The sequence below is a fragment of the Polypterus senegalus genome, chromosome 12, assembly GCF_016835505.1.
Source record: "Polypterus senegalus isolate Bchr_013 chromosome 12, ASM1683550v1, whole genome shotgun sequence".
Lineage (NCBI taxonomy): Eukaryota > Metazoa > Chordata > Cladistia > Polypteriformes > Polypteridae > Polypterus > Polypterus senegalus.
In genome coordinates, this window is record NC_053165.1 from 49,324,564 (window position 1) to 49,612,921 (window position 288,358).

The window sequence follows — 288,358 nt, forward strand, 5'->3', positions numbered from 1 at the left end:
TGTGTGAGGCGGCATTGCGTCCCCCATCCCAACGCCTCCCACGTTGTTGGCTGCCTGCCTATATAAGGCCGTCCGTCACTCCAGTCTCTACATTCCCTTCCTTGCTTCGCAACAGGATTCACGTCTCCCTACTGATAACTACAGCCTTTTTGTTTAATCCATGGCTTCTCCACTGTTTTATTGTTTGTTTATTACAATTATAGTAATTGTATAGGTATTTTACACTTACTTTACATTGCTCAGGTACCCATTTCCTTTATCATTCCAACCCCCATTACCATGTCTATCAAGATGATCACTATCGATCAAAGAACTATCACTTACCAAGTGGTTTCTATGCCCGGAGATACCACCTACCTTTTCCATTCTCTTTGTTACATATTGTACGGCCATATCAGGCTCACTCTTGATATCCAGAGGAACATTGTGTCTTATGTATTGAATGACTGGGACAGGTTCAAGGTGTGGACTGATGACGGTACAGGAGATAATTATACTACACAGGAGCACTAGAAGAGTGAAATGCTTAAGCCCTTCACCTATGGTTCTGCATGTGAATTGACGGCTGCCACTGAATTGTTCGGTTGTTGCTTTCAAGTGTACCGAAATGGCCAAATATTTTACACCTTTCGACAACCGCCAATGCCTCTTAAACATCTTAGATTCACAGGTGACGATTTCAGTAGTGGACACTTTGATGTTTATGAATGTTTAAACTCTCAAAAGCTGGATGTGATTTTATCATTGAAACCGTTTGTGTGCTTACAACGCTTGACAGATGCCGAATGTCACTACAACATTGTCAATACAACAAATCCTGCAAATACTGTCATAATTGAAATAAACCATGAAACTCAACCCGATTATGACAGCAGCAATCCAAGCTGTGAGATTTGAAACAAGATTACTGTTTACATGGCCAACTGTACGTTGCATGCTCAAGAGTAAGCTCAGCGCACAGCTTGGTCATGTTACAATCGGAGGGCCGAACTGACAACATGGTATACAAAGAGATCTTTAACAAATAATTATTGGCATATTTTCCTTCAGTTTAAAAAGGTTAAATTTTCTTCTTAATAAAAATTTTAATGCAGTACTTTGCCGCTGCGAAGCGCGGGTAATTTGCTAGTATATATATATATATATATATATATATATATATACACACATATACTATGGGAGCCAGGCCCCCTGGCACCTTTGGCACCCAACCCCCAGTTTGAGCCCTATAAGGGGATGCAAAGGTGCGTACACCTGACGAGCCCCAATGGGGGTGAAACACGTGTTGTGTACTCTTTATATTATTTGGCAGATAATGTATTACATTTATATATATCATTTATCTGATCAGCCACTTATGAGGCAGCAGCACAATGCTTAAAATCATGCAGGTATGGTTTAGGAACTTTAGTTAATCGTCACATTAAGCACCAGAATGGGGAAAAATGTCATCTCAATGATTTTGACAGAGCTATGATTGTTGCCAGACAGGGTGCTTTGAGTATTTCTGTGACTGCTGATCTTCCGGGTTTCTCACACACAACAGTCTCCAGTGTTTACTCAGAATGGTGTGAAAAAGCATCCAGTGAATGGCAGTTCTGATTCCACTACAAGTGAGTGAGCTTCACATCTTTAGCTTTGCAGGATTGTTTACTTATAATACATAATTTGCTGGTCCTTTTCTCTCCTTCAATTTGAGTGGGTCAGTAATTTTGCTTGTGAGATGGGAATCAATACCTTGTTACTCTATCTGAAATTTATCAAGTACAGCTCCATGATTATATATCCACTCTGGTTCTGCTGGGCTGTAGTCTGTAGTTATTTCAACAACAACAATTTATTTCTTGTATAGTCCAAAATCACACAAGGAATGACTCAATGGGCTTTAACAGACTCTAAAAAGACAAGAAAAAATACTTTTAGGAAAAAAAGAAATAGAAGAAATCTGGGGAAGGGCAATTCAGGGAGAGGCGTCCTTTCAGGTAGGTTGGGTATGCAATAGGAATCAAAAAAAGGGGTAAATACAACACACAAAACAGACTACAGTTAATACTCTTCACAGATCTAGATGGCTTATCTATCATTGCCACCCCAGCATAGCATGACGAAAAAGCGCAGCTGACAGGAGGTCTGACTTGGAGGCTCTCAAAGCTCCTGGCTTAGAAACAACTCACTAGGCTGTGGTTCAACTGTATGAGGTTGCACAGCAAAACACAAGTTAGGCCAGTGGTTTTAATGTTCTCTAAAGATTCTGCAAACATTAACCTTTGCCAAGGTGTGCTCCAGTGTCTTCTGGTTCACTGGAGAGGCATTGAGATTTGAACCCCAAAATGTATATAAAATGCACTAAGCTCATCTTGAAGTGAGGGACCAGTGAGGTGATTTCACGGGCACAGTAACATCTGCTATACGTATGCTACCCTACGATAAATTTTCTTTATACCATGAACAGATATTAAAATTAAAACATCCTTAAAGCAATATAATGTATCATGTGAATGTTAAAATATACATGTTGTGTGTATACAGAGTGCATGAGAAGGAATGTAAGCATAAACGTCTTTTAAGAATTTAAATCTGAAGTTTGTTATGTAATTACCTAAAGCCTTTCCAAATATTTGTTTGCTTTGGCATAAAGCTCCATCTTGCTAATAGTAAAAGCCCTTGGGCCCAAAACCTACATGAGCTCTCATGGCTTTCAAAGGAAGGCTTGTTCTTTGCAACATGCCATAAACTAATCTGATTGTAAATTAGAATGTGAACTGTGTAATTCAGGGGGTCCATGATAAGATGTTTTTGGAGCTGAAATGAAAAAAATCAAAGTATAATTGGTCAGAGTATCCTGTACTTCCTGACTTTTAAATATTTCGATGTGTTTCCTTATTATTTGAAACAGAGGAGTGTGGATGAGGGAGGCTTTCTGAAGACTACAGATCTGCTGAATGGAACTAAATGCCTTTCGGATAAGACATGCAGCTATGATGTTTAAGATTCAAATCCCACCTTGGCGCATTTTATAACATAATATTCCCAAACTATTTCATTTCTAGGTTATAGGGACTATACTGTAGTTGGGATGGTAGTCTACTGCAAAGCCCACTCATACAAATACTGAAATGGGGCCAATTTAGTGGAGGCAATCAGCCAAACCTACAAGCTTTCGGAATGTGAAAGGAAAACGTTAGTACCCAAAGGAAAAGGCATGCAGAAATGAACAAAGTACAAACATCAGAAATTGAACCAAGGCAGCCGGCTCAACCGCTGTACCATCCAGGTCATTTGGCGACCATGTAGAAATCACTACATTTGCTATGTGAGGAAAGAAATTGCTGGCAATTCTTAAAGTTGAGATTTTTCTTGAGTAATACAAGACAGCAATCAGCCAGCAGTAAATCAAGTGAAGTCACTGAGTTGAGACTGAATAGGAAGGCATTTCATTTCCGAAATCTAAAATATTTTAACATTGTGAGTCTTAAACATACAGTCCTGTCCAATCATGCTGCACAAGGAAGAGAAAGGCTGATCATTTTTTTTTTAATTATTATTTATTTAAAATCTTAATGGTTATAATCTAATGTCCATAAGTATTTGGATAGAACAAGGTTTTTCATAATTTTGCTTCTCTACGCCACCACAATGGATCTGAAATAAAGCAATCATTAAAGTGCAGACTTTCAGCTTTAATTTAACAGGTTTATCAAAAATAGCATATGACAAGATCATATCAAAAGAATATGGACATTTGGCTACAAGCTGTTACATAACAAGGTGGGAGCAATCCCCTCATTATTTCATTAACTATTAAGCAGGTAAAAGGTCTGGAGTTGATTCTAAGTGTGGAAAATTGCATTTAGAGGGTGTCTCTGTAAAGTCCCAATATGAGGTCCATGCAAGTAAAAACAGGCCACCATTAGGCTGAGAAAACAAAACAAGCCCTTTAGAGAGATACCAGTAACACCAGGAGTAGTTAAATCAACCAACTGGTACATTCTTAAGAAGAAGGAACACACTGGTGAAGTCAGAAGGTCTGGAAAATCACAGAAGGCAACTGCTGGATGATTGCAGAATTCTGTCCTTGTTGATGAAGAACCCATTCGCAAAATTTAGCCACATGAATAACACTCTCTGGGAGGTAGACCTATCCTTGCTAAAGTCTACAATCAAGAAAGGACATCATGAAAATAAAGGCAGAGGGTTTACCACAAGGTGCAAACCACCTCAAGCATAGGAAGAACAGATTAGACTTTGCCAGAAACCATTTTTAAAAGCACTTTCCAGCTCTGGAACAATTTTCTTTGGACAAAGGAAACTAAGATCAATACATCCCAGAATGTTAGGAAAATGAAGAGTTATGGAGAAGAGTAGAAACAACTCATGATCTGATGAACACCAAATCCTCTGTGAAACATGGTGGAGGCAATTTTGTTATGGCATAGGCATACGTGGCTGCCAATGGAAGTCAGTCAGTGGTGTTTATTGATGATGTGACTGCTGGGAGAAGTAGCTGGATGAATTCTGAAGTGTACAGAGCTAAACTGTCTGCTCAGATTCAGACAAATGCTGCAAAACTGATAGGATGATGCTTAATGGTGCAGATGGACAATGAGCCAAAACATGCTGTGACAGCAAACCAAGTGCTTTTCAAAGCAAAGAAGTGGAAAACTGAAATCAACCCAACTGGACATGCATTTGACTTGCTGAAGACAAAACTGATGGCAGAAAGTCCAACGAATAAGGTAAAGGCCTGGCAAAGCATCACTAGGGTGGATACCGGACACTTGGAGATGGCTGTGGGTTCAGACTTCAAGAAATCATTGAATGTAAACTAGATATTGAAATGATCATTATACTCACGATTGTTTTAGTTTGTCCAAATACTTTCAAGCCCCTGTAAATGGGGAGGGAGGTATTAAAATGTCTGTCTTTTATAAACAGCTCATATAATATTTTTTTAAACCCCTTGAAATAAAGCTCGATACTTTAATCACATCTTGACTGTTTTGTTTGAAATCCATTATGGTGGTTCACGGAGCCAATATTATGAAAATCGTGTCACTGTCCAAATACTTATGGACCTGACTGTCTGTACAAGTCCTCAAACTTTTTAAAATGTTCTGCACCACTTAATTTGAGATGAGAGTCTCCTGATTAGGAACTCTGTGCTGATCTCAGAAGCAAACCTGAACAGAAAGCAGGAGACTGATGGGCACACACATCACATTTGTGCCAGGCTCTGGATGACTTGTCAAGTAAGTGTAAAAATCATTTTTTGGACTATGGGATCAAACAAATTATCTTAACAAGTGCAGAATTGCAAAGCTAAATACCTTCTCATTCATATCTATTATACCAACATAGCCAAATCGGTTTTCAGACTTATTGGTAATTTAACTCAAATGCCTAAAAAAACAGCAATCATGGCATTACTGGTACTAATGAAAAGTCTAAATTAGTGTAAGCCTCCCTAACATGGCTGTTACACATGCAATGAGGTAGAAGTAAAAAATAAACAAGAATAGCTGCATTATATATTTGAAATATGTGATTCAATTAAAATGTTTACTAGACAGTAAACAGTTGTACTAGAAATGTGTTATTTTTCAACTCCTGATAGACGTCCATCACTAGACGCTAGATCACTAGTATAGAATCAAACATTCAAAGTAACGTCTCATTTGTAATGACTGACCTTGAAATAGTCTAAAATGATACCCCACATACTTAAGCTTGAAATTTGTCACTTTCATCTTTCTGGAATTGCCCCTTAGTGGGCTAGGACCACCGCTAAAGAATCAAATATCAAAAATATTCTCATATTCATGATCAACAACTTTAAAATAGCATGCCTCATGCCTATATTACCATTTGTTAGATTTCTGTGAAAAGAAGTACATTTGACCCCTTGTTTCCCACTGGGGTTGTGCCCCAGGGGTTGTTTGATGTGGTAGGCACAGCGTCAAGTCCTTCTGATCATTTGATTTGAAGACCCCCACCTGCTTACTCTTTAACATAAGGGGCTAATTTCATGAACAAAATGTGGTCCAAAAATGGTCTAAAAAGGAGGTGTTTTCAGGTCTAGAGGACCAAAAATTATGGTAAACCCCAAAAAAGCTCAACTTCCTGAATAACTAGACATCACGATGAGCCAAATGGTTTGCCATGTGTAGGGTTTTTCCATACTGGTAAGTCAGGAAGTGTGAGACAAAAAACTAAATTGAAGTGAGCTCACTCCGTTAATAAGTATTTCTTATGAACACAAAAGTATTGTTGGCTGTTTCGCACATGTACTGTAATAGAATAAGTGCTTGCACGCACCCTTGCACCCTCAGACACCACGTCAGACACTAGGTAAAAGTCCAATAATGATATTTATTATATCAATAATGTGCACAAAGCACCCTCCACTCCCAAATACTCCATTAACAATAACAACAACAACAATAATAATAATAATCCTCCACTCTCCCAGATGCTTAGCCACCCTGCCTCCCAACTCAGCTCGTCCGTCTGGGATTTCCCATAGTCCTTTATACTCCTTGACCCAGAAGTGTTTGTCCCTCAGTCCACGTGACTTTCTATCACTTCCGGGTCAGTTAAAACTTCTCTTTTCTTCAACCTGGAAGTACGTCATTCCTCCCATTCACGTGACCAGGACGCACTTCCAGGTTATAGGGCACATAGCGAGGCTCGTAGACTCCTATAGCGACTCCTTGTGGTCCCAAAGGTATCCAGCAGGACTGTGTGTAAAAACTACAAAGTCCATGAGGCCCTGCTGGAACTCGGGGCACGCCCATGCTGTCTGGAGAGCTCCTCCTGGCGGCCTGGGGTTGAGGGCCGGCAACTCTTGCCGGACATCCATCACAGTACGTTGGAGGACCTCCTTACAGGCTCTGTTGAGGTACATAATAACTGTCTAGTATTAGAGGGGGTGATATCGCTAACACTGTTATAACTTACTTTCCCACAGTGCCAAGAAGCCACCAAGTAAAGGCCACTGACCCACCTCAATCTCGTTCAGTCGCCATGAAAATCCTGGCCTTCCAGAAGAAGGCGTCATTACTGGTATGAGCAACCCACCGGATTGAGCTTTATTACCTCCTTTCTTTAATTAAAATTCACATAATGGGAAGAAATACATGCTGAAAAACATTTTTTTTGGACAATAAAGGGAAATACCAAATTTTCATTCCTGCACCCTGCCACAGCTGTCAAATTATTTTCTTAGTTTATAGTAAAATATAGTGTGAAGATACAAACCAAAATAAATGCAATACTGTATTCTTAAATTTAACAGGAGAATTGCTCATGCATTGCGGAAACTGCTAGCAGATAAAATCTAATGATACAAAACAAGTAAGACCATAAGCTAAATGCCTTGTGAATGTATCTGGGAAATCACTTATGACTAAATTCTCTTCCTCATACCTTTGATTACAAATAAATTTTACATATTCATTTAAATTTAGCACAATATTAGTGTAACGCTTATAGTGGGATTCTGCTTTCAGAAACAGTTGTGTCATAATCATAAATACTTTTAAACACAGTAATCAGGTTATTCATAATCAGAGTAAGCAGCTCATTCCTCAGATTTTAAATGGCACCAGTACACACACCACAGTGATACAAGAGATAATGTGACAGCTGTCAAGACATTAGACAATTTAACTATTCAAAAAGTAGAGAGTTAAAAAAAGGTGAGCCCAGTGCATATTTCCAAACTCTAGATAAAGACCATGAGCATCATTTGGGTATAATAAAGCATTTTCCTAGCACCGGAACTTTGTTCTTAGGAACCAAGGACATCCTGTATGATGTAAGCCCTGGGCCACTTTTGGTCTGTGGCCACTTTCTTGTGTTGCTTTCCAACTGCACAACAGGAACCTTTAAACAAACTATGTGGCATGCAAAGAAGAGTGCTGTGCTGTGAAGTGATGAGTGTTTGGGAATTCATGCAGGAGAACAACACCTTATTGCTTTGAATCAATTTACAACTTTACGGGGGAGATTATTGCTTCAATGCAGTGCATGGTACAGCAGACCAGGGAGGCTAGCATGAAGAATGATGCAGTGCAAAGTGCTCCATGATTAGGAGTTCACGGGCTACCCCCCCAGACCTTATTGCTTTGAAATGATCACAACATCACAGAGAAGATTATGGCGTCAATTGCCAGTAATGCGATGTAAGGTGTGGTGCTTCATCTTTACTGATAACTCTCCCAAGTTGGTGCCAGTGCTTGTGGTTAACCCATCAGCACAATTCATTGCCAGAGATCCACCAGCGATAGTTCCTGGTTGAATGAAAAATGTGTACCTTGGAGAAGGAGCTAAAAAAAAGTACCAAGAACTGCCTACCAGGACCTACAAATAGCTTGAGTTCCTGAGGTAATAATGCTACAAAAATTTGTAGTTCCTGAAAAAAGTTTGTGTTGATGGGAAAGAGCCTGTCCTCATGATAAAACTATTAGTGGTGGGGATTCAATGGAACCAGTAGCTGCATATGTAGTGTTATAGCATTACATGACTCAAGCAAAATTACATAAACTCATAAGTAAACTGGTGCTGTCATTCCATCATGTAATAAAAGAGAGACACTCTGCAACTTGAAAAATACAAGTTGCAAATACACCACTGATGAAATTCCACCCATATCCTGCTGTCTGGAGTCTTGAGTTACAACTCTTACAGAAAAGAGTATCATCTTCCTCTCCTTCACTCACTAATTCACACCGCTTTGCTGCCATTCATTTTTTTGTGCAGCTGGATGATAAATTGGACTGGACTGCCAATACTGATGCTCTGTGCAAGAGAGGACAGAGCCGACTGTACTTCCTTAGAAGGCTGGCATCCTTCAACATCTGCAGATGTTCTATCAGACGGTTCTGGCGAGCACCCTCTTCTACGCGGTGGTGTGCTGGGGAGGCAGTATAAAGAAGAAGGATGCCTCACGCTTAGACAAACTGGTGAGGAAGGCAGGCTCTATTATAGGCACGGAGCTGGACAGTTTGACATCCGTGGCAGAGCGACGGGCGCTGAACAGGCTCCTGTCAATCATGGAGAATCCACTGCATCCACTGAACAGGATCATCTCCAGACAGAGGAACAGTTTCAGGGACAGACTGCTGTCACCGTCCTGCTCCACTGACAGACTGAGGAGACCCCACACTATGCGACTCTTCAATTCCAGTCAGGGGGGGAAACGTTAACATTATTCAAAGTTATTGTCTGTTTTTCCTGCATTTTTATTACTCTTTAATTTAATATTGTTTTTTATCAGTATGCTGCTGTTGGAGTATGTAAATTTCCCCTTGGGATTAATAAAGTATCTATCTATCTATCTCTCTATCATATAGTAACTTCATTTTAGTTTAATCCTGATGCTCTGTATATTCAATTAATTATCATTATGACCAAAATCCATACTAACCCCTACTCTCTCTTCTGTTCTTATTCCAGCTTTCTGTGGTTGCGACCTGCACCACCACCACCTGATCAAAGCACTGTGATGTTCCTACAATGATGGATTAAAGGCCAGAAGTCCACGTGACCGTCATCATCAAGTTCTTCCATGAGAACCCTGAATACAATGAGGACTGATCATTGATGCCAGGTAGAATACCCAGAGTGCTCTGGGTGGTCTCATGGCCTGGAACCCCTGCAGATTTTATTTTTTCTCTAGCCGTCTGGAGTTTTTTTTTGTTTTTTCTGTCCTCCCTGGCCATCGGACCTTACTCTTATTCTATCTTAATGAGTTTTGTCTTATTTTTCTTATTTATTTTGTCTTTTTTCCTTTCTTCTTCATGTAAAGCACTTTGAGCTCCATTATCTGTATGAAAATGTGATATAGAAATAAATGTTGTTGTAGTGCCTTTCCTATCTATCTATCTATCTATCTATCTATCTATCTATCTATCTATCTATCTATCTATCTATCTATCTATCTATCTATCTATCTATCTATCTATCTATCTATCTATCTATCTATCTATCTATCTATCTCTTATGTGTTCTGCTATTCCATTTTCTTACTCCTCTTTTCTGGCTTTGCATTTTATATCTATGAACTCAGTGACTAGTCAACCCGAAACCTCTATTAAAAGGAGGGTGCACCCTTAACAGGCTGCAAGAAGCAAACTTCCTTTTAGCCTTTTCATGCAAAATTCCATTGCGTTCAGAATATGCAGCAGAATAAGCACAGATGGGTAAGGCTGCCAGTTAGCCTATATTAGATGAACTTTTAAAGAAATGTTCCAAAACACTGTGGGCGGCCAGAGGTTTATTTTTTTCCTTGAACTCTATGAACCAAAGTTTTTGCTTTTCTCTGCTTGGTTGTTAACTAGGCATATGTTATGTTAGCTAAATGTACATTTGTTTACTTTGAACTATTAGAACATAATAGCAAAATAACTGTACAATTTGAAATATATATAGAAAACACAAAGAACACAGACCCTACATCCTGAAACCAGCAGTTCAACATGGTAGATGTTATAGGATATGATGTTATAGTTTAGGATGTTACAGATGTAGTTTGCATGTTATTCTTCATAGTAGCTCACGATCAGAAAAAGACCAAACAAATGTGGTTTGATGGAAGGGTAACCTGGAGAAAGCCACTTAAAGAACAAAGCTCAAAGTTACATCTGAATGAATCAAAAGACTTCTGAACAGGTTCAAAGTGAAGTTATTTTCTCATTGTGTTCAACAACCAATGCATATTACCGCAACAACACCATAACAAACACCCTTATGCTAATCACCAAGCTTTGCAATAGAAAGATGATAGTTTGGTTTTGTTCTTAAGCTACAAGACCTGGATGCTGCACAATACACCAGAGTACACTTGAGTGAAATGTGGGGCCATTTGTCGAACAGCTAAAGACTAACAAAAAGTGGATCATCTAAGAAAACAATGGTCCTAAGCATATCAGCTAATCCATTAATGAATGAGTTATAAAAAAAAGACTTAAGGTTTTGTCATGGCCAAGCCAAAGTTCAGACCTGCCACCAACTGAGATATTGTGTCAGTACCTTAAGAGAGCTGACTATAAACAAACGTCACCAATTATCAGCAAACTGTACTGAAGTAATATTACAAAGGAGAGTGAAATGTTCCTTCTTTTGCTGCTCCCCTCAAGTTAGATGTGTTTTATTTTAGACCTCACCACCACTCCTGATGGCAAGCTTAATATTTCTAGGATTTGGCATAGACAAGATGATTTTTATTTATACATTGATACAGTATATAAAGCCAAAGAATGTACAAGTTAGACAATGTATGCATGATGTAACAATTAGGTGCATACAGTGCCTATGTTAAATGTTATTAAAGTTGGAGTATTACACAATTTTTTACTTAATTCATCCAAGAGTCAGTTATGACATTTGAGTTTATTAAATGGTTTTGTAACAATAAATCCTATTCAATAATATCAGCAAGACTAGAATGTAATTATATGTGTTGCCTGACTACATTAAATATGTGCTTTCTGCAAAGCTGTGTTGTTAAAAATGTAGCCTAAATAGGCTTGTGGTGGCTCAATAGCTTTTACTCACATTAGGTTCCAATTGAAGTGACATGTGTTAGTGGTGAAGGGTCTGTGATGAACTGCTGTTTAACTTTATTAAACATAACATTTGTAAAACTATACCCAATAGATTTGTACCAAATAGTTACGAAAAGAAAATAAGCTGACTGCCTAGATAATAATATTAATTAAAACCCAGTAATTCATTCAAATTATGCAAATAAGAACTTGGAAAGGAACTGATTAACTGTATGGCAGGAATCCCAAGGGTGACACTAATCCCAAAGAATTTAATGTCAGTCTTAAAATGCACAGTAACAAACCTGGCCCTTCACATTCATATTCACATAAACCGACACTCCGACTCAGTCGTTGTCATGATTTACTGCTAAGCAACTGTTTTAGTTGAGGCTTCAGCCAGTCTTTACTATTTGTGGCACTGTTTGTGCATCGTAGAAACTAAATACCAAATACAAAATGGCAAGAAGCTCCAATCTTCTCTCAGCATATCAACTGCTCTTCCCTTTCTTAAGCCATACTACATGCACTTCAGAAGAGGTCATCCACTTGAGGCTTAGACTATCCAGCACTTGGATGACAGACCTTCTAGGAAAAGTTGGGATGCTGCTGGAAGAGGTATTGGTGAGGCCAGCAGAGGGCGCTTACTCTGTGATCTAAAGGTGGATTTCAATGGCCCAGTGCAGTGACAGGAACACTGTGCTCTAAAAATGTTGCTGTCTTTTGGATGAGAAGTAAAACTGAGGTCCTGACACTCTGGGGTCATAAAAAATCCCTGGGCATCCTTCATAAAGAGTATGGTGTATTCTGATGTCCAGGCTAAGCTGTCATCCATGGCCTAGTCATTTTGGCCCCCTAATCATCTCCTGTCTTTAATTGGCTATCTCTCTCACCCCTTTACCACCTAAAAGCTAATGTGGAGTCAAAATGGCTACCGTTTCATCATCCAGGTGGATGCTGCACATTAGTGTTGGTTGAAGTGGCTACCCACTCACTATGAATATTGCTTTGAGTAGTAAGAAAAGCACTATATAAATGTAAATAATTATTATTTATTATTGTTATTAACCCATCCTATGTTTAAATTAAATAGGTGAGCAGCATCTTTCCTGTGTAACTAATTATTTCAAACACTGCAGATTGATAACGCTGTTTCTTTACAATGATAATCTGCACATAAAATTAGATCAGCCACTTCAGTCTAATAAAGTGATTTTTATTTTTGTTTAAAGCATAGGAAGGGTGGTGCTGTGTGAGATTCTTATGCACGTGCATCCTTTCTCTGGCATTGTATTGGGCAATCCCAGTGGCTAGTGGATAAGTAAAAGTACAAGTTGGAGTTCCTCCTGTCAATTTAAAATTTAAAACAGCAAACAAATTTGTGGCTGAAGTTGCACAGAATGTTTTTCTGTTTTAAGACAGACAAGTTCATAGATTTGCCAATGGTTCCCAAAGAGAGATTTTGAAATTTCAGATCTATGAACAGTGTGATCTTTTTGAGATATCTGAACAAAATAAATAAACTGGCTTGACAAATTTCTTTAAAGAGTAAGAGTACAAAAATTCAACAAAATTGGTCAATTGGGAATGTGAGTTGTTTCATGTGGATAGACAGACAGACTGACAGGTCAGCAGTAGGTGCTTCTTGCATTACATGTGAACATATTTAAAAAGGTTGAAATTATTTTTTCATATTACTTAATTTATATATTTTATACTAGGGGATCCCAAAAAACTCACTTCACTCACCAGCCACTTCACATCTTTGTTGCTCACATGTGAAGAGTAGGGCTGAACGTACCCCAAGGAGACGCGGTCGTTCCTCTGAAACCTCCTTTAAAATGGTGATACAATGGGAACCAAATACAGGTCTTTTTTGACCTCCTCTTAGCTCAATCATCTGCTGGCTTGCTGCTGCTGTCATGCTGCGCGATCTGCAACTCGTGTGGTGCTTCGAACATCTAAAAGCCTGTACAGCACCTGTCCTACTCTTTGTCTTTTATTTCTGGCCCCAGGCGTGGTTAAATCTTTTGGCACAGAGTCTCGCCTCACAGGATGTGAGTTCTTGATATTTTTTTCATTTATAATTGAAAAACGGAATAAGAACCTGAAAATCTAACAACATCATATTAACGTTCGATAAATTCTGAAAAGAATGATACCAAACATATATATGTCGGTTATAAAATGAGCCAGATTTAAAGTGTGACAAAAAACTTTACATAAAAGTGTCACATAAAATCATTGCACAAAATAGTTGCACTTTTAGGCTTAGGATTTTATATATAGAGAGTAGATATATATGGTCTCTGAGTGCATCCTGAGCTTGTTAGCAAACTTAGATAGATAGATAGATAGATAGATAGATAGATAGATAGATAGATAGATAGATAGATAGATAGATAGATAGATAGATAGATAGATAGATAGACACTTTATTAATCCCAAGGGGAAATTCACATAATTCAGCAGCAGCATACTGATACAAAAATACAATAAACAATAAAAAATAATAAAAATGCAGGTAAAACAGACAATAACTTTGAATAATGTTAGCGTTTACCCCCCCGGGTGGAACTGAAGAGTCGCATAGTGTTGGGGAGGAACGATCTCCCCAGTCTGTCAGTGGAGCAGGACGGTGACAGCAGTCTGTCGCTGAAGCTGCTCCTCTGCCCTGGAGATGATCCTGTTCAGTGGATGCAGTGGATTCTCCATGATTGACAGGAGTTTGCTTAGCGCCCGTCGCTCTGCCACGGATGTCAAACTGTCCAGCTTCATTCCTACAATAGAGCCTGCCTTCCTCACAAGTTTGTCCAGGTGTGAAACGTCATTCTTCTTTATACTGCCTCCACAGCACACCACCGCGTAGAATAGAGCACTCGCCATAACCGTCTGGTAGAACATCTGCAGCATCTTATTGCAGATGTTGATGGACGCCAGCCTTCTAAGAAAGTATAGTCGTCTCTGACCTTTCTTACACAGAGTGTCAGTATTGGCAGTCCAGTCCAATTTATCATCCATCTGCACTCCCAGGTATTTATAGGTCTGCACCCTCTGCACACAGTCTCCTCTTGATGATCATGGGGTCCATGAGGGGCCTGGGCCTCCTAAAATCCACCACCAGTTCCTTGGTTTTGCTGGTGTTCAGGTGTAAGTGGTTTGAGTCGCATCATTTAACAAAGTCCTTGATTTGGTTCCTATACTCTTCCTCCTGCCCACTCCTGATGCAGCGCACGATAGCAGTGTCGTCAGTGAACTTTTGCATGTGGCAGGACTCCGAGTTGTATTGGAAGTCCGATGTATATTGGCTGAACAGGACTGGAGAAACGTACAGTCCCCTGCGGTGCTCCTGTGTTGCTGACCACAATGTCAGACCTGCAGTTCCCGAGACGCACATACTAAGGTCTGTCTGTATGATAGTCCACGATCCATGCCACCAGGTATGAATCTACTCCCATCTCTGTCAGCTTGTCCCTAAGGAGCAGAGGTTGGATGGTGTTGAAGGCACTAGAGAAGTCCAAAAACATAATTCTTACTGCACCACTGCCTCTGTTCAAGTGGGAGAGGGATCAGTGTAGCATATAGATGATGGCATCCTCCGCTCTCACCTTCTCCTGGTATGCGAACTGCAGAGGGTCGAGGGTACGGTGGACCTGTGGCCTCATGTGGTGAAGCAGCAGCCGCTCCATGGTCTTCATCACATGTGACGTCAGAGCGATAGGCCGGAAGTCATTCAGCTCACTAGGACATGATATCTTTGGGACTGGGGTGATACAAGATGTTTATCAAAGCCTCTGGATTCTCCCCTGTTCCAGGCTCAGGTTGAAGATGCGCTGTAGAGGACTCCCCAGCTCCAGTGCACAGGCCTTCAGCAGTCATGGCGATACTCCATCTGGACCCACTGCTTTGCTGGCACGAAATCTCCTCAGCTCTCTGCTCATCTGCGCTGCTGTAATTGTGGATGCGGATGTCCCTTCTATGCTGGTATCAGTAGAAAGATGGTTGGAGGATGCAGTAATCCGAGGTGAGAGTGGGTTAGGGTGGTCAAACCTGTTAAAGAAGTTGTTCATTTGGTTTGCTCTCTCCACGTTTCCCTCGATGGTGGCACCCCGCTTCGAGCTTCAGCCAGTGATGATCTTCATCCCATCCCACACTTCCTTCATGCTGTTATTCTGCAACTTCTGCTCCAGCTTTCTCCTGTACTGCTCCTTCGCCGCCCTGAGCTGGACTCAGCGTTCCTTCTGCACGTGCTTAAGCTCATGCTGATCACCGCCTTTAAAACCCCTTTTCTTCTGGTTCAAAAGGCCCTTGATGTCACTTGTAATCCACGGCTTGTTGTTAGCATAGCAGTGTACTGTTCTTATTAGAACTACAATGTCCATACAGAAGTTGATGTAATCAGTAGGGCAGTCAACAACCCCCTCAATGTTCTCACTATGTGACCCCAGCAGGATATCCCAGTCTGTAGTTCCAAAGCAGTCTCTCCTCTGCCTCAGAGGACCACTTCCTGAATGATCACATTAAAAGTTAACTTAACTTAAATTAAAAGAACACATTTAATTGAAATGAGTTAATTGACTTTAATGTATCATTTTCTGTTTTTTGTTTACTTGCTTAATTAACAAAATTATACAATAGAATGTAACTGTGTATCTAGCCAGGTTGAATATATATTGTTTTTTAATTGGTGTTATGAGTTTTGAAAACAGTTTCATATTAAATACATTAAAAAAAAACAGTAATTGGCAACACTTGAGTTTAGGTATCCATTATAAGCAGCTGTTAACAAGCTCTGAAACTAATCATAAGTTTTTCCATCGCTGTATAAAACACTGAAAAAAATAACAGTAATATATTTCAAGATTTTTATTATTGTAATGTTAGCTTATCACTGTTAATAGCACACTCAATAAAATGTTTATAGGCTGTTAATAGCTGGTGATCCCATTCTTAATAAAACCTTATTTTCAACAGAACATTATAAGACACTTTGATGTACTGAAGTAAGCAGGCTTTTTCCTTTAACAGTCCCAGCCTCCTGCTTGCTCTCTCTTTAGTTAATGCCATATTCCAGGCTGTCAAGGACTTGTAACATTAATGGAAAAACAAAGTTCAGTGACATTTTGTGTCCAGTGGCTCATACCTGCCTTCTTCCCCGTGTTGAGACAGAACAGAAAAATCACAAGAGCTTTGTACGTTGGCAGGAGGTTCTTTTTCTCCGTGGAGTTAACTGCATCACAAGATCTGGCAGCGTTAACAGTTTTAAATGCTAACACATGGAAAACAAGTTGATACATCCCAGATGCAAATTTAACTTTGAATAAAAGCTTTCCATTCATTGGCCAAATGACAGTTTGGGATTTTTTTTTTTTGTTTGGTGGTGATGGTTAAGAATGATTACAAGGTTGATGCAAATGAATATGACCACTTGACAATTCATCATATAGATTTTAACATCCAAATAGCCAGCTCTGCAAAAGAATAACCCATATAACATTGGAACTTTATTATCTTATGTAATGTATTCCTTCCAGGATTCTTTGTTCCTGATGTCTGATGGTAATGTTGAATTTAACACTAACATCCTATAAAACATTTTGAGCTGTATGGGAACAGGGTGCATGATCGTGTGAGAATACTTGGAATAAAAAACATATGACTCACACTAAGTCCCACTTCTGTACTTTTGTTTTTATTATGTTTCATTTATTCATTTCAGTGTAATGCACAGATGCTCTTCGCAAGGTAAGAAAACTAAAGGAAATTTAAAAGTGAAGTAACATTAAGTATAATGGCTAAGTTTTATCTGACCCTTTAATATTTAAATATAGTATACCTTAACAAAAGGACAAGTGTCTGTGTTTCTGTCCATTTCTATGTCTTCATCGATGCATAGATGGTGCATTACAAACATTTTTATTTGTAAAATCCATAGCATTTGTTATTCCCAAAAAAATATTAAACACTGCATGCTAAATGTAAAGGCAGCATGTGCATTGCAAACATTAGCGCTGAGGTCTACGTTGATTACTTAGATTTTAACCCATCTTAGATGGATAGCACAGCTAGTCACATGTAAAGTATCATCACCAAATCATTACAGAAAAGGTGTGCTCAGTCTAGACTAGACAATTTGTTGGAGGAATAATGTGCAAAATAATAAGGGAGACATTTATAAAAAGAATCTTTGGACCTTCTAATATACAATTTGATGTCCATCCTTCAAGTAGGGTGACTGGCCTACTTATCTACCAAATGGTACTTCCTTTCCAAATGTTCTGCCTGCTCTCTTTCCTCTGGCCACTTCTCTTCCTTACACATATTAAGTCCTTCCCACCCGTCCTAACTCCACCTAAACCCTGGCTTGAAAACACGTCTGGGGTAGGCCGGTGGACTACCTCCAAGGTCAGGAATTGGGTCTACCTTCCTAAATCTTTTTTAGTGGCCCTAGGTAGTCCTGCAGTCCTGTACCTTACATCACCTCTAAATACCCTGGTCACCTCAAGACATGGTCCACAGTAGGGATCAAGGAGTACCCTATCAGTTAGGGGCCTGTATTTTATGTGTCCACACTGTCTGCCACGTTTAGGCCCAAAGAGTAATGAAATCTATTACTTTGGTGCTCACCGTACTCTGTTGGTGGTGGTCTTGTGGCAATGGTGATACAAGTACAATTCCTACAAGGGCATCTTATGCCACAGATCCTTTCCTTCACTACTGTATTTTTTTCTGAAACTGTTGTGGAAATTGCCCAATAGGAATCTGTGTTGCAACAAGTTGAGGAGTGAGCCATTATTTCTGCGTGCATTTGGCAGTTTTCTTAATGCCATGAACCCCCTTTTGTATCTTACCTGCATGTGAATGGGTTAAGGTCATTCCCAATAATTACGCTGCAGTTGCTTTGGCCAATAACAGCCGACATTTCTAGAACAAACCAGCTCATGAAGATTAGGACAAACCCAACAAAGCTTGTCAATCCCTGTCATGTAATTTCTCCGCAACAACATTAAATTGAAATTTGAAGATTCTCACACTACTCAAAACTCATTGCATGTTTAGTTTTTCCTGCTGTGTGAAGAAACTTTGCGATGTTTGTGCAAAGTTTAACTTTAACAAGTTTCCAGCCGTGTTCCCGTGTTCTTACTTAGAACTTTTAAAATTAACTGCTGGAATACACTGTACTAATCCTCTCCATAAATGCAAATATTTCAGTCATGCCACCTCTTAATCCCAGTTTGCTTAAACTGAAAGAATCTTGTAGTCCTGTCACCCTAGTCACTCTTCTCTGGATTTTCTTTAGAGCTGTGTTGTCCTTTTTTACAACAAAGCCAAACTGTTCATGTTAATTGTTCACCAAATAGTGACTCGCACACCACTGTACCATGGCTTACTCTCCTGTCTCAGCCATGCTGCTGCCCTTTACATTCAGGCTGCCCACACCTTTTATCTCTTTCTATGCCATAGGCTCTTTGGTGTATTGTAATAATTGGAATACATATTGAACAATTGAATTTTTATTATGATTGCCATTCTAGTTTAATTTTTTTTTATAACATTTGCTGTGGATTTTCTGTTATTACATGACAGCATTTTGTTTTGATGTTTTAGTATTGAATACCCATTTCCTTTTAAAACTGGATGGTCACATTCAGAGATCACACCCTAAGGGTAAGGCACTGTTATGACAGGCATTCTTAATTAATTTTTATTTCATTTTCTGGCTGATGTTGGTGTCCCTTTTATATCTCAAAGAATTCATTTCCGTGGTTAATTATTTTCCTTCTGTTACCATACAAAGCTTCTTCTTCTTCTTCTTTTGTCACAGTGGATCATCTTCTTCCATATCTTCCTGTCCTCTTCATCTTGTTCTGTTACACCCTCACCTGCATGTCCTCTCTCACCACATCCATAAACCTTCTCTTAGGCATTTCACTTTTTCTCTTCCCTGGCAGCTCTATCCTTAGCATCCTTTTCCCTAAACTACCCAACATCTCTCCTCTGCACATGTCCAAACCAACACAATCTTGCCTCTCTGTTTTGTCTCCCAACAGTCCAACTTGAGCCTACCCTCTAATGTATTCATTTCTAATCCTGTCCGTCCTCATCAAACTCAGTGCAAATCTTAGCATCTTTAACTCTGCCACCTCCAGCTCTGTCTCCTGCTTTCTGGTCAGTGCCACCATCTCCAACCCATATAACATAGCTGGTCTTGCTACCATCCTGTAGATCTTCCCTTTCACTCTTGCTGATATCCGTCTGTCACAAATCACTCCTGACACTCTTCTCCACCCATTCCACCCTGCCTGCACTCTTTTTCACCTCTCTTCAGCAATCCCCATTATATCCCAAGTATTTAAACTCATCCACCTTCACCAACTCTGCTCCCTGGATCCTCACCATTCCAATGACCTCCCTCTCATTTCAAACAATTCTTTGCTTAGGATTTATCCAAATGGGCACAGCTCTTCATCCTTAGACCACACTGCCAAATGTCTAATTTCTTGAAGCCCACAAATAAACCAAGCTACTGTGTATATTAGTAATACAGTCAGTTTCATAAGTAAAAAGCAATAACATTAAACTCTTGGTGGGCTAATAAGTCCTTTGCCTATTGAGAGGTGTGTGTAGACTCCTTTGGTCATTGATGATGGATTCTGGAGAGCAACTCATTTTGTTTCACTTAATAAGTTCTATGGAAACAAAGCTTAAGTATAACAACACAGGTCAGTTTCAGAGCATCAGAGCACCTTTCAAGTATGAGAGAAGACTTCAGTCTTTCTCTGAATGATGTGAAGATTCCTTTCCCATAATGGTATTTCAATCCATTCGACTTCTGGATATTACCCTGATTCTAATGGAAAGATGCAAAGAGTTAGCCAAGAGCTTGGTATCTAACCTGAATGACAGAATGCGTAGCACTTGTAACTTAAAAGACCAACTGAGACACAGTTTGTGTGGAGTTGATATGTTTTCTGAGTGTCTATATGAGTTTTTGTTTTTCAAGTTTTCCTCTTTTCCTTCAGCATTCCAAGCATATGCGTGTTAAAAATGGCAGCTCTAAAATGACCAGGCAAGAGAGAGTATACTGTTGGCGTGAGTGGGCATTGTTCTACACTGCTCTTGTGCTCTTGTGAGTTGTTTCTTCCCAGAGTTGTTTAGGCACCAAATTCTGTTGAAGTCCATATGAGCACAAGTAAGACAAGCATATCTCACATTGATAGTTACCAGGCTGACATCTGAACCAGCATTCCTGGACCTGTGTGGGAACAAGCAGCACCATACCTAAGCATTCAGGCCTCATTTTATATATTACCTTTAATAAATGAATAAAGCTCTCCTTATATACAGTATATATATATATATATATATATATATATATATATATATATATATATATATATATATATATATATATATATATATATATACTGCGTGGGTTGGCACCCTGCCCAGGATTGGTTCCTGCCTTGTGCCCTGTGTTGGCTGGGATTGGCTCCGCAGACCCCGTGACCCTGTGTTGGATTCAGCGGGTTGGAAAATGGATGGATGGATATATATATATATATATATATATATATATATATATATATATATATATATATATATATATCACCTTTAATACTCAGGATGAAAAAGTCAACAACAGTATTACATAACAAATGGAATGCAGGCTTCTCCTTCCAAAGACTCCTTTTACATTTATCTCCTAACATCGTTGTAACAAAATTCTACATTGTACTGAAATTAAAAAGCTAGCAAATATTTTGATATTTTTGGCTTAATAAAATATAAAAATGTTTAAAGGAAAAAGCAGTGGAACTGTTCAAGAGTAATTGAATCTGTCTTTTAATGAGTTGCTCCCAAACAAAATCTTTACCCATACACATATTGGAGTGAAAACTAATGAAAAGATACAAAATAAATTCTTTCATTTTGTGGTTTTGCTGTATAATAATAGATCAATACAGAAATTACAGACTTGTTATCCACACACTAGTTTGAGGGAAAATTCACAATATCAGGTTGTACTGTAGCTCATTCCAAGGAATTTGACGAGATCAGCACGGGGCTGCAAAGTCCCATAAAACATACACTGTACATTCCAAAGTAGCAGGGGTAATTGCAGTCTGTGGCTTGGCAAGATATTTTGGAAGTTATAGTAAAAAAAGAACAAAATAGATTTATTTAGCGTGAATGTGCCTTGAGTTTGTATTCACGAAGGTCAAGTAGAACTTTTGAAACTAAGTATGCTTTGAGAAATAAAATAGGTGAAAAGTACTTCTGTGCTAAAACATAAAATTAAATTGAGAAAAACAATATTTTGTCTTTTGATGCATTAGTGTAGTTTTAAAATAGATAGATAGATAGATAGATAGATAGATAGATAGATAGATAGATAGATAGATAGATAGATAGAATAAAATAATGGTACTGTATTTGTTACAGTATTCATTACAAAGAATAGAAAACTAGTTTGGGTAAAATTTCTTTGATGAAATGAAAAATGATGCAGTATCATGGGAGATTTAAAAATGTTTCACATTTTAAACGAGGGTTCCTCAGTCGCAGTCCTGGAGGGCCGCAGTGGCTGCAGATTTTTGCTCCAACCCAAAGTCTTAATAAGAAACACTTATTGCTCAAGTAACACTTCTGCTTCACTTTACTTGTCTCCCTCGTAAAGATTTTGAACCCTTATTGCTTATTTTAGTCTTAAACAGCTGTATTCTTGGTTTTTAATTGATCATTATTAGCAATAACATGCAAATGACAAAAGAGACCAGCATTTCTCCATTTAGCTTGCTTCCATTTACACCTCTGTGTATTGATCGTGCACTATTGAGTTTAATGAAATACTTGGAAAGAAAGTGAAGAGAAAAAAGTGAAGGACTGAGAATTACTCCTCCATTTTGGCCTTCAAATCGTTTGGATGATATCCTTAGAAAGGGGAAGATAATCTAGGATATGAGAATGACCTGACATTACCCGGCAGAGTTAAAGCACTCACAAGCCATGAAATGAAATTATTGGCAAGAACTACTTTCTAATTAAGCACACCAGGTTAGAACAAAACCCTGCAGCCACTGCGGCCCTCCAGGACTGTGATTGAGAACCCCCTGTTTTAAAAAGATAAATGTTAGCTCTTATTTGTTTCACTATTGACTTGATATTGATCATATACCAATCCAACATACTCAATATGTATTGTAACTTGAAAATCATTTTTCAGAACCATTTAATTGTCTCCCCTTTTGATAAGATTAGTAGTTCTCTTGTGGCTAATAAAATAATTGTAGTGCATGTGTGGTATACAGGGCGTTCTGAGAAAATTAACCTGTTTATGTGTAGAACTGAGATATGAGACTAATAATTTATCATCATTGGTTAGAACACATGCACCTGTGTATATACAGTTATACCTACTAAATTGTTTAATGAGGTTATGCTTACAAATACTGTATTACATACTAAAAAGAAAAGTGAGGTACAGTATATTGTAATGCATAGTGCCTGCACAAAGACTACATCCCCTTGGAAGATTTATTATTTTGTTGGTATACAGCACAGAATCAGCGGACTTAATCTGGATTTTTTGACATTGATCAAGACTCTTCAGTGTCAAAAGTGAAATCAAATCCCTGCAAAGTGGTCTAAAGTAATTAAAAATATAAAATACAAATTAATTGGTGGCCTAAATATTCAACCCATTCAAATCAGTATTTAGTAGATGCACCTTTGGCAGCCATGTCAGCCTTGAGTCTGTGTTCACGTTTCTCTCTCCTTCCATCAGTTCGACACCCCTGCCTTAGAGGTACTGAGTTCTTTTTAAAAATTATGAAGCTACAGATTTCATCCAGATCTTCCACATGACCAATGCAAACCCTTTCAGAAGCTGACTGAGTTTGATAGTTTAGACCAGTGCCAGGCTGCAGTGGCTGCAGGTTTTCATTCTAACACTTTTCTTAATTTGTGACCAGTTTTTGCTGCTAATTAACTAATTTTCCTTTCATTTTAATAGACTTGTTTTTTAAGATTTCTTGCACTGAATTTCTTCATCGTTCCTCCGAATTGCTTCATTTCTTTCCTTAAATGGCACCCAAACAGAAATGAAATGTTAAGTGACGGAGCCAACAGAAGGCCAACTAAGTCAGGGCCTCAAACTCCAACCAATTTCATTCCAACCAGTTGCTTAATGAGGTGATGAGTCTTGTCGTTAATTAAACCCGTTCTTTAAATCTGTGGCTTGTTTCTGCTCTCATTGTGCAATAGCAGATATTTCTGAAATTATTGATTTTCTCTTTTCTAAGAGCACTGTTAAAATGTTTTGTGGACCTGAGCAGATCAGCATTCCTGAGACCTCCACCCTTTTTATTTTCAGATATTGTATGATGAACAAAGTTTGCTGGTCTTGTTTTGGCTCATTTTGTATCTCATTATTGTTTGGCAGCTAATTAAGGTAAAATAAACAATTGAGTAGTCTGTGTCTTCAGGAACAAGTCAATTAAAATGAATTCAAAAGATGTTAATTAGGAGCAAAAACAGGTCACTAATTAAGAAAAAGGTTAGAATGAAAACCTGCAGCCACTGCGGCCCTCCAAGACCGGAGTTTGAGACCACTATTCTAGACCAGGGGAGGGCAATGTCAATCCTGGAGAGCTGCAGTGGCTGCAGGTTTTTACTCCAACCCAGTTTCTTAATGAGAAGTTGATTATAGCTGATGAAGTACTTATTGCAAATGACATTTTGATCTTTCATTTTAGTGGTCTCGTTTGTTAAGGTTCCCCAAACTTAATTGCTTATTTCAATCTAAACTTGCTGCATTCTGTGTGTTAAAAGCTCCTTATTAGCAATAAGATGTAAAAGACAAAGCAGCCAGCAGTTCTCCATGTAGCTTTTATCCATTTACATCCATGTGTGTTCATCATGTACTGTTTGATTTAATAAAACACTTAATAGAAAAATGTGACAGACTGAAAATGATCTGTTTTAGGCTTCAAATTATTTGGATGATAACCTTGGAAAGGAAAGAAATCTAAGATAGAAGAACCTTGCATTGCACAGACTAACAAGCCATAAAATGAAATAGGGTCTGAAGTTGGCACGGATTGGTTTCTAATTAAGCAATTGGGTTGGAATGAAAACCTACAGCCACTCCAGCTCTCCAAGACCGCCGTTGTCCACCCCGTTCTAGACCATTGCTTTCCAAACTTTTTCTATGGTGAAACACCGAGGTCTTTTTGATTTCTGCTCAACACCCCAGTATAATAGGCCTGTGTATAGGCATAGTCAGATTTTAGAAAGAGACTAGACAAAAGAAGCCATTTACAAAGACATTTTTTTAATGAATGATTTTATAGCTATCAATTCACATATACTGTAACTGTTCTGTTTTACATATTTCTTTGATGTGAAAGACATGTTGGTTCACATTTTTTCACCAAGCATTTATAAACTTTAAGCATTTTAATGTTTTTATACAGTACCATATTCCTAATTTCCCTTTTAATTGCTTTTAAAGTCAACATTATCTAGGACCTTTTCAATGCCATAAATGTTTATTTAGCTACCTCAGTTAGCATGCAGTTACACTCAGTTTGCATCTTAGGTGGCTGCTGGCTTTACACACAATTCCTAAATCAAAGGCATAACAAAAAATAAATATTTTGCTCACCTGTGTATCATTTTTACTGTGACTGCAAAGCTTAGTTTAGTCCCACATGCTATTCATTGACCCCTGACTGCTGCCTACAGCGCTCTGCTGGCATCCCATGCTGAGAAGCTGGGCTTGTCTCACATGCCTAATCTGCTGTCCACCGGGTGTTTTAAGTGTTTGATTAGCTACAAGTCATTTTGGACTTTTTTCTGGGTGCAAGCTGAACCCTATTCCACTTTCTCTTTGATCACGTCACTTTGTGTACTCAGAGAAATCTATTTTTGTGAAGGGCTGTGTTTCCAAGTTTCACAATTTTTTAAGGCTCCAGTTATTTTATATCATAAGCATGTCACATCACAAGGCAAAAAGTAAAAGTATTAATCAAAAACATAAATAACACATATAGAAATATAAAAAACACATAGGGTAGAAACGCTGCTTGTATATTATTTTAATTATAGATATGCTTCAATTACAGTGCTTTGATTCTCAAAGACATATTTTTTAGGGTAATTAATGTTTCTCAACTGGCCCCTTGTGAGTCTGAATGAATTAACCTTGTGAATTACTGGTCCCCCAAACAGGGCTGGCACCTTACTTAACACTAGAATTACCAGAGCCTAAGAGAAAACTCATAGATCCGGCCCACCTTAAATCCGTTCGCACCTCTCCCTCAGCGTCTTTTGTCCTGTAAATGTGCCGATTAAGACAAACAGCAAGCAGCATACTATTCCATCCACCCACTGTCGCAGAACGTTCACAAACTTCTCCAGGCTCATGCCTTGTTTGATTATCTGGGAGTGAGCTGCTGGAGTTTTAGAGTGGAAATAATAGATCGTTATTTGGAACACATGCATTTCATGTGTGTTCCGTTTTTACAGTAATCTGTGTAAACACATTGTTAAAACAGAAACTTTTTCATATTTTAGTAGTAAATGTTACAAAACGTAGGCATAAACTATAGAATGTGTGAAGCCTCAAGTCCAAAGATCAATTAAACACTTTCACAAAAGGTTCAAGGATGATCCAACAGCTTCTGTGGTGTAGCGGTAAGATTTGCTGACTTGTAATTGAGAGTCCCCGGTTCAATCCCGACTGCCTCCTATATTTGCCATTTTCAGTACTGAGCTGCTCTTATTGTTAATATTATACAGTACACACATAAATTTCCATTTGCTTCTGTAACACACAGTGTACTTTTATAGTACTGTACTTGTAAAAGTTACCTTTTTTCTTTTCACTTTTATTCTCTCAGTCACGATCACGATATATACTACCACCCTAGGGATCTGACACTGTTAGTTTTTATTTGAAACTGGGAATAACTGTAGATGTGAGTAATGGTTTGAGGCAATGGAACTGGACATTCTCTGATCAGGAGGGATAAAAGCTGACACACAAACGCTGGTGAATTTGCCTTCTTCATACCTCACCATCACTTTATTTATTTTTTTATTCAGTTTTATTTAGTGTTCTGGCTCACTCAGAATTAGGATGCATCTTATGGTTTATGATGTCAAAAAAAAAAAAAAACATAGACGTAGGTATATATGACATTTGGAATTATTCATTTTATGACCTTTTATCAGGTCAGTTCAGAGCTATATACAATCATCAAATTCAAATGTTAACAGTTCTCACACACGCAAGGACAGTCTTTCCTACATTTACGACATGTGTACCTGTTGCAATGCGCACACTTCTCACTATGCTGTGGTTTCTATTACACACCTGAAAGAAAGAGACAATATATGTGACATTTTGAAGAAAATATTTTATGACCTGAATAGTACCAATCAGAAAACATCATGGCACTAATGCAATATTATTTGAAAATGAACAGCGTCAGATCGGGTGTGAATTTACGCTGGCGCTGTTACTTAAGAGTCAGATCAGGAGAGGCCTTAGACAGTTGTCTTAATCGGCACATTTACAGGACAAAAGACGCTGATGGAGAGGTGCGAACGGATTTAAGGTGGGACGGATTTACGAGTTTTCTCGTAGGCTCTGGTAATTTTAGTGTTAAGCCTATTGTTGCTGAATTGCATGAGGTGTAATAAAATTAAGAGTGTTGGGGCACCGATTGGCAAATTATGTATAGCTGAAAATATTTTGTTTCCAAAATAAAGCATATGCAGGGCCATAGCTGATATCCCATTGTGTACCAACAGCGGAAAACAAAATCCAGACATCTTATCTGATGAAGGCATTTGCCTTGTCAATGTGGGCTTGTGTGCACAATTTTGAGCTTTATCTGTTACACTTGTTCTTTCCGCCTTAAACCTGTCTACCTATTCATAAACGATTGGCTGAGCCTTTCTGCTTTCACTTCCATACTAAGCCAACATTCTTTGGTGAATTTCAGCAGGTTTCACTCCCTCTGTCCAAATACAGAACAAAATACAGGACAAATGAGGACTTATAAAATACTAACTGTACCCCATGGCTACACCCACATAGTAATGAAACAGGACAAACTTCAAAACTCATTAGAAGTCGGCACTATATCTGATCGTGTTCAGTTCTGATGGGAGAGCATTCCCCGCATGGGGAGAAAAGCACATGGCCATGATATCTCTGGCAATAAACACCCTCTAAAACACACGTAGCTCTGATCTCTCTCTCAAAAACGTCAAACGTTACTCCTGTGGCAGGACTCCCGGTGGCCCCCAAGGTATCCAGCAGGGCTGTGTATAAACACCGCAGAGTCCATAAGGCCCTGCTGGACCTCGGGGCACGATCCCGCAGTCGGGAGAGCTCCTCCTGTCGGCCTGGGGTTGCGGACCGGCCTGGGAAAGCCGGCAGTCTTCCACAGTTCCCCCCCCTTAGTGACGACTTCTGGGCGGGCGTCCGCCCGAGAGGGACGTCCTCCTCCAGGAGGACGCGTCATCCGGGCCTTGAATGCGTTGTCCCTGTCCTCGAGCGAACCTTGGAGGGACGGTGTACTTCCTGTCTCCCCGGGGACAATGGCGCCTCTCGTGGCCCGGTCGCCGGCAATTATAGCACCGACGGAGTCCTCCTGGTTGCTCCCCTCTGCGGGACCAAAAACATCTCGGGAACTCCGTCAGCGTCGTCTCCGCCCCTTCACCTGCCAGGGAAGTCATTATGGCCGCCTGGCGGCCCTCAAGCCTTCTTTCCATCATGTTGGGAGACCCACCATTCCTTTTGGGGATCTCCCGCTTAATGTGGGGCTTGCGTTCAGCCTGAGGCCCTCCATGGGAAGAGGAGAGCCTCTGTGCTGTCTGCACACCCGTTACCTTCCGCTTACTGGGAGTCGGCGTCATTAGCACCGTCCCGCACCGATGAACAGCACTATTCAGCTGCACCGGCACGAGCGGCGCTTCCCCCGGCACTCCTACCACCGGCGCTACGCCGCACTTAAGACCGGTCGGGTCCTGGTGAGCCGTACTGCCCCGGAAAGCCACGCCACGCGCATGCCCGGGCTGTTTGCTCCAGTCCCCGACCATTCGGTCATCGTGCCCCAGTCTCTTGTTGGGCACACAGTGCTTTGGCACGCGCTACTCATTCTCAGCGGTGCCCGATCGCACTGTGTCCCCTTACTCTCTACGACACGAGAGGGACTCACCTGTACTCCCGCATCGATCATCTCCGGAGCTTCCCGGCGCAGCCGCTGCACGAAATCCTTCAGTGCCTTTACAGGTGCTGCTGCCGTTGCTCCTAGTTCCTCCACTCGTTCCTTTAGGTCTTCGACACCCTGCAAGAAACGGTGCAGGGGCTCGAGGTATTTCTCGAGACCCGTAAGTCCAAACAGTTAGTTATTACGGCCGGCTGCATTTTCGCTTCCGCGTTGTGCTTACCTTCCGGCCGGGAACCAATGAGCACGTCGCCTCCAGGCACGTGTTCCGCTGGGTCGCGCAAAGGCTCCTGGGAGTTGGAGTCCTCAGAGGGACGGCTGGCTACTACAAGCCGGCTGAGATCTGCCTTTTTCTTTTCCGCGGCAGACCCGTCAGCCACAAGCCGTCCCTCTTTGTCGGAGGCTTTTTGTTTCGGCGGCGCTTCGCCCGTCTTCCCCTCCCCTTCCAGGAGGCTCGGACCCGTTTCCTCCACCGTCCCGACATCCACCGCGGGTGACCAGTCTGTTGTCGCCGACGCGGCTGTCTCTAGCCGTCTTGCGTCACGGCTTGTCTTCTGGGAGCCGCGGCCATTTTGCCGAGGCATGAGGCCGTCATCCAAGACGCCGCTGCAATCCTCCCGGCGGGCGTCTGCAAAACAGGATAAAAACAAAGACGGGACGTCGGGCGGTTTACCTGCAGCCGCCTCCGTAACGGAATGCGGCACCCCGGACCGTCTAAGAGTACGATGCGCTCGGCATTTGTCCGTGTCCGGGTCGCCAGCGGCCGGGCTTGTTTGGCCCGTATCAGCGCTCTGTCTTCCTCGCTCCCGGTCAGGTAGGTCCAGGACTCCTCGTTGCCCGTCAGGCCCTGCAGCCAGCTGGGACTGACCTTCTTTTTCCCGGTCTTTTTCCCCATTACTCCGGATTGGACCAACGCTCACAGTTGTAGCTTCTTCTGTAGCGGGTGGTGTTTGCACCTCCGTAAAAAGATGTGGAACCCACCGAGGGTTGTCTGCCCACACAAAATTTATTTTTAGCGCAGGTCCCCTGCCAACAGACGGCCAGAGAATCCTGCCGACTACGCCAGTGTGGCAGTAGGGGGCAGTAGTGCACCCTTGAACCCTCAGGTATGACTCCAAACACCAGGTAAAGTCTACGACCGTTTTATTTTCTTTTTTCACAGTGCACCAAGCACCTCCCACACTACTCATAAATCTCACAACAAATAAACTCAATAACCTCTCCTCCTCGCCCAGACACTTTGCTCCTCTCCCACCCAGCACAGCTCAGTGTCTGGACTGAGGCACGGTCCTTTTATAGCCCCTGACCCGGAGGTGTTCCTGTCCCAGCAGTCCACAGTTCCTTATTCCTTCCGGGTCAGGGCAATCAGTCTATTACTTCAACCCGGGAGCACGCCATACCTTCCTGTCACGTGACCGTGACGTACTCCCGGGTCATAAGGCACAACAGAGCCCATAAGTCCCCCCACAGCGACTCCTGGTGGCCCCCAAGGTATCCAGCAGGGCTGTGTATAAACACCGCAGAGTCCATAAGGCCCTGCTGGACCTCGGGGCACGATCCCGCTGTCGGGAGAGCTCCTCCTGTCGGCCTGGGGGTGCGGACCGGCCTGGGAAGCCGGCAGTCTTCCACACTCCTTAACAATCTGTAGATGATAATGTCTGTTGAACAAACAGGTATCGCAAGCTAAGAGGTAGACCTACTTGAACAGAGGCTGGCAAGTGATTGAAGAAGGCCTTGCCCCCCTGCTCTCGGCCGACAGCCACTCTGTTGGATTTGCATAAATACATTGGTACCGCAAGTGATCTACGGTACTTAGTGTGATGAGAGAGGCTGTAATATCAACTGGAAAGTTCAAGCAACTTATGGAAAACGACCAGATCTAAATCTGTTAAGCAATTCTCTCGTGAAAAGCAGACAGACCTACAGACAGAATGTGCTTGGACCACAAAATTTTTAAAACCGTTTCATAGCAAGCACCTATGGGCCAAGGGTAACCTACATTCAAAATTTCAAGTTCTAAGTCCTCATTGTTTGGGAGATTTTGTGATGAGTGAGTTGGCGGTATTTGGCTTTTATATATATAGATTATATTTCGACATCAAAATTGGGCAAGAAATATGTAACTGCCCTGGGAAGTACAGGACATCTGGTAACCGTATTGTAACAGCAATAGTGAATTTTATACATGGCACACACATTAACATTTAGCCAAAGTACAAAATGCTTTCACTTCATTTTTGCTTTATGAAAGCTTTACTTAAATCTATTTGATGACTCTTCGATCTGTTTATTTATGTATTTATTTATTTTTAATCTTTAGCCTCCTCTTCAGTACTTAATTAGAAAGTCACATGGCTGAAGCCTCATTCAGACCTGCAGATTAAATTGTCTATTATTTCCACTGTGAAATATTTAGTGGTATCATTTCATCTTACTAAGTCCCCAGAGCTTTGACACCAGCACTCTATAAAAACACAATCATAATAGCATTACGTAATACACCACTACTGTGCTTATTTATAAAACAAGTAGATAATGAAAGGTCGAAAAAAATCCATTCCCACGCAGCTATTAAAATGTCTTATCAAGAGAATCAATGAATTCAGTTTGTCTTTTTTTCTTTTTGCCCAATATAAACAATCAAGGTGCCCTATTATATTACACGTGGGGAGAGGCTGTTTTCTCGCATCACTACTTACCGTGGAAGTGTTTAGTTACAAGAGTACAAAACAATGAAGTGAAAATCAAGAGAAAACTTGTTAGAAATCTGATAGGAACAGGTCAGCCTAATTCAAATAAAACGTTTAACTGATACTTGTTTATTTTGCAAACAAGAATGTGTGAAATACACTTTTAATAAAATTAAACAAATCAATATAGCAATTTTGGAAAAAAAGTCTAAACAGTCAACTTTACTATATTTAGAATAGAGGAGAAAAAGAATAACTCTGAATAAGAAAGTAACATTTGCTGTTAACAGAAGCATAAAGCAAATGGAGGCAGATGCCAGGTCTGAGAAAAAAAGGACCACATACCAAATATTATAGGACAAGGAAAGAAAATTATTAAAAGAAAAGCCTATAAAAGCCTTACATTATTAGATATGTTTCATGTTGATAGGATCTAAAAGCCAGTATGCACCAAAATATTATTTTTCTCTAGCACTTCCAACAGATGCTTTCCCAGCCTATGCTGCATTTTGTGGTGATCTTTACTGTGAAGAAAACTGTCTGTGTTTAGACTTCCTTGTTAAATGAGCTTCAGTAATAATATGTTACATTAGGCAGAATGGCATAGTAGGTAGAAGCTAGATTTTAAAGTTGCTATTTCATTTCTTGGCTCTGTCTTACTCTATGAGCCTGCCAGTGCTTTACCCCTCAAAAATACTTGTAAATCATGTTCTTGTATTCTGATGTTGTATGTCACATTGGATAAAAGTTTCGATCAAACACGGTGCTGAAGGACTGCTGAACAACAGTATTTGTAATTATGTTGCATTTCCTGTTTTTTTTTGTAGTACTAGGGTGTTGTACCGTGTTAGCCATTATCAATGCAGAGAAAAGCCAAACAAAATGACACCTTTTATTGGCTAACTAAAAAGATTACAATATGTAAGCTTTCGAGGCAACTCAGGCCCCTGCTTCAGGCAAGATATCATTTTTTTTGTGAAATTCATGTTCTGCAGTGTGTTACACGGCAAAGCCCCAAACCTTAGACACAACTACACAACAACAGCCCTGGGTTCAAATGATTGTTTTTTTATTAGAATACCAGGCTCCTTCCAGAATACTCTGTGCAATTATTTTTCTTATCCTGTTTTCTCTTTCCACTCCTCTCAGGAAAGCTTTGTCATCCTCATCTTCCTCTGCTTACTCAGACTTCCTGGGCAATGTGGAGGTCATCCTTTTAAACCTGAGGTAGGAGAATTTAATTAGAAAAACATTGACTCCACGAGGCAACTCCAGATCAGGAGGAACCACCATGGAACAGGTGGTGGCACCCATGGAACCCAACAGCTCTATGAAACCACAGTTCCCATGCTGTCCAAATATGGGCTTACAGCTACCAAATGGATGCTATCACCCAATGTACTGGGTGATAACCTGAGAATGAGATGTAGTCTCCCACCGTCTCTCATTTCATTTGGCCTCCAGAATGGAAAAGACACTGCAAACCATCTCTGTAGAGATGCTAGTCCATTTAGGATGGCCATCCACTATGTTGGCCTCCCAGTTAAGAGATCTCCATCCAGTGCTGCTGGCACACCATTCTCCACATATCACCTAAGACAGTACCCCTCCTACCTGGGACAGGACATGCATCCTGACAACAACAACATTTATTTATATAGCACATTTTCATACAAATAATGTAGCTCAAAGTGCTTTACATGATGAAGAAAGAGAAAAAGACAAAATAAATAAGATTTAAAATTAAGGAACACTAATTAACATAGAATAAAAGTGAGGATAGAAAAAACAAAAAAAAACTCCAGACGGCTGCAGGGGTTCCAAGGCCACAAGACCACCCAGCATCCTCTAGGCATTCTACCTAACATAAATGACCTCAATCTGTCCTCATGGTATTCAGGGTTCTCATGGAAGAACTTGATGATGACGGTCATGTGGACTTCTGGCCTTTAATCCATCAATGTAGGCACATCGTGGAGCTTTGATCAGGTGGTGGTGGCGCAGATCACCATCACAGAAAACTGGAAAAAGGACAGAAGAGAAAGTAGGGGTGAGTACGGATTTTGGAGCCACTATGAATAACAATGTTATTAGAGGTCTAACTTTTGCTATATTACTTAAGTGAAAAAATGCTGCCCTAGTAATCTGATTAATATGTGATTTAAAATTCAGGTCAGAGTCAATAGTTACCCTTAAATTCTTTACCTCCGTCTTGACTTTTAATCCTTATGCATTAAGTTTATATCTAATAATCTCAATATATCTATTATTGCTAATCACTAAAATGACCATCCATCATACTGGCGTCCTGCTAAGGCAAAGTGATAGGGTTAATAAAGGCTGGGATGTCAGCTCATCCAAGACAATATTTAGTTATTTTACTAAGAACATATAAAGAGAGTAAATACCATTGTTTTTATGATAAACCAATTTAAATATTTCCACCCAAAGCAAAGACCTCTGCTTACACCTGAGGTTGATCGGGTTTTAGTTTCACTGAAGACTACAGACTGCATATACTCTTCTTCTTCTTCTTTTGGCTGCTCCCGTAAGGGTTTGCCACAGCGGATCATCTTTTTCCATATCTTCCTGTCCTCTGCATCTTGTTCTGTTACACCCAGCACCTGTATGTCCTCTCTCACCACATCCATAAGCCTTCTCTTAAGTTTTCCTCTTACTTGGCAGATCTATCCTTAACATCATTCTCCCAATATACTTATCATTTCTCCTCTGCACATGTCCAAACAAAGCAATCTCGCCTCCCTGACTTTGTTCCTACCGACTTTCCTTCCTCTCCTCTCCACTTCTCCAGGGTCTCCTCAACCTGCTCCATACTCTCGCTACAGATCCCAATGTCATCAGCAAACATCATAGTCACGGGGACTCCTGTCTAATCCAAAACAGTTTTTAAGCATAAACGCATAATGACTATAGAATTTTCTGCTTCAAAGAAAATTAGAAAAAATTAAAACTCAACCTAACATTTCTGAACGTATGTTTTAACATTCAAGGTAAGAATGGATTTGAGACACTACAGATATTTCCAAGAGTTTACAGGAAAAAGAACGCTCTGAAACTAGTGTACTGTGTAAAATAAATGTGCAAGCAGTATATCCCTGTCTAAACCTCATTCAAGTCTGAGTAACATTGTAAGCAACTATGATTTAAGCCTAAGAAATTCAAAAAGGCCTAAATTCTTAATAAAAGGCATGATATCTGCTCCTGTAGCTGGAAAACTAGATGAGCAAGGTTTGAAAATAAGAGAGAGGGATCCTAGGGTTATTATTTTTTTCATATTAATTTAGTATTGTATTCAGAGGGAAGCAAGTAGAGGACTTTCTTATACTGTTTAATGCTTTTGGTTCATGCATACAGAACACTTTATGTTTTCTTAAGTTTTGTTTATGTTTAGATGTATAGAATTTTAGGATTTAGCTGCTGTATTATTTAGCCCTACAGGAAAACTTTTAATCTTAACTCTCTAGGCAGAGGTACTTCATCAAACATCTGTTTATTTAAGCCTTATCATAGAAATACTTAAACCTATATTTTAACTTAGTACTGGTAATAAATAGTGTATTGAACCCAAGACAATATCTGAGTAGTACCGCATCTTTCCAGTATATTGTTTAGTAACTCAACTCCTACAATGCATGCTGTAATACCTTATCATTCAAATTTTTAATATGTGTGGGAACACACTAAAATTAAAACCTTTTCAGTTCTGTGTGTCTACTTCTCTCTACAGAATATTATTGGGAAAGCAAAAGGGGTTAAATGCTGCAATGTACTTGAAATTCAAGAGTTCAACAAAAGTTAGGACACATGATTTATGGTTCGTCATCTGCGTTCCAAGCACAGGATAGAAAGGATGTTATTTTTGTAACAGCTGAGAATCCTAAATATCTTCTTTCCTTCTGTACATTTCATTTTTCCTTTCTACTTTAAGACGACATAAAAATGAATGAGAAAGTAATATTTTATAAGTCAAGAATTTATTTCCTTATTATATACCAGTCAATGAATCTTAAATCACAATCAGGCCACTTATTCAAGAGGTCAGTTCTAATGGCGATTCACATCAAAAACTATGTACTCATATCATACCAAGTGTTGCAGGGTAGTTGTTGAATTAAGTATGTGAATTTCCCCTTGGGATTAATAAAGCATCTATCTATCTATCTATCTATCTATCTATCTATCTATCTATCTATCTATCTATCTATCTATCTATATCTAAAGCAATGGCATTACCATAATCAAATATGAACAGAAACCATAGCATAACAACTTACTCGTCTTTCAAATGATTACATATTCTGCAGCATAGATTGCTATAAATGTAGACAAATTAACGTATTTTGTCTAGTGGTCTATTGTTCTCTTTAAAATTCTAGACTTACAAGTGGGAAAAATGCAAAATTTTAGATGAATTATCCCAAAAAAATCTATTTCCAGAGCAAGGTAGAGGTAGGCACCAACATATACATACTCTTATTCATCTAGCATGTAGTTGTTGGGATGTGAGAGACAATGTAAATGCCAGAATAAACCACAACCCTATCCCTAACCCACAAACGTGCACCAACAGGCAAATTCCACATGAACATTGAATCAAATCGGCTTCTGGAACTGTAAGGTTGTATTTGCTGGCTTCATGCTACTTAAATGATAGGCCTCAATCCCATCCATTCATTATCAAAACCATATCATACAGTTCAAGGGTGTCTGGGCAGGTGTCATTCCCAGCGGCACTGCGGCTCAAGCAGGAATTAGCTCTGGATGAGCTACCACTCCAATGAAGGGCATCCTCACACACTTTAACTAAAAAAAATATTAAATTAAAAATCATAAACTAAAGTAATATTATCTGTTTGGGATGTGGGAGGGAAAAAAAAGAATATCTATGTTATATTTCAGCCAGGGTTCCCCCTCTGGCTAAGGTTCAAAGGTAATTTTACGTCTGTTTTGTTTATTTTTGACTCATTTGTTTATGTTAGTATTGTTGGTAACGTAGTTTCTTTACATCTTCCTTTATGTTCCAAAATATTTTGTAGGTGGCTCCCCAGGAGGACGGGCCATCAAGGGACTGCCCACAACTCTATAAAGGCGGGGACAATGCACAGTCCCTAGTGGTTAGTTGCGTATGAACTTGTGGTGTAGTCGGTTCCCTCTGGATTTTTTGAACCTGTGCTCTGTTCTTTGACTGCATCTCTTGGATTTCAGATTGGAAGTTTGTTTGCTTTTTCTGATTGCCTTTTGAAGGCATTGTTTTCTGCGCCTTTGTGCTGCTCAGAGCTTAGTTTCATTCCACAGGGCTTTTGGTAAAATACTGTAAATCTTTTTAGTTTGTAAAGATTCTTTGTTGGCCTTTTCCTGTGACTAGCCAGGGTTTGAGAGTACTCCACTTCCCATTTTGAGTATTTTTGGGACTTAATGCACTGTATATTTTGGAATTCATGTCAATCCAACTATGATCCAGTGGCTTCAGGTCTTCATTCTATCTATTTTCTTATTTTGTGACTAGTTTTGCCCTAATTGACTTCTTTTGCCTTAATTTTGATTGACTTGCTATTTAAGATTTAGACCTTTTCTCTTTTATTAGCAGTCAACAATAATAAAATACAAAACAAGCTAACATCTGAAAAATAAAGAAAGGTGAAAGTCTCAGTAATGTTGATCTGCTCAGGTCCACAAAACACTTTGGTGGTGCTCTTAGAAAAAAGAAAATCAACCATTTTGGAAATGTCTGCTGTGCCAGAATGAGAACATCAACAAGCCATGGCATTAAATAATGGGTTTAATTAACAGCAAGAATCAACTTCTCATTATGAAACTGGTTGGAGTGAAATTGGTTAGAGTCTGAAGCTCCATCTTAGCTGGTCATCAAGGAGCACCAGGCCCACATCTCTGAAAATTCTAAATCTATCATCTTTTTTTTTTTTTGCTTTTTGTCATTCAGTATTATGGGGATCACCATCCGGAGCCCCAACGTTTTATTTTGGTTTTGCTCATTTTATCTTGCACTACTTGTAGCTGTGTTTATCCAAAATTGCCAAAGGTCTGCAGCTTTGCATGTTCAAATAATTCCACAGACCAAGTTTTAGTAAAATTTCAAAGCAAAGCAGTTCACACAAAAATAGAGAGAAATTGATATTAAAGAAAAGAGAAGTTCTGTTTAAGCCTTTTATACCTTGCTTCATTCTTTAAGTTTGGTCATACTTGAGGCAAGTTAACTATGCTAAGCACGGTCTGAAAACTGTATGCCATCTCCTATTTGCAAGTATATCTAATAGTCCATGACAGCAGTAAGACTACAAACTGGCTTAATTAACACTCTGTTCTACAGATATAGCTAGGAAAGTTCGATCTCATGTTAACTTACAAGGAGTACAGGGTTATACCATATTCTAGGTAGGTATAAGCAACTGACGAGAATTTTTCTCAGCATTTCGTTGCCATAATATGCTTTCACGGTGCGAATGATGCCCAAATCCATGTTTCTTGAGTGAGCATCACTGAACCACATAAAAACTGCTTTTTTGACGTCTTCAAATGCAGCAGTTCGTATATGTTTGCAACCCAAGATTTTTCTTCATTTTTTGCTCTGTCTTTCAAGAAAGTTGACCGTGTCGATAGCGAAATTCTGAATTCGCTGGCAATGTCTTTTTTTCCTTTTTGCCGCAATCAAGAGCTGCAAAAAAGTTTTTTTTTCTAATATGAATTGTTATCGTTTTTTCGTGTCTGCTGTTTCTATAGGAGGGTGACAATGAGTTAAATTCCAATGGACGTTTTTCAAATGTTGATAAGCAAAAGGTATCACTGAAAACCGCATGAAACAAAAAAGGCAAAATAAAAAGAAAAGTAAGAAGAAAGTTTGAAGAAAAGAAAAAAAATTAGTGTTTCTGTTTGGGGATCATTGTGCACAACTGAGCTGCGGCCACAGAACTAACTGCTCTGTGGATGATTAATTCAGGCATTTCAAGGTCTTATGGGCACTTTATTACAATGAAGTACCCATAAGATATCTGCTGAATGTACTTCGTAGTAACGAGATTTCTATAGACTCGAGTCATATGGGGAAGTTGTCAGGACCATAAAAATACTTCATTGTAATGAAAATTTCTTGTAAAGATATTTGTAATGGAATTTTACCTGTATAGACACAAAAATAACCGGACTAGGCTTGGGGCTTTCCTGAAAAACCGTCTGGAGGTCGGCCAGACGTGAATCATAGAACTATATCCCCTCCTACATGCCCTTTCAAACCTATATATATCCTGTGAATAGCCCAGTTAGTATTTGCACAACAATCGCTACACGAGTTGCTGTGATAATGTTGGGTGAAAAAAATTGAACAGCGAGACAAGACAAGAAAACGCCCTGGCGCACAATGTTTTATCCATAAAGCAGTTTTTAACTGACAAAAACATTCCTGTCCTCGACCATCCTTCCTATTCACCCAATTTAGCTCCTTGTGATTTTTACGTGTTCCAGAAAATCAAAAGTGACCTGAAGAGAACACATTTTTCTTCAATGGATGAAGTGAAGACAGAAATGTCAAGCCTGTTGCAGAGCCTCAAGCAAGAAGACTTCCAGCACTGTTTCAATCAATGGAAGATGCATATGGAGTGCTGTGGAGATCGGAATGGGGATTGTATGTTTAGAATGCTGGAATTGATCAATAATTTTTTTTAACAATCCGTTTATGTGTCTCACCTCATATATACACTGTTTCTAACCATTCCCTAACCTTCTTCATAACACACAACCCTAAATATTGCTATTTTGAAATTGATAGGTAAGAGTTCATTTAAATGATGCCCAAAATTGAAGCTATCCATGGTTTTGTTGCTTGTTTCTGGAAGTGATGTGCGAAAATGAGATAGTGATCTGAAAGATGCAGTAATGTTACATACTGCATTTGCAGTATCGTGATGCGGCCCCATTTGAAATTTTCTAACCATAAAACTGTTGCTCTTGTTTCATATTTTTTTTTTCTCTTGTGATAGTTTATTCATTAGTTTTAAATGATTCATCATTAGTTTTGTTTGCATCCAGTTGTGGCCATTTTGCCCTGTGATAGCTGCTTTACATCAGCAGGTGCTATGGAAATGGGTCTCTGATATTACGTGTTATATGTCATCTCTGTGATATTATAAAGGTCAGTAAGGTAGAGCCATAATTAGCTGGTATTGCTGAATTTAGAATAAAAACCTTGCATATTTGCTTTTGTGATTTCCTTTTTTTTTTTTTTTTTTTGATTTTATGGATCCTGATTTATAGCTTTTATTTTTTGCTTATGGTTCTTGGGTGTTTTTTTTTTATTTTTTTTTTATTTTGATACTTTCTCTCTCTCTCAATTTTTCCGATTATGAACTCTTGCCTATTTAAACAACTCCTCTACTGGTTATTCCATTCACTTTGCTGTCATGCTTTACATTTTCTATAGCTTTTAAAATTGTTGTTTTAGGGGGTTTTCATACATAGAGAATCAATTTCTGACTGGAGATATTATTTAAAAGTTTATAATTTTTTAATGTCATTCTCAGTCCTGCTTTGTTTTGCTGACAGGAGTCACTATATTGGGGTTTTCCAGTCACTCATTTCCATATAAATCAATCCCATAATGCACTGGGATGTTATGGAAATGATTTTGCCGTTGCACCAGTATAAAATTCACCTTTAGTTGTACTTTCGTATCTAAGATTGGATAACAGCTACTTCTTTTTCATGCAATTTTTCTGATTCTTGACTTTTTGCGTATTCATCTTTGGCTTTGATTTCTGATTAGTGATGTCAAATCATGTTTCTGACTTCCACTTTTGACCTATGCATCGTTTCTTGAGCAACATCTTTTTTCCCCAGTGTTTTCTCCTAAAATCATTCCACTGACTACTGGTACAGTTGTATCCCGGCACTACTGTAACACACATTTGAATGTGACCACTGTAGTTTATGGTGTGCAGGATTACTTCATTTTGATGACGATATGCCTCCATATTGTATATTACATATTGGGCTCTTTCTTCATTGAAACACTGTCAAAACCAGAGCAAGCCAAAACACTTATCAAGGACAAAGTCTTTTGCATGAATGCTTTGCTACACCAAGCTACTGCTAGTGTCATTTAACAGGTATAATTTTTAATAATTGTTTGCTGTCAGTACAATAACAACAAAAATGTTATTCTTGTATAGCCCAAAATCACCTCAATGGGCTACAACAAGCATTGTTTTTTGACTGTCTCCCCAGCCTTGACTCCCTAAGAAGACAAGAAACAATACCCAAAAACTATCTTTGTAGGGGGAAAAAAATTGGAAGAAATCCTGGAAATGGCAATTCAGAGAGAGATCCCTTTACAGGTATGTTGGGCGTGGTATCAGTGTCAAAAAATTGGGTAAATACAAGATATAAAATCAGAAGACAAGTAATCTTCTTCATAGAGCTGAAGGTGCAGAGCACTTCAACAACTCTTAAGACAAAATAGTTAGCCATGCTTTCATTATCTTCGATTCAGTGTCAATGCCTGTTATAAAGCTTCCTCCACTTCTCTCTATCCTGTGCCACTTCTTCCAAGTTTCTTCCCCTTGCTTCTCTGTCTCTTGCTTCCCCTATCACCATATCTTTCCACCTCTTTGTTGGCCTTAATTTGCCCTCCTACTAGAAACTATCTTTGCACTCTTTTTTCTGTCCTCGAGTCATCCATGCATCATACACATCCTTCCCATCTTATCATTCTCAATATGCCTATTTCACTTAGCTTCATTTGAGTAGTTGTTTCTCTCAAATGCTCATTACTAATTGTCCTTGGCCATTTTATTCCCTTAATCCATCTCAAACATCTTCAGTCAAACCCGTCCAGTCTTCTCTTAATTGCTTGGCTAAATGTCCAGTTTTTGGCTCCATACAAGGCTGTGGGTACTACTAGTGTGTTGTTGACTTTTTAATTTTGTACACAGTTTACTTTCTCTGCACCTCCAAAGTCCTCTTTCTAACTTAACAAATACAGCTCCTGCCAAATTTAATCTCTTCATTACGTTCTTCTCACAGCTGCCTTTCGCTGTGATTTTGCTTCTCAAATATGTGAATCTCTCTACTTCTTTCACTCTTTTTTGATTCTCCTTGTTCACCAGTCCTCATCCATTTTGTTTTGCTCATGCTTATATAAAAAAACAACACTATCTGCCCATCAGTTAATTGTAGAACCATGACGAGATTGTAGAAAAGGAAACCGACAAGCCAGACACAAAGTACTGGAAGCTGCTTCCCCTCCACTGTTCATTCTACTGAGGAGTCAGTGCTGGGCCGGCCAATCAGATGAAAGGACCCTCCTGCCCCATGATTCCATTTCTTCTTTTTCTGAAGTGACTTTTCTATAAGGCAGGCAAACAACTTGGCAGTGGAGCAGTGGCACCAAATGCCCCGTGAGGATACCAAGATGTACCATTCTTATGAGAGAAAAGAATAAAGTGGGGTATGTTAGGGATTTTATAAGCAAAGTAAAACAGATAAAAAAGTATCTTTCTATTATAAAAAAAATCCTGGAAAGGAAAAGCAGGGCAACGAGATGTGATCTTCTCAGAAGACACTTAAAACAATATCAAATAAGAGCACGGCCAGCAAAACACTCAGTCGTGTAAAGGCACATAGCACACACAGATCCTGTGCTCTCAGCACATATAAAGTATATAAGGACAATATGTTCTAGATGAAACGTCAACTAAGCAAAGAAGAAAGAGCAGCATGGAGAAAAGAGACCCAAAAGCGTTGGAGAGAAAAAAAAAGGCAAATAAGAGATTATGAAAGCAGTGGAATTCGAAAGGCTCAAACAAACGAGGGTGCAATACACATGCAGAGAAAGGTAAAGAATATGAAAGCAATAAAATTCGAAAGTATTGTAGCGCCCCAGCCAGGTTGAAGCCTTTTCTGTTTTAAGTGACTGTTAGGTCCGATTGAGGGAGGGCGGAGTACAGCACGGAAGACTGATAGCGGGGTAATGATTGATGCGGTAAGGTGTGGGGCGAGACCCGGGGGATGAGAGGTTAGAGAGGGTGCTAGAAAGTTGTGTTTGGGGTTACGAAGTCGGCGATTGTTCAAGTAAAACTTTTGTGACACTTTATTACGTCAATCGCTACAGTATCAAAAAAAGATAGTAAAGATCACATTAGTGCAAACAAAAGGAAATGAATCATCAGGACCAGGTGTAATTGAAAAAATAGCAGGACAAAGTGAGGTCAGAAATAAAAGGCAAAGAGCAGAAAACAAAGTCTTTTTGCCTTTGTATCATTCAATGCACAAAACGTAGATTAACACAATAATGGACCGTACGCTATGAGAATCTGTGGTCCCGCAACAATTAAAGCTTCGACAAGTTGAATTTCAAAGAAAACACAATTCGGTCAGGTGTATATTTATGATCACGGAGAAGCAATGCAAATTTTAACAGGCGACAAGAAAGTTAATGTAGTATATATTCCGCGAATAACATTAGACACCAAAGGAGATCTTGATATGCCATTCGTATTAAAATGTTTACAGTTTCCAATGAGAATAGCTTTTGCTATGACAATTAACAAATCACAGGGATAAACATTAGAAAATGTCAGACTATTTATTAGAGAAACAGAAACAATATTCACTCACAGGCAGTTATACGTTGCGTTGTCACAATGTGTCTCCAAAAACGGAATCAAAATTCAATGCGATCTTGAAGAAAAGGTAATTCCAAATATTGTTTTTAATGAAGCTTCAAAGTAAAAGTACAAATAATGAAATTGAAACAATTCCAAAGAAAAAAAAAGCTTTTAAAATTGTATATCTGATTACCCGAGAGAGACACTTTAACTTACTCCCAGCTCTTCAAACAATGGCAAGCGACAAGCAAAACACGCAGCTCGCAGCAGATGATCCGACCACTTCTCCTTGTGTGCGTTCAGTCACCCTAACCCTTCACAACGCGAGCAGCAGAGACACGAAGTGGCAAAAAGGACAGGCTTTAAAATGATCAACAGGCAGCGCGACAGCAGCTGCCCCCGCTTCACAATGTGAGCAGTGTTATACATCCTGCGAGAAAGAGATTTAACTATGCCCTGGGGTGGAAATAATGGACAAATATTGTTTTTACAACGTCACACAAGACAAGGCAGTGAGCCATCATTTAAAACAAGTCCACAGACGTCTAACCTAGCAGTTGTTGGATTGCTTTTGGCAGACACGCATCATGTGCTCCCGGCTCTTAAAACAACGACATGTGACAAGCGGAACAGGCAGCTCGCCAGCAGCAGAAAGACAGCAGATGATCTGACGGCATCTCCTTCGCATGCGTTCAGCCGCCCCCCCTTCACAACGCAGGCAGCAAGATGTAACCACGCCCAGGGCCGGAAATAAAGGAAATGTATTGTTTATACAAATGTTTTTAAAGTAAAAGTGAAAATAATGCATATGTAACAATTGCCCTGAAAATAACAATCTCTTTAAATTATATATATCTGGTAAACCAAACACGAGGGTGGGCGAGCGAAGTGAGCAGGGGGCAGAGCCCCCTAGTAATTATAAAAAAACATACTTTGCAGTGTATCGATGATATATTACAATGCAAAAATAGTGAATCCACGTATAGCAAGTCATTCATTTTAAACTGTCCAATGGAGACTTAATGTTATTTTGAAAATACTATGTTATGATCTTTTATTTCTTAATCTCTTTGCCTTAAGACATCTATAAACTGAAAAAAAAGAGGTGCAACAATAGATTTTTGAGAAAATGTTTTTGTTCAAAAACCAAACATTGCAGTGAAAGTGCAGAAATGAGCAACAGCTAACCTAATTATAGAGACGCTCGCCTCAATAGCAGGCTTTGTACAGCTGTGCGCCAACAGATAGCATTACACATGGTTTCAAGATTTCCTCAGTGACCAGAGAGCTCACAATGGAGAAATGAATACACATGGTGAATGAGTCCCTGTTTTTTTTGTTTTTTTTTTTCTCAACTTTAAGTACCTTGTAGTATTTTCTCAGGGCAGTACATTCCTTTACGGCTTTCATTCAGTCAAGACAGATAACACATCAAACCCAATCTCTCTTATACTTCTGCATCAAGCCCAAAGAGCTTTATGAAATCATTTCTAAAGGTGCTTTATCTTTTCATTCAATTTTCATCTGAATTTAGGTAACCTGTCAAGAAAAACAATAAATACTGTACTTGCCGTATCTGTTCATCTATCTGGGATATAGCATGTCAGGTTTTGGCCACAAAAGTAGCACACATTAACTTGTCAAACAAGGAAGTAAGTCTGCTTGCATCTTTTTTAACAGCCTGTTGTTGTATTATATAGGAATTTTTTTCTAACATTTGTTAGACTTGTTTTTTTTTTTATTCATTCAAAATATTTCAGTCTGGCTTGACTTCAAAGACTAACACTCTTAACATTTTACTGCACCAAGTGTTATAATTGGCCCTAAATTTCTAAACCACTGGTTACATTGCTGTCAGTTAGCTGGAATGCTATCATGTTACTTACGGATGTTTTTAAGATATATTGAGGGCTTGTGAGGTTTGTAACTGATTGCTCAGATTCAGATTTTTCTTTTTATTAAGATCACTATTTTGGGTTTTTTCTCTTTAGTTTAAATCAGATAACTTGTTTTTAAAACAGAAAAGCATTTTTGGTGAGCACGCACTAGTGTGAATGATAAGCAATTCATTATAACATTACAATAAACCTGAGGAAATGCTCAAACAGGTTGAAAAAATCAAATAAATTCACCAGTTAATATACTCGTATGCATGTAAGCAGAAAGAGACCCAGGCAAGAAGGAAGCGGTTCAGCACGCTAGTGTATAAGACAGGGGCCACCATATGTCCACAATGCATAAAAGGGCCATAGAAAAGGAGCAAGCTTGGGCATCAATGCAGGGAATGCAGAGAGAGTTTGTTAAGGTCTTAGAGAAAACTTGCAATATTCTTCGAGGATGCTAAGGGCAAGCTAATTGTCAGGTGCCTGAACTATTATCCAGAGAAGGAATGAGGCCAAAGGACACTTCTGCAATGGACTCCTGTCCAACAGGTGTAAGTGGAGAACTGCTAGTGGATGGACATATGGCTCTCTACTAGGAGGCAGCTTAGGCTTATCTGTGAAGTCTGGCTAATAGACCTAGAACCTTAAAATGCATGGATGGTTTAAGTGAGAAGAGGGATAACTAGGGACACCTAGAAGGGAGTTTAATCTTGTTGTCCCGGTGCCAAAAGCAGAGCTCCCCATGATCCTGAACTTGGCTGGAGGTAAACCCTGCAGGCGGTTTAAAGTCATAGTGTTCACTGAGTCATTAGATGGCAGATGATTAGGGGTGTATATATGCTGGTGAGATGAAAAAAAAGTAATTGTCATGTGAAATAAAGAAACAGAAAAAAGAAAAGTGAGAAAGGAAGTCCTTGGGGATACTTTCAAGGTGGGAAAGTGGATAACAAGAACTAGATCACCTATGGAGTTAGGCTGCTGTTTTTTGGCTCTGTTCAAATTTGTTAATTGTGTTCTTGCTATTTTGCTGTTTCCTTCCTTCCTTGTAATAATATGCAATGATTAATCTACTATAATTGTGACATCATTTGATTGAAGAGTATTGCTGCAACAGTTCATTCCACTGTTATAATTGTCGTCATGCAAGAGAAGGAGTGCACAAATACAGTAATTGTTGGGACACCAACACAGTTGTCCCCATTTAAATCTTTAGTCCCGAATGGCGATGGTGTATGAAAATCCAAACCAATAGTAATAAAATGAATGATGCACATGTAGCTTCAAGTCTTCAGAATGCACGGAGCTCCATCCTGCGGGTCACTCTGGTCATCATTAACTGACTTTCCTGCTGAAGTGCCAATGCTTTACGGAGCTCTGTCTGGAAGGGGTGGAGTCAGTTACTCTCAATGGGCATCTTCTCAGGAATGTGGAGGAAGAAGGAGACAGCATATTTAGCACTAGTGGCCCATCTTGTAATGGGGTGGTATTATATACCTCAGGTATGCCTGTGAGCTGATCCTCCAACATGCATGTATGACAGAATAAACACGAAACCTACTTACTGCATGTCTTAATGACATTAATACATGGATGACGGATAACTTTCTCAAACTTAACAGCACAAAAACTGAGTTTGTTCTTATTGGGTCAAAATCGACATTGGCAAAGTCTTGTAGTTTTAATCTTTTCATTACTGGTAACACTATAGCCATTTATACGCAGGCCAAGAGCATTGGTGTTATTCTGGATAACAATCTTGCATTAACCACTCACATAAATAAGGTTTACCCGATTGATTTTTTCCATTTGTGAAACTAGGGGCCTTCGCCTCCTGCTCACTTTGCTCGCCAACACCGGGCTGCTCTATGTGCCAGCCACTTCATGTCTCTGCTGCTCGCGTTGTGAAGAGGGGGGCTGAACGCATCCTAAGGAGACATGGTCACTCCTCCAAAACCCCTCCTGATACAATGGGAAACAAATACATTTTTTTTTTTACCTCCTCTTTGCTCGATCAGCTGCTGGCTTGCTGCTGCCGTGCCGCGTGATTTGCATCTCGCATGGCGCATCGAACATTTTAAAGCCTGTACAGCAGCTGTCCTTTTGTCTCACTGCCTTATCTCTCTTCTCCCCTAGACATCCTCTGTTCCTTTTGAGGGTCCCGCTGCCGAGGCACGCCCCTATGAACAGGAAGATTTTCTATTCTTTTAATTGAGAGATGGAACTGTCCACTCCGACTACACACGGAGCTCGATTCACTCCTGAAAGAGACTTATGTTTGTTAGAAGTGTTTGAATAACGTTTCTGTCTCTAAAATCTCCTGTGTATCTGTGCAATTCTGTGATCCAAGTGTGACGGCGTATGTGGATTTCACTTTCACCAAAAAGCAAATCTTTTAATTCTTGTGGTTACGCCTCTTCATTGGGAAGAAACTACTTTTCCCTGATGGCAACACAAATTAGACAACTCTCCAACTTAAAGTTTTAATCCGAACAATATAGCCAATCTCTTTTTGCTGTCTGTTATTTCACGGAGTAATAATTTCCATTTTTTTGCACTAATGCGATCTTTACTATCATTTTTTGGAGAGTTTCGAATTTTTGTACTTCCATTATTTCTAACCTGCTCTGCATGTGTATCGCGCCAACGTTTTTGAATTCTTTACAACGTTTTACTTTGTCATCTACTGTTTGTCTCACGGGATGTGAAAGTGTCTCTCTGAGAAAGTCACGTCTCATCTCTCTGGATAAGTCTCGTCTCGTCCCAAGATTTTTTTATATAATAGAGAGACACCTCCAGACTACGCTTTGCTTTAATACAACCCAGTGCAGAAGTTCCCGTCGTTACATCTTTCATTGACTATTACTGTGCTGTTTTGTCTGACATTCCCAATAAACTTGTTCATTTACTTGAACTCATCCAGAACTCTACTCTTACATGCTCTAAGTTCACGATACATGCTACACGTCTACCCATTCAGCTTCATTGGCTTCTTAATAATAATAATAATAAGTTGTATTTATGTAGCACCTTTCATACACTCAAGGACACTTTACAATTCAATACAATAGAAATTACATACAAGAACATGAATAATACTCATTGAATAGAGATGTGTTTTTAACAGGCGTTTGAAATGATTAATAAATAGATTTTTCCTTGCGAAGGCTAAGAGGAAGAGCATTCCAAATTTTAGGGGCTATCACACTGAAAGCTCTGCCACACATGGTTACTAATCTGTATGTGTTAGTGTCCGATGATCTTAATGCACGAAGAGGAGTGCAAGGATTCAGCAGCTCAGACAGATGATGAGGGGCCAAACCATGAAGGGCTTTAAAGGTGAGAAGAATAATTTTATATTTGATTCTTGAAAAGACTGGTAACCAATGCGAATCATAGCGGTCAGGAGTGATGTGAGCACATTTTTTAGTGTATGTAAGTAGACAAGCAGCAGAATTCTGAACACACTGTAATCTATTGAGGCCATAAAACAATGCATTGCAACAGTCCAGACAGGCAGTGATGAAAACATTAATGAGTGTTTCAGTATCCTTCACACTGAGGAAAGAAATCAGATAAGCAATGTTGCGGAGGTAAAAAAAACCTGTTTGTACAATTTGTGTGGTTGAAAAGTAAGAAGCTGATCAAAGATGACACTCAAATTACGGACTGATGCTAGGGGTTCAACCAGGATCCCATCAATGTCAATTTTTAGCCCACGAAGAGTAGAGAGGATAGATTTGGTACCAACTAATAAGATTTTTGTTTTATTAGGATTAAGTCATAAAAAATTATCTGTCATCCAATGATTGATTTCCCGAATGCAATCAGTCATAGCATACTTATGAATAATCTAACCTAATGTGAGCATATAGATGTTAAAGAGCATTGGACCTGGAGCTGACCATTGAGGGATACCTTGTGTAAGTGAAGTAGTGGCAGATTTGTGTTCCCTAATGAAGACATAATACAATACAATACAATACAATACAATACAGTTTATTTTTGTATAGCCCAAAATCACACAGGAAGTGCCGCAATGGGCTTTAACAGGCCCTGCCTTTTGACAGCCCCCCAGCCTTGACTCTCTGAAAAGACAAGGAAAAACTCCCAATAAAAACCTTATAGGGAAAAATGGAAGAAACCTCGGGAAAGGCAGTTCAAAGAGAGACCCCTTTCCAGGTAGGTTGGGCGTGCAGTGGGTGTCAAAAGTAGGGGGTCAATACAATACAATACACAGAACAGAACAATTCCTTAATACAGCATAATAATAAAAATTTTAGAAGTACGGTTTAACAGTAGATGATATGACATAATTAGGTTTGGATATTTTTAGAGTCCTGGAGACCTCATCCATCTAGCTGCCTCCCCATTTGGCCCTGCCACGGCTGAAACGTTGCTCCGATGAAAGGACCCCTCTACCCCATGATTCCTGTGATCCTCCATCAGGGATGACTTTACCATAGGCAGGCAAACAACTTGGCAGGTGGGCCTTGGCACCAATTGCCACATTTGGGTACCAAGAAAAGAAACAGAATAGGTGAGGGTTAGTATTCAAATATAATTATCATGTTACTTATGTTTTAGTGCTAATGACTAACAACAGAGATGCAGTCTGTACAGTAAATCAGCAGCTCTAGTCAGGATATGCTAAACTGAAGTAGTGAGTCTTCAGCCGAGATTTAAAGGATGAGACTGAAGGGGCATCTCTTATGGAAGCAGGAAGACCATTCCACAGTTTAGGGGCCCTGTAACTAAAAGCTCGACCTCCCAGTGTTATTTTATTAATCATTGGAATCATAAGCAGACCAGCATCTTGAGATCTTAATGTGCGCTCTGGTTTGTAAGTCATGATACGTTCAAACAAGTAAGCTGGACCTTGGCCATTTAATGCTTTATATGTTAAAAGGAGGATTTTGAAATCTGCCCTAAACTTAACCGGGAGCCTGTGTAAGGATTTAAGAATTGGAGTTATGTGTTCATATTTTCTTGTTCTTGTAATAATTCTTGCAGCCGCATTTTGGATTAACTGGAGGCTGTATAGAGAACAGTTTGAACAGCCAGTGAACACCGCATTGCAGTAGTCAATCCTACTAGAAATAATAATAATACTGGTGATCACTGAGGTATGATATGAACCAAGAAAGAGCAGCACTAGAGATACCAATAGCTGAAAGTTGGGACAGTAAAATGTCACAGTTAACTATCAAATGCTGTGCTTAAGTCAAGGAGAACTAGAATAGCGGCCATCCTGGAATCTGCAGTTATAAGTTACAAGTCGGTTATAAGTCCTGAGTCCTCTCGGGAGCAGGTTAAAAAATAAAACAATTTCAGGAGTCTATGGTGACCACAATAATTGATGAGAATTTTCCAATATTTAAGCATATTGAAAACGAACAATATTGTTATATTTGCTGCTCAGTAACTCTTTAATAGCCAATCACATCCAAAATCCATTCCCTCTTTTCTGAAATCTCATTTCATGATGAGCACTAAAGGTCCTGTTCTATTATTTTCTAAGGCAAATAATTAAGTGAGCAAATGGTCCATTTCTGATGAGATCCATGCTTGAGACAGAGTAGTAAAAGTCTTTTGAGAGGAAGAGAGGACATTTTGTGGGGATGAACCAGAAGCGCCGCTCCACTCTCATTTGTCTCTCAGCAATCAAGTTGTACATTATGACTGTGGAGCCCCTACAAGATCTATTACATGGCAGTATTATTTACTGTTCTATGAATCATTCTTTACTTCTAGTTCTTTTAATCTTACACTTAATTTCAAATAAAATTCGGCAAACATGTTAAAAAAAAAGCTTATTATTACTTGGCGGGTGTCTTTATAACATTTGAGAGATACCGTTGCTCACATTTCTTTTGTTTTTCCTATTCTATCGTAGGCAGAATAATTAAATTGATCATGGCCACAATATCAGTAGCAGAATTTGAACCCACACCCTGAGAGTTTGAGGTCCAAAGGCTCAACCACTACACCCCACTGCCTTTAAGAAGCTCTGAAGCACTGGATGTTAAATAATACTAAAAATACTCATCTTTCTACAATGATCATGAGGTCAGAAGTGTGAAATCTGTTTTATTTTGTACATGGAACGTACTGAACATTTTATCACTGAGTAGAACAGCTAGCAAAGAAACAACACAGAAATGGAATTTAACACTAAGAACATCATCATTCTTATCCACATGACACTTTTAGAATGTTTTCTGTGTAAAAGCTGATTTGCCCACAGGGGATCTTTCTGGTAGGTTGCTTAATAACTCTGACTTGCTTGGTCTAACGCTAGCTGAATGTTTTAATTAAATACAGCTAATCAAGGTCAGATTCTGCCTTCGGTTTAAATGGTCAACAACCTAGTAATTCATTTTATTCCCATCAGCTAAATGAAATTTACTCATTAGGTGCAAAGTGCACAACTGAAAAGCCAGGAAAAAGTCCACTATTGTCTTTTTCATGTCTCTATAAATTGCCATCCTTTCTACAGCATGTCCTCAAACTCTGCCTGGATGGCCGTCATGTGGACTGGACATTTATCTTGCTGTAATATACAATTACACTTGTTAGCTCCCAGTTAAAACTTAAAGACTGGCACAGGCGTGATTGCAGACCAGATCAGGAAGTCGTTTATGGTTGCATTACATTCCTTTAGTCTGTCCCTATCCCAGCAAGCAAAGGGGACAGAGCAGGAACAATCCCTGGACAGGACACCAGTCCACTGCAGAGCTAACACTCACACAAACACATTCGGGTCAATTTAGAGCTGCTGATCCACTTAATCTGCAGGTCTTCAGACTGTGGGAAGAAAGCGGACTACCTGGAAGAAACCCATGCAGCCACAGGGACTTTTGTGGAAATGTCAGGTCCATGTCTTTTCACTTCAAAATGGGTTGAGGGTTCAGTTTCTATGAAATTCTTGACAACTTTTCTGTTGGATCTTTTTTATAAATAACCTGTTAAAAATAACCCCTATGCAAAAGCACAGCACGCAGATAAGATATTTCTTTATATTTGGGAAGCAAAATCAAAATATTTTTAATAATGACTGCAAGTAATCCGTGGCCAATTTCTTCTACTTCGCTCTTTCACTTAGAAATTTCAAAAAATGAACAAATATCCTCTGAAAATGTACACAGAACGGCTGACTTGTTTTTTGCAGTTTTGCTGTGGTCAGTGCCTTGAGTTTCCGATTTCACTCCATCGTCATCTAACAGCTAAAAGTCATGCTTCTCTGCCTTGCACAGCACAAGTGCCAAAAGAGGAAGTCTTCTCAGGTTTCATCTTGCTGGAGTTTCCAGGAGACAAATGGAAAAGTTTCCAAGCCTGCTTATTGGGACGCAGCCTATCAAATGGCTGTAATGTTAATATGAAAAACAGTAAGCACATGATTTCCCATCTTTCTCTGCCAGTGGATTCTTGATGTAAAAATACGGCTTAGCAAGTCATGCTTCTCTTTTTCCATTATCCAATCTTAGGATGACTGATTTAACAATCCAGCATGACTATTTTTTTTAGTATGCACATCTGAATTTTTACCAGATGATGATGATGATAATATTTAAGGAAAAAAAAAACTCACTTTAAAATCTAAGCTGAACTCCTAAGGAAGAAGTGGAGAATCAATTATGGGGGTACAATTTCACAACTGCACACAACTGTTTGCTTTTTGGGGAGTATGGTGTCACCATGGCACCCTGGCTAGCACAGCTGCCTGACTGCTTCAGAGGCCTGGGTTCAAGCCCCATCCTAGTCATTGTAAAGTCTAATGGTCTCCCAGTTGTAAACTTTAATAGGTGCTCTCCTAGCTTCCCCATACTTAGGGAAACACCAAAAAAAAAAAAAAACTGTGCACTTGTTGTACAAATATTAAACACAATGGAGAAATGAATAACGAGGGAGTACAAAAGTACTCATTCTCTACCAAGTACGCCTCAGAACAAATCACTGCTGGAGGTTTGAGTTGGTGCCGGACATTGGTGACATGTTACACTCTGTTAATTTTTTGCAAATTTTTTATTAATTATTACTAGAATTTTATGCTTCTAAGACCCACATTAGTGTTTTCTCGAGGCAAAGAAATCAATTCTTTCATTAAATTCTTGCTACAATGTCTGGTTTTAGATTTTGAAGCGTATTTGAACTGTTTCTGCTTCAGATTTTGTTATATTGAGTACCCATAGGTGAGATGCTAGTGCAGTACTGGAGCCACAGTAGCTACATTCAAGTGCAGTAGTCTATCCAAGATTACAGACCTAAAAAAACCCTCTTGTGCTTCATTATTTTCAATCTGTTATCGTTTATCATTAAGAAATTTGATGAACAAAAGGAGACTATTCAGTCCACGAAGCTCATCTGTTTAGCTAATAGCTAAGCTGTTCTAAAATGTTATCCAAATACTTCTTAAAGGTTCTCAAGGTTTCTGTTTCAACTCCATGTCTCTGTAGTTTGTTCCTGATTCCTACAGTTCTTTCTATAAAGAAGTGCTTCCCAGCTTCAGTATTAAATGCACTTCCACTTAATTTCCACTGGTGTCCTCAAGTATGTGATTCAAGTAATACTGCTGGATCTCCTTTATCAGTGCCTTTGAGAATTGTGAAGACCTGGATTAGGCCCCTACTCAGTTTAATGCACAGTTTGTCAGAGTACAACCTGTCCTTAAGCCCTGGGATGCACTTGGTTGTTCTCCTCTGCACAGCTTCACGTGCTGCTCTGTCTTTCTTGTAGTGTGGTGTCCAGGGCTACACACAGAACTCCAGATGTGATTTCGCTAGTACGTTATGGTTCCTTAGGTTATGTCATAGAAACTGTTGAATATAAATCAACATTTTATTTTCCTTTTTAATTGCTTCTACACATTGCTTAGGTCAGCGGTTTTGAAACTGTGGGGCGCTTCCCCCTGGGAGGGCGATGAAGCTGTACAAGGGGGGCGTCGAATAAATCAACATCAAAATTAATAATTTTTTTACACTTTTATTTCAAATTTAAATGTGCAAGCATATAATCACAACAAATGCATTATAACTAAAATTAAAATAAAAGATTTCTAAGGCATAGATCTAATGACTAATATGTGACTGCTTTAAAGTACACAGCCTGTCCAGGTTTGGTTTGACACTCTGAGCTCCTTTTCAATTTGAAGTTTGTTTCTATGACAGGCAGCGCCACTGCTGTTTGCTTTTATAGTCGCGTATTTTCAATCCAGAAAGTTCGAGACGTATCGATATCTGTCGCGAACATTCAGGTAACAGTAGATCAGGTGATAATACGGCGCGACTGCACCACATTGGCAGCGGAGCCAATATTGCCAAATTGAGTTCAATAATTTACTGCGTATTGGGTTATTTTCATGATACAACTAACAGCGGTATAATATTTGTCGGACGAAAATACGTTTGTCTCGTGCAGATTGACTTCATCGGTGTCCTCGTTTATGAGATTTTTAAAAATTAAAACATATTTAATCGTTTCATTACATAAAAAAATAATTCAATAAGAATAAATAATTTATTCCTGGTTTTTATGATTAGAATTACTACCAAAAACCACACAAGGCATTTTAACAGTTATGAAAGTACTTTAAAAAAAATAAATTGCAAATATTTCATCGAAGTTAGCTGAGCACATGCAAACCTTATGGAAGTAAAAATGATAGGATACTGCGACACCGCACGAGTTTCATACCTTTGTTAGTTGTATCATAGGTTATTCTCATCTATCTTATATTATGCAGGGAACGCAGAATTATTCCAGGTAGAAAAGGGGCTGGCGTGAAATACGAAAGTTTGAGAACCGTGATGAAAATGTTGTGTCAACATAAATTCCTAAGTTTTTTTCAGAGGTAGATACCAGTTGGTTAGTGTCTCCCTTCTTGTGTTAAGAACTGACGTTCCTTTTGCCCACTTGTAGAACTTTGCACTTTTGTGAATTAAACTAAATTTTACAAGTTTTCGTTCAGTTCTGAAGCTGGTCCAAAACTTCTTGATTTGTTTCTGCCATTCCTTCTATTTTAATGTCATCTGCAAGTTTCATTAGTTAAAGTTTACCATCTATGCAGATACCAATGTCATTAATATTGATAAGAGAAAGTAAGAGTCTTCACTGGGACCTCATTCCATGTGGAGCATTCTTCTCTTCTGTGTACCCTCTGTCTTCTGCCAGTCACCCAACTTGAGATCCAGTTTTGTGCAATACCTCTGATGCTAACGGCTTCCAGTATCAGAAAAAAACTTTTAATTTAATGATGGGTAAGGTCTGTTTTGGTGACCAATGTCAGTTTTAAAACACTTTTTGGTGGTATTTGAGCAAAAATAGGGTTTTTTTTGTGGGGCCAGGGAATTATTTCCATTTGGATTAATGGTAATTAGGTATTTGCATAACAATTCACTTTACGGTGGGTTTTTCAAGAATGAATTTGCTTTGTTAAGCAGGGGTTGGCTTGTATTTGAATTGCATTTGCAAGTGCAAATAAAATATATTACTTCTAAATTTTTATAGAGTGTATGAAAAACATCCTGTATGTTACTTAACATTGGAAAAGTATTACAATATTATAACACCACTCCCCCCCCATCTCCACTAGATACTACCTTGCACCTATTGCTGCCATAATGGACTTGAACTTCGAGTGTCTCTGCTATGCTGTACCAGTCAATCAAGTTCCTTTAGTTGCTTTTACCTCTGCTTAAGCCTCCACTTTGCATTCACCGAAATTCTTTTTTACACAAGTGCTTTTACCATTGCCTTTTAACAAAACACTGAATGAAAAGAACTATTTATATTGATTTGCATGTTCAAATATGCAAAATTCTCAGACGAGTCAGAGTGGGGCTGTAGGAATGTGCATGTGCGTTAAATTTCATGTTCATTTGGATTTACAAAGGGGAAGTGTGTGCGTGTGGAATACACACAGTTTTATGCATCTGGAATTTTTTGTGCATACGCACATTTCCAGTTTTGTTCTTATACCATGTTTTAGTGTGAATTCTATGCATGGCGTTATATATGAGGCCACTGGTGTTTGTGTGACGGTGCCCTGCAACAGACAGCTGCCCTATTCGGGGCCATCTTAACAGTATCATAGTCCCCCATGGGGCTCCTGTTTCTGATATCAAAACAGAAATATAGATATCCATCAGAAACATCATTGGCACCTATGCTCCTGGGGCACCCGGCCAATGCCCATTGTGCCCCCTGGTCCAGATTCCTGCATTGTGTCCCATGCTGCTTCCACACTTTATACATAAATGAATGATTATTACATTTGATAAACAGATTTGTTTCACTAACCATAACCCCATTCCCTACTATAGGAGGAGAAAGTCTAAAAGTATTTTGGTGCTTCATTTTGAAAAGAGCCATTAATTCACACTCAAATGAACCTACTGTATTTGGATTTGACTCGGAGATATTTGCTAATTATGGCGCCGGAGAGTGGCGACGTGTTGCATACTGGTCAAACATAAAATTAAGAATTTCACTGTACTCTATGCATGTGACAGTAAACTTGAACTTGATCTTAAAATGAATCAGAAGTGCCATCAGAAAGGCTCCTTCAGGGTTGTGGCAGGCCCCGACTGTCTAAAACACTCTGCCTTCTGTGTACCCTTCAGTGTGGCTCTTTTACACTGAACAGGGAGGCAGTGTAGCCCAGTGGCTGAAGCATTGGACTTTAAACCACAGGTTTCACTCCTCATTACTGAGGGAACCAGAAGGAGCCGTTGAAGCTGCCAGTTCTTTAGCTGTAGAAATACATCATAGAAATATCTAATACTGTCTATTTGGGACTGCTAAGTTGCTTTTCATAAAAGCATCAACTGAATAAATAATGTCCTTTAAGAAGTGCTTAACTCCAAATGAGAGAGACACCTTTTTCAGTTATTACAGCAGAAAACAGCGGGCTGTATTTCTCCTCATTAAAGCTACAACATGTAGTTTTGATTTATTTTTGTACTTTCAAAGTAAAGCAGCCCTTTACCCCTTTCTTGTCTGCAAAACAAAAATTCTTCATTTCAAGCATTGTATTAAAGATAAATTAACTTTTAAAGTAGTCTGTCCTGTTACGCATGCAATGCTGTGAAAAAGTACTTGCCCCTTCCTGCTCTCCTCTATGTTGGCTTTTTCATAACACCTAATTGTTTCTCATCTCCAAACAAATGTAGTATAGTACAAAAGACATCCTGAGAAAACACAAAAGAAAGAACAGCTTCGGTTTTATCAGTGAAGCACAGGAGAATGGAGCTTCAACAGAGCAGCACAATTTTTTCGAATAGATCTGCAAAGGTAAATTTCATTAAATGGGATTTTTCCCAAGTGAGAATTCTACAACCACTACTGTAGATTGAGAGTCCTCTGTCATACTGAAATTATATTTTACAAAAACATGACATGACATCTAACTGTCCGGCAGGTTAAAATATGCGCTTTCAACTCCGAATACAATGAACTCCACTCCTCTTTTAGGAGACCCCAATATATACATTTTCATCCCACCGGCAGCTTCCAAATATCCAAAATGACAGTGCGAGTTTCATTGGTAACAACATTATAGAAATGATGATATTATTAAGTTCATTATTTAGTTATTTTTAATAATTTTTAATCACATCGGTTGTGTGCTTTTATGAAGCACTGATAAGAACTGATTCAGCCATAAGAGCAAATGCACTCTCTACAAGAACACACACACTGCAAACTGAAACATATACAGTGTACAGAGCAACGCATATACTGTACACTGAAACATACATACTGTGTAAAGAAATGCATATACAGTATACTGAAATATATATAGTAGACAGAAACTATTGTGTCGAATGAGCAGTTGCTCATGGAGTCCAAATGAAGCACAATATTTAGATTGTGCAACTACGGTCGTGTGACGCGATTCTCCGAGGGTGACCCGGCTCATGGGATCCTCATTGCTGCACCAGGCCAAGAGGACTCCCATACAACCCCAGGCTGCGGCATATAAATGGTCATTTCTGGATGAGGGCACTGGACCTTGTGTCTTCCTTTACCAAACAGAATCCCAGGCTTTTTTATTGTGTAGTGAGTGTGGCACCACCCTGTACCAGTGCACAGTACGTGCTCCCTAACCTGACCTGACAGAGATATGTATTTACAGTATACTTAAACAAATATACTGTAGAGAGAAACACATATACTGTGCAGAGAAACGCATATACTGAAACATGCTGTATATACTGCACAGAGAAATGTATACACTGTAGACTGTAAATATGTTTAAGTATAGAGAAACATACATTGTATTCTGAAATTCTGTAGTTAGAAACACATATACTATAAACACTGAAACATATATACTGTGTAAAGAAACGCATATACTGCATACTGAAACATATATACTGTGTAAAGAAACGCATATACTGAAACATGCTGTATATACTGCACAGAGAAATGTATACACTGTATAATAAAACATATATGCTGTACAGTGAACCACTCAGACGGTGTCTCTAACACAGTACTGTATACTCACACATTTAACAGTGAATCTTTATTGAATTGACTGCAAAAGACTTAAGATGTGCTTAAAATGACTGCATCTGCCAGGTATAAACAAATTAAGTAACAGCTAAAAAAATCAAGGAGGTTACATTTACTGTGCTGTTTTTTCTGAGCAGCATCCCCTCAGAGCGAATGGACTGTTAAGAATGATTTATATCCTAAAAGATGCCTCACCAGCTTTTTTTTTTTTTTTAATCTTTTCCTGGAAATGTTTAACACTTATTTGTGATGTTTATGCTGTGTGCTTCTAAAGGTGTTTTTGCTTTTCTCTGTAACTCCTGCTTATCTTTTACTTTACGGTTACCACATGGTTTTGTTTAAAAGTATACCATATATAAATCTTTTTTTTTTTCATTAATTTTAAATGAGTTCTTTTCATAGTATTACCCATGGTCACTGCTTATGCAGATAAGTACCATTTTGAGGGAAAAAAAGTAATTCAATCTTTTGGATTTATTTATGAAAATAGAGTATATCAATGTAGAATAATAATAATTAGGTCAAACCTTACATTGTCAGTATACCACAGTGATTCTCAAACTCAGTTCTGGATGCCCCATATGGCTTCAGGTTTTTGTCCCAGGCAGTTTATTTTAGCTCTAGCTAATCTCGTTTTATTTGATGTTCTTTATTTTCTCTTGTCTCTCATTCTGCATTTAGAAAAGCACAACAGTGTGTTTTTTTCTCATTTAAAAGGCATTTAGAAATATTTATATTTTAGATATAACTTTAAACAATTCACTCTCTTCTTGCAGATTTCCTACCGACTTGTCTTTTTTTCTGTGTAGTTTTTTTTTTTTCACTTATTTGTATCCTAATAATTACAATTAACAATGAGCAGAGCAAATACCTGGACAAACAATAATGAATGTTAAAAGGAAGCCAATGCTTTAGCATCTTCCTCACTAACATACTCGTTAGTACATAATGGATTAAATAACCAGAAGACCTGGAAAAGCAACACTGGACAATCATAATGATGATGAAATTCTTAAAAACCGTTTTAGAAAAACTAGACTTTCTCGTATACTCAGTTACGGGTATGGATATTTGAGGAGTAAACTGCAAGACAATGATTATATTTTTATATTATGTACATTAAAGAACCATCAAATCAAATTAATAATATATTGAACAATTATTATTAAAGTAAAGTTGAATAAATCGGACTCTGCAGCTGCATGAATAAAAAAAGCATCAATTCCGGTTAGCGGAAATAGCCCAAAAGTTGATCAACGTTTTGTATCTAATGCTTGTATGCAAAATTTGGTTGACCAAAGTGAAAGCGTACTCAAGTTATCGTGTTTACACACAGACACACACACACGCAGACAGACATAATTCCAAAAATGGTATTTTCAGACTCTGGGAGATCTAATACGTCGAGATTCATCAAAATCTCGAAATCAAATTTTTGGATGATTACAATACTTCGCCTACACTTCGTATACACGAAAGTAAAAAATATGAAATTATCCCTATGTAACATGGATAAATGCTTGGTACATTCTAATATAAACCTACCATAATCAGTTTTGTAGTTTCTATATTGACCACAAAACACAAGCTATAACATAACTACTTGTTTAATTAGGCTGGGAGTCCAATTAAAAACGTAAGTTCGTTAGAACAAAAATCATCAGGAATGAGGTCGAGAACCACTGGTGTACTGGTATTGGATTTGATCACAAGAAAAATAGTAATTCTCTATTACTTTAGCTAAAATGGATTTACAGCATTTTATGATTAAACTCTCCATAGAACTCAAGGGGATGGAGACCATCACGACAGCAGTGGGTGTAAGGCAAAGACAAATATACATCTACGATTTCTATTACTTTAAAGGATGTGGATGAACACAGGAGTAACCAAAGCAAATGCCACACCAAGGTGGAGAGAACATGTAAACTCCACACAGACGACGACTAGGCAGTAGGGTGAAACCAAGATGCTAGATCTGTGTATACTTTAAAGGTAGCTAGATGATTTTCTTGACTTTACTTTGGGAATGAAGCAAATGGCCGCTAGGTATGTCTTACTTCATTTTGAGTGGAAGGGAGCAGATGATGTATACACTCGATCAGAGGCTCTCAAACTCAGTCCTAGGGGCCCACTGTGGCTGCAGGCTTTTGTTTCAACAAGATTCCTAATCAGTGACATCAATTGATAGCACTGATCTCATTGAATTAGCTGGTATTTCTTTCTTTTCTCTTATTCTACATTCAGAGAAGCACAGCAGCATTTTTTACATTTATAAGACATTTACAAATATTTCTATTTCTGTTATAGATTTACATGGTTAACGCTCTTTTGTTGATTTCATTATGTTTTTCCTTTACTCTGTGCAGTTTGCACCCTTCATTGTATCTTAATAATGACAATTAAAAACGAACAGAGTGGACACCGAGGCAAGCAAAACTGAATCGTGAAAGTCTGCAACTAATTTAGCGCCAGAGCCCCTAATTAATAAATAATGGATTAATTAAACAGTTAGAATACCTGGAAAAGTAGAATGAAAATCACGGTGAAAGTATTGTGGAAAAGACAAAATATACATTATTCCCATATAAATGCTGTGGACGCTAGAGGTCGCTGTTGCCCCGTTGAACCCACCAGACAGACGTCCAAGACACACTGGTAAAACACCAAGAAGATTTTAATAATAATATTCTTCAATAATTGTGCACAAAGCACTTGCACTCTCCACAATTCTTCAATAATCAATCACAATAACAATCCTCCACTCCCAGCAGCTCCGTCACACACCCTCCCAACTCCGGCTAGGTCTGCTGGGGTTTCCCAGAGTCCTTTCAAAGTCCATGACCCGGAAGTATTCCTTCTCCGGGCCAAACACCTTCTTCGGGTGCCCCGGAAGTACTGCGGGTTTCCATCCTCCTGATTCCTAAGTACTTCCGGGTTGACGACCTTTATAATAACCCCCTGGTTTTTGGTGAGCTCCCCCTGGCAGCACCCACGGCTCCCAACAGGGCTGAGGATATGGACTCCACGTCCCATGCTGCCCTGCGGGAATCCGAGCATCCATTTCCATCCAAGGGAGCTGCCATCTAGCATTCCGGGGGATGTAGTGGCCTGCAAAGGCTGTTTTTCTTAGTAGAGGGACGTCCCGACCGGACTGAAACACCGACTGTCCATCACACTGCTTAGTAAATTTTAATAGAAAATAACAAAACAAACTTAGTTTCCTAACTTCTATATTATTCTCCAAAAACAGAATGTGGGAAATAACAGTTCACTTAATTAGCCCAGGGCTTCAATTAAAAACAGAATCTGCTTGGATCAAAAACATGAGGCAACAGTGGGTCCCCAGGACAGAGTTTGAGAACCCCTGCACTAGATAATGCCATAATTAAGACAGTTTCCAAAAAATAAGTCATTTGTTAGAGGATTGGCCAAAATTCTATATGACAAGGAATAAAAGGGTCAAAGTGTAAAAATATTTCAAAATCATAGTGTATTTGTGTGAGGAGCACATTTCAAGAGCATTGTTCAAAAAAGGTTTAACAGCATTTACCGTGATGCATGTTGAATTTTACACTAATGAAATAAAGATTGTGAGATTGATTTATTAATTGGTTACTTCACTGATGGTATCTAATATTTTGATAGCTTTCAAGTTAATAAGCCTTCTAAAATGTCAACAAAGAGCCACTTGTGATTGTCCAATAACAAATCAGAAGCACTTAGGATTGTTAATGCTAAGGCTGTATTAATGATCCATCTGTAAAAAGACAAATACAAATCTATCTATCTATCTATCTATCTATCTATCTATCTATCTATCTATCTATCTATCTATCTATTAAAAACTGTACTTACAAAATTTTATTTTATTTTTTTAATTATTATTATAACAACTGCGGTGGGCTGGCGCCCTGCCAAGGGTTTGTTTCCTGCCTTGTGCCCTGTGTTGGCTGGGATTGGCTCCATCAGACCCCCGTGACCCTGAAGTTAAGATATAGCAGGTTGGATAACAAATGGATGGATGGATGGATTGTTATATATAACACGAGTCTTGTAAATATACAGCATGACTAAGGATGCTAATAATTCAGCTCATTAAAATAAGTCCTGATTTCCGTTTAAAATGATGAAATATTTGCTTGTTCATCACAATGAAATATGTTTCGAATTACTCTGACCCACAACTAACCCTTGAACTTCAAACACCCTTTACTGGAAGGCTAGGCCCACCCCAATTGATGAAACGGTCAAAGGTACTTCAAAAAGGGCAAAATGAGTCACACTGCAACTTCCTCAAAAGGATCAGCTTAATAGGTTAATTTTAAAGAAGATGAGCTTCCATTTCATCACCACAGCTCTGTACAACTTCCTCAAAAGTGAAGCTGCTGTACCAATGTGATAGACCTTACTTTATTTTTTGTTAATTAGTATTGCCTAATGGGCAGCACGGTGGCACTGTGGTAGCGCTGCTGCCTCGCAGTAAGGAGACCTGGGTTTGCTTCCCGGGTCTTCCCTCCATGGAGTTTGCATGTTCTCCCCATGTGTGCGTGGGTTTCCTCCCACGGTCCAAAGACATGCAGGTTAGGTGCATTGGCGATCCTAAATTGTCCCGTGTGTTTGTGGGCTGGGGCTGGTTCCGGCAGACGCCTGTGACCCTGTGTTGGGATATAGCGGGTTGGACTGAATATTGCCTAATTTTATTTTTATATTTTTCTTCTTTCTTCATCATGTAAAGCACTTTGAGCTACATCATTTGTATGAAAATGTGCTATATAAATAAATGTTGTTGTTGTTGTCAGAGTTAAAATGAATTGTGAAAAAGACACCAAAGTACATGAAATGCTCCCTAGAGGAAGCTGCTCCTTTCTAGTGACCTTGGATTTGGTGGTGACGATTCTCATTCCATCAGTACCACACTTTGCTTTGAAACATTTCAGGGCACATTGAAGATCAGAGATGCAGCCCTTAAAGAAATGCTACACCCAAAAATGATATTTTTTTAAATGTTACTTACCCTATGTGGTTTGTAGTGATGGCCAAGTAAAGGTTTCAATCTCAGGTTTTCATGCAGAATGGACTAACAAAGCATATACTTAAATGGAAGCAGGCGGTGAGCAGCGACGGAAAACCGCAGTCAACATCAAAATATTCATGAAAACAAATCTCACATTACTCACATTGCATAATCCACGTCAAGTGATCCAGTCGCATACTCAAAATGAACAAAATGCATACATTTTTTTGCTAAAATATTTTTAAATCAATTTCCCTAGTACAGGGCCGTTCTTAGCAGTTTGGGGGCCTTACACAGTTCAGAAATGTGCAGGCCCCAGATGGGGAAGGGTCCTGGGGGGAAAGAGCCCCTCTCCCTAGCTCAGGAAGGTGTTCTAATAAAATATCCGGAAAAGAATGATAAAATTTAGGATGAGGTGGGTATCGTGACACATGATGTGAGGGACTTGCACAGATGGCTGCAGTGCCAGGAGCAGGACAGGGGCCCCAGGCCCACAGGCCGACAACAAAAAAAAAAAATTGTAAGTCGGGGCCGGGTCGGGGCCCTACACAGATGCGTAGTTCACGTATGCCTAAGAACGTCCCTGCCCAGTAAAACAAAAGTAGCCCACATCCGTGAAGCTGTTGTTCATGAAAACATGAGATTAAATTTGTCCGTAATTACACTGTAACTACTATGTAATTACCTGTATAAGTACAGTGTAACTATGAGTTATTACTCCGTACTTACTGTGTAATACAAAGTAACGGTACAGTTAATTACTCAGTTGTCATTGTTATTCCACAGTGTACGTAATTACAATGTAATAATTTATCACTGATCCAAAAACAAGTGTACGTACATAATTATGATGTATCTGTACTTTCAAAATGTAATCAAAACATCAGGGTATGTAACTACAACTATGTAACTGATGTTCCATGGTCTGGGCAATTTTAATGGAGAATTGCAGTGATAACTGTATAGGTTTTCGATGATATTTCAAGATCTGTTTTAAATAGTGAAAACACATTTGCAAAATGGTTAACGCTTTTGCTTCACAGATCCATTATCCTGAGATGGAATTCTGTCTGGAGATATGTGTGTAAAATTTGTACGTTCTACCCATGTCTCCCTATGTATTCTTCATGGGTTTTACTGCCACATCCCAGGGACATGTAGGTTGGGTTTACGTGGCCACATGTGTGATAGCGTGACTGCTGGTATGTTTGTCAGTGGGCCTTGCAATGGGATGGCTCCCCATCCTGGGCTGTTTCCTGCCTTGTGCCCAGTGATGCTTGGAATGGCTCTGCTGCCCTGTGTACCTTGATGGAATGTTGCAAGTTTGGCAGTATTATGTTAGGGATGGGTATAATAATAGCCCAAAAAAATTCAACAATAAATAGTGTAACACAACTACAAGAATGTGACAAATGTTTGTTTAAGCAAAACATGTCAAGGAGGTGCCCCGCTAGATTTTGGGAAAAAGCGTTAACCATTTTGCAAAGATGTTTGCACCATTTAAAAAAGATCTTGAAATATCATTGGAAACCTATAAAATTATCACTGCAATTCTCCATTAAAATTGCCCAGACCATGGAACATCTGTTACGTAGTTGTAATTACATGCCCTGATGTTTTTATTACATTTTGAAAGTACAGATACAATGTAACTATGTAAGTACACTTGTTTTTGGATCAGTGATAAATTGTTACATTGTAATTATATTAACTGTGGAATAAAAATGACAACTGAGAAATAAACTATAGCGTTACTTTGTATTACACGGTAAGTACGGAGTAAAGGCCCGCAGTTACACTGTACTTATACAGGTAATTACATAGTAGTTACAGTGTAATTATGGACACAGTGTAAAGTATTACCGAGAATTCCTTTAAATTCCCTTATTCTCCAAACGTCAGAGCTGTCTTGATATCCTCTCCATGAAAATCACACAGAAGTGGAGACAACTCATCCCTTATCCACGCACTAAAAAGACCTGATGTAATGCTACATATGCAAGAACACACATGCATGTACTAAATAACACACAGCACCCCATAGTCTTGCACCGCCTTCCTCAAGATATGCAGGAATGGGATGAATGACCATATACTTTTTCTAAGGCACTAAAGACATAGGCATATACTCATGACCACTCAAATATCAGTACGAGGACATAAAGGTGCTCCCCAGTTCCATAAGAGAATCTGCGCTAATCAGCTTTGGATGGAGACTCCATTCCAGTACTTTGTCTTAGTCTTCCAGAGAGAGGCTGATTATTAATAATTTGAACAAACACTCTTATCGCTGTTTTAAAAATATTCCCACCACCCCAGTGTGGCAGTCTCAATGAACTGTCCTCACATTGCATACAACGTTGATGATGCGTGTTAACACCCAAAAAAAAAACAAACATAAGGTACACTGCTTTACTGGTCATTTCCCATCTACCAATTTGCTTTTTAGTCACCACAACTACCTTAGACACTGAAATGGACCCAACCTAACCAGATCTTACAGTACACAATACAGTGTGATCATTTCTGTTCTATAAATTAGTTAAAATGGAGTATTTAAAGATAATAATTAACTGAGTGAAGTTGGATCACTAAATATAATGAGGTGCAGCCTTCCAAAGACGGGAAGTATTCACAAGAATACAAATGATGTTTTTACAGCGGGTAATGGAGGTAGTCACAAAGCATCAGACTGGAGGCAAGCAGGGCGCCTTGAAATACCAGAGTCTGAGAAGCAAACTTTATGGGAAAGGAAGCACCTGGCAAGAAAGGTTGAGACGCACAAGGATACTGAGAAACAGCGTAGGAGGAATGCTGTGGGTACTCTTAGGCAACAGAGGTTGAGACACATGAGGATACCTAGCAGAGGTGTAGGAAGGACGCCATTTTTAAATTTATTGTCTTCAACAATTATGCATAACTAGTCATTTAATCATTTTGTTATTAGTTAGCTAAAATGACTCCAAATGAGTAATAGGTCCTGAACTTATTCTTATCTCTTGTAAAGCTCTTGTGACCTTACATTCAATGTTACCTCTCTGGCTTTCTGCCCTTGTTTACAAATAGCACAACGCCAGCTGCCTTCATGAAGCTGGTCTGCTCCAGACTATTAGCCCCAGCAAAGCTCTGCCAAGACAAACCTGCTCTCCTTCTCTTCTGGGTACTATGGATTTCTATTCTGTGGCACCATCCATAACTACAGAGTCTTGTTCACTCTAGTAGCCCCTGTGTAACAGTGTGTCTTTGGATAGTTCCAGTTTTCTCCCAGTGCTCTAGCTCGGCCCCTAATCCCAAAGATGTTTAGGTTATTTTGACTGGTGGTTCCAAGTGACAGGGCATAATGAGAGCAGATGTCAGCAAATGGGTGCCCATCAATTGACTGTTGCCTCATTTAATGCTGCATAGACTGCATCTGCAGGCAGTGCTGTGCTTGAGTTATCCAGCTTGAAAATGGATGGGTGGATGAATGAATATAATGAAATTTTAATTCTTACAAACGGTGTTTTTCCTACTGGCCTACATAATATACTGTAGTGTAAAATGAAGTTAAAGATAGGCATGAAGGGCAGACTAATAGTTCCAATAATTTAAACCGGAGATTTATGATTTGATTATTAAATAATGAAGAAAGTATGAATTTTAACATTTTATTTCGGGAATAAAGTTACATCTTTTTTATTTTAATTTGGTAATTTTTGTGAGACTGGGACTGATTTACAGCGCAAGCATTGTTTGCCTTTTTTCTTATGATTCCCTATAGTATGTGATTTATGTTCAAAATCATGCCAATTAAGAGTATATCTTAGTGACTAACAGACACAGCGATAAAGTATATTTCCAGGGGAAACTAATTTATTAACAATTTCAAGTCTAAGCACATTAGTCGTTTGTGAAACTTTATTGGAAATAACAGAAATAAATAGGATTACTCAGTAATTTTGATTGTTGGAGACAATCCAGTAATGTCCTCAATTGGCCAACAGTCTATTTCTTATTCCTGAAGGCACACAGAAACATAATTCTCTATTCACATCTGACTTAGATTACTTTCTAGTGTAACTATTGTAATAGATATCCCGGCCACACGACACCAATGTCTAAAACACACACGTTTATTTCTTCAACTCTTTTACAACTCTTTTCCACACTATCTCTTTCTCAGTCCTTATCCTCTCTCTCTCTCTCTTCAGCCGCCTCCATTCCTCCTTCGCAAGCTCCGTCTATCTCCTTCCGACTCCGGCTTATCGAAGCCCCTTTTATCATGCCCCGGATGTGCTCCAGGTGCTGATGATGGTCTTCCGGCTGCACTTCCTGGTGTGGCGTATGTGCTGCCCTTGCACCCGGAAGCACTCCGGGCATACACAGTTCCTGGAGTGGCAGCACTTCCTGGTGTGGCAGAAGTGCTGTCCTCCAGGGCTCAGGAACCATCCAGGCAGCCCCTTGGTTGGACCACGGACCCCCAAGGGGTTGCGCTTCCCAGCTCTGCAGTCGTGGTCCTGGATGGAAATCAGGGTGGCTGCCCTTTTGCATCCAGGGAAAATATTGCACCCTTCCCGGTCCTTCCTTGATCCAGGCATCCCGGTGGGGCAAGGTCCCTGGCAACCTGCCACACTATATATAAAAGGATATTAAGAATTTATTTATATAGCTGCAATCTAAGTTTCATTCAACGTGTAGGTCACAGCAAGACAATGGCCACCAAGACAATTTTCTGTGGGTTTCACAATTTCTTGAATGTTACTAGAAGTGAGGGAGAGGACCATTGGTATTTTGCAGGCTGGCATGTCATGTACCAATGTAGGCAGACAGCATAGAGTAAACCACTCCTCTGTGTCACAACTGCATGCAAGCTTTCAGCAGATGAGCAGGACAGATGACCATCCAGAAACTTGTCACTCTCAAGTGACCACACCAGAGAAAGACCAGTACATCAGACTGGTCCATTTGAGAGATCATTTTAGATCTGCCACCCATAGTTCTGCTGAAACTGCTTTTACTTTCTTGTACCTTGAGTAAGTCTGGCCATTTTACTTTGTCGTGCATATATTTCAAAAATTACATTGAAATCTCAAGCAAATCTGATAAGGAATTCCAACACATGGCCCAGTTTACTGAACTATAACAATCCAGGAGTGTTTCTCTGCCTCTCTTGTCCAACACTGAAACACTTTTCTTACCAGCTTTGCATTCTTTAAACCCTGTTTATAAGCTATTAGTGGGAATAGTGAGTGGTAATCTAAATACCCATGGTGAGGATAATGGGTGGAAAGCATGCCAAGTGGCTAACTTGTTCCTTGCAGTCATGGGGATTCACCAGTAAAGTGATTCTGTAAAATCTTGAAAATCCACAAACCCTTGTGACCACTTATTCTCCAACTCCTATAATGTGCATTTTGGCAATATGTCTCCTTGATATATTGCAAGTCATAGTCTGATAGTCTTATGTGACTGATTTAACATAAATCTCAATGATGTCAAAAGACTATATGGGCATCCCAGAACATCCCAGCTTTCAGAGTGGCTGTTCTTCTTGGCTGCCAGCGTGGGAGCTAATTTATCATTTCTATGTACATTGATTTACGCTTGTAAGGCAAAATGACAGCTATGTGGATGACCACAATGCTTGGCTACCTGAAGCAGCACTAACCTACGCACAGCGCCAGACAGTACTTATTTTGCACTCCCTAGACAGATGTCTACTACATAAGCAGACTAGCACTTCATCACTTAACGCCATTTAAATCAACTCTAAATTTGATTAGAAATAAAAACAAGACATATTATACTAAATGATCACATTAGACATGCAGTGAAGAATGACTCCTTGCATGATCTCCTGCTCTAATGTTTGACTGAGACCAAAGTAATATGTTTCTTAATTTCCATTTCTAAGTAAAGTCAATAGTACTAGGTTGTTGTACCGTGTTAGCCATTATGAATGTAGAGAAAAGCCAAGCAAAATGACTCCTTTTATTGGCTAACTAAAAAGATTACAATATGCAAGCTTTCGAGGCAACTCAGGCCCCTTCTTCAGGCAAGATGTAATCATTATGTAATATATTACATCTCACCTGAAGAAGGGGCCTGAGTTGCCTCGAAAGCTTGCATATTGTAATCTTTTTAGTTAGCCAATAAAAGGAGTCATTTTGCTTGGCTTTTCTCTAAGTAAAGTCAAGTAAAACTGTCTAACCAAAAGAACAATCTGGGAAAATATAACATTCCAAGAATGGCATGTCATTCCATAACATGACTTTCACGCACAAAAACTGATTATGAATGGCCTAAAATGGAGAGAAAACCCATCTGGCTACAAAATCAAAGATGTTAATATCACAGGTTATTTTACTAAATACAATTTCAAGTTAAAAAAAAGAAGTGCAGCCATATTAAAAATACACAGTCTTAAACCAAATCCAAAGTTATTTAAAAAAATCTAAATTACAAAGTCCAATAGTGAAAAAGTAAGGAAAGTAAAGAACCAAAATTCAAAATGTAATCACACAAAAGTTCCAAAATTTCAAAAACAAAACAGAAGAACATAAAATCCACAATCCAAAAGACAGATCCCAGACTAGGGACGGATCTTTCAAAACCGTCAAATCTAAACCTAAACAATCAGAAAATCTATTGAGTTACAAAAGAGCACAATACAAGGGAAGCATAGAAATATACCATAAAGTTAAATGCCCCTGCATCTAGACGGTGGCAACAAGTACTTAATATAACCCTGAGGTACTGCCATAAAAACCGAATGACAGCATCAGTGGGTAATTAAGAAGAAACTGAATAATACAATGAACTACATCTAAGCAGGAATAAACAGAATATAACAAAATAAGCTGGAAAACAACTGACAGTTACTGATGAACAGAAGCAAAAACTGAAGAGGACATCCAAGATAAACGGAGAAAGCAAACTAAAAAAGGGTAAAAAAAAATAAAAAAAACGTCCATGGAGAGACCCACAATAAGCCATAACAACACCTACACTCATTTGTACGGACCCAAGTAAGACTCATCAGTTACTTAACATGATCCTCTAAGTCAGGGGTCCTCAATCACAGTCCTGGATGGCCGCAGTGGCTGCAGGTTTTTGTTCTAACCCAGTTGCTTAATTAGAAAGCAGTTCTTGCCAATAATTTAATTTCATAGCTTGTTATGTGCTTTAACTCTCCTGTGTCAGGTCATTCTCATATCCTAAATTTTCTTCCCCTTTCTAAGGATATCATCCAAATGATTTAAAGGCTAAAATGGAGGAGTAATTCTCAGTCCTTCACTTTTTTCTCTTCACTTTCCTTCCAGGTATTTCATTAAACCCAGTAGTGCATGATAAATCGACACAGGTATAAATGGTAACAAGCTAAATGGAGAAATGCTGGTCTCTTTTGTCATTTGCATGTGATTGCTAATTAGGAACAATTAAAATCCAAGAATACAACAACAACAACATTTATTTATATAACACATTTTCATACAAAAAAGTAGCTCAAAGTGCTTTACATACAGGAGAAAAATAAAAGACAAAATAAGAAATTAAAATAAGACGACATTAATTAACATAGAACAAGTGTAAGGTCCGATGGCCAGGGAGGACAGAAAAAAAACTCCAGACGGCTGGAGAAAAAAATAAAATCTGCAGGGGTTCCAGTCCACGATACCACCCAGTCCCCTCTGGGCATTCTACCTAACATACATGAAACAGTCCTCTTTGTGTTTAGGGTTCTGACAGACGGACTTGATGATGATGGTCATGCAGACTTCTGGCTTTTAATCCATCACTGTTGGAACATCACGGTGCTTTGAGTAGATGGTGGTAACGCAATACAGCTGTTTCAGACTAAAATAAGCAATAAGGGTTCAAAATCTTAATGAGTGAGACAATTAAAGTGAAGCAGAAGTGTTACTTGAGCAATAAGTGCTTCTTATTAAGCATTTGGGTTGGAGCAAAAACCTGCCCTCCAGGACCGTGGTTGAGGACCCCAGCTCTAAGTGTAACAATCGACACATTTTATATATATTTTTATATATTTGGTGCTATCATGTAGATTTTTTGAGGGTTATTTATAATTATTATGACAAAGTTTAACTTCTTTCTTGTCCTATTGTTCCTCTGTTTATATGATGCAGAAGGATTATTACATGACCAAAACTCTTGTACCCATGACGTCACAGGAGGTGACGGCTATAAATATGTATAAATTATCTCTTGGCTGATTCACGTCTTTATGATGGAGACCTTATTAGCGATAGTTAGCTTCTTAACCAAGTAGACCCTAGCATCAGGTTGTGTTTCTGGTTTCTCTTTTGAACTCCTTTTCATCCTTGACTTTGATTCTTGTACGTTTGTGTTTTGTTTGCCTACTATTTTGGTGCTTTTTGGCTCGGACATGTGCTTTCCCTGACTATGATTTTTGGCTTATGTTTATCATCTTCTGGTTATATTTTTTCAAAATAACCTTCAAACACCTTGTGTCACATAGCACTTTGTAATGTAAGGATATCTTGTAGAAATGAACAAAGACATTAGTGCAGACTCCACAAAGACAGTGACCAAGTTGGGACTTGATTCTAGGAATCTAAATCAATGAAGCAGTAGCGCTTACCACTGCACCACCATCCTACCTGCTCATTTCTCATTCAGTCTAAATTTTTAATCCCCGTTAATCGAAACTTTTCAGCTTTTCCTTTTTGCATTCATTTTTTGGCCAACGTCTGTTCCTTATTTACCTGATTTCCCCTTTTTAAGATACTGACCCTCTGTTTAACTTAAGAAGACAAATGAAAGCACAGTACAAAACAGGATGACATAGCTATGCTCAATAGTCACTTAAAAACATAGTAATAACTGCTTATAAGAAACATGTGCATTGTGTTTATAATATGAAAACAGAGAAATTGTTCCGCTTTTCCCCATTAGTACATATCTTCCATGTCAGATCACAAGATGATATGTATAGAGTTCATCTGAAAGATGTCAGCTTTATTCTGGGTAGAGTGCTTTAAAAATAGAAACTGCCTTTCCATCTAAAGAGCCAAATACCAGCTTCCAGCCAATACCCCCAACCCTCATGAAAAAAAAATCTGGAAAATTCCCAACTGAACTCCTTTAACTGCAGTCATTGAATCTGAGAATAGTAAGCAAAGTGCATTCTAACAGCAAGGCACATGGTTTGAATAGGGATGGAAGACGCGCTTCATGAGGTCGGCTCTGATGTGTAGGCTCACGCTGTGTGCTATGAAAGCATCACAGTATGGCCGCATCCTTTCTTTCAGCTTTAGACCAAAGTGGTGGAATCATAATGTTTTTGGAATTTTTATGAATTCTTCTTCTGAATTTACAGCAATTCCACCATGTTTTGTTTTTTTCAAAGCAGAGCCTGTGGGGATATTTGAGACAGGTGAGAACTCAGACATGTTATGCCAGGGGTGTCGAACTCCAGTCCTGGAGGGCTGCAGTGGCTGCAGGTTTTCATTCTAACCATTTTCTTAATTAGTGACCAGTTTTTGATGCTAATTAGCTTCTTTAGCCTTAGCTTTAATTAGCTTGACTCAGGACCCTTAGTTGTTTTTTCCTTCATTAGCAGCCGGACAGTAATGAGACATAAAACAAGCAGGACATGACCAGCTCACCTGTACCAATCAAACTTAATCTGAAAATAAAGATGAAGGTCTCAGTAAGGTTGATCCCTCAGGTTACCAAAACATTTTAGGAGTTCTTAGAAAAAAAAACAGAATATCAGTAGTTTTGGAAATGTCTGCTGTGGCAAAAAGAGAGCAGCAACAAGCCATGGAATTGAATAACGGGTTTAATTAACAGCAAGAATCAGCTTCACATTAAGGAACTGGTTGGAGTTTGAAATCCCAGTTTAGCTGGTCATCTGTGGTTCTTTTCACATCTCATTTCTGTTTGGCTGTCATTTAATGAAGAAAAGAATCAATTCAGAAGACTTCATCCTTAAAAACAGGGCTATTAAAATAGAGGGAAAAGAAGTTAATTAGCAGTGAAAACAGGACACTGATTAGGAAAAGGGATAGAAAGAAAACCTGCACTCACTGCGGCCCTCCAGGCCTGGAGTTTGACACCTGTGTGTTATGCCTATGATAGCGAGTCATAGTTATGTATCAGTTTACAGATACAGTGATCCCTCGCTATATCGCGCGTCAACTTTCGCAGTTTCACTGCATCGCGGACTTTAAATGTAAGCATATCTAAATATATAGCACGGATTTTTCGCTGGTTCGCGGATTTCGCCGGACAATGGGTCTTTTAATTTATGGTACATGCTTCCTCAGTTTGTTTGCCCAGTTGATTTCATACAAGGGACGCTATTGGCAGATGGCTTAGAAGCTACCCAATCAGAGCATGTATTACGTATTAAATAAAACTCCTCAATGATATATGATATGCTTCCCGCGCTGTGGTGCTTGATTGTTTGCTTTTCTCTGTCTCTCTCACTCTCTCTAAAATTTTCTGCTCCTGACGGAGGGGGTGTGAGCTGACGGGCTGTTTGCACAGAGGCTGTTTGCCTAGAGGATACGGACGCTTCTGTAAAAAATGCTGAAAGACTACCTTCACATTGCTCCCTTCTTTGCAGCCGCTTTATCATGGTGCGTATACTTAAAAGCCCAACAGCACATATTTATTTTTTGATTGTTTGCTTTTCTCTCTCTCTCTCTCTCTGGCATTCTCTGCTCCTGACACACATTCCTTCAAGAGGAAGATATGTTTGCATTCTTTTAATTGTAAGAAAGAACTGTCATCTCAGTCTTGTCATGGAGCACAGTTTAAACTTTTGACTAAAGGGTATTATTTCAGGTCTAGAGGGCTCTAATAATGTTAAATGTTAACAGTGTGGGAGAGTTTATAAGGGCTTAAAATATATAAAAATAACCATACAAACATATGTTTTCTACTTTGCGGATTTTCACCTAAGTTCTGGAACGCAACCCCCGCGATCGAGGAGGGATTGCTGTATATCATGGATATTCATTACTTACATTATATCCTGGGAATCATTATGACAGTAGCCTGTCCTCTCTGGTTGTCATGAAACAGCATGCATACATTCTTAAAGATAACAATAAAAGATCAGTAAGCACCAAAATTGCTGATAGATCATCTTTGTTGTTACAGCAACTTGAAAACGTGACTGCCATACAACACTTTCATTACATGCCCAAACACTAGCCTAGAAAAACAGCTCAAACCTTCACCTTATTGTTAAAACTGTAAAGCTTTGTTTCATTCAAGTGTCACAATGTGTTCAGATTGGAGTGTCTGCCTACGCACACTAGTTCCTAATCAGCTAACAATATACCAGTTTTGTAAAATGAAATCAACAAGGAGTACTAGAATAAACATGACACAAAATACTTGTGACAGTTTTCCATTTTGCTTCAAACACCAAAAAATTTATTGTTGAATTGTAAGGAATAGGACTCATTAAGTTTACCAAAAAATTCGATGATCTTAATTGTTATAATTAACCCCAAAGAGGAATTCAAAAATTTAAATCTCCTTGCCCAACTCAAAGTTGTTATTACTCAATTTATTAAATTAAACAAAAACATCAATACTCAACAAAAATAAATCAAAATTCCAAATTAAACAAAAATCAATGGCAACCTCTGATATGCATGCTTATCCACACTTGGGGCCTTGGGCTTTATGTGTATGCCATCAATCTCACTAACAACTCCATGATAATCAGTGATTTGCACGAATGCAGCTTGCTTTAACATTACCTCATGTGGAGTGGTAGAGAAACGTATAACTCTGCATATTACCTCATGGACTGAAAGGGCATTCAAAGTTTGGTGCAAAATTTGAGAAGTTGTTGGTTGTGACATACCCAAATTATCGCTATTGCAAAGCTACATTTTCCCTGTGGCCAACAAACTTAATGTTACCAATGGAAAGACTAAAAAGAATGACTGCGAGAAAGAGAGGTTGGACAAGAAGAAAAGAGTTTTGGAAGATAAAGAGAAAGAAAAGTAGATGCAGGATCGGGGTGGAACTGGTACAAAAGCATGGAGGTATTTGGTTGGAAAACAAGCCAACAACACTCATGGGGTTGGGTCGTTCTTCCTAAGCACTCAAACAACAGGAGTTACCAACTATTCTAAGAAACTACCACCAAAGGCGGCCTTAGGGGTGTATGGGCCATCCCCACGCGGAGCCAGTTACGTCAAACTCTGTTACCGATACGTGTGGACTGTATAAACCTGCACGTGAATTTAATAAAAAATAATGTTAACATACACTGGGTCTCCTCATTACAGTATTCACCTAAATTTTTGCAAGATAACACGTGGACTTTATCAAAATATAATGATAATGACCTATTAAAAAAGTGCATTTCATAATTCATGACAATACCACAACAGTGCGCAATGCGTCGTGTTGTCATGCAGAAATTGGCAGGGTCTCTTCTTAAAAAGTACCCAAATTGCAAGTCTACTCTGAGTCTCGATATGCAGGATGTCATAGTCATAACTAAGGTTGATGTTGTGTCAGCCAGTTATCATTAGTGATACATGTTTTTGTGCATCAATATTCGGACTATGGAAGGTTTTCAAAGATGTACATGTATGAAATTAGACCTTGAAGAGGGATTTTAAAAGGGTTCCTCTTAGAAGCATCTCAGATGTATATATATATATATATATATATATATATATATATATATATATATATATATATAGATAGATAGATAGATAGATAGATAGATACTTTATTAATCCATATTGTCACACACGTGCGCATGGGAGGCAGCTAAAGGGCTTGAGTGAAGGCAGTTCGGAGGCATGCCGCGGTGTGGCAGAGTGCACTGACTCTTTTTCTCCCTTGCCTGTAGACCATTCCCGGGGGATTCCACCTGGCTCTCCTGACATCACTTCCGGGGCCGAGCCAATGGAAGTCGACCACACCAGCTCCTGTCCCTCTGATGTCATGTCCGGCTATGATCCAATGGTGGAAGACCACGTGCTTGATCCATATGACCTCACTTCCTATCTTCCCCTTTAAAACCTGCCCCTTTCCCCTTTTTCCTCAGTCTTGTTGTGGACTCAGTTGTATGCACTTCAGTCCTGATTATTTTGCTGAAACAACTTTTGCAGCCAGGATAACTCATTACACGGGTGGCTGTCCCAAACCTTTATCTGTCCATGTCTCGTTCTTGTGACAATATATATATATATATATATATATATATATATATATATATATATATATATATACACTGGAGAATGTAACTTGACAAATCCGCTCGAATGGAACAAGCAAACCTCAAAAGCGGGGCCCCCTTAGGCATAGGGCCTGGGGCGGTCACCCTACTTGTCACCCCCAAACACAGCTTTTGACTCCCACACAATGCCAAGGGATGGCAGTCAGAGAAGGGGGAAGAATTCCAGTATGAAGGATGACTGCACTTACTGGTGGATGTCTCCCCTGGCCCTTACGGAGACCTTAAAGGGTGAGCAGAGGAGATGTCAGTTTCATTGGATGCACTACAGCTCATGATAGTATTTATGGTCTATTCTTAACTGTAATTGTAATGGTTGATTGGATTATTTATTTTTGTTTTAACCTCTCCCACTGGAACATCACTTTTATTAAAGAGTATTTATTTCGGAAGAATGCACTGCACTTTTTGAACACTTTGAGGGTTAATAAAAGCACTGCATACTTTTAAACCTACCCTTGCTGTGTGTGTGTATGTGTGTGTCCTAACTGCCCAGTTCATCACCAGTTTATGTTTATCGATATCCTGGATACAAGGCAAGCTGGGCATCACACTCACCAGCAAGAGGAAAAAATCAGTGTTGAGACAAAGTGATAGAAGATGCATTGGTGCTTCTTGATAGATGAGCAAGGTGGTGGGTTATAAGAGTTCAGTGGGACAATGTTTTGTCTGGTTCTTTGTACTTTTAGTTTTTTTCTTTATGGTTCTCTTTGTAAGTTTTGTTTTCAAGATGATCACACCATTTTTATACCTGGCACTCATTATTCTGAATGTGAAGAGAAACCAAGTGGGTAACATGAAATGTCAAAAATATACAGTACATATACTGTACATTTCCAAATATATACATATATAAATATGGAAATCCAGTCAGTTTCATTTAAAGTGTTATATTAAAAATCAGAACTGTCAATTCAGTTCATCTGGAACCCAGCATGCCAGGGCTATTTGCACTTGTAACAACTCTGGCTTCCCATTGCAGCTGCATGTCATGCTCTGACTACAGATGTGCTCATAAAATCATGGGTATTGTGTGATCTCATAGAACTGAACTGTTCCTGGCACTCTGACACAAGACAGGCTGGTTCTATGGGCTATGGCACAGCTCTGAGGCAAAGCTTGGTATTGCCAGCACAATCTTGTGCTCAACTGTACGCCCAAGATGCCTTTTGAAGAAGAATACGGGTAAGGTAATGGGCCGCATTTTTACATTTGATAAATGTCATGGAAACCCTACATAAAGATTGTTTTTTTTTTTTTTTCAATTTTCAGTTAACATCTACTATCATGTTGACTCAACTGACTGCATGTATATATTTTGTTTACAGTAAAGGTCAAAATAGCTCAGAGAATTTCAGTTCACCATCCTGAACCTAAAAATAAATGAGGCTGGACATAATTTATGTTTTGAATAACCATTTCATTCAATTTTGATCCTACCTTGATCCTGAATCTGTGACTTCACTCTTATCTACTCACGTGTTGCATAGACATATGAACAGCTTTGGCTGTCAAGTTAAAGAAACGATCCTATAACTTGGAAAATATTAGGGGCAGAGACAGCAAGCCCTCAGTTATTATGAGGGAAAAATCACCAGGGGATATACAAGCATATTTAAAGCACTAGACAAAATTGTAGTCTTTGGCAGGCAAAGGGTCAAAGCCAAAAAAATGGATTATCAAAATAAGATAAGCAAAACAAAATAGTTTAGTTTTCCACATACTAGCTACACAGACACTTTTTCAGACATTTCCTCAAATCACCAGGAGATACTGAAGAAGTTAGAGACCACCACTTTATCACCGAAGTCCGATGACATCTTTTTTGTTGGGTATTGACCTAGTCATTAAAAAAACATGGTGGCCACCAGGAAATGGCATCAAAAACATGAAGGTCAAAATGCATGCATTGTCCCTCCTGGGCACAAAGCCACTCGAGAAATAAGGTGATCAGCATAACCATAAAGTTTTAAAATTAATCAATTAGCTTACTGAGTGTTTTGTCATGGTACAATATTATTTTACTCTAATTTCCCCATTTGTATTGTTAATATGTAGCCTTTGTCAGAATGCCTCAAATCTCACAGACGTACCACTGTTTATAAGGTATTGTGCCACATAACATCTAACATATCTAACATATAAGATCTCCCCTTCTACATTTACAACCTCAGGCAATTAGGTATTATAATAGACAAGAAGGAGTTCAGTTACAATTTACACAATGTATTATTGATAATATTCATAAATAATAACAATATGCAAAGTACATTTGAATATTGGCAACCATACAACCTGATAAATGGTGATGTGTACTTTCAGGTGGCACACAGACTTGTTAGTTACTTAAAGTGTCTCTAGTTAAGACATCACTTGTAGTCGGCTTTCTTCAGAACAGGCCGCATGCCTGTCTCAATATGACTGCCGAGCTGTGCTCTTCATTGTGTTGTCCCTTTCAGTTCATGGTGTGAGATGGTCTTTCATCAGTTTGGTAAGAGAGAGAGAGCGAGGTAAAGCAAGCAAATTTATAGGTTTTCTGTCCAACCCCTACAGCCAATAGGACATCATAGTACTGAAAAGCTTTTGATACAAGCCAATTCTAAACGGCCATACATCAGACCAATGGGGGGATACAATACCTTCACACGTGCCCTCCAAACCATTTGTTAAGGTAAAGCTTGGCAGTTAGGCAGCCTGGCCTTTCCTGTGGAGGCTGACTGAGAGACTCCAGCAGAGAAATATCAGCCAAACTTATATGAGGCACTTCATCCAACCCTGTCATAAAATTACAAAGAGATTCAGTCCTAAAAGGGGGAAGGGGTTCTTAAACCATTACTGTTATCTATACTAATAAAAGGCAAAGCCCTCATTAACTCACTCACTCACTCACTCACTCACTCACTCACTCACTCACTCACTCATCACTAATTCTCCAACTTCCCGTGTGGGTGGAAGGCTGAAATTTGGCAGGTTCATTCCTTACAGCTTCCTTACAAAAGTTGGGCAGGTTTTATATCGAAATTCTACGCGTAATGGTCATAACTGGAAGCAGTTTTTCTCCATTTACTGTAATGGAGATGAGCTTCAACGCCGTGGGGGCGGAGTTTCGTGTGACATCATCACGCCTCCCACGTAATCACGCAGTACATAGAAAACCAGGAAGACCTCAAAAAGCGCTTAAGAAAACATGCATTATATAATTGAGAAGGCAGCGAAACAATAAGAAGCGGCGGTGACATATACAACCATATTCATGAGTTCTGCTACTGAAACAAAGCACGATGTAAACCTACACTTTAAATTAAGTTCATAGACAGGCTGCCGCTGGCGTTTGTAATTTAGTGCCCACCCATATAAGGACGTCCGTCAGCGGCAATCCAATAGCAAACTGCCACGGGTAAATATTCACGGGTGAAGGACTGTGCTTATGGAGAGGAAGATAAGATGGTCAGGGTGGTGTTTGACACAAACTCAGCGAAACTGCGAGAGAAAGTTTTAAGTGCCAGGACTAAGGTAACATTAAATACAGCCATGGACATAGCACGAGATGGCACCAGCACAGCTGGGAACCTTCGATGCATGTACACCGAGTGGCTCACGTGAACTGACGAGTGCACAGATAAAAGCAACAGTTCCAAAAGCGCTGAACAAAACCGAATTACACAATTGAAAAGGCAGCAAAAATATGAAGCGCCTGATAAGCATATTCATAAATCCAGCTACTGCGGAAACAAAGCACACGGTGGAAAAAGTCAATGTCCCGCTAAAGGAAGACAGTGTAAAAACCCGTGCATGCAGTGTGTCAGGTCTCAGATAAAGAAGAAGACGAGCTGTTTATTGATGCAGTAAGAAACGAATCGATGAATGAAACCTGTCATCTTTACAACGATTGACAAACACGGAATGTAACTTGAACACAACACATCCTACAAATACGAACCTGATTGAAAGAAATAATGATAATCAAATCCTTGATGACAGCAACACTCAATAACACTCACAAAACAAATACTGTATATTGACAGTCATGTTACGTTATTTTTAAAATGTTCCCTTTTCTTTTTCTACCTTTTTTAACACACTACTTCTCCGCTGCGATACGCGGGTATATATATATATATATATACCGATCTACATACTCGAATAATGGATACTTTATTCGCCATCAATGATTGTTTTGGTAAAGCCATACTCAGTGTATTCATTAGATGAACGGTAAAAAAGTAAGAGCGAGGGGAGGATGACTCATTGAGGCATGCAGGCTGTAGTCTTGCGTCAACTCTATCTGAATTGCGCGATCACATTTGAAAAATATATCTTTTCAAGTTCTATTTAGTCCATATGTGTCAAACTCAAGGGCGCGGGCCACATACGGCCCGGTGTGTAATTATATCCGGCCCGCGAGATCATTTTATATACTGTATTATTGTTATTAAAGCCCGGGTATATGAAGCGCTGGTAACACAATAAACTACAGATCCCATAATGCAGCGCTTCAGCTGCCTTGCCGAACACTAACCGCGTTAATCAAGTCTACCTTATGATGCTGCAAGTTATTGCGAAGCTAGAGTTATTGCGCACTGAGTTTGTACGGCGCTTTGGTGACTTTGAAGAACAAAAAAAGTCCGTCTACATATGGCTTGAACCTTGTGCATGTTTGGTAGCACATATCTGTGTGAGAAGCTCTTCTCAGTGATAAAGACTAACAAAACAGCACACAGGAGTCGCCTCACTGATGAGCACCTGCAATCCATCCTGAGAATCTCCACAACACAGAACCTCACACCAAACAGAAACGAACTTGTGGCCAAAAAGATGCCAGGCGTCCAGCTCTAAAATGACATATGAGCAAAGACAACTGAATGATTTGATTTGTTATTGCACGTAAGAGCGGGAGTCAACCGTTTTAACAAACAGCGTATTGCACTGATACGAAATAGCTGTGTGTGTATGATATGTATATATATATATATGTATTTGTGTGTATATATGTGTGTGTATGTATGTATGTGTGTGTATATATGTGTGTGTATATATGTAGATATATATATGTATGTATATATGTGTATATGTATAGATATGTATATATATATATATGTTTATGTGTGTGTGTGTAAATATATATATATATATATATATATATATATATATATATATATATATATATGACAACAACACTCATCACTCACAACAGTGACAAAACAATTACATTGACAATCAGGTTACGTTATTTTCAAAATGTTTCCTTTTCTTTTCATTGCTTCTTTAACACACTACTTCTCCGCTGCGAAGCGCGGGTATTTTGCTAGTTATCAATAATGCACCACTAATATTACATTGTTTTGTCTAAGTTACAAATAAAGACATACAAAATATTTATCAACTGGTGTGCAAAAGTTCACCTCACTACACTGAGCAACTTATTCAATATGGGTAGACACATCAGTTTTAACTTTCTTACATTTTCAGTTAAAACCTGTTATAATTATGGACTTTTCACTTTGTAATCGTGGGAGTGATGGCTTCTCTCTAACCTTGTAGAAGTTGGCCTGCTCATTTTCATTCTCTGTTATATTTCAACTTGAGTTTCCCCATTGATTTTACTCAAAATGTCTAATAGAAGCATGATTTCATTTATGTTTGTGTTTTTTTTTTTATTTTTTCTTTGCTGAAGTATTCACTATGAAAGACTCTTTAAAAATATTCATCTAACTTCTGATGTGTATGACGTTTACATGCATTCACTAAAAAATAAAATAATTTTTTTGTAACTTTTCATTTTTCCAGTCTGTTGGTCATTACTCTTTGTTAAATTGTTCTCTGAAGGTGCTGAGTGGTAAAGCATTAAAAACATGAAAAAAAAAAATTGGAAACTGAGATTCCGCTGAGGCCAAAATGTATAAAACATTTCCTATTCAATCTGTCATTTTAATTTTATTATTAGTTCTCTTCCCTCTGTTTCATTAGCTAATCAGATGTGCTTAATTTATGAACTGTTTTAGTTGCGTACTGTAATTTCCTCTGTATTCCCTATAGGACATTACTATTAGAGCTTACTCAATTGCAAAGGCACTGGGGTCACACTTCACTGCATTAGAAGGTAAGTTCCTTACTTGCTGTTGCTTCAGACAGCAGGCTGCTCAGCATTTTCTTTAAATTCACAGACTAGTAATTAATTTTGTTTCATACACACAAACATTATTGAATGTTGCAAAATCTGACATACAGTACATTTACCCTTTGATGACATTCGTGTTGACTAAATGAAGTCTTACTGTTATTTTCCTAATCATTCTAATCTGCTGTTTTATGTTCCCGAGATTTGTCCCCTAAAATTACACTTTACACGAATGTAAATGGCCCAGAATGGTCTATGTGGAGTTTGCATGATCTTTCTTGGTACTCTTGTTTCCGCCTTTAAGTCCTTACCTCTTTGATCTGATTACAGATGTGTTGACTCATGGAATAAAAGACCAATCCTTCTGGTGTACGCCTTTAACTGATGATACTGTGTTGTTTAGCACCAGGAATGATGAAGTGGAGAAGCTGGAAGAATGGAGAAGGGCTTTGGAGGATAGCACACTGAAGATAAATAGGAAGAAGACAGAATGATGAAGTGGAGACGCTGGAAGAATGGAGAAGGGCTTTGGAGGATAGCACACTGAAGATAAATAGGAAGAAGATAGAATATATGAGGTTTAATGATTATCGGGATTCAGAGGTTAGCCTTTGAAAAGAGTGGATAAGTTGAAATATCTAGGATCAGTGGTAGCTCAATGTGGAAAATTTGATGCTGACAGCAGTGTGGATGAAACAACTGGAAGAAAGCATCAAAAATACTGTGTGATGTAAGAATTCAGGTAAGGTTAAAGGTAATGTTTTTTAATACAGTTGTAAGACCAGCAATGATATATGGAAGTGAGACTTGGCAGTAAATAGAGCACAGCAGAAGAAGTTGAATGTGGCAACAAAAGTGTTAGAGGTATCTAGTAAGTACAGGAAAGTCAGTTGAAGTGGTATGGACATGTGATGAATAGAGACAATAAATTTGTGTGGCAAAAGAAGGATGGGAATGGAGGTGCAGGGGAAGAGAAAACGAGGGAGGTCAAAGCAGAGGTGGATGGATAAAGTAAAAGAAGATCTGAAGGAAAAGAGTCGGACTGGAGAGAAAGTGCACATCCGAGCTATTTGGAGCAGGATGATCAAGCACAACAACCCCACATAGAAGTCAGAGACATTGAAGAGACAGAGGAAGAGAAGACTCTGGTTTCCTCCCCATTACAAACACGTATGTGGCAGGTGAATTGCCAACTCTAAATTAGCCAGCTCTAAGTATGAGTGAGTGTGGGCATACGGTATACAGGGACAAGCGTGGATGGTAAAAATATGAATAATAAACAAGCAGTATATCAATGTCTTTTGACACAAAATTATTCAACATGTGATTTGATTTCTATCTTAAAATACTTCCCATGCTTTTAATTCCTTAAAAATTAATTATCATTTTTTAACTGTACTGTAATGTGCAATATAATTAATGAATAATTAGTATGTTACTGTAAATGCTGCTTTAAATGGACACAATATACAGTAAGATAGCTGCTCAGTAGTAATAAGCAAATGTCTCTGTATTTGCTTTGACACCAGTTAAATAAAAACAAGGACATTTTCAGGAATCTGAGCAAACTTGGTGAAATGCATTGAAAGGAGAAAATGAACAAATTTTAAATGGATTATAATGGAGCAATAGTCTCTTAAGTAACCCTGAGGGCATTGTAATTATCTGTCAACTATACTGCATCAATTATCTGGCCAATGTGAGTTGTGTGGCTCACCACAGTGCTAACCACTGCACCACTGTGCCTCCCTGAAATAAAATTTTACTTCAAATCCTTTATCTCTCCTGCGCTCCAATCACCATATTTAACTAACATCAACAGACCCTGTGATGTAAGGGATCAGGCTGTCCTTGTCACTGTCCGATCTGCACTGCATGCCTAATCCAGCAGAGAAGCCACAAATCTATGCAGAATAATGAAGTTCATTATGATTAGCTAATGTACCCCTCAAATGAAAATATTGCAAGTTTTCTTCTTTTTAAAACACATATGGGGTGCAAATCTGCCTGGAGCATCCGACAGGTAATAACATCATACGAGATGAGACACAAAAATAACTGGATTGGTAAAAAAATATATATTTATTGATGAATTCCAGTATTCTATACATTATCGCCTTCTATATAATCCCCCTACTGATCTCTACACTGCTCCGTACATATCTTTAATTGATTGAAACAGTGCTGGAAGTCTTCTTGCTTGAGGTTCTTCAACAGGCTTGCCGTTTCTGTCTTCACTTTATCAATTGAAGAAATCTTTGTGTTCCCTTCAGGTCACTTTTCGGTTTTTGTAAAAATTACAGGGAGCTAAATCGGGTGAATATGAAGGATGATCGAGGACAGGAATGCTTCTGTCAGTCAAAAAGTGCTTTAAGGAAAAAGCATTGGGCACGGGAGCGTTGTCTTGTCTCGCTGTATACTTTTTTCATCCAACATTCTTGCGGCAACTCGTGTAATGATTGTTGTGCAAATACTGACTGGGCTATTCACAGGATATACCTATCCGGTCGGCGGTTTGAGTAGGTGTGAAGGGGATATAGTTCTATGATTCACGTCCAGTCAACCTCCAGACGGTTTTCCAGGAAAGCCCCAAGCCCAGTCCGGTTATTTTTGTGTCTCACCTCGTATATGCATGTATATACCTTGTAAATTTTTCATGCATGCTTGCACAAAACAGATCAGTGTGAAGGGAAGCATGCCTAAAGTAAACCGATGTGAAAGGCTTGAGGTTGCACAATATAAATAGAGCAGGTAGTGCAGATTGGGTAGTGATATTCGCATCCTACATGGCTTTTATATCTCTGTGATGTCAACTGACCTCACAAAATATCATGGAAAACTGGGAAGAAAAAAGTGAATCTAAGCCAAGTCTTTGGCCGATTTTATGGGAAAAATTCAGTGAAGAAGGTCATTGGAAACCCAGCAAATTTGATGTTCAAAGTGCCAATTAACACTACTACTCATGTCCCAACTTTAAGACCTCTTGAATACTTTTGGAGCCATAAACATTTTTTAAGAATATTTTTTTAAATTTCATTTACATTATGGTTTTGTGATTTTATAAATGATATATTGACCTAGCATGTAAAAGACCTGACTACCTCTTATCTAATCCATTAAAGAAATGCATATTTCTGTTCTTTTTAATCAAAAACTGTCCTACAGAACTGCTTAGTGGTCCTGTTCTAACAAACTAAAATCCTGTTGTTCACTTGCTACCTGTCTCAATAGCTAGTCTAGCTGCAAAGCCTGGGGATTCTTCTCAAACCATGCCACCTGCACAGAGCTGAAAAACAAGAACTCAGCCACAGACCAGAAACTCACCCATGCTCCTGTTGTACCAGAGAATCCTCTTCTGGTGGTGTGTTGTCTTCCTATGCCTTGAGAGCTGCTTGTTTTGAGAAGTGAAATCACTCTGAAAACTCAAGCCCGTGGCAGCATCTTACTCTCATGTTCAAGAGTTTGCCAACTCTTTGCTGCCATCCAGTGGAGGTGACTTCTATTACATCCTTTCTTGAGCAATCAAAGCAGACACATAATCTATTGGCATGTATTTTGAGCAGTAACATTTTACAAGATTATAAAATGCACACCAGAAATTAAAGGTTAACCTTCTAACATAAGGGGAAAAGGTAAAGAGCAGAGGTCAAAGTACACCTATAATGAGTTATGCATTTGAAAATGGAAGAAAATTAATATGTAGCATGCCACATAGCTATAAAAATGAAAAACAATTTTCAGGTTCATGAAGAATTTGTCCACCGTGACATAAAGACAACTTGTTTGTCAAAAAATCTTTATATGATAACCGCATATGTTGAACACAGTATTCTGTGCTATAGACTGCCCTAAATTCACAAGTGCACAAAAGTACATAAGAGTGCTGACTGCAAAGCAGGAACCAATCCTGCATCGAGCACCAGTCATGGACAGTAAAGTATCATTTTTCTTTGGTGCACTGGCACACTAAGTGCCTTGCTCAGGTGTCTGGTTACAGTGGAGACTGAAGTATAACCCCATGATTTATAGTTTATCCCCTTAGCCTATAAGCCACACTATTTGCTAAAAAAGATTAGCAGCATACAGCATCAATAATACAACAAATAGTGCCAATAGCCAGCTGCTTCCAATTCTGAGCAGTGCCATTCAGAATAATCTCTCTGGCACCCAAACATTATTACTTGGGATCCTAAGTTATACCCTTCCAAGTTTCTTCTCTAGCACTTACTGCTTTTACTTCCACCACTTTAAGTATGCCTTAGAAAGGCAGCTTGTCTTTGACTTTGAATTTTAACATAGCCATTTAAGGTAACCTACAGTATTAAGCGTGTTTACTGGCTTCACTCGGACTGCTGTATCTATAGAAGTCCACCCATAATCAAATGAGTCTAGCATTTTCAAATACTGTTTTTTCTTCCAGTATTAATACAACTGAGGACAGGATGTCAATCCATCAGAAGCTACATCCATGGACACACCCACACTTATTCACACCAGGCCAAATTTGGGCCTCCAAGTTTAAAAGAAGCCAGGAAAACCCTTGAAGAAAATCCCACACTCACACCAGTAGAACCTGCAAACACACCTAAGGCAGACATTGTGTTAGAGTTGTGCTGCCCTGCCTTAGATACATGTATATTATTATCCATCTACCTTTCTTCCAAATCCACTTATCCAAGGCACGGTGACAGGGAAGTTGGAGCCCATCCCTGCAAGCTTTAGATACAAGGCAGCAACAATCCCTGGACTGGACACCAGCTCATCACAGGATGAACCCACACACATTTAGCATTAATTTAACACTGCCAATTCACCGTGTCTCTGAGTGAGAGATAACCAAAGCTCTCAATGGAAACCTACACGACCATATGGAGGATATGTACTATTAATTCCACACAGTGAGTACCTTGGAATTGAACCACTGTCCTCTTATTGTGAGGCAGCAGATCTAGCATTACTCCACCATGCCTCTCGATTATTATTATATATTCATTTTATTCCCACCAAGCCATATTCTTTGAAGGTGTGTGCCAGCTCAGCAGATATAATTGGTCCAGTCACGTGTGAATTGGTTTATTGATTGAAAATCATTGTGCAAGCCACAAAAATACACATGTCTGTCTTACAGAGCTTTGGAAGTTGTGTGCTTCTTTAAATGTAGCTGTTTAAACACAGTTATGTTATTTCACATATCTTTACTAAAGTCAAACCAGCTCTCACACATCATTTGTGTTCCCATTAAATCTGCATTATGTAAAGGCAAATATGGCTGATTTGGATTCTCCAGATCTTGATAGATAGCCACTCCTCAAAGTCTGTTATGGCAAAAAGAAACATGCTGTGGATAAGTGCTCCTTAAAGAAGCTTGTCACGGTTCAGTGATAAACACAATCACATTTCTTAGATTAGTCAGCAAATAGCTTGTTAGCATGAGTCCTAGATAATAAATAAACAGGCACTATGCAGACAGTCTTATCTTAGAATCTTAGAATATGTTATGCCAAAAAATGTTTTATTGGTAAACAATATTGCTTTATGGCATGGCAGAATAGTAGTTGGATTATGAAAGTTTGATCTGTTCAGTCATCGTGGCACAGTGGGGACCTTTACTGTATTGCAGCTTTAGTGACCTCAGTTCAAGTCACTGCTTGTGGGAAAAAATAACCTGTTTTCTAGTACCATCATTGAAGAAGTTTCAATCAAAGAATGACAACATGACACTCGGTTTTGAGTGAGACACAAACTAATGAGGTTTGGGAGAGGCCACAAAGTGATAGATAGTAAGAGGTTTCTCCTTGCACAGGCGAGGACCATATTGACACCCCAGGAGACAAAAAAGCACTATAGAGCATTGACAGAAAGATGAAGAACCTCCAGATCACTAAACAGTACATCATCAGAAGTAAGAACAAACAGTGAGCTACAGTATATCATTAACTGATCAACCAAATGCTTAGAGACTTTTATGGGCGACTAAAGCCTTAGAGGTGAAGAATCTAGGGGCTTCCATGGTCCACCTTTACACCTGTAGCTGGAAATTAAGCAGTTATGAACTTCAAGATATCTCAATCCAGAAGTCTGAAACTGGCAGGAGTGATTTAGGCTGTTGTCCATCTAGCAGGAAAAAGATGTCAGAAGTCATGAAAGACGAAAGGAGAGGAGAGAGTTGCTGGCTATTCACCTAGATTGACTAAAAAACATCTACTCAAGATCCGATAATCTCTAAATTGCCAATTTCCACCCCTGGGGACAAATACAATCTATCTATCTATCTATCTATCTATCTATCTATCTATCTATCTATCTATCTATCTATCTATCTATCTATCTATCTATCTATCTATCTATCTATCCTCCACCCAACTTCTTGTTTTTGTTTTGCTCCTTTTTTGTATTTTTCAAGCCTGTATCCCTTCATTTGTGGTCTTGACATAATTTCAGGGATGGAGTATATCTAAAAATACCCCCATCTTCTGTTACAAAAACCCAATAAATGCCTTGGGTCTCCTTGCTTTATGTGTTCTGCATGTTTTCATTTTAATGATTGGTGCTCTCTAGTAGAATAGATATCTGCCTATATAATAATGATAATAATAATAATATGCCTAATATGTCAGAATAACCCACTAAGTCCCTCCAAGTTCTAAGTCTGGAACTTCACACTTTTTCTGTCTATGTTATGGAATGACTAATCCTAACCCTAAGATTATCTTTATCAATTAATAAGGCCCTGATTCTAAAAAATTGTCCAGGGTACTGAAATGATTTTAGTGCCTTATTTATCCTACTTTTAAAACACCTTTTAACCCTAATCTTAGTGATTTTTAAAGTTCACTTTTAATTATATTATACTAGGGGAGTCTGCCCCCTGCTCATTTCACTCACCAACCCCCGGGCAGACACTATGCGCTAGCCACTTTGCAGATCTGCCACTCGCGTATGGGGAAGCGAGTTATTTTTGTTATTTTTATGGGAGTTGTTACATATGCATAATAGAACTAACAATTTTACATTACAGAAAGTAATTAACCATAGTAAAAAATAGCAAAACGTAATAAATTGAAAGAAAATTATGTTTCATGTTGCGTTAGGCAGGGGTGTCGAACTCCAGTCCTGGAGGGCTGCAGTGGCTGCAGGTTTTCATTCTAACCATCTTCTTAATTAGTGACCAGTTTTTGATGCTAATTAACTTCTTTAGCCTTAGCTTTAATTAGCTTGACTCAGGCCCCTTAGTTGTTTTTATCCTTAATTAACAGCTGGACAGTAATGAGACATAAAACAAGCAGGACCTGACCAGTTCACCTGTACTTATCAAACAAAATCTGAAAATAAAGATGAAGGTCTCAGTAAGGTTGATCCCTCAGGTTACCAAAACATTTTAGGAGTTCTTAGAAAAAAAAAACTGAATATCAACAGTTTTGGAAATGTCTGCTGTGGCAAAAAGAGAGCAGCAACAAGCCATGGAATTGAATAACGGGTTTAATTAACAGCAAGAATCAGCCTCACATGAAGGAACTGGTTGGAGTTTTGAAGCTCCAATTTAACTGGTCATCTATTTGGCTCATTTCATGTCTCATTTCTGTTTGGCTGTCATTTAATGAAGAAAAGAATCAATTCAGAAGACTTAATCCTCAAAAACAGGGCTATTAAAATAGAGGGAAAAGAAGTTAATTAGCAGTGAAAACTGGACACTGATTAGGAAAAGGGTTAGAAAGAAAACCTGCAGCCACTGCGGCCCTCCAGGCTTAGAGTTTAACACCCGTGCATTAGAGGCATTTGTTGCATTATACAATTTTGTTTTGTTTGGCTTTGAAATTAACATGCAAATACTTTTTAAACTTACACTTACTGTCAAACTTCAGCAAAAACAATTTTTTGAAATAATTTTTCGTCAGTATCGTTTTGAATCGATCAACAACTTTTACGTTAATTTGTTTGACTTCCTCGTTTCTCGGTGCTAGGATTGCCCGTGTACTCATTCCTTCTGTTGATGAAATTCTTCAATAAGATTTGGACATAATAAGTCTTCTTTTATTGGGAACTTAAAGTGAGGGAAACGTAAAAATTTATTAGAGATGAGAGCGCAGGAACTGTGTCTGACAAAAGCATTCACACCAATGAAAGGTGAAAGGAGTGTGGGAGTCGGCCGTTAACCTGAAATGGTTGACAGGAGAGAAGGACTTGAAGAAATCTCTTGGATAGTCTCATCTCATCTCAAGATTTTATTTTATAATAGAGAGATATTTCATTTTTTAGGCAGTTTTTAATTTGACCAGTAGGGGCATTCGATTTGAACCCTCTATTTTAAGTCGAATTTTAGCTGCAAAGGGAATTAAATTTTATAGATATTTATTGAGATTGATGAGAACTATTTTTTAACAACAGAGAACGGTTTTAGAGTGTTTTATCAATTTAAATGTAGAGGGTGTATATACCTTTAAATAATATTTTATTTATGGGATTAAGTGTGCAAGAGCATGGCATTAATGGCCAAATCCCCTACCCTACCCTACCCCTAACAATGAGAGCTCCTAAACTTTTTCTGGCCTTTTTGGTTTCTGTGCACACACAAGAAGGCAAACATTCTGGTTTTGGTTTTTTTTCTACATAAAATATTATTTGTTTCCATATCAAAAGCACAAATCAGATCACATAACCAATTTGCAGGAGACTGTTCAGGCTAAATAAATGTTTGTGCTGCCACTGACAAACTCTTACAAGAAAAAACTTAAAAAGTACATTGGGTAGTCTAGGAACCAGAGGTTTATATACAGTAAATTATAAATCTGCATCATCATCCCACCCATATCAGCAACTATAAAAGCGTCCCTGACTTCAAGTCCTGGCCTAAGACCCAAGAGGAAGTAATAGTCTGACTCGGTTTTGACAGCCACCCCAGGCAGCAGTTTCTAAGTTAATAGAATGATCTGAGTTGAAAGTTTTATTGAATTATATACAATAAGCAAGTTAGAAAATGCATGGATGCAGGGATAATTGTTTAAAAATGAATTAGGCTAACCTCCTTTTAAATAATTTTGAAACCACAGAACATGGATGTCTTAGAGTTTCATGACATGCACCTTGTGCAGTAAAGCTGTGTAACGTTCTGGATTTGAATGCCAGCCTTGATTGTGCTGGTGTGAAGTTAGCTCATTTTTCCCATGTCTGTGTAAATTTCCCTCCAGCTTTTTGGGTTTTTATTTTTCATCTCAAAGACTTTCATTTCGGTGACTCTAAAATGGCCCTGTGTAGTTATGTATCTGACTGTTCTCTGAAATGGGACAACACCCAGTCCTGATTTGTTCCTTCTCTTATGACCATTGTTGCTGCTCCCTGAAATAGATAAGCAGTTATTGTATAAAACAACACTTAATGGCAAGTTATTAGGAACACCTTTACTCTTACTTACTGTATCTGTGCTGAATTAGAGAATCATGTGGTTGCAGCACAATACATAAAATCATGCAGATACAAGTCAGAAGCTTCAATTAATGTTCTCATCAAACACCAGCATGGAGACAAAAATGTGGTCCTAATGATTTTGACGGTGGTAGGATTGTAGGGGCCAGATAGGCTGGATTGAGTATTTCTGCAACTGCTGATCTCCTTGTATTTACACACACACTAGTTCACTCAGAATTTGACAAAAAACAAACAGTGTTAATGAGAGGGGTCAGAGAAGAATGGCCAGACTGGTCTGAGCTGACAGAAAGGTAAAGGTAACTCAGATAACCAGTCTATACAATTGTGTTGAACAGAAAAGCTTCTCAGAATGCACAACATGTTGAATTTTGAGGCAGCTGAGCTACAACAGCAGAAGAACACATTGACTTTTACTGTCAGCCAAGAAAGCTGAGGCTGCAGTGCTTATCAAATCTGGACAGCTGAAAGCTGGAAAGCTGTAGCCTGGTCTGATGAGTCTCAACTTCTGCTGAGGCACACAGATGGTAGTGCCAAAATTTGATGCCAACAGCATGAATCCTTGCACCCAATCTGCCTTATGTCAACAGTCCGGACTAGGGGTGGTGGTGTGATGGGTGTAGGGATTTTTTTTTTAATAATTTGGGCCCTTTCATACTAATCAATCATTGCCTGAATATCACAGCCTATTTGAGTATTGTTGCTGACCATGTGTATCCCTTCATGGCCACAATTTACCCATCTTCAAATAGCCAGTTCCAGCATAATAATACACCATGTCACAAATCACAAGTCATCTCAAAATGGTTTCATAAACATGACAATGAGTTCAGTGTTCTTCAGTGGCCTTGCTTGTCACCAGATCTTAATTCTTTGAGATGTGGTAGAACAGTAGATTCTCAGCATGAATTTGGAAATGACAAATCTGCAGAAACTGCTTGATGCAACCATATCAACATGGACCAGAACTTCAGAGGAATGTTTCCAATGTCTTATGGAATCCATCCATCCATCCATCCAGAATTGATGCTGTTTTGAGAGCAGAAGGAAGCCCTACCTGGTATTGGGTAGTGGTCCTAAGAATTTACTCAGTGACGGTAGAAAACTAAATGGATTTGCCCATATTTTGTTTATTGAACCAGTATAGGACAAATTTGTGTGGGAAAACTAATAGGAATATACATGTTGTCACACACGTGCGCTTAGGAGGCAGTTAACAAGCCCTGAGGTGAGTGAAATATTGCGAGAAGGGGCGTTGATTTGAGGTACTAACACCTCTCTCTCTTTTTCGTCAGAGAAAAAGAAGATAATATAACCCACCTTCCATACTTCCGGGTTCCCAAGATGGCCACCAATCATGACTTTCGCATCTGGCTCCCTCTGACGACATTACTTCCAGCACCATCGCAATGAAGTCACTTCTGGCTCTGTCTCAAGGATGTCACATCCGGTCTCCCGAAGATGACTTCACTTCCAGTATTACATCACTTCTGGCATCCTCTGATGATGTCACTTCCATCTGCCAGTCACAACGTCATCTTCTGCCACACCATTTCCGCCCGCCATTTTCTTATTGTATATAAACGCTATCTTTGTCATGTCCATTTATCAACTGCTGTAAAACATATTTTGATTGCTTATTTGAACTTTTTTCATTCTTTGTCCATTGGACATTATACGGGGACATTCCCCAACTCTTTTCCTTTGTGGAAGCTGTCTTATTTGCACCACGATGTCTATCCATCCATTATAAAACTTGCTTAATTCAGATTAGGATTACAGTGCGCTGGAATGCAACAGGACTAAGGTTACCAGTCCATCACTGAGCACAGTCACTCACACAACCAGTTTACACTAAACAATTAAACTAACACACACGCAATGGTGTACTGGAAAAAAATACACATTAAGACAGATGAAGATGTAAACACCCCACACGGATGGTGACTGGGCAGGAATTAGAATCCAGGACTTTGGAGTTGTAAGTATAGCGGCACTAATCACGGAGAACCCCAATGGCACAGGTATTCTTCCATATTTTATACATCAGCTTTCCCATCCGATATCATCAAAGAGTACTGCTACAGAACACAGCAATGCAAATTAAGGGAAAATAATAAGGAGGTAAAATGCAAGATGATTCAAATAAAATAATCAGAAAGAGCAATAAACTTAAGAAACTATAAAATAACTCAGCATCAGTATGCTGAGTACAGAAGGCAAAAATGAACTGGCTTAATCCAGTGATGGCACTGGGATAAAAGCAGGGAATAGCCTGGACAGGGAACAAGCCCACCCACTCATGCGTAAACACACACTTACACTGGCCGTCATATACGATTTATCAGTTGACTTAACATGTACGACTTCAGAGACATTAGAGAAAACCAGCACAGATAGTGAGAGGCAGTGCAGACTCCACAAGGGCAACAAGCAGCATGTGGGAGCCATCAGATATCAGCACCACTGTGGTGCCAATCTAAAGCAAACATAACCTAACATTCTTAACCCCACTAGGTTAGGCTTGCAGGGGTGCTGGAGCCCACTCATTAACACACAACCACACTCACACCACTAATGACATTACCCAGCATGCCTTTGGGGGGAAACTCCAGAAAGCCACAAGGAGAGCATGAAACCTCCACAGAGACATTGGATTCAATCTCAGAACACAGGATTGGACAGCACTAATGACTGCACAACCATGCCTGCCAGGTACAAAACAATCATCTAAAAAAATCAAATAAACATGGATGAAAGAGTGTGAGCCTAACTTTAGCCCTTTCTGCTGTGCTTTCTACTAAGTTTCAAAGTATGTTTTTACTATAAACAGTTTGCAGTATATAGTAAACTGAGTGACTATCTACATGTTACTTTCTAGCATGAACAATATTAACCTCACTAGCAGATATCATCAGATCAGCTAGTTAATGATTACATTGCAGTGTGATTCTACAAGAGACCACAGCAAACTGCTAAAACGGTGAAAGGAATGCATGTGCTGAGTCTGGAAATTCAGGCTTCTGCAGGATAAAACTGGAAATAGATGAGAGTGACCTGGCCATGATGCTAACCTTCAAAGGCATCTATCAACATTGCTTAATACCTTGTTTGAATGTTCCATTTTCCAGGGAATGGTGAAAGCCTGAGGTTACTAACACTCTAAATTTTCCATGTGCTGTGCTATTATGAAGTGAATCGGCTTCATTACTCTAGACTTGACTTGACTTTAAAATCCTTCTTTTGGTTTACAAAGCCTTAAATAATCTCGCTCCATCCTATATCTCAGAATGCCTCTCACCTTACACTCCAAACCGTAACCTTAGATCTTCAAATGAGTGTCTTCTTAGAATTCCAAGAGCTAAACTTAAAAGAACTGGTGAGGCGGCCTTCTGCTGTTACGCACCTAAAATCTGGAATAGTTTACTGATAGAAAATCGTCAGGCTAATACGGTGGAGCACTTTTAAAAACTGCTAAAAACCCTTACTCTAACATGGCTTTCTCAGAGCTTCATTTTAGTGTAACCCTTATATTCTGTATATGCATTTAATTATCATTTTTATCATGGCTCTGCAAATTGTACTAACCCCTAGTTTCTTTGCTGTTCTTTCCCAGTTTTCTGTGGTGGTGATCTGTGCTACCACCACCTGATCAGGACATCGTGCAACATTGATAGATTGAAGGCCAGATGTCCACATGACCATCATCACCTAATTCTTCTACGTGAAGCCTGAAAACCATGAGGACTGATTAAGATCATTTATGTTATGTAGAATGCCTTGTTGGGGCTGGGTGGTCTCGTGGCCTTGGGACCCCTGCAGATTTTTTTTTTCGCCAGCCCTTTGGAGTTTTTATTTTGTTTTTTACTGTCCTTCTTGACCATCGGACCTTACTTTATTCTTTGTTATTTAGTATTGCCTAATCTTATTTTTATATTTTGATTTTTTCTTCATCTTGTAAAGCATTTTGAGCTACATCATTTGTATGAAAATATTATATAGAAATAAATGTTGTTGTTGCTGTTGTAGATATGTGGTATCTTTGGGTAAGATGACTAAATTACCCCTAAATGTATAAGAAACCTGGATGGGAAAAAGTATTAATTCATAATGACATAACACATCTGGCAAACAAGCCAAACACACTCAGTCAGTGCAGCTCAGTTACTTAGAAAACAGATAACTGCTGCCGATGTTTCATTCTGTTTGGTCTCAGAAATTGTTGAGTTTTCCATGTCAAGAACGTGACATGGCAAGTTGTTTTAGATTTCCCACAACATTTTCTGTGAAGAAGAGCTTTCTAGCGTTGTTTTTATATTTTATTTCTACTCTCTATTCTAAATTCTTCTTCAGCTTTAAAGACCTCAAGTCAAAAGGTTGAATTCCCTTTACCCAGAGGTTCTCAAACTTTCGTATTTCGCGCACCCCCCCTTTCCTACCTGGAACAATTCTGCACCCCCTGCATAATATAAGATAGATGAGGATAACCCCAGATATCACTAACAAAGGTATGATACTCGTGCGGTGTCGCGGTATCCTATCATTTTTACTTCCATAAGATTTGCATGTGTTCGGCTAACTTCGATGAAATATTTGCAAGTGCTTTAATAACTGCCTTGTGTGGTTTTTGGTAGTAATTCTAATCCCAAAAACAAAGAATAAATTATTTATTCTTATTGAATTATTTTTTTATGTAAAGAAACGATTAAATATGTTTTAATTTTTAAAAATCTTGTAAACGAGGATACCGATGAAGTCAATCTGCACGAGACAAACGTATTTTCGTCCGACAAATATTATACCGCTGTTAGTTGTATCATGAAAATAACCCAATACGCAGTAAATTATTAAACTCAATTTGGCAATATTGGATACGCTGCCAATGTGGTGCAGTCACCGTATTATCACCTGATCTACTGTTACCTGAATGTTCGCGACAGATACCGATACGTCTCGAACTTTCTGGATTGAAAATACGCGACTATAAAAGCAGCAGCAGCAGCGTCACTCGTCATAGAAACAAACTTCAAATAAAAAAAGAGCTCAGAGTGTCAAACCAAACCTGGACAGGCTGCGTACTTTAAAGCAGGCACATATTAGTCATTAGATCTATGCTTTAGAAATGTATTTATTTTCATTTTAGTTATAATGTATTTGTTATGATTATATGCTTTTAAATTTAAATTTGAAATAAAAATGTAAAAAATAAATTTTGATGTCTTGTTCATTTATTCAACGCCCCCTTGTACAGCTTTGCACCCCACAGTTTGAGAACCGCTGCCTTTACCCATCAAAGCAACACATGACTATTTGACTCGAAATAGTGGAAAAAAACATAATATATAAAGAAGAGAATGTCACAAAATGAATGAATTATGGATTTTGAAATATCAAACTATCATGCTATACCCTTGATGATTCCATTTCTATGCTCTCAGTAAAAATTAGACTAAGGGGAATGTTATGTTGTTCTGTCATCTTAGCTTAATGTCTTTTCCTTTACTAAAGCAAATTTATATCTATAGCCCACATAAAATGCATGCATGAATGTGAATATATAAATCAGTTCATAATTTATTTGAACTGCCAGATTACTGACAAAATATTACAGGTAATACTGTATCAAAGTCTGACATAGCAATAATCCTACATATTTGTTTGGGGGTGCACCAGTTGCATATTTGCCTAGGACACCATAATGTATTCATTTATTCATTCTGACTACTGTGGAGGAGCTCATGGATGGACAGGTGGCCCAGCTGGCATGGTCGGTAGTGCCTTTCTCAGCCGGGATGCCAATGCAATGGATGGGCAGTAGATGTATGCGGGGTCGCACCATTCTGCTGGTGCTGCTCTAATCTGGATTCTCACAGGGCTGCATAGGAACTGCATTTGGAGAAGGAAGTCCTGTTGGGGACCTCTTGGGCTACTGGAAGGAGCCCTGGGGGCAAGGGGGGGTGGGGAGAGCACCCTGTTCTGTCTGACCCTGAAGTACTTCAAATGTATACCAAAGATGTACCAGAGGTACATCTGTGTCCCACTTTGAAAGACGTCTGGCGTTCTCAACCAGGGAAGATAGAGTTGGAAGTAGAGTGAGATGATGCTCACCTAGAGTTAAGGAGAAGAAACGAAAAAGGAAAAGATAGTGAATGAGATCTTGTTAAACTGTTATAAAGAAGCCTGGGACTGTGTATAGTATAGTTGTGTCGGGGGTGAGGCTCTGTGAAGCCCCCTAGTGGCCATACTACCTATACTCTTGTCACACACATGCGCTGATGAGGCAGTCAACAAGCTCTGAGGAGAGTGAAACATCACGAGATGAAGGGTTGATTTATGGTACTAAATAATAATCCCATGTACACAAACTTCCGGATTCCCAAGGTGGCCACCCAACGTCACTTCCACATCTGACTCCATATGATGAAGTCACTTCCGCTCTCCCAAAGATGACATCACTTCTGTCACATCAACAATGACATCACTTCAGGTCACCTGATGATGACATCACTTCCGTCCACCTGTTACGACATCATCTCCCGCACACATCATTTCCATCAGCCATATTTCTTCTCTATATAAACGTCATGTCACTATGTCCATTTGTCAATTGCTTTTTTGAGTTTTTGATTGTTTTTTCATATATTTCTTTGCTTTGTCCTCTGGACATTATACGGGGACATTCTCCAACTCTTTGTGTGTTGTGGAAAATCCTTTATTTTACAACACTCTATAAAAGTACTACACCTTTTCTACCTTGCCTTGATAAATCACTATAACCCTTGTTATTATACACCATGGGTTGTCATCATGGAGTAAAACGTACCTCTTCCAAAGCAGCTAAACTTAAAACAGAATTTTGTATTTCACACTAAGGAATATAACTCCATACAGAAGGCAGCATACAGTACCTACTTACTGTAACTGCAAGGTCTTTTAAAACAGACAAGATTCCAAATGCATAGATTTCAACATGGAGTCGCACCAATCCTGCAGGGACCAAAACCCATAACCGCTGGAATGGCAGCCCCCTTTGTCTGAGAGGCTAGTGACACCCCGCAGTGCAGAGCGATGACAGCTCTCTACCTCGCCTGACATGTTCTTGGATTGACTCGATACCAAACAATGTAGGCATTGTTTCTAACAGATGCATTTTGTATACAGAATGTGCACATTATAAAGCTTCCAAGATGTAGAGCGACATGATTTATGCTCCTCATCAGCATATTTCAGTCGATTGTGGCTTTAAAATACAAGCGGTTTCCAGTTTAATTTAATCAGCAGCCAAGGCCTAAATGATTGCTTTTCTTTCTTTTATAAATATTTCATATTTTAATTAATGTATGTTGTGTTGGGCTATTCGTTTTTCTTATTAGCCTCGTTAGATTTTACATCTTTTTGACAATGCAGAAATGTTAAATGCAATTATTAATTAGATATTATTACGTTATTATACATTTGACAAAATATTTTGGTTACTAAGGTAATCAGAAAATACTAAAAAAAAAGAGAAAAATGTGTGGTGTTAATTTGCTTCTGCACTTATTAGAAAGAGCTTTAAAATTCATGTGTGCTCCTGAAATAATTGTCTAATTTACTGTATAGCCATGTACAACACAAGTAGCAAAAATATACATGGAGAAAAAGTAAAAAAGCTACACACCTCTTCTGTGGACAGTTTTTGCTGTTTCTTTGGAAAACCATAAAATAATTACATTTCTGAGATACAAATAAATCCTGAATTATACAGGTATTCATCAAAAGCTTGCATATTGTAATCTTCTTAGTTAGCCAATAAAAGGTGTCATTTTTTTTTTTCATTTTTATTACTCTTTAATTTAATATTGTTTCTTTGTATCAGTATACTGCTGCTGGATTATGTGAATTTCCCCTTGGGATTAATAAAGTATCTATCTATCTATCTATCTATCTATCTATCTATCTAATCTATCTAATCTATCTATCTATCTATCTGTCTATCTATCTATCTATCTATCTATCTATCTATCTATCTATCTATCTATCTATCTATCTATCTATCTATCTATCTATTTCACTTGACATCTCATTGCGTCCATGATGGCAAACACAGTACAACACAACACCCTACTGCTACATTCATGATATCCGAATTTGACCAGAACTGGGACTTTGTAAACATTTTGGTTTAGCCATCAACTGAATACTTACAGCAGGTTTTGAGAGCAGATACATCATCTTCATTGACCATCTGCCACTGAACATTGACGGCTCAATTGTGGAGGTCGTCAATAGCACCAAATTCCAGGGTGTCCACCTGGCAGAGAACCTCACCTGGTCCTACAACACCAGCTCTTTAGCCAAGAAAGCCCAGCAGTGGCTCTACTTCCTATGTAGGCTGAGAAAAGCCCATCTTCCACCAGCTATTCTAACAGCACTCTACAGAGGAACCATAGAGAGCATCCTGAGCAACTACATCACTGTCTGGTTTGGAAATTGCATGGTTAGGGATGGTAAAACCCTACAATAGATTAGTGAAGACAGCTGAGAAGATCATCGGTGTCTCTCTTCCTTCCATCATGGACATTTACACCAAACGCTGCAAAAGCCACCAGCATTGTGAATGACCCAACACACCCTGCACACTCACAGTTTACACTGCTGCCATTGGGAAAAACGTACCGAAGCATTCAGGCCCTTACCACCAGAATGTGTAACAGTTTTTTCCCCCAAGCAGTCAGATTCCTGAACACTCATGGACCGATCTGATATCTGATATATGTGTTCTGCTCTGCAATGTTGCACATGGTTGCACATTTGTTTCACATGCACCTTGTTATATATTGCGTATCTTTATGTTATGTGTCATGGATTTTTCGTTGTCCTGTGTTCTGTGTAGCACCATGGTCCTGGAGGAACGTTTTTTCGTTTCACTGTATGCTGCACTACTGTATATTCTCTTGAATCTTGAATCTTCTGTGTTTTACTTTATTCTGTTATTCAGTGACCACTTTTCTTTTCATACATCTATGAATGTGACTATGAAATAGGATGTGAAAGTCAAGCTGTTGCTGTTGTCGGGAATAATTTTTGTTTTCCTTTGTCAGAATTTTGAAATGTTTAAACCTTCTTTGAAACTGTCAGTATGAATATTATGATCTTGGAAAATAATTTGTGACACAACTTTCTATTACTCAAGATCTAGTAGTAGATGCAGTTTGGTTAGAAAAAAGAGTATATTTGATAAATCACCGCTAAACAATGGAACATGGTCAGTAGTGCATGTCTTAAAATGGTTGGGTTAATTAGAAGCAAACTACAGATTGGGGACTTTACAACAGTGCTTCTCAACCACTGGCTCGTAGCCCACTACTGAGTCGTGAGTTGCTATTGTTTATAATGGTAGGGGTAGCAAAGTGGGTCGCAGTGGGTCGTAGCATGTTGCCGCTCTCATGATCATGCCTGATAAACCCCCATAAGCAGGGGCAGATTTAGGCATGGGTGACAAGGCCACAGTGCTCCTAGACAAAAAAAAAAAAAAAAAAGAAAATTAAAGGGCGACATTTATATAACTGGAGGGGCACATGCTTTTGACATCATTATAATAATCAATTACATTAATATAGCACTTATCTCGGTACTCAAAGTATTTCACATAGTAGGACCCACCTTGATGATGCAACGGCAGCCATTATTGCATCAGTACACTCACCTCACGTTAGCTAATAGGTGGTGAAGGGGTGAGAAAAAAATCAGTTAGAGACAGGGGTTGATTAAAAGGGATGAGGCTATGATGTTGCAATTTAGTCTGTACATTTAATGAGTACACAGAGAGTTTTGTAGTTGGTCTCGTCTGTTACAGGAGATGGATGTCTGAAGCAGATCTCTGTTAGCAGTGGTGTTCATTTTTCTCTTATTTTTTATCATCCCAAGGTAACCTGTATCTACCCAACTCGAGGAGGTTCTATTACAATATATACAAGCATATATAGACATGAGGGGTAAGAAAGGGGCTTAGAAAGAAACAGAAAAGAAATCCAAAGCTATACCCAAGCCTAGACAGGAATCAAGTCCAAGTCCAAATTCAAGGTACAGCCGTGCACAGACTGACCGGGAATAGACAGGCGAAAGCATAGATTTCCCAGGACCCCGGTGCGCTGCATCATCTCCAGTCGAGAACAAAAGTGGGAGCGGATATGCAAGTGATGCAGGTCACGATAGCTCGTCAATTCCAGAAGATCCATTGAAACTAGAAATGGCCTTGCAGTCTGCGTTTCCATCTACTCCTCGCGAGCCGGGAGCATCGGCTGTGATAGGGCTTGTCACTTTACCTGCGGAGCATGAAGGCCAAAATGATCTGTCTGAACTGAAGGTAATGATCGCTGCAATGGCCACGGCTACTGTTCAAGACATAAGGGAGCTCAAGAAAGATATAAAGAAAGAAATGAATGATATGCTCACGACAAACAAGAAGCTGCGGCAGGATATTAAAGACCTGGAGAAACATGTAAATAATCACTTTGAGGCAGCCTTCAAAGGTATGCTAGACAATTAGGACCTCGGTTTTACATCTCATCCAAAGGACAGCGCCATATTTACAGCACAGTGTCCCCATTACTACACTGGGGCATTGGGATCCACACACCGACCACAGGGAAAGTGCCCCATGCTGGCCTCATTGACACCTTTTTCGGCAGCAACTCTAGCTTTACCTAGGTGGTCTCCCATCCAAGTACTGGCTGGGCCCGAATGTGCTTAGCTTCAAGTGGATGAGCTACTCTGAAGCACAGGTGGTATCATCCGCAAACTTAACCAACATACTATTTATTTTCCTGTCCAGATCATTTATATATATTAAAAACAAGGGGGCTTTGCTCGCCAACCCCATGGCCAGCGCAACGGACCAGCAACTTTGTGTCTCTGCCGCTCGCGTATGTGGATTTCACTTTCACCAAGCAACAAATCTTTTAATTCTCACAGATACGCTTCTTCATTGGGAAAAAAAACAGTACTTTTCCCAGATGGCAACACAAATTAGATGATCTGCAAGTCTCCGACTTAAAGTTTAAAGTCAAACAATATATTCAATCTCTTTTGGCTGTTCCGTTCTTTCACCGAGTAATAATTTCCGTTTGTTTGTGCTAATGTGATCTTTACTATCATTTTCTGAGACTTTTGAATTTTAGTACTTTCATTATCTCTAACCTGCTCTGCATGTGCATCGCTGCAATGTTTTTGAAGTCTTTACGATGTCCTACTTTGTCATCTACTCTTTGTCTTTTATTTCCGGCCCCAGGCGTGGTTAAATCTCTTGGCACAAAGTCTCGTCTAACGAGACGTGAAAGTATCTCTCTGAAAAAGTCACGTCTCATCCCAGGCTAAAATATCTCGTCTCGTCCCAGGATTTTTTTTACATAATAGGGAGATAGCAGCGGTCGCCCCAGCATTGACCCCGAGGGATGCCACCCTTAACATCACATAATTCTGATAAGTTTTACAAAAACAACATCAAGTTAAGACTGAATGCCCAGCAGGCAATCACTTTGGATTGTGCTCTTAGGTGGCAAAAATTATTTTTAAGAGGTGCTTTATAATATTTATATCAAGTTGAACTCAGATGTTCTTATTTATTGCCTCCTTCTACAGACAGTCACTGAGGCCTTACATAAATTCATAATTATATGAGGTGTGTCAGAAAAGTAATGAGACTGATTTTTTATTTACCAAAGATTTTATTTTTTTCAAACATCAATGTTATCCCCTTCAAAGTAGTTCCCTTGGGCAGCTACACACCGATGGAGACGTTGTTCCCACTGTTGGTAGCAGCGCTGCAAGTCTTCAACTGGTATGGTCTTCAGCATGTCTGTTACACTCTTTTGGATGTTTTCTAAAGTCCCGAAATGATGTCCTTTGAGGACATTTTTCAGTTTAGGAAAAAGGAAAAAGTCACACGGACTGAGGTCAGGTGAATAAGGGGGCTGGGGAACCACAGGAATGCCTTTTGAGGTCAAAAATTCTGTTATGGAGAGGGCAGTTTTTTGGCACCATTGTAGCGGGGCCACATAGTTAGTGTTTAAATGTCAGTTCTGAGTGCGTCTCGTTTCATTGTCCCATTGGCTGTTTGTATGTGTATCAGTTAATGCCGTCCCCGTAAAGGAGGACGGATGATGGAAGGAGACCACAGCCGCAAACCTGGAAAACACCTGTTCTTAATTAATCAATCACAGCCGTCACAGACTATTTAAGTAATCAGGAGGAAAGAGGGAGGAGAAGGAAAAAAAAGACCGTTTTGTTTCAACCACTTCAACTTGCTTGCTGTTTCTTCACATCGCGCCTTTCAACAGTTTGCTTTTCATTTTCCGGACTGTCTTTCAACCTGCATCTGCTGAGACCCCGGGGTCGATTCACCATCCACCATACGCCGAGGAATCACGGTGAGGTTGCTCCAATCGCCGAGAAAATCAAACACCACAATTGCCGCTAGTTCAGTCATCCGTATTCAGGACATTTTTTATATTCGGACTCAAGTTCACAATCATTCTGTTTATCAGTCATTTTGTTGTTCGTGTTGTGTGTTATATGTTACAGGGACAAGGGAGGGTTTTTGTATTTATATTTGGTGCTGTCTTGTTGTTGCTGGGGTGGAGGGATATTTATATTTATATCTGTTTTGTGGCATGTCTTGTTTCATTTAATCTGTTTAATTTTACATCCTGCTTTTGTGTACTTGCATTTATACCGTCGATTGTGGGGAAAAGTTTAATTGTGTAGAAGTACGGCTTGATAGTTAGATTTCTCAGTAAATTATCCAGGCCACGGGTCTTGGAGGTGTAGCTGCCGGCTGGGTAAAGGGGTCGGCCGTTACACCATTTTGGCACAGACCCTTTCGCATGTGCAAATGTTCAGTCAAAATTTGATGAACGGTAAATCTGTTCAAATTTAATTGTTCACTCAACATTCTTAATGTTAAACGACGGTCTGATCTCACAAGAGTGTTCACACGTTCGATGTTTTCATTGATTTTCGAAGTCCTCCCTGAACGGTGTTCATCTTCAACGTGTTTTCTGCCTTCCAAAAATGATTTGTGCCAGCGAAAAACTTGAGCTCGGGATAAAGAATGTTCCCCACGGGCCTGTTTTAACTTTTCAAACGTCACACTTGCCGTTTAATGGCACAACTTTGCTCCAAATTCCGCTGTTCCGTTTTGCGTGACGCACAACCAAAAATACAACTTAGCTAATAGCAGTCACAAAAATCACGTAGTTAACGGAAGGAGTTGAAACTCGCGCTGAGCTATGGGAGGGTACTGATACACGTGCTCTATCAAGGACAACAGCGCAGCGTTGCCAGTCTCATTACTTTTCTGCCACACTTCGTAAAATCGCCACAGTAAGTTAATAACCATACGTTATTCACGTGCATGTTCATGGAGAATGCCAGCGATTCATAAACCTTCTATTAAACACATTTTAGGTACCCCATCTCCTTATTCTTTTTCAAGAATGCATGCTATGTTATCATATGACATAAATGCAAGAGTATGCTATATGTTTCAAATTTTATAAAAGTATTATTATTACATATTTGTTACTTGCATAACAGTACCAAACATATGTTAAGTCAAGATTTACAGGCTTCACTGTCAACTACATTAAGGAGACTTGCTTGATGCATTCATGTGGAAATGCAATGTAAGCGGATGAGACCCCCAAACCCCACCCTACACCTGATAGACAGCCGTTCCAAACCTGTGCAGGAATGCAGAGTCTGAGGTTCAGCAGAGTTTGTGTTCATTTTATTTGGTGCCTTGTGTCCTGTCCTCATCCATCACTCCCTGTGTTTATTTTTGTTGAGTAAATGCCCCAGGTTTGTAACTCTTTGGTCATCTTGTCGTCATTTTCAGTGCAGGAATGCTATGAAGACCACCCCACTAGTGTTTTGATAGCTTTGAACAATTTTTTGCCCAAACAGTGTGCTTGTGTACTAATGAGCAAAGTGAATCTGATCCAAGAAAACACTACAAACATGGGCAGAATGCACAGACTCTTAAATACATGGTTTCAAACTGGGGGCTAGTAGATAATGTCTCACATATTGGGGGCTCCTACCTATTATCAAAAAAAGCTTGATGTATTACTGAATAGTCTCTATCAATTATGAAACATATTTTTTTTTTTTTTTTACAGCAAGATTATCCAAGGTGAATTCAATAAGGTCCATTCAGAAACAGGGTGGCCTCCCAGTAAGTAGACCAGGGTTCACATCCTGGGTCTTCCCTGCGTGGGCCTTTTCCGGTTGCTCCGGTTTCCTCTCACAGTCCAAAGACATGCAGGTTAGGTGAACTGGCAGCGCTAAATTGGCCCCAGTGTGTGTTTGGTGTGTGGGTGTCTGTGTTTGCCCTGCGATGGATTGGCACCCTGTCCAGGATTACTTACTGCCTTGTGCCCTGTGCTAGCTGGGATAGGCTACAAAACTACCCGTGACCCTGGTCTGTATTAAGCAAGTTAGAATATGACTTGACTAATGACATTTGGGAAGACGGCATTAGAAATACCATCCATTCAAGCATTCAGCCACCATCAAAACTGTTTGATCTGATTCTGAGTCCGGGAGGCCAGAGCCTATCCTGACACCACCTGGCACAAAACAGGGGCCAACCCTGCACAAGGTGCCAGTATACCACAGGACAAACTCATACCAGCCCAGGTTTGAGGTAAACATGCCCAACTGATGTCTTCCATTTTGTGCTGCTGTTGGTTTTATACAGATGTTAAAAAAGAAAGCTGGATCCATTTCTTTCACATAATATAAACATTAATGGAGACATTATTGTATTCCACATGTAAATTCAAGCTGACACAGCAACAACTTGTTTAACAAAATATTAGTAGGAAGAAACCAAAAAAGGTATGCTTCTGAAATTCTGCAGATAAAAAAGTGCAAATTCTGCAAATTACAACTTTTAAAATGTCGATAGTCACAGGCGATAAACTATCAAAAGTGTTATAAACTAGATAAGCAAGTAACAGAAAATGATCCCTAATTTGCTCTTGATTTGGAATACATATATGACAAGCTCCAAAAGTAAACTTTGCTTCACAACTATAAATGTCTGGAAGGAAGCCTGAAGATGGAATTTACTTTACTTCCTTTTACACCCTGTCCATAAACCCACAGATGTTTCAAAACCAACTGCAGCTCGTTCAAACGATAACGGGCGCAGAGATGTGGTCAAAGAGTAACTCGTCTTTCTTAATATATGATGGCTAAGTGATCACTCAGACACACCTGCTTCATGTCAGGCTCAGAATCATCTAGAAAACCCTGCCACTCATTTACAAAGCTGCCCACACCCACCTCCTAGATGGGGTCAGTCTGTATTGCTGATCCTGGCTAAACCAGTAAGACTCCTATGATCATCAGATGTTTTTTTTCACGTTTCAAACGTCTTGCAGTACAGTTTTTGAGGTATGTTTATTTAAGTTCAAGATCAAGTACGGTATCTAATCACGTGTACCTAGTGCAGAGTGTACATGCTGTAGTGTAATTAAATTCTTTTATGTGTTCTCAAAGCAGCGACAGTAATAAAATATCCACATAGATACAGACACACAATTAGGATCAAGGCCAATGCCAGGAGGGGTCAGAGCATATCCATGACAGGACGTCAGTCTTAACCTGCCATGGAAGGGATGCCAGGTGGAGATACAGGCAAGGCAATGGGTGCAAATATAATGGGAAGGACAGTGCGAAATGAACCGTAAATAATTAGACATCCCTGTATTGGAAATGAATGTGCCTGTCACTTCCATCACACCTGGCATGAAGATGATGAGATCACAAAGTTCTTTAAACTGTATTATCGTCAACCTTAATAAAAGGATGCGTGGCTGTGTATCTCTGTGTCTGCCCAGTTGCTTTGTCTCTGGCATTCTAACACATAGAATATTAGTAATAAAATGCATTACTACACATGTTTGGGATGAGCCATCTGTTGGAATGATAAAAGTAATGCAGTTTGTTGCTACAAATCTTTGGAATGCACCTTCTGTTGGAATGACAAATGCAATACATTTTTTACAAATTTTGTGATGTGCCATCTCTTGGAATGACAAATTCCATTTAATTACTGGAAATGTTTGCAATGTGGCATCATTTGAAATCACAGAGACACAGAAAATGGACAGATGAACAGATGCAAAGCCACTCTAACACTTGTCCTTCTTTCAAGGTGGATGTTTGTGATGCACCATCTGTTGGAAAGACAAAGACATAACCTTCATACAGACACACAGATACACAGTCACACAGACGCTTGTCCTTCTTTTACAGTGAATGTTTGTGACACACTATCTGTTGGAATGACAGAGACATTGCCACAGGTCAGACAAACATCCATCCATCGATCCATTATCCAACCCGCTATATCCTAACACAGGGTCACGAGGGTCTGCTGGAGCCAATCCCAGCCAACACAGGGCGCAAGGCAGGAAACAAACCCCGGGTCGGGCGCCAGCCCACCGCAGGGCGCGCCCACACACACCAAGCACACACTAGGGATACCATGCTGCCCACGCCACACAAACACTTATCCTTTTATTAAAGTAGATGTTTGTGATGTGCCAACTGTTGGAATCACAGGGACATAGCAACCAGACAGACACACAGATACACAGCCACACAAATACTTGTCCTTTTATTGAGGTGGATGTTTGTGATGTGCCATCTGTTGGAATGACAAATGCAATGCACTTATTTATTAAATGCATTACAAAATGCATTCCAATAAATGGTACATTACAAATGTTCTGCGGTGGGCTGGCGCCTTGCCCGGGGTTTGTTTCCTGCCCTGTGTTGGCTGGGATTGGCTCTGGCTCCAGATAATGGATGGATGAATTACAAATGTTAACGCTGAGGTTGCCATTGATTATGTAGTTAAGATGTTTGTCAAAGACAATAAATCTGTCTAACAGTGGCATAGTCAGTATATCAGGGGCCCTTGGGAAGAAATATTGGAGGGTCTCCCCATATAATATTAATAATATTAAACTAAAGAAATATAAACACTTTAAGAAAAAAGGTTTAACACAATGTATGTATATTTATTTAATATCCATCCATTTGCCAACCCGCTGAATCCGAACATAGGGTCACGGGGGTCTGCTGGAGCCAATCCCAGCCAACACAGGGCACAAGGCAGGAACCAATCCCAGGCAGGGTGCCAACCCACCGCAGGACACACACAAACACACCCACACACCAAGCCCAATTTACAATCGTCAATCCACCTAACCTGCATGTCTTTGGACTGTGGGAGGAAACCGGAGTGCCCGGAGGAAACCCACGGGGAGAACATGCAAACTCCACGCAGGGAGGACCCGGGAAGCAAACCCAGGTCTCCTAACTGCGAGGCAGCAGCGCTACCACTGCGCCACTGTGCCGCCCTAATTTAATATTGAGTTTCTTTAAAATAACTTTTTGTGTTTCAAATATTTCATTTCTGTGTAAGAGGATGACACAGTAAATACATTATTTCAGAAACATGAACAGGCCATTTAAAAGTAAAATACTGGGTAAAATATTTGAAGGTTATTTATGTAATTGGATTGACATTTAATGAAAAGTAATTTAAAACCACTGCTGCATGGATTTTCTATTGAATGGGCATTTCAGGAGAAGTGGATGCTTTACTGTTTTATATGCTACTAGTCATGTCTAAAACAGGTATTAGATAATTGTAAGAGATTTTCTATCTCTTGCCTTACGTGTACCTTCAGTGCCTTTCCTCAGTATTCGTGTGTGTCTGAACCTCTCTTCACTGCTGCTCACTTTCCCGAGGGCATTCCAGTTAAGTCTTCTTCCCAGACTCCGTCATTATTTTTGGGGCACCTTTTTTGCCTCGTGTCCAGTTGTATACTTTTGGTCTTTGAAGGCAACTCTCCAAGCGTGTCTCTAATATCGTTTCTCCTCCTCATTTGTCTAACACTTGCACTTTCTCATTCAATCGCATCACCAGGGCCAAACTGACCAATCACAGCAAAGCCAAACTGACCAATCAGATTGCTCTGAGGGACCGGACACATAGACCTTAATGTTTTGTTATGTAGTAAATTTTCATTAATGAAAGCATACATTGAATTGTATTATATCAGGTCAATTTAGTATTTTCTGTATTTCACATGGTAAGAGTCACAATTGATAAAAAATGTTATGTAGAGAAAAGCCAAGCAAAATGACCCGTTTTATTGGCTAACTAAAAAGAATACAATATGCAAGCTTTCGAGACAACTCGGGCCTCTTCTTCAGGCAAGTGCTACTGGAATATCACACAAATAAACTAGAAAGTCCTTGTTAATTGTATTCTCAATATATTCAGTACTGAACATTTTATGTTTATTGCACTGCCGACAACCCAATTTAATTGCAAAATCAATAAAAAACAAAAATAGTACATACTTAACACAGAGCTGGCTAGCACGAGTACATGAACAAAATTTCTGGTACCTTGCATACCCAGTGCAGTTTCAATGACCAGAAGCAATGTCTATACAGTTTATACAAACACACCCTTAGGTGCACCTCATTCGGAGCTTTGCTGCCTTCTGTCATCTACACACATGGATCTGCCTTGTTTAGAACTTCCAACCTTACTTTTATATCCCATGAAAGCAGTGCACTCCCCATAATTCTTTTTATGGGTCAGGTAATAAATCCGATAATATTCACACAATTTCGCAGAAGACTGGCACCCCTCTTCTTTAATATTCTGCATGGTATAACAGTGTATTGCTGTTCAGCTCGCTGCCCAGATGCTTCGAGGACCTGGTAGGCCGCAGAGGCTGCAGGTTTTTGCTCCAACCCAATTGCTAAATAAGAAGCCCTTATTGCTCAAGTGACACTTGTGCTTCACTTTACTTGTCTCGCTCGTTAAGATTTTGAACGCTTATTGCTTATTTTAGTCTTAAACAGCTGTATTCTTGGTTTTCAATTGCTCCTAATTAGCAATAAGATGCAAATGACAAAAGAGACCAGCATTTCTCCATTTAGCTTGTTACCATTGACACCTGTGAGTGTTTATCACACACTACTGGGTTTAATGAAGTACTTGGAAGGAAAGTGAAGAGAAAAAAAGTGAAGGACTGAGAATTGCTCCTCCATTTTGGTCTTCAAATCATTTGGATGATATCCTTAGAAATGGGAAGAAAATGAGAATTACCTGACATAGCAGAGTTAAAGCACTGAAAAGCCATGAAATTCAATTATTGGCAAGAATTGCTGCAGCCACTGCGGCCCTCCAGGACTGTGATTGAGGACCCCCTGATCTACGGTCTATGTGCAGGGTCCATTATTTTAAGAGTTTAATTAATAAACGAAGACCACTCTTGCAACCTGGACATGTTACTGCCTCTTTAACCGTTTAAAAGGACTCTAGCTTGTTTAGTGTGCTATGTGTAGTCAAGCTTCAGCTGATTTCTCTGGTTCCACTTTACATTATTCCATCCATCCATTTTCCAACCCGCTGAATCTGAACACAGGGTCACGGGGGGGTCTGCTGGAGCCAATCCCAACCAACACAGGGCACAAGGCAGGAACCAATCCCGGGCAGGGTGCCAACCCACCGCAGTTACATTATTCCTCCATCTTGATATTGTTGTTTAAGTTTCTACTCAAACATACTAAAGGGTGACCCATCCATCCATCCATCCATTAACCAGCCCGCTATATCCTAATTACAGGGTCACGGGGGTCTGCTGGAGCCAATCCCAGAAAACACAGGGCAAAAGGCAGGGTGACCCAGGAGCAAAAATTATTAAATTACAAGATTCCATATTGGGCAGCAGGGTGATACACCAGGCAACATCGGATGCTGAGAACTTTGGAAACCAGTTCAATTTTTGGCCATTCTCTGAAGTTTAGGTAAACCTACTGAGGAAGTACCCAAGTACTCTGTTGAGGACATGGAGGTGTTTGTAGGTGCTTTACCGCCCTGGCTCACAAACCTCAGCTATAACTGGAAAATGGATGAATAGATACAGTATAACTTTTATTAGCTTTCTTTCAGCTTCCATGATGATAATGGCGATCGGTTAATCTGGCGGACCATAAAGCAAAAGCTTGCAGTTTCATACCCCCATGACTGACTCCACGTGTGACTCTGACTGAGTCGTTGAATCTCTCGCTGCTGACATTCTCAATAATAAGACTGACCAGCTACTCCGGAGAGAAGTATCAGCTAAATAAATTGTATGACGTAACATTCTCAGACCAGCTTGATGCAGTGCAGAACTGCAATAGACCATAGCAGAAACCAACCCTGGGTGGGAGAGGCCGTGTGACGGACACACACCTACTGTGCCAGTTTAGATTCACTGGTCACTTTAACATGCACGTTGTTTGAGAGTGTGTGAAGAAATCATGAGCAAATGGAGAAACCCCCCAGACAGACCACAGCCAGAAATAAGAACTTGACCCAGCATGTGCTAACTAACCACTGTGCCACCGAGCCACCAATTATAAAGGCAAGTCAACGTGTTAAATTGTATATACTGTATATATATATATATATATATATATATATATATATATATATATATATATATACCTGTATATATATATATATACCTGTATATAACTAGCAAACAGAAAAATGTGACTTCCATAAATTTGGCTGTTTGGTAAGCTAACAGCCTTCCCAAAATGTCATCCTTAAGTTTTATGACTTGATAGTTTGTTCCAGGTTCCCACAGCACTTTTTGTCTTCCATCTTGACATTGTTATGATCTTCCTTTATTTGTTGCTGTTTCTCATAATACACCTGAAAAGTTCATTTAACATCACACTCATTGTGCTTTTTATCATCACACTTTAATTGTACATATTGGCTCATTTTCCTCTGCCTTGTAATCTTTCCACCTGTTTTTACATAAATCTTTGGCATTTTCCTGTGACAGCCTTGGCCTTCTGTAGGTTCCGTGTGTGTGTGCAGTGGTTACAAATGAGGAGGACTGCCTCTAACCTTGTCCCTAAGCAGAGCCATCACTTTTGTCATTGATTAACCTTTGTCAATTGAATCTTTTCCAAGTACCGGACCAACAGGAATGACTTTGCATTTTTTAAGCACTCAAAGGACAAGCAGATCCCCTGTGATGTGTGGCGGTGTTCTAAGATGATAAAGACAAGTGTCTGCCGGTAACCAACAGCAACTTTTTTGTTTTTCATTTTATTTGCACTCAACATATGTACAGTGCGTTAACTACACACTTTGTCTAAACTGGTTTCTTTCATTCTTCTGCCACACGGGGGTTGGGTTGAGGGAATGGCTTCATTTTTGTGTTTTTGTTATATTCAGTTCATTAATAGAAAAAAGACACACCGATTACACTGATGCATCTCTGGCATGGAGTGCCACAATGGCTCAGGCTGCAGCTTCTTAGTATCAGGGTACTGGTTTAGAGTCCTGTTACAGGCGTTGGTCTTTTTGGAGTGAGTATCTTCTTCTCATCTCTATTTGAAATGTCCTCTACGTATTCTATTGAAAAATGTGTGCACTTTAAGTTAATTTGGTGTCATTAAAGTTGACTTGTTATGAGCAAGATTTCAGTTTGTACACAAAAAACTCTCCACAACAGATTGTGTCCAGCTATAGACCCAAAGGTGTGATGCAGGGGAGAGCCTCATTGAGACTGTGCAGGAAACTCATTGTGTAGTAGATGAGCGAGAAAAACACAATGGAAAAGTAAGACTTGATCACAGCAAACTGTCAATGAACGTCACAATGTCGAAATGAAAAGGAAAGACCACAGTGAAATATGCAATAGATAGATAGATAGAAAAGACACTATATGATAGATAGATAGATGTGAAAGGCACTATATAATAGATAGATAGATAGATATAAAAGGCACTATATGATAGATAGACAGATGTAAAAGGCACTATATGATAGATAGATAGATGTAAAAGACACTATATGATAGATAGACAGATGTAAAAGGCACTATATGAGGTGGATCTCCTGGTTAGGAAGTAGATTTGATCCCCAATGTCCTTTTAGAGTTTGCAGGTCCTTCCAGTGTGCTTGTGAGTTTTTTCTGCCATCACTGATTTCCTGCACTTCTCCAAGATATACACATTTGATTCTTTGGCAACACTAAAGTAGCCGTTGAGCTGCCATTCTGCTCCGGTGTAGTTTCTGCCTTACACCAATACAATCCTACAAAATAAGCCCCCAGACAACACAGTAACTGAATAAACAGGTTGGATCGGTAAAAGCTGAGGATCTTGTTTAGCTTAATTTTGTGAGAAATTCCTTTATCAAACTATTGGCGAATTTTATTTTTTAAATATGCAAATCTTTTTAAAGGTAATTCAATCAAAAACTTTTTTTCACAATCATATTAAACCTATCAGTTAGTTACAAAGCGAGCTAAGATAAATGCATCTAGTATTACTACTGTAGAATACAGGAAGATATACACTACGTTATTATGAGTTCGTTATCGATTTGCGCAGGAATCATATGAAAAGCAGCTTATGTCATCGTATATAGAATGTAAAGCAATGCATTACGAGAGCAAAAACGAACATTTCCTTACGATGGGCGGAGGCCACAGAGGGGGTTTCTATTTCGGAGCTGTGCTATCACTTTAAGGAAAGTTTCAGCCATCGCCCCCCTTTTACTGTGTGAGGAGAAGTCTGTTGCTCCACCCCTGATCGACCGCTAAAACTACTAACAAGTCGTTGAACCTGAAAAGCGCCCTCCCTCTCTCCTTCTCTGTAACGCCCTGACATTTAAACTCTTTATCGACCTTCTTGGTTAATTCTACCCTTTGATTTCGTCAAGCGGCTAATTCGGTAAGTGCACTAATTGAAAGAGCGCCTGTTGCTTTACCGCTGATAACATCCATTTAAGCGAGTTCTGTAAACGAGGACTTTTTTAACGATGCTTAGTTCATACTGAACCCAGGTGAAAATAAATGAATGGAGTAATTTATCACATTCATTAATGACAAATCAACGACTTCTTTAATTGCTTCGCTGGAATGGTTTGATAGCAAGACAACACCGGCTACGTGGTGGTCCATGATTCATGTAAGAAATGGTTTTAATTGGGAGCGACGTATTTTCTTATAGTGATTTTTTTCTAGTACCTTAAATGACCAACGGCAGACGCCCCCAGGATAATGCATTTTTTCCCAGGTTTTGCCATTTTATTCCACCTGCTTTTGTTTGTTTAATAACACATTTCTGCAGGCAGAAAATCAAGGCATGAGATTTACTGGTTTGCTGTGGTGAAGTATGACGTCCATTCATTGACAGCAGTATATATGTGTAATTTTTCAAATGCAGTCTACAGGGGTAATTCGCATTATTAATTAGTTATTTTATGTTAATACTCGAATTACGCAACATATTGTGTTGAATGTGTATTAAGTATTGAACACTGGATGTTTCGCTGTTAATAGAATTCACACATGAACTGCACACATCATTTCATTTATTAATTATTAATCTTCTATTCAACGCTTTCAAGATATGACCGTCCTAGGGTAAACAAGACCGTGTAACATGACGCGATTGCCTGGGTGGCGTGCGGGCTTCCGCTGATTGGCCAGATCCCTGAGGGGCTCGCCGATGTTCTTGATTTTCATTGATTTACGGTGCCGTCAGTCATCCCAGCCCACGCCCCGCCTTTTTTGTAGTTGGAAAAAGAAAAGAACGGAACTGACAGTTGAGGGTCGCACTAGGTCAGAAGAAGAGTACAGCGAAGCACTAAAAATAAATTGAATTCATGACTTAATACTAAAGAAACAAAGGAGCTGGATTAATTATACCCAGGTCACCTGTTGTTCTTGAGGCTGCCATAGCCTACGCGCACTCAAAGCCAGTTGAACGTGTTACTTCTAAACCCGTCCAGTTTGAAACCGAACCTTCCCCATTTAAGTCGTTGTGCTTTGCACATCCATTGATTTTTCTAAACCCTCTTTAATCACGGTAGGGTTACGTGGAGCCAGGGCTTAAATCGGCTGCAATGTTAACCGAGCAGAAGTCAACCGTGCCTAAGTAGCCGAGTCCGGCACAGACTAAGCACACTAAGCCGTCTTCATGCGTGACTGGATTCAGTCTGACAGCCTTCAGAAATGTATTATAATTAAACCATATGGAGAAAATCAAGGCTAATATAAAATAGAACATGCCGAAGGGGACCAGCAGCACCAGAACCTGGGTTCAAGTGCTGTGCCAATTGTTCCTATTTTTATGTTTTCTACCACAAAAGTTGAGATCCATCTTTATTTTGTCCTATAGCTACATTACCCGCTGAAGACAGGTGATGGAATTAATTTAAAAATGTCATGTTTTCATTTCTTTTGCCATCCGTGTTGCTCCTACACCTCTCCTCAATTAATCTAGTGTGTTTCAGCCTCTGCTGTCCAGTTCTTCCTCTCTCTATTGCATTACCGTAAAGTCTTCTTCTCAGACTCTTATTTTATTTTGAGGTACCTTGCTCATCTCCTGCCCTCTCTTTGACTTCCACCAATGGTAGACGCACCCTCAATACGCACTCTGAAAACATTTACATTCTTGTGAATACTTCCCATCTTTAAAGGTGATTCTCACTGCTCCTCCTATGCTTATCCTTGCGTATCTCATCCTCGATGCCTATCTCGATCACATTCCCATAAAGCCTGCTTCTCAGACTTTGTTATTCGAGGTGCCTTGCTTCCCTACTGTCCACTTTTTGATTACCACCGATGGCAGACAGGCTGTCATTAAACATCATCAATATTCTTGAGAGAACTTCCCATCTTTGAAGGTGACTCAAGTTGTGCCTTGTTGGTATTCAGAGATCCAACATTGCTAACGTTTATAACTTTGCTCTATTTAACTCCTTTTTTTCTATAAATAAAAAAAAAAGTCACAAACAGGTATTGAACTTCACACCCCTAAAGTATCATGTCATCATTCCTACCACTGAGTCACCAAGGCGAAACTGATCAATCAGATTGCTCATTGGGGCAGAATACACACGGTGGTGTTTTCTTATATTGTAGGATGTAGACAGATACTATCAATTAGGAAATTCACCGTACTGAAACTTTTATTTGACTATCTGTGAAATAGTGACCTTACAGACACAATCTATACATGACTGGAGTAAATTGGTAGGTAGAGTAACAGACATTCTCACTTTGAGGACCACAAAATCTCGACCTAATAATATTTTGCAATAGTTAAACGAGCAGGAGCTCACATATTAAGCTGGGCTAAACAGACGTTCCTAGTGTGACGGACAGCCGGGTCCCATGCCCGGCCGGGACGCCTCTGATGCATACGTCCCGGGGGAGCCATCATGGACTTTGCAATACCTCCCCCGGGGTGCTTGGGGGCAGAGGCAGTGGATTCCTCCTCAATCTCCCCCGTGGCTCCATGGGACATGGAGTCCACCACAGCAGCCCGGTTGGGAGATGGGGTGGCCGCTAGGGGGTGCTGCAGAGATCCAGCCACCACACTGGACGGTTTATCAGCCCCATATGCGGGTGGGGCATAAAAGGGCCTGCCTCCCAGCAATCAAGGCCAGAATCGGGAGGAAGAGGACGAGGTTGCCTGGGAGGAGTGGTGGAGCAGGAAAGTGTTTGGTTTTTTGTGTGTTTGTGCTTTGGACTGTGTTTGGGCTGTGTGGCATGGGGAAGACGTGTCACACAGCTGAAGAAAAATAAAAAGCCTATGAGTGTGAACACGTGCCTCAGCGTGGTCTGTGCCGGGTTGGGCGCTATATAGCGCCTTTGTTTACACTAGTCAAGCCTTTTCTTATTAAGTTAACACCTGATTAAGTAGATGTCACTTCCCACAGCAGTCCACTGGTGCGTTCATTTACGATGATATTTTTGTAATAATCTTTCAGTAAACTTTCTTGAAATTTTATACTAGTGAAAGGTAACATCTTATATATAAATGTCTACGAATGGAAGTGTGCGAGTCTCTCTGTCCGGCTCGGAAGTATGAGGTTACATCATAAAGCTCAAAGAGCCGACAAGCCGCCCCAAAGTTAATGAGTTGGTAGAAGAAAGAAGTACAAGGCTACCACATGAAGCTGAAAGAGCGTGACTCCATCACCAAAGTGAAGCTGCTGAGGAAAGACATACGAGAGAGAAACTCGCTTAGCCGTTGAGAGACAAGGGGGAGAGCACGTCCGCAAAGCAAAACCGCCAACTCTGCATTTCGATTTGTTTTCTGACGATTGCAATAGTTTCTAGGATCCCGGGCTTACACCGCTAATATAAAATAAAGACCAACAGCCCATCTGCTTTGGAGAGGATAATGGAGCATGCATTGGCAGCTCAAAATGCTAGGATTAGATTGATTGCTGTGAAGGGTTTACACATACAAGTTCACACGGTTGTCCTCGCAGACATTTAGCTCCACCAATGGTGTTGAGACAGTGAAGGGTTGACTGGTTGATTAATTGTGATTGTTGTGATGTCACTGGATGTGTTTGTGTGCACCACAGTGGGCTGGTGTCCTCTCCAAGGCTGGCTGCTCCCTCATCTCCGTTGTTGCCAGAACTTCAAACGACTCCATGGGACTTGGCTTAATTCAGAGGTTTTGAAATTGAAATTTTGAAATCAGAGCCTTTTTCGTGACCCCAGCTGTTTGAAATATTAACATTCACTTTCTCTTCAATACATTGTTTAATGGGGTGGCACAGTGGTAGCGCTGCTGCCTCGCAGTTAGGAGACCTGGGTTCACTTCCCAGGTCCTCCCTGCATGGAGTTTGCACTGCAAGTGAACTATGATGCTTAGCGTGATAGGAGAAAAAAATCAACTGCAATGTTCAAGCAAATTATAGAAAAAAACCCGTTAAGTAGTTTGTTCGTGTCGCTGACAGACAAACATTGAATTTTATATATATATATATATATATATATATATATATATATATATATATATATATATATATATATATATATATATATATATATATATATATATATATATAATATAAAATAGAGAGAGAGATAAATAGATATATATATAGAGAGAGAGAGAGTGTCTCAGTCTCTCTCTCTCTCTAATATTGAAAGGTATTAATGATTTGCTGATGAGGCATTAGGGCAGCACAGAGCCTAGCAATGTGGCCTGACTACTATGTGGTCCTGGATTGAATTCTCAGGCTTCTCATTGTCTGTTAGAAGTTTCCAAGTTCTCCCTGTATTCTTGTGACTTATCTAAGTATTCTTGTCTTTTCCTTTATGCCAGAGGCAGAGTTAAGTTAGGTTAGCCAGCAACTCTAAAACAGGCCAGAATGAATCTGGATGTCCTGTAGAGATGAGTGAACCCCATGGAGTTTTCTTCACAATGAGTTCAACAAAATCACAGAAACATTCTGGAATTGGAGTTTTGAGTGGATTATAATGGATCATGGTCATTTAAGGGCTATAGAGGTGTCTGCCACCTATGCTGGACTAATTCTTGTTGTCAGAAATGTGATCAGAGCTGGCAGCCAGCATCTCTAATCACTGCAGTACTGCCTCCAACAACAAAAGACACAAATGGAACAATAACCACAAACAAAATACAGCAAATGGCCACAAACTAGCAATAAATAAAATGAAATACATATCATTGCGCTCACAGAGTTCCAGGACACACATGTCATGAAGCGATGGTGGAGGACTGACTTTTTCCATTGTTTGAAGATGTGGGTCCACGCAACTAGAACATCTTTTTTGCTTCTGATCTATCTTTGGAGATGCTTCAAACTTTTTTCTTCCATCAAGAAGATAGAGATACCTTTTATAAAGTAACAAATCTTTATTATCATTATTTTCCAGGGTCTCATGTGTTTTCTGACTATCCTTTAGTGTTTGTTTTGACTTGTAGCTGTGCCACGTGGCTAATTATGCATGCAGAGCTGCAAGTCAATTACTTATTATGCAGCATATGAAATTAGCCATGTAGTGCAGCGGTGAGTGAGCAAGTGCACAGGGATCAGTGTTATTAATTTGGTGGCTTGCTCATAATATTCTCATTATCAACAGCTAATGTACTCCACAATTTTTTTTAATGCATGTGGCGTGTAAATCCATCTGGAGTACAAATGGAGAGGACACCAAAAAACAGATTGGGCATCAGCGCAATGTTTGAAGGTTCCTCTGTGATGTCACCCTGGTGTTGCAAAACATCATAGGGTGCTTGGAAAAAAATATCTGGTTAAGCCAGCCACACAACAAATTTTGGGGGAAAATATTCTGCGAACAAGGTCACCAGCGAACACCGCATATTCGTGGCGAAAAACACATTGGCAGATTTAATCAATCCACACTACTGCTCAGTTATAGATGGGAATTCCTTTCAGATGGGTTGTTATTTTAAGACAAATACCACTAACATGTCCCAGTGATGGAACAAGTAAGTTCAAAAAACGGGTGATTTGGCTCTCCATTTATTAGGACCTGCGGTGGGTTGGCACCCTGCCCTGGATTGGTTCCTGCCTTGTGCACTGTGTTGGCTGGGATTGGCTCCAGCAGACCCCCGTTTTTCGTATTTGGATTCAGCGGGTTAGAAAATGGATGGATGGATTTATTAGGACACTGAGCTGAATTCATTACATATCAAAACAGATTTCTTTGAATTGAGTTTTTTGGATGACCTCATATGCAGTGCATTATTAGTCAATATTTCTGTGCAATTTAGTAAATAAAACATCCTATAAGTGCTTCTCATTTAATTATCATCATGAATTAGGCTTTATAAGGAAAAATCATTTATTTTAGTCAATTTGGCTGTTTTATACATTTGTGGTTATCTTAGTAGTCAGAGAAATAATGTATTCTAATGTAGCCAAAGTGAAGAAAGGCCAAGGGGATGAAATTCTGACAGGTTGCCTCTTTGTTTGAATTACTTCAGCTCTGTGTCTTTTTCTTAAAAGCTTTCTAGGCTGCTGGGAAAACAAGTAAAGATATGAAGATTACAGTCATTGGACAAAGCCTTTTTGGGCAAGAAGTTTATAAGGAGCTGCGGAAAGAAGGACACCAAATTGTGGGAGTGTTTACGATTCCGGATAAGGATGGGAAAGCCGACCCTTTAGGTAGGTGTGTCGTTTTTATGAGAGCCAAGAGGTGAGGTGTTGTTAGAGTGTTTTGGTGTGTTAGAAGAAATTATTAGTGATAGGAACATTTCATTTATGTAGTGCCTTTACACAGGTGTTTTAATCTGCAGATCATAAAATTAAAAGCCTTACTTGGTGATTGTGGCCGCTACTTTAAGTCATCTCACTAAATAGCAGAGAAGATGGAGAGTTGATGTCTGACTGAGTTGTTTGGAGTGTTAAAAAAAAGAGTCATGCACAAGTTGGGAACAAAGATGCTTGGAAAAAATGCTGCATTTCTCAAAATACTCCTGTGGGATCTTAAATGATAGAGTCCGGGTTTTATGCCTGATATCGAGTGACAAAGCATTGCAAGGTTCACTCACTGCCTGTCTGAACTGTGTGCATGTTTGTGACTGTACCGAACAGTAGACTAGCAGCCCATCTAGAGCTTCTCCCTGCCATTACACTTAATACTCCCTTGTTAAGATTTATTTTCATTTATTTCATATCTAGTATTTTTTTTGGCTTTCTTGTGGTGCTTGGGTGAACCTTTTCAGATTTATTTTTAGGTTTTGGAAAATCTAGATCACAATTCTGAAAATGGATTTCGTACTTGGAATTTATTTAACTAAGTTGAATTATTTTTTCATCTTTTTCGATGACATTTTGCTTTTCACTGATGCCACCATTTTGTGAAGCAACCACTACTGTGTTTGTAGGTAAATAAACCAGATGTCAGTGGCTGTGACATCACGGAGTCGTGGCTATAAAGGTCATGAGAAACACTTCCTATTCGTTCAGGTTCACAAGAGTGAGAATTAAGAAAGTGGCACATTGTATTTTGGATTGTGTTCATGGCATATTAATCCTTGCAAAATAAATGTTGACTGTGATTTAGAATACTAATTTTTGGCTTGATTACTATTTTTGACAAACCTATTACAAATCTTTGCCTGTTTTTTTGTCTAAGCCTTAGTTTCTGGTCCATTTTCCTAATTATTTTTGCCTCTGTCTTTCTGGCAGAACATTTCCATTTATAGCTCTGCATTCAGGTGGGTAAGGAGATAGATGGACAGTGTCCCATATAGCTCAATTATCACTTGGAGTTTTAATTTGTGTGGAATAGTGCCCCCTATTTTAGAGTTAATAAAACTTTCTATGGAGGTCCCTTGATTCAGGCTTACTCACATCTAACCTGTCAAAGCATAAAACAAGGTATTAGAGCTCCAAGGTAACACCAAGAGAAGAGTGGACAGTAGTAGCAAGTCTTGCCTGGAGAAGCTTAGAACTCACAATATTGTATTTAGGGCTATACTTGACTCCATCATGAGCTTCCTATGCTATTAGAATAAATTTCAGGTAGTTCTCACGTTACAGACATTCAACCTATGACTTACGAACAGGGCCGCAGCAGCGATGCATGCGCCTCAGTAACTGCCGCTCCGTCATCCTCAGCCTGTGGACGCTGCAAGCGGTGCTGTACGGAGGCTGGATGGGGGCGATTTTGCTGCTCGCACAGTGTAGTGTCCCTCGGACGGCTCCCGGCGGCAAGCAGTAATACATGGTCCATAGTCACTGGGGGCCTCATGTATAACGCCGTGCGTAGAACTTGCACTATAAAATGGCGTAAGCACAAAAGCCGAAATGTGCTTACGCACAGAAAAATCCAGATGCAGGAATCTGTGCGTACTCCAACTTCCACGTTCTTCCGTTACATAAATCCCGATCAGCGTGAAAACTAACGCTCGTGCACGCCGCATTATGTAACGCCCCAAATCCTCCCAGAATTACGCCTACGCTGAAATTCTTATATTTTCCCCGTGCTTTTCCCATTGTTAAAGAAGCAATGAAAAGAAACGAAACATTTTGAAAATAACGTAACCTGATTGTCAATGTAATTGTTTTGTCACTGTTGTGAGTGATAAGTGTTGTTGTCATATATATATATGTGTGTGTGTGTGTGTGTGTGTGTGTGTGTGTGTGTGTATATATATATATATATATATATATATATATATATATATATATATATATATATATATATATATATATATATATATATATATATATATATATATATATATATACACACATACATACATACACCCACACACACATATATAAATATATATATATACATACATATCTACATATATACACACACAGCTATTTAGTATCAGTGCAATACGCTGCTTGTTAAAGCGGTTGACTCCGCTCTTACGTGCAATAACAAATCAAATCATTCAGTTGTCTTTGCTCATATGTCATTTTAGAGCTGGACGCCTGGCATCTTTTGGCCACAAGTTTGTTTCTGTTTGGTGTGAGGTTCTGTGTTGTGGAGATTCTCAGGATGGATTGCAGGTGCTCATCAGTGAGGCGACTCCTGTGTGCTGTTTTGTTAGTCTTTATCACTGAGAAGAGCTTCTCACACAGATATGTGCTACCAAACATGCACAAGGTTCGAGCCGCATGTAGACGGACTTTTTTTGTTCTTCAAAGTCACCAAAGCGCCGTGCAAACTCGGTGCAATAACTCTATACGCGTTAGTGTTCGGCAAGGCAGCTGAAGCGCTGCATTATGGGATCTGTAGTTTATTGTGTTACCAGCGCTTCATATACCGGGCCATTAATAACAATAATACAGTATATAAAATGATCTCGGGCGGATATAATTACACACGGGCGTATGTGGCCCTGCCCTTGAGTTTGACACATATGGACTAAATAGAACTTGAAAAGATATATTTTTCAAATGTGATTCGCAATTCAGATAGAGTTGGCACTACAGCCTGCATGCCTCAATAAGTCATCCTCCTCGCTCTTACTTTTTACCGTTCATCTAATGAATACACTGAGTATGGCTTTACCAAAACAATCATTGATGGCGAATAAAGTATCCATTATTCGAGTATGTAGATCGGTATATATATATATATATATACCCGCGTATCGCAGCAGAAGTAGTGTGTTAAAAAAGGTAGAAAAAGAAAAGGGAACATTTTAAAAATAACGTAACATGATTGTCAATATACAGTATTTGTTTTGTGAGTGTTACTGAGTGTTGCTGTCATCAAGGATTTGATTATCATTATTTCTTTCAATCAGGTTCGTATTTGTAGGATGTGTTGTGTTCAAGTTACATTCCGTGTTTGTCAATCGTTGTAAAGATGACAGGTTTCATTCATCGATTCGTTTCTTACTGCATCAATAAACAGCTCGTCTTCTTCTTTATCCGAGACCTGACACACTGCATGCACGGGTTTTTACACTGTCTTCCTTTAGCGGGACATTGACTTTTCCACCGTGTGCTTTGTTTCCACAGTAGCTGCATTTATGAATATGCTTATCAGGCGCTTCATATTTTTGCTGCCTTTTCAATTGTGTAGTTCGGTTTTGTTCAGCGTTCTTTGGAACTGTTGCTTTTATCTGTGCACTGCGTCAGTTCACGTGAGCGCTCGGTGTACATGCATCGAAGGTTCCCAGCTGTGCTGGTGCCATCTCGTGCTATGTCCATGGCTGTATTTAATGTTACCTTAGTCCTGGCACTTAAAACTGTCTCTCGCAGTTTCGCTGAGTTTGTGTCAAACACCACCCTGACCATCTCATCTTCCTCTGCATAAGCACAGTCCTTCACCCGTGAATATTTACCCGTGGCAGTTTGCTATTGGATTGCCGCTGACGGACGACCTTATATGGGTGGGCACTAAATTACAAACGCCAGCGGCAGCCTGTCTATGAACTTAATTTAAAGTGTAGGTTTACATCGTGCTTTGTTTCCAGTAGCAGAACTCATGAATATGGTTGTATATGTCACTCGCTCGCTTCTTATTGTTTCGCTGCCTTCTCAATTATATAATGCATGTTTTCTTAAGCGCTTTTTTGAGGTCTTCCTGGTTTTCTATGTACTGCGTGATTACGTGGGAGGCGTGATGATGTCACACGAAACTCCGCCCCATGGCGTTGAAGCTCATCTCCATTACAGTAAATGGAGAAAAACTGCTTCCAGTTATGACCATTGCGCGTAGAATTTCGATATAAAACCTGCCCAACTTTTGTAAGGAAGCTGTAAGGAATGAACCTGCCAAATTTCAGCCTTCCACCCACACGGGAAGTTATAGAATTAGTGATGAGTGAGTGAGTGAGGGCTTTGCCTTTTATTAGTATAGATTATAAACTTCATCTTAAAATCGTTTAATTAACCAGTTTCTCAAAATTACATCGTAATTAAAGTAGCACGTTAAATGCTTTGTTTTGTATTTGATCTTCTACTCGTATGTGATCTATGTGTGTGAATCACTACTTGCTTCTTAAACTGGCTCTCTTCCTCCAACTGGACACAGAGTCCATTACATTCGTGATATTACAGCTCTCTGAATAACTAAAATACTGAGATGTATACGTGATGTCATTTTCATGATGATAGGAGTTAAAGCACGTTATTAAACATGGGTTTCACTTCGATGAAATAATTTATTGTCGAAATTTGTTGCTGCGTTGTTAGCTGTGTTGTTATTTTCTCTTTTTGTTTTATATTCAATATATATTGGCGTAGCCGTCACTGCAGTCAGTGCTTTTCTTTCCCCAAGTAACCGATCGCCACACAATCAGCTCTGTAATAGACGTTAAGCCATCTGTAAGCTTAGCGCCGATTCTTCAAAACGTTTAAAGAACATTGAAATATCTTCGTAGTACATGTTTAATTATTCTATCCTTAACAACACTCCCAGTGAAGAATATAGATTATTTAAATTAAGTTAAAGTTTTATGTGTATAATTTAACAAACATATTTTGCTGCATTTCACCTTAAAAATGATATCGTCATCATATGTAAATATGCGCTTTATAAAGTGGCTCAGGTTGTGCGATATTATAACTATAGTGCAAGTTTACAGTGGGGTGATTGTACTTATAAGTACAAACCGTTCTACAAGGAGCAATTGATTGAGTGCATTTAAAGTTCTTGGGATTAAACTGTTTCTGAACCGCGAGGTCCGTACAGGAAAGGCTTTAAAACGTTTTGCCGTGGCTGAGACAGCGTGTCCTTAAAGCCAATAATTCTCTTTACGATCAGCAGCTGCTGTGATTCACACTCAGATACAGTGATATAAATACTCCGAGTGGTGCAGTGAGAGAAATATGGAAAAAGATGATCCGCTGTGGCAACTCCTAACGGGAGGAGCTGAAAGAAGAAGAAGAAGAAGAAGAAGTGAGAGCAGTTATGGTATTTGGAATACTATGGCTGTTCCCTGGACCATTATATTGTTACAAATTAATTACAATCCGATGCATTACACTAATAAACAATATGAGGTTAGTTTCAGTATATTTATAAAGCCGCGTCATGAAAATAATGAGTAATCACACAGGAACAGTAGCATTGCTTTGACGCTGGGTGCCGCCAGTTTGCAAAACCGACCGGAAAACTTGCGTACGACAAGACATGAGGTACCGTGGAAAAGTGCGTGGCTTTACACCAAGTGTAGGTTTTATACATCGCGATTTGAACGTGGAAAAGTTTTTACGCAACATTTCTGTGCGTACGCACCGTTTATACATGAGGCCCCGGGGCCACAGCTATCGCTCGTGTGCAGGACTGAGACTTGATGGGGCGGTTCGCTGCCCGCCCACTACGCCGCTGCAGCTACTGCTCCTGACTGGACGCAGGCTGGATGGAGCGGAGGGGCGTTTCATTGCCTGGCCACCACACACGGCTGCTCCGTTCGTTCTTGGTGGACGGCTGGTAATGCTGCAAGTGGTGACCCTGTTGTGGCTAAACAGAGGCCATTGAGGGTGAATGGGGCGGTGGGGGGTAGCATTGTAGGGCGGCTGCCTATTGAACAGGGGGCGATTCACTACCTACCTTTGGCCGCACCGTGTTCGTTCTCGGTGGGCGGACGCTGCAGGCAGCATACTGTAGTGGAGGTGACTGTGTGGTGGGCGGGTGATGAATGGCCCCTCGCCACCCACATTCATTCTCAATATCAAGCCTGCATGTACTGTTACGCACATAACAGAAGTTGTCTCTTGTCAGTACATCAGACGTGTTGACGACGGGTGCCTTCCTGCTGTGATAGTGTGTACAGTGCTGTGTAGAAGAGCTCATCTTAACCTTTTGTCTTCACCCTTCAAGAATGTCTCTGAAACACAAATCTGAGGCAAGTGCGTGTGATAAAGTAAAGAAGAGAATAACCATCACCACTGAAAATAAAGTAGAAATAATAAAAAGGTCAGAAAGAGAGGTGAAACTCCATCATTCATTGGCAGAGCACTTGGTTACCGTCAGTCAATAATAGCATTTATTAAAATAATGTACCTGTTCCGACTTACATACAAATTAAACTTAAGTACTAACCTACAGTCCCTATCTCGTACGTAACCTGGGGACTGCCTGTATTTCTTTTGCATCAGGAGATGTCTCTGAAGTGCTTCCCTAAAATTCAAATGCACCATGAGTGAAGACCATGGCTGTCTGGATATTTAAGTAACACAAGTTAGGAATTAAGTGAGATGTTTTCCGTAATGAAAAGTGTAGAGAGATCTGGTGTAATAACATAGAGAGCCACCAGAAGGCAGCAGCTTATGACAGTAGCAGGAGTGCAGAACTACATCAAGGCGATGCTGATACAGCCATGTCATATCTGATTATTCTGATGTTTTTAGTATATGACTGCATAAATGCTGTGCTGATACCGCCATGTCATACCTGAATATTCCGATGTTTTTAACTTGGGAATGCAGAGTATTGTCCAGGATATGTATGAGGGAGTGAGGACTCAGGTTAAAAACAGTGTTGGTTAATGGAGTTAGAGCAGGAGTGCACCAGGGATCTTCCTTTACTCCTTACCTCTTTGGTCTGCTTATGGATATGATGAGTGACGGGATAAAAGACCAATCTACCTGGTGTATGCTTTTTGCTGATGACATTATGTTGTGTAGAACCAGAGAAGACGAAGTGGAGAAGAAATTGGAAGAATGGAGAAGGGCTTTGGAATATAGCAGACTGAAGATAAATAGCAGAAGACAGAACACCAGAGGTTTAATGATGATCAGGATTCAGATGTTAGCCTGCAGAGAGAGATATTGCAAAGAATTAATAAGTTGAAACATTTAGGAATAGAGGTATCCCAAGATATAAAACTAGATAGCCCATTCCAGTGCAGTGTGGATGGAACGATAGGAAGAAGGTATCAGGAGTATTACTTGATTGAAGAATTGAGGTGAAAGGTTCAGTAAGTTCAGCAATGATGTATGGAGTTGAGACATGGGGGGTAAAGGGAATGCAAAAGCAGAAATTAGATGTGGCAAAAACGAGAATGAGGAGATGGGTGTGTGGAGTTACAGAAAAGGACAGAATTAGACATGAGAGATACAATCAGAGGTACAGCAAAAGAGGAAGAGATCTTTAAGAAAGTATAGACAAGTAGGTTGAAATGGTATGGAAGCAACATTTTTGTTGTCCAGTGTTAAACACGCTGAAACCTTTTGAATGCTTTGAATAATCACTTCATATCAAATCTAATTTCTACCTCCTTAGATGATGGAAGAGGAGTTGTCAGATTTGATTTGAGTAAGATGTTGCATTGTAGGGATGACTACTTGTAACTCAATCACTGTAATGTAATCTTTAAAATCAAGAATGTATTTAATATAAAAAAGAAACACTTTAAAAAATATATTTTCAAATACCACATTTTTATGTTTAAAGTTGTAAAATGGTTGCAACAGTTCTCATTATAGAACACTGTGTACAATGTAAAACAAAGGAGAACTACAAAACTCTGGTTAGTGAGTCAGAAAGTTAGTGGACGTAAAATGAGTTACTGGTAGTCGTTGTCTTACAACCTATGCATCTTTCGACCATTCATTTACAGCCGCTATGGGCAAACAACAGTTTTCACCACGTTCAGTTACATTTGTCTTACAATTACAAGAAAAAAGGCCATTGGTCTAGACACAAAAATGAAGGTGGTAGTATGAGTCAGGAAAGAAAGCAAATGCAATCGCATGTGTCTTTAAGTTATCCCATTGTAACCGCACTGCTGTACTCTGACTTTGTATCTGGTCAACCTCTGAAGCTTCTACATTGTGACTCACAATGTGCCGCTTCATGCGAAGCACCACAAAGGGGGTAATGCAACCACACTGAACTCCTTTATCTGTTAATGTTTATTATCAACAGGATGAAATGTTAAAACAGAAAATATATGCATGCTCAAACTCTGCCAATACAATTCCTCCGCTCATAGTTAACAGAATGAACACTGGGGGAGGCTCACACTGATGATGTAACGTAACACAAAGAAAGGATTCATGAACCTGTCAAAGGTTCGTCACACATGTGAGCAAAAGTAATAAAACAAAATAATAAAATAAAAAATGTACAGAACAAACAAATTATAAAAAATCTACACAATGCTCAGGTTTAAATACATACATATACTGGTCTGTCTTACGTCCAGATGAACCAATGACTGGTCCATCGAAACCGAATGTGGCCGTAAGTCGACGACTACCTGTAATTGAAAGAAGTCATCTTGATATTTACAAAGTGTAAGCAGACTGCTGTTCTAAGGATGCCATTAAAACAACCTTTTTAATGTATTTGTAAAGTACTTTATGAGGGTAAACACTACAAACATCACTTTAAATAAAGATTAACTAATGCTAATTTAATGGTGATCTGTTCAGGATTGGTTGCCACCCTGTGCCCAGCTGAATAATGCTAGCTTGGTTATTTCAGAAGTGTATAGGAACTGCTGTAGGTCACTGATTTAAAAATGTCCTTTGTAAAGTGCACTGTGATACTCTTCACAATGAAAGACATTATTTACTGTAAATTAAGCATTAATGATGAATGAAAATCTGTCGTAGTGTCACGGTTGTTAACTACTGCTTTATAACTCCTGGGCTCTGTTCCTGGATTGGCCACTTTGTCCACTGAACGTGCATGACCTGTAAGTGCCCGTGTAAGTTTACAGCGGGCACTAAACAGACGTGCAGTATGTTGAATGTGCAACAGACCCATCCAGGGTTGAGATTGACTATGTACATCATGCATCTCATGCACCAGCGTTGGTAAAGACAGGATGAGAAAATGAATGGCTAAATGATCCAAAAAATTCTTAAAATTTCTCAAGATTCTTGTCCTAGATTCACTGGAACATTGCTGTTATCAATCAATCAATCAATCAACATTTATTTATATAGCACATATTCATACAAAAAAATGTAGCTCAAAGTGCTTTACAAAATGAATAGAAAAATAGAAGACACAATAAAAAATAAACATAAGTCAACATGAATTAACATAGAATAAGAGTAAGGTCCAATGGCCAGGGTGGACAGAAAAAACAAAAAAAAAAAACTCCAAAGGCTGGAGAAAAAAATAAAATCTGTAGGGATTCCAGACCAAGAGACCGCCCAGTCCCCTCTGGGCAATCTACCTAACATAAGTCAAACAGTCCTCTTTGTATTTAGGGTTTTCATGGAAGGACCTGATGATGATGGTCATGTAGACTTCTGGCTTTCAGTCCATCAATGTTGGTGCATCATGATGCTTTGAGTAGGTGGTGGTGGCGGCCGCCACCACAAAGAAACCAGAAAAAGAAACAGAAGAGAGAGTAGGGGTCAGTACGGATTTTAGAGCCACCATGAATAGTTATTATGAAGAATTGAACATAGAGAGTATCAGGATTAAGTTAAAGTGAAGTTATAAAAAGGCCATGTTAAAGTAATGTGTTTTCAGCAGTGTTTTAAAGTGCTCTACTGTATTTGCCTGGCGAATTCCTATTGGCAGGCTATTCCAGATTTTGGGTGCATAACAGCAGAAGGCCGCCTCACCACTTCTTTTAAGTTTAGCTTTTGGAATTATAAGGAGACACTCATTTGAAGATCTAAGGTTACGATTTGGAATATAACGTGTCAGGCATTCCGATATATAAGATGGAGCGAGATTATTTAAGGCTTTATAAACCAAAAGCAGTATTTTAAAGTCAATCCTGAATGACACAGGCAACCAGTGTAGTGACATCAAAACTGGAGAAATGTGTTCGGATTTTCTTTTCCCAGTTAGGATTCTAGCAGCTGCATTCTGCACTCGTTGCAAACGATTTATGTCTTTTTTGGGTAGTCCTGAGAGGAGTGCATTACAGTAATCTAGTCGACTGAAAACAAAAGCGTGAATTATTCTTCAGCACCTCCATGGTTTGGCCTATACAGTAATTAATAAAAGCACAGTATTATTACTTGATGCATGGCATTTTCTTTTGCAGCAACTGAAGCAGAAAAAGATGGAGTACCAGTGTTCAAGTTCCCCAGGTGGCGACTGAAAGGAAAAGTGATCCCCGAGGTGCTGGACCAGTACAAAGCAGTGGGGGCCGAGCTCAATGTTTTACCCTTTTGCTCGCAGTTCATTCCCATGGAGGTGATTGACTTACCCAAGCACGGCTCTATTATCTACCATCCGTCTATACTTCCAAGGCACCGTGGAGCCTCGGCTATTAACTGGTAGGTTGATAGTCATGTAGAGACTTGTGGTGTGTCTTTGTTTCAGTTCCCACACAGGATTTGTGTTTGTTCATAAAAAGCTTCTACAAGTTGGAGCAAATGCAAATGACTACTGAACTTAGAGCCTTTAAGTTATGGAGTACCATTGCGTGGAACTTTCGTTTCAAACAACAAAATTCAAATATAACATAAACCGCAAGGCTCTAAGCAACTTCGATAGGGTCAAGTAGCTCAGGAAAGCATATACTTTGTAATTTCAGTTTAAGGAAACATAATCCTGGACTGCAAAAAGATGTACAATTAGAAACAAAGATATTTGTGTTATTTTAAATCTGCCAATAACACTTATGTGTGTAATTATGTGTAATAAATACACCCTAAATATATTATGGAGTGGACCATGCCGGAGACTATGAAGAACACTATTTTAAATAAGTGCACAGTTATGGAAATAACACACTAAAAACTAGAATTGCAATAGAATTCCATACACCTGACCATAGTGACAAGGAACAATGAATGTACATTTTTCAGACTGCAAGATAATATTAATTCTGGAATAAGTAGATAAAAAGCAGAATGGTTTGTGTAAGTTTGAGCATGTTCTTTCTAAAATGAATTATCCAGCATTTTAAATTAATTTAAATCTTTTAATAGAAATGAAATATGAAGTATAACTAGGACAATATATTTTTGATCATTAGAGCCCTCATTTGTAAAACTGGCGTATGCACTTTTCTATGCAATTTAATCTTTATAAATCGCAATCATCTTGTAAATGTGTGATCATGAATATGCCTCAAAAACCACCTGGTACAACCTTATATGGACAACACTAATCAACCTCATGCATATGCAAGTGCGATGCTGCAGTAATTCATTGGCTGGTAGAGCAGCGCCTCTTACATGACGCATTCAGTAGTCAGAGACTGAAATTAGATGCACATGAAGAACCTTTATTTGATGGCCTAAGCATTGAATCTCAACATGATGCGGCTGCTGTAAATGAAGTGAGCTCCAGCTGTACCATGGCTGAAATAAAAGAAAAATGTCCGATCTCTGGCCACAATGTGGATTGCTAGCCACCAGCAGGGTCTGCGTGTAATAGGAGGAGGTAAAAAACACATCTACGCTCCCTGATTTCGATCTGCGAATGACATCTGTACCTGGAGATGCCTTTTTATGCAGCATTATGCCAGAGAAGTTCTGACAAATGCCAGTCTCATCTTGGCATCACAGATGACTTGTATGTTAATAGAATGCTTACAGTTAACAGAAGCAGCTTCATTCTTACCTTATCCTTATTGCAATATGAGTGCATTAAAGTGCACCGATTAGGTTGGGAAAAATAGACACAGCTACAAATTGCCTTTTTATGCTGGTAACAACATGTTATGTTATATGTATGTGCACCCACACCATACGAAAAATGGATGTAGCACCTTGTTGGACAATTAAAGGCTTCTGTGATGGCCAGTGTGATAACTGTGGTGAGCTGGGTTGGTACCATCACGTCAAGAGATGCCCATTGAATCAACAAACTGAGTAACAGGGCAATTTCTGTTATAGCACACATTCTTAAAGGAAAGAACAAAGACAAAATTGAGTGCCATCATGAACAATCCAGCATGTCCTCTCTGACACTCGAACACTGAGGACTTTCAGCCAACAAATTATTCAGCAGAAGTAGGTCAAGAAACAATAGGGGGCTCCTTTATACCAACAGCAATACGCCTGCATAATGCCTCATTGTGACTGGGACATGCTGGTATGTGCTCAGACCATAGGGTGTCTATCTCTCTATCTCTCTATCTATTTATCTATTCCTATCCTATCCTATCCTATCGCATTTATTTAAAATTATCCACTTGGGAAACTTATACTTCCCATAAAAGGTATGTGTGGTATTAGTGCACAGCAGTCTAGATAACATTTTTAAATTATAAAAGAAGAGTTTTATGAAAAGTAATTTTGAAAGCGTTATAATTATTGTTCCTTGATTTTTGTAGGGATCCGGAAACATGCTGTGCTCCAAACACACATAACTGTGATACTAAGTGAAACAAAAAAGTTTACATTAGGCTGAAACAAATCAGACACAGAGTTAATAAACCACCCAAAAATAGCTGAGTACAGTATGTGACAGTGTAATAAGAGTATGGCCATCTGAAAGGGAAATAGATGCGTATCTAGCACGCAGGACAATTGATTATCCGTTCATGCATTTTCTTAACCGGCTTATCCAGGGCAGGGTCACAGGGTAGCTGGAGCCTATCCCAGCAATCACTGGGCACTGGCAGGAACAATCTCTGGATATAGTGCCAGTTCATCCAAGGCAACTGGTTATGTAATTTCAAATTCAGTAGTTTTGGAGCCAACGTTTTATGGGTTTTTTTTATGTATAGAGGTCCACTTAGAGACTACAATGAAATTAAGGAGATGAATAAAAACAAAATGACACATTTACATACATGCAAGGTACCCAATTAAAGTGCCACTGAAACTCTAAAGACTCTGAAAATCAGCTTGCAGCAACTCATAATTAAAGAATAATAAATAATTGTGCATACAGTAGATCTGACTTGCACATCAGACTCGGCATCAGCACAGTGTTCGTGTGTCACAGTGCCATTCGCTTTCAGTCCTACCAGTCAACCTAATTGAAGAACACACAGGTAGCACACAAACTCCAAAGGGAGGCAACATTACCAGGTCTGGGATTAAGGGCTGATGTGCTTTGAGACATTAATGACTTAACACTGTGTAGAAATGTACAGTGCAGCACAAACCCAACCCAACAGAAACAAAAGACATTCAATAAAAGACATCACCAGTTGACTTACAAGCTAATGGAGCTTTCTTTTAACTCAGCAGTCTACCAGACTGGTGTGACTGAGGAGTACCCAGTCCTGTAGGAGACTGGAGTTCAAGTCCAGGATGAAGCAGTAACTCAACACGTTGTGCTGGTTTTGAACTTAAGCCCACATTGGCAGTGGTTTATGGCCTTTAACTTAATTTTGTGGGCTCAATAGTGGACGACTGGATAGTAACATGTATTATTTACATTTTGTCACTTTTAATGAGACAAATAATTAATTTTGTACAGTTGAGAATAATATAAATGTATTGCTTACCAGAATAAAAAGAAGTCAAACCCATGAAATACATCATTGGGTTTAATTTGACCAGAGACTTCTAATCTTCTTCCAATTCTCTCTTAGGACCTTGATACATGGTGACAAGAAAGCTGGTTTCACAGTTTTTTGGGCAGATGATGGTCTGGACACTGGACCCATCCTCCTCCAGAAGGAATGTGAAGTTCTTCCAGATGACACTGTTAATACCCTCTATAACCGATTTTTGTTTCCGGAGGGGGTCAAAGGCACAGTAAGTGGTAGCTCTAATAAGGACCTCATAAGAAGTGGAAGCAATTGGGGTCCAGCAAAAATGTTGGCCCGGCAGATTGGTTGGGCTGTGTTCGTTTATTATTGTCTAACACAGAAACTTGCTAGGGCAGTGGTGTGATAGCCATACCTTTTCTTATTTACATTTTTTCAGCTGTAATTCCATATTTCATAAAGTGAGGCATCGATATTATAGATACATTACCGAAACACATCCATGTTTCCCACTCCATCTTGGCTATTTCTCCAACGGAAGTTCTAAATTGCCTTCCTATATTCTTGTACATACAGTAAGTGAAGTCTCTCAGTGCAGTTCACTTTTAAAATGGATTTATCCACCAAATGTTTTGAGTTTTATTTATTTTAAATTAATTACTCAACTTTATGTCGAGGGTTTCCAAATAGTACTAGAGCTACCAGAAAGGCATTCCAGTAATAGCAGGACTCTTGTGCAAAAAACTCCACAGTCCAAGTGTCTTTGTTTAAATGATTTTTGTGAAATTCAAATCAAACAGTTCACACAAAAAATAAGGGAAACGCTGATAAATAAACACAAGAAAAGGAGACTTCTTTTCTATGGTAAGTATCTAGGTTACAATTTAACATTTCTGTCTGTTATCACATAGACTAGGACCTACGTTTGGCCTACGTACATAACGGTCATAACAGTTAGAAAACTCGATACCCTTAATGCATATCTGTTTTAACAGTTCATGTTTCTTTCCAACTGTCTAACTTCACTCTATGAGCTGTGCTAATGTAACACAGAGCTAACATCTAGAACATTCCATTACCCCTAACCCAGTGTTAGCCAACCTTTCTTTGTAGTGGCACACTTTGTTTAACCAAAACATCTCAAAGCACCCCATTTTTTTACTAACCAAAAACACAATTATATCTCATACACACGCTCAACTGTCCGAAGGCGCAGGATTACTGGATAAGCTGGTGACAAAACAGCTCCGAGATCAGCGTTCGCAGTCATGGCAATTAGTAACAGGGGTGTGGAAATCAAATTTTTTTCTACTTGTTCATAGGACAAGTAAACTTAGAAAATCCACTTGTCCACCAGTTAAATTCACTTGCCGATAAACAAATAACAAAAGTGAAAAATAGTTTCTTTTTTCTGATCTCTTTTATTGATACCAAAACTGCCTTCTATTTTAAAACTGAAAAAAGTTCTTTCATGGAGTAGTATTTTGCCAACCTGCTCTAGAACATTATATAAAAGATTCCCTTATCATTTTAACTCACTAATAAACAATGCCATCATTATAGCTACAGTAGATCTGTTTCACATATGACAGTTACATAACAGAACACTGTCCTGATTCATTTTCTGCCATGTTCTTCAGTTTTTTGTCTTGCAACATCTTCTCCCCCAAAAATTTTGACAGCATGAGCTAAATGCTGTTCATTTCTACTTGAGCTGAACTGCATGGTTCCTGGACTGATTTACCAAAGAAGTGAATATTATCGATGTTGTCGGGGAAAAAATAATCGAATCTAAGTGAAGATTTTTATAGATATTTCATAACATTTGGAAACTGTCAGAATGCTTTCTTCTTTATTTTTAACTAGCAAAATACCCGCGCTTCGCAGCGGCGAAGTACTGCATTCAAATTTTTATTAGGAAGAAAATTAAACCTTTTTAAACTGTGGGACAATATGCCAATAATTATTTGTTAAGGATCTCTTTGTATACCATGTTGTCAGTTCGGCCGTCCGGTTGTAACATGACCAAGCTGTGCGCTGAGCTTACTCTTGAGTATGCAACTTACAGTTGGCCATGTGAACAGTAATCTTGTCTCAAATCTCACAGCTTGGATTGCTGCTGTCATAATCGGTTTGAGATCCATGGTTTGTTTCAATTACGACAGTATTTGCAGGATTTGTTGTGTTGAAGTGACATTTGGCATCTGTCAAGCGTTGTAAGCACACAACCGGTTTCATCGATAAAATCACATCCAGCTTTTGAGAGTTTAAACATTCATAAACATCAAAGTGTCCACTACTGAAATCGTCACCTGTGAATCTAAGATGTTTAAGAGGCATTGGCGGTTGTAGAAAGGTGTAAAATATTTGGCCATTTCGGTACACTTGAAAGCGACAACCGAACAATTCAGCGGCAGCCATCAACTCACATGCAGAACCATAGGTGAAGGGCTTAAGCATTTCACTCTTCTAGTGCTCCTGTGTAGTATAATTATCTCCTGTACCGTCATCAGTCCACACCTTGAACCTGTCCCAGTCATTCAATACATAAGACAGAATGTTCCTCCGGATATCAAGAGTGAGCCTGATATGGCCGTGCAATATGTAACAAAGAGAATGGAAAAGGTAGGTGGTATCTCCGGTCATGGAAACCACTCGGTAAGTGACAGTTCTTTGATCGAAAGAATTTCTTGAAGATGGGCCCATAAGTAACAAAGACTGTTGAAAAGTTTAATATGGCGGCCGACAGTGGCATCATACTACCGAAATAAGTAGGTACATTGGTTTCACTTAGTGGAGGGAAGCCGCCTACCAAATTTCGAGAAGATGGGGCCATAAATAAGAAAGTTCAACATGGCGGACGTTGTTGACCGTTATGACCATTACGCATAGAATTTCGAAATGAAACCTGCTTAACTTTTGTAAGTAAGCTGTAAGGAATGAGCCTTGCAAATTTCAGCCTTCTACCTATACAGGAAGTTGGAGAATTAGTGATGTTGGAAAATTCAATATGGCGGCTGACAGTGGCGTCATACCACCGAAATAAGCACGTACATTGGTTTCGGTTAGCTAAAGGAAGCCACCTACCAAATTTCGTGAAGATGGGGCCGTAAATAAGAAAGTTCAACATGGCGGACGTTGTTGACCGTTATGACCGTTACGTGGACAATTTCAAAATAAAACCTGCTTAACTTTTTTAAGTAAGCTGTAAGGAATGGGCCTGCCAAATTTCAGCCTTCTACCTACACAGGAAGTTGGAGAATTAGTGACGTGTGGAAAATTCAATATGGCGGCCGACAATGGCGTCATACCACCGAAATAAGTACGTACATCGGTTTTGGCTAGCGCCGGGAAGCCACCTACCAAATTTCGTGAAGATGGGGTCAGCCTTCTACCTACACGGGAAGTTTGAAAATTGGTGACGTTGGAAAATTCAATATGGCGGCCAACAATGGCGGCAAACCAACGAAATAAGATCGTACATCGGTTTTGGTTAGCGCAGGGAAGCCGCCTACCAAATTTCGTGAAGATGGGGCCATAAATAAGAAAATTCAACATGGCGGACGTTATCGACCATTATCGACCGGTATGACCGTTACGTGTAGAATTTCTAAATGAAACCTGCTTAACTTTTGTAAGTAAGCTGTAAGGAATGAGCCTGCCAAATTGCAGCCTTCTACCTACACGGGAAGTTGGAGAATTAGTGATGAGTGAGTGAGTGAGTGAGTGAGTGAGTGAGTGAGTGAGTGAGTGAGGGCTTTGCCTTTTATTAGTATAGATAAACTGACAACGCGAAACCAACTTGTTTTATATGAAACATTCTCTAATCAAAAATGATCTATAGACAGCTCATCAAAATCGATGTTATCACCCAATAAATTTCTTAACTCCTTAATATATCACAACCTACGTGAAATCGTAAATTTCAGGAAAGATTAACTGCCTAACAAGCTTTGTTATGTGGTGAAAACATTTGCATTGTAAGTAAAATGACGGCATTTTTATGTAGAAACAATGAATTTTATCAATAATATATAAAAGTTATCGATTATAATGAAAAATGATCAGATTACATCGTAATGTCGGCAAGAAAAAAAAAATGGCCGCATCTCCAAGCGTGTAAATAGTAGGGTAAAATACTTATGTAAGAACGTAAGAGTGCTTCCCCTTTGAAAAATCAACCGTCATTTTGTAAACAATATTGAAGACCAATTTGAGACATGAAGAACATGCCTAAGTAGACTGTTTCTGCACGAAGTACGTACCTAAATGTTTTCAACTTGAAAGTAGTGGTAAAATTGTGCCCTGCACAGCACATGTAATTCTTTTTTTCCTCCAGAAAATTGCACTAGTCCGCAGACAACTTAAACCAGAAAAACACGCTTGTCCGACGGTTAATTTACCCGTGTCGGATGAGTCGGGCGTTGGATTTCTGCACCCCTGAGTAAGCACTTTGGTGGCATCTCCCATCTGATTGTCCCTTTCCCCAGCCCTGTCTGCCTCAGAGGCAACTCGTATGCTCACTCTCCACCATCCCCTTGAGGCTCACTGGTGACCACACACCCAGACTGATGGACTCTAGCAGCCAGGAGATGCATCCAAAGTGCTTTAGTACTAGTGATAAAGGAGCTGCTTTTATGCCAGCTTCTCCAGGTAGTCGTGTCCTCCTCCGGCAGGTCTGGACCACCTATGTAGCTGGTCTCTGTCATGTTCAGGCCCAAGTGCACTACATTATTATATCCACAGCACACCTGGGTAGGTCTCACTGCGTAGCACTGTGCCACGGCACACTGATTGAAAAACACTGTTCTAAAAGAATCGTCCATTTTCTATGTTAAAAGTACATCATATTTAGATTCAAACTAAGCAAAGACTAAGGTAAACTTACCATTAACATTAACTGTCTCTTACAAATTTCACTCTTCAAGATGATGAGTTTTTTTGATGTTCTAAATATTCTCTGGGTTGCTCATGCTCACAGAGGCAGTATACATTTATTTTTAGTAAAGATACATTAATGGTTACAGTTCATATTTTCTATAGTGGTCATAATTGTTGTGATCTGAGTAGTGGAGGTTCTATTTTTGTACCCTTTTTGTATGTATTATTTGTTTTGGAAATATTCAGATTTTTTATCGTTACCTTGAATATGAAGAAGAGGACTGCCTTCAGTTCCCAGCGAGGTCCTCGTTTATAAGGAGATTCCATATTCTCACTTTGTCATATGGAGTTTTCTCCCACATCCCAGAAACATGCATGTTGAAAGGAGACTCTGGGTGCGCACGAGTGTGCCCAATAACAGACCACTGTCCTGTCCGGAGATGCTTCACTATTGAAGTCACCATTATACATTGATAGTTTTACATTTCTTGTAACTTTCATACATTTTCTGAGCGCACGTTCCAATGTAGGGTCTTTGGGAGCCAGCTGATGTCTCTGGAGCGTTATAACAGGAATGATCTCTAGATGAGATGCCTGTCCACCACAGACTGGAGCCCAAACTGCACTATCCTATGGAGGACCCACAGAATATTGTTTAATTTATCAGGAGGATAGAGAACAAATGTTGCCTGTCATGCTCATTTTTGCGAATGTTTTATTAGGCATAAACTCCATAATGCAAATCTTAGAGAACAGTTACCTTCTTTGCCGTTCACGAAATGTCACAGTAATCACAGCTATCTGCTTATCCACACATAAAGCTTAACTTAAGCAAACTTCTCAGCTGGGTGACACTGCATGTTTAAAAATAAATGTGGGTGACTGAATGGAGACAGACCCGAGTTCACTTCCAGGGTCCTCCCTGCATGGAGTTTGCATGTTCTCCCCGTGTCTGTGTGGGTTTCCTCCCACAGTCCAAAGACATGCAGGTTTGGTGCATTGGCGATTCTAAATTGTCCCGTGTGCGTGTGCCCTGTGGTGGGCTGGCACCCTGCCCCGGGTTTGTTTCCTGCCTTTCACCCTGTGTTGGCTGGGATTGGCTCCAGCAGACCCCCATGACCCTGAAGTTAGGATTTAGCAGGTTGGATAATGGGTGGATGGATGAATGGAGACAGTTACTGTTAAAATTTGAACAGATAATGAATGTATGCTGAAGAGTATAAAGACATAAATGCAAATTACTGAATAAGAGTGATCATCTCATTCAGGCTATTAGGGCATACATTCAGTTTTGAAACTCCTTGAATCATTTTTGTTTATTTTGTGCACTGTGGGAAAATGCAGGAGAAGCAATATGGTAGCATATCATATAATGTGCTTAAAGCTCTCTTTGTACACAGGTGGAAGCAGTCCGGTTAATCGCTCAAGGCATCGCACCTAAGATTATACAGCCAGAATTGGGAGCAACGTATGAGGGAATCCAGAAAAAGGAGAATGCCAAGGTAATGGAGACTTTTTGTAATCACAATTTTTGCCATTTTATTCTATGGCATGCAACTCTTCTGGCCTAATAGTCTGTGTACAATGAAGTAAAGAGGAATCATTTTTGAATTTACCAACTAAGTAGTGAGCATGGAGTTGTCAGATGAGTATATATACACTCATGAGCCATGTTGTTTGTGGCTGTGAATCACCACTCCAGCAGAATCATCAGGAGAAGTCACTTCACCTGTGTGGTATCCGCTTTTAAGTAAATTAATCTCGGCAAAATTCTGTTGTATTACATTTGCAGTGTGTCCTGTGATGGTGCTGGTTGAACCTGAAAGAACCTGAGATTTAGTGACACAAACACACAGCCCACGTGCATGAGATGGCCATTATTCATTTTTGCTTTTTACTTTCTCGAATATGAAGTATAGGGAAAGTATTATAATCGTCCAAAGATGTGATGTCGAGATTTTGATGACTCTCAACGTGGCCTCCCTGACTTTCTTGTATATGAAGTATAGGGAAATTCTATGTCGAGATTTTTGATGAATCTCGACATTTTAGACCTCCCTGAGTCAATAACTCAATAACAATAACAAATACTCAATAACTCAGTAACCATCTTTTGCCTACAAGTATTAGGTACAAAATGTAGATTTATATCAACTTTTGGGCTATTGCTGTTAACTGGCAGTGGTACTTTACCTTTTATTCATGCAGCTGCAGAGTCTGATTTATTCAACTTTACTTTTATAACAATTGTTCAAAATATTATTAGTTTGATTTGATTTGTTGCTGATAGTTCTTTAATGCACATAATAAAAACATATAATCATTGTCTTGCAGTTTACTCCTCAAATATCCATCCCCATATCTAAGTATACGAGAAAGTCTGAGGGAGACCACTCGTGATTTTTACATTTTTTTATGCCCAGATCCTGAGCACACTATTTTCAATAATGTGATTCAATAGTAAGTCTCAAAGTGACAAGCAGCATTGCCTGATAACTTTAAGTGCTCCAAAGTCACGGGTTCAGGTTTCTTGATTAAAACATTCTTGTGTGACCACCCAGCATATAAATAGTTCAATATGGTTATCTTTGTTAAAATGATATTGTAGTACCAGAGCACATGTCAGTGTTTTTGAGTCTGTGGTTGCCCTTAAACATATAAAACATGCAACTTGATGAAAATGGTTTTATTGTTTGTCTAAAAGTTCACTTTTTTTCAACCATTCATTGGTCTCCTGCACTGCACTGCAGACATGATGGTGTTGATCTGCCTGCTTTTGTCACAAATGTCTATAGTGATAGATGCCTAACTTTTTAGTCAATAGTCTAATTGAAATTTATATTTTTTAAAGTTGGGGTAATTTCACACAATTGGATCTCAGCTTTTATCACTAGCAGAGCCTCGGGGGGTGGCTTAATGTTATTTTTATCATTCTTATGTAATGTTCATTTTAAAAAGCATTCTAGAAGTTTAGTCATACCATTGTAAATGTAGCGATCAATTTGTTTTTTGAACATCTAATTTTAAGGATTTTTTGTTAGCATAAATTTAAATCCCCTTACAAATGTTGATAATAAAGAGACTGTCTACCTTTTGATGAAATACACGAGATACCAGCCCATCACACGTACAAACGGCCAAATCACATCTGTTATAATTTTAATCAGTATCATTACTGAACGGCAAACTGTCAGATCACTGTTTTTGCCATCCCTTGTAACTTCTGCATTTACAAAGTGCTGCCCCATGTTTTAAACATGCCTGATGTGTGTCTTTCCAGTTTCAGAAACTACAAGTGGATCTGTCCTCAATTAGGTAATCACTGAAATTCCATAATTTCGTTATTTCGTATTCCACCTCTATAATGTACCTGTTGAACCAATCAGCTTCAAAGCTGCTCGCCTTACTGGCTGTAACAAAATTTCGAAACTTTAGGACTGACTAACTGAGTTGGTCGTTCGTCAGTATCAGACAATCCATGACCTTGGCCGATGTTTCGACATTTGGTTGCAGAGTCGTTGTATAATTTTCAGCAAATTCAGTAGTAGTGCTGGCAGCAAACCAGTTGCTAAAATTAGAACAGTTACCAGCAGACTTTTGGTTTGCCATTGGGACATCCCCCACATTTTCAGTGTCAACATCAGACTCTGGAATGTTTTGTAGTTATGTTGGTTTCCTTTCTACAGTATAATAAAACCTCAAGCGTTGTTTGTTGAGACATATTGTTATTTTGCCTTGTTCACATTTTTCTCAAAGGGATCTACCTACACAACTAGTAAATTCTGTAAATTACTAGTTGGCAGCCTCCATGTTTGAGTGGTTATGATAGGTAACATTTAAAGTTAATCTTATTTTATATACCATATTGTGATAAAGTTTCTAGACATTGGTGCAACTATTTGGGTGCCAAGCCAGCAGTTTCCATTTTAATTTTTATTTTTAAAACAAAAATGTCCAAAACGACATGTACAGTAAATAAGCTTGTGCCATCCTGGTGGCATGCCTCTAACAAAGTAAACGACTATAAGCACTGAGATCTCCATCTCTCTTTCTCTCTCTTACTTTTGGGTTTTCCAGGGTCAAGAAAAATGATCTTCCTGGCTCTATCCTTTCCATTTTTTAGGCCTCTGTCCACAGAGGGTTGGAACAATGCAGCCCGTTAGGGGCGGAGCTATTCCTCATCTCCTGGTGACCGCTTCGAACTGTGTAGAAAGCAGGAGATATATCGTTAATTATCAGACTTATCAGAGATGATCCAGATGCACATGTGTGTGAAATGTACAGTATACACTTTCCAAGTAGTTTTTGAGTTAAAGTAACTCTTTTAGAGAAAACGTAACACTGTCGATTTTGCTGTATTGGTTTATAACTATTTGATACCAATAAGAGCACACTGCACAATAATGTATAGGGAATACACTTGACTTGAGCATTCCTAGTTTTCGTACTCTTTCTCTGTACGTTTAGCATTCGTTTGCTCAGAGGTTGATGCACTTGTTGCTTCCTGAGCAGCTCTTCTTTTCTCCACCCTAGCGGCCCGCTTCTTCTCTTCTTTCGTTGGCACCTTTTTGCGTTAAAACTGATTAAGTCAGCACTTAAGTCTTCAACCTGCCTCAAGAATGATTTAAGATATGAAGAGGTAGAGGAAGTGACGGCGAAGGTGGTAGGGAATGAGAACGGTGCCCATACGCAGGTGCCACACAGCTGCAATGCTGCCGAGAGTTGATTCTACAATAAAGTAAAATAAAAATAAATGTTTTTCGAGTTGCAATTACTAAGTCTTCAATCTGCCCCAAGAATGATTTAAGATATGAAGAGGTGTACAAGGTGTACCAGCAAGTAAACTGGGGGGCATACGCCTTCCCGGACCCTGTACTGGCGCCTCCCCTGGCTTAAACGTAAGCAAATGCGTACTAAACCATACTATGGGGCTTTGCAGGCCATTCAGTTTGTTTAGAACTGCTGGGGCACCAAGTTCCGTTTGCACGCTCTCCCCCGTTCTCTGTGTGTGTTTTCCAATGGACACCCTAGGTTCATTCCCACATCCCCAGAGATTGAAATAAGGGTAAGTGGGTGATCCTAAATTATACTATAACAGTGTCAGTATGGGAATGGACACTGTCCATGGTGTCCCATCCATGGTTATTTCTTTATTGTGTCCAGTGCTTCCTGAAAAAGCTGTGGCCCTCCATGACCATGAATTCGGTCAAGTGAGTTTAGCAATATTATGTTGTGCTATTAGACATTGTCTCAGGTGGCAATTAAATACATAGTGCGACTTTTCCTTCAAATTATTGTATTTCTCTTTAAAGATTAATTGGGATCAGCCAGCTGAAGCAATTCATAACTGGATCAGAGGAAATGATAAAGTGCCAGGTGCCTGGTCGGTGGTTGATGGACAGGTAAGCTCCCTCTCATTTCAAATGATGCTTCTTGAGGTCCCCTCTTCATCAGCAGCAATTCCCCATGTCTGATGACATGCTTTATCAGGGCTGAAAGCAATGTTGTTTGATGCACTGTATGTCAAATTACCAGTCAGACAGGGCTTCGCAGATATGTGCTTCATGAAAAGTGCCTTCCTACATGTTGTAGACCCTGGCAATGGTGTGGCAGCATTTTGAAATGCATGGCTCATCTCCCCTACAGGTCTAGAAATTGTGAGGTATTTCAGTGCGATGGACTTTTTATGCTTGGCATGGTATGATGTTTAGACCTTGATGAAAGTCTGGAAACTGCATTGGGAGTTTTTGTCATTTTTTTTTTGCATTGTAACACACTGATGCTTTGCCGGGATGCAGACATTCTGTTGGTGTGTCCTTTCATTCCCCCTGAGATCTTTATTAAGTTTTGGCTCTATTAATGACATAAAGATGTGAGCATTTGTTGAAGCAAACATTTTTTATCTAGTGTGGCATCCTAATGCCACTCTGACCAAGATTGTCTTCGCTGTGAGGTTCAACTCCCTACAGTAAACTGAGGGCCTTTAGAGGTGTGGATGTTCAATAAGAGGAAGACCCCCCTCTGCCCATGTTATAAGGCTGAGTCACCAAAGTTGACATGATAACCTTCTAGGATTTATTCAGTATGACATCAAATAGTTTGCCATTGTGAATGAACAAAGTGCTACCCAATTGTGGGGTCATTAGCTGTATTGCTTATCCACCTACAGCTCTCAGTTTATTATGTTCAGTGATGTGAGGTAGCATAAGCTGAATTCTCCACAGGGTACACAAAATCGTACCTAGGGAGCTTTTTACCCCAGCTAAACAGATCAGTCAAACTCATGAAACAAAGCCTATAAATAAATTAGGTCATTATCTACTCAAGCGACCTAAAGACACAAGGCATTGCTTCATGTGTAACAAACCATCCCATAAGCACATATCCCCCATGACCTGTCTCTTCAGCTTTATCTCTTATAGGCATCAAAAAACCTAACCTGTACAATGGAACATGCCATATCTTTGTTTAAAAAGTGGCTTAGCATACATGTCAGCTGTTTCAGAAAGCCAGGGAATCAGGAATGCCATCACAGAAGAAAGTCCACTCAGAGTCTAAGATAAGAATTCTTTCTGAAGGTCCCTAAACATGCCTGTCTTTCTCTTTTCGGCCACAGAAAATTACTTTCTACGGCTCTTCCTTAGTGGAAAATGGCTCATCTCCAGACAGCCAGCAGCTCCAAATCCCTGGCGCAAGCAGACCAGGACTTGTCACCAAAAATGGGCTGGTTCTCTACGGCAACGATGGCAAGACGGTAATGACATCTCCTGAGCATGTGCCTCCATTGGCTGCTTGGTTTTGTTATCTGTACATCAAAAATTGTATTAAAGGCCTAATTAATCTTTGAGTAAAGAGGCCAAGCTTATGAAATAATTGAAATTCCATGTTTGTTCAAAGTGCTCCATTATATAAAGTCTATCTTCAAAGTGGTTCAGCTGGCATGCTTACATACCAGGCCATTAGCCGAGCTGCCTTGAATGCCGCATTCAGCTGCATGTAACCTTATTAGTGTAGACAAATTCTTTGTGTGAGCTTTAAATGCCTTCTTTGTAACAGAGGAAAATTAGAAGTCACGGCAGAAAACGAAAACCTAATTGATTCAAAGAGTATTCTGGCACACTTTGTACCTCTTGGCCAACGATCTTTAATCTTTAACTAATGGAATTTGCTTATAATAATCCGTTGGATTTAATAGCAGGCCTTATAAATAAGCTGCCTAAAATAATCATGAGTCTTATTTGCAGAAAAAAAAAAAAAACCTAAACTAAAACACCTTGTCTTTTTTGACTGTGTGGGGTGATGGTGTGATCAGCGCTTATTTGTTACTTACAGCAGGTTCCACCTCCATATAGGAAGATGATGAAGGGAATTCTGCATGGTATTAATAAACCCATATTGCAAGGAGTTAGGTGAGATTGTAAGTTTAATGTGGGTTGTAGCTGAGTTAATAATAAGATAGAGCGATATGTTTAATTCATTCAGCCTTTGGAGTCTAAAGGTGATTTCACACTCATAGTCATTTTGATTTAGGTTGAATCAGAAGATGGCAATTTCCTTTGCTTCAATATCCAGTGACTTTAGTTGCATTTTACACAGAAAACTTTCAGTCAAAGTCAAAGCGAACTTTACTGCCATCTTAACCATATACAAGTGACGAAATTGTGAAGCTCAGGGTTCACAGTGTAACAACATGAAATGCAAATAATAAATTAAAAATAGAATTAACATTAAAATGTAAAATTAAAACACAAACAAGACATTGTGCAAAGACAAGACAAAGAAATAGCAGCAATATTGACGAGTAGTAAGCAATATGAACATTGATGCAATGTATGGTATTTGCAATCTAGATACATAAATATAGTCAATAGATATGTAATATAATAAATAAATAATAGATATAGATAATACAGAAATGATCAGTGTATGATAATAGTTGGTTAAGACATGTGTAATCAGACCACAAGTAACAGTAAACTCTCCGCCGGTGTGTCATTGACTTCATACTTTGGGCAGAAACATCGTTATGAAGAATCGACAAGAGTTGTGCTTGTGCACCGGCACATTCGCAATGATGTTTCGTTTTTTTTACCCAGCAGAGCTCTGTGAGCAGAATGTGTGTTTATCTGGTAATTAGAAGATAATATGAAAATGCGTTACTTTGCATGCTTACATGAAGGACACATTTCATCTAGGTGACTGCGTGGTCAGCTGTGGTGAGGCCATACAGTGATGTGCCTCGGCTTCATTTAGACAGCAGACGTATCGGGTGAATTCAATTACACTGGATGATGTCCCTAATGGGGTTAATCTCCAACAGCCTGAATGTCACCTTTATTTAGGTTATTTCAAATCAAAAGCCTGTTAGGCCTGTAAATAATGGATAATAAAACTCATGTGGGAATGTTTGACTCGACTTTACTGCATAGTATCAAAGTTAATGTGCCTCCAGTGACAGCATCGTGCCACAAGTGTGATCACGTTAAGAGGACGTCCCTGCTGTGCACCTCTTTCTTGCCGTGTAAGATTAGGATCTTGGATCATCAGTCTCAAAGGGCATTTGTTTTTCACCAACTCTGTATATGGTTAGTTTGTCCTACCCAAACAAAAGCGAATTTACAACTTGTTTTTATTTATACAGTCCACTTCTATCCTATCTGATCGTAAGAAATCCAAAGATTATCTGAGCCTGAATCTGGTGCTAGTCTGTAGTGTGAGTTGTTTTATGCAGACATGTATGCATTTCTTGATTTATTTTTGTTTTCCATTATGTTTCCCGTCCCAAGAGCCAGCTTCTGTAGCCGAAGGATCGTACCGCCATGGTCCCCGCCTTCGGCCACCAACAGCGCTGCTGCTCCTCCGCATTGAGAGGAGTCCGATGAGGTGGCTCGGGTATCTGATCAGGATGCATCCTGGATGCCTCCCTGGTGAGGTGTTCCAGGCACGTCCAACCAGGAGGAGGCCCCTGGGAAGACCCAGGACACGCTGGACAGACTATGTCTCCCGGCTGGCCTGGGAACGCCTTGGGATTCTCCCGGAAGAGCTAGAAGAAGTGGCCAGGGAGAGGGAAGTCTGGGCCTCTCTGCTCAAGCTGCTGCCCCCGTGACCCGACCCCGGATAAGCAGAAGAGGATGGATGGATGGATTATGTTTCCCATAATGCATTGGGCATTTCATGTACAGTAGTTACTTAGTCCCATGTCAAATCAGATTTTATACTCTGCTTCAGAGTTTGCTTGGTACTGCACTGAGACCAAGGGGTCTGGGTACGGTTGTTTTAGTCTGCACCGGAGTGCTATTCTTATGTTCACATCTATCTAAATAAACCACACTACAGGGACAATCACCCCAGAGTTTGAAAACAGAAATGCTCCAAACAAACTAGGTGAGAAAACGTTTAAGCCTAGCGTAAAGGAAAGCACTCGAAGGTTTAACAAAGTGCATTATGGAGCCTGCAAGTGCTTGTTCTACCTAGCCAGACATACAGAAGTGGAAAGTGAGAAAAAAAGTAAAAGATACCACAGAAATAAAAAGAAAAACAACAAATAAATACAAAGTCTCGCTACCATTACTGATATTGCAAAACTAATAAGCAGAAAAATAAAACTGCATTGCTGAAAATAAATGTTAAAAGTTTTCATTCCACACAAGGTAGACCACGTGACAATTTCCAATTGTAAATCTGGTCCTAGTTATCTAAGCAATGCATGGATGGCATGGAAGTGGCGCCTAACAAGAGTCGCTACTAAGACATCTACATAACATTCGGCATAAAGACACAGCAATTACACACAAAACAACAAAGAAAATAAAGTTATTGAAAAACAACGAAAAATCTGTAAAGCAGAATGAAAAGTGGTCAGCCATATGCTGAACCTGATTTATTGTCTGCCTTTGGGTAAATTAGTTACTAAAACAGGGCAGCGTACATACGATGGTGTTGTTCTGAAACATTTCAGATCTGTGATGTTATGGAAGTCTCCATTAAATATAATGAAAAATCATTCAACGAGTGGAATTGGAGAGAGGGTTCCACTGCAGTGTTCAGACCTTTCCTGAATGTCACAGTTTGCCCACCACCCATAATAAGTACCACATGCTTCATCAAAATTGTACCATAAATAGAAGTCATCTTGTTTGACGCCAGTTTAAATAAATGAAAATTCACAAGGTAAATCAAATCAAATTGTGAAAAGTTGTAATTAATGAGTATAATTACAAGAAATAAGGTCATAATGTGCCTTAGGATTTGAGCTGTCAAAGATAAGTAAGGTCTAAATAAGGTGAACTTCCACCCTTTTCAAACACTGAGAATGGATTTGGCTGTTTTAACCAGAAGTTTGCAACAACTATTCTGTACCATCTGTTCTTGTTATAAAATAGCTTTTTTCCCTCAGCCGGTGACATTGATATCTTAAACTCCTATGATGATGCTTATTTGACAGCTACTTGTGAAGAATCTGCAGTTTGAAGATGGCAAGATGATAGCTGCCTCTCAGTACTTTAAATCTGGTGATGACATGACTGTGAATTTAACCGAGGAAGAGACGAAGTTGGCAGAAGAGATTCGGGTAAAATCCCTTGCATAACTGCGTTGCTCTTATACTAACCTACAGTATGTTCCCATAATTCAGAAATATTCAGTTTTGAGATTGTGATGGTCAGCTTTCTATATACAGGGTCATGAAAAAGTATATGAGTCTTGTCTTAAATGTCACATATTTGTCATAATGAATGTTATGGGATGTTGATCAAAAACCTCATGCTTTTTTATGAGAGAAAAAAAGAGAAAATTATGGCAAACCCAATGATTTATTTGAAAATGCAATTGCATTTGGATTGACTGTGCCACCTTCACCAACAGTAACTTAAATCGGACATTTTCTATAGAATCTCGCATTTCAGTGGAATTTTGGATCATCCTTTTTGGGGATACTGCTTTAGCAAAGTGAAGTTTGTGCCAAGTAAAACAAGTAGATATCCTGCACTTTATAATCAATACATACAGTGCCTTCAGAAAGTATTCAGACTCCTTCACTTTTTTCACATTTTGTTATGTTGCAGTCTTGTGCTCAAATCATTTAAAATATTTTTTTCCCTCATCAAACAACACTCAATACCCCAGAATGACAAAACAAGATCCAGATTTTAGGTATTTTGTCCAGATTATTAGAAATAAAAACTGAAATGTCATACTGGCACACGTATTTAGACCCTTTGGTCAAAACGTATCACAGTTCGTTTGGCAGCAATTCTGGCCTGGATTTGTCTTGGGTATGACGCAACAAGTTTGCACCCCATGGATTTGAGAAATATTCTGCCATTGTTCTCTCAAGCTCTGTCAGGTTGGATAGAGACTATCAGTGTACATTCACAGAACTATCCCTAAGCTACTCCTGTGTTATGCTTTGTGCTTCAAGTTATTGTCCTGTTGGAAGGAGAACCTTCGGCCCAGTCAGAGTTCCGGAGACCCTGGAGTAGGTTTTCGTTAAGGATATCTCTGTACTTTGCTCCATTCAGTTTTCACTCAGCACTGACTAGTCACCCAATCCCTGCTGCTGAAAAAGCAAACCCATCACCATGCTTCTACGTTGGAATGGTATTGCGCATGTGATGAGTACGGCCTGGTTTCCTCCAGACGTGACACTTAGAACTGAGACCAGACTGTCCAGTGTTGGCTTCATCAGACCAAAAAAACTTGTTTCTCACAGTCTGAGAGTCCATTAGGTGACTTTTGGCAAACAACCCTGCTGGCTTTTATGTGTCATAGGGCCACTCTGCCATAAAGCCCAGATGAGTGGAGTGTAGCAGTGGGTGTTGACCTTCTAGAAACATCTTCAATTTCCACATAGGTCCTCTGGAGCTCGAATGACCATTGGGTTCTTGGTTACCTCTCTCTTACCATGGCCAATCTCCCCCAATTTGTTCAGTTTTTCCAGGGAGCCAGTTCAAGGTAGAGTTGTAGTTGTTCCAAACATCTTCTATTTAACAATTATGGAGGCCACTGTGTTCTTGGATACCTTCAGTACTACAGAAATTTTTTTTGTAGCCTTCCCCAGGTCTGTGCCTTGACACAATCCTGTCTCTAAACTCTGCAGGCGATTTGTTCAAACTCATGGCTTGGTTTTCACTCTGATACGCATTGTCACCTGTAGAAACTTCTATACACAGGTTTGCCTTCCCTAAACATGCTCAGTCAATTGCATTGACCACAGGTGGAGTCCAAACAGCAAACATTTTAGTAGAATGTGCAATCTGCTAAAAAACCATAAGGGGAAAACAACTGTTTCTAGTTAAGGACCAGGTCTGTTTCAACTGGGAAGTTATTTGATTAGACATGGAGCAATCCACACTGCTGGTCGCTTTGCCTTTTTCATTCAGATAGGCAAATAATAAAATGATAATATCTTTATTATGCTGTCACATGAATTTGTCCATGTATTTCTGTTGCATCAGTCCATCTGGAAAGGCATTCTGTCCAATGTGGATGGCATTGAGGACTCGACAGACTTTTTCAAATCTGGAGCTGCTTCCATGGATGTTGTGAGGTGGGTAAAGGGTGCTGTTCCCTTGAGGTTCTTTTGTTCTTTGGTTGCTTCCTTTCCTGGTTTTGTAATTTGGTCTGCTTAGCTCTTTTTTTTTTTTTTTCTTACAATTCTTCAGACTTGTGGAGGAGGTGAAAATAAAATCAAATGGTCTGGAGTTGCAGAACGAGGATGTATATATGGCTACCACTTTCAAGGATTTCGTCCAGATGTTGGTGCTGAAGCTGCGTGGAGAAGACAGCAAAGACGAGCTACATGTTGATTATGTAGGTTCTATATGGTTGGCAGTATTTATTGATGCTATTGTTGTATGTTTTTGTGTAGTTGTTTGGCTGTGATTTATACTGAAAAGCCTTTATAACAAAGGGAAACCTCTCCCTTTGCAGCATACGCTACCAATTTTCTGTTTAACCAATTTCTGCAGGTACGATGGCTTGTACATAGATTGAACATGTACAGCACAGTGCTCTGCTGTTAGTCTAGTGGAAGCCAAGATCAAATGAACATGGATGCTCTGCTGTGGAGTTTCGGCAGGTTTCACTCCATCTAACCAAAGAAATCTCACTACAGTACGTTATTCAAAAAAGCTGCAATCCCACAGCAGAGTGTCCATGTTCATTTCACCGTGGCTTTTAGACTAGACTAGCACTGCGCAGTGTGCATTCAAACTACCCATAAGCCATCACAAACGTCTTATATTGTGTCAGTTTCAATCCCTTGCAGTTTCAATTTGTCTTTACCTTTTGATTTACTTTCATACTCTTGTAATTCTTTTTGTTTTCAAATTTTTGTTTCTTTGGTCCTTTCAACACATTATTTCTTTTTGTTTTTGTCAACCACAGGTTGAAATGCAAGTTAATAACATGACCATCCGCATGCCTCACCAGCTATTCATCAATGGGCATTTTCTGGATGCTGAAGGACAAAAGTCCTATGAGACCATTAACCCGACAGACGGCAAGGTGAGCAGGATGGTTATTGTAGCTGAATACTTATCAGGACTGCTTTAAATTTGACTGTTTTGTTAAATTTTACAGTACAAAGATATAACACACTCTCAAGATGCTATTTCACTGATAACATATATATGAGAAACCAATAATGGCTATTGCATGGGAGAGTATTAATAATACATTTAATATTGCTGGATCTCTACTATGCTTGCTTTTTTAATGTGTTATGGATTGATTATTATAACGCAATACACAATTGGACAAACGTGTGTGTGTGTGTGTGTGTGTGCCCAAGTGCTTGGGATCGTGTTATTTAACTATTAGTTCTTCTACTCTTTTGCCCATTTCATTTTTTCCACATTGAGTTGGGCCATCCTTGCTGGTGGAGCCACTAATGGGTAGACATTTCAGATATGCGTGGGCACCCATCCATGATAGGCGCATCCAATAGTGCTGAACCAAGTTGCAGCCCTAGTACATCTGAACTGTTCATCAAAATGTATTACCAGATGAATGATTAAATATTTTTTTCAATCCTTAAAGAAAGCTTAATTTTGTCATGTCAGAATGTTGGTCATTTTTGAAGTAGTCCCGTACACGTCTCTCTTGTCTTTTGTAGCCCATCTGCAAAGTATCTCTGGCTCAGGTCCCTGATGTTGATAAAGCTGTAGCTGCTGCCAAAGAGGCTTTTGAAAATGGACAGTGGGGGAAGATGAATGCACGGGACCGTGGGAGGCTCCTCTATAAGTAAGCTATTTGACATTATTATTTTTTTTTTACTAATCTTTAAAAACAACATTTATTTCTATCGCACTTTTCCATACAAAGGGTGTAGCTATAAGTGCTTTACAAGATGACAATGAAACAATAAGATAAGAAAACCAAATTACAAATAGATAAAAAGAATAATGAATAAATGGCATACCAAGACTATTAGATAAGAATAAATTAGTATGCATTTGCCTAACTTAGATATACAGGGAGTAGACAAAGTATAGTCTTTATTTTGTTTTAAAGTCTCTGAAGATAAGTCCAGTGGTGTGGTCAGATAGCCAGGAAGCACAGATAAAGAAAAAAAACTCCCGAATCTGCAAGGGTTCCAAGGCCAAAAGCCCACCCAGCACCCTACACTGTCACCATTAACAGGACACTCTTATCGAGCTCTTCTTCAGAGCAGTATCTCAGGTGGGCATACTTAGGCCATGGGTGCAGCGAAGCAGAGCACCACCACAAAGTGCCAGGAAAAAGAAAACGCATAAAAGTGGTGATCAGTCAAGTAGAATTACAGATAATGAAAAGAAATAATTTAATGAAGAGAACCTAGTGATGGTAGTAATTTAAGTGATCACAAAAGACAAATTAATGAGATGGTTTAGGAGGTTTTAAAGTATTTAGCTATACTGGCCTGTCATATAGCCAATGGCAAAGTATTCCACATTTTTGGTGCATAGAAACAGAAAGTCATCTCACTAGTTCTTACAGGCTTCACTCTTGAAATACTGAGCAAACTGGTGCTATGAGCATATAAGATTAGAATTAAAAATTGTAATTAGGGTGACAAATAGTCCAAAGTATAGGATAGTGCTAGAATATTTATAGCCTTTGTGGAACGTGTCCCAGACACAGACAGACGGACATCCAGGCCAGTCCAGGCCTCACTCTCCAGTGCCTTCCTTCTGGCCGCCTTCACTCCTCTCTAACCGACTCCAGTCCGCTTCCACCCGACTCTTGTTCTCGAATGAAGGGAAGCCGCCCCTTTTATACCAGCCCGGATGGGCTCCAGTTGCTTCCCGGCACTCCTCCGCGGCCACTCCCCCGTGTGGTGGAAGTGCCGGCTGTGCACCCGGAAACCCTCCGAGTGTCCCCAGTCTTTTTCTGGTGTGGTGGAAGTGCTGAGCTCCAAGGCTCTTCAGACACCGGGGCGGCCCCTGGCAGTGACCACGGGCCCCTACAGGGTTGAGCTTCCAAGCTCTGCACCCGTGGCCCCCAGTGCAACCAGGGTGGTCACCCCCTCGTGGTCTGGAGGAGGCGCAAGCCCTCCTCCGATCCTCCTGGGCGTCCCGGCTGGGTACCACCCCCAGCCGTCTGCCACACCTTATATACAGATCAAAGAATTTTAAAAATCAGTCCTATAATACACAGGCAGCCAGTGCAGTGAGGCAAAGACTGGTGTCATATGCTCAGATTGTTTTTTTTATATCAAAATTTTTGTTTCTGCATTTTAGAGTAATTACAGCAACTTTCTCCTTTATTTGGTAATCCTGATAGGAGAGCATTGCAATAATCTAGATCAGGGGTGGGCAAAGTCGGTCCTGGCTGCGGGTTTTCATTCCAACCCAGTTGCTTCATTAGAAACGAATCCTTGCCAACCTCGGACCTTTTTTAATTTTATGGCTTGTTAGTCTGCAATGTTAGGTTCTTGTTTTGTAGATTTTTTTTTTCCTTTCCAAGGGTATCATCCAAATGATTTGAAGCCTAAAACTGATCATTTTCAGTCTGTCACATTTTTCTATTGTTTTATTAAACAAACATGTGCATGATGAATACACACAGATGTAAATGGAAACAAGCTAGACGGAGAATTGCTGGCCGCTTTACATTTACATCTTATTGCTAATAACGAGTCATTAACACACTGAATGCAGCTGTTTAAGATTGAAATAAACAATTAAGAGTGAGGAAACTTAACAAGCGAGACCACTAAAATGAAGGATCAAAATGTCACTTAAGCAATAAGTGCTTCATCAGCCATAACTGATTGCTCATTAAGAAACTGGGTTGGAACAAAAACCTTCAGCCACTGTGGCTCTCCAGGACCGACATTACCTACCCCTGATCTAGACAGCTAATGACAAAAGTACCTATTAACTTTTCAGCATCCATCCATCCATTTTCTAACCCGCTGAAACCGAACACAGGGTCACGGGGGTCTGCTGGAGCCAATCCCAGCCAACACAGGGCGCAAGGCAGGAACCAATCCCGGGCAGGATGCCAACCCACCGCAGACTTTTCAGCATCTTGCAGTGATATAAAAGATCTAACATGTGCAATGTTGTTTAAGTGTAAGAATTCAGTTTTACTAATATGCTGTGAATCTAAAATGACGCTGAGATTCATTAGTCCTGGTCTTATTTGTATAAACAGATTACCTAGTTTATTTCTACGGTCCTCGCTTTTTTGTTTGCATTATAAAATTTAAATTTCTGTTTCTTCCTTGTCAAGTTTGAGGAAATTACTGCTTATCCATTCGATGACGCTGGTGTGACACTGGATAAAGGGAGCCTCACGGTCATCTGGTGCTCTCGACAAATCCATCTGTGTATCATCTAAATAACTGTGATAATTCACTTTATGTACTGAAATGATCAGGCCTTATGGGAGCCTGTAGATTGAGAATAATAAGGGGTCCAAAATAAATCCTTGTGGTACTCCATACATAATATCACGGATTTCTGACGAATAATCTCCACAACTGTCAAAGGATTTTCTTCTTGTGATATAAGAATGAAACAAACTCAAGGCAATCCCAGAAAGTCCAATCCACTGTCTAAGGCGATCAGTAAGAATGCTGTGATCAATGGTGTCAAATGTTGCACTCCGGTCTAATAGAGCAAGAACTGATTGATTATTAGAAGCGGCATTAACACGTAAGCCATTAGCTACTTCAACCACTGCAGTTTCTGCACAAGCCTGAACTTATCCAGAATAAAATTTGTATTCAAGTGTTCACTTATTTGTTGAAAAACTACTTTTTCTAGAAATTAACTTAAAAAGGCAGGTTAGAGATACAGTAGGTCTAAAATTGTCAAGACAGTCCTTTAGTAGTGGCTCAACTACAGCAATTTTCAGAGAGTTAGGAAAAATGGGGTGTACAATTAACTAAATGAAATACACTGTTGATCACCGAATCAGAGAAATCTTTAAGAAAGCCTGTAGATGTGGATGTGATAACTGAGACATTACTCTAGGATTTAGAGGAGAATTTTCCCTTAAACAGTCAAGTGGTCGTTAGGGAGACGGAGCTGCAAAATTTCAAATAATGGGAAGTGTAAACATAATAAAAAATCTTCACCGCACCCAGGGAGATAAAATCAAAGAGGCGTTAACACAGATAAGGGAGTGAGATGTGAATGGCAGTTGCCATGAGACTCAAAGCAGGAGTTACTGTTAGTGATGCCTCCAAGGGCTGATCACCGGACAGGATGTGTGCGGTCAGCAGAATGTGATTTTTCAAAGAAAAAAAATCTACATGTGCTTCGTTTAACTTTTTCTTTGGAAATGCTTTGCATTCACATGCTTTGTATTTCCTAATCTACAGTATAGGCCGCTCATGATAACCCATCTGTCTCATGCCTGTGTGGTTTTTGTTCCTAAATTCTTTGGTTTTTCTGCTGCATCCTAAAGGCATGCAAAATGAACTGGTAATTCTAAACTGGCCCTTTGAATGTGGCTGAATGAATTCATGAATAGACTGGCACCTTGTTCATGGTTGGCTCCTGTCTTATACTTGATGCAGGTGGGGCTGGCTTCTGTCCCCATAATCCTGACCTTGTTTTAAATAGCACTGGAAAATGAATGGATGATCCATCTGTGCTTTGCTGGACTTAAAGAACATTTTTAAGATTTGATAATCTCTACATATGTATATATCATGGCATTCGTAGTCTGAATAAAAAAATCAAATTGTATGGGTGGTTACCTACCAGGTAACACTTGTGGTTGGTCTGCAAGTCGGCAAACATCCACCACGGTGCCCTGTTTCAGTTGCAAGAAGCAGATCATAGAATGGTTAAATAGTTTTACTGTCAAATAATGCAAAGAGTACGCAACAAGTGTTTCGCCCTAATTCTGGGCTCATCAGGCGTACACACTCACTGCACCCCCTCTCGGGGGTCGAACCTCGGACATCAGCGGCGAAGCCTCTTTACGTTGCGCCATGGCGTGTGGTTTGTTTATTTGACTGCGAGGTTCGATCCCCGAGAGGGGGTGCAGTGAGTGTGTACGCCTGATGAGCCCAGAATTAGGGCGAAACACTTGTTGCGTACTCTTTGCATTATTTGACAGTAAAACTAATATATATATATATCCATTCATTATCCAACCCGCTATATCCTAACTACAGGGTCACAGGGGTCTGCTGGAGCCAATCCCAGCTAACACAGGGCGCAAGGCAGTACACAAACCCTGGGCAGGGCGCCAGCCCACCGCAGATAGAGATAGATATATATATATGTACTTTTTTAAAAACCATGCTTATATTAAGTTAAAAAGTTAAAAATAAGTCTCTCATACATCACTCGTAAAATAAAAGATGGGTGCTTTTGCTAAGATTTCAAGAAGTGTTTTTTGAATATTGATTGATGAAAAGCGCCCATGCTTTTATTTTACGAGTGATGTATGAGAGACTTATTTTTAACTTTTTAGTACACTTTTTAACTTAATATAAGCATGGTTTTAAAAAAAGTACTTTATATATATATTATTTTCAACTTTTTAGTCTTGGGTTGGGTGGCACGGTGGTGCAGTGGGTAGTGCTGCCACCTCGCAGTAAGGAGACCAGAGTTCGCTTCCCGCGTCCTCCCTGCATGGAGTTTGCATGCTCTCCCCGTGTCTGCGTGGGTTTCCTCCGGGTGCTCCAGTTTCCTACCACAGTCCAAAGACATGCAGCTTACGTGCATTGGCCATTCTAAATTGTCCCTAGTGTGTGTGCCCTGCGGTGGGCTGGCACCCTGCCCGGGGTTTGTTTCCTGCCCTGTGTTGGCTGGGATTGGCTCCAGCAGACCCCCGTGACCCTGTAGTTAGGATATAGCGGGTTGGATAGTGGATGGATGGATAGTCTTGGGTTTGTTTTAGTATAATTTTGTAATCAATATTTTAACACCTCCCTTAATATTTCTATCCGTTACTAGCACCATCTATTGGTGAAATCTTGAACTATTCTTCATATGAAAATTTTATTTCTTAGTTAACATGGATTAATCAATCGATTAGTGAATCTGATTATTGATTCACGTATTGTCATCGGAAATGAGTAAGTGTGCAAAATTTCAAGTCATTTGGACAACAGGAGAAGTGGGTTAAATATCAATTACAAGATTTGTACCGGACAACAAACAGCTGAAGTTAAACTAAAGCGTGGTAATAATAATAAAACCCAACATCTGTCTGTCTGTATGTCTGCCCACTTTTTACGGGAGAACTACTTAATAGTTTTAGATCAGATTTTTTTCTATAATTTGCTTGAACATTCCAGTTGATTTTAAGTATCATAGTTCGTTTACGGTACCAATTTATTTGCGCGAATCCAAGAGAGACGCAGCGGGCCTTGGGTTTCAGGGCCCACCTCACTCACACACCAGTCTCGTGGTGTGTACCTTACCTCCACTTAGCTAGCGAATGAGAATACTACTTAATGGATTTAGATGAGTTTTTTTTCTAGAATTTGCTTGAACATTCTGGTTGATTTTGCGACTTCTCTCATCACGCTAAGAATCATAGTTCGCTTGTAGACGCGATATATTCACGCTAATCCGAGACAGTGGCTGCGGGCCAAGGGGAGGGGGAAGAGTGATGTCAAGAGTGGGGAGTCGGCCCACCTTGTTTTGGAGCGTAACTTGCCTCTGCTTAGCTAGCGATACCTTTTTTGTTTATTGATTTTTAAAGTTTTTCCTGAGAGAGCCGTGGGGAATGTTAGTCAATGATAAAAAGTACTGAAGTACAGGAGCCAGAAATAAATATTTGGCAATGTTGTTTTTTTTTTTAGATTATGCTATGTTTCAAGATGCTAGAGAAACATTTTTCTTTTGCACCATACAGCTGCTTTGTTCAGAGTGTCAGATTTCAGTTGTTTTCAGTTGTAAAATTCTTAACAAAGCTTGCTTGCTTGTTTTCAGACTGTAAGCCAGGATTATCTATACTTGTCTAATTTTCTGTGCCAACTCATAAAAGCCAATGGTAGTGTGAAATAAATGCTATATCTCATCACAAGAATGTCATCCATGAATGCACCAAGAGAATTAAAATCCCAGTTTCTGACATGACCATCTTGTAAGGTCAATGGAAACCCAAGCACGACTGCTCTGCTCATCTCCTTTTCAGTTCATGTACCGATCACCCAACCCTGAACTCGGCGCTCACTTCAAATACTTCTAACTTATCCAGCTTTAAGAAGATGAGGTCTTATTTTTAAAATTTCCTTACAGGCTGGCCGATTTAATGGAAGAACATCAGGAGGAATTGGCCACAATTGAATCCATTGACTCAGGGGCGGTTTACACTCTGGCCTTGAAAACTCACGTGGGCATGTCGATTCAGACCTTCCGCTACTTTGCGGGTTGGTGTGACAAAATTCAGGTGAGTGCTTTCCTTTACTTTAAACGTTCTATACAAGTAACATCTCGGTGAAAGTTAAAAAGATGAATATTCACCTGTACTACAACTAAACCTTGTACATTAAAGCCTTTGAATAGTGTGGGATAGTGGTTATGGCTTTGGATGTCAAACCCTCAGGTTGAGGGTTCAAATCCCGTTACTGACACAGTGTGACTATAAGCAAGTCACGTCACCTGTCTGTGCTCCAAAAACTAAAGAAATGGAATCAATTGTATCTCAAATGTTGAAAGTCGCCATGGATAATGGCATCAGCCAAATAAATAAACGTAAAATGAGTTCAGCTGTCAGAAGATACCTACAAGAGTGATCCCCTTAATTTTAGAATGCTTCTGAACTGTAGAGGCGAATTCATTGACAGTGATGCATGCACATGTTGGGGATGAGGAGAAATGTACAGAAGCAAGTTTTTCCATCCAGGGAGCTGAGATCAACTGAGATTAAAAACATCACTGAAGACGTCAGGGTTAAGATTCATCACACCCTGGTTTGGGAGCAAGAGGGAGAATCTTCTTGCTAAATGGGAATACCTGAATTTTTCCTGCTGTAGTAATACAGTATATTTGTATACGGCAAAGGACATATCTATGTGGTATAGCGGGTCCACAGCCCTCTCAGCAAGGGCCAGCAGTTTTAAACTGAATAAATAAACACCGCACTCGCGGCTTAGTGAGGGGGCGTACTGGCCATAGCAAGCCACGGGGCAATCTGCGGTGTGGGCATTTCTCACCTAGTGCACAGGTGAGGGGCTGCCCACATCCGTGATTGTTCCTGTGGCTAATGTGCTGCAGCTGCTATGGCCCCTCAATATAAAAGAGGCGCGAGTCAGTTAGGAAAGGGATGAGAAGAAGAACAAAATGAAAGAAAAAGAAAAGAAGGAAATGGAGGTTGTAGCAGGAAGCAGTGAGGAGAGAGTGCGAGTCGGTGCAGCAGGAAGCGGGCGGGCGGGCGAGCGCTCGCAGGCAGCTGAAGGCAGCCGGGGCGTTTGGCCAACACCTGGGAGAAGTAGTGGTTGTGGTCGCTCCCACAGAGTTTGATTTGAAGGGCGGGAGTGATCGGAAGGTGCAGTACTCTCCGCGGAAGGTAGCAGGAGTCGGGACTTGGGACGTGGTGTTCCCTGCGTGAGAGCCTTGGTCGCAGAGGGGTTCCCAAGTCACTGTCAGGGGGAGCCGACCGGAGCAGGAGAAGCAGAAGCAGATACTGTATTGTGAAGGTCAGCTGCAGAGAGAGCGTCTCACTTGTTGCGAGGCTCAGATGGGTGAAGCAGGAGAGACGCTGGAGTGAAAGACACCGGGCTTGTTATTGACTTTAAATACTGTTTCCTGATGAACGTTTTAACCTCGTTGTTTTAAGAAGATTTTCTATGTATTGATTTTAACCTCCACGTTTTCTTTTACTGGATTATTTATTTAATGAAGATTATTGAAAGCACTGCACTTTATCTGAACATTTTGTTTTGTTGACTGTTTTAATAAAAGCACTTGTGCACCTTTTTTACATCATCCCCTTGCTTTGTAATTGTCTCACTGTCTAGCTCATCTCGGTAGCATTATCGACGGTGTAGGGTTCAAGGGCTCCCGAATAGCGGATGGGAGCGTGAAGCCAAACCCACATCGTCACAATCTAATTTACTGTATTTGCAGGCATACTTTATTCAACTCCCCCTCTACAGAATAGCCCTGCACTCCACTCCATTTCCCCCAACTGTTTTCTACTCGCTGGTCATTAGGGCTCCTCTTGCATTCCTTCACTTGTTATTTATGGCTCCTCAAGCAGTTGTCTGTCCTCCTACTGTGGCATTGCCTGGGATGAAATTAATGCTACAAAAATAATATTGCATGCGTTTGCCAAAAGACACGCTTGTCATTTCTCATTGGGAACACTCTGGACACACAGGAGAATAATATGACATCCTTCAGTATTGATTCTTGGGCATGGCTGGTTTGCCTGTTTCTTTGAATTTAATGACTTTCTCCCCTGCCTCCATTTTTTCTCATACATTTATCAGATTTATACTTCTGTGTTCCAGGAGCTCAATTTAAATTGCCCACTCAAGGCCATTTGTTTTTTTGTTTTTTTCCTCTCTCATTTCTTTTGGAGGTTATGTGACCAGTATATTAAAATGTACTTACGGCAGTTGTCCGTTATGCAGGCTCTCTTTCTTTTCGACTTGCTAATCCGTTTCCTCCACCTCATCTCATTATTCACGCACACTCTCTCACACAAGGACAATTTTGGATAATCGGTGACCTTAACTTGCATATGTTTAAAGTGCAGCATTTAAAAAAAACCCTATGGACATCCAAAGAAAGTGGCAGCAGCAGAATATGGACCCAGAACTTTTGCATTGTGAGGAAGCAGGGATAACTAAAGTGTTACATTTAGGCATGGGTGTCGAACTCTGGTCCTGGAGGGCCGCAGTGGCTGCAGGTTTTCATTCTAACCATCTTCTTCATTAGTGACCAGTTTTTGCTGCTAATTAACTTGTTTTGCCTTAGTTTTATTTAACTTGACTCAGGCCTCTTAGTTGTCTCTTTTTCCTTAATTAGCAACCAAACAATAATGAGACACGAAACAAGCCACAGCATGACCAGCTCACGATATCTGAAAATAAAGAAAGGTGAAGGTTTCAGTAAGGTTGATCTCTCAGCTCACTAAAACATTTCTTAGGAAAAACAGAAAATCAACAATTTTGTAAATGTCTGCTGTGGCAGAATGAGAGCCACGGAATTAAATAACGCGTTTAATTAACAGCAAGAATCGGCTTCTCATTACGAAACTGGTGGGAGTTTGAAATCCCAGTTTAATTTAGCTGGTCATCTGTTGGCTCTTTTCACGTCTCATTTCTGTTTGGCTGTCATTTAATGAAGAAACAAATCAATTCAGAGGACTGAATCCATAAAAACGGGGATATTAAAAGGAAGGGAAATGAACTTAATTAGCAGTGAAAACTGCTCGCTGATCAGGAAAAGGGTTAAAATGAAAACCTGCAGCCACCGCAGCCCACCAGGCCCGGAGTTCGACACTCCTGCATTAAGGCCCTGTCACGTTAGATGACTTCTCCAGAGATTTTCAGTTGTAGGATTCATTTGCATAGTCATAGTGAGTCAGAGGTAGTGGGTGGCACAGTCACATAATGGGACATACTCAGTTACTCACTACAACTAGTCGGAAACTCAATAAGAGTAAATCATACAGGGTTGACGTCTTTAGTCATAGGGGCAGGCTCTGTACACATGAGAGCTGACAACCAATAAAGGCTGAATTGGAAGTGTAAGCTTCAAGGAATAAAGAACACGGGTGTTTTGGACCTCACAAACAGAAGTGAAGCTCGTCTGTCTGATGTCTCGTGTTGCATGTACTACGACAGAAATGGAAAACAAAATATAAAAAAGCAGACATTGTGGCTGAATTTCTGTACCTGTTAATACACCATATAGAACTGGCTATATCAGGCAGCACGCTACTGACTCTCACCAAAGTGGCAAGCAAGGAATGTCGTCACACAGTCGCATAGTTTAACATGCACAGTTTTTCAGCTGTGTAAACTGACGTGGTCCAGCAATGAGATCAGCAACTGCATTCGGCAAGTCTGACATATCCAATGACTAGAACTCACGTAATGTGCACAACTTTCTCTAGCGATTTTCAGTCGCAGACTTCATGTACATAATCTTAACGAATACTCTTGTGACCTTCAGTTATATGGTTTGACATTCCCAGCTACACCGTCCAACCAGTGTGTGGCTCACCTGGCCAGATTTGAACAGGTTTGATTTTGCCGAAAGTCATTGGGAAGGCTCTGCGTGTGCAAGAATTGAGAACCAGTTAGCGCTCAGCTAGAAGGCAAATGTGTATAATATAGCAAAGAGTATTGAGGAATGCAGGTGCTTTGGACCATGTAAACAGAAGAGAGGCTTGTGTGTCTGATGTCTCAACAGGGTGCAACTACAGGAAAAAAAGGACAGAGGCTGGTGGCTGAATTTGATGTACCCATAAAGCAATTCATACAGCACCAGCTCAGGCAGCACATTATCGGTTGTCAGACAATGGGTTGCACTCACAATACTTTGGAATCGTGTAATTTGTCATTCACTGCAACTTCTAGTTGTGCAATCCGATATCCTCAAATGACAAGATCACCAACTGCAGTCATCAAGGCTGACATCTCCTCCAACTAGAAGTCATGCAGTGTGCCGGATTTATAAGAGACAACACTATTTCAATAGACAAAAAATTTAATTGTTCGTTAAGCAATAGAGTGAAAACATAGCATATAAATCTGTGTACTATAATGAAATGTATAAGAGGACATCTTGTTGTCTGTTAAAAGGTTTAGTTTTCCACTGTAAAGGTAGAGAGAGATATAATGTCTTTGTTAAGAAATAATTTCAATTATGAGGTAAAATTATCACCCAGTTAAATTATCACCCTAATGTAAGCAGATTTTGTGGCCTGCTCAGAATGACGACTGTCCAATATGAACTAAGAGTTTCTGGTACGAAGAAAGCTGCCATATCACATGCACTTCAGAAGAAGTCATCCACCTTAGGCTAAGCATGTTTGGGGGCCTGGTCAGTACCATCTAAGAAAAGCTTGGATTGCTGCTGGAAGAGGTGTTGGTGATGCCAGCAGGAGGTGCTTACCCTGTGGTCTGAACATGGATCCCAATGCTCCAGTGCAGTGACAGGGACACAGTGCTGTAAAAATGGTCCCTGTCTTCTGATGAGATGTACAACTGAGGTTCTGACTGCCTGTGGTCATAAAATATCCCTGGGCATCCTTCATAAAGATCAGAGTGTATCCCAATGTCCAGGCTAAATTGCCCACCATGGCCTGATCATTCTGGCCCCCTACTTTCTCCCTGTCTCTGATTGGCTATCTCACTTTCACCACTTCACCACCTAATAGCTAATGTGTGGTGAGCATACTGGCACAAAAATGGCTGCCGCCACATCATCCAGGTGGATGCTGCACATTAGTGGAGGTTAATATGGCTCCCCACTCACTATGAAAAGTGCTTTGAGTAGTGAGAAAAAGTGCTACATAAATGTAAAGAATTATTATTATGCGATGAAACTAGACTGAGGATTTTTTTTTTAATCCTTAATTTATGGGTGCTGCCATCTCTTGGGCTTAAATTACAATCGAGATATGTTTAAGATAATATGAGCATGGGAAAGGCAGTATATAAATAAAATGTATTATTATTTATTATTAAGATGAGAAATTGTTCAAATAACAAGGAGGATCTGTTATTGTTTGGCACTGATGTGTGTAAAAAATCTTGTCCTTTAGGGCCATACGATCCCTATTAACCAGGCTCGGCCAAATCGAAACCTGACATTCACGAAAAAGGAGCCAATCGGGTAAGAGCAAGATTATTTGTTAATGTACTGGTGGGCGATTTCTGTACCAATCTCATGTATGGAAGTTAAGTGCAATGTTTTGTTTTCCATGACACCTAACACTACTCAGAATAATGTGCTGCATGCTAATGGTGTGTGAGGGAGCCATTTTAGACTAGTTTACCACACCTTTAATTATTTTGCTAATTGAGTAACTAATTTCTGTGGATATGTGTAGGACAGTAGGAGGTAGGGTTTCACAGTATACTGATACTGGAAAAATACCAAAAAACCCAAATTTAAAACCATGCCGTTACCAGCATTTTGGGAAGTAAATGTCAGTGTCCCTCTCCAAATCCCACCACCTTTCCCCTTCCCTCAACACTCGCTTTTGCAGTTGAAGAAAATGGTCCATTTTGGGATTTCACAGGGGTTCCCCCCTATTGCTTTTAATGTAATCGTGACTTCACAGCTTCAAGAGAGAAATGGTGTGATGGCGCAAACACACCAGGGAGGCACGCTATCAAGCGGCGCATCAGGGAGACTGGAGTAAGACACGAGGGTTTTAGAGTTGTCTGTTATTTTCTTCAGAACTGTGCTGAGTTCAGTTCAGTACTGAGGTCTGAAAGCTGGTATTGATACCAAAGTCAAAATCTGAGGACCAATCTAACACTAGTAGGAGTACTTCTATAGATGTGGGGGTCTCATCTTCTCTCACCTGCCTGTCTTTCGCTCTTACAGTGTGTGCGGGATCATTATTCCATGGAATTACCCCCTCATGATGCTGGCTTGGAAAGCCGCTGCGTGCCTAGCTGCTGGCAACACAGTTGTACTGAAACCTGCTCAGGTGAGCCAAGTGTTGTTTCAGTTGAAAATCCAGAAATCATTTGAGTGTAATATTTTAGCAATGGGATGATTAGGTGAAAGTGGCCTCTCATAACTCGCTGGGTACTTTGTATTGTTTTTTTTTTTTTTTTTACTTAAGCATTGAATACAGTTGAAGGACCATTATAGTTCTTCACTTTACCTTTCTTTTTTACAGGTGACACCACTCACAGCCTTGAAATTTGCTGAACTCACAGTTAAGGCTGGCATTCCAAAAGGAGTTATCAATATTTTACCAGGAGCAGGTAAAGCTTGCATAATTTTTGCTTTGTGTGTGATGTGAGAAGTCAAGTAATAATGACACCTTTTATCGGCTAATTAGAAAGATTACAGTATGCAAGCTTTCGAGGCAACTCGGGCCCCTTCTTCATGTAAAGATGTAATCATGTAATCATGAAGAAGGGGCCTGGGTTCCCTGGAAAGTCTAATTAGCCCATAAAAGGTGTCATTATTGCTTGACTTCTCACTACATTCATAATGGCTAACACGGTACAACACCCTAGTACTACTCTGTGTCTGATGAAACATCCAGAGCTATCGGTTACACAGGGTCACTCATCTTACCAAGGGGACTTGATAGCACAAAAGCCTACGGCTTCAGGAAACTGGCTGACTGTGCGACCCATGCTTAGTAACTTAACCTGCCTGTGCTCCACTGAAACTGCCTTTGTAGGATTCATATAAATCACCTTGCAATGCGTTTATGTACAGCACCTATTAAAAAATATTCACCCCTTGGACATTTTCACATTTTATTGTTATACAATATTAAATCACAATTAATTTCATTGGCTTGATCGATAGACAAAAGACTTTTTAATATCAAAGTGAAGACAAAGTGGTCTCACTTAATTACAGGTATAAAACTAAATATTTTGGTCCCCTTCAAGTCCGTATTTAGTAGATGAACTTTTGCCACCCATTTCCGTTTTGAGTCTGTGCACACAGGCCAGGGTATTACGGATATTGCATAACCTGCCTTTGCCTCAGCCACTTGATATAAATGATTGCAGCACACTGGAAACAAGCCTGCTGTAAAACGGCAAATGAAATAAAGTGCTTTTTGAGTACAGCAAAGATAAGGTGCTATGTGATGTATAGCTTTTGGGTGGTTTTTTTTCCCCATCTTCAGAAATGTTTTCTTTGATTTATGCATGTGCAGCCTGATCCTTGAAAAATGATACTCACTTATGTCCAATGTGTTAGACACATGCTGCTAAATTAAATTTTTATTTGAAAAATTATATTGTATCTAAGTGACTGCATCTAATGTACTTCTTGTTGCCAGGATCCCTAGTCGGGCAGAGATTATCAGACCATCCGGATGTGAGGAAAATTGGTTTTACTGGCTCTACATCAATAGGAAAACAAATAATGAAAAGGTACTTAATTCATCTTTACTAAAAGCATTACATGAATCATTTCAGAATTTCATGAGTTATTTTACAAGTGAATAGGCACAGGGGGGCTGTATGAACAGATCCCTTCGGGCAGTTTTTGCATTCTAGTGGGTATGTTCATTGTACATTTAGCTTCATGTTTATAAAAATATGCTAAATTTTAGGAATATAATTTGTTACTGCATTTTATTGTTGCCTGAAATGCCATAATCATAGGTTACAAGTCCACCTTAATATAAGGATAAGTGTCTGTCTGACCATCCAGTTGCTGTGGCAGTCATTTCAACAGATGGCATGTCATAAAAACTTTTTGTAAGGAAAAGAATTGCATTTGTCATTTCAACAGATGGCACATCACAAACATTTTTAGTACTAAAAAGCATTGCATTTGTCATTCCAACGGATGGCACATCACAAACATTTTTAGTACTAAAAAGCATTGCATTTGTCATTCCAACAGATGGCACATCGCAAACATTAACACTGTTTTTACTATTCCCATACCAAATGTCATATAACAGAGACCTAAGCATTGTATGGTGCACTGCAAACATCAATGTGGAGGTCTAAGTTGATTATTTAGATTTCAACCCATTTTAGACAGCGAGCACAGCTAGTATTATATATTGTATATATCTCATTATATTTAGTACATCTGCCTGAGTGGCTCCATGGTGCTGACAGAACTGTGCACATTTAATTATTCCCGTGTCAGCTCTGTCCCAAATGACCCTTGTGTCCAGCTATTTTCAAAGCTTTTAAACACATTCACAAAGTGTAAACTTAACAATGTTCACAACTTGAACTTTTTAAAGTGTCTTGGGCAGAATGTAATTATTTTTGATTAAAGTTATTTGTTCACACGGCTAATGGGTCCAGATCTTGCTTTTGGGACGTTACCAAGTTTCATCAATTAATGTTAAGCCTTGACTTTAGTGATCTTGAATATAAACATAAGAACATATGAAATGTTATGAAGAAAATGAAGCCATTGAGTGTATTAAGCTTGTTTTTTAACTAAATGATAACTTTTTACAGTCTTTCACCCTGATACTTGTCCAGTTTAACTACATGATTTAATAGTTTGAAGCAGATTCTTTGTGTGAAGATGCCCTTCCGAGTTTTCATGTTAAATGCAATACCCTTTATTTCTACTGATTATCTACAACAACAACAACAACATTTATTTATATAGCACATTTTCATACAAAAAATGTAGCAAAAAGTGCTTTACATGATGAAGAATAGAAGAATAAAAGACACAGTAAGAAAAGAAGTCAACATTAATTAACATAGAATAAGAGTAAGGTCCGATGGCCAGGATGGACAGAAAAAACAAAAGAAAAACTCCAGATGGCTGGAGAAAAAAATAAAATCTGCAAGGGTTCCAGACCATTAGACTGCCCAGTCCCCTCTGGGCATTCTACCTCACATAAATGAAACAGTCATCTTTGTATTTAGGATTCACATGGAAGGACTTGATGATGATGTTCATGCAGACTTCTGGCTTTTAGTCCATCATTGTTGGAGCATCATGATGCTTTGAGTAGGTGGTGGTGGCCTAAACCGGAAAAAGAAACAGAAGAGAGAGTAGGGGTCAGTACGGATTTTAGAGCCACCATGAATAGTTATTATGATGAATTGAACATACAGGGTATTAGGATTAAGTTAAAGTGAAGTTAGGAGAAGGCCATGTTAAAGTAATGTGTTTTCAGCAGTTTTTTAAAGTGATCCACCGTATCAGCCTGGCGAATTCCTATTGGCAGGCTATTCCAGATTTTAGGTGCATAACAGCTGACTACGTATAGTGTAAAGTGAAAGAAAACAGGATGGGCAGCTATAACCAAAGAATCTTAGTTTAAATAAATTCAGTGACTGTTTAAACTTTTATGCCTATGCAATCTGCTTAATCCAATTCATACTGAAATCATAATGCAATAAAATGGTCTGCCTCACTGCCTCTCCTTGACTTGATTTTTTCCAGCTGTGCAGTTAGCAATGTCAAGAAAGTTTCACTTGAGCTGGGTGGTAAATCTCCACTCATTATTTTCAGTGACTGTGACCTGGACAAGGCCATCCGTATGGTAAGTGACACTCAGAAGGCTTACACCTAACGGTTGACATTTTAAAGTCTTTGTTTTTTTGGTTTGGCTACTGTATACATCATATTTTTCATTTGTTATTTATTTGTCTTGTCCACATTCTGTTTCATTCAGCCACTGAAGAATGTAAGTGATAATTATTGAATAAAATCCAGTTTTTTCATAATCAATTACAACCAATTTCTTATAATACCAGAAACGCAAACTCAAAAAATGCATGAATGAAGTTATTGATTGATGATGCAAGAATCTGTTTCAGTTAGGGCTTGTCAAGCCTTAGGAAAGACAAGGATCAGGGCTGAGGCTGCTGCTGCTGCTGCCAAGTGCACACACACACACACACATATATATATATATATATATATATATATATATATATATATATATATATATATATATATATATATATATATATATATATATATATATATATATATATATATATATATATATATAAAACTAGGGGGCTCTGCCATCGGTTTGCTTTGCTCGCCAAACCCCATGAGTGTGCTACGCGCTAGTCACTTTTGCGGCTCTGCCGCTCGCGTACGGGGAAGGGGATGTACAATTTAAACAAATTGTTATTTTCATGGGAATTGTTACATATGCATAATAGAACTATTTTACATTACATCGAGTAATTAACCATAGTAAAAAATAGTAAAACGTAATAAAAAGAAATAAAATTATGTTTCACATTGCGTTAGAGGTATTCGTTGTGTTATACATTTTTGTTCTGTTTGGCTTTGAAATTAACACGGAAATACTTTTTAAACTTACACTTTTACTGTAAAACTTCAGTAAAAACAATATTTGGGAATTAACTTTTTGCCAATATCGCATTGAATTTTGATTCCGTGTTTGGACATACATTATGACAACGCAACGTATAACTGCCCGTGAGTGAATATCGTTTCTTTCTGTCTAATAAATAAACCGACTTTTTCTAATGTTTGTCGCTGTGATTTGTTAATTGTCATTGCAAAAGCTATTCTCACGGGAAACCGTAAACGTTTTAATATGAATGGCATATCACAATCTCCTCTGGTATCTAATGTTATCTGCGGAAGATGTACTACATTGCCTTTCTTGTCGCCTGTTATAATTTTACATTTAAGAATTATTTGACCAATTTTGAATACAACTAATCTTGCCCTAAATTACACAATAACATTACGATACATCCTTCTTTCAACAGTAATTCGGGTGGTGGAAGACCAGACAGTGTTAACGGTTTTAGATATTCTACGAGATATTGTAAGCTGATGTTTTCATCTTCCGCACCATCACCATCAACTGTTTCAGCATAGTCTATTGATACGCATTTAAACAATTTCCCGTGTAAACGATCAACAATTTTCGTGTTAATTCGTTTGACTTCATTTTTTCTCGGTGCTAGGATTGCTTGTGTACTCATTTCTTCTGTTGATGAAATCCAGGATGAAATAAATCAATAAGATTTGGACATAAGTCTTCTTTTATTGGAAACTTAAAGTGAGGAAAACATAAAAATTTATAAGAGCTGAGAGCGCAGGAAGTGTGTCTGACAAAAGCATTCACATGAATGAGAGGTGAGAGGACCGTGGGCATGGGCTGTTAACCGGAAATGGTTGAGAGGAAGGCGGGGACTTGAAAAAATCCCTTGGCAATAGTCTTGTCTTGTCTCTTGCCACCATTAAGGTGAATTATTTATTTTGATTAAGGTACAGATTATAAGTCATAAGCCCCATAGGTTAGCTACCGAACACTCAGGTAGCACACTAACACGCTTGGCCTAGGGCACAAAATAACCTTGCACCGGCACTGGTTGCATCATAATAATGTGAAAAACGTGAATACTTTTTGAAGGCACTGAATATAATATATGGTGGCTTCTTAAACAAAAACTAAAAATATGTTGATTAAATTAAAGATATTATCTTGTTCAAATTGTTCAAGGGAGTTTTGTAAAGACCCTTATATTATCTGTCCATTTTTAGCACCACAAGAGCAGTAATGTTTTAGTATTATTGTAGACGCAATTCAGATATCTAACTTTTTTACACATTTGTTTTCACTGTATCTTTAATTTATAGGTTTATAGACTTTTAGGGTCATTATTGTCATGTGTACAGAGTACAGTAAAATTCGTACTTACATGTGCTAATCAACATTGCAACATGTCGCCACTCCCTGCTCCCTACCCTAGTTAGAGGGTAGAGGTAATGGAACTTAAGATGCATTTGTCGTATTTTAGAAGTCCCCAGGAAAATAAAGTAATACTCTAACGGTTGGAAAATTTCACTCGTATCTGAAAGAGATACTGTTATGTATACTGAATATATTGTCAGGAGGAATGGGGCTAGAGTGGTGTGGCACCAGTCTGCTTGTGTATATTCCAGGAATCGCAAACTAACGTGAAACATGCGTCTTTGGAAAGTGGTAGAAAAACTGGAGTACCCAAAGAAATCCCACACAGACATGGGAAGAAAGTGCAAACTCCATATGCACAACCATCAGGAAGTGGATCAGTTACCAATCATCTACTTATTGAATCCACTTAATCTAAATCAGGGGCCGCATGGAGCCTGAACTTACTTCGCCAGTATTGGGTGCAGGAATCAATCCTGAATGTGGTGCCACTTGACTGAGCTGTCTCCAGCACTAAAGAGTTATTACATTTTTAAAAATAGTGTGCTTTTAAAGAAGAAAAATGCAAACAGGAAGCCTGTTCTTTTTCTTACAGGGGATGAGCTCTGTTTTCTTCAATAAAGGTGAAAACTGTATCGCAGCGGGTAGACTGTTTGTGGAGGAGCCCATTCACGACATCTTTGTTAAGAAAGTGGTCAGTATATATAAAATAATACATAAGAACTTCACATTATATAGCATAATCTTAATTTTACACTACATTTGAGAATACTGCAGTGCTTTATCCCAGTCAAATTACTTTTCAGTTGGTTTCATTGGTTAAATCACTAAACATGGATTTTGATGTTCTCTCAGGTGGAAGAGGTGAAAAAAATGAAAATTGGTGACCCATTGAACAGGTCAACAGATCATGGTCCTCAAAACCACAAAGCCCATTTGGAAAAGCTAATTCAATACTGCCAGACTGGGTGCCAAGAGGGAGCCACATTGGTGTGTGGTGGCAAGCAGCTACCCCGGCCAGGTACTGGAAATGCACCACATAAATATGAATGCTCAATCAGTTACACCGGGTGTTGGCTTCACGTGGCATGACAGAAGAGTTGTGTTGTGTGATTGTCACGGTGTGATATGTACTGGTAGATATGCATGAGGTTTAAAAACATAAAAATTGGTAAACCTGTTAGCTAGTTTAATTTTGACAGTCTAAACCGTTTTCCAGTTTTTAGACATTTTCTACTTAATACACTCCTTGGGTAATGGTTGTTTCTTAACATATTTCTTTCAGGCTTTTTCTTTGAACCCACTGTATTCACAAATGTGGAGGACCATATGTATATAGCTAAAGAAGAGTCCTTTGGACCTGTCATGATAATCTCCAAATTTAAGGAAGAGTAAGTCACACATTGATTTTCCATACTGTTAGCTCATGTAACACATACTGTGGAAATGGTTCCTTTACTAAAGCGTTTTGTAAACTTCTAGTAGTAATCGGACAATAAAATGTATTCATGTCAGAAGAAACAAAGACACGGTGGGACCCAAAACTTCCTGGATTTCTATTAAAAACCTTTATTTCCAGACAATTTCCTTTTAGTCACTCTTAAAATATTCTCCTTGAGATGCAATACACTTGTCCCAGCGTTTCTTCCACTCTTATTAACATCTCCTGTACTCTTCATTTCTTACCACGTCTTGCGCCTCCTATGTTTTTACTCGGATTTCTTCGACAGTAACAAATCTTCTTCCCTTCAGTCTCAAATTTAATTTCAAGAACATAAAGAAGTCACAGTGAGGAAGATCTGGCCAATACAAGGTATGCAAATCAACAGCCACATTGTTTTTCATCGAAACCTCCTCCACTGACAGCACGATGTCTCCAGGCGTATTGTCGTGGTGCAGAGAGCTGTTCTGAGTTTGCCACTTCTCTGGATGTTGTTTTTTTTTTTTTTTCCCCTGATGACACCTCAGCGGTTTAATGTAATGTTGCTGATTAATGATGTAACCTGTAGAGGGTGCTTGAGGCTCCCAAATGTCAGACACAACTCTGCAGACACTACTCCCAGTTTCAAAAGACCTTTTATTTCCAGAAACTAGGGGGCTTTACCCCCTTGCTCGCTTCGCTCCCCAACCCCTGGGTTGGTGCTACGTGCTAGCCTCTTTGCGGTTTTGCCACTCGTGTATGGGAATGCATATGTACAGTTTAAACAGATTATTATTTTCATGGGAATTGTTACATATGCATAATAGAACTAACTATTTTACATTACAGCGAGTAATTAACCATATTAAAAACTTAATAATTTGAAAGTAAATTATGTTTCATGTTGCGTGAGAGGTATTCGTTGTGTGATACGGTTTTGTTTTGATTTGAAATTAACACGCAAATACTTTTTAAACTTACACTTTTACTGTAAAACTTCAGTAAAAACAATTTTTTAATTACATTTTCATCAATATCACACTGAATTTTGATTCTGTGTTTGGACTTACATTGTGACAATGCAACGTATAACTGCCTGTGAATGAATTTCGTTTCTTTCTCTCTAATAAATACTCTGACTTTTTCGAATGTTTGTCACTGTGATTTGTTCATTGTCTTTGCAAAAGGTATTCTAACAGGAAACTGCTCACATTTTAATACAAATGGCATATCAAGATCTCCTTTGGCGTCTAATGTTATCCGCAGAAGATGTACTACATTACCTTTCTTGGATACATCCTCCTTTCAACAGTAATTCGACCGGACGTTGTTAACGGTTGTAGATATTCTTCGGGATATTATAAGCTGATGTTTTCATCTTCCACACCATCACCACTAACTGTTTCAGCATAGTCTATTAATACGCATTTAACCAATTTGCTGTGTAACCGTTAATTCATTTGACTTCATCGTTTCTTGCCATTGTACTCATTTCTTCTGTTGATAACCCTTAGGGATGAAATTCTTCAATAAGATTTGGACGTAATAAGTCTTCTTTTATTGGGAACTTAAAGTGAGGAAAACATAAAATTTATAAGAGCTAAGAGAGCAGGAAGTGTGTCTGACAAAAGCATTCACACTAATGAGAGGTGAGAGGGCCGTGTGCGTGGTTGATTATGGTTGAGAGGAGGGCGTGACTTGAAAAAATCTCATGGCCAAAGTCTCGTCTCACAGGACTTAAAATTATCTCTTTGAGAAAGTCTCATCTTAGGATTTCCTTTTATAATAGAGAGATAGTTTCACAGACTTAATACACTCATAAATTCCTTGTTGTTTCCTTTTCCTCCCATGCAAGTTTTGTCCACTTCATCCCGTCTCTGATTCTCTGTGTAAGACAGAGCAACTGGTTTCTTTTTTATGCTGGACCCAGGAGTACTTCTGATGCCACACTGTTATACCCCAGAAGCACTTCTGAGCAGGCTGGAGCAGCCATTCCTGCGAATGCCCTCTGGCATTCCTCAAGGAATCTATCAGGGTTGCCCTTGTGAACTACAGTTCCCATGTAGCCCTGTGATAGTCTAAACCAGAGGCACGCCAGAGGAGCACTGCCACCTTGCATACTGGGGAAACAGTTGCTCTCAAAAAGCAGTTCCCTTATCTCCATTGGCTCTTCATACTACTGGGAGTGGTACCCATACTGGTCAGGATTCCAAACTATCTTGGCTGTCTATCCATATTGACGGCCACCTGGGTAAAACGCCACCTTTCATCCTGGCTAGGGTGCCAGTCCATCTGTGTCCATTACATTAGAAAGTCTGCCAATACAGAGAAACGGGATCATCATTCTCAATTAAAAATCTTCCATGTTGGTATGGAGAGAAAAAAAAATGCCCAAGCCATCTGACAAATTAAAGAATAAATACCAGAATTACACACTCGATCACAACTCAGCATAATTTTTTAACCAGACTGCAGACATGCGATACCTAGTGTCATATTCAATAACTACTGTACATCCTACTCCCGTGCTACCGAGTAATCCTGTGAATTTTTGGGTCCCCCCTTGTATATACATAATTGGTTTGAATCTTTCTTCTTTGTCTACGTGAGTGTTTTGCTAAATCTCAAAGATGTATATGTTTGGTTGAATGGTGTTTCTAAATTGGTCTGACATACGTGTGCACTATGATGGACTAGTGTCCTGTCCAAGATTCGTTCAATGAGGATAGACTGATAAATATTGTTTTTCATTGTTATTGCAATAACTGCAAACTACACGATAAAGCATTTCTAGAATGCTAATGTACTGTATAACACAATAATCCTATGCACATTCATTTGGCCTCCTCCATGAGTCCCTGTTTAATTTCTATTAGAAGATCTCTTGTTTTAACCCATTCATTGGACTGACTAGATCTTCCTTTTTTTTTTTAATGAACAGTGATATTGAAGGAGTCTTGAAGCGTGCCAATGACACTGAGTTTGGCCTTGCCTCTGGTGTCTTCACTCGGGATATCAGCAAAGCTATGTATGTGAGTGAGAAACTGCAAGCTGGCACTGTGTTCATTAATACCTACAACAAGACAGACGTCGCGTCTCCATTTGGAGGTTTCAAGCAGTCTGGCTTTGGAAAGGATCTGGGTGAGATTTCATTGCCTGTGTTATCATCTTACATTTTCACTAATTTTCACTAAATTTCTAACCATTTTCTATGCCTTTTTGTCAGCAGTGAGTGAGGGATACATCAACCTATCCCAGTAATGAGGGACTTAAAGTGAGAATGAACACCAGCTATTTCAAAAGATTTCTTGACTTTGAAGGAAATTCATCTCATTTCTAATTTAATCTTCTGTACCATCTTTGTAATGTTAATGTTTACAGTGGTAACAGGCTGTGCAAGGTAGACTACATTTCTCTGTTTCCACCATCTGTTACAAGTTTCTCCTGGTGGAAGTCCTACAGACTGCAAAGTCATCTGAAAGATATAATCCATCTGGTGTGTCCTCAGTGTGTGGTACCCATCTCAATGTGATCTCAGGTCCAGACTTGAGTGATTCACAACCAAGTGATAGAGTTAGCACTTTAAAATCTTAGGTCAGGATTCTCTCCTGGCAAAGAAAAGCTTGCTGTCTTCAAGAGAAGGGTGCAAGCACTCCATATGGAAAAGTTTAAATAACTTTTTCCTCAAGTGAAGACATCTTTATGGAGAACAGTCTAGGAGATTCTTTCAATATATGTCCCCTCTTTTATAATTTAAATGTACTTTATTTATAAATATATAAATATACTGAAGAATTTTGCCACACTTTTTGTGCTTTCAATCTGCAATGTTCAGTAGTTAAGAACTGACAACTTCAATAGCAAGCGTAAAGAATTACACATGGTTTTGTGACAAAATGCTATCACCTTGTCTAGTTAGCATCCTTCTATATAAAAGCGGTTGGGATTGTCCTTCCATCCCGTGAGTGCTACGCAGGCTACAATCGTCCATTGTGCAATGCACGATGGGATTTGTAGTTTCGTTTTTCCAGGTAAAAGATGATGTTCTACTCCAGACTGTGCGATATCTTCTTCTTCTTTCTTTCTTTCTTACTATATAAAAGCGGTCAGGATTGTCCTTCCGTCCCGCGAGTGGAAAGCGTAGCGGTATTCCGCTTATCACAGACTTACTACTTGCAGCTTGCGGTACGAAGCGACGTGATGTGAGCAGAGTTCTGGTGCTCCCATCGTCCCCTTGCTTTTGTGCGCGATGCCCTGGAAAAATAGACAAAATGATGTCTCTGGAAATAATTAATGTTGATGGAGTACAAATGCCTCACCGCGTAGTAAATATCAGGGGGGTTCAAAAGGGCGACCTCAATATAGAAAAGAAGTTAAAATTTCATCACAAAAATAACAAACTACGAGTATTAAAGTAATACCGCTCAAATGCAATATAACCAAATGAATGAGTTTGTATAAAATATCACATTGATCTACAGTACATATTGAATTGCCTTAAGAAGTGGTCAACTTAAAAGTCGGTTGCCTTAAAAGGCGGGTCAGCCTAGTGGAGAAGCTAAGCAGTGAAGAACGTGTCCCCTTGCCAAACTACATTAGAAGAATATGCCACCGCCTTAACAGGAACAATATTAGCAGAAGTGGCAGGCAGCAAGGCAAGGGAGTAACGTAAAGCAACATTTAGCCACTCAGAGTAGACCAAGTAAGATAACACTTTCCCTCAAAATGTATAGAAATCATATCGTGGTGTACCAGTTTTCCATCAGTAATTGTTTTTCGTGATCTATACTACACAGCAGAGATGCAAATAATCTACAAAAATAGAAGCAGTCTTCATGGATTTCATTTTTGTGCTGTACAGTAATTATCATGGTGTAATCCCATTCTGCAGTAGTTACCACAACTTTCAGTCTACCATTCTGAAAACTTCTCATATAAAAATGCACTCCTTTCAGAGTGGTAGATGGTTGATTTTTGCCTTTGGTGAAAGTGTCTGTCCTCCTAACTGGTATAAAGATATGGAATAATAACGTAATGGGGTAGGGTAAGCAAAGTATAAATATCCTAGGGTTATGAAGATTTGATTCCTGTTGTGATCTTTTACAGGGAAGCTCCATCCAAAAATTTTAATTTATATGTTATTTCGTAATCTTTTGCTTTCATGCAGACATTGAGAGTAAAATGTTTATTACATAACAAATGCCAATATTGGCCAATGCTGTACAAAGGCAAATGATGTGATAAACATCCATGGAAAAACAAAATTGCACACTCGTGTTACATAATCCACACGTCTGTTATCCATTCATATACACAAAATGTGCAAAAGACATGCCTTTTTGTTAAAATATTGTTAAATACATACTTCTGGAATAATATGCACACATCATAAACAGGGAACTAAAGTCTCATGGGAGTCACTTTGGAGTCAAGGACAGGTCTCCTGACCAATAAGTGAGGGTGAGAGGCGGGTCTTCAATTCAAAAAGTCAGCCCCTTTAGTTTTATGTTCATAATGTGCACTTGTTATTTCAGAAGTATCTATTCTACAATATTTTGGCAAAAAATGCACGTGTTTAGCATGTATTATGCATACAACTGGATAACTGACATATGAATTACACAACATGAGTAACGTGATATTTTTTGTTTTCTTTTTTCCTTGGACTTTTTGCATCATTTGCCATTGCACAGCACTGGCCCCCATTGACTACTATTACATCTCTCTTCATTCTGCATTCTGCATGGAAACATGAGATTAAACATTTTTCTTCATCATTACAAACTACATGGGGTAAAGAAACATATTAAGAAAATGCCAGTTTTGGTTGGAGTATGACTTTAAGTTGAGTGTAATATGTGTTTCTGTATTGATGAGTAACAAGATGGAGACCAAGAAACCTTATTTATTTATATACCATGTTACTCTCCTATTCTGGGAATTACAGTATGTAACTTGGAATGTTTCTAGAAGCAATTTTTTTTTGTATTAATATGAATGCTACATCTACTGTACATCTACTGAGTATATCCAAACCATTTATCATAATGTGTCCCAGAATTTGTTGTATTAAGAATTAAAGGAGTTGCCCAGGATTTTCTGTAGTGTTAATGTCTAGATGTACTTCGAATCCTGAGGTTTCATTTCTCCTAAAAAATGCAGTTTTTAATTTAGTCTTCTCTGCTTTCATCTGACCTTCAACATAATCTATACTGGGGTACACAACTTCTTTTGAAGGTGGTTCCGATTCCTTTTTTTATATTTTTGGGAAGCAGGGGTCCCCCTTTGAAAATGGGCATGTTTGCTATAAATACACAACATTTCCTGGGTTTCTTATATCTGTTTTGTTTCTGATGCTCTAGGTGAAGAAGCTCTTAATGAATATCTGAAGACTAAAGCTGTGACAATTGAATACTAAAGGCACAAAAACTACCGTGAACACAATTGTTAACTTAAAATAGAAGCTCTCTTGTTAACAGAAGAGTACATCATCTTCCAAACTGGTTCCTTTGGAGCAGTTATTATTTTCTTGTTTATAAATGTTTTACTATTCAGTGTTGAATGAGACAATTTTAGAGTGTAAATAAAGTCTCATATAACAGAAACCCTTTTGATATAAAATAAATCTGCTGTGCTTACTTTGAATACTTGAAAGCTGTGAAGTTCCAGTTTAACCTTCTCAGACGTGCTGTCGCTCAAACCTAGAGATCAACCTCCTGTCCTTGCCGTCAACATGGTGCATCTGCTTTCTTTTAGCCACGTGAGTAATTCAGACAATCACGCCGACTTAGAGGCAAGAACTGAATTGAACCTCATGGTTTAAAATCTTAAGCTAATGTCACATTACACAACTTGTAGTCAGAGAGGAAGTCAAATCTGACGACTGCATTTGCTGATCTTGTCGCCTGTTGAAGTCAGATTACACAACTCCATGACAACATTCTGCCACAATGTCTTATTTCCAACGTATTGTCAGACTCGTCCCTTTTACTAATAGCCAGTAACGTGCTGCCTGACAGAGCTGATGCTCCTGCACAAATGCTTTACAGATATGGCAAGTCCATTCACAGTCTCGGCCATTTTTTTCATTCTGTCATAGTACATAAAACACAAGACATCAGACACACAAGTCCCTCTTCCCTGTTTGATGCTTGAGTCCTTACTCCTTGTAGCTGCATTCGAAGCTTTGTACTTCCAGCTCAGTACGTCAGATTACACAACTAGAAATTGCAGGGTATGTCAAAGTAGATATGTAACAACTGTGAGATCACGACTTTTCCCGACACTCAATAAAGTCCTGCCTGAAGGAGCCAGTGCCTATCAAAGGCTTTACAGTTATGCCGAGTCTGCCCTTTTTAACACATGACATCAGATACGAGTGTCTGTTGTGTTTGGTAGGTCCAAAACAACCATGTTCCTCATTCCTCATAGCTGCAATATATTCATTGTACTTCCGGCTGAGCACTCATTGGCTGTCAGTCCTCACAAGCACACACAGTCCATCCCTACGACTTAAGATAAAATCAAACCTATTTGGTTTTGTTATAGTCACAGACTGGTTGGATTTATCAATACACAACTGGCAGAATGACACAGCGATTGCATCCGACTCGATAAGGTTATGTTAATGAAATCTGTGACTGGAAGTCTCTGAAAAAATTGTGGAACATGTCATGGCCTTTAACCAAATATGTCACACTGCCCATTTAGAAGCTTGAAATTGACTACAGCATCAGACAGCCTGGAATATTACAGTACAGTGTCTAGCAAAGTAATAATAAAAATAATAATAGATTTTATTTATATCGCGCTTTATATTTAACAATCTCAAAGTGCTACAAAATAAGAATAAAATTAACAAACAAGAAATCTATAGAAATAATTTAACAAAATAGCTTTCTAAAAAGATTTAAGGTTTCGTTTGAAGGCATCAGTCGACTGTGGGGGGAATTCCACAGCCTCTGCGCCACCGAAGAAAAGGCCTTATCACCCATACTGCTAAGCTTAGTTCTGGGAACTTGAAGAGTGTTGGTATGCACAGAGCGGAGGGTGCGTGAGGAAGTATGAGGGATAAGGAGTTCCTGGAAATACAGGGGAGCAGATCCATAGATGCACTGATGGGTAAGGAGGGAAACCTTGTACTCAATTCTAAGTGGTACAGGGAGCCAGTGAAGGGTTTTCAAGATAGGAGTGATGTGGCTATGCTTTCGCACCCTCATCAGGATCCTGGCAGCGCTGTTCTGAATGTACTGGAGTATCTGGATACTCTTGCCAGGAATCCCAATGAGGAGCGCATTACAGTAATCTAGCCTGGACGAGACAAAGGCATGGACATGCCTCTTTGCATCTGCCAGGGTAATTGTTGGACGGAGTTTAGCAATGTTCCTGAGATGGTGAGAAGATGACTTACAGAGATGTTTAATGTGGGTGTCAAAAGTGAGTTGAGAATGCATTTTAACACCCAAGTTTGTAACAAATGTAGAAAGAGGAATGTTTTTATCAGAAAAAGTGATACTGGTGATGGTAGAAGAACGAAGCTGGTGTGGTGTGGCAACTAAAATGGCTTCTGTTTTAGATCTGTTTAGCTGTAAACCTTAGTATATTCATAATAATGAATGGCTCTTCTTTGACAACAGAGAAATGCAGGAGACTGGACTCCTTTGATACTGTGTCTCTCCAGAAAATCCTTGGGTACCGTTGGTTTGACTTTGTGTCGAATGAGCGGTTGATGATGGAGTCCCGAATGAGGCACATTACTTGTGAGGGAGCGTCAGTTACAGCACTACGGCCATGTGGTGCGTTTCCCCGAGGGTGAACAAGCTTGTAAGATTCTCATTGTTGGGGACCCGAGTGGCTGGACCAGGCCAAGGGGCCGCCCACGTAACACCTGGCTGTGGCAGATAAAGGGTCATTTCTGGAGGCCGGGACTGGACCGCGTGTCTGCTGGGGGATTGCAAACCGGGATCCTGAGTTGTTTCTCCATGTAGTGGGTGCGGCAACGCACTGTACCAGTGCATGCTCCCCAACTTGACTTGAACTTAACTTTACCCTGGTCTTTTGGATAATGAAAGCTTTACTTGGGTAATCTTGGGTTTACCCAACCCAGACTGGTTAAAGTTGAATTTTGTATAACTTAACCTGTGGGTAGGTCACACTTTACCCAGATAAAGCCGATTTTATCTGGGAAATGCTAGGTTTATCCAGGTCTTTTGGATAATGCAAGCTTTAACCAGGTAATGCTAGGTTAATCTAATTTTTGGGCTTTACCCCATAACATATATAGAAAATTCTAAAGACCTTCTCTCTGATGGACCTTACTCACAAACTATTGGGGCTACAACCTTGACCTTGGTCTTAATTAAAAGTTTATGACCCGATATGCTCTGGAAATTCAAACAATTTTAAGTAGTGGCAACTTGGTAGCCATATGCAGTGGTTTTGTGTTTATGCCAAAGTGATCAAGAAACCAATTGATAACCACCATGATGGCAGAAGGAAAAAAAGCAGCAGTGACATCGCAGATGACGATTAATGGACAACAAATGTGAAACATTAAGAATAAATGATGCTGAAACACACAGACAAGCAAGAAGTAATCCTGAATATAAAATTATAGGCAGCAACAACCACCATAAAGGATAACAAAGTGACCTATGGTCATGTGTTTATGATATAGTGATCAGGAAAGCAAGTGATAACCTCCAAAATTCAGAAAGAGAAAGAAGAGCAGCGAGACCTTCTGAGCATCAAGATAATCACAGAAGGTAATTAGGTGACGAAGAATGAGAAACAATAAGAAGACAAGATGGTGAACCACGTTGACAGACAAGAAGTAATCCTGAATACACAGCAATTGAGAATTGAGCAGCAGGACAATGTCCAGGACACTCCATGCAAGAACATCACAGAGAAAGAAATGCACAGTGACAATCGAGAAGACTGCCAAATAATCAGAACCAAGATACAGAATACAAGAATTCCCTAGAGACAGAAATGCAAGGTGAAGATCATGAAATAGTTGACGCTTCCTACCATTGCTTTTACATCTGTGTATTGATGTTTCTTTGAAGGCCACTACTTAGCAAAGTGACATCAGCGATGTGGACAATGGCAAGCTGTGTTTTTCATGTTGAAATGTGCTGCCACAGTAGAATTGTACTGCTTGCTCTATATTAACTATCAGAAATACATAAAATACATCATGACTTCAAAAGCAACTGGAAGAAGTAACTATTTGCAAAATGTAACAAACATCAACAGCTCTTGATGTTTAACTTGTTTTTTATTCTCTTTGATTTTAGGACCGTGGGTCTGTGTGTTTCACTAGTAGTGTTTTAAATTCTTGTTGATGAAGATGATTTGTCTGTTTTTATCCTATTAATGTGTGGAATGTATTCTGAAATAATGACAGGTAACTGTAACAACAAATGACATCTGCATTACACTTTGACTACTCAAATTGGTGCCAGAGGCTGGGATTTTTAAACAGTCTTGTCACTATTACCGAGCTTACTTTGCAGGAACTGAGCAGTTGGGTCAACCATTTCCATCCCATATTTCACTTGCTTTCAGCTTTCTAACTTCTTCTTTTTTAAAAAATAAAATGGTAAAATGCAGGTGGGAGCACAGACATGTTATGGAATTAAATCATTTGGGGTCTTCCAGCGAATCAACATGGCTTGAACCGGCATCCTTGCCCAGCACATCAGCTACTGGGCCACACTGTAGTTTATTAAACTGCCTTGTTTGCTGACATACAGTGCCTGCTTAAAAAATCACTTTTGTCTTGAGTATTATTTTTACATGTAGCATTAGTTGTGACATGTTAGAATTGAAAAAAAAATATATATCTCCTGAAGCTAAAAATTAGCCAACGTTTCAAGCTAACAAAGGTCTTCATTTTTCATGGGGGATGGGGTTAGAGAAGACCCATGCGTCTTGATATGCCAACTGGGCTGAAATTTAAGCCCGTTCCTCATCGAGTGACGTTCACTTGTACCCCCTCTGGTATTTGGTTACTCAGATTTGCTTTGCAGGACTAACTTCTCTTGGACTCCATGCAGAAAGTCAACTAGTGCCCAGCAGTAACAAGGTATTGCTTTTTAAATAATATAATATCGGAGATCAGATACTGTATGATCTTTTCATGTGATATATGCCATCTGACTGACACAATAGTTTAAGGATTTGGAGGTACTGTATGTCCATTTCTATCAGCGTGAATGTTCATATCGGCTAAATAACATTGCTTGTAAAAGCCACTCTGGCTATGATGGGGGCTATGTGATCTAGTATTTAAAGAAACAGAGCCTCACAATTCAGTAAGTGCACGGGTTTTCCATCCATTGGGCACTACATTAAAGGGATTTTTTTTTTTGTGTGGCATGATTTTGTAGTGGCACACAGTGAGGGCTGTGGAATAATTTATAGATCATAAATTATTGAGCCAATGTACTTCCTTTGTACTGTTTTCACATTACAGGTTGTTCTATAAACATGCTGCTATTACATTTTTTAAACAATGGCTAGCTCCATTTTTTAAATTTTCATTAATTTTCCATGACATTAACAGCATGGTGGCACAGTAGACAGCATTACTAACCCACAGCCTCAGGGACCCCAATTCAATTGCTGGCTCTCTGGGTGTCTGTGTGGACTGCACATGTTGTTGCCGTGTCCATGTGGGGTTTCTTCTGTATCCCAAAGATGTGCATGTTAGGTCGGCTAGGTACACCTAGCAATGTGAGCGCCACGATGAACTGGTGGTGTGTCAAAATTTGATTTCTGCCCTGTGGCCATGGCTGCCCTATTAGAATAAGAAAAAATAAATACATTTAGAAAGAAACATGAGAAGAAGTTCATTACTATAGTTAATATATTTCTGATATTATTATGTGCACTAAACAAGTAAAAATGTGCAAGCAACTTTGACTGGTGCCCATGTAGCTAGAGAAAGCATACAGTAAATAACTGTTCTGTAATGTTCTATGGAGTTTAGGTCTGGTCCTCTCAAGGACAGTCCTCTGCAGAGGCCACCACCGTGTTGTCTTGGCTGTATGCTTCGGGTTGCCCCAGTCTGAAGTCACGTGAGGTTTTCTTCAAGGGCCTATCTGTATTTGGCTGGATTCATCCTTCCCTCAGTTCTCCTGTCTGTGCTACTGAGGAGCACCCCCACCCATAGCATGATCTGCCACCACCGTGCTTCACTGTCGGGATGGTATTAGGCAGGTGATGAGCAGTGCCTAGTCTTTGCCAGACATAGTGCTTGGAGTTCTGCCCAGAGTTCAATTTTTGTCTTATCAGACCAAAGTCCTTTAAATGCCATTTGGCAAACTCCAAGCGGACTGTCATATGTCTTTTTACTCAACAGCGGCTTCTGTCTAGCCACTCAAGCTGATTGACGGAGTGCTAATGAGATTGTTGTCCTTCCAACAGGAAGGAACTTGGGTTCCATTCATTGGACAAAACATTACGGACCTGGAGGGCCATAGTGGGTGCAGCTTTTTCTTCCAGCCAGTTTCCTAATTAGAAGACGGTCCTTGCTGATAATGAAACTTGGTATTTAACTATTTGGCTTGTTAGTGCGTTCAATCATCCGAGGGAAATTTGAATTGTACTGTAGAGTTTCCTTCTCTGAGGACATTATCCATGTGTTTTGTGGACCAGATCAGATTTGAACTTAACAGTCCTTTCAATTCCTCTCTCATTTATTTATTTTTAACACAGATACTTGATGGTGCATACGGACAGGTTTAAAAGGAAGCCCTTTAGCTGGAGAGCTGCTGGTTTTTTGTTTAGCTGCATTTGATTATTAAGTAAGTTCTGGTTAATTAAACAGGCAACAATTAAAACTTAAATGCAGCTGCTAAAAACTAAAACAGGCAATTAGGGGTTCTGAATTGTAACAGGCCAGATAACTAAAATCCCAAGAAATGTAATAATAATTCTTTATATTTATATAGCGCTTTTCTCACTGCTCAAAGCACTCGCCAATTGCAGGTTAAGGGCCCAATAGGGTCCCTAATGGCATTTACGGGATTTTAACCGGCAACCTTCCAATTGCCAGTGCAGATCCCAAGCCTCAGAGCCACCACTCCGCCCACTAATACAATACCATTAATGTATTGCTTTAGTAGTAAATAAATGGGTTCAAATTAAGAAAATGGTTGAAGTGAAAACCTGCAGCCACTGCGGACCCCCACGACTGTAACTGAGGACCTCTGATCTACCATGCATCTCAAATCTGTCTTTGACGAATGAATGCGCCAACAAGACCTAAATTTAAATAGCCAGTTTCATCATCAGCAAGAGCTCAGTTCTAATTGAGAAAACTGGCTGGAATGCAAACCTGTAGCCACTGCGGCCCTCCAGGACTCTGATTGTGGATCCCTGCATTAAAGGGGTTTTTGTGGCATGACTTTGTAGTAGCTGACAGTGACAAATAGGGAATAATTTATAGACCATCTCAGCAGTGGACTTTTTGAGGTTTTGTTATAGTGACCACTGGGGTCTTGATCATCTGCTTGACCAAGACCCTTCTTGTCCGGTTGCTTAGTTTGGCTGGACAGCCAACTATAGAAGAGTCCTGGTGATTCCACAACTTCTTATATTTCTCAAAAGATGGTTTTATACCATTTCCCCGATCTATGCCTCAATTTACTTATGGATGTCCAAAGAGAATTCCTTGGACTTCATGGCTTGGTTTTTTGGAAATTGTGAATGTTATATATAGATGAACATGTGTGTCTTTCTAAATGATGTCCAATCAATTCAGTTTGCCACAGGTGGACTCCAATCAACTTCTAGATTTCTCAAGGGTGATTAAACCAAACATGACTACAACAAAAAGGCTCAATACTTACATAAATTAAAATTGTCAGTTTTTGATGTTGAATACATGTGAAACTCTTTATGAAAACAATTGTTGACACTGTCATTATGGATTATTGAGTGCAGATTGATGGGTAAAAATGACAAATGTATCCATTTAAAATAGGGGTGCCCACACTTTTTCGGCTTGTGAGCTACTTTTAAAATGACCTGGGGCCTCATGTATAAACGGTGCGTACGCACAGAAATGTTGCGTAAGAACTTTTCCACGTTCAAATCGCGATGTATAAAACCTACACTTGGCGTAAAGCCACGCACTTTTCCACGGTACCTCATGTCTTGTTGTACGCAAGTTCTCCGCTCGGTTTTGCACACTGGCGGCACCCAGCGTCAAAGCAATGGTACTGTTCCTGTGTGATTACTCATTATTTTCATGATGCGGCTTTATAAATACACCGAAACTAACTGCATATTGTTTATTAGTGTAATGCATCTGATTGTAATTAACTCTTAACAATATAATGGTCCAGGGAACAGCCATAGTATTCCAAATACCATAACTGCTTTAGCGTTGTTACTCTCACTGCACCTTCCTCCTCTTCTTCTTCTTCTTCTTCTTGTTCTTCTTTTTCTTCTTCTTCTTTCAGCTCCTCCCATTAGGAGTTGCCACAGCGGATCATCTTTTTCCATATTACTCTCATTGCACCACTCAGAGTATTTATATCACTGTATCCGAGTGTGAATCACAGCAGCAGCTGATCGGAAAGAGAATTATCGGTATACAGCTTTAAGGACACGCTACCTCAGCCACTGCAAAACGTTTTAAAGCCTTTCCTGTACAGACCTCAGAAACCGTTTCATCCCAAGAACTTTAAATGCAGCCAATCAATTGCTCCTTGTAGAACGGTTTGTACTTATAAGTACAATCACCCCACTGTAAACTTGCACTATAGTTATAATTATAATGTATTTACATATGATGACGATATCATTTTTAAGGTGAAATGCAGCAAAATATGTTTGTTAAATTATACAGATAAAACTTTAACTTCGTTTAAATAATCTATATTCTTCACTGGGAGTGTCGTTAAGGATAGAATAATTAAACATGTACTACGAAGATATTTCAATGTTCTTTAAACGTTTTGAAGAATCGGCGCTAAGCTTACAGATGGCTTAACTTCTGTTACAGAGCTGATTGTGTGGCGATCCGTTACTTGGGGAAAGAAAAGCACTGACTGCAGTGACGGCTACGCCAATATATATTGTATATAAAACAGAAAGAGAAAATAACAACACAGCTAAAAACGCAGCGACATATTTCGGCAAACGTTAAATGCTTGTGTCATGAGCACGCGGCGGCTATGCAGTGTCTGCAACGGACGAGGCCATCCACCGTGCATAAGCTACCTTACTGACCCTGACGGACGAAGGAGCCACCGATTCTTCCTCTGCCCAGTGCCACCACAAGCCTGAGTACTGCTGCAATAAATTATTTCATCGAAGTGAAACCCATGTTTAATAACGTGCTTTAGCTCCTATCATCATGAAAATGACATCACGTATACATCTCAGTATTTTAGTTATTCAGAGAGCTGTAATATCACAAATGTAATGGACTCTGTGTCCAGTTGGAGGAAGAGAGCCAGTTTAAGAAGCACATAGATCACATACGAGTAGAAGATCAAATACAAAACAAAGCATTTAACGTGCTACTTTAATTACAATGTGATTTGAGAAACTGGTTAATTAAATGATTTTAAGATGAAGTTTATAATGTTCTACTAAATGACAAAATAAACTACGTGATTAAAGTGGAAATGTCGAGATTGAAGTTGACATTTCGTGCTTTTTCCCCACCGTGTGCCTTTTTTCTCTGTACCCTAATAAACTTTCATATGACACTCAGACAGTGGGCTACAACTCGGCTTTTCACGGCGACTTTGATATGTGACTTCTTTTTTATTTCCGGCACTGTGCGATTTTGTGAATGTGAGCTTTCAAGTTTCTCCAACACGCTATGTCACTCGATCAACTTCATTTTGTTGACTATACCACAATTTAATTAAACAAATAGTATGTTTTTCCTTTGCCTCCACTTGGTATTCGCTGAAATTCTTATATTTTCCCCCGTGCTTTTCCTATTGTCTTTTCACAGAAGGCTGAGCTTAAGGGCGATTTATATTGATTTGCATATTCAAATAGGCGTAATTCTGGGAGGAGTTGGGGTGTTACATAAAGCGCGTGCACGAGTGTTACTTTTCACGCTCATTAGGATTTATGTAGCGGAAGACCGTGGAAGTTGGAGTACGCACAGATTCCTGCATCTGGATTTTTCTGTGGGTAAGCACATTTTGGCTTTTGTACTTACGCCATGTTATAGTGCGAGTTCTACGCACGGCGTTATACATGAGGCCCCAGTATGCAGTTAGTTTCAGTGTATTTATAAAGCCACGTCATGAAAATAAGGTGTAACCACACAGGAACAGTAGCACTGCTTTGACACTGGGTGCCGCCAGTCTGCAAAACCGAGCGGAGAACTTGCGTACGACAAGGCATGAGGTACCGTGGAAAAGTGCCTGGCTTTACGCCAAGTGTAGGTTTTATACATCGCGATTTGAACGTGGAAAAGTTCTTACGCAACATTTCTGTGCGTACGCACCGTTTATACATGAGGCCCCAGGTCAAAATGATCTACCCACATTAAAAATTATATATATATATATATATATATATATATATATATATATATATATATATATATATATATATATATATATATACATACACTCACCTAAAGGATTATTAGGAGCACCATACTAATACGGTGTTTGACCCCCTTTCACCTTCAGAACTGCCTTAATTCTACGTGGCATTGATTCAACAAGGCGCTGAAAGCATTCTTTAGAAATGTTGGCCCATATTGATAGGATAGCATCTTGCAGTTGATGGAGATTTGTGGGATGCACATCCAGGGCACGAAGCTCCGTTCCACCACATCCCAAAGATGCTCTATTGGGTTGAGATCTGGTGACTGTGGGGCCATTTTAGTACAGTGAACTCATTGTCATGTTCAAGAAACCAATTTGAAATGATTCGAGCTTTGTGACATGGTGCATTATCCTGCTGGAAGTAGCCATCAGAGGATGGGTAGATGGTGGTCATGAAGGGATGGACATGGTCAGAAACAATTCTCAGGTAGCCCGTGGCATTTAAACGATGCCCAATTGGCACTAAGGGGCCTAAAGTGTGCCAAGAAAACATCTCCTACACCATTACACCACCACCACCAGCCTGCACAGTGGTAACAAGGCATGATGGATCCATGTTCTCATTCTGTTTACGCCAAATTCTGACTCTACCATTTGAATGTCTCAGCAGAAATCGAGACTCATCAGACCAGGCAACATTTTTCCAGTCTTCAACTGTCCAATTTTGGTGAGCTTGTGCAAATTGTAGCCTCTTTTTCCTATTTGTAGTGGAGATGAGTGGTACCCGGTGGGGTCTTCTGCTGTTGTAGCCCATCCGCCTCATGGTTGTGCGTGTTGTGGCTTCACAAATGCTTTGCTGCATACCTCGGTTGTAACGAGTGGTTATTTCAGTCAAAGTTGCTCTTCTATCAGCTTGAATCAGTCGGCCCATTCTCCTCTGACCTCTAGCATCAACAAGGCATTTTCGCCCACAGGACTGTCGCATACTGGATGTTTTTCCCTTTTCACACCATTCTTTGTAAACCTTAGAAATGGTTGTGCGTGAAAATCCCAGTAACTGAGCAGATTGTGAAATACTCAGACCGGCCCGTCTGGCACCAACAACCATGCCACGCTCAGAATTGCTTAAATCACCTTTCTTTCCCATTCTGACATTCAGTTTGGAGTTCAGGAGTTTGTCTTGACCAGGACCACACCCCTAAATGCATTGAAGCAACTGCCATGTGATTGATTGATTAGATAATTGCATTAATGAGAAATTGAACAGGTGATCCTAATAATCCTTTAGGTGAGTGTATGTATATATATATATATATATATATATATATATATATATATATATATACTGAGTATACTTTTTGCATAAAATGTATGTTGTCGTTCCTTGCATAACTGATTAACGTTTATGGAACAATAACAATTCAATACATTTATGGTCACTACAGTATTTGGATTTAATAATCTTCATGTGGAAAAAGGCTGACTCGCATAAATAAGTAGAGTCGAATAACAATATTAACTTCCTCAAACACTATGTTCCTATTCTCCCACTAAAGTTCACCGGTCCTGGCAATCTCATCGTGCCCCAGACTAACCTGTACTCTATGGGTGACAGTTTTCAGCTTTATTGCACCCAGACTTTGGAATGGCCTCTCTAAATTAATCAAATCAGCTGACTCAATTAATTAAAAAACAAAAAAAATCTGATCCTACTTTCAGTTTATTTTATTTGCCCAGTTGCTCAGGATGATTTGATTTTGAATCATAAAGTATATTATTTGTTGAGGGTTTTCTTATAGTATTTTGCATTTTTATTCTGATATTGTTTCATTGTCTTTTATTCTAATTGAAGGTTTTGTGTTTCCTGTATTTATCTTTAGCGTTTTATGTGGATATTATTTTTTTATCCAGTATTGTATATGTCTGATGATCAATCTGAATTTCTGTGAAGTGCTTTGAGCATGGGAAAGACCCTATATAGATAACATTAATTCTTATTATTACTGTCCAGTAACTTGTGTGGGTCTGCATCCAACCATTTTCCATGTCAACTATCTACATTATATGGTTACATGGCCTCCCTTCACAGCATCAAGTGCAAGCCAAGAACCAAATTTGGAGGGTGGACAAATCCTGTGGCATGGCACACCAAGTAAAATCATATCACTGTTACGTTACCAATTAATCCAGCATGCATGGAAGCAAGGGCAACATAGAAAATCCACGCTGGCAGCGAGTGATCATGATTTTAAACCTAATACAGAAACCATGGAGCCGCAATACCAAGCACATGTTAGCCTATTATTTTATGATAGTTATTGGGAGAAGATATCGATGAATTTAACCAAAGTTCAAGTTACACTTGAAATCCAAATGATTCGTTAAAATAAGTTTTGCCTCTTAACCACTTCTGGTATCAGAAGACTTTTTTATTTTTGTAATAGCTGTCCCTTGAAGAATGCAGCAAAAATGTGTCGGTTACCGCTGAATAAAGGCAGTGGGGAGGTCATTTATCGTCTTAATCAATTCTTCCTTTTTTCCATCTGACACACTGAAAGACACCTTAAAACTTTGTAGCTAATGTCGAAATAGGCGGGCCTGAGCTGTCAGTGAACAGCTTGGCCAATCGTAAGGCTGTTTGTGAATTATTTAAACGAATCAGAATTCAGAGCGAGGCCCGAGACTTTTCGTAGTTAAGGTGTATGGAGGGCAGCCTCACGCTCATTGGTGCCACGCGTTATGTAGTATCTTTGTATTATATTTGGCGGCACAGCGAGCAATTGCGAAATTAAAGTAATGCTTGCTCTATAAGGCTGGGAGACGCCGCCGTAATTCATCATAGTGGTGCTGTTCTTAGCCTGTGTTTTATTTCTGTCGGATTCAAATGTGGAACAGCTTCAAAGGTACCGTTATAATAAATAGAGAAGGGTGTCAAGCTTTGGATGCGCTGACTTACCGGACATTCAGGTAAATGGTGGAACTCATCTTGCATTTGCAGTGTCAGCAACACAACAAAAGAAAACTATTACAACGACGTAATGTGAATTTTGTTTTATTTTTTACTACAGTACTTACTTAATGCATTTAAAAGCGTTTATCTTCCTTTGAATTAAGAGCCGCAGAGCTTACACGCAGGCGCTAAGCGACGTGTCCCGATTACGCCCCCCTGTCATGAGTCTTCCGGAAGGTACACGAGTCGTGACGTGCTGCTATCGCTCCATGATGGCTACCCAGCCTAAATATATACTGCTGCGGAGTGGAGCATTTGTGGGCGGGCTAGATCTTCTTAGGCTAGCTAGTAATTCCAGTGAAATGGACAAATAATGATTACATTTCTAAACTTGAATTAAAACGTAATCGGGGAACGGAGCCGCTTTCTCACGAGTGGCGGCACTCAGGAGTCGATCCTGGTTTAGAGTCTGTAGCCCATTATACCACATGTCTTTGATATTTAGGGGGATCTAATTGCAATGGGAAAAAATCGAACGCAAACTGGCTTGGGAGCCTTACTGATTGTGTTTAAACAAATAACCCGTACGAATTCAGCATTGATTAGAACACTTCTTCCTTTTTATAAAACACTTTTCTACTGTGGGTGGCGCAGTGGGTAGCGCTGCCGCCTCACAGATTCAGCATCATTACAGTAGTATGCATGCTGGGTGTTTGACGTTGTCGGATTGCTTACACCTCTATTTCACTGGGTACCTAGTTTATTTTTATTCATTTATTTCAACTTTCACATCTCCAAAGACCTATAGGTATGTGTATGTGGTGGCATAGTGCTTAAGTGTTGTCAGGACTGATTCTGGACTCCATAAAACAAGAATTCGACTAAGCAGGTTGGAGAATGTTGTTTTCATTTTTTTCATAATGTTTGTTCTTGCTAAGTGTTTATATGACTCCTGAATTACTACACATATTATTATTCTTCAGTATAACCATCTAACCATTTACTTAACCCCAGTTCTTACCTTGTGGGAAGTGAGAGTCCTTCTTGGCAAACTGGGCTTATGTAAGCAACCAAGAGATAACCATAAACCATAGATACCCTGATGCATGAATGGGAACCCTCCACCTCTGAAACTGAATTATTGGCTTCAGTAAATAAATGGATAAAGCTACAAATCTCAAAATTTCTTCATGCAAACCAAATTTTCATGCCTGTTTGACAACAATGTATAAAGTTTATTATTTTCAATGTGAAAAGAAAGGTTAACAAATTGCCACAAGGGTGCAGTAGTTCTTCTCTTATGAAACACTGAAAACAGAGAGCACTGCATTTTTTACAATTCTGTAAAGAAAGTATCAGTTAATAATGTTTTTAGTGGAGGTCAGATGCAGTAGCTGCCTCTGTGACACTGAAAACATATTTGCACATTTAATACTCCTTATATTGTATTTGGATAAATAAACCAGGCAAGTTATCTTTAACTCCATCTGTGTATGTTCTGAATCGGGCATGTGGTACACCATGGTGTTGCACATTTCTGCTAATTCATTACAATGTCTGTAGGAAAAAGAAGACTAAAGTGATTTTTACAGTGAGCATATACTTGGTTCAGAATTACTGACTAAACTTAAAACACAACAGAAATGTTTCTAACTGCGCTAACTTTGTGGGTTCACAAAATCCCAAAATTACATGTTATACTTGCAGTGCCCAACTAGTATTGTTGGGTGTCATCTCTTATTACAGATATACTAGGACTACTGTAATCATAAACATACCATCTATGGTTAAAAAGCTACTCTGTTCTAAACACTATGCCTTTGTTTTTGTCACCCACTCTGTCAAACCATGACTTTTATTATTATGTATACCGTGTTTCTTTTTTACATCCTGTTGGCACATTTTGAAACTTCCATCTGTGCCAGGGTAAAAGGCATACAATACCAGACTTGCGAGGTCTTATTAGTAGTTTAATAACTGTTAATCATTAGGTACTGTAATAGTTACCATTTATGGTGGCCTCTATCCACCATGACTCTACATCTGAATATACATTTGAGAGGCATATCTAAATGAATGTGCCACTCTTTATATAAATTGATGCAATCTACATGTAGTTGAATCACAAAGTATTCAGAGCCCATCACATTTAAATCAATTTTTCATCCACATCAAGCAACACTCAAATGCCCCCAGAATGACAAAGCAAAACTAGGATGTTAGGGATTTTTGCAAATTTATTAAAAACCCAAACTGAAATATCACATTGATACAAGTATTCACACCCTTTTCTCTGTACTTAGTTACAACACCTTAGGCAGCAATTACAGCCTGTAATCTTCTTGGTTATAATGCGGCAAGCTTTGTACTCCTGAATTTGAAGAGTTTCTGCTATTCTTCTTTGCAGATCCTCTCACACTCTTTCAGGCTGGATAGAGACCATTCGTGGGCACTATTGTCAGGTCTCTCCAGAGATATTCAATTAAGCTGAAGTCCAGGCCCAGCCAGACATTCCGTAAGTTGTCCATGAGCCACACCTATGTTGTCTTATCTTGCTGGAAGGTGTGTACCTTCAGCCCAGTCTGAGGTCCAGAGCTCTATGGAGCAGAATTTCATTAAGGATATCTTTGCTTCGTTTAGCTTTCCCTCAACCCTTTTTAGTTTCTCACTCCCTCCTACTGGAAAAACAACCCCACAGCATGCTGACACCACCATGTTTCACCATTGGAAATGGTATCACAGAGGTGATGAGCGGTGCCGGATTTCCTCTAAACATGAGTTTAATCAGACCAGAGAGCCTTGTTTCTCACAGTCTGAGAGTCCTTTAGGTGCCTTTTTGTAAACTCCAAGCAGGTTTCCATGTGTCTTTTAGTGAGGAGATGCTTCAGTCTCTCCACGTTGTCATAGAACCTAGATTGGTGGAGTGTTGCAGTGATGGTTGACCTTCTGGAAGTTTCTGCCATCTCCACACAGGTTCTCTGGAGCTCAGTTAGAGTTACTATCAAGTTCTTGGTGACCTCTCTTACCATGGCCCTTCTGTCATGATTGCTCAGTCTGGCTTGGTTTTAGTAGCCTTCCTCAGATCTGCGCTTCAGCACTATCCTGCCTATATGCTCTACAGATATTTTAGATAGATAGATAGATACTTTATTAATCCCAAGGGGAAATTCACATAATCCAGCAGCAGTATACTGATACAAAGAAACAATATTAAATTAAATAGTAATAAAAAATGAAAACAATTAAAATAAAATTAATGTTAGCATTTACTCCCCCGGGTGGAACTGAAGAGTCGCATAGTGTGGAGGAGGAACGATCTCCCCAGTCTGTCAGTGGAGCAGGACTTGGTTTTTGCTTTGATGCACATTGTCAACTGTGGGACTTTCCATAGACATGTGTGTACCTTGCCTTTCCTAGTCCTGCCCAATCAATTGAACTGACCACAGGCGGGCACCTCTCCAGGTGTTGATCAATAGGGACGGGACGCACCTGAACCAAGCTTTACATGTCACATCAAAGGGTATGAATACCTGTGTCAATGTGCCATTTCAGTTTGTTGATTTTTAATTGCAAACATTTCTGAAATCTTGTTTTCACTTTGTCATTCTGACTGCTTGATGTGGGGAAAAGATGTCAATGATTTTAGTAAAAAGCTGAAACATAGCAAAATATGAAAAAAGTGAACAGCTCTGAATAGTTTCTGAATCCTCTGTACCTTTAAGTGTAGTCCTTTTTACATTCCTTGGAACTTTGAATTAGAACTGCTGAAATCTTGTCCAGAAAATCGAGAATAAACTTCAAAGTATTAGTTCTTCTTTGTTTTTATTTGAGATACAAATTGTATTTATTTCTACATTTAAAGAAAAAAAACAAAACAAACTCAGTGTTTAATTTAAAGAAAATAGTAAACATGTGAATACTGTATGAGGCTAGTATTGGTTATTAATATACTGTATTCTGTAGTTACAAATGTGGTAGTCCGCATTTTTCAGTCTGCTTAACCCAGTTTAAGATCATGGAGGGCTAATATTAGCCTGTCCTGGCAGCATAAGGTACAATGTGGAAACCAATCCTGAATAAGGGCAGCAGTCCATCACAGGGCCCACCTACAAACCACCTTCCTAGTTTTGTGACACCAATTAATGAAACACTGCTGTGTTTGGAATCTGGGAGAAAGAATGTGCAAACTCCACACCGATAGTCCTTAGACTAGATTCAAACCATATGATAGACTGGTGCTCTGTCCAGGACTGCTTCCTGCCTTCTATTCAGAGCTACAGGGAAAGTTTAAGAAAGGATATATGTGTCTATTGATTTAGTTAAGAAACATGAAATCAACAAAAGCGAGAATTAGAATGGTCATTTAATCCGGTATTGACATTGATAATTTAAGGTTAACCGCTAGAATTGTGGCATTGAGGTTTTTATTATTTTTAAATTTTTATTAATTTTATTGCATTCCATGCAAATCAATCAAGTTTTACATAAAGAAAATTTGAGTTAAGAACAAATCGATCCCCACCCCTAAGAGAGAGAGCAAGCCAAACAGCATGAAATTTAAGACCTATAAACATACCTAAATTAATAATTCTCTGTGTTTTATGAGATTATTTTAAAATATTACTGATTAGATCCTGCCATGTTTTGAAAAAAGTCTGTACAGATCCTCTAACTGAGTATTTGATTTTTTCCAATTTCAAATAGTATAACACATCAGTTTCCCACTGACTTAAAAGAGGAGAGTTTGGGTTCTTCCAGTTTACAACAACAACATTTATTTACCCATCCATCCATTTTCTAACTCACTGAATCCGAACACAAGGTCACAGGGGTCTGCTGGAGCCAATCCCAGCCAACACAGGGCACAAGGCAGGAACCAATCCTGGGCAGAGTGCCAACCCACCGCAGGACACACACAAACACACACTAGGGCCAATTTAGAATCTCCAATCCACCTAACCTGCATGTCTTTGGACTGTGGGAGGAAACCCACGCAGACATGGAGAGAACATGCAAACTCCATGCAGGGAGGACCCGGGAAGCGAGCCCGGGTCTCCTCACTGCGAGGCAGCAGCGCTACCACTGCGCCACCGTGCCGGCACATTTATTTATATAGCACATTTTCATACACACAGTAGCTCAAAGTGCTTTATATAATAAAGAATAGAAAAATAAAAGACACAATAAGAAAATAAAATAAGTCAACATTAATTAACATAGAATAAGTAAGGTCCAATGGCCAGGGGGGACAAAAAAAACAAAAAAAAAAACACCAGACGGCTGGAGAAAAAAATAAAATCTGTAGGGATTCCAGACCATGAGACCACCCAGTCCCCTCTGGGCATTCAACCTCACATAAATTAAACAGTCCTCAGTTTAGCAAAATAAGTCTTCGTGCCAAAAGTGTAGTGAATGCAATCACAGTTTGTTTGTTCTTCTCCACTTTAAACCCCTCTGGAAGAACCCCAAACACAGCTGTTAATGGGTTAGGAGGGAGCATTGAGGTTTTTAAGTGGCAGACTCTTTTATTCAAAGTGACTTATCAATTTAACTTTTCGACCAGTTAATGACATAAGGTAAATGTAGTATTTTTTGATAAATGTTGACTTCTAAACACAGTAATAAATGATTGAACTTGAAAAGGCGATTGCATTGAAGTATAACAAGTGCAATATTATTATGAACTAAGATTGTATATGCAGCAATAATGACATACTACTACATCATTGTCATTTGATATTTGAGGTTATTTTTTTACCTTTTTAATATATGTACAATATAATGAAGAGCACTATAAATGAAAATATTCTTATGCAACAAAAAATACAGTTTAAGTAAAGCAGATATTGGAAATGTTGTTTAAAGCATCAGACATTCATTCTTAAGTCTTAAAAAGTTGCCAATATTCTTTCCAAATATGCTCATTCAGGTATATAAAACGAAATATTGGGAATATTCTTTTTGAATGTATCTTTGCTCACCCACCTTGTCTTTAGGAACAGAACTCAGAGGAGAAACACGATATGGCTGGAGAGGAGGTCCGTCAGAGGAAAAAAGAGGGCAGGTCAAAAAATGGAGAAAAGTCCAAACAAAAGTCAAAATCCAGGAGCAAGAGCAAATATAATGATAAAAAAGCCATTGGTCCAGACAATCAGAATGTTGTGCCTTCAAAAATTCTGCAGAAGTGGCAGACTGATGAGAAGGTGGCAATGGCAAGGACTGAAGAGGAGACCTCTATATTGATTGGCCTGCAGGTTATTGTCCCATACATGCTAGCTGGACTTGGCATGGTAATGGCTGGCTTGGTTCTAGATCATGTCCAGGTAAGGTTCAAGACTCACAGGTGAGAATTAACCCTATGCTAAGACTATATTCTGTTCACTGTGATCTATCTATCTATCCTGTTTTCAGTCTATGCATGGAGAACATTCACTTAGGATCGAAGTGCAAATCACTAACTTGCTTTTTCGCATAATTCTCAAAGCCTTTTGAACATTTCTGGGTATTTCAAAAGGAAAAATAGTAAATGCAGAGGGCTCATCTTGATTTTGTGCGGTATAATTGATGTTTTTATAGTTGGCGAAAAAGGAATGCCCAACAAATAGCAGCTGAGGTCACAATGCTCCGGTCACCCTGCCAATCACAATCTGATATCAGTTTGTGCAAATTAGTTTTGTTGCTTTTTATAGCACGTGAATGGGAGTTGTTTAAAGACATGTTTTGAGCAATAAAAATTGACCAATTTGTCATAAAATAAAAATTTTAGATTTACTATCATTTGCGGTGGACTGGCACCCTGCCCGGGGTTTGTTTCCTGCCTTGCGCCCTGTGTTGGCTGGGATTGGCTCCAGCAGACCCCCGTGACCATGTAGTTAGGATATAGCGGGATGGATAATGAATGGATGGATTTACTATAATAATTATGAATAATTGTACTGGATTTGTCATTCAGTTTTGTTGTTCAGTTTAGTCACATTAAGATACTTTCAGTAGATATCTAAGTGAATGATTTGAATACCATTTAGGCTTTGTTTAACATTGTGATAGATTTAGAAAGCTGTACAAATATTTAAGGTTTTCAATTAAAGTGCTGAGGCTGATATTACTCAGGTTTTTAATAGCTAAGGATAACCAAAGTGATGACGTACTTGATAAACTGCAACATGTCTGACAAGAAATTTAGAAATTTGCAGAAAATCAAGCAGAGTAGAGGAATCTAAAAGGGCAGAATCAAAGTGCAGCGGACCTCAAGATTTATCACACTAAATACTAGTTGCCTAGTCCCGAGAAGGTTTTTCAGATTCCCTTTTAACTTCACATACAGATTGCTGCATATGTAGAAGACTGTAGAATAAACTTAACTAGTTATCAGCCATGGTTCAAGTGAGAAGCAAGAAGGAGTTTAGCAATAACACTCCCTATACAAAAAAAAAGGTTCCACTAGTGCCAGGTAAGATGTTGGGATGACAGATCTAAAAAGTTGTGACTTTGAACTAAGTAACAATCGAATGTCTACAGAATGAACTGTTGCACTGCTGCACTTTGATTCTGCCCATTTTTGTTTCCTCTACTTTGCTTGAGTTTCTGCAAATTTCTTGTTAGACATGTTGCAATTTGTCAAGTGCTTCATCTCTTTGGTTATCGTTAGCTATTAAATACCTCATTAATATCAGTCTCAGTACTTTAATTAAAAATCTTAAATATTTGTGCAGCTTTCTAAATCTATCACAATGCTAAACAAAGCCTAAATGGTATTCATTTTGTTCACTTAAATATCTGCTGAAAGTACCTAATGTACCTAAAGTACCTAATGTGACTAAACCGAACAACAAAACAGAATGTTCTTAATCTGTTGAGGAAGAAAATGTGCCTAATAAGCATGATGGGTATGTCTTACACATGTACCTTGTTGTATATTCCCTAATATCCTTTTCTGTTTCTTCAATAAGATCCACTTTCAAACTACCAAGAATCTTTTTATTTTCCAGTGTACTGATTGTAATTGGAACACAAACCCACAACCACATCCAGAACTAAACTTGGAAACCGCTGTTTTAGATATCCATCCATCGTCTAACCCGCTGAATCCGAATACAGGGTCACGGGGGGGGGCACAAGGCAGGAACCAATCCTGGGCAGGGTGCCAACCCACCGCAGGACACACACAAACACACCCACACACCAGGGCCAATTTAGAATCGCCAATCCACCTAACCTGCATGTCTTTTGGATTGTGGGAGGAAACCCACGCAGACACGGGGAGAACATGCAAACTCCACACAGGGAGGACCCGGGAAGCGAACCCGGGTCTCCTAACTGTGAGGCAGCAGCGCTACCACTGTGCCGCCCTGTTTTAGATATAGAAAATGAATTATTATTTAGTCAAAATGCATTTGAAGATAGCACTAATTCTGACTTTACCCAGTCAAAAATTACAGATACCTGGAAATCAGACTTTGACTAGACAAAATTTTATAACAGATATCTATAATTTGATTATTTATCTAGCAAAAATAAAATTACAGATAATCTTCAACTAAAATGTTGAGGGGCTCAGAGTAGAGCTGCTGCTCCTCCACATCGAGAGGAGTCAGATGAGGTGGCTCGGGCATCTGATCAGGATGCCTCCTGGACGCCTCCCTGGCGAGGTGTTCCGGGCACATCCAACCAGGAGGAGGCCCTGGGGAAGACCCATGACACGCTGGAGGGACTATGTCTCTCGGCTGGTCTGGGAACACCTCGGGATTCCCCTGGAAGAGCTAGAAGAAGTGGCCGGGGAGAGGGAAGTCTGGGCCTCTCTGCTCAAGCTGCTGCCCCCGCAACCCGACCTCGGATAAGCAGAAGAGGATGATGAATAAAATGTTCCAATAAGTCAGTGGGAAAACTCCATCAGCTGTTTATATCACATACTGTATAGATACTGAATATCTATAATTTTCCTTTTGATCAATTGATATCTGTAATTTATAAAATGTTTTCAACATGTCAATATTGAATCCAGACTATAAAAGCAAGCATTCATCCACATTGCATTTAGCTCAGTATTGTAAAGAAGGAGTAAACTTTCAAGCCATTTATCTAACACACCTCTTCCTACAGTAGTTTTGTGATGTTTACAGTACATTGGCCAAACCTTCTTTCTTGGCCATCGACGCATATGATTCTGGAGAAGAAACACATTTCTTATTGTAGCTTGGACTATTACTGTGCCAGATTTAGCATTCCTTAGACTTGCTCTGGCTTCACCTTTTAAATTATACACAGCAGCCACAAAGTACCCAAAATTGATGTGGACATGAGTTATGTTAAGATGTTTCCATGTATTATGATAAATTCACCTCACTTCCAGATGTGTCATATTGAGGACATCTTTACAAATGACTTGGTGCCAATGGTTGAAATGTAGATTTTACATTTTTGACAAGTCAATTCCACAGCATATGTGGTGATTTTTGCAGCACTGAAAATACCTTCACTTATATGTGGGGATGGAAACCATAGCATGGGAAAGGTGCTGTATGACTAAAATGTATTTTTATTATTATATTCATGGATATTGAAGAGGTCTTTCCTTTTAGCTGTTGGACAATAACTCGTTCGTAAGAGGAGGTGATTTATTTATAATACTGTTCTCACTTTCTAAAACGACCTTTTCTCTATCACGTGTATTCCTGGCGTCTTGTCCAGGTTTGGCTGTTAACCCTTAAATGCAATCCAGCTGGAAGAGACTCCAGTCTTCCCACAGACCTAACTGAAACAATGGATGTATGGATATCATGTGTATTTCATGTTTTATCAATTTATCCTACCAAATTAGAATAATGTATTGCATAAAACTACAAAATAATTTAATTAGGGTCCCTTTTAGAATGTGGTTAGACCGACCCCAAAGATAGCAGAAAGGTTAAACCTTAAAATTCTAGAGATTTTTGACAAGAAAATTCAAGAATTATCAGAATTGTTAACTAAAAGACTATTGACTAAGACCGTGTTTCCCTTTTAAATAGATACCACTCTGTTATGCACTGTACTTTTTATATACTGTATATGTAACAGTGATACAGTGGTGTTTGGTGCTGTTGCCCCACTGCTCTATAGTCCTAATTTCAAAGCCCAGCCTGAGCATGGCCTGTATGCAATTTACACATTCTCTTCACAGTCGCATGAGTTTTCTCCAGGAACTTTGCTTTCCTCTTGCATTCTGTACACCTCACTTTAAGATTGATTATCACGTTTAAATTGGTCCTCAATGAGTAAGCGAGTGTGATCTGTGATTTACATTTTCATGTTCCTATCTTGTACTCAGTTTATTTATTACTTTTGGAGAAGTAAACCTGATCAAAAATTTGTTGTTACATATGGAGTGCATGGTGGTGTCTGATTATATAATACAGTATTTGCCTATTCTCCACATATCTATGTTTTTGTTTTTATTTTTATTCTTTTTTTCTGAAGATAGTCTTCTCTTGCTGCCCTGGTAACAAGTTTGGACAAGTGAGCAAGGGTGACCTGTAATGGACTTGTTTCCCGTCCACTGTGGTTTCCTGCTTTGCACTCAGCTTGACAATACAGTACACTAAATACTATCATGAGAGCCTCTAGTTCTTCAGGGCCCTGTACTGGAAAAAGTTTAGTAATAACTGATGGATTTTTTCACACGTTCTCCTCATAGTCTATGTCAATATGTCCATATCTTTAAATATTCCTCCAATATTTTTATATCTTCTGAAGGTATTTTTGTGCATTCCAGTGATTCTTATTTGTTTTCCTATACTTGGTGATTAAATGAAAATGTGCCAGGAGAGAAACACACATTATTCTACATTATACTGGTTTTATTCTATATCCTTATTCACATGGCCTCATTACTTTCTTTGTGTGGTGATTTCAGGACCCGTAAAACGTATGTCTAAAAGAAATCCCAAGACGCAAAGTAACCTTAGCTATGAAACATGAACACTGGTCTGAGGTCTGCACCCACAAAAAGGCCCAGACCTATAAATTCCAATGGGAAAAGGGTACACCCTGCTTGCAGAGAACCTTAGCTAATATTTGCTTGACTGTAAAGTTTATTAACCAAAGATTCAAAAGCAGCAAGCATACAAGAACTATGTTTAAATATATCTGTTAAAGGTTAACTAAAAAATGTTGGCTCATAAGAGAAAATTTAGAAGCAGCCAAAAATGACAGCAGATTTTCAAAAAAACTCTCAAATCAAAACAGTGAAATTTCTAACCAAGATAATCCAGAAAAAGAGAGGCAAACAACACAAGCTGTAGCCAACACCTTAGTAACAGCATGGGATTTCTAAGGACTTGGTATAATAACACAATAATTAAAAAGAAACAAAAACACTAAATGAAAAGAACATATCAAATAGAAACACTTAACAAAAATCTGTCTTCTTCTTCTTCATCATCATCTTTGGCTGCTCCTGTTAAGGGTTGCCACAGCAGATCATCTTGTTCCATATCTTCCTGTGCTCTACATCTTGTAAAAATAAACCAATGAAGATCTTACTTCTCCTCAGAGTGGCGATAATAATATAATATCAACAAAGACACAAGATTGACATCCCATTAGTTATAGTTCCATAGCTGGTTATTTTTAGTAAGCAGTAAATCAGGTAATTTCCAGTGCTTAAGATGTAATTGATGTGCCAGTGTATTTAAAGGGGATAATATTATCATTAACACTTTACTATAAAGCTAAGCCACATGTCTAACTTTGGTACTAGGGGTGTAAAATAATGTATTCATTTGCCCCTGTGCAAACTTAAAGGCAAATCAGGCTCAGGATCACAGAACAGGAAATTAATATTCAATCACAATGTATGCAATATCTAGTATCCATACATTTTACTAAAAACTGCACTGTTTTGCAGCTCAAGTTTTCATCTCTAGGAAAGAGGTGGGAATTTTAATACTGTTCCATTGCAGAGAGAAGATAATTAGATATTAAAATGTAAAAGGTCACACCCGCAGGCCTTAATAAACAAAATGATTTTGCTACTTTCTTTTAATAAATTAAAGAACACAGTTGTTTTCTTTATGAACCTTTTACTTGATCTTCCTAGAATGTCCAGTAATTACAACTTTTTCTAAGATTCTCTGTTCAGCAAAATCTTTTTCAAAGATTCTGAGGAAAATATTTTAATTAAAGACATTTGAATGGTGGTGTTTATATTAATCATGGTTCTATATACTACTGTTTACATGTTTCCTATTCATTTAGTTTCCAAAAAGGTTTATTCCAACTTATATAATATGAATATAAATCAACTTGATTTTAATATATATATATATATATATATATATATATATATATATATATATATATATATATATATACACACAGTATAGATAGATAAATAGAAGTGAAAGGCACTATACTATATAATAGATAGATAGAAGTGAAAGGCACTGTATGAAATAGATAGATAGGGCTCTGCATAATAGATAGAAGTGAAAGGCACTATACTATATAATAGATACATAGATAGATAGAAGTGAAAGGCACTATACTATATAATAGATAGATAGATAATGCAACGGCTGTATGTTTGTCCACTTTGCACAAGAGAACTACTTTTTTCTATAATTTGCTTGAACATTCTGGTTGATTTTACAACTTGTCTCATCACGCTAAGTATTATAGTTTAGTGGTGGCACTGATTTATTTGCAGAAATGCAAAAGACAGGCTGCGGGCTGAGGGGACAGTGAGGCAGAACCTCAGGAGTAGGTAACCGGACGGGTCCTCCTCACTCACACGCCACTCTCCGTTCAAGTCGCTCTACCTCCCGCCACATGTTGGAGTGTACATTGCCTCCGCTTAGCTAGTGATAACTGTTTGTTCAGCAGACATTGTCATCTAGAGATTGTTAAAGAGTAATGTTTGACGTTTTTGAGAGAGAGAGAGAGATCACAGCTATGTGTATTTTAGAAGGTACCTGTTCATTGGCAGAGATATCACGGCCACGTGCTCTTCTCCCCACGTCGGGGACGTTCTCCCATCAGAGCCAAACACGATCAGATACAGTGGCAACGTTCGACTTTGGAGCGTACCTACCTTCTGCTTGGCCAGAGATACCTTGCCAACCTTTTACATTTTTGCCAAAGATATCACAGCTACATTTTTGCCCCAGATAGCAAAACCAAAAATATTGTATATCAAGATGGTCTTGGATATGAAAGCTGTAAATATTAATTCTTCTCAATAGAAATTATTACATTTTTTTATTACTGATTTTTAAAGTTTGTCCTGCTTATATATACTGTGTATATATAATATGAGATGTGGAGTTCCCAGAACATTTTAGTATTAAGTAGGACTTTCAAGAACATTTTTGCAGTAAGTAGTAGTTTCTACTTTAGCCATTTTTTATGATAGAATTTCAGCAGAAACAAAAGAAGTGATGGTGCAAAGCCTGCAGCGGACCCTGATACCAGAAATTTCCTCAACATCTTAAGCTGACAAATGAATCTGAACAGTTAAAGTTGGAGTATCTAATAACATAAATAATAACATTCTTCTATAATGTGCTTATGGGGAAAGGTCTCAGTCGCTTCTCAAGAATCCACGAGAACCGTGAATAGATGATCCTGGCTTCAATGATTGTGAACTGTCAGCACACAAGATGGTAGTGAATAACACATTTGAAAAAGTCAAAAAATTTCATCAAAAAGTACAATGACATACTGACACAGGAAGAGGAACAGAAGCAGTTTCTTCTTCAGCTGGTCATAAACCATTGAAAGAATTTTTCAATTTTGTCAAAGACAGTGCTAATGTTGTTGATATACAAATGTGGAACAGTTGTCTGCTGTTCAGTTCAGACAACATATAATCTACCATGTAGGGTGACCGTTGAATGTTGTTTATTTTCATAAGAATTTTCTGTGTTTTTTATAACTAGCCTTATGGAGAACATGATTTTTTTTTTTGGGACCATCCCAACATACAGTATAAAATACTGATTTTTTTAGGCCCGTAACCCGCAATTTCTGAGCACTTTGAGTAGTGAGAAAAGCGCTATATAAATGCAAAGAATTATTATTATTATTATTACTGACACTGTATGACCATGAGCAAGTCACTTAAGCGAAGTGTAAGGCTGTACTCCATTTTAGAACACAAAAGAAATGTAACCAGTTTTATTTTAGATGTGGTAATTTGCCTTTAATAAAGGTGTTAGCCAAATATATAAATGTCCTTCAGAATTTCATGCACGGTTGTAACCAAACCAGTATATGATGCCATTCCATTGCAGATCACGCTTATCCACAACTCGGGACTCAATCAATGCAGGCCATTTACAGTCGCCGATCAACACATGCATCTTCAGGAATCGGAAGGAAAGCTTTAGCACCCACACAAGAATCCACAAACACATGTAGAATGTGAAAACTTCACATAGACAAAAACTGGGCCAAGATTCAAACCCATTTTTTTAGAGGCTTCTACTAAAAAGGCAAATTGAAAAGTTATTTAATGGAATGGTTGTCCTTGCTTATAATTTGATATAGTTTTCATTCAAAATATATACATACAGTACATACATACAGAGAAAGAGAGATTATATTAAATTATACTGCAACATTTGTTTAGCAAATAAAACACATTTTGTATATATGCAAAATGAGAGTCTAAAAAGGTCCTTTTATTAAGTATTTTGTGTCCTTTATGTAAAAAAAAGATATTTTTAAGGCCAATCCATGTGTTTCTGGTGCCACCCTCTGCACAAAAAAAGAGAAGCCAGGTTGTTTAACTCCCAGCACGACTGCTTCACTGCAGTCAGAGTGAGTAAGCAAAGCCTTAAGATCTGGCCGACAAGCTGTCTAATCACTGCTGCTGTATTTTAAAACTAGCTCACTTTCCTTGACAGGAGATAAGAGTATATTTTTGAATTAATAACTAGTAGCTAAAAGGATTTTTTTTTGTTTTTTGCTTTGGGGAAAAAAAAAAAAAATAAAGAGAGAGATAATCAGCATGAATAAAAGAAGATATGACCTCACACTCCAAGCTAAAAGCCCGGTGTTGATCTACAAGAAGAGGCATGTGTTCCTGACAGGTATAGATCTTGCTGAAGAGTTGCAGTGATATTCTCATCACCTCAAGTGAGTGGTTGTGCAAAAAGACAGAGGACTGTTCTGTTGGCTGTTCTCTTTTAACCTTGCACAGAGGAATATCCAAGCAACAGTTATATTAATGTGAAGTAAACAAATATGATCATTTGGGCTGCAGAGTGCGAAAAGCTAAAGGAATATCTCTTTTGTCCTTTGGATTATAACGGCTTTAATGACAAGTTGGATTTTAAAGATACAGTTTGATCAGTTTATGGTCTTTTCAGACATTTCTGTTTGCCCTCTAAAAATATTAAACTTCACGTTTGGATTACTAATGAAAAAATGCTGGTTTTGAATGATTGGACTATTAGTGAATAAGAGGGTAATGTATCAGTTAATCGACTTTTTCCAAACTGTAAAAATGCCTTTAGCATTTTGCATTTTAATGTGTACTGTAGAAGAGTGAGCTGTCATTAACGGGACAGAGAGATTGGAGCCTGGCTTTTAAGTTGTCTCCTTCAAACGCTATCTCTGGCAACAAATCCAATACAGTCCAGACTATTTGCTTGAAACACCACTGTGGGATCTACAGATTCATGTCCAGTCCGTTCCTTTCCCAAGCTTATTGAGCATGGGTTAGCAGTCAGGGCCATGGTTGTGACCCAACTGGAATTGGAGTTCTGCTATCAGGGGAAGAAGCTACGTGGTTTTACCTGTAAGCTAACCAAATCTGCCCATGGCTTCCTGCCAGAAAGCACTTGGAGTATTGCTGCCCAGATTCTCTTGCCGTACCTGGTTTCTGGTCTCGGGATGGTGGCTGCCGGCTTACTAATGGATGTTGTTCAAGTATGTTACTCTCTGCCACTGTCTTTTCAAAAGGATTCTATATTGATAACTTGTTTTTAAATAGGATGAGAAAACATGATTTTTAGAGCAATGCTTTGTTCTGTTACTATGGAGTATAAAGCTTACATGTATTCATTTTATATTTGTTTTGAAAACCTGCAAGATAATTTTAATAAACATGTCTGATAATCATTTCCATAACAACAGTTGACTGTATTATGGATATATTTATTTGATTAATTACTTTTATAATGGATTAATTAATGTTTTGGTTATTAAGTAGTTTTTGAATATATTTATACTACTGTTGATACAGTATGCCACTTATACATTCATGCATATTGTTAACACATATTGTCATGTATTAGAACACATTAAGTCAGAGTCATGGGTACAAAAAGATCCTGGGGGAATGGCTGTGGATTACAAGTTACACTTATCCACTCACAAACTTGCACACACATCCATGCCATGCCAGTTTAGAGTCATCAATAAAGTCATGCCGGAGAAATCTGAAAGAAAACTAGATTTAACACAGTGACTCAGGTGAGAATCAAATAGGTCCTAGGAGCAGTGAGGTGAGGTGTGCATCACCATGCTACTCCAATTTTATTTTGTGTAATACCTCTAACAGGGCACATTAAAGATGTTTTACAACGTATACAGAAATACAATATCATTCAGTACAAGACGTTAAGGTATATACAAAATCATTCAACTACAGGATGAATCACAAGTGCTGAATATGTAGAACAACAGAAAGTTTTCATGTCAGTTGTTTTGCAAAAGTAAAAAAAAAAAATTGAAAGCAGATCAACCAATTTTATGACATTTTATATACTGAAATAGAAAGCAGAGGTTTGAAGGCATAAGACCAAAATGGTAGGTAAAGTACTTTTATAAAATAAGCCTATCTGAATATATAGGGTGGTCCAGATCTAATTATGCAATTTTCATTACGCTATAACTTATTAAGTTTATTACATAGAAAATCACCTGAAAAATGCAGGGCCATCGAGAAGTGTGCGAACTGACGACATGAAGAATCATCTTCGCGCCGAACTAGAATCATCCCCGCATAAATCAAAGTCATCCAGACGATCTGGATCTGCATAATTAAATCTGGAGCACCCTGTAGTTTCAAACAGTGGATAACTTGCAAATATATATTTTGTAATCGAGCAAACACTTTTGAGATTCTACAGGAGAAAAGTATTTTGAGATAAAAGTACTTTTTAAATGATTAATATCCGTAACGACTCTTTATTAAAGTACTTTTAATTAAAATCTTAGATATGCTTTGCTTTGCAGCATTTATTTGCAGTCTACCTTACGTCATGCATTATGTGACGGTTTTCTTTAGAAATTCCAGGGCATCTCCAGACATTTATGAAATTATCTATAGACACTGCCAAAAAGTTAAATAATATTTAATTCCGGCCATAGGTAATATTTTCCATAGTGTTTTTTAGCTAGAAACTGAAAAAGTAAAATTCAATAGCATCCAGTTATGGAGGAAAGACACCGAAGATCTTATGATGATTTAACCTATTTGAAGTCGATATGACCTGGGAATTTTCTTATATGAAAGTCATGCACTCATTAGAATTCCACTGAGGCTACTATCTAGTATAGTGAATTGTAGCTATCTTAGCAGTAATTATAATAAAGGTTTAAAATACAGTGAATGTCCTGTGAACAGACTTGAAAAGAAACATTTTTAATTATCATTCTCAATAGTATTTCTGGTAATAAGATTATAATGTGCTAAACGGTACTTTCATGTTTATTGGGGGGTTGTAATTATTAGAAAAAGGTCATTTTATTGACCATGCGCGGGACATTCTTGAGGTGTCGTGGACATTGCAATAACACATTGTTGGTTAGCAGTTAGCAGCTAAAACAGATGAGATGATCCATTTTCCTGGAATTGCAGTCTATAGATAGAACACTTATAGGTTGCTGCTTTAGCTTTTAATTGGCCTGCAGACCTGATAAGGACTCTTACTGATCATACTCACTGCCAGCTAACGGAACGTGATAAAAAGCAACAAGGGAATCTTTAAATGCAATGACTGCTTTCTTTTATTGTCAAAATGAATAGCATATTGCAATGAGCATATGTTTTTAAATAAACTCTATGAAAAAATCAGATATGGATGACAATAATAATGTTTACCTCCAATCTTCGCAATGCACACCTACCAATTAACTTCATAAACTTAACCGCAGTCTTCTAAATAGACTAACTGAAATCCCATTGTAGAGACTCCCTAAGTAGATATTTATTCTCACAATTCTTTTTTTCTTTTCCATATTAAATGTTACTTTGCCTTTGAATAAGGGCAAATTAACCTTGACTGATTTAAGGCTCGCTTCATATGGCAATTTACAACACAACTTAAAACAATTCAGACACTGTGCAGAGGATATCTCACATTAAAGGAATGTGCACCTTGAGGAACAGTATAATACTTTTAACTTATTTAAAATTACTTAGACCTGCAGCATCTTCATATAGTTTATGTAGTAATAAGCAACTACAATAGTAAAGTATACATCTTTAGCTCCATTTATAACTCAGATTAGGGGAACAAGCAATGGTAAGGTGAAAGGTTAAAGACAGATAGATAGATAGATACTTTATTAATCCCAAGGGGAAATTCACATAATCCAGCAGCAGTATACTGATACAAAGAAACAATATTAAATTAATATAAAATGAAATATAAAATGTATACAACAGTAGATGAAATAATAGGCATCAAATAAAAGAAAAATACATCTGAAGTGCAAACAATAGAAGATATTAAAAAGTAAAGATCTGTAAGACCACTTATATTAACATGCAGGGCTAAATAAGTGCAATATTGTAAGGTAGATTTAAAACAAGAGCAGTAAGCATGATATACAAAGGCTTTGTGTTCCATAATGAGGGACAATGGCACTGAAGGCTCAGCCACCAAACGTATGATGCCTACCTGTACATAGCAGCTAAAAGCCTACAGTCTTCAGCAAAATGCAGACACCTTAAAAGATGAAGTTGGAGAACACTAATAGAATAATGTGGAACCATATTAATTAAAGATCTGTACATAATTAACAGTGTCTTGTACAGTAAGTGATGTGTAAGCTAACAAGAAGACAGTGCAGGTTTGATGATTTGAATAACATGTTACCAAAATTTAGCATATCTAAGAACCCAGGCAGAAGAGATTTTCACATTCTTCTGTTTAGACGGCAATGACTGAAATACGTTAAATTAAGTGAGTGTACTATACAGGTTACAAACAATAACACTAAAGATTAGGTATTCAGCATCCTTTTAGGACAGAAAACACACATTGAAGCAAAAATGTTTTAACTGAAGTAATATAAATTGTAATTAAAAGAACATTGATGTATCAAATGAGGTAGATAAATTTTAAACATAGGTACATTTTTCTTTTGGGTTTATGTTCTTGTGGGTATGCTCAAATTACTACTACTCATTTTTGACACACACATAAATATTATAGACATGAGCAGAAACGTATACTTCCTGCCTTGCGCCGTTTGTTGGCTGGGATTGGCTCCAGCAGACCCCCGTGATCCTGTAGTTAGGATATAGCGGGTTGGATAACTGAAGGATGGATGAATTAAAAGATACAATTAGAAGACAAAATGTCTGCTATCAATTAATCTACCATGGTTAAGAAAGGTAATTATTAGCTTTTTCCGACCTGATAGTGTTGGCATCTGTTCATTTAACTTATTAAAGTGTTAGTTTTAATATTGCATTTTTAAATAACAAATACTGTATAACAAAGTTTTATCAATATGCAGTAAAAATATCATAATGAAGTTGAAACTGTACACATTCTGTCCATTTTCAGGTGATGTGTGTATATGAGTGTGTGCATGCACTGAAGAATTTTTCAAATGATTTTAATCAAATCTGTTATTTTTAGCGGCATCCTGAAATACTACATCCCTCTTGACTCTAAATCGGTTTAATGGGGTCTTGTGTTGTACAGTATGCACATCCTAGTTTTTGTTTTTCGGAATATAATCTTAACATTTGCCTTTTTGTGAGAAGAGTTTTAAGTTAAAAGTGTTGCGAAGTAAAAGATTTCACGTTTAATTCTTCCATCTTTTTCTAACCTGGTGTCATGGTTATCAAGGAAAGATTCTGCACTGTGACTTTGATTTTCAAAGAAATGTTTCAAAAGAAAGTGGTTTGGAATAACAATATTCGGCTTTGTTCGAGAACAGAAGTTAATTTAATTGAATATTTTTCTGTGTTTAAAAATCATTAAATAGCTTCTCTTTATGTGTTATTAATGTTCTTTTGATATTTTGTGCTTCATATGTGCTGGTAAGGTTATAAGAGACTTAGAAATGTCTTAACCAACTTAGTATAGCATGATCTTTACTGTACATTGATCTCAGAATTTTTTCTCCAAGATCTTATGTATGTGTATGTTCATAAGACTGACATAGTAAAGTAATCCAGAAATCACCTTTTTCTCCATTAAAAAAAAAAAAAGAGTACACGAACATTTCGGAACAAGTTTGGGCCGCTAGATAGGACACTGCTCCATCTGAATGCGTATTCTTACATACAGTCGTGTTCACACATGCAGGAGAGTTTAGAATTAACAACTTAAAACATGAATCCCATGTTTTGATAGACCTAATTTGTTAATGCATATTGTTTCATTTGGTTATGAATAGCTTTGCCTGTATAATATTATCATTTCCTTATTTTATTTTACATTTTCTGTTTCAGCACTGGGATGTATTCAAAACAATCACAGAGGTCTTTATTTTGGTGCCTGCTTTAGTAGGACTGAAGGGTAATCTTGAAATGACACTGGCTTCACGGCTATCAACTGCGGTATGGGCTCCACAGTTTTTGTGATTACTGCTAAACTGTTCTTATGTTAAGTGCTTCAGTTTAATATACCACACAGTTCCTGATAATGTGTTTGGTACAATATTCATTTTTGCTTCATTTACCACAAGTGGAAATTCTGCTAGCACGTGCGACTGCAGAAATAATCCCAGGGCTGTTCACAAGTTCATTATAATACTAAATACTTTTCATTAAAGGTTATGATCATATAGTTGAAGACACTTGTTTGGGATTGTTTAGTGAGCAAATGATAAGGTTCAGATCTGTAATTGTGTGACAATTCACACATTTTAATATTCCTTAGTCAACATTTACATTCTGCTGTCTACTTCCTTTATTAGCACCCATAAACAAATCATCATCATGCTTTGGACTGCTAAATAAAGCCCTGTGTGCTTGCTAACTTAAAAAATGGATCAAAAATATAAATGAAAAAATTATTTAATCATGACGTTCATCTTACCAATTTAAGGTTTTAAAAACAATTTAAATGGAAGCAGGAAAAGTATTACAGCTGTGGATGGCAATATTATTCTGAATATTCTCCTTTCTATTTAAAATGTTTTTGTTTTCAGGCTAATACTGGACAGATGGATGATGCCAAAGAGCAATGGAGAATGGTTTCCTGTAATCTTGCACTTATTCAGGTGAATACAGTATAGTGTTGATTCCAGTAATTTCCCAGTTTTATGAACACTACAAATGATTTTAAGAATACGTTTGCAGCAGAAGTGTCATACAGACATGTGAACAGCAGTGCTGCTTTGCAACTCCGGCTTGATGACTTTCTTTGGGAGTCTGTATTTTTTCTATATCTCTAATGTACATCGGTCCAGTTCTGGTTCCTGCTTTCCACCGAATTTTGCTGATGTACAGTGGTCTCTCACTAATTGTGACCCTGAATTGGTTTGAGTGAGTTAAAAGAATACTCCACACAAAAACTATATTTTTATATGTTACTTACACCATGCAGTTTGAAGTGATGGCTGAGAAAAAATGTTAATCTAATGTTTTACTGATAATGATAAAATGGACATCTACAGAGACTTATCATTGGACTACAACAACGACCATATCACATAATTAATATATGAAGTCATCTAGCAATATGCTTACAAATTGGGATTTGTACATTTTTTGGTTAAAATACTATTAAATAAATACTTCTGAAAATCAAACCAGTACACACAGAGGAAACAATGTTCACATGGAGATGTGCTTTTGAATTGTAGACATGACTCTTGACCAATGAATGAGAGAAAGAGGTGGGTCTGTAATTCAAAGGCTTGATCCTGTATATATATATATATATATATATATATATATATATATATATATATATATATATATATATATATATATATATATATATATATATATATATATATATATATATATATATATATATATATATATATATATATATTTGGGTTGAGTATTCCTTTAAGAAAAATTAGTGGATGGAAACAAAATGAGCAAAACTATCTGAGAATGCAAAGATTGATTTTTCATTTGGATGTTGATGCCTTAATTGTACTGCTTAAAACAAAAACAAAAAAAATACAAATTTTGTTTGATTAATAGTTTAAATGTTTAATTTGGGAAACAGGACATTGTGCAGTAGAACAGTTATTTTACAAACTGTAATATTTATAGATTTCCTTTAAAATTGCTTTTTAAACCACAGAGAATTTTATATGTCAAATAAACAGAATAAAGTATGTTTACGATTTACCTTTGACTGCTCTTAGCTAAAGTTTCTGTATTTTATATTTTCCTCAAAGTTACAATGGTATGTTACCTACTTGTAATCTGTGAATATTTAAACAAAGACCGCTTTCTTTGCTAAAATACGGCTTTAGCAATAAATAAATAGATCAAACAAGCTGAGCGTAGGCTTAACCTGAGCCTTCAGCTTTAAGTCTTCTTTGAGTAGACTGGAGTCTGAATTAGGGGAAATGAAGGCTTGTTGATTTTACCTTTCTAACCTTCTGGGGCTTGAATATTTCTTGTGTTTCATTCTGGCATTTTGCATCATTGGCTTTTATCATATATGTTTTTTAGCTTAAGTTTGAGCTTTACTAAACAAAAGATGAAAAACATATTAATATATCAATGTAATGCATGTATTTTCAAGATTATGTAAAATACCTTTAAAATAGTGGAAATTCAAAAAAAATACTCAGCAAATTACTAACAAAATGATTTTAATCTACTATAGAAAAGCTCCCCTAAAGGCAGTGCTAAGTGAAAACCTAATGAATGAAAACTGATTAATTTTGCTGTATTGATAATTTTAACATTGCTAACATAGTGATTAGGATGAATTCTGCTGTATCAACTTTTGTTTATTATTTATTTATTATTATTGAGAATTAAAAAAAAAATGTGTCAGGTTCACAAGTAACTGTCTTTGTTCAAGACTGAAGTTGAATTCCTAGTGTGTCAGAGTAGGACATGCCCTTTAGTAAAGGGACGCACATTGTTGCACATCTCGGCATAATTGTTAGAGCTGCTGTTTTTTAATATTATATAAATGAGTATCCACATCATGTTTGTAAAATTGTGTTGGATAGAGCAATGGTTGAAATTAATAATGGTGAAAAGTAAATATTTTTGTCATTAATTTACAGGTACAAGCCACAGTAGTGGGGTTTCTGGCAGCAGTAGCTGCTATAATTCTGGGATCTATATCAAAAGGACACATTGACCTGGACCAAGCTGCTGTACTTTGTGCTAGTAGTATCAGCACCGCCTTCATAGCTGCACTTTCACTAGGTAATGTATAATTTCAAAGGAGAGGCAGTAGTATTGAACATTTTTGAAATAGAATAATTCACAGAAAGCTGTAGAACAGGAAAACTGCAGAAAATATTGACTTGTTCATGCAGTTTCAGAAATATGAGTAATGGGTTATTCATTATAATGCATCCCTCAACAATACAAGAGAATGAAGACACTTATATTATTTCCAGCCTTGCAACAATTACCCCATATACATAATGTGTGCAATAGACTTCTGAACTGTTATGCAATTATATAATGCCGTCATGCAAAACATGAATGGACAGTCCATATTATTTGAGTACACAGTCATGCACAAATGTTTTTAAATAACACATCGAAACAAAGACATTTTTTTCTTTCTTTGTAATTTCACCATTGTAATTATTTTGAAGAACTACATTAGGCCCTTAAGTAGTGGTTCTTATTCAAGACTGACGTTTAGTTCATTTGGGTTGTTCGAGTATGAAATGCCCTTTAGTACAGGGAAGCTTGTGGTCAGCTCAGCTCAGCTTGTCTGATCTTCTCTGCGTTGTGTTTTTTTTTTTTGGTGAAGATCAAACTTTGTTTGATTTATATTCAGTACCTTAGCATTTTATTAGCCTTTTTAATTGTGTTTGTGCATTTCCTAGTTGATGAGACTACAGTATGAAGGTAAATCGTTTAACCTTTTCAGAGATTATTTACAAGTAAGGCCAGGCAATTAAATACATTTCCTTTGCTTATATGTAGTAGTTGTCATTTTTCTGTATTAAAATGTAGTTCTCTAGTGTTTGCCCTGTTTTGAACATTGCTCTAGACTATTTAAATTACATTTGCTGCTTCTTTAGTGTTTACTGTTTCTTCAGTTTTGGTGTCATCAGGAAGTTCCACAGGTTCACGGCCTAAAATGTGTGTGTGTATTATATTAACATTCAGAACTTTGGGATCACATACAATATGTCATATTTTTCGTATAAATTGATACTTTTTTATTAAGATACCATTAAACTGGTTTAAAATACAGCCAAGATATTACTAATATTACAAATGCTAATTACTAATTAGTCATGTTCAAAAGCTTATTGGTTAAGAGAGGAATCTTTGTCATTATTTTAGCACAGCTGAAACCAGTTATTTTGTTCAATAAAGCAAGTAAAGTACCTTTCCTTGGGTTGTAATGTAGTGGCTTTTCTAATGTTCAATTCTGGGTTTTGTTTAGCAAATAATAAAAAATAACTCTAACCCTAGCCCTAATTTGTGAATTTCCCCTTGGGATTAATAAAGTATCTATCTATCTATCTATCTATTATGTATACTTGCTACTCGTGGTGGCAACATGTTATATGTTGGTTGGACAAGAAAGTAAGGACTTCCCTGACCTGTGTACACAACAGTAAACCTGAAGTTGAACTTGAAACCTGTTCCCTTTTAAAACAGAGCGCAACAACAGTTTAGCAATGTCAGAATCATTTTACCACTTGTCTGGAGGCGGTCAACGTGAATTTTTATTTGCTAAGTGATTTTAAATATCTGCACAATGTCCCATTATTCAGTCAGTTTATTTATAAGCTCCTTAACTGTAAGCAAATATGCAAGACATTTACAGTACCCATTCAGCATATTTAACTTGAACACCCTTGTAATTAAAGAAACAAATGGAGATCAACTCTTTGGCTGCCAGTCAAAAAATGAACATTTCCATATTCTTGAGTGTTTGAAAGTTGTAATATTTAATATCTGCTAAAGTACAGCGACTGATTTAGTTTAGGACCTAAAATGACTATTTTTCATGCATTACACATTAATGTGATATATTTATGTAAAGAATGGTATTTTTAAAATGTGCAATCATTATCTGCTTGTTGATAACTCTCCTTTTTGTTGTTGCATTCTGAACCATGCAAATAGAATTGCTCTAGGTGTTAGTATCTGAAATTTGCCTGTGTTACACTGTCTAACATTTCTGAGAGTTGCCATTCAGAGTTGCAGAAGTTCTTATGGTATAACTTCAACCCTTACTACGTCTCATCTTCATTCCAGTTCCAACTTGCTAAACTCAAAATATGCAGACACTGCACATTTTTATTGTGAAGACTGATGGTCATTCTTGAAACTCATGATTCACCAACTTCCAATGGGCAGTGAGGTGTTAGAGTTTGAGTATTTAAAGGCAAATTGATACAAGCTGGCTGTCACAGGGTAAAGCCGAGGGCACAGCAGTTGACAAGAGAGCCTGACCCTCTTCAAAATGAATGAGCCCAGAGAGGAAATGCCAGAAGTGGCAGCACAAGAGCTTGAAAGAAATATATGGGACTTCACTGGCTCTCTAACCGAGCAGACATCTAGAGGCTGCGTTGAGGACTAGGCCCTTTAAAAGGCAGCTAAAAGCTCAGGGTTGCACAGATACCAAGAGCAAACAGATCAACCAGGAACAGATCCAGAGCCTTCTTCCTACCTTATAAGTGATTCCAAGTCTTTTCCAGAAGTGATATAGATAAAGCAGCTTTATGATTAGGACACAGAAAGAACACAGTGGATTTTGAAGTTGATAGAAGAGTTTCTGAAGAAAGTCCAACTGACAGAAAGAAGAAAGGCAGGCAAAGGTACAGACATAATGCCATGAAAGAGATAACAGGAAAAATATTGAGTTCTTGAGTGTATTTTTATAGTGGATAAGTGAATCAGCAGTGAAGTGTGCAACGCCACTGGATAAACAGAGGATCAAAACCCATTAAGGGAGATAAGGAAAATTAATATACCGTTTATTTGATGCTTATTGTTTGCTCCCTATATTCAACTCTCAGTTTTTTTATTTCAATTAATAAAGGAGACGTTTTACTCTTTTGCATATTACATTTTTTTTCTGGGTGTGGAGGACTGCTACAAAAGCCTTCTCTTCTAGACTTTTTACCACATCACTAGAGCACTACCGTGGCACCTTATTGTCAGACCTTAACTGAGAATTTAGAGTGGGTATGAGAGAATGTTTGGGCACTAAACACTGTTAAAGTGTACTTGTTTTCATGATGATGCCATGATACACTGTCTGGGCACGTGGAGCATTCAGCTAATTGCATCAGTGATGTGTTTGCTGTTAATTCAAAGATCCACTGTTCAGTACGTCAGTATCGAAAGGGACAGCCAATACCTAATAAAGTTTTTACTGATTAGTTGCATTACAACAATTCCAGATTAGTGCCGATTTTTAACTTTTTACCTAAAATGTTGATGCTTTTCACATCCGTCAGGAACATTTAATAAAGTTCAAATAGACTAATATTATATTATTATGAAAAACATGGGGCTAGTCTGATGTTGCCTAGGTTGTTACAGAGATTACTAGTAAAGGATCACAAGAGTTCACTAAACTTTTACTTTGTTTAGTGATTACAGTTTAAGTACTAGCCTTTGTCTAGAGCTTTTCCTTATTTTGCCACAAAGTTCACATACTATTTTAAATACGTATGCATGGCCTTCTTGACGCTTATTTTATTCCTCTCTTAACTTACATAGTGATATCTATTTTTATTGTTTTAATATTAAAAAATTGTTTAAAATTACACTGTGCATCTAAACAGAGTACAGTGAATGCATGGACTAAATTGAGCCAGTGGCTTATGACAGTTTCTTTTAATAGCATGCTCAGGTTGGTACTTCTTGCCATTATGGATTATTAACATACGATTATTATTTAGTAATACTGTACGTATAAAATAATAAATGAGAAAATGATTTGCATGCTTTTGTTCTTTACATATAGTGCCTGGTGAGTTAATGGAAAATAAGCTGTTTTCTGCTTCTTTTCCCAGGTCTGGTTATGATTGGGGTCATTATTGGATCAAGAAAAGTAGGAATAAATCCTGACAATGTTGCAACTCCCATTGCAGCCAGTCTTGGAGACCTTATAACTCTTTCACTCCTGGCTGCAATTAGCAATACACTTTTCAGCTATAAAGGTACAGTAAAAAGAAAGAATACACAGTACAGATTCCAAAATCCTTTGTTGTAGATACTTTTTTGACATCTATACATATTACATATTTAGTAACTTGGGTTGTTTCTGCCGATTTGTAGGTATCTCCTACCTTTCTCCCATGGTATGTGCAGTGTTCATCGCTATGATACCACTTTGGGTTGTGATTGCAAAAAGAAGTCCTCAGATAAGGGAGGTGCTAAAATCTGGATGGCAGCCTGTGATTGTTGCCATGTCTATAAGCAGGTAAAAGGATTAGGGCAGTATTGTTAGATTTTAACACTTGTTATGTAATATTCAGCTGGTTATATTTCAAATTAAGCCAATCATAAAATTGAATGTGCACGTTCGTACAAAAGTTTAAAATGTTAAAACTTACAGCGCATTGCATAACAATTTACTGTAAAATAGTTGAATAAAATCTGTCTACATTTCATTGTATGAACTTTTTAAAATTTTGTTTTTTTTAAATTCATGTACAGTATTGGAGGCCTCATCTTGGATAAAACTGTATCTGATCCTGATTTTGAAGGGATGGCTGTCTTCACACCAGTAATCAATGGTATGTTGGCTCACTCTTCTGCTGTTTTTTTTTTTTTGATATAGTTCATCTTCAGTCAGGTGAACATAAAATCAGAAGCAGATTGTGACAATTGCAAAGTTCTATTAGTTGAGTCTAATACTTTGAGTTGTTCAGTAGCATGATAAAAGGGCACAGGTGGAAAAAATATATAATAGGTGATAAAATGTATAATTATTGAGGCAATTTTAGTTATTGCAGTAGACATTTTTGCTGACTTATCAAAGCAAGAATAAATATATATTATAATAAAAAATCTTGGGAAGAAAGAGGAGACGTGACTTTTTCAGAGAGACACTTTCAAGTTCCGCAAGACAAGACTTTGTGCCAAGAGATTTAACCAAGCCCAGGGCTGGAAATAAAAGACAAAGAGTAGATGACAAAGCAGAATGTCGTAAAGAATTCAAAAACGTTGGTGTGATACACATGCAGAGCAGGTTAGAGATAATGGAAGTACAAAAATTCGAAAGTATCAAAAAAAATGATAGTAAAGATCACATTAGTACAAATAAACGGAAATTATTACTCGGTTAAATAATGGAACAGTGAAAAGAGAATATATTGACTTTAAGTCGGAGACTTGTATATCGTCTAAATCGTGTTGCCATCAAGGAAAAGTAGTGTTTCATCCCAATGAAGAGGCGTATCTGTGAGAATTAAAAGATTTGTTGTTTGGTGAAAGTAAAATCCCACGTGAGAAACTTTCAAGCCTCACAAGACAAGACTTTATGCAAAGAGATTTGGAAAAGTCCTGCCTACATCTAAAACATTTAACACCATGCACATGGTTCAATCTCATTTCTGTGAATGCTATTGTCAGACACAGTTCATGTAGAGAGAAAGAAACGATATTCACTCATAGGCAGTTATACGTTGTGTTGTCACGATATAATTCCTAACACAGAATCAAAATTCAATGCGATATTGACATAAAGGTAAAAGCAAAAAGAGATTGAATATATGGACATAGGTGATATGACAGAAGTATGTAGATATTGTTTGGCTTTAAAAACTTTAAGTCAGAGACTCTTAGATTGTCTAATTCGTGTTGCCATCAAGGAAAAGTAGTGTTTCTTTCCAATGAAGAGGCCTATCTGCAAGAATTAAAAGTTTTGTTGTTTGGTGAAAGTGAAATCCACATACGTGAGCGGCAGAGAGTTACTGGCGCATAGTGCAGGCAGGGGGGTTGGTGAGCAAAGCCCCCTAGTAATTAATATATCAATCTTCTAAGAATTCATATTATGAGTTACATGCCAGAGTTTTAGGCATAAAAAGTTTATATTCCAAATTTGGTACTTCTATAGCCAGAAGTATTTTAATTTTGTTTATTTACTATCCCCATCCCCAGCCCTCCACTATGTGCTTATCTGCTGTTGCAAAAGATTTGAAGTCAGTGGCCATCTATATTTTACAGAATGTGTGCCTCAGTAGGGCTGTTTCTGTTTCACAGTTACTGAAGTTACTGAGAGACCTAAATGCTGAACTGTAATAATTTTTAGGTGTTCTCTCCTCATTTATATTTTTATCTGGCATACCTTTCATTAACTAAGTATAAAAATAATACACATCAAATTTTAAAAATAAATTACAAAAAGTGTAGGTTATAGTTTAATTAAAAAAAAAGAAACTGCTTGTAGATCAAGCATACAGAAGAGCCTGATTTGCCACCTTTATAGAACCAGCAAAAATATAACACATTTGTTTTAGATATGATGTGTCAAGCCAGCAGCCTCCAAAAGACACATGTTGGTTGAAGTAGCTAAGCATGCTTTCCAGATATTGAAAATGCTGTTCAAAGTGGCAGTTTTAAAGCCATTATGATAATAAAAGGAAACTCATAAATATGATGGTTATTTCTCCAATATGTTTAATGAGAAAGGAAACAAGCTTTTGTTTGCTATGATGAATGCTTAATGGTTTTAAAGCAGCAAATCAAGGATCTTAAGTTCAAGAAATGGAACAGGTTTCAGAGCAAAACATTACTTTTTGAGGTTGGAGAAGGCTTTAGAATGTGTTGTTAGTATCTGTTGATCAAAATGCAGAGCAGTACAGTAGAAAAACCTGCGCAAACAATTAAAAAATGCTGAACATTGAAGTGATGTGCAAAACACATGCATAATACAAAAGTACTGCAGCATGGTGTGTCTGAAGTAACATGAAGCAGAAATTAGTGTGAGATCAACAAGAAAAAGACTGTTCTTCTACAATAGAATGTTAGCATTTGCCTTTTTTTTATACAGATTTCAAATTATATTAATGTTTGTTTTCATAGCCATAAAATCTATGATGGGAATTGCTTCGAGTGAAGCTGATCTTTACAATTAAAATTAGTCTTTTGCAGTAATACTGCACCTAATTTTTAAGAAAGTAAGACTTGGAAGCACTTTTTTTCTTAAGTGTATTATTGAGACTAGCGATTATCGAACCCTGCAGAGTTTGTTTCGCCACGAGTTCTGCAAAATCACGGAAATATTCTGGGACCTTACCAAACTCTATGAAATACATTGAAGTCAATGGGAAAGGAGGAACTGAAATAGTTTTGAATGACATGTAATGATGCTGTTGTGGTGTCTTGCAACTATGTTGGAATGATTACTATAGCCACAAATGTGATCCAAGCTGTGCCGTAGCAGTAATAACCAATGTGCTACCATGTCTCAAACAGAAAAAGTCACAAACAGAATGATAACCACAAACACAATACAACAAATGCCCACAATCTAGCCTATAAGTAAAAGAAAGATATACTGCATGTATATACACCATTGTGCTCACAGAGAGGTGTTCGTGAAGAAAGTAGAAATGCTTCGTAAACAGTAATAAATCTTTCGTTATTATTATTATTATTTTACAGGATCACATGTGTTTTCTTTCTCAGAGACGGGTTAGGGTTCCTTTAAGACACATGGCAAATTATGCATTCAAATTAGCCATGCTGCGCTGTGCTTCAGCACACAGGGATCAGTGGTAGTACTCATAATATTCTTATAATGGTCAGTTAACGTACCCATCAAATGAAAAAACTGCAAGTTTTTTTGTTTTTTTTTTTCTTTATAAAAAATTCAGGGTGGAAGGCTGGAGTACTGATCAGGCGGTGACATCGCGCATGCCAGAATCAACTCTGCAACAATCTTACAGTATGCATGCATGAAACTTTTATGCATGGTTGCTACAGCTCTGTGATGTCACATTGGTCTCGCAAAGCATCATGTGGTGTTGGGGAAAAAGAAGTTTGTCTAAGCCTGCCTCACATGAATTCCCAGGAAAATATTTGGCAAACAAGCACATTCACTGCAGAAAATACTTTGATGAATGTTGCCAATAAACAATAATTGAGATATTTGACTACCAGCTTAAAAAAATATTGAATGATCAATGTGATATGGGCTAATATTTCTGAGTTTATTTTCTACCAGCTTGATACAACTACTTACTGATCAGTATTATCGTTTAATTTAGCCATTGACAGCTTTTTTAACCAAAATTGAAAAGGAAATTTTAAATTTTGTTAACTTTAATGAAATGTGACATTTTGTCTTTGGAATATTGCAGAAAAGTACAGAAAATATGGGTTTAAAATAAAAGCAATTCGCAAGTGGTTATATATTTAAAACGTAAAGGCAGTACGTTAATAATAGTAATGATCTTTAGTATGTAAATAAATAGTGGTATCATAAAAAAGGGAAGGAAAAATTAGAATAAAATTAACAAAGGAAGGGTAAAACATAATAATACAGAACAAAAGTAAAAATATATTAGCCATAAACTGTAATTGCAGCCATGGCAGCCACAGACATGTGTATAATTACAGTAAATGAGATTTATATGACACAATTTATATTACTTATAATAATCATTGAACATTTTCACTTTAGAAAAGCTCCTTCTCACATTTTGTTTTTGACAGATTACTATTCAATGTTTATTTCTATATGAACATTTAATTGTTTTCTAGTGGAAGAGGTCAGCTGCCTACAAGCATGAAAAAACTTTATTAAAGAAAATTAAGTAGGGGTGGCAAACAGAAAAATACACACTTAAAAATAATTGAAAAGGCAGCAATGAGAATGTAGTGTCAGTGTCATGGGTCAAAGCTAGGAATTAACAGTAAAAGTATGTAGTGTCTTAAAAATGATGATGCTCTAAATACTGAAACATATGAGGGTCACAATTAAAAATTTTCAGACAAACAATTCAACATGGATTGAACAGCAAGCCTCAAAGACAAAATAGCGGTTGCCAAAGATATCAATGGGCAGGCTGTTCTGCCCAGGTTGGTAGAGGCAGGTTTCTTGTACTTTCTTATTGGGAAATGGACAAGACAAAATCATAAGTACAAACAGGGACTGGGGCTTAACTAATCCCAATACAGAGAGAAGCTGTAGAAGAACAGACACCTTAGAATTTCTGAACCTAATAATCAAGCCGAAAAGTACTAACTCCACAAAATATTTATGTTCTAAATCCAACCTTAGGCAACCAGGAAGTACACGACATTGACTGTTGTTTTGGTGACATCATACACTGTGATTCCTGGGTGTTCTGTGGTAGTAATGGAGACAGAAATGTACACAGATCCAACTGGAAATTGCAATTCCCACAGAAAACAAAATGGTGGTGTGGTGTGCCAAGATGTAAAATAATTTTAGGTCCTTTAAAACAGCCTTAAATCCTCAAAGCAGATTCTGAAATGAGTTCCTTGCACCTCAGAACAACTCCAAAGGGAGAAACACGCAAGTAAATGGATAATTCTAAACCAGAGAAGAATAGCAAAGTACTGTATACAGAATCAAAAGAAAGACTTAAAATGTTGTTAGCTCAGACAAACAGGACAAGGCTGTTATTAGCATCCAGGTGTCGACAAAAACTGCAGAAAAAAAGTACATGAGTGCTTTTGATAGGTTGTGTTCAACAGTCATTAAAAAAAAAACTTTCTACAAAAAGTACAAGATCATTGCTGCCTTGCTGAAACAAATGACCACCTATTACCTGTCACTGCAAAGAAAGTCCAGCTAACCCCACAGAAACTGGTTTCTACTTTTAAGGTAGAAAAAGGCCAAACAGATGCCATTCAGCAAGGCTGCCAGCTAGACTAGATCCTAAAAGGACCTAAGCTCTTGTTCTGGAACTCGGACTAAGGTTTAGGATTATCCTTGTACTAATAAAATAAAAACTAAATTCTTAGCTAAACAAAGTACCACCCAGAGTGCAGTACAGTACCTGTATCTTAGTTCTGATAACATGGCATATGTTATATTGTGAGTGAACAAGAAAAAAAAGTATGTAAAAACAGATAGTAATCAAAAATTCTAAAGCAAACAAAAAAGCTGAAAATGGTACAACAAGTGTGCCATACTGCCAAGAACCAGAAAATGCCTGCTTTGTTAATCAAACAATAACTAAAGTTAAACAGGGCATCATTAGAAACCCACAATATAGTATCACAGAAGGGTTATGTAGCTTGAGAAAGGAGAATAGAATTCATGTGTAGAAAAGATTAATATGAAAATAAATAATAAAGGCAAGTAAAGGTTCAAATTTTCCAGATTTTGAAACCGTGTAATGTCAAAAATGTAGCTATTCAGTGGGTTGAAGGTATTACTTTATATCATTCACGGTTATGTAAAAAAAATTGTACATTGTACCTTTATTTTCGAAGAGCCTGTTTTCAAGTGAGGATCAGACTTTGTAGACTTTTTTCCATTCTGTCTGCAGTCTGTCCCAGTAGACAAAAATGTGCTCCTTCAGGACACGCGCTCAGCACCTGAGACAAGGACGGTTTGTTACAAAAGAACGTCAGAGTGATCTAAATGATGCTGACTTCCTTCCTAGTTGGATTTCTTAGTTCGGAGTATTTTCTCTGTTGTCCACTTTTGCACGCCTTATTGCTGTGTATTTATCTCAGACCAAATATATCACATCTTATCTCTACTGCAATTGACTTTTTCCCCCCAATTTGTATGTTTTTACTGTATAATGCAATGTCTTGTATCTTAGTGTTTTACTACTAAATTTTCTTAATTCTAACTACTTGGAAATTAATTTTCTGTTCAATGAATAACTTCACTAATTAATTTAGAATTATTATTATTAGTTACTTAGTTAGAGCTGCTTCCTATTGGTATTTTCTTTTAATACTTTTAATTATCATGTAAAGTGTACATTTAATGGAATAAATTTGAAGAGAGACAACTGTGTAAACTCAGTAACAGTGATAAAACAGCATATTAGTTGACTGAAACAAATGTATATCATAAGGTTAGCACCAAAAATAGCTTGGAGTGGTGAAGCTGTCAAGTCTTTATTTCAAAAACTTTAATTTAGATTTTCACTTTCACAACCATACATACATCTTACAGACTATATATCAGCCTGTTATTCTAAGGGCTTACTTTCCTAGTAGATCCATCCATCCATCAGTTATCCAACCCGCTATATCCTAACTACAGGGTCACGGGGGTCTGCTGGAGCCAATCCCAGCCAGTACAGGGTGCAAGGCAGGAAACAAACCCCAGGCAGGGTGCCAGCCCACAGCAGTTCCTAGTAGAGAATATGTAGAAATACAAAACAAAGGTTTATCTAACAGGATGAAGAAGAGCACCACCTGTTCACAACACAGACTAAAACTGCAAAATTACCAGGGAATAATGAAGTGAATTTGAAACTGAGCAAAGCACCATTTGTTTACTTCTAGTAAATTGCTTCCTGCTCTAACTATTGGATTCATGCACAAACGAATTGCAGTAACTATAGCTTCTTCTCCAGGTGATCTCTGGCTTTGTTTTATTTGCTTCTTTTCAGGTCATGTATAATACAACTTAAATGGCTTTAGCACTTCAGTTTGGTGTGCGAACTCTGGTAATGGCAGTTCCTAAATCTTTATTGTCCCTTTTTCTCAACATTTAGTTAACCGGCTGTACTCCAGAGTAAATTGATTTACGATAGGATTTATTAGTTTGATTTCAAAATTAAACACGTTCGTCTGAGCCTAGCTCCATAACTAGTCTATTTTTTTTACTTACTTGTCTGTTGAAATTCCAGTTCACTGTCCTCATTTTTACAGTAGTAAACTCCTAAACAATGTAAAATCTTTCCACAGTTCTACCTGTTTATCATCACTCAGTTGTACTCCGAGAGGTTGTTTAAAAATGTACTGTTGTTAATCTCTCTCTCTCTCTCTCTTTCTATATATATATAGATATAGAGATAGAGAGATAGATATAGATAGATACACACACTCTATACATGTATAATAAACTACAGTCATTAAGTACTTAATGTTAACTTGTGGCTGTTTATATGTAGAGAATTAGTGCAAGCCTATTCTATCAGTCACGCACAATACCAATTTATGAATAAATTGTTCATGGTAGTATTTTTATGTTTTTGGTTGAGGACTGCTTGAGACTGTTCCAGCAACATTGAACAGAACTGTACAAAATGTGTGGCTATGTGCACCGTGAAGATTTTGGTTAATGTGGTGTCAAAAGTGGCTGTAAACACCGATATAGAAATGACAAATCCTATTGCACTGGCTGTATCTGAAGGTAGCACAGCTAGTTTGCTCACTGTTTCTGCAAGAGGCTCTTTTTTTCTTCAGCCAAGCATTCAATGTTTCTCTCAAGTTTTTTAAGGTTGCTTTAAAGGTCCTGTTACCACCTGATTTGATTGATGTACTTTTAGTATAATAATACATGTTCTAATTACCAGACACAAATAAGTATTTGGACTCATACCCAGCACCATTGGTGTAAATAATTGAACGTCTTAAAACATGTTTGGATATATTAATACCTAAAGCTTACACTATGTGAATGGATGGTGTTCTAGAGATGCCTCTCAGCTGTCTTGTTGCATATTTTTATTCTTAGTTCTGTTCAGAAGAACGTTTTTCGATCAAATAGGTAAATTCACTTGGCAAACTTCAAATATAGAATGTATGCAATATATTACAGTGCTTGCCAGGACTGAAATATTAAAGGCAAGATGAAAATGTTAAAAATTATAACTTATTTTTGTGTTTATGGGATAATAGATATTGAGGCATTTTCATTAATAACTAATAATATTGAACTAATATAACTAATATTGAACGTCAGTATAATTTCCTACAAGACAGGCTTTCTTTCACGGTCATGTAGCCTAAGCTGGCCACATATAAATTAGTATGGTCGTGTGCACCCTGGGATGTAGGGTTGACACATCTAAGGTTGTTAAAAAATTCATAAGATGAATCTGTTGATAAATAGAATAGACATCTTTTTTCATAATTAGCAAACCACACGCAAACACTTGCTCTCTGTTTGCTTGTGGCAGAAACAACATGCAGGCAATTCTATGCCTAGCAACGGCCTCCATGGTACTTCTGCAGTATTCTCAGGTGTTCCAGTTGACAAATATAATCCTTCATTGTGTTCCAGAGCTGCTCCTGGGTGTAAAGTACAATTCTAGTGTGCATCCTCTCCGTGTGTCTAAACAATTTCAGTTTCTCTTACCTGAAAAGAGCTTCTAATCCAAGGTTTTCCTGTTTATTTGTTCTTATCTCATAATCAGTGAGCCTAACATGCCTGTTCAGTAACCACATTTTGGCCCCTTATGCCCTAAAGCTCATTCTTTTGGTTCCTACCCAGAACTTGTAACTACAGGTGAGGACTGGGATGTATATTCCCAGCATTAGGAAAGCATCCATTAACCACCCTAAACCTAATCAGTCACTTCTGGATGGCAACTTCTGTAGCACATCAATACTCTATCATGATTGGGACGAAGCATGCACTGAGCTGAATTGTAATAAAACCAAGAATAAAAACAAAATGATGTTTTTATTCTCTCTTTTCCAAAATCAAAGTACTAATTAAATATAGGTCAAAAATACAAAGCAGATAATCCAGAACACCAAGTGCAAAAGTCAAAATTCATCAAAATGTTAAAGAACAAAATAACACCACCTTCTAGTAAAAATAAATAAATAAATACGATCTATTGGCTACCAGAAGCACAATGCTAAAACACAAAAGTGTTTAGCTCTTCCATAGTATTTATCACATGACCACAGTATTATCAATGTTACAAGGCAAAATATGATCATGGATGAAGCCAAAGGCAGAAGACTTGAAAGTATCCCCTGCCCCCTCTACATCGATATGTAACTCAAATGCCTGTGAAATACGACTTTTTGCTGTACAAGTTCACTGGTCAGTCTAACAATACATATTTTTACATCCCTACTTGTGAATAAGACACTAAAGTACAAACACTGCATCCCCTTAAAGTGCAAAAACACAATGTTTTATTTTTTTCATTTCTGGTAAATAACCCTGATTTTCAGCTACTAATTCATATCCTCACTATGTCACATGCCCAGTGGACAAAAAAATCGTTTGCAAACAGTTCAGATTGTAGAAAAAAGAAGGCAGTATCATCTGCAGATAGCATGGGTGAAATCATCAAATCCCAGACAGAATGCTCATTCTTAGCTGCACCTTAATACTCTGCTGCATTACAATTATGAAGAGGCAGGAAGACATTTTAAACTGAATCCGTATAGCATCATGTACATGAATAAAAATGATGCTTCACATTTCCAGAGACCACTAGTTCCAAAACACCGAGTACATTGTCATAAGCCTTCTTCAAGTATGCAAAGCACATACAGAAAGGAACTTCTATAACCCTTCAAATATTCTCATAAGGACAAAGAAGTGGTTCCTTGTTGCACATCCGGAGCTGAAGCTGTATTGTTTTTTATAGTACTGGGACTCCAGTACCAGTCCAGAGTCTTTGTTATAGTTCTGTGGCATAGGTTTTCCTAGCGAGACCGAGGATTGTGCTTCCTCAGTGACTGGACCACTCACCTCATTTATCCTCCTTGCACCCAGTGACTCACATGTTGTTTGGGAGCTTTGTACTACAAGTAGTATTACTTTTGGTAAATTTCTGTAAGGTAGAAACAAAACTAGGTTCTTAAAATATGGTGGTCACAATTCATATATTAAAACAAAATTTATAAAGCCACTATAACTGAAATGGGAGTGCTTCAGTTTTTTCTTAGGTGGTATTTTTGTTTGCCTTTATTTAGCTTCTCTTTCTGTAATCAAGCTTTACAGTGTTTGGTAATGTAAGATTGCCATTCTTGATGATTTCTCCTGTTGAGAACCTTGCCCTATACTTAAGTAGTATTTACAGAGTTTTTCTTTATGTTAATTGCAAAGTATGAACGTTTGTGCCTGTTTTAGGACTATTTCATATTCATAAACATACACACATTGATAAGGCCGTTTCATTCATGCACTGTATTAACAACAACAGCAACATTTCTTTATATAGCACATTTTTATACAAATAATGTAGCTCAAAGTGCTTTACACGATGAAGAAAAGAGAAATAAAAGACAAAGTAAGAATTTATCTTAGAATTAGTGAAATCAATTCGAGTATAAAGGTCCCGTTTCCATGAATGTTTGATAAAACCCACAAGGTGTGCATTGAAAAATGTTCTAAGCAAATAACATTGTCTAATGGACAATTTGGAGAAAATCAGCCTGTCATTTACAACTGCAGATGCCTTGAGATAAACTGGTGTTAATGACCGATATCTTAACAATTGTATTTTTTAAAGAACTGTTCTTTGACTTAAAAATGGAGAAGCATTAGTCATTGTGAGGATTTAAACAAATACAAAATCACCAAATGAATGTACCCACAAGAGAGTCCTTGCTGTATATAAGACAAAGAAATAATGCCTCGTTAACACACATTCTGAATAGAAATGAATTTCCATAATTTTTACATGAAGTAGATAAATTTTACTGCTTGCTTGAGGCATATGTTCAGACTGCAGCTCTGAACTGAATTAGCAGGTATAGAATTTTAGTGTGTGAATGGATATTTTAAGTGTGATTATGAAAAGTAAAATAAAGCATTACTTCTGCAGCTCGAAAAACGTACAACATTTATTAGGGGCTGCAGTGACAAAATGTATATTAAGACACTCAACAGATATTAATATCAAAAAATGGAAATACTGGGTGCTGAAAATTTACTATTTGGTTTGGTTTTATGCAAATTTGAAAATGTTGTTTTTTAGCCATTTAACAATATGTTAATGCATTAATTTTAGTTATACAATGCCTTACATCTCAAGCCCTTCTTTCCTAATAGAGCAATTAACAAGTAAACGAAAAACAAATAATTGTCATTTTTCAGTAAAGTTAGTGCTGAATGTGCCTTTTGGAAACAAGGGATAGTGTGTACACCTGAAATAAACGTTCCTCTTTGGTTTTCGTTTCTACTCTGCTTCAATGCTCCTTTTCCTTTTTTTTTTTTTTTTTGCTCCTTTTACTTTTAACTCCATTTGCAAAGCTCAGAGAGATTTGAAGCTGCCTTTTCCTAATGGCCATGTGTCCCCAGAGGTTTATTTTTCCTAGTGTCTATGCAGTCTGCAGTGCCATTTTCTTCTTTGTTGCCAGCACGTCTTAGGCTAATACAGTTGATTATGTCTGATTAAGTTGTATTATGTTTAACTATATTAAACCAAAAATATAACCTAAATAATATATATGTATAGAATGGTCACGATCTAATTATGCAATTTTTATTACGCTATAACTTATTAAGTTTATTACATAGAAAATCACCCGAAAAATCCCGGATCATCGAGAAGTGTGTGAACTGACGACATGAAGAATCGTCTTCACGCCAAACTGTAATCGTCCCCACATAAATCAAAGTCATCCAGACGATCTGGATCTGCATAATTAGATCTGGACCGCTCTGTATATTGCCTTTTGTTTTTTTTTATTTTGTTTCACTTAGCTGATTTTTATTTTTTTACACTTTTAATAACGATATTATTTATAAACTCTGTATGCATTTTTGTCAGAAATGTACCTTATTTAAAATTTACATAAATTTTTTTAACAACTTCAAATTCAATATGGCTAAAATTGAAGGAGTATAAAAAAGTTAAGCTTACAATTTCACTATAATAATGAAATCTAATGATAATTTCTGGCTGTAAAAGAGTATTATGTGCCAATTACATGAAATACACTAAATTAGTTACAGTTGTGCTTAAATAAATAAATGACCAAGTATAATATTTTTGTCTCATTTGTTTAACTGGTTTCTCTTTATCTACTTTTAGGACTTGAGTGAAAATCTGATGATGTTTTAGGTCATATTTATGGAGAAATATAGAAAATTCTAAAGGGTTCACAAAATTTCAAGCACAACTGTATTTAAGTGCTACATAGAACTCAATTAGACTTTGGCCCTATTTCTTGTCTTCTAAACACATGAAGACTGACATTTCTTTAAATCAGGTGATTGAAATAAACTTTGTCATTCGGAGTATACGACCTCCTTGGCTTCTGGACTTGGGCTGCAGAGAATGAAAATAACTACTGAGCGCTTGATTGCAGAGTCAACAATCCTAACTTTGCATCTGTAGATGCATTCATTTTAATAATGTTATAAAACACGATCGCTTTCTTTTGACTTTAAAAGGTAGTAGATGATTTAATCAGAGCAACTATAAGCACTCTTTACAATCTGGCACGCCATAAGCTTTCCCACCACTATATCAGTAAACCCTGATCTATGAAATCTGTGTCAATGGAAAATATAAAGCGCTTTTTCTCACCCCTGCTGTGCGCGGCCAGTGCAAAGCTGTTGGCTTGCTTACGCTGCTTTCTGATTTCTTAGGATTTTGAGTGGCAGAGAAATTAGTAATTATGCTACCAGCTTATGGCTTTGTGAATCTGATTGCTCTGCAGGTTTCAGAAGTGTATGTATAATCTGGCCTGTTAAATGGTGGCAGCTTTAATATAAGAATGCTAAGCAGGGCTACTGTGCGTGTTCCTTCTTGTATACCATGTTTTTCTCTTGAAGCAATAGAAGGCTAACAAAAATAACTTAAACACATGAAATGTCATCTGAAAGAAAAGGAGGAGTATACTATAAATGTCATAATGTACGTTTTGCATATTAACTAATTAATAAAACTATTTGACTATTTTTATCTAGGTGTAGGTGGGAACCTTGTTGCCATCCAGGCGAGTCGCATTTCAACTTATCTCCATTTTTGGAGTGTTCCTGGTGTGCTACCTTCCAAGATGAGGCAACACTGGCCTAACCCCTGTACTACCTTTTTCTTTTCAGGTCAGTGAAATACTCAAGAGTGCCAAAATGTCAATAACTAAAAAAGAAACCCTTTTCCTACCTACTTCCATTTCTTCTTACATGGTAGTGATTAGATTTTACTAAGTGTTGTCAATTTACAGACAGGTTTGCTAAATTACCTAACTAAAGTGATAGACACACTAATACTGAGTACTTCTCGAGCCAATGAATTGTTTAGCAGAAGTGTTTCTAGAAACGCTACTGGGGCTCCTTTATGCCAACAGCAGTACCCTTGCAGAATGCCCTACTGGGACTGGGACTGCCAAGTCAGAGGTTTTGTCTTTCTTTTTCACTTTTTTAGTCAGCCTGGTGTGTGTGTGTGGGCATATATATATATATATATATATATATATATATATATATATGTGCTGTATATATCAACTATATATATTTATCTATTTAATGAGCTTCTGTAAAAAGCCAAGTTTACCCGTGGGTACAAATAATCTTAGTCATAGACTAAGATGCTGGACTGTAAGCTCCTGAGCTACATGTTCAGTCCTCACCACTAACGCTGTGGGATGCTAAACAAACCGTTTAACCTTCTAGTACTCTAGCTGCAGAAACATGGGAGCACTTCTATCATGCAGTTTTATTTTTTGATATCAATTTAGATGGAACACAAAGGTAACTTTGTTACAAAACAATGTACCTTTTTGTTAGTTTTAAAGACTAAGAGTTAAATTATGTAGGTTTATGAGTGTGCCAGATAATCACTAAATTGGAACAGTTTTTTAATGAGCAAATGGATGTATCTTAACTCTTACTGTACCTTAAACAAATCCATTTTATAGAGGTGGAGCCAGATGTATTTATTTTTATTTATCATAAAGTTTTAAGATTTGCACAGGGGTAAACAAGTTTGTTCTGCAGCCTTACAGCTCCAGAGTCCTGTGTTCACATCCTGGGTTCTGGTATTGCTTTTGAGAAGTCTGCATGTTCTCAAAGTATCCGAATGAGTATTCCTCCCTCTTCTTAAACATGTACAGATTAGTGACTAGGTGTGCACAATTATGTCCTGTGTTGGACAGGTACCCTGTTGAGAGACAAGTTTCTACTCTGCTCCAACCTGTACTCCTGGCTCCCAGGCCCGCGGAAATAGCTACCAAAACTCTGTAATCTTGAAATGGATAAGCGAGTGAAAAGATGTATGGACAAAAATTTAAACTCTTTGTAAAAATTAGCCAATGTCTTGTCAGTGACTGCAGTCATTCATATGTTACCTTAACAACAGCAATATCAACCACTGATTTGGTGGCTAGTTTGTCCCACATGTTTGTTTCTTGTACTTTGTGTGTTCTTTGGCATTTGATGCAAGACCCATTCGTCTCGTTCCAGTACATAACATGGAAGTCTATGTTAGCTAAACCATATGTTTGTCTTCATTATGGCACTTCTGCCTCAGAGTACTTGCGCTGTGATTCACCTTTTGCTGTGTGATGCTGTCAGCTTGTGGCTGCTCTAAATAGGCTTAGTGTGAGTAGATAGATAGATAGACAGATAGATAGATAGATACTTTATTAATCCCAAGGAGAGTAAGTGTGGCCTGTAGTAGGCTGACTCCTCCACAATCGTATATTCAATAATTTGGGTTGAAAACAATTGAGGGGTTTATTTCAGTTTTTCCTAATTAAAGATAACCAGAAAAGGCATATACTTAAACAAATAGTTAATCATTTTCATTAAAAAGTATGGAAGATTAGAAGCTTTTTTTAAAATACTTATTAAGGTATTAAATATCTTCCAACAAAAGCTTACCTGTAGCTTGAACAGAAATTGGACTTTTTTCAGTTTTACGACAGGACATTTTTTTAATCACTGTAACATAGTTAAATGCTGTTTTTTCTTAGATTTTAATAAGAATTTTATCAATTATTTTTCAGGGGTGAATTCCAAATCAGCAAGAGTCCTGTTTTTGCTAGTTGTCCCTGGGCATCTTTTGTTTCTGTATACTACTAGTCTACTTCAGGGTGGACACATGACTATAACTGTCACCTTTGTTCTCTTCTATCTGACAGCTGCACTTTTTCAGGTATGATATGTTAGAGATGGCTATGGAGAATATTTGGAATGCAAAGTCATTGACACAATAATTAATAATACAAAATGTCCATCCTTGTTTGGAAACTCATGTACAAATATAGTATGTGAACAGTTGACTGGTTTGGTAAATTCAAATTTTACCGCTTAATTTCAATGGGAAAGTCTCTTAGATAAACTATAGCTGTGATAGCACATACTGCTGGTGGTCGAAACTGTTGTTTAAGTATTTTATTATAGGCATGTCCCTGGCATGAAGTTTTATTGTGGAGTATTGAATTTGTTCACAATACAGAGATGAATAGACCTCAACATCAGCCTGATCTAAACTTCAGTGTAATCCCCCCACATACTGGCAGGTATATTCTTCTTAAGAATGTGCACCACACATACAGGTGTTATAATTCTGCAGTCAAGTCAACATACTGAGTATTAATGTCATGAACAAAAATGATGTCCATTCAGATTTACAAACCAGGAAGTTACAGACAGACAGAGGTTAGGAGCACACACTGATACGACGCATTGCCGCACCCACCACACAACAAACCAATCTCAGTATCCATATTAGGACCCGAGTGCAGTCGTGCAACCAGTGACACCTCAGCACCACACAAGTTCAGATGGAATGGGACCAGTGTGAGGTTTTTTTATGGTGGCTGGAGTGCCAATTCTGCCACCAACGCCCAGGTTTTTTCCTGCAGGTTGAAGGGCCTACATGCAGATTAGCGTCATACCCAGAATGGAGCAATTGCAGATTACAGAGTCTAAATAAAACAGAACAACTAAAATTTTTGACTAATGTGATATCTTTTTGTTTTCAAATTCGATAAGTAATCGCCCAAACATCACTTGCTGGATTTTAATGTATTTTACATAGCAGTAATAAATAAGTGTAAATTAATTTTGAGCAGTTAAGGGCTGTGATATTGACGCTGTATAGCGCCCGACCCGTCACAGATTTACACAGAGGCACGTGTAAAAACACAACAAGACTTTTATTTTCTTCACCTGTAGGGCACGTCTTCCCCGTGAACCCCACATGCAATACACAGTCCCAAAAGCACTTAAATCACAACCCTTCTTCTGGCACCACCACTCCTCCCAGACAACCTCACCCTCTTCCTCCCGATTCTGGCTCGGAATGGAGGTTGCCGGCCCTTTTTATAGCGCACCCAGAAGTGCTCCAGGTGCTTGATCACCTGCTTCTGATTGCACTTCCGGGCGGGGCTGTAGAGATGTACAGGCCGGCTCAGGGACCCATGCAGCACCCACTGGCCGCCACCCCAGATCCCAACAGGGCTGTGGAGAACTCCATCTCCCATGGAGCCCTGCGGGAAACTGACGCACCATCCTCAGCCAGGGAGGCTGCCACCAAGCGTCCTGGGGGAGGTATTGAGCATTCCACGATTGCTCCCCAAGAACATGTGTAGAAGGGGTGTCATGGGACCTGGCCGCCCGTCACAGGGCCTATTATGATTTTGCGCCCAATATCATTACTATGATCTACTCTACCTGACTGTAGTTCTCAAATGTCCTAAGCAGGCCTGAAAATAGATGGATGGATGAAAAAGTAATTGAATTAAAAAAGGTGAACAAACAAATACAAATTGAGGGAATGCAATTGCCATATGACTACAGACAAATATTTGTCATGTAAGTCATGCAAACTAAAAAATGCTCAAGAATCCTGGTGTATCTAGAAAATAACAATTTAAAAGCAGTCCAGCTAATTAGTAGAAATAAACTATAACCAAGTCTACAAGATATACATTTATTCTTTTTTAATTAAGAAATGTTAAGGCTTACTATAATATCCCTTTACTAGTGAGCTTTAATGGAGGGTATATGAAAGAAAACAGCCATGTTTCTTTGGCAACCAAAATTCTTTTCAATATACGTAATATGCACCGTTTCCAAAGACTACCAGCTGTGTTCAGCAGAATGTGGAATTCTGTTCCCTGCAGTCACATTCCACAGCCTGAGTGGTATACAGACTGGAAAAAAACAGTCAGGTAACAAGCTGACACGGACTCATAATTTATCGTTTGCAGATACGTGCAACTAAGTATCTCTCTAATTTGCTGCAGTTTTTATGTTGTGGTAAAAAAAAATAAGTAGCATTTATTGAAGTGTTATTTTACTGTTGTTGTGACACACACCACTAATATGTATCACTTTGCTTCAATACTAAAAATTTAAGACAAAAATGTAAGCTTAAACTCAGTTCTTGGCTAGAGCACTTTGAAGGTTTCAAACAAAAATCATCATTACTTGAATTTAATGATATCATAACCTACCAGAAGATAATCAAATGCAGCCAAGCTCTTTTTTGTCCTATTTGCATTAAAATTGTAATGTTGTTTGGTTTTGTTTTACAAGACATTGGTCAATAAAGGTAATCATCTACCCCCAGATAACTCAGTTTAATACACACACACACACAGTCTGTAGTGTCCTCCCCTTGTACACACTGTAGAACTGACAGAAGAGTACGGTTTAATTTGGGATTTACACTACAACTGCGAAGCTTGATTCATTCTCCCTGAAAGTCATATTTTTCCACCACATGACCAGTTTCTGATGGACTGTTGTGTAATTTACTGAACTACTGTACTGTTTAACTACAGTAAATATTGTTTATCTTGTATCTGTATTGTTTATCTGGGGTGGAAAGGTGGCTCAATCTGCGCAGGTATCTGGAGGGTCGCTGGTTCAAATGCCATTACTACTAGAAGGGATCCTACTCCATTGGTCCCTTGAGCAATGCCCTTAACCTGAAAATTGCTTCTGGGGCGATGTACAATGGCTGACCCCCCCAAAGGTCATGAAAAATGACAAGTTTTCCTCTTGGGGATTAACAAACTATATATACATAAAAAAAAAAAAAAGATCGAAATGACAGCAAATCATGGCCCTGATACCGTCCATACAGATACTCTAGCATCATACCATAATTATAAGGGATTCAGTATAAATAGTGACTTTAAAAAGGCCCAGAGCTCTCAGAAATAGTAAACCTAAAAGAAAAAAAATGTTCAGAAAAGTAGTTTAATATTGGTAGTTTATTTGTTAACTGCATAATTTTGGTGGCTTCTATGGAACGTTCTATTTAAAGACTTCATAAAAGTAAAAAAAAAAAAAAAGAAGGAGCTGTGTTTAAATGGAATTATTATTTTTGTAGGTTGGGATCCTCTTATATGTGGCAGACCTGATTGTGAGGTTAATGTGGAGGAAGGGACTGGACCCCGATAACTTTTCAATCCCGTACCTCACTGCACTGGGAGACCTGCTGGGTACAGGCTTCTTGGCGGTTTGCTTTCACCTGGTTGTAATGGTTACAGGAGTAGACGTGGAGACTGGAAACTAAGACACTGACCCTGGAAACGTGCCTCTCCGTTAAACTGATATCTAAAGACAAAGTACTGTGGTTTTGTTGTTATACACACACACACAAAACATATATATCTCATATATACTGTATACATATATATATGTGCGTGTGTGTGTTTGTATAAATATTGGTAAGTGCACATTTGTGGATTTTTTTGTGGAAACTGCTTAGATTTTAAAGTTTATAGTATACTAAAATATGTATTAGCAATGTTTTGGTCTGAAAATGTAATTTAAAGAGTGCCATGTACAGTGCCAAATGAAATATGTTTCATTTTCAGCTATTAGTCAGTACGTATCTACTGTCAAACACAACTCCACGTGCGTTACTCTGAGAATGCGTCCCCAACTGGACTTTTCAATATGCATAATGAAGGCACTCAATAAAGGTTTGTAAGACTGTCGGAGGCATCACAGCCCATTGAAAACAGACAGAGTTTACATTTGAAGAAATTTTGGAAAATGTGGCCTGATCTATTTTTAATTGCAAAAGGTGAAGTACAGTGGAGGTTATGTTTGCCACCAAATGAAATCATTCCAACTTTAATCGGATACATTTTACTTCTACTCAAACTACATGGAGGACGTTTTTTCTTTTCTTTTCACTATCTATGCATCAGGCACACCTTTCTTTCCAATTCCAGCCTGATTTGCAAAAAGCAGGGTGTGTGTCAATATTTTTTTGTTTAGCTAAAATATATTTGAGCCATTACTGTATAGAGGGGTTCATTTCAGTGTAAGTGTTTCTTGCGCAAGATACCCACAAAGTAATACTTAGGGTTAAATTGTATTTTACAATAGGAAATAGAGCAGAAAACTGAGAAAAAGAACCTGGTGCCCTGTTTTTTTTTCAATGTACAGTTTTATTTTTAAATTTTTGCTTGTATATTGCAGTAGATTCTTATTTAGCCCCAAACAGCTCTCAGAACTTTAAAGAACAAGCTAATTAGGGAATCCATCTCTTCAAATTAAATTTATTTGGGCAAAACATAAAATTATTTTAATAAAATCTTCTTATCACCAATGATAAGCTGAGCTTACATTTGGCAGCCTTGACAACAAATGTATTAACTGTACATATGAAATATCTACCACAGGCTATTATAAACGGTAGCAACATCTCAACATGGCATGTAAATTGGCAAAGAGACAAGGACTATAAAATCAGTGATTGTTTAAGAAAGTGCCTCTTGACTTAGATTTGTAAACCTAGTACTTTTTATGAATGTCCTTCCTTGGTGTTCATTACAGGCCTTACTTTTTGAATATGTTTTAAATTAAACTGAACAAAAACCAAAATCCATGACTATTTTTCCTTTGCTTGAATATTTAATAAATCCACAAACTTTGTAGTTTTTGTTTCCTTAGAAAACTTGACATTTGTGTTCATTAAACGTCTGACTTAATTATTGATACTTATGTTTTTAACTGTTACAATGTCACTGCCTCCGAGTTTCGAAGATCTGGATCTTGTTTTGAGCTTTGTCACTATCTGTGTTTAGTTTGAAAGTTTTCCCCACATCCATATGAGATTCTTCTAAAGACATTAATGTGAGGTGGACTGGCAACTTTAAATTGCCTTTCAAGTGTAACCGACCGTTACTCCAGATTGATATTCAGCCCTGGTTCAGTTCTTTCCCTGTGCACAGTGCTGCCAGGATCGGCTCCATTGATATTATTAATGTATTTAATTGACGCTGTTGAGTTGTATTAGTAAAGCTAATGAGTTAAGTTCCAAAAATAACGGGAACCTTGTCCAAGATAAGAATCTTGTGGTTACACAGCACATTGATTAATTGCGGATCAGTAGACTATGCTGAAGCATTTGGTGGTGATGGTGCGGAAGATGAAAACATCAATTTACAATATCCCATAGAATATCTACAAGCATTAATATTGTCCGGTCTCCCACCTACTGAATTACTGTTGAAAGAAGAATCTCATTGCATTTACAAGATTTTAGAAAAGGCAGAATATTAGTATCTCCCTATTATAATAAAAAAATCTTGGGACAAGACGTGACTTTTTGAAGAGACTTTTTGGAATGAAGTCCCTTGAGAAGGAGACTTTAAACCTGGGATTCTTTCAAGTCACGCCATACTTACAACCTTTGGAAGCACGTCTCGGTTATCTAACCTCTCAGTTATGTAAATGGTTTCGTCAGACACACTTCCTCCGCTCTCAGCTCTTATAAATTTTATCAGGACAATAATTTTATACATTCTAGATGATACATCAACAACTAAGCAAAGAAGAAAGAGCAGCGCATCGAAAAGACACCCTAAAGCGTCAGAGAGAAATGAATGCAAAAAAGAACAATAATAATCTATGTGCAAATTCAGAAAATAAGGAAATTAATAATCAGCCCAGACCAAGTGGAACTGAAAACCTAGCAGGTCCAATCGGGATCAGAAATAAAAGATAAAGTAGAACTTCATAAAGACGTTCAACAACGTTGGCGTGATACACATGCAGAGCCAGTTAAAGATTATGAATTATCACGAAAATTGTTGATCGGTTACACGGCACATTGATTAAATGCGGATCAATAGACTATGCTGAAGCAGTAAGACATCAATTTACAATAAAATATCTACAAGCGTTCATACTGTCCGGTCTCCCACCGGCTGAATTACTGTTGAAAGAAGGATGTATCGTAATGTTATTGCGTAATTTATGTATGAGTGATGGGCTATGCAATGGGACGAGATTAGTTGTATTAAAAATTGGTAGAACAGTTCTAACATGTAAAATTTTAACAGGCGACAAGAAAGGTAATGTAGTACATATTCCGCGAATAAAATTAGACACAAATGGATATCTTGATGCGCCATTTGTGTTAAAACGTTTACAGTTTCCCGTGAGAATAGCTTTTGTTATGACAATTAACAAATCACAAGAACAAACATTCAAATTAGTCGGTTTATTTATTAGAGAGAAAGAAACGATATTCATTCACGGGCAGTTATACGTTGCGTTGTTACGATGCAAGTCCAAACATGGAATCAAAATTCAATGCGATCTTGAAGAAAGGTTAATTCCAAATATTGTTTTTACTGAAGTTTTAAAGTAAAAGTGAAAACAATGCATATGTAACAATACCCATGAAAATAACAATCTCTTTAAATTGTATATTCGGTTAACCAAACTCGGGGGTTGGCAAGCGAAGTGAGCAGGTGGCGGAGCCCCCTAGCAAACAAAAAAATAAAAAAATGATGTCTGGATAACTATGATGTACTGTTTAAAATAAGGAATATTGTCTGCTATATGGGTAAAGAAATCTCCATTAGTCTGAAAGGTTATGCCCCTTAATCAATAGAGAGATTTTAACTACCTAAAGTGGAATAAGGCAAGCCACAAAGGCAAAATAACAGGCCAGAAGAGGACACGAGGGTCAACACTAGAAGGTCAATATTACCTTTCATCAAAGCCAAATGCACCCCAAAACCAAAAATCATAGTCACGAAACACAGTAAAAGATCAATCACTGAAAAACAAAAAAAAAAAACTGAAACAATTAGAAAGACTGGTGAGGGATTCAAAAGCTTGAACGATGATTGCTTTGTGCCGCCGGCTTAAATATCATTGCATTATCAATGGTGGAACACGGCCCCGGAACCTGTGCAAAGCATCATGGAACAGAACCCCAAAATGGCAGTGCAGTAATTTTCAACGCAGATAAAAATTTTAAAAAATAATAAAGGTATTTTTCAAACTGTATTCACGACAAGATTATTAAGGAAATTTTAGAAACTGCAGTTGCAACTGTTAATGATACAAAAATAACATCATATTTATAATCACTGACCTTGAAAGAGCCTAAAACAATACCCCACATGGTTATGTTTTAAATGTATCAGTTTTAATCTTCTAGGGGTGGCTCTTAGGGCCAGTTTATACTTCAAGCTTAGAACGCGCACACCATGGCTGCCATGTGTTCCCAGCATTCATTTGATGCGTCCTCTGAGCACATCCTCAGAAATTAATGCAACACAACGTCAGAGTCTCTGTTTACTACCAGCATGTGACAGAAAGCTGCTACGCAGATCTTATAGGACCGATGTGTGTGCTTCGATGTTTGATGAATGATTTGATGTGGTGAAGCAAAATGCAGACATACAAATGCATTTGTGGTGCTTTTATATTCAAGCATTGCATATTCCCCAATTTAATGACACAATACATTTTAAAGGTCTCGCATACCATCTGCTGTGCCTTCTCTTTTTTTTTGGCACCTTCACAACAGCATCAGAATGTACGGCAGCATATTTGAACCACAGAGAAATAAAAATGAGGGACATAATGAAAAGGTCTATTTTATTATTAGAGTGGAAATTTTGGCTTTAATATCGAAATTTCCACTTTAATTACATAGTTTATTTTGTCATTAAAGTAGACTGGCTTAAAACCAACCCACCTGTTAATCGCTGCACGTTTCTGGGACTTCCTTCCGCACTGAGAGCAGCGGCAGGCAGCAATTGCCACGGAGAACAAATTAAATTTATATTCCAGCTCTCTGCATATTTAGAATCTTTAGCTTTATACTTGATATCACTTTCATGATAAAATGCATTAAAGTATGTATATTACATTTTACAGATAAATCATTAACTTCACTTAAATAATTAATACTGTTAATAATTACACGTGGGGGCAGCACACTGGCAAAGCGGTAGTGAGTTCCTGTTGTGTTCCTGGTGTTCCCTGCCTGGAATTTGCATGTTTTCCAGGTGGGTTTCCACAATATGTTCCGGTTTCCTTCCAAGAACATGCAGGTTTGGGGATTTGGTGATGTTCAAATGACGCAAGTGTATGCGTGTGCTGGTATTCCCCTTGAGATGAGCTGATGCCCAATCCAGGGATTGTTTCTGCCTGCAGGAATGAGTGCATTCCTGGATAGATGGATGTAATCATTAAAAATCCATCCTTTTCTGAGATATTGTGGCAAGGTGTCCTGTGAATAGAATGGATGAACTCAGGCTGCTTCTTCAGGCAAGATGTAAGGGCCCGAGTTGCCTCGAAAGCTTGCATATTTTAATCTTTTTAGTTAGCCAATAAAAGGTGTCATTTTGCTTGAGTTTACACTATAGGCACTGTAGAAAGTCTCCATGGGCGTTCAGGACCACATACCTGGACCACTATGCTGCCCACTGTCACATTCTCATTTTTTAATCTTCACACCCTGCACAGTAGGGTCAACATGCATGGAAGGACCCCATGGTAGCACCAGTCCATCACTGAACATACTCACTTAGCCGGACCAGTTGACCTAGAAGCAGATGTTTGCAACATTTCAGGAAACCACAACACTGGATTAAAAAAAACTCCAGTAAAACAGAAAAATGTGTAAACTATCTACCTTGAAGTAAAGCTGGCTGAGATTCTGACTTGGGTAGCTGAAAGGCAGCAGCACTTAATGTCTGCACTAGTCCACTCTCCCAACTTAGGTCAGATAGCCTTCATTTTTGTTGGTTACCTTTCACTGGCACTTCACAGTGGTGGAGCTGTAATACAGCAGTGGGCATGTGGTAGCACTGGGGCAGACAAAAGCACACGAATCCCTCAAAGTCCAACATCTCAGTCACCGGACTGCATGCGCCTGGAAGTACAGCACTCTTGAGGTTCTCACATCCTAACCCGTAATTACTAACTTTGGCCAATAATCCTTAAAGGATTACATTCAAACAACAAATTGTAAATTATCATGGATCACTGGACAAAGAAGAACACTTTATAGCACTTTATATGCTCCAAAAAACCTACCACACTAATTTCAGGAATCAGAGACATTCTTGATCAGATCAGGCCCAGTAATTAATTTACAGGCAGATTTATTTAATCTTAATCCTGAACGGCACAAGTAGGACCAGCTGCCAAAGTTCCTTTAACCGTTGAAGTTGCACTGAAAATTTACAGCTGAAAATAAGAAAAGCAGAATGGCCTTGAGAGTCCACAGTATTTACCTTTAACGTGTCTCTTTTCGTTTAGCTCAAATAGTTAAATGTAAAGAAGACACAGAAAGCCTCGCATTCTCACTCGGAGGGGTCCAAGCGGCCTCTCTGACATGTGGAGAAGCTGCGTGTGCATCTCGTATTGTGACTGCCATGGTTAGTGTCCAGTGTGGAGGAACTTGAGGGAAAAGACCTAAAAACCAAAGCTTTTTTTTGTGATCACTTTATCAGGTTTTCCTTTTCCACATTTATAGCCCCTATAAAAAGTCATTGAGTAGATGCACCTTTTGTAGCCATGGCTGCCTTCAGTCTGTGTTCACAGGTCTCTCTCAACTGTGCACATCTGGACGCTGGCATTTCTCTCCATTCTTCTTGGCTAAACTGCTCAGGCTCTGTCAGGTTGCATTGGCTTTGCTAGAGAACAACCTTGTCCCAAGTCCAGTAATGAATTCTCAACTGGACTATGAATCGACCACTTCAGGACATTGACATTGTTTTGAAGCCATTCCTATGCAGCTTTAATCTTGGGGTTGTTGTTTGGCTGGAAAATGCATCTCCTAAACTTCAATGCCAACTGCATCAGGTTTTCCTCGAGAATTCCATGAATTGTGAATTAATTTTTCCACCGTACCCTCACAAATCTTCCAGGGCCTGCATCTCACAGTCCGTCACCACCATGCTTCACAGTGGGGATGGTGTGGTTTTTATAATGTGTAATGTTCAAACATGGTGTTCAGTTTGATGACCAAAAAAGCTCAGTTTTAGTCTCTTCAGAGCATATCTTCCAGCTGACTTCAGACTCGCCACATGCCTTCTGGCAATGTCTTTGTCAATGTCAATGTCAATGTCCTTCTGAGATGTCATATGTGTTTGTTTTTTGTAATGGCTTTCTACTTGCCACTCTCTCATGAAGCTGTGACTGGTGAAGCACCCAGTCTATGGTTTTGTCTGCACAGTTTCTCCATTCTAGTCCACTGTAGCTTTTAACTCCGTCAAGAGTTCTCACAGGTCTCTTGGTGGCACTCACTCACTACTTACTTTTTGTGGGCGACCTCCTCCGAGTGAATTTCCAGCTCTCCCATACATTACCCATTTCCTAATGGTCACTGGACACCAAGGGATCGTCAGTGATTTGGACATTTTCCTGTCTCCATCCCAGACTTGTGCTTTTCAATCCCCTTTTCACAGAGTTGCATGGAATGTTCTTTTTGTCTCCATTGTGCAGGTCAGGCCATCTTATTGACTCACCACAAGTTGGCCCTTCCAGCTTAGGTGCATTTATACTGCAATCAAGTGAAACTCCAGACAGATGATCTGTACTGAACGAATTCTGCGGTTGTTATAACCATCGGGTTTTTTTTTTATCTGATCAATTATTTTATGTTTTGCATTTGCAATTAATTTAGACCACGTTGTGAAGGTCTGGTTTACTTTGACTTTAATGAGTATTTTTCAGCTTATCCGTGTCGAAAAAGCTAAATGAAATTCCTTTTCATTTAAAATTGTATAACAATTAAAAATTAAAAGGGGCTGAATTATTTTTTATAGGCCCTGTAGATTTATGGCCTAGTCTATTTAGGTGAACAATTAATATTGGAGACATCACTTAATTGCCTATTTTTTTTTCTTGTCAATTGTGATCCACATTTACTGACCTTACACAACTATAATATTTGATTTTTTTTATTCTGTTATTAATGAGCAAATAGTGACATTACTGTAAAGGACCCCACGTAATTGGAATACATAAAATACATGAAAAAGAATGGTGTCTCCTTTCTAATGGTTTTCAGCAATTTTAACATAAAAAGTAATACAAATTTGACAGACATCTCAGCGATGGGGTCTCCTTTTTCTAGACAACCACCTCCATGATTTGTGTAATTAATGGGCTCTTCAGTTTCACAGCTTTAAACATGGCACCTGTAGCACACAATTTCAATATGTCAATAGACTCAATAGGCAGCTTAGCACCAGATATAGGATGCTTTACTATTAAACTGTTTAAAAATAAATGTACTACATTTAGATGTTTTTTGTTTTTTTTTTAATATTCCCACAAAGACGTGTTGGCATGCCACATGGAAAATAACTGTAATAAAAAAATATTTATGAAAAGAATTAAGTCTAATTAAAGTAGTGTTTCTTAAAAGCAAAAGCTGTGCACACTGCATTGTTGTAAGGACAGCACAAGAGGGAGCAATATGGAGATGTGAAATGTTTACCTTGAATAGAAATTCTTTTTAAAAAAAGTAGTGAGATACTGAAGGGCACATTGATTAAGACAGTGACGAGTTTGGCTCCTTTTTTACTTACCACAGTCTTTACAGATGAAGAGTCCATCTGTCTGTCCATCTATCCAAACATACTCAAATTTGGAATCCTAGTAAGAAAAATAAGCTGAAAAACAGAGTATTTGAGTCATGTTATAAAATAGTATCTGCATATCTAGATTAGGCTGAACACTCAACATGCGTTTTTGGCATTTCCCACTTTCATTTATAAACTTCTTTAAAAAAAATCTGATCAATTAATACCAATTAATGAAAACATTTCTCCAGAAAACTTGAATGATTTTTTTTATTCATGGTTAAACTACTTTATTTTAAAACATTCAGATAGTACAGCTCTTTCATGTTGAAGAAAATCACAAAATATATTTAAATTGACCATTTCTCTTTAGAAATGATGTCAGAAAAGCAGAGCAAAATGAAGTCACTCTGTCCCGCAGAGTGCTTGAACACAGGATTACATTTTCCAGTTCATTATTCAAATATCCATTTTCTTGATGGTCACTGAACACTTTATAGTTTCGAAAACCTCATTTCATAAAACACAATATTTAAATCACAGCATTTTGGACCAATAAAAAGATCTGTGCATAATTTGCTTCCAGTATAAAATTTAATTAGCCAAAGCAAGTGCCAATGAGTGCAGCCCGAGAAGATGTGCTCAGCCTGAACGACTGTCAACTGTGCATTTTCCAGCCAGCATTTGTTCAGCTTCCAATGAACCTTGCACCACTTCTGCATCTTGTGCTCTCTTTCCTCACAACCTCTGCTCCTAATCAGGTCTGGATTAAGTAACACGGTACAGCTGGTGAGATGTTTAAAATTAGTCAAGTTTTATTACTTTATGTAATCCTTCTCTATTCCTTCCCCTTTTTGGGCATGGCTGGCAGTGTGACCTTAGTGGATTAGTGGATATGCTGTTGTACTGCCACAACCATAACCATATAGGCTTAATCAAAATTTACTTTCATTTTGTGACCCAAACCCTACTCATCAATTGCACTACACACAATAAAGATGGACTGTTTAATGAAAAAATGTCCTCATTAGATGGACACTTTTTAACAACAGCCCAAGGCAGGGGTCCCCAAATCTCAGTCCTAGAGGGCTGCAGTGGCTATAAGTGCTTGTTCTACTCACTTCCTTAATTAGAAATCATTACTGTTAATGCGGCATACTTTATTTGGCTTAACAATAATACTTACAACAATCACTTACTACATATGTAAATGAGATCAAGTTAGGTGGTGACCTGCTTGTACGCGTATCTCATTGTTGGTTAGGAAAACAACAATCAATTAAAAGATTTGAATGTAGCAGCCTTTTAAGAGTTAAAGAAGCAGTTAATGAAGCTTAATCCTAAACAGTCAGTGAGCAAATATTAAGCTTAAAAATTTAGCAGCAAAAAAAAGCTGCAATGAAAATATGTACCCACTGTTGCCTTCAGCACCAAGGTCACAACAACCTGAAACCTGGAAACGCCTACTGCATGTTCAGTAAAAGACTGAGGCATCTGCATCATCAAGATGCCAGTTCCTTCAATATAACCTCAAAGTTAAGGTAGCCCACCTTAAAGGAATGTAAAGTGTAATGCTCAGATATTAAACTTGTGCTACAGTAGCTGCTATTAAAGACTCTCCTAGCACAATTCACATTTTTAAGCCATTAATAGAACATCTGAAATATTCATACACTTTTTAACAATAAAACAGCTATTGCATAAAAAATGTAGTAGTATTATTGTCACCTGTGCACAAAACATTAAATTCTTACTTGCACGTGAATGTTTAAACATGTGTGCTTTTGTATTCCAAAAACAACAAAGTTACAACTGTGGCTGGAAAACTGCAATTGCTTCCTATGTGGCAAAACATCTCTAATGCAAAAATGAATCTTCCTGATCTAACCAACCACAATGTATTAAAGACTTTTGAAACAACAAGACTGGACTCGAACTGAGCTAATGAGGACTTTAACATCAGGATCAATTTGTTCTAAAATTCCTCTGAATGGTAATCATCAGTTCTTCCACAATGTTCATAAATGTAGCCACAGGTAAACAAGGAGTTAAGACAAAAAAAAAAAGTTTTGCCAAGAATGTATTTACAAGAAGCAAAGTTGTGTGAATTAAAAAACAACCAAGCCACCAAAAAGAGCGTAATTAGCAATAATTTATTTTTTGTAGTTGTTTGAATAATTAACTTGCTTGAATGTAGTGTGAACAAGAATCCTATACCAATGATGTGTCTCATTCCATTCCTGGACTGGGTAAGTGCTGATTTGTTTCTGTGGATGTGAATCATTCTTTAGATTCTACGCACCATTTAAGTTGCTTAGTCTTGAGCCACTTTTCCAATAAGTTTGACTAGAAAAGACAAGCATGAGAAAGACATCTAATGGAGAGTTTCACTGAGAAGCCACACAAATTTTCCTGTAAGTAACCCATTTCAAAAATGTTTTCAAAGCCACGTGAGCATTTGGGTTTACAGGCACACTGCCAGGTATCCTTTCCATTTGAACTACTGGTAAACCCCAAATGTGTTTATGGGAAACTGTGGAAGCCTCAAGTTCTTCACTTCAATTTCTAAAAATGAATTCATGTCAGAAGGAGCTTTAGAGATCGGCTTGGAATTTTCTTTATATTTTGTCACAGGTGGCTGGGAATGGTACCCAGCTGGGATGCCCTGGTGAACCGGAGGAGGGTCTTAAGGCTCCCCCAGACCACATGGGGGCGACCGCCCTGGTGGCTTTGGAGACCACGGGAATGGAGTTAGGAAGCTCAACCCTACAGGGGCCCGTGGTCACAGCCAGGCAGTGCCCCAATGCCTGAGGAAACCTGGCCCTCAGCACTTCCGCCACACCCGGAAGTGCTGGGGGGAAGAAGACCAGGGACAGCCGGAGTGCTTCCGGGTGCACAGCCGGTGCTTCCGCCACACTGGGGATTACCGGCGGAAGATAATTGGGAGGCACCTGGAGTACGTCTGGGTGGTAATAAAAGGGGCCACCTCCCTCCATTCGATGGCTGGAGTCGGGTATGGAGAAGGACAGAGCTTGGTGGAGAGGACTTGAGGCGGCCAGAAGAAGGCATTGGATAGACGGCCTGGACTTTGGGGGAGTTTTGGAGGTTTGTGTGCACAATTGTAAATAGTAGACTTGTAAATAAGCGTGTGGTGGTGCTTAATACGATGTCTGCCTGTCTGTGTCCGGGCCACGTTCCACAATTTTTATACTGTTTTTACCTAATTTGGTCAGAAGCACAACCGGATGTGTTTAACATTGATCCTACTGTACTAAAATTCTAACCAAGTTCACATCTGGAAATGCTTTTAGGAACTACTGTCATTTCAAGCATTTCAATCAGGTGACCTGAAAAATGTGAAACTGTATTTGACCAAGACTCCCCATTTTATATAAGGGAGATAAAAAAACATGCGTTTACTGCCAGTGCATTTAATTTTTATTTATAAAAAGTATTACACTGTAATTTGTGGCCAAGGACATTAAATAACATGAAATATTATAGATCTATCAAATCCAGGACATGTATGCTCACAGCAAGGTTAAACATAATTTACTCTTAGTTATCTTTCATTGGAATATGATTAATATTCTTCAGTTTAACCAACAGCACTACTTGTGCCCTGTTAACTAAAATGGGACTAGTAATACTTTAAAATTTGTGTAATTTTGATATTTCAGGAGTGCCAGATGCATTACCTGCTGATCATATATTTTAAGAAGGCAAGATTAAAACTAGACTAAGTTAACAAATGGATTCTCCATTGACAAAACAGCTAACTAGCAGTATTTTGCAGGTGGCACAAATTGCACCATCATCACTGCTGACTTAGTAGCTTCCACAGATGCATAGCATGTCAATTGAACAGTTGGAAGAGTATGTCACCTACCGTATTTTAGGAAGTGTGTTATTAAAATTTGATGAAGAAAAATATGACAGGCCTAAACAAGTTACTGACTATGGAGAATTTATCAGAAGCAGTAAATTAATAAAAGGAAAAACTATACTATTATAATAATAATAAAGGATGTTTTTACTTTAACGTATTTATATTGTTTATGTTATATTTCAAATATCTGGAATTTATATCAATGTATTAAACTGACCTTCAGGTGACTTTTGAATTTTATATGGGAAACAGATGCAAAGAAGAATTGAAGTGAACCATTACTATTGTATCCACCTATTTGGAATCAATACATAATAATAATGATAATAATAATACATTTTATATTAAAAAATATCTTCGTCATGGTCAAAACACTATAAATCACTATATACCTAAGTTCTGTATAAATCACATTTGTTAACACACAATACTCATCAAAAATACTATTAATCGTTTGAAATGAAAATTACTTCTTAAAAAATACTTTTTAAACTGACATTAACTGTCAAAATAATGACTAATAATATATATTGTTAGACTGGGTGCATGTCTATATTTATTTTTCATTTATATTTTTATCAAGATGCTTAAATTCCTAAAAAATGGTAGATTACATAGCTTTTACCAAGATGAGGCATGTGAAGGCCATAAATGGAACACTAATGTACAGTGAGTGAGACTAGCCCTTCAGCTGGTGCTAGTAATATTAATATGTGCCTATTACCAAAGAGAAGGAAAGGATGAAAATAGTTACTCAATTTCCAGTGTTTGATTTTTGTAAAATATAACCGTGTCTAGTGAAAACATTTATATTTCAAAATGTCCTTTTCTTGTTAAACCTGTCATTTTACTTAAATGAGAAACAAATGTATAGAATATGATGTCCAAATGTATAGTATGTATGTATGTATGGCATGTAATGGTTCTAAAGATTTTAATCATTTGTAATATAACAACAATACATACACTATCATCTTATGACTGCAAAATACAGTAGTAACTAGAAAGCATGGTCAGTTTATGCACATTACACTGGACAGTGACAGAGAAATATAAGCTAAGTACTAATCAGATTACATCTCCATCCTCACCTATGGTCACAAATGTTGGGTGGTGACATAAAGAGTGGTATTCACTCAGAGAGCTGCTGGATTAGCCTTCTGTGATACAGTAAGGAGCCTGGAAGTACAGGAGGACCCTGTAGTAGAACCACAGCCTCTCTGGATTGATTGGAGCATTAGGCATTTATTTAGGATATTCCCTGGGGGGTTTCCATGGAAGGGCTAAAAGGCACAGCCCACTGGGAGAAGACCGAGCAGCAGACACAGGACAAACTGAAGGGATTATACCTCTAGACTGGCCTTAAAATGTATAGAAATTACCCAGGAGGTTTTAGAAGAACCTGATGGGAATAAGATGGAATGTGCTGTTCACCCAACATGTTGCTGCCATAACCCTAACCAGAATGAACGGAATGAGAGGAAACAAACAAGCAGGACCTTTACAGATTTTCTGAAAATGAAACAGTTCAATTTTGTTTTATTTAATTATTCTATTAGTAGAAAAGAGCAAAAAAAAATCAAATGTTACAGTATGTTTCATGACTGTATTATTTAAACGTTTTAAAATAACATATAAAATGCAGAATCTGGTGCTGAATGCCATTGTTTTTCAAAAGTAAACACTTTTTCCAATAACCTAACTATGGTCCAATTTTTCCCTGTAATAAATTTTTTTTTAAATAAACTGGATACAATCTGAAAATCTGTTAAATGAAATAAATGTAGAATTTTTTTTTTTTTTTGAGTACACCAAGATGTATTTGCTCACACCTTTCCAGACTACTCATGTAAAATGAAAGGACTAATTTTCCAATGTAACCTTATTTATGCATTACAACCAATACCATCTGTCTTAACAGTTACTAACCTTGTTGTATGTCACCTCTATTTTCATACCCATCAAATCCAGAGAGATGCTGTATTAAAAAGGTAAGTAAATATAATTTTTGCCACCTGTGCAACAGAATTAACTTAAGTGGAAGAAAACACACATGTCACAATCTATATGGGTTTGAGTCTGATGCTATAGCCAACTAACACTCATCCTGGTGAAAATCAGCACACACAAGCAAACCAGCACACATCTATGCATACAAAGCACACAAATAAATTAGTTGTGCACATTCACATGAAAAAAATATGGGATTCAAGTCTGTTTTCCTTGTTTAAACAATTTCCACACATGTATTTTGGTGCTGAACAATTCAGTGTAATGGATGCCAACTGATTTCAACTCTAGGTAGATATTTGGGGCATAGAAGTCTGTACATACTCGATGTTCCCTTTAAAATCTCTTAACCAAAACAAAAATCTTTCACCGAAAGTTCAGGTAGGAAGGTTTGGAGTAGTTAAACAACAAAAAGTCCATTTTATATAAATTATAGAGTTTCTTCTGGTAGAAGGGGGTTATTTTTTTAAAGAATTGGGCAGTCATATCATCTGTAGTCCTTGCAGTCTGTGAGGAGGAGGGGAACTTTACACCCTTATCAGCCCCAATCAGTTGCAGAATGTAGTGAGCATCATCATCCAAGGTTTCATATTTGCCTACCACATCATAGTGAAGAATACAAGGATGACAAAGTGAATGCACCCGCTCCCAGTGTTCATTGAAAGGTTCCTCTCTCTGTGTGTGGGGATCCACTAAATAATAAACAAATTCATCAAAGGAAACATCATCTCCTTTTTCCAAGGCGTCAGTACTCGGCTGTGGTCTATGGCGACGGATGATTTTGGTTCCATATCGTTTATGGAAAGCTGTATTGTATTTACGAGTAAATTTATTACGGTATGCAGAAACCAAACGCTCAAAGGGTTCACGAACAAAGATGAACTTCAGGTAGTTCCTCAGGCGATGGTTAATTTCTGGAGTGCTGTATTCAGAAAGCGTGCGAAGATTAGAAGGGATGTGGGCCTCATTGGCAGGGATTTTCAGTGGATCTTGGTATTTGCCATCCCCTGTCAACACCATAAGGACCCGTTTCCAGTTGGTGCAGGCCACTTTAGGAACATAGCAGTACAACAGCCCATGGCGATCATCAACAATGAGGTGCTTGAGATCATCTGGAGTTAATACACGTCGCTTTCTCGCATACACTTGGCAAACACTGTCCAGCAGCTCTCTCCGATTTTGGTGAATCACTTGTGCATCAGATTCAATCTAAAACCAAGAAAGTAAACAATTTTTTTAACATGTTTTCCTTAACAAGAATAAGAAAAAACAAACAAAAACAACTGACCAAATCTAACTAAGGAACAAATAAAAATTTAGCTTTCTTAACTTTTCAGAAAAAAAACATTGTCCTACAAAACAAAATGTCAAAAGGAGCAAAGTTAAAGAGTAATTTCAGCCTTTTCATAAAGCTACACTATCTCAGAAGAACACTTTAATAACATTAACGTTATATTGACCATGGGAGTCCTGTTAAAGAAATGTGGTAATCAGATGTCACCTACCACCTCACAGTTAGTGAAAGGCCAATAAATCAAATGCAAATGGTTGGGTAAACGTAAGAAAAATTAATGAAAAGCACAGTCATACCAACATGTGTAAAGAGGGAGCTGCTTAGAAAGCTGACATTTCTGTAAAGCACAAGTTTAACTCTGTCACGTTTTGTGCCTGAGATCTTAATGGTGTGGGTAAGCGGTAATATTACAACCTTAGGTCGCTGTAGAATTAATCAAGGGGCACAGAAGAATAATCTTAAGGACAAATATGAGCTTTGTATCAGATTTAATATTCTGGAGTCACCAGGGTTATAAGAGATTTATTTATTCTTGTTTATGTAAGAACATATGAAACTTTACATCTTAGTTGTATCGACAAAGAAATAAAAACAAAAAAAATGAATAGAGAAAATAGGATAAAAATTCACAATAAAACAGAAACATTTATATAAAGATAACATTTGACTGTATGTAATCCTTTGATAATGGCTTCTAACAAGAAATCTGTACCTAGAGCACAAAACACTGTATTAATAAGTGTTCTGCTGGTGGGTACTGCTTTTTAATGATAAATAGTTGTACTTTAACAGGGGAAAAAAACTTCTAGGAAGGTTTGAATTGGTATTCAGGGAGATAATCTTCCCTGATCTACCAAAGGTCAGGGCTGAGTATAATGGATGGCTTTCATTAGTTGAGATGACTCCCAGTTTTCTTCAGCATTGCCTCCACACACATGCATACCACACCATTCACATTAGCTCTAATGCTTTTTTTTTTTTAAGTTTGTCTGGCAACATGCTGAATACTTTTAAATTAAACCACATCTATCCTTCACGGCAAATACACTACTTAGTTAAAATATTTGAATTCACAAATTAATAAAATCACTAACAAGTTTAATAGACAAGCACTAGTAAGGGTTGATAGGTAAATTAACTAGTACCTGACTCAAAAATAAGTCTTAGTTTCAGTTAGGTTTTAGTATTCTTTGCCTAGATGATAAGCTACAGTTAATTCTTATTTACATGATAAGAAGCATGTTGTAGGTTCATGTAGGAATCATGTACACCAGGGATCCAAATCTTGGTCCTAAAGGGTTGTAGTGACTACAGGTTTTCATTTTAGCTAGTTTCTTAATTAGAAACCAATACTACAGCTACTGTAACAGAACTTTTTGGGCTTAATTTCACTCACTTGAGAGTTAAAGAAGCTATCAGGGTATCTTAAATAGATTCATTCACACTTTTTTCTTGTTTTATTTACCAACAATTACATACATATAACAAGGCAACAAATAGCTCACCACCTCACTTACACCTGTAGTAAGTGATTTGCAACTGATGTAATAATGTTAAGGCCCTTTAATATCTATACTGATGACCTTTTCTGCATGTACCTCATGTATTTATCTTAATTTGAAAATACAAATTAGTGATGTATTCAATTTTGCCTGTACCCAATGCTGCTGGCTTGCCATGACCCTATAACAGATCAGAAAAAAGATGGACAAATGAATATGTGGATGGTTATTCTTAATCTAATAAAATTAGAAGAATCAACAGAGACAGTACAAAATATCACATATCAAGTGTACAAGAGATAGCCAATTCAAACAAATTCAAAATGACTATAATTGATTTGTAACATAATTCATTAGAAGTCACTGTTTAATCTTAAATTTTATAAGGTAAATGAATGTATATTTTTATTATATCTATGCTTTCTTTCATTTTAGAATTGCATCACAAGCATTTACAAAGGTTGCTCTAATCTCAAAAAGGCTTATCAGGTTAACACTAGAATTACCAGAGCCTACGAAAAAACTCGTAATTCCGTCCCACCTTAAACTGCTTCTTAAATCCCTTCACACCTCTCGCCAGCCCTTTGTCTTCTAAATGTGCTGATAAAGAGAAGCTAGGAGCAGCCGGCTATTCCATCCCCCCACCAATTTAGAACGTGCACGAACTTCTCTCAGCTCATGCCTTGATTGAGTATCTGGGAGTGAAGTGGAGTTTTAGAGTGGAAATAATAGATCGTTGTTTGGAACACACGCATTTCATGTCTGTTCCGTTTCTACAGTAATCTGTGTCAACACATTGTTAAAACAGAAACGTTTTTATATTCTAGTAGTAGATGACAAAATGTAGGCATAAACTATATAATGTATGAAGCCTGAAGTCCAAATAGCAAAGAAACATTTTCACAAGAATAACACAATTGCGCTTTTATTCAAAAATATAACTGCAGAAACAAAAAGCCGCCTAAATATGTGACATTGACACCACTTTATTGTAACTGCCTCCGTGGCTCGATAGACTCAGCCCCCGCTTGGGAATCAGAAGGTCACGAGTTCGATCCTGCGCCCCTCTGTTTTGAGAAGTAAACTGCTCTTATTCTTACTGTTTTAAAATAAAAGCATACATTTGATTTCAGTATGTAACAGCCGGTGCAATTTATGATCCTTGTAAAGGCTAGCTTTTTTTTTTTTTTAATTCACTTTTCATTCTCTCAGTCGCGTTCAGAATCAATCTATACAACCCCATCTGACACGGCTGTTTTCACTAAAGACGCGCTATAGCTCTGCAGTGTACCACGATGCATACTAACGCCAAACACCCTCAACCTAAAGTACCCGGGCTCTGACACACAAACGCTGGCGAAGCTGCTTTCTTCGTATCTCACCGTCACTTGCTTTTCTTTTTATTCAGTTTTATTGAGTGTTCCTGCCAGTCCCGCATGTTGCTGTATGCTGTTTCTTTTGTACTCCGGGACATGCAGAGGAAAGAATGGTAAAGACCAGTAACTTCGGCGCTATATGCAATCATCAGACACTCCCCATCTGCCCGTGTCGCTCAAACACAGGAACATATATTGGTGTAAAAGTATAACAAAAGTGCACTTTTATTCAAGTGCACTTTTCCCATCGCCTTTTCCTGTAAGAAGCAGTGTACACACTTCTCTCTATGCTGTGGTTTCTATTACACACCTGAAAGAAAGAGACAATACATGTGAACATATCCAGCATACAGCAACATGCGGGACTGGCAGGAACACTCAATAAAACTGAATAAAAAGAAAATCAAGTGACGGTGAGATACGAAGAAGACAGCTTCGCCAGCGTCTGTGTGTCAGAACCGGGTGGGGGGGCGTTAGTATGCATCGTGGTACAACGCAGAGCTATAGCGTCTGTATTCTGTTTCTTTTGTACTCCAGGGCACGCAGAGGAGAGAATAATAAAGAGCAGTAAGTTCGGCGCTATATGCAATCATCAGACACTCCCATCTGCCCGTTGTTTTGTTATACTTTTCAATACTTTTTATACTGCTCAAACTGGCATGCTCAAAAAATACACGTGTAATGCCACGAAAAGTGCACGCAGACACTTCATTTCACAAGGTGTGTAATAGAAACCACAGCATAGAGAGAAGTGTGTACACTGCTTCTTACAGGAAAAGGCGATGGGAAAAGTGCACTTGAATAAAAGTGCACTTTTGTTATACTTTTACACCAATATATGTTCCTGTGTTTGAACGACACGGGCAGATGGGGAGTGTCTGATGATTGCATATAGCGCCGGTTACTGGTCTTTACCATTCTTTCCTCTGCATGTCCCGAGTACAAAAGAAACAGCATACAGCAACATGCGGGACTGGCAGGAACACTCAATAAAACTGAATAAAAAGAAAAGCAAGTGACGGTGAGATACGAAGAAAGCAGCTTCGCCAGCGTTTGTGTGTCAGAGCCCGGGTACTTTAGGTTGAGGGTGTTTGGCGTTAGTATGCATCGTGGTACACTGCAGAGCTATAGCGTCTTTAGTGAAAACAGCCGTGTCAGATGGGGTTGTATAGATTGATTCTGAACGCGACTGAGAGAATGAAAAGTGAATTAAAAAAAAAAAAGCTAGCCTTTACAAGGATCATAAATTGCACCGGCTGTTACATACTGAAATCAAATGTATGCTTTTATTTTAAAACAGTAAGAATAAGAGCAGTTTACTTCTCAAAACAGAGGGGCGCAGGATCGAACTCGTGACCTTCTGATTCCCAAGCGGGGCTGAGTCTATCGAGCCACGGAGGCAGTTACAATAAAGTGGTGTCAATGTCACATATTTAGGCGGCTTTTTGTTTCTGCAGTTATATTTTTGAATAAAAGCGCAATTGTGTTATTCTTGTGAAAATGTTTCTTTGCTATTTGGACTTCAGGCTTCATACATTATATAGTTTATGCCTACATTTTGTCATCTACTACTAGAATATAAAAACGTTTCTGTTTTAACAATGTGTTGACACAGATTACTGTAGAAACGGAACAGACATGAAATGCGTGTGTTCCAAACAACGATCTATTATTTCCACTCTAAAACTCCACTTCACTCCCAGATACTCAATCAAGGCATGAGCTGAGAGAAGTTCGTGCACGTTCTAAATTGGTGGGGGATGGAATAGCCGGCTGCTCCTAGCTTCTCTTTATCAGCACATTTAGAAGACAAAGGGCGCTGGCGGAGAGGTGTGAAGGGATTTAAGAAGCAGTTTAAGGTGGGACGGAATTACGAGTTTTTTCGTAGGCTCTGGTAATTCTAGTGTTAAAAACATTTAAAAAATGTATTTGATTCAAAAAAACAACATTTGATCTTACTGGTCAGCAACAATTATACTTTGAGACCAATTAGCTCACCTTACTAATTACTACCTTTTTAATGGCACTTTTCATGCATGACACCATCATAAAGATTGAAAGCCAGTGAAAACCTCTAAAAAATAAACCACTAAAAAATGAGATCTATGGCACCTTAAAGGGTCAAAGTGAATGAGATTTAAGAACTGCCCAAACAGCTTGACAAACACACACTACGTGTTCAGTGTTAGCGCTTATGAATATAGCTTTTCATTCACTTCTTTCCCTACAATGAACATAAACTTTAAAAAGTCAATTTTTAAACATTTAGTGTGAAAAATATGGAATAAACACACCATTCACAGCAAAATACTATAAAAACTGAAGTAGGTTTTAATTTGTGCTATGACAGAAAAATCACTACAAGTGTTTGTGTGTATGAATAGACTAAGGCATCTTGGGAATTAACTGCTTCTATAAGGTGAGGCCTGCAGAGCCAGACCTGCAAGCGATGTTTGTCCCTGCTCTTTGGGCCAAAAGACAACAAATGATAACATAGTTTCGTCATCTGATAGATGCCACATGTCATAAGTATAATAAAAGAGACGTTAGGTTGTCAGAGTGGGCTCAAGCAATCAAGATTCCAGGTGGAAAAACCTAGGGTAACCAACAATTTAATGAGGGCATGCCCCTGAAAAAACGGCATGGAAACAGTCAAGTTGGCAGGGCAACATCCACAATTAACTAGAAAGATTGTGAGAGGACTCAAAAAACTGACATGTTTCGCAGGTCCAATCGGAAAACCCTATTTGGGAGAAGTTTGGAGAATGACATTTATCTGGTCTCCAAGACAACCTATCACACGATTTAAGCAGGATAGGTCGTGTCACCTGGGCTGTTGTCAGAAAGGGTGGGGGAATGTGGATTATGACTGGGAATACCATAAGGAGATGGAAGACTTTTTCCAAAGATCTTGTAAACCCTGCCAAAATAGCTTTCTCAGAAGGAGATATTAGATGCATATGGTGGATTATATCTGCTTCTATATCTAAATGACAGAATATCTGAATCCACAGTGACCTTTATTTAACACAAGTCATCCTACCTGGAAAAACCCTAGCTGGGGTACCAGGAATTTGACCACATCGGAGAGTAAAACACTGCTTACAGGAGGAGCTATCTTAGCTATGAAAATAAAAGTGTGTGGTCCTTGAATTGATATGAAATTGCACCAAACCCTGTCAACATGTGTTTTGTGAGCCTGGAAGTGACATGATCTGGATCTTATTTCAAATATTTTATAGCTGCTCCTTGTTCTCTATCATTTTGGGTGCTTTTAGAGAACAGTGATCTAATTGTAATATTTATTTTTTACTTTGGTGCAATTTTAACACTGTTGAAAATTAATCACATTCTTTTGTAGTATGATTTTGTTTTTTGTGGGTGGTGCCATTTTGAGATATATTGTTTCTGGTTGGCCCTGTCATTGCTACACGGGACACCTGGGAATATGCAAGGCATCATTACCATGATGGTATGAAGGTCATCGCTGTGCACTTCCTGGTCGTCCAAGTTAGTGACTTCAATGTAAAACCTTCCACTGTTAATTTGTGCTTGAATAAAGTAACATTTTTTTTGGTTTTGAAAAGTTTTCTCATTTGACAATAACTTTCATTGTAATTCTCATCTTCCCTGGTTATGTCTTTGGTTTGACTTCTGTCTCCAGATTCCAATTTCAAAATTTAACTTCTGCTTTCTGGGAAGTCAGTACAGGAAGAGGCTTGCCTTAACAAACCTCCAGAGGATCTTGTAAGAAGTGCGGCAAAAGTACATGGTTCCAGGGCCTTGGGTGCCTGCCATTCAATCTCTCTACTTGTTGATAATCAGTGGTTTTCCAATTTTGATATTCTATCCCTTTAAGTGAAATTACCAGTTATCTAATAATGCACCTCATCTTTCCTCCACAATCTTTGAAAAAGTAAATGTAAAATGAGTGAGAGTGACATACAGTATGAGTGAGATAGGTAAGCAGAATCTCATAGTGGTTCAAATTATGCTACTGACACTTTGTGTCTCTTCATCTGCCTTTGCTCCAATTGGAAAAAACAAAATAACATGTAGTGTGATAGACGGCTGGCTGTTCAATCCGGCCGTGACATCCCAGAGCAAGAAGAATGGAGGAAGGCAGGCTTTTCTGGATTCCGCCTACCTCGGGACGCTAGGTGGCAGCTCTCCTGGACGGCAACAGTTCCCCGGATTCCCTCAGGACATCCTGGGATATGAAGTCCGTTTCTTTAGCACCATTGGGGGCCGTCGGTGCCGCCAGGGGGAGCTCACAAAGAACCTGGGGAATTTATATTATTACTACAACCTGGAAGTACTTCAGAGTCAAGAGGACAGAAGCCCGCAAGGGGAGCCTGAGTTTTGTGGTAGAGTGACAGAGCAGCATGGTGAAGAGGAGGATTGTGTTATTGTGATTATTGAATTGTGAAGTTTGTGGTGCTTTGTGCACTTTATTTAAGAAAAATATTAACATTTTTCTTGGTGCTTTTAAACATGTGTCCTGGACGTCTGTCTGGTGGGTTCCACGGGGCAACAGCACCTCTAGCGTCCACAGTAGCCAATTACATCTTAAATGTAAGTAACCAAATAATAAGATGACTACGTTGCACATACTACACATATACTGTATATTCCATATATTGTGATATTGAGGTGGCCCACATAGCAGTCCTCAAATTAACAATAATGAGGTAAAAGTACATTAAACATAAAATTACAGGTAAACATATTAAAAAAAAAAACATATTAAACATAAACTTATAGGGAAAGATGATCAAAATCAACATGACTGCTTTTCTAGGCCTGACTACACAGGTTGCTGTTCTAGAAGAATGGCTTTCTTACTTGGCTAACCACAGTGCCAAACCAAAGCACCCACCAATTCTTACCTCCACGCTCTCTCTCTCTCTAAACCTTGGCCTTTCTTTCCTCCCATCATTCAAGCATTCTCCAGTAACACCTCCTGAATCCTGATAGCCCATGGTATGCTAAAAAGGTGGCTAAAATCGCATTGTAAAGTTTAAGTTAGGACTTGTTTCTGCTATCTCAGAGGTACCCATATTCATAGACTTCATACATTTGTATGAACATGTACATGTGTTTTTTCCACTGACTTCTGTATTCAATTTTACCCCACTAGATGGCAGTAAAAACTAAGAGCTGGTTACTTTTCTTTACAACATTAATTCAATTAAGGCAATTTTATATAGATGCTTTGGAAAGTATTATTTAATTAGACTTGCACAAAATTCTATAGGTAAATATTATTTTAAAAGGAGCTTTGTGATTCAAAGTGTTTTCTATGTTGTCTAAATCTATGAAATCCAGCCACTGAATTCACATATTAAATGAATGCTATTCAGTCTAATTTGAAATAGATATAACATGTGCTTTTAAACAACAAAGTCTTAACCCTGATAAATATTTTTAATTTGTAATTATTTATTATTAAAATATACAAATAAAGTATTTGAAATGTATTTCAATATATTCAGCATCAAAGTGAATTAATCTGGCACATTTATTCCTTTAAATTATGACCCACTTTTACCAACACAGTACATTTTGATGGTCTGGAGCCACTTTGCTTAAGATAAGCAGTGTAAGTCCTTTCACTATGTCCACCACTATAATCTTTTGAGTCATTGTTGTTGTGCAGCAGGTTTTAACAGCACAATGAATCAGTAGGCAGTTTGTGGTCTTCGCTCATAGAGTTAAATGGGCCACAGTCACCATCAGTATTGCCTGACTAAAGAATATTTTAACATATTGATATCATTGAGTATTTTACATTTTAACCATTGCATAGCACCTGTCTAGATATGTATTTGACCAAATGCAGGTGGATGGATCCACTTTCAACCACTGCATTATAAAATTATGAGAAAAATCCATGAGAAGCAGGAATTTCTTTCTCTATCCATATTTGACATTTTGTCAAAATTTTATTTTAGACATAAGTAGTTTCAGAGAGCACTACTGCCTGCTGTACAGCACGCGTTTAACATGATTTATGCAATGCCTGTCTTTCTTTAAGATTCATAGATGAGATTTATAAACTAGCAAACGAAACAGTGGCAAGTCTTTATAATTTACTTCTGATAAAGGTTAAACATAGTAAAAGATAAGAATCTTTTAAGAATGCCATCTCTTGTTACAATAGCCAAAACAATGTACACATTTTGGTGATTCTCCAAGGTTCCAGGAACCTAACTAGATATATACTTATTTTACTATTATTAAAATTATGAGCATAACTTACATTTTTATATAAAACAATCATTTAATTAATCTTTACTTTATATAATGCTGTCACTGACAGCACCATTATAATACAGTTTACGAATAAAACAAGACTGCTGCACAAAAAAAGCTCACAAGTTTTAAAAAACAGGTTTAAGAAAACTCTATTCCATTTTGTTTTATTTAATGAATACGGTAACATGATAATCGTGGCTAGACCCATTTTGGATATTAAAACAATACTATATGTTTGACTTATCATCTGATTTTAAATCATTCATTTTTAAATCAGTTTTATTATCTACACAGTGCTGTTTAGAAGTTATACTGCATCTTAAATGAGCAATTACTGAAAATGAACATCTGGACAACAGCTGTCTGCTGAAAAGCTAAGCAAAAAAGGGTAAAAACAAATGCAACTTTCCTTTCCCATAGCTGTGATAGCATATACTGGTGAAATTTTAAAATGCTGGTGGCAAGTAGGAACATGAAGAACATATGGAGGATATTAGGAACTGGCGGCTTGACAAAGTTCAAAAGCAGCCGAGTCATTTTAAGGGAATACTACTTAATCAGCATAAAATTAAATGTGAAGACTAAGAACCTGCCATCAACAACAGTTAAAACCCATGCATTTCTCAGAATGTAAGATTTATGCTACTTAAGTAAAACAATGCAAAAAAAAAAAAAAAAAGGATCAAAATTCTATACGAGTATAAGGGAGGTGTTTCTGTAACATTGCCATATGCACTTACAAATTAATGTCTTAAAACTGTCCTCTACTAATGCAGGAAGCATCGCTTACTTGTATATGTCACTAAAATGCACACAGACCAGCCTCATTCACATTTCAGGATTGTGCCTGGAATTGAAAGAGAAAAATATCCAATGTACGCTTCTTAAGAACAGACTGATAAATAAGTTACTACAACTGACCACTTGTTATGATTTTAATATTTGTACATACAGATTCTTCTTAAATACCTGAAGAATTTTTTTTCTCAAGGCATATAGAAGTGTTTTTCTTAATCTCAGTTTCCAAAAAATCTTTTAATGTTGGAGGGGCAGGGTCCGACAGAGAATGCACTGTGCAGCCTGTGTGAGAGAGATAAAGATGTTCTCGTTCACTAAAATCCTTCAGTTCTGGCATGTGGTTTCCAGGCCATCCTGGCATGGATCCGCTCAAAAAGGTGTGGAAGCTACAGGGGAGCTGTGACTTTGAACTGGGGTGGGAGAAACAGGAGTGAAAACTCATGGAAGAAGCACCATGAGCCTGAGCAATAAAATAGAAGAGTAGCTAACAGTCCTTTTAAGTCAGACTTTTTACCTCAGTTTTTTTTTTTTTTTTGCACCACGACAGCTGTTTGTACACTACACAGATTTAAGTCTGTTACTCTCCTGTATAACTACACTGATATATGAATACTTTTCTTAAACAACTGAAGAATATTTTCAGTTATTTGTATATTTAGAAAATAAGCAATATTTAAAGCTATATATATTTTTTTAAGAACGTCAAACTCATCAGGGGCCTCATGCCTAACACCGTGCATAGAATTCACATAAAACATGGTGTATGGACAAAAACAGAAATGTGCATATGCACAAAAAAATCCAGAAGAATAAATCTGCGTGTATGCCAACTTCCATGTTCTTCTGCTACATAAATCCTGGTCAGCATGAAATGTAACAGAAATGCATGCGCCTGCCGCCCCACCCTGACTCCTCCCAGAATTATGCCTCTTTGATTATGCAAATCAATATAAAAAGCCTCTTAAATTCAGCATTCTGTGAAAATACAATGACAAAAGCATGGGGGAAAAAAATCAGCAAATACCATGTGGAGGCAAGGTAAAACGTACTAGTTATTGGTTTAAGCAGTGGTATAAACAACTAAAGAAAGTTGATCGAGTGAGTTAGTAGTAACACTAAAATGCCTACCCTTTAGAATTCAGTGTTGTTTGCACTGGACTCCGTGATTATTAAAGGTGACTGGTGTTCAGTTGACTGTGTCAGAAGGAGCAGTACAGGAGAAAGCTGGAAAAGAAGTTGCAGAATAACAGCATGAAGGAAGTGTGGGATGGGCTGCAGTTCGAAGGGGGGTGCCACCACTGAGAGAGATGTGGAGAGAGCAAACCAGATAAATAACTTCTTTAACAGGTTTGACCACCCTAACCCACTCTGACCTTGGAGTACTGCACCCTCCACCCATCCTTCTGCTGATACCAGCATAGGAGAGAGTTACCCCCACCCACAATTGCAGCAGCCCAGGTAAGCAGAGAGCTGAGGAGACTTCGTGCCAGCAAAGCAGTGGATCCAGATGAAGTATCGTCACGATTGCTGAAGGCCTGTGCGCTGGAGCTGGGGAGTCCTCTACAGTGCATCTTGAATCTGAGCCTGGAACGAAGGGGAAGAGTCCCAAGGCTTTGGAAGACATCTTGCATCACCCCAGTCCCAAAGGTATCATGTCCTAGTGAGCTGAATGACTTCCGGCCTGTCGCTCTGACGTCACATGTGATGAAGACCATGGAGCGGCTGCTGCTTCACCACCTGAGGCCACAAATCTGCCACGCCCTCAACCCTCTGCAGTTCGCATACCAGGAGAAGGTGGGAGCAGAGGATGCCATCATCTATATGTTACACCGATCCCTCTCCCTCTTTGACAGAGGCAGTGGTGCAGTAAGAATTATGTTTCTGGACTTCTCTAGTGCCTTCAACACCATTCAACCTCTGCTCCTTAGGGCCAAGCTGACAGAGATGGGAGTAGATTCATACCTGGTGGTATGGATCGTGGACTATCCTACAGACAGATCTCTGTATGTGCGTCTCAGGAAATGCAGGTCTGACATTGTGGTTAGCAACACAGGAGCGCCGCAGGGGACTGTACATTCTCTGGTCCTGTTCAGCCTATATACATCGGACTTCCAATACAACTCGGAGTCCTGCCACATGCAAAAGTTCGATGATGACACAGCTATCATGGGCTGCATCGGGGTGGGCAGGAGGAGGAGTATAGGAACCTAATCAAGGACTTTGTTACATGGTGCGACTCAAACCACCTACAACTGAACACCAGCAAAACCAAGGAGCTGGTGGTGGATTTTAGGAGGCCCATGCCCCTCATGGACCCCATGATCATCAGAAGTGACTGTGTGCAGAGGGTACCTGGGAGTGCAGCTGGATGATAAATTGGACTGGACTGCCAATACTGATGCTCTGTCAGAGCCAACTATACTTCCTTAGAAGGCTGGCGTCCTTCAACATCTGCAATAAGATGCTGCAGATGTTCTATCAGACGGTTGTGGCGAGCGCCTCTTCTACACGGTGGTGTGCTGGGAAGGCAGCATAAATAAGAGGGACGCCTCACGCCTGGACAAACTTGTGAGGAAGACAGGCTCTATTATAGGCACAGAGCTAGACAGTTTGACATCAGTGGCAGAGTGACAGGCGCTAAGCAGGCACCTATCAATCATGGAGAATCCATTGCATCCACTACACAATATGATCTCCAGACAGAGGAGCAACTTCAGCAGCAGACTGCTGTCACTGTCCTCCTCCACTGACAGACTGAGGAGATCGTTCCTTCAGCACACTAAGCAACTCTACAATTCCACCCAGGGAGGTAAACGTTAACATTATACAGTACTAAGTTATTGTCCGTTATACCTGCATTTTTATCACTCTTAATATCACTCTTTAATATGGTTTTTTATCGGTATGCTGCTGCTGGAGTATGAGAATTTCACCTTGGGATTAATAAAGTATCTATCTATCTATGGTACAATGAAATTCAATATGCAAATCCTCCATAAACTAATTTTCCTATAAAACTGTAAAATAACAACAACAACAATAATAATCATGGCTCAGGTTGTGTAGTATTACAACTGTAATGCAAGTTTACAGTGAGATAATTGTACTTATACAGTAAGTACAAACAGTTCTAACGGGAGCACCTGATGGGACTGATTGAGTGCGTTTATAGCTCTTGGAATGAAATTTCTGAACCGAGAGGTCCATACAGGAAAGGCTCTGAAGCGTTTGCCAAATGGGAGAATTTCAAACAGACTGTGCCCATGGCTGAGGCAGAGTGTGCTAGAAGCTGTATCCCGATATTCTCCCAGCTCTTGACACAAACTGTAGTAGAGCTTTCCAATCAGCTGCTGTAGAGCTGTGATTCCACACTCAGATACAGTGGGGTGAAATACTCTGACTGGTGCACTGAGAGTAACAATGCTAAAGCAGCTATGGTATTTGGAATAGTTTGGCCATTCCGTGCACCATTATATGGTTACAGGGGTTCACCGACAAAAGCGCGATAGACATATGAGGGCCGACAAAACCGCAATGGACAAATGAACGGCGACAAACCTGCTAACTGGTTTTCGACAAATGCGCGCTGACAAAATCACCACGACAAAATCGCGAGAGAGGCCAAGAGAGTGGGACGCATATGCGCACATTATGTACACATTACGTGCTAGGTTATAACTGTTATAACTGCTGATGGCATGCCGCAAACAAATAACTCAGTCCAGGGTCGGCATAACGCGTAGTATACATTCGAAATTATCAGCAGTCAGGCAGCCAGAAGTCTAAATATGCTCAACTATCAAGACATCTTGCTGCAATTCTTCCTATATATGCAGGGCGTGATCTTAAGGACTATATGCATGTCGTGTCTCATAATATTGACTTCTAAAATAAACATTATTATATATGCTTTAAACTAGTAATTCATATTTAATGAAGCTTTCGCGATTCTGACGCCGCGTTTTAATCGGCGCTATTTTGTCGGCGCTCATATGTCTATCGCGCAAATGTCGGGTCACTGGTTACAGGTTGATTACAATCAGATGCCTTAAACTAAAAAACAATATGTGATTAATTTCAGTGTATTTGATACAGCCACGTCAGGGATGTGAAACTAAAAAATAAAGGGAACCACACAGGAACAGTAGCACTGCTTTGATGCTGGGTGTCGGCAGTCTGAAAAACCGAGCCGAAAACTTGCCTATGCAATGGTTTGAAGTGGCGTGAGAACGTGCGTGGCTTTACGGCAAGTTTAGTTTTTATACATAATGATGCGAGTGTGGAAACAGGTGTACGCACCATTGATACATGAGACACCAGGTCTGCCACATCTACCCACACATAGCCTGGCGAACCCCAGTTTGAAAACCTGGCTTAGACTGGTGCCGAACACCACATGTGTTAAATGCAAGTAAGGAAAAATTACACCTTTGAAATGAATCACATGCATTAATGTTTAACTATATATTTAGTATACTGTATATACACATTAGACACATATGAAAGACCTCTATGTCTCACACACACACACAACCTCTTCCTCTTTCAAACATAAAAGAAGATTTGCATTTAATCAATATCTGCATCATTCTTACCAGGCAAAGGGTCATGGGTTCATACTAAAATGAAAGAAGTGCCTGTTCCCCATCTTGCCAACAAATCAGTGCATCATGCATTAAAATCCTTTTCAGACATGTTCATGTGAATGAATCAAATACTCATCATATACAGTAAACCATAACTAAAAACCTCAGTGGAATAAAATATCTCATCATTATGTCTACAGAAGTCTTTTGATTTCTACACATTAGCTCTGTAAGGAATGGGTTTTCACTGGAATATTAAGCTATGCACATGTCAATTCAGGGTCAACTGAGAGAGGCTCAGACCTCAATATGTGCTCAAGAATGTACATTTGCTTTACTGTTTCTTGGAAATACTAACTGGCCTTTCTTGTTAAAGCAAAGCGTTAGAGCATTCAGTACAATGGAATATATTGTTCATAAATAAGCATAGCTCCTTAGAGCATCAGACCTCATCCAGGACTTTAACTTCTTACTTCATATGTTTAATACTGAAATAGTTGGCAGTCATATATGTGACATTCTCTATTTTCAGGAGAGCAAATAATTTATGCAATATGAGCCCATTTTAAGAAACAACTGTAATAATGTAGGTATTATGTTTTTAAATTCAGTGACGTCCATAAGAGTCACATGCACCTTGGATTCACTTATGCGTATTAGGTGAGTATCGATTAAGAATTTAACACCTTGTGTCAAATGTTCACAATGAAAGATATAATTGCACAATGCACACCTTGAAACAAGACTCTGTTTTATTTCACATTTTCCTTGCAGCTTGAAAAAGCTTCCTTGGGAGACCAGAGATCACTTTCACAACATCCTTGAGTCAGTTTTGAATAAGGTGAAATTTAGTCTACCTTTTCAATGCAGCCCCAAGCTGGAAATTACAGAAGCAATTAACGTCATTGCTTGAATTGTTATTTTCTTGTATACAAAGCATAGGGAAAGTATTGTAATCATACAAAAATTAAATTTCAAGATTTTATTGAATCTCGAGTCCAAAAACACCATTTTTGGAAGTATGTCTGTGTGTGTGTGTGTATAAACAAGATAACGAGTACACTTTCAATTAGTTCAACCAAATTTTGCATACAAGTATTAGGTACAAAATGTAGATTTCTATCAACTTTTAGGTTATTTCCATTAACCAGAAGTGGTACTTTGCCTTTTATTCATGCACCTGCAGAGTCCAATTTATTGGATTTGTTGATGGCTTTTTAATGTATATAATATAAAAATATAATCATTGTTTTGCAGTTTACTCCTCAAATATCCATCCCCATACCTGAGTATACAAGAAAGTCTAGGGGAGACTACTCCCAATTTTTGAATACTACAGACAGCCAGCAGTGTGTGGTACACTAGTGAAAACAAGACGCTGGTACAAATTTGTCAACCAGTAGAAACTTTTGTGTATAATTTTTAATGCTGTTCAGTACATTAGGAAGTTGCGTTTGTTACTTGTCACGAAAGTGATGTACATGTTGCAGTGGTATGGGAAGAGTGGGCATTTCATTACCTTCTGACAGAATGCAGCATATGATGGTACAGCTGCAAAGATGGAAAAAGAAGGTAAAGAATGAACAGTAGGCTTTCTTTGTGAAAATGGAAGGAATGGTGCAACATACTACTTCACCATGAATGAGGTGCCTTCTTTAAAAAATGTATATGATTTGAGAACAGCTATACTGAAACGCTTTGATGCAGTCTGATTTGTTTGTCATTTAAATGACCATTCAAATACAATCTTGATTCAAATCAAGTTTTGAAAAGTCTCAAGTAATTGTTTTAATATAAACGAAGCTAGGAGGACTTCATTTAAAATATTTTTAGATTTTTAAGTCTAGACCATTATATTTAGTAATACCATCCAAAATTTTGCAAACATCATGATACATAATTTTGATTATATCTTCCACGCTTACGGAGGCAGCCATCATCCAGAAAAATATCAGTATGTCTATGAAGCAGCAAAATGCATGCAACTGCATCCAGTGAGAGAGCTAGAACTATCATTAAGTTTTGCAAGTGTTGAATTTGTTTCTATAAAGGACTTCTCAAAACCTGCTATGAAAGGCAAACAAAAAATGTGTCTCAATGTGAGATTTTTTAACATTAGGACAAACAAGTCACAAAAATGCTACACTCAACACCAAATGAAATAAAAAGCTTATCTGAAGATGAAAAGCCTTTATACTGAAAGCTTTTCAGTTTTCCACACAAGGTGCTCTGCCATATGTAGGAGCAGTGTGTCATATACTGTATAACATATGCATTAATAATCATTATGACCATCAGTTTTGTCATAATTCAATCCCTTGTTATAACATCCAGTGGGACACGAGTGCATCTCATAACAACCTACATTCTTAAACAGCTTACTGTTTAATTTGATGAATACATGTTTATTTAGATTGCATATATATGTATTACATATGTATTTTTCTTTTTGTTTTTTATATATCAATACAAAGAGCTTACTAAATTATCCATCAAGAAAATATACAATAACTCTTAATGCAAATTTGTTAGTGTTATTGTTAACTAGTTGAGAAGGATATGCTTAAAAGTGCATACAGTAATTTTAGCAGACCAGAAAAAAAAACAAAAAAAAAAACACCAGTATATATAAGTAAATGCACTTCTTGGTTAATTTGTAACATTGGAGTTTCTAAAGAAATGAAGAATAATCTTCCTTTATAAGGTGTAAGAAAGAGTTGCATTTAATATAAAGTAAAAGCTACCTTACTGAAAAAAATGCTGAATGTATACTTCACTTGTTTAAAGTCCTTGGATTTCTTTCCTTCTAATCTGATCTTTGGCAAAATGCCTAAGTGTAAAAAGCGTTTAAGTGCTTATGTAATTTCAGTTGCTCAAGAATACAAAAAAGTGCAGTTATTTCTTAAAACAATGCACTTGGAGAATTTGAAGATGGAAATAAGACCCTCTATATTAAGTGTCTCTTTTCACTTGACATTATACACATTGTACTGTATGTGTTATAAGGTTTAGTATTTTGCAATAAGTGTCATGAGTCACTGATGTAAGTGAGTTCATTTCAACTAGTTTCACTGCAATGTGGGTTCCTACAAATTGGTTGGTTGTTTATTAACCCACCACATCTCTAACCACTTCCATCTAGGTTTACACTTTGACTTTTTTCTTGATTTCATTGTCTGAAACGTCATCACCTTTCCATCCATCATTCTCTGCTGTTTGCTACATCCTGTATACACCAAAGACAACTCAAATTGTTTCTCCTTATCATACAAGTTTATGAATTTATTGCCTCTACACCAGTCTTTAAATATTACTCCATAATTGCCTGCTACATTGTATCACCAAAAAGTCTGAACCTCCATTTATACTGAACACAACCAAAAAGAATCAGAACTCTTATATAAAAAAAAAAAAAAAGGAAACATTATCAGAACATAAGAAATTTGAGAAATAAAAGAAGACTATTCAATCCATCAAGACTGTTAGTTTAGGTAATAGCGAAACTGTCCCAATATCTCATCTATATTCTTCTTAAAGGTTGTCAAGGGTTCAGCTTCAACTATATGCCTCATTAATTTGTTCCAGATTACCTTGCCACCAATGTTTTTAAACCACTTTGGTTAACTGTTGCTTCTTAAAGTAAAATGAATTTGAAGAGACATTTTATGAGGCCAAAAGGTTAAACTCGGTTTGTCCTGTTAACCTTTTTTTGGTAGAGTGTATTACTGGATAATCTTGCATATTCTTAATGTGTTTTTAAGAAATCTCAGTAATTAGTTTTCTTGTGTTTCTTAAGTGAAATTTCATTTTTAATGACTTCATCCACCCATCCTCTTCCGCTTATCCAAGGTCGGGCAGCAGCTTGAGCCCAGACTTCCCTCTCCCCGGCCACTACTTCTAGCTCTTCTGGGAGAATCCCAAGGCGTTCCCGGGCCAGACATAGTCCCTCCAGCATGTCCTGGGTCTTCCCCGGGGCCAACTCCCGGTTGGACGTGCCCGAAACACCTCACCAGGGAGGCGTCCAGGAGGCATCCTGATAATATGCCTGAGCCACCTCATCTGACTCCTCTTGATGCGGAGGAGCAGCGGCTCTACTCTGAGCCCCTTCCGGATGACTTTTTAATGACTTGTCCTCTCAAATATGCTAAATGTGTTTCCTGGAGTGTCCCACAAGGTATTTCTTCACGTTTTAGTCTCTACTCAAAGATTAATTTGCCTGCCAGTATTAATGCCAAATGTTAGTTGTTCTACTGAAGCATGATGATTTCAGTTTTAGAATTAGAGAAACAAAGTCGTCTGTTGTCAACTGGCCATAGCTTGACAAAAATATAAATGGACATATACAGTTACGATCCTTGTGTGTTAAGACTCCATCAGACTACACAATCTTCCTCAGTGATTTTTAGCTGAACACTTCATTTACATAATCTCAGCTAGTCAGGGGCAGTGGCAGGTTTGATTTTGTCTTAAGTTGTAAGAGCTCACAACCAATATAGGCTCACCTGGAAGTACAATTCCTTTAATGCAGGTACAAGGGATAAGGAGTATGTTTTGGACTTTGCAAACAGAAGACAGGCTCGTCTGTCCAATGTCTTGTGTTTGTCATACCACAATACAATGGAAAAGGAAAAAAAGGGATGAGATTGTGATAGAACACACCACACCTAGAAAGCCTTCACTAGTACAGTCAGACAATAGCTGCCAGAATGCAGAGAGTTCATAATACTTTGGAAATCTGAAACCGTGCAGGAAAGTCATAATGGAGTCATGTAATCTGTTATCCCATGTGGCATCTAATCATGTAATCTGACATGCTCTAGCAATGAGATCAGCAGCTATAGCAGTCAAGTTTGACATCCCTTCCATCTAGAAGTTGTGTAATGTGCCAGTGTTTTTGACAGTGTATATCTGCTTTGTTTACTGAGAGTTTAAACTAGCCTGTATTAAATGGGTATCCTGCTTAAGATGTTTATTTCATCCCAAAGCATTGTAAACTGATGCTCTCCCTGTTGCATTCATGACTAAGCTCTTTAACATTTCAACTTAAAACAATGTAATGATTAACCAGTATTGTGATCTTTTTATTTTACAGTTTATCTTTTGAAACTGAAAAAATTGACTTACATTTTTTTTGACAAAATAAATTCCACAATTCTCACTGACAAGTTCTGCCATCAATAATAAAACTAGCAAAGGTTTGAAAAAGACTGTGTGGACAGAGAATACATGATTATGACTGGCAATCTCATCCTTCCCTTCCCAAACTTTATCACAAAAAGCTTGCGTTGGCCACTTGCAACCTATCTATCACATTACTGCACTTTAAGGCACATGTACTGAAGAAATTTCCCATCAACACTTTTCTGCAAATGCTACAATCCATCTTTATGTGTATCCCATCTTTTTGGGGTACATCCATACCATCACCTTGAATTCACTTTCCTGCAATCCACTAGTTAGCCACAATCTTTTCTTGGAAAAAATATAACTAGTGGTTACCTTGTCTTTTTGACACTGGAATGAGAATACTTCTTCAGTCTTCCCTTCCCTAACAATCAAATTCTCAAGGTCAGTAATTCGTTCAACATTAGGACATTCAGCTGTTGTCCGCATGCACCTATTGAAACTTTTGACACCAAGAGATCACTCTCAATAGGCTCATTGTACATTCAATTAAAAAGTATATACCTGTATATACTGTATGTATAATGCATTATACATGAATCATGTCATGATATATACAATTGAACATGTATTTCATATAAAAAAAGTTTAATTTAAACATGAAATCCCAATAAATAAGGAATCTTTTTGAATTCAATAGTATTTATTTATACTGAGGCCTACTGGAGACTGAAAATTCTGGTCACACACAAGTTGAGGAAAAGCCTGTATACTGTTCTTGTAAACTGTGTGGAGGCATGTTTGACTGCAAAAAAGAGGGTATAAGGACTGTGATCTAGAATAATGTTTGTTACAAGGTCACACAGTGAGTCAGAGGCAAGGGTTGATCTAGGTTTAAAGTTGTCCTGCTTGTCTTGCTAAGAGTATATACTGTGACATTCAGCAACGAATTTAAAACTCAAAAACTTTAGATAGACCAGATTTAGAAAGACTTTTGAAATTATCCTTTTTAAAATATGCTAACCTAGGACTGCTGGATTTTAGCCTTAAAATCACCCTGTATACTAGTGTTTGTTTCATATTTATATATACATACAGTATATGCAGTGAATTCAGAACGTAGTCAGGCGCCTTCACTTTTTGCTCATTTTATTGTGCCATGGATTTAGTTAGAAATGGATATTTTTGTCATTATTGCCCATCAGTCTGCAATCAATAACCAATCGTGGCAATCCAGATTCATTTTTTTTAGAAAGGTGCGTACATTTATTAAAAATCAAAAAAGAAATCTCTTATTCATACAAGTATTAAGAACCTTTGCTGTGGCACTTCACACAGAGGTAAGGCACACCCTGTTTGTTTTAAATACCCTTCAGAAGTGTCTAGAACTTGACTGGAGTCCAACTGAGGCAAACTGAATTGTTCCAGTTCCAGCGCAGAATTGACTGGAAATTGTTTAGAAAGGCACACATCTGTGCATACAAGGTTCCACAATCCATGCTGTATATATGTTAAGACAAAAGGCAAGCCATAATGTCTAAGGAACTCTCTGTAGATCTCAGTGATCAAATTGTTGTAAGACATCAGATCAGGGTGAGGCCTTAAAACCATATCTAAAGCTCTGAGTGTTTCTAGGGGCATAGTGGTCTCTTCCTAGAAATCGCAGTCTGGACAAATGGGGACTTGGAAAGGGAAGTGACCAAAATTAAATGGTTACTGTTTAAAGAGTTTCAGTGGTTTCCTGCTGAGATGGGAGATCCCCTTGGAAGAATGACCATCTCGGCAGCACTCCATCAATCAGCTGCTTATAGCACGCTGGACAGATGGAAGCCAATCTTGAGAGAAGACATATGACAGAATTTAAGGGACTCTGAGAGTGTGAGGGTTAAAATTCTCTGGTCTGATGAGATAAAAATGTAACTGGACAAAACTTCAAGCACTATGTCTATTGAAGACTAAGCACTGCTCATCACTTCCCTAACATCATTCCTATGGCGAAGCATGGTGGTGGAAGTATGATGCCACTGGGTAATTTTTACATTAGAAGGCAAACCTGTTCCCGAGTTCACGTGACTTCGGACAGGGACAACAGTCACCTTTCAGCGAAAAAATTAACCAAAGCATACAGCTAAGGCAGATGGCATTTTACAGATGCTTCCCTTCCAATTTAATGGACATTTTGATGATCTGCCAGGAAGAATGGGATAAACTGCCCAAATCCAAGTTCTGTAAAGACTTACTCAAGGAGACTCAAAATTGTAACTGCTGCCAAAGGTGCTTCTAACAAAGAATGAAATTAAGAGTTTCAGTTTAGGATACTTAATTTACAAACCTTTCTGAAAACATTACTTTGTCATTATGGGTTATTGAGCGTTGATGAATGGAGAAAAAAATACTTCTATTTCAAATTAAATCTACAACACAATAAAGTGCACAGATGGTGAAGGGATCTGAAAACTTTCTGAATCCTCTGTACATAGATATTAAGAAAGATATATAAACAGATATATCTATCTATCTCTCTCTGTGTCTGTGTCTATATATATATATATATATATATATATATATAAGGTGCGATCCAAAAGTTCCCAGGATGCATTTATTTAAAACCATACACACCAAATAACAATTAATGATGAGCAGTTCCTTCAAAATAGTCACCCGCTGAGTTGATACACCAATTCCAGCGAGATTTCAACCTTTCGAAGCACCTCTGGAAGTCGTTTTTTGTCAGTGTGTTCAAGGCGCTGGCTGTTACTGCTTGGATCTCCTCTACCATCTCAAATCTGCATCCCTTGAGCCTCATCTTCATCTTAGGAAATAAAAAAAAATCAGACGGTGCAAAATCAGGGGAGTACGGAGGGTGGGGAATGGCAGTAAACTTTGTAGAAGCCAAAAATTAGCGCAGAGTCAGAGATGTGTGAGCTAGTGCTTTGTCGTGATGCAAAAGAAATGACTTGTCAGCCCACATCTGAGGACATGTTCGGTGAATTCGATTTCGCAAACGCCTTAGAACATCCCTGTAGAATGTTCCATTCACCATCTGTCCTTGTGGCACAAATTCCTTGTGGATGACACCCTTCACATCAAAGAAGCAAATGAGCATTGACTTGGTGTTGCTGTGAACTTCTCAAGGTGTTTTGGGTCTTTCAAATCACTCATTATCACGAACAACCCTTCACAGATACAACTGAAGTTTAAACGAGAACTGCGATTTGAAAAACAACTGCGCCGACGTTATAACAACTCTCAAGGACAACTTGAACTGCTATCTAACCATGAGGGAAAACAGTACAACATTAAACTCCATGTAATGCCAATAATCTTGGAGTTAAGGTGTGCCCAAGTATCACAGCACAGTCAAAAGTATAGTGGAGCTGCCCATTTCTTGCTATTTCAATCCAGACTTGTAAGAAAACCAATATTAAATGTGCTAAAGAAGAAAGAGATCAATGTCACACACATGTCATCTGTTTACAGACCTTTCAGAGTTACTTCCAGTGCCCAAGTAAATAACACAAAAGTCAAGTATTATAGAGCAGATTAACAAAAATGATTAACTGTTGACAATATATTCACCACAACTATTTACTGTTTACTTTACTAGACTTCATAAAGTCTAGTATTTTTCTGCTTTTCTTTTCACTCTCTAAATCTAATGTTAAGAACCACCACAAAAAACAGACAAATCAGTACAATTTCAAGGAAGATCACATCACTTCACATCAAATGATGATGACAAAAATCTGCTTTAAAAAAAAGAAGATATGTTCTAAAGCAAATTATTGTAGTAACAAATATAAACAATATAATCCTAGGGAGTGTAACGAGAGTACCTTAGTATCAAAAGCATATAACTTGTTAGATGATCCTGTAAGTGATCTCTGGCATGTGATTTGCTGACAGAAAATATCTTCATTTATATTTCAGTGCCCTGACATCCAACACCTTGGTATGTTAAGCAGCTGTACATGAAGCTTGCAAAGAACTGTTTTAAGACAGTCTGGATGAATGTAGCTATCAGACAGTCAGGAATGGAAACTACTAACTGTACATTTTTTTTGCTTAAATTTGTTCTACTTTCTGCAATTCATGTATTTTAAATCAGGACTTTAATTTCTAAATAAACTACTAGCATATGTCTCTATGATCAATCTCCAAGCGAGAAATGGACATTTGTGAAATTAGTGAAATAAATGCTAACGTAGAATGCATATAAAGTATGCTGTACAATAAGCATTTTTAATTTAATATGAACAATATTTAACATGTACTGTATCCTGAAATTTCCAGAATTAGTAGTAAAATTACTAGTATTATTAAAATATATATAATATTGGTGTTATACCCATAACCACCAATAGTTTAACCGACATACACAATATGTCCAAATTTATGTGGACACTCCTCCAAATTACCAAGTTCAGGTGTTTCAGCTACACTCTTGTTAAAAGCTGCATAAAATCAGCAGTCATTCAGTTTCCATTGGCAATGGAATGGGTCATACTGAAGAGCTCAGGAACTTTAAAACATTTTTTAAACACTGTCATGGATGGACACCATTCCCACAAGTCAGTAAGTGAAATTTCTGCTCGGCTAGATCTGTCCAGTCAACTGTAAGTGCTATTATTGTAAAGAGGAAGTGCCTAGGAGCAACAATAGCTCAGCCACAAAGTGGTAGACCACACAGATTTAGAACAGGCTCACTCAGTGCTGAAGTGCATAAAACATAAAAATTGCCTATGCTTTGTTTCTTCATTCCTCTGGAAGCTACATTAGTACAATTACTGTGCATCGAGAGCTTCATAAAATGTTTTTTCTTGACCAAGCAGCTGCACACAAGCCTAAGGTCACTATGTGCAATGCTAAGCATCAGCTGGACTTGTATAAAGCATATTGCCTTTGGACGCTTGAGCAGTAGAAATGTGTTCTCCGGACTGACAAGACACACTTCACTATCTAGCAGATGCCAGGACAACATTACCTTCCGAACTGCAGAGTTCATACTGTAAAGTTTGGTTGAGAGGAAAAATGGTTTCTAGCTATTTTCAGGGTTTGGTCTAGACCTCTTGATTGCTGTGAAAGTACTATTAATGCAAAAGCAACTAAAAAACATTTTAGAAAATTATGCACTTCCAACTCTGTGGCAACAGTTTGGGGAAGGCAAATTAATATAAATGCCCTTGGTTTTGGAATGAGATGTCCAGCAAGCTCATATAGGTATGATGGCCACGTGTCCACAAAGCTTTGGCTATATAGTGTACAAAACTAATGAAATCTTTTTTTTTTAAAAAAAAAAAAAGGTCTCCAATGCAACTGTCAAGCCACAAACCATTGCAACATAAAATAATGGTGACACATTGTGAACCCACCATAAAATAATGAAACTACAGAGGAAATGTTTAAATGGTATGTAACAAAGGAAAAAGGAGCTATACTCAAATCAGTAAAACAATAAAACCTAACCCATCTGACCCTCCTATACAACAAAGGTACTTGACAATGCTGAGGTTTGGCTGGTCCACTTAACAACTGTTGAAAACCTCAGCTTTGCTTACAATACAAATCATCCTTCTCTCCAATCATCTGGCCTTCCTTCCTTCCTTCCTCCAAACAGATGAGCCCCTGTCACCAACTAACTTCAACTTTAAGGTCCCTGATATAATGGCTGAAGGGGCTTATAGGCCTAGAGTCAGAAATATTTTGGAATATTTCTGGGGTATCCAGCCACTACTAAAGTTCCCTACAAGATCCCAATGCCATATAGTGGAAACAGGGAATGTCAAAATGGCTATTCTCCCTAGTACTCTTGTGAACGTGAACCACCCTGTCCTTTAATATAATATAAATAAATCAACCAAAAATCATTTCTGGGTTATCACTAGTTTAATATCTATAACAGCCTCACTATTCCAAAGTATCTTCCAAGATTCATCTTTCAGATTTGTAGAATTTATTTTTGAAGCCATTTTCAGTGTCTTTCTGTTAACTATCTTCACTTACAAAATTCACATAATGAATAAAATCACGCCTGCTTGCAAACCAAGAGTTGTTTTGAGTTTTAGCACTCAACTGCTTCCCTAAATTTTGTTCATTTTTTAATAGCCTTTACACTCTATATAAACATTTTGTACAGCCAACACAATACTAAAATCTTCTTTTATTGTACCACTAACTTATTACTTTGAAAAATATTGTGGACAGTTATGACCATCATTAAATGTTTAATACATTTCATAACTAACCTGATCATTGCTGTAGAGAGTCTGCAGTGGATTTCTTCCAGACTTTTCCTGCCAAATGTTTCCTAAAATTCTTTGTTCTGTTTAAAAAAAATACAGATGAAATTAAGAAAATGCTAACACAAACTTACGAGTTACAGTATATACTACACAGTGCAAGATTATCGTTAAACTAAACTAGAAAAATGTATACTTAACAGATGGCCTAAAATAAATTTTAATTTTTAATAAAGCAACACAAATGCAGTGCTTAAAAAAGTTATTCTTACTTTTAAATCAAAGTTAACATAATTGTCAAAATATAAAAACAGTTGGACATGTTTGACCCTCCCACTGAAGATCTGTACAAGGGTTACAGGTGTTCTTGAAGCTTTTCCAACAATATGATACTATACATTATCATTAGTATAGTAATGCAGATCTCATATTAATGGAACGTGATATAAACAACAAAACTATTATCCTTTACACACATTAAAAGTATGTATTCTAATAAGCAGTATCTTCTTGTTTTGCTACTGCCAATGAAAATCAGATTTACCATTTAGGTGACTAATTCATAATCTCTGCTCATAATCTTGGGGCTGTGATAGTTTGACAATGGCACATGCACATTAGTGGCACAGTTAGATGAATGGTTTTAAGAATTCTTACTCAAGATTGGAAAAAACTACTCCAGAACAATGACTACTAGTTAGTGCTAGAAATGTAATGAATACCTAAAGATACATCTGCATTTGGCCAAGAAACAGTAATCTTCTGAAACCAAGTTCATGTAGGAAACATCGAATATGTATTGCTGTACATAAAAAAGATTATAAGACAAACAGATGACATATTGTGGACATGTGCCTAATTACTGTAGGCTACTTAAAGCAGAGTGTAATTTTGCCTATTCGCCTTATATACTCATATACAGTAGTTGCTTTAAACCCAACCAACCTCTGTGAGGAAACAATGCCCAGAAAAGAAAACATTATTGATTCCCAAGACATGAAGACATGTTTGTTATGCATTAAAATGCACTGTTTTATTAACTATATATTTTCACCTGGAACACACAAGAAGAGTAAATGATTTTCCACATGTTCCAAAGAGAGAGGTACTGCTTAATCTGTGGTGCAAGCAATACGTTTTGGCTCTAATTCCTGGAACTTCTAAAGAATGCAATATCTGGGCACTTTACCTAATCCCTAAACATTAATTCTGCTATTAGATGGCATAAAGATCCACATCTGACATAAAGCTGTGAAGGATTTAAAATAGGATTTCAGGATTCCAAGTATTCTTTAAAATTCTGTAATTTATCCATGTCTATAAAGTTCAATCACTCAATGCATTGTAAAATTCAAGACATTTTGGGGACATGTTTTAAAGTTACACCAATGAATTAGATGTTTTTTGAATTCATAAAACATCATTGATATTAATCAACAATAAAGAAACATAAAATAGACAAGATTACTAGCAGACATATACAAAACTGAATTAATTCACTGCACAACATTTTTTTTTTAAATGTCTTGCTTCCTGACAAGTTTTTGCTGATTGTGACAGGTAACTACTGGGTATGCACAAATATAGTTTTGGTTTTACAGCATCGCGTAGGAACTCTGAGAAATTGACATTTATATGTTTAGTGGCAATAATGTATTTAGTCACGTTTATGTTTTGCATAAGCTATTAAATTCAACAGAATTAAAAGTGTTTGTATTCAATGTCTGGTGCATCACGTTGCAGTGTCCAACAGTAGTCAGCAAGCATTGATGGATTAAAGTTGCCCTGGTATCGTTTCTCCATTGTAGCAATGTCCTGGTGAAACCTTTCACCATGTTCGTCACTGACAGCACTGAGATTTGTGGGGAAGAAGTCCAAGTATGAGTGGAGGAAATTAATTTTAAGTGACATGTTGCACTTCATTGTCCTGTATGCCTTGAGAAGTTTGTCTACCAGCTGAATGTAGTTTGGAGCTCTGTAATTACCCAGAAAATTGTCAACAACGTCTTTGAAGGCTTTCCGGCCCAACTAACAGATCTTCAAACCTCTTGTCACTAATGACATGTCTGATCTGGGGGCCAACAAAAATGCCCTCTTTGATTTTGGCATCAGTTATTCTTGGGAACATTGGGAACACTTGTTCAGTGCTTTCACAAAATTCTTCATGAGTCCCAGTTTTATGTGAAGAGGAGGCAAAAATATCTTTGCAGGGTTGACAAGCGATTCATGTGCCACATTTTTCTGTCCTGGAACTAACTTTTTACCGAGTGAAAAGTTCTGTCGAGATTAGTGCGACTCTTTGGCACGGCTATCCCATTCACAGATGAAACAACAATACTTTGTATAGCCAAGCTGCAGTCCTAGTAACAGAGCAACGACTTTAAGATCTCCACAGATATTCCAGTTGTACCTGCTATACTGAAGGTGCTTCAGCAACAGTTTCATATTCTCATATGTTTCTTTCATGTGTGCTGCATAGCCAACAGGTACTGAAGGATAAACGTTACCATTGTGTAGCAGAACAGCTTTCAGGCTTAACATTGACAAACCAATGAAGAGACACCACTCTTCCGGGTTGTGACCACAACCCAAGGCCGAGAACAATCCTTCAATGTCACAACAGAAACAGAGACAGTCGACTTGTTCAAAAAATGTGGTTATATCATGATGTCGGCTTCCAAACACAGAAATTTTCTTACCTGGTGACAGCAAACACCATTCCTGCAGTCTCGAACCCAGTAGCTCGGCTTTTACTTTTGACAGACCCAAATCTCTGACCAAATCGTTCAATTCTGACTTTGTTATCAGATGTTCATCGCCTGATGAGCACGGTTCAAAATCCGGGTCAATGTCACTGTCATTACCCTGCATTGCAGTTTCTTCATCTGGTTCGTCTAAGGTCCAATCTTTTGGTGGTTTCGGAATTGGAAGACTGTCGTCATGTGGCACGGGTCTCATTGCTGAAGGCAGATTAGGATATTCAATTGACTTCTTGTTTTTGGCAGAGAAGCCAGACACATTAGTCAAACAGAAATAACAGTCCATCACATGGCGTTTCTGTTTTTGCCATATCATCGGAACAGCATACGGCATCGTCTTTCGAGTGCCTCTGAGCCAGGCTCTCAGACTGACAGCACATGCCGCACAGCAAATGTGAGGCACCCATTCCTTGTCTTGATCATCAATTGTGCAGCCGAAACACAGATGATAAGCTTTCTTCACAAGAGCAGTCATCCAATGTCTCTGAGATACAAGTGTATATTCGCCACAGATACAGCAGAATGTATCGCAGCTGTTACGACATCGACGAGACATATCACCTGACACCAAAACGTCTATAGCATCAAGCTTACTTACTGTTATACATACACACCGAGTATCTATATAAACCAAATGAGCAGGATCAGTGTATGCAAGCCACCTTTATAGTATGCTGAGACAGCATCAAGCTTGTTCAGACCTGCCCAGGATGTCAACTTCCACAGAACAGCTTCCAACCTGGCTGGATTCCATGTCTGGACATGCCCAAGCTGCACAAACCGTTGTTTATAAGTCATTTATGGGAGCAAAAATGTTTGGATACAAATAAAAAATCATGACAAAACTGAAGATTTCTCTGAAATGGTATGCGATAGGTATATTGTGATATGTGATATTCATGATCAGCACCCAAAAATCTATAAGAAACACACAACAGTGTTCAAGAAGCAAAACCTTTGTTGTGCAGTGATTTTATTCTATCAAAGGTAGTTGATCAAAATACTTTAATGCACACAAATAAAAGTACTAGCAAAATTAGTTTATGTATGATGTACCTGTTTAGTTGACGTTTGCACCAAAAATATACTTGTGCACTGAGGTGGTCATGGGAATTGATTTATTAAATATTTACCATTAATTTACTAGTACATAATAAAGATGCCACTCGATATATTTATACAATTATACAATATTGTCACAGCAACTTAAGATTATAAAGTTTGGTGGGTCAACAAATCAAACTAGAGAAATTTATTGGTCCTGGAAATTCTCCTAACCTTGGAAAAAGTGACAACTAATATGGAACATTCCAACTGTTTTTGCCTGTAATAAAAGGGAAAGCTTTTTTCTGCTCAATCTGATGATGCTGAATTCTGGATAAAATGCAAACCTATGCTACAGTCTACCACAGACATTTAAAATTCCTTATGGATTGAATTACTTATTTTCTTAGTAGTACTAGGGTGTTGTACCGTGTTAGCCATTATGAATGTAGAGAAAAGCCAAGCAAAATGACACCTTTTATTGGCTAACTAAAAAGATTACAATATGCAAGCTTTCGAGGCAACTCAGGCCACTTCTTCAGGCAAGAAGTAAATACAGAAACTGGAGTTCCCTGTGTTTATATCCACACACTAGGACAAGAAACAACATTGGTAAATCTTTAAATGAAAAATCTTAAATGTAAAAAATTAATAGGTTCATTCAGGCTAAGATTAATTTAACAAGAGAGAGAAGAACAATGTATGGTCAAGATCTTTGGATAAGATAACTGTCCAGCAAAGTCCTTTGAAGTTTGTGATAAGTTTTTCAAAACAATATGGGTCTGTAGACAGGTTATCTGTGTCAGTCTGAGAGATGCAAACAGTCCTCTATCTGGCCATAAATCTCTTGTCTCTATTCAAGCCATGTTGTAAAATATTAAATTTTAACAAGAGTTTAACTTCCCATTCTTTTCTCTCATATTGTTTTGAAAAACTGATTACATCAACTTCTGTATGGACATTGTAGTTCCAGTAAGAACAGTATGCTGCTATGTTAACAACAAGCCATGGATTACAAATGACATCAAGGGCCTTTTGAACCAGAAGAAAAGGGCTTTTAAAGGCGGTGATCAGCATGAGCTCAAGCGTGTGCAGAAGAAACTCCGAGTCCAGCTCAGGGCAGCAAAGGAGCAGTACAGAAGAAAGCTGGAGCAGAAGTTGCAGAATAACAGCATGAAGGAAGTGTGGGACGGGATGAAGACCATCACTGACTACAGCTCCAAGCGGGGTGCCACCATCGAGGGAGACGTGGAGCGAGCAAACCAAATGAACAACTTCTTTAATACGTTTGACCACCCTAGCCCACTCTCAACTCTGAGTACTGCATCCTCCAACCATACTTCTGCTGATACAAGCATAGCAGAGACATCCACACCCACAATTACAATTACAGCAGCTGAGGAGACTTCGTGCCAGCAAAGCAGCGGGTCCAGATGGAGTATCGCCATGACTGCTGAAGGCCTGTGCGCTGGAACTGGGGAGTCCTCTAAAGCACATCTTCAACCTGAGCCTGGAACAGGGGAGAGTCCCAAGGCTTTGGAAAACATCTTGTGTCACCCCAGTCACAAAGGTTTCACTTCCTAGTGAGCTGAATGACTTCCGGCCAGTTGCTCTGACGTCACATGTGATGAAGACCATGGAGCAGCTGCTGCTTCACCACCTGATGCCACAGGCCCGCCACGCCCTCGACCCTCTGCAGTTCGCATACCAGGAGAAGGTGAGAGCGGAGGATGCCATCATCTATATGATGCACCGATCCCTCTCCCACTTGGACAGAGGCAATGGTGCAGTTAGAATTATGGTTTTGAACTTCTCTAGCACCTTCAACACCATCCAACCTCTGCTCCTTAGGGACAAGCTGACAGAGATGGGAGTAGATTCACAACTAGTGGCATGGATCATGGACTATCTTACAGACAGACCTCAGTATGTACGTCTCGGGAACTGCAGGTCTGACATTGTTGTTAGCAACACAGGAGCACCTCAAGGGGACTGTACTTTCTCCGGTCCTGTTCAGCCTATATACATCAGCCTTCCAATACGATTCAGAGTCCTGCCACGTGCAAAAGTTCGCTGATGACACTGCTATTGTGGGCTGCATTAGGAGTGGGCAGGAGGAGGAGTATAGGAAGCTAATCAAAGACTTTGTTAAATGGTGTGACTCAAACCATTTACACCTGAACACCAGCACGACCAAGGAACTGGTGGTGGATTTTAGGAGGCCCAGGCCCCTCATGGACCCTGTGATCATCAGAGGAGACTGTGTGCAGAGAGTGCAGACCTATAAATACTTGGGAGTGCAGCTGGATGATAAATTGGACTGGACTGCCAATACTGATGCTCTGTGTAAGAAAGGTCAGAGCCGACTATACTTCCTTAGAAGGTTGGCGTCCTTCAACATCTGCAATAAGATGCTGCAGATGTTCTACAAGACGGTTGTGGCGAGTGCCCTCTTCTATGCGGTGGTGTGTTGGGGAGGCAACATAAAGATGTAGGACGCCTCATACCTGGACAAACTTAGGAAGGCAGGCTCTATTGTAGTAATGAAGCTGGACAGTTTAACATCTGTGGCAGAGCGACGGGTGCTAAGCAAACTCCTGTCAATCATGGAGAATCCACTGCATCCACTGAACAGTGTCATCTCCACAAAGAGTAGTAGCTTCAGTGACAGACTGCTATCACTGTCCTGCTCCACTGACAGACTGAGGAGATCATTCCTCCCCCACACTATGCGACTCTTCAATTCCACCCCGGTGGGGGTGTAAACGCTAACATTATTCAAAGTTATTGTCCGTTTTTTACATGCATTTTTATTACTCTTAAATTTAATATTGTTTTTTGTATTGGTATACTGCTGCTGGATTATGTGAATTTCCCCTTGAGATTAATAAAGTATCTACAGTATCTATCTATCTAATTAAAAATA

At 38.5% G+C, this 288,358-nt stretch overlaps 3 protein-coding genes and 1 long non-coding RNA gene across 9 annotated transcripts in view; 2 read left to right on the plus strand and 2 right to left on the minus strand.

Annotated features, from left to right (window-relative positions):
- The first annotated feature begins 115,022 nt into the window (after positions 1–115,022).
- Positions 115,023–180,704, plus strand: aldh1l1 (aldehyde dehydrogenase 1 family, member L1). The gene is made up of 23 exons (XM_039771112.1): positions 115,023–115,144; positions 121,221–121,379; positions 131,654–131,888; positions 135,110–135,275; positions 141,289–141,390; positions 145,201–145,290; positions 146,505–146,642; positions 150,333–150,458; positions 152,344–152,435; positions 152,551–152,698; positions 153,275–153,394; positions 154,005–154,132; positions 160,588–160,738; positions 166,073–166,143; positions 166,864–166,969; positions 167,165–167,252; positions 168,296–168,389; positions 170,392–170,491; positions 173,235–173,333; positions 173,495–173,660; positions 173,925–174,030; positions 177,001–177,200; positions 180,422–180,704. Exons 2-23 carry the CDS (start codon positions 121,253–121,255, stop codon positions 180,475–180,477), a joined length of 2,709 nt encoding a protein of 902 aa, XP_039627046.1. The 5' UTR covers positions 115,023–115,144; positions 121,221–121,252; the 3' UTR covers positions 180,478–180,704.
- Positions 169,935–199,623, minus strand: LOC120540394. Its single transcript, XR_005635807.1, has 3 exons — positions 199,536–199,623; positions 185,662–185,865; positions 169,935–169,968 (listed from the first exon to the last, which is right to left on the minus strand). It is a non-coding gene; the product is annotated as an uncharacterized LOC120540394 (long non-coding RNA).
- Positions 185,075–241,659, plus strand: LOC120540393 (solute carrier family 41 member 1). 6 transcript variants are annotated; one of them, XM_039771114.1, is made up of 11 exons: positions 185,075–185,151; positions 199,547–199,873; positions 214,234–214,341; positions 214,935–215,006; positions 216,993–217,137; positions 220,935–221,081; positions 221,200–221,344; positions 221,581–221,660; positions 234,704–234,838; positions 236,743–236,891; positions 240,084–241,659. In XM_039771114.1, the coding sequence occupies exons 2-11, from the start codon at positions 199,574–199,576 to the stop codon at positions 240,267–240,269; spliced, it is 1,467 nt and encodes a 488-aa protein (XP_039627048.1). In that variant the 5' UTR covers positions 185,075–185,151; positions 199,547–199,573; the 3' UTR covers positions 240,270–241,659. The 6 variants fall into 6 exon arrangements, with proteins under 6 accessions (XP_039627048.1, XP_039627049.1, XP_039627051.1 ...); XM_039771115.1 differs by lacking the exon at positions 185,075–185,151 and adding an exon at positions 193,359–193,567; XM_039771117.1 differs by lacking the exon at positions 185,075–185,151 and adding an exon at positions 194,354–194,439.
- A 12,572-nt stretch (positions 241,660–254,231) lies between these two features.
- si:ch211-236h17.3 (carbohydrate sulfotransferase 11) overlaps positions 254,232–288,358 on the minus strand; it is a 72,817-nt gene continuing 38,690 nt past the window's right edge. Inside the window, exons 2-3 of the mRNA XM_039771141.1 lie at positions 281,636–281,712; positions 254,232–255,661 (exon numbers count right to left, since the gene is read on the minus strand). Of these exons, the coding sequence (XP_039627075.1) occupies positions 254,819–255,661; positions 281,636–281,712 (920 nt within the window). The 3' untranslated portion in view covers positions 254,232–254,818. The remainder of the gene's footprint in view (positions 255,662–281,635; positions 281,713–288,358) is intronic.

Excerpts from the sequence above, each read along its gene's own strand:
- LOC120540393 (XM_039771114.1), top strand. The coding sequence starts at position 199,574 with ATGGCTGGAGAGGAGGTCCGTCAGAGGAAAAAAGAGGGCAGGTCAAAA. Across the intron at positions 215,007-216,992 it reads GTAATCTTGCACTTATTCAG|GTACAAGCCACAGTAGTGGG; the intron begins GTGAATACAGTA and ends ATTAATTTACAG. Across the intron at positions 236,892-240,083 it reads TGACAGCTGCACTTTTTCAG|GTTGGGATCCTCTTATATGT; the intron begins GTATGATATGTT and ends TTATTTTTGTAG.
- aldh1l1 (XM_039771112.1), top strand. The coding sequence starts at position 121,253 with ATGAAGATTACAGTCATTGGACAAAGCCTTTTTGGGCAAGAAGTTTAT. Across the intron at positions 135,276-141,288 it reads CGGAGGGGGTCAAAGGCACA|GTGGAAGCAGTCCGGTTAAT; the intron begins GTAAGTGGTAGC and ends CTTTGTACACAG. Across the intron at positions 150,459-152,343 it reads AGTTGGCAGAAGAGATTCGG|TCCATCTGGAAAGGCATTCT; the intron begins GTAAAATCCCTT and ends CTGTTGCATCAG.